The 285,596-nt window shown below is 51.6% G+C and overlaps 5 protein-coding genes and 1 non-coding gene across 7 annotated transcripts; 3 read left to right on the top strand and 3 right to left on the bottom strand.

The window, feature by feature from the left end:
• Nucleotides 1–26,125: 26,125 nt before the first annotated feature.
• Nucleotides 26,126–119,752, bottom strand: ELAPOR1 (endosome-lysosome associated apoptosis and autophagy regulator 1). The gene is made up of 22 exons (XM_045016835.1): nucleotides 119,528–119,752; nucleotides 87,656–87,776; nucleotides 86,587–86,779; nucleotides 84,188–84,335; nucleotides 82,735–82,815; nucleotides 82,044–82,149; nucleotides 81,806–81,955; nucleotides 79,392–79,480; nucleotides 76,662–76,839; nucleotides 75,756–75,884; nucleotides 74,205–74,295; nucleotides 72,879–72,984; nucleotides 71,315–71,452; nucleotides 70,626–70,880; nucleotides 68,771–68,944; nucleotides 38,812–38,992; nucleotides 35,247–35,343; nucleotides 34,797–34,898; nucleotides 32,858–32,984; nucleotides 32,236–32,414; nucleotides 31,300–31,465; nucleotides 26,126–26,391 (listed from the first exon to the last, which is right to left on the bottom strand). Exons 1-22 carry the CDS (start codon nucleotides 119,654–119,656, stop codon nucleotides 26,323–26,325), a joined length of 3,009 nt encoding a protein of 1,002 aa, XP_044872770.1. The 5' UTR covers nucleotides 119,657–119,752; the 3' UTR covers nucleotides 26,126–26,322.
• Nucleotides 119,753–120,541: 789 nt separating this feature from the next.
• CFAP276 (cilia and flagella associated protein 276) lies at nucleotides 120,542–141,077 on the top strand. 2 transcript variants are annotated; one of them, XM_045012454.1, is made up of 5 exons: nucleotides 120,545–120,702; nucleotides 123,833–123,949; nucleotides 135,936–136,051; nucleotides 138,883–139,016; nucleotides 139,737–140,417. In XM_045012454.1, exons 1-5 carry the CDS (start codon nucleotides 120,622–120,624, stop codon nucleotides 139,805–139,807), a joined length of 519 nt encoding a protein of 172 aa, XP_044868389.1. In that variant the 5' UTR covers nucleotides 120,545–120,621; the 3' UTR covers nucleotides 139,808–140,417. The 2 variants fall into 2 exon arrangements, with proteins under 2 accessions (XP_044868390.1, XP_044868389.1); XM_045012455.1 differs by lacking the exon at nucleotides 123,833–123,949 and having other exon boundaries at nucleotides 120,542–120,702; nucleotides 139,737–141,077.
• A 7,332-nt stretch (nucleotides 141,078–148,409) lies between these two features.
• Nucleotides 148,410–148,829, bottom strand: LOC123370579. The gene has a single exon (XR_006579476.1).
• Nucleotides 148,830–158,003: 9,174 nt separating this feature from the next.
• Nucleotides 158,004–160,194, bottom strand: TMEM167B (transmembrane protein 167B). Its single transcript, XM_045012387.1, has 3 exons — nucleotides 160,035–160,194; nucleotides 159,679–159,810; nucleotides 158,004–159,337 (listed from the first exon to the last, which is right to left on the bottom strand). The coding sequence occupies exons 1-3, from the start codon at nucleotides 160,042–160,044 to the stop codon at nucleotides 159,255–159,257; spliced, it is 225 nt and encodes a 74-aa protein (XP_044868322.1). The 5' UTR covers nucleotides 160,045–160,194; the 3' UTR covers nucleotides 158,004–159,254.
• A 35,680-nt stretch (nucleotides 160,195–195,874) lies between these two features.
• On the top strand, nucleotides 195,875–257,725 carry LOC123369053 (protein FAM107B-like). The gene is made up of 5 exons (XM_045014422.1): nucleotides 195,875–195,991; nucleotides 199,456–199,492; nucleotides 206,058–206,205; nucleotides 206,860–207,004; nucleotides 255,612–257,725. The coding sequence occupies exons 1-5, from the start codon at nucleotides 195,875–195,877 to the stop codon at nucleotides 255,726–255,728; spliced, it is 564 nt and encodes a 187-aa protein (XP_044870357.1). The 3' UTR covers nucleotides 255,729–257,725.
• Nucleotides 257,726–271,696: 13,971 nt separating this feature from the next.
• Nucleotides 271,697–272,791, top strand: GPR25 (G protein-coupled receptor 25). The gene has a single exon (XM_045013675.1). It carries the CDS (start codon nucleotides 271,697–271,699, stop codon nucleotides 272,789–272,791), a length of 1,095 nt encoding a protein of 364 aa, XP_044869610.1.
• The last annotated feature ends 12,805 nt before the right edge of the window (nucleotides 272,792–285,596 follow it).

The following is a 285,596-nucleotide window of genomic DNA, read 5'->3' on the forward strand; positions in this document are numbered from 1 at the left end:
CGCAAGGGGGGTCAGCCGAACCTCGTGACCCAGTGGAACCCTGAATGAATGATATTCCTCCTCTTCTTTCCCTCTCCTCCATAGATCAGGTCAAAATATAATGGGGTCCTCTCAAAGCACCTTTCCTGGGACACCCTTAGGGTGTATGTTGAATAATTGGAAAGCGTTCAGACGCCAGGCTGATTATGGCATTGTATTATGTAAGGACAATCTTATAAAGTTCTGTACTCTGGAATGGCCAACGCTCGGGGTGGATTGGCCCGAGGGGGGAACACTCAAACCAGAAATCGTACAAGCTGTACATAGTACTGTGACCCGAAATGGCAATTGGGATCAGTATCCTTATATAGATATTTGGCAGGACCTCGTGGCCAACCCCCCCCCCCATGGTTGCAAAAATGTAAAACACGGACTATTAAAACTCTAATGGCCCGTGCCCCCATTAGGAAGCCCGGTCCCCCTGTTAAGAAGTCTTGTCCGCCAGCTGTAATTCCCTCTGCCCCTGATCCTATGCCCCCTCCCCCTCTGTATCCCGGCCTCCCGGTCCTGGCAGCCCCAATAAAAGGCCCCCCTCCCTCTGAGGATATTGCCCCAACTATGAAACAGGAGGACGAGTCAAGCGTCCCAGGAACCTCCAAGCAGGAGCCCCTTCCAACCCCCTCAGGCCCCTGAGATAACACTAGGAGCAGGGTAACGATTCACCTCAGCCCCACAATATCTTCCACAAGGAAGGTGGGGAAAAAGGTATCTAATTACACACCTGTACCTGAAGACACTCAACTAACCCTTGCTCACTCCCCAGGCAAGGATGAGGTCGACTCGGTGTACGCGATGCCACTAAGGGAAACTGTAGCCCCCGGTGGTAGGCTCACTATGATCTATGTCCCCTTTTCTACTAGCGATTTGTATAACTGGAAACAACAGAATCCCCCATTTTCAGAAGACCCCGCCCCACTAACAGCAGTATTCGAAACCTTGATCTCGGCCCATAACCCTACCTGGAACGACATGAGAGTCGCTCTTAACACCTTATTAACTGCTGAAGAGAGGCGTTTAGTCCTCTCGAGGGCCCGCGAACGGCTATCTGAAACAGAAAAAGATTCGGCCAAGGTGGCCGAACTAATACCAGAGAGCCCTCCCGATTGGGGGCATGATGACAGCGGCCAGACCAAGCATCGCCAATATGCCGCGGCCATAGTACAGGGAATGAAACGATGCATTAAAAAAACCCCAAACTGGGCCAAATTGTATAATGTTCGACAAGAAAAGAGTGAAAATCCAGCTGCTTTTTATGAGCGCCTGTGTAACACCTGTAAGAGGTACACAGACCTCGATCCGGAGGATGCCAATGGAAAGCGGGTACTGATTCCCCTCTTCATTGGACAATCCTATGAGGACATCAGGAAAAAGTTGCAGAAATTGGATGGGGCATCAGGTAAAAATATAGAGGAACTGTTAGAGATTGCAATGAAGGTCTATGATCGCAGGGACGATGAGGAACGAAAGAAAGGGGCCCGCATTTTGGCACTGGCCCTGAGAGAGGGAAATGAGGAGAAGGGGGGCAAGGCTAAAGGACGACCGGGGCCACCGAGTAAGGGAAAGGGCCCCCGTTTGGGTCGAAATCAATGCGCTATCTGTAAGGAGGAGGGACACTGGAAGAACGAATGCCCCCGGCGACATGCCAAGGGAAAAGAATACAAAGATAGAGTTTTGCCCTCTCCCATTTTCTACAACAGTACAGGACTTTCGGGGGAGGGATCTTCCCCATAGGGGGGCCAGGGGACCCAGCGGCCCCTCCTGGCAGCACAAGCTGCCAGCTTGGATCCCACGGTAAAAATTAAAGTGGAGGGCCACCCAATTGAAGCCCTAATCGATACTGGGGCTACCCTTAGTCTGCTCCCCCTCAGTAAGGCTCCCCGGGGTAGAGCTCAGGGACGTGCCATTGTTCAAGGGATTGAGGGACAGACTACAGTTTTGGAGAAAACTCTCCCTCTCCTAGTAAAAGTCGGGGATCAACAGATCTCTCATCAGTTTGTTTGCAGTCCCTCCTGTCCCATAGCACTACTCACTAAATTACAGGCGGAGATCTCGTTCAAGAATGGAAAAATGGAAGTCAGAATCCCGAAGCAACAAACCTCTAACTACCAGATGGCTCTCATAAGTGCTAGAAATCACTCCTCGGAATGTCAGGAGAGTGGCGAGAGCCAGCTGCCGGGGGTTAGCCCTGAGGTTTGGGCGGAGGGGGGAGGAACTGCCCGAGCTAAAAATGCTGCACCGGTGCATATCTCCCTTAAGGAGGGAAGCAGCCCGGCCCGAATTCGACAATACCCCCTTAAGCTAACCACTCGGATCGGGCTGAAACCTCTGATTCAAAAGTTCCTGCAGTGTGGGTGGCTAAGGGAAGGCACATCCCCATACAATACTCCGATAATGGGAGTGCCTAAGCCTAACGGTCAGTATCGATTGGTCCAGGACCTGAGACAGATTAACAAGCTAATAGAAGCCCCCTACCCAGTCGTCCCAAATCCCCATACGATTTTAGGCCAAGTACCTAAAAACCACGGCTGGTTCTCGGTCATAGATTTAAAAGACGCCTTCTTTTCCATTCCCCTTGATTTAGAATCTCAAAAGTTGTTTGCCTTTGAATGGGAGGATCCGGACACCCACTACAAGGCCCAATATCTCTGGACTGTTGTCCCACAAGGACTTACATGCGCACCTGAGATTTTTGGCAGCCAGCTAAAAAGGGATCTTGCTCCATTCCTGGCTAGCCATCCTGCGTGCAACATAGTCCAGTATTGTGACGATCTGCTCTTAAGCACTGAGACAGAGGCAGCCTGCAAGGAGCAAACCATAGAGCTCCTCAATCATCTTGGGGAACAAGGATATAAGGTTTCAAGGGAAAAAGCTCAATTGGTTAAGCAGCAGGTTACCTTCCTTGGGTATCACCTCTGCCAAGGGAGTCGCAGTTTGGGGAAAGAAAGAATCCAGGTTATACTCGACAGCCCTCAGCCCCGAAATCCCCGAGAATTAAGGGCATTTCTGGGACTGACTGGCTTTTGTCGGCTTTGGATCCCTGACTATGGGGGAAAAGCCAGACCATTATATGAGTCCCTGACTAAGGAAGGTTTGCTTCACTGGGTATGGACCAAGGAAATGGAAAAAGCATTTCGAGAGCTTAAAGAAGCCTTGGTTCAGCCTCCCGCTCTAGCCCTCCCAGATTCCCGGAAGCCATTCACCCTATACGTCCATGAGAGGGGAGGGGTGGCAGCTGGAGTCCTGTGTCAAAGATCAGGCCCAACCTGGCGACCCATTGGATACTATTCAAAAGCCTTAGACCCCGTCGCCAAGGGATGGCCTGTTTGTTTACGGGCCGTAGCAGCGACCGCCCTTCTCGTTCAGGAAGCTGAAAAGTTAACCCTAGGGGGAGATACTGAAGTTGTGGTCCCCCATGGGGTGCCTCAGATACTGGGAACAGGTGCTGGGGAAAAACACCTAAATCCCAGTCGACATACTAGATACGAAGTGGGGCTCTTGTTAGCCCCCAATCTGACCTTTAAGACAGTTAGTTCTCTTAACCCGGCCACCCTACTGCCCGATCCCCAGGCCTCCTCTGAGGCCGGTCCTATTCATGACTGTATTGAAGTCTTGCAACAAGAAACCAAACCCCGATCTGATCTTTCAGACCTGCCTTGGCCCAACCCCGATGTTGAGGGATATGTTGATGGGTCTAGCTATGTGGTAAATGGCAAGCGATTTACTGGGGCGGCGGTGGTGATTAAGGATAAAGGGGTACACAAGTTTAAACTCAGCCCCAACTTATCTGCTCAGGCAGCGGAACTAGTGGCTCTCATTGAGGCTCTCCGCTTGGGAGCCGGGAAAACCCTTAACTTGTATACTGACAGTCGGTATGCCTACATGGTAGTGCATGCACATGGGACCCTGTGGAGAGAAAGAGGATTCATTACGGCCTCAGGCCAAAAGATTGCACATGGGAGCCTCATTAAAATGTTGCTCGAGGCCCTAATGCTCCCTCTCCGGGTTGCCGTGATACATGTGCGTGCCCATGGGAAAGCCCCTGAGGCCGAACAGCGGAGGTATAATCAGCTGGCTGATCAGGCCACGAAGGAAGCCGCCCGAGACGGGGCCCTATGGCTTCTCATGGTTCAGGACACTGAGGCTAAAACCCCTCCTCCCCAATACACAGCCGAGGAGATAGGTCAAGCCCAGGCTGCGGGAGGCTGGCAGGTTTCCTCTGGATGGTGGAGACTGCCTGGGGGAGAGGTTTTTGTCCCCAGGCCAGTACTCCAGGAAATCTTCCGGCTCTTGCATAGAGAGGGACATCTGGGGTCTGGGGCAATGGTTGATTTGGCCGCCAGATCCCTGAAAGGACTAGGTATGCACATGGAAGCCCAAAGAATTGTTAATAACTGTGCCATCTGTCAGCAAACAAACCAGAAGGGATGTGGCCCTCCTGCCCCGATGGGAGGCCGACCATGGGCTATGTTCCCTTTTCAAAGGTGGCAAGTTGATTTCGCTGAGATGCCCCCTTGCAGGGGCTATAAATACCTGCTTGTTTTTGTCGATCAACTTACCAGATGGGTGGAATGTTACCCCAGCCGGCATTGTCAGGCCCGGGCTGTCACCAAAGCCCTGTTACAGGAGATACTTCCTCGTTTCCATCTCCCCGAGGTAATTGAGTCTGATAGGGGAAGCCACTTTGTTTCACAAGTGGTCCAGCAGGTATCCCAGGCCCTCGGCATACAATGGAAACTACATACACCCTGGAGGCCACAGAGCTCGGGCCAAGTAGAAAGGATGAATAGAACTCTCAAAGATACTCTTACTAAAATATGCACAGAATCTAACTTAAAGTGGCTCGACGCTTTGCCACTCGCCCTCACCCGCATTCGAAGGGCCCCACGAAAGGGTCTTAAACTTTCACCCTTTGAGCTGGTCTTTGGGTTTCCTCCCCGAATACTTATCCCAGGGTTCCGGGAGGACGTAACCTGGGAAGTGGGAAATGACTTACTATGGAAACAGGTTTCCTGGTTGCAATCTGTTTTGTTACAGCTGCATCGATACGCGGCGCCTTTCCAGGCCCTTCCCTTAGACCAGCCCGTACATCCGTTCCGGATCGGTGACCAGGTCCTTATCAAAAAGTGGAAGCGCGACCCCCTTACGCCGAAGTGGGACGGTCCACACACCGTTTCGCTCATCAGCCAGGCCGCGGTTAAAATTCTCGGGAGCGACAAATGGACACACCACACACGGGTTAAGCGGTTCCTGAACCCGAACCTGGAAACCGACAGAAGAGGACATCAGCCCTCTGTCCGCTCCGGCTCCGGAGGCCCGGGGTGGCACGGGCGAAGACACCGTCTGGGAATATCAAGGACTTGACTGACTGAAAGGACTGTTTAAGAAAAAACGATGATGAACTTATTATTGATACTATTGCTCATGTATTCACACTGTTACTATGGTTGGGAAAATAGGTTTGTACAACTAGGAGAAACAATAGCTAATTCCTTCAATCTTAGCAGCTGCTGGGTTTGTGGAGGTCCAGGGGATTGGAATGAGTGGCCTTGGGTAGCCCAGCCAGTACAAGCTAAATGGTGGATTAGTAATTTAAGTATAGTCCATGATGGAACGGGAAGTTGGACTGAGGATAGCAGTCCTTGGCGCCTCTATTCTTCTGGGGTAGGGATCCTCTGTCTCAATCGGACTAAACAAGAGGGAGTGTATGTGGGAGAAAGCCGATGTGACTGGACCCTATCTCTAGGATATGACTGCTACGATCACCCTAGTTGCCATACGTATGACTGTTCTAAATATCAAGGGCGATGGAACCACACCCACGTACAACTCACTAATCATAGCTGGGTAAGATGTTCCTACCAACAGCATACCGGCGAGGGCTGTAAGGCCGTAGGACTGGATGGGTTCTTTGATGCCCTCTTTTTAAGTTGCCAGCGCGATAATATCACCAGTAAGGACCATGTGGTACGCTGGTATCAGTGGGCATGGCAACATTCTAATGGAACTCGGGTAACCCATTTTAACCATTTCTGGTCTACGACCAATAGCCCTAAATTCGGTTGTAATTGTGCTTGGAGGGAAGGGGCTGGGGCATGGAAATGTGACTATTGTAATCCCGACAGTACATCCATCATACTAGGGGGTCCCCTAGAAATGGGTAACTCTTTATACTATGAAGAGCCGGGCCCCGAAGACTACCCCGAGACCTGGGAGGGTCCCTTTGCAAAGGGAAAATGGGCCCTAAAAGGCCACTATTGGATATGTGGACAATACGCGTACCAAAGATTGCCTCCAAATTGGTCAGGAATATACTACGTCGGATACATTAGGCCCTTGTTCTTTCTACTACCCCAGGTGCAGGGAGGCAAATTGGGAATTAAGGTATATGATGATTTAATTAGGGAGAGGCGGTCTGTGGATTCCTCATTGACCGCTGGAAGCTCCCAAACGTGGGGAGCTCAAGAATGGCCCCCTGAGAGAATTATAAAACATTATGGACCAGCTACATGGAATCCCAATGAGTGGATTTCAGGGGCAAGGGAGCCCATTTACAACTTAAATCGGATAATTAGGCTGCAAGCCATCTTGGAAATAATAACTAATCAGACGGCTGTGGCTCTTGATCTCTTAGCCGACCAGTCCACTCAGATGAGAAATGTGATTTATCAGCACCATCTAGTTCTTGATTATTTGTTGGCAGAGGAAGGGGAAATCTGTGCAAAATTAAATGAGTCTAATTGCTGTTTACAAATAGATGATAATGGAAAAGCGGTAAAACAGATAACAAGGGAATTGAGGAAGTTAGCCCATGTCCCGGTCCAAACCTGGGGTGGGTGGAATATGGATTGGTTCACGTCCTGGTTGCCGCAACTGGGATGGCTCCGAGAAGGCATTCTTCTCTTTGTACTCTTTATTACAACCCTATTAACCCTAGCTTGCTTCGCTCCCTGTGTAGTTACCTTGGTCCGACGAGTGGTAAATCGAATGATACATCAACAAATGATGGCTATGTATCAGCCAGTAAAGGCTGAGGACTGGGGGCCATAAGGCTCTCAAATTGCTTTTTAGGGGGGAATTGTTAGACAAAAGGGCCTGTAGCAGGGTGGACCCTGCTCCGGGGTTTTAAGGGGTTTAAACTGTGGCCTGACAGAGCTGAGCTGATTGGGGAAGTGGTTGCAGCTGGGGGCCACGCCCCAAACTGAAGCCCTGGGGCTTATAAGAGGGCAGGGAAGCCAGAGCCCAGACAGTCTCTCTCTGTTGCTAGAGGGAGATAGGCCTGGCTGCTTAGGGCTTGAGACTAGATACCTGAGTGAAGCAGGGCTGGGGGACAGGCTGAGGAGCTAGGGAAGCTCCAGCCTGGAAAGCCCCAGGCTGCGGCCTAGCAAAGGGCCAAAGGTACTGGGAGTTGCAGAGGGCAGCCCAGGGGTAGGACAAAGCAGCAGGTCCAAACCCCTATTGCCTGTGATGAGTGGGCTGATACTGCAGTCTGCCCCAGGGTGTGGGGCTAGACCATGACTGTCAGTGGCCACTACTGAGGCAAAGTGGGGATAGTAGGGTGGGGGTTCCCCTGGGAGGGGGAGACCCAATTATAGAAAGGGGCACCGGGTCCAGGGAGGGACGCGGGGGCCTGCGAACAGGGGGGTCACCAGCCTGCCGAGGGCGCTCCAGGGCTGGACTGCGGGAAATTCCGAGACCAACCAGCAGGAGGCGCGGCAGGGGTGAGTCGGCCCGTTTACAGGGCCAAATATATGCTTAGGTCAAATATGTGCTCATACATTTGTCATTCTCCCTGCTTGTTTTTCCAGTTGCTACCCACGTCTAAAGTTACACGGACTCAGTGTATATATATATATATATATATATGATATATCCATAAAAGGGGAATGAGTTAAACAGATGTGCCCTGCCCATGGGAAAGGATGTAAAGAAAGGGGAACCATAGAAAAGGAATGTGAGGGAAAGGGGGGGGAGCGAACAGATGCTTCCTAATTGCTACCAGAGACAAATGTAAAGAATGCATAGGTTAGCAGAATTTGACACGCTAAGTTGTTTGTTCATGGGTATAAAAGGACATGCTTTGTGCCTGTATGGTGTGCTCCTTCTCAGGCACGAGTCGAGAAGGACACCCACTCAGCTGATTGAATAAAGAATCTGGTAACCATCCCCCTGTCTCTCCGTGCCTCCTTGGGGTAATTGGGAAAGCTCCAGGGGGAACGAGCCTATTTGGCTAACACTGAGGTCTGGCCAGGGGGCAGAGAGGAGCAGGGGGCGGAAGGACCAGGGGAAGGGCAGGGAAGCTGCCCTTCCGCTGCCCAGAGGAGACCTGGGCCTGCCAGCAGGCAGGCTGAAAGGAGCAAGTGGTGGGCGGGGGTGCCAGCAGGGTCTTGGGGCACAGTACAAGCAGAGCAGGCCATGGCCCTGACTCCATGGAGCCACTGGCGCCATTGTAAACCCACCACTGTGGGGTCTGAGCACAGCAGGCTTGGCATGATGGGTTGGAGCCTGGTGACTCTAGGGGTAAAACTCTCCTGGACTTTCTACTTGCACAAAAGTGAACACCCTTGTCCTGCCTCCTGCCCCCCATGCATTCCATTCCCCCCCCCTCTCGCTTGCTCTCCCAACCCTCCCTCACTAGCTCATTTTCACTGAGCTGGCTTAGGGGGTGTGGGCTCTGGGGTGGGCCAGAAATGAAGAGTTCAGGGTGTGGGAGGGTACTCTGGGCTGAGGCAGTATGTTGGGATGTGGGAGGATACAGACTATGAATACAAGAAACTAGAGGAGCGGAGTCCCTTGATAGCAGCAATGCAGCACTTCCTGTCTGTTCTGAAAGATCGTTTCATTCAGCTTCTATCTGATCCATCTGATCAGTCTGTCCTCAACCAGAAACAGATCTTCAAAATCTTCTATGCTCTTCTTTAGTATACATTACCTCTGGAACTGATAAATCAGCAAAACCTGATGGAATGGATAGAAATTCTAAAAACGGTTGTGGACAGAGATGTACCTGCTGAAACTCTTCAAGCTGATGAACAGGATGTACGGACAATCCAGGAAGTTTTTGGAGAGTGTTGGGGACAACTTCCTGGTGCAAGTGCTGGAGGAACCAACTAGATGCCATGCTCCTCTTGACCAGCTGCTCACAAACAGGGGAGAATTGGTAGGGGAAATAGAAGTGGGTTGCAACCTGTGCAGCAGTGACCATGAGATGGTTGAGTTCAGGATCCTGACACAAGGAAGAAAGGAGAGCAGCAGAATACAGGCCCTGGACTTCAGAAAAGCAGATTTTGACTCTCTCAGGGAACTGATGGGCAAGATCCCCTGGGAGGCTAATATGAGAGGGAAAAGAGTCCTGGAGAGCTGGCTGTATCTTAAAGAATCCTTATTGAGGGCGCAGGAACAAAGCATCCTGATGTGCAGAAAGAATAGCAAATATGGTAGGCAACCAGCTTGGCTTAACAGTGAAATCTTTGGTGAGCTTAAACACAAAAAAGACAGTTACCTTTTCCGTAACTGGTATTCTTCGAGATGTGTTGCTCATGTCTATTCCACAGTAGGTGTGCGTACTCACCATGTGCACTGATGCTGGAAGTTTTTCCCCTAGCAGTACCCTTAGGGGGAGCGCCCCCCGTGACCCCTGGAGTGGCTCCTCCATGGCGCAGTATAAGGGGAGCTGCACGCTCCCCTTACCCTCAGTTCCTTCTTACCAGACAACTCTGACAGAGGGGAAGGAGGGCGGGATGTGGAATGGACATGAGCAATACATCGCGAAGAACACTAGTTACGGAAAAGGTAACTGTCTTTTCTTCTTCGAGTGATTGCTCATGTGCATTCCACAATAGGTGATTGCAAGCTATATCTGTTGGAGGTGGGTAGGAGTTCACAAGTTCTCGGGACGGAGCACAGCCCTGCCAAACCTGGCATCTTCCCTGGTCTGGGAGACGGTTGCGTAGTGCGAGATGAACGTGTGAACTGAAGACCTGTAGCAGCCCTACGAATGTCCTGGATGGGGACATGGGCCAAAAAGGCAGCTGACAAGGCCTGTGCCCTAGTCGAGTGTGCCCTTACAATCAACGGTGGAGGGATTCCCACCAGATCATAACAGGTACAGATGCATGAGCTGATCCAGTTGGAGAGCTGCTGAGTGGAGATCGGCCGACCCCTCATGCATTCGACCGAGGCGATGAACAGTTGCGAGGACTTTCTGAACGGCTTAGTCTATTCCAGATAGAAAGCCAGAGTCCATCTCACATCCAGCTTGTGGAGGTGTCGCTCCTCACTGGATGCATGGGGCTTGGGGCAGAGGACTGGCAGAAAAATGTCCTGACCCATGTGATAGGCGGAGACCACCTTCGGGAGGAATGAAGGGTGGGGGCAGAGCTGGACTATATTCTTATGAAACACTGTCAGGGCTGGCTCCAGCTTTCTTGCTACCCCAAGCGGCGAAGAGAGAAAAAAAAAAAAGCCACGATAGGCAGCACGTCGGCGATTCGGGACTGAGGGATCCGCCGCCAAATTGCCTCCAAAGACCCGGACGTGCCGCCCCTTCCATGGGCTTCCCCAAGCACCAGCTTGCTGCGCTGGTGCCTGGAGCCGGCCCTGAACACTGTGTACGGGGGCTTGGAGGTCAGGGTCCTGAGCTTCGAGACCCACCTAGCCGATATGATTGCAACCAGGAAGGCCACCTTCCACGAGAGGTGCACGCCAGCCATACCACCCTGAGCTTCTTGATGTTTATGTGGAGGGTCAGATCCCAATCTGACCACAGACCTTGGGTCTGAATGTTCCCCATATGAGCCCCCCATCCCAGGTCCAACGTGTCAGACACCAGCTCCAGTGACGGGGCCCTGCCCCTGAACGGGACCCCTTGGAGCATGTTTCTCGGGGAGGACCACCACCATAGGGAGGTGATCACTGGATCGGGCACTGTGAGAACTTTGTCCATCCTGTCCCTGGCCTGGGAGAACTCCGAGGCCAACCAGAGCTGGAGGGGCCTCATCCTGAGTCTGGAATGGCGGACCACACACGTGCATCTGACATATGACCCAAGAGCTGGAGGCACGCTCTGGCTGTTGTCACCGGAAACCTTGTGACTGTGTCGATCAGTTCCTTCAGGGTCTCAAACCTGTCTGGTGGGAGGGAGGCTCTGGCCGACGAAGCTTCCAGGACCACCCCAATAAACTCTGTGTTGTACCAGGACTAACATGGACTTGGTGTTGTTTAGCAACATGCCCAAAGTGGTGCACGTGGGCAGAAGGAGCGCCACGGGATCCTGCACCTGTGACCGGGAGCTGCCCTTGACCAACCAGTCATCCAGACAAGGGAAGATCTGGATCGCCCCGGTGCCTGAGGTAGGCCACCACCACAGACATACATTTTGGGAATACCCTGGGGGCAGTGGACAGGCCAAATGGGAGGACCATAAATTGGTAGTGTTCCTACCTCACCGTGAAATGGAGGAAGCGTCTGTGCCCCTCAAATATATGAATGTGGAAGTACGTGTCCTGCAGATTGAGGGTGGCGTACCAGTCCCCAGGATCCAGGGAGGGAATAATGGAGGCCAGGGAGACCATGCAGAACTTGAGCTTTACCATGTACTGGTTCAGACCTTGATATAATCTGGGACCATATAGAACATGGTCCTGTAGTGGCACCAAATCTTATGTAAAGGGAGTCATATAAGGTGTCTAAGACCAGGTTATAGGTTGCTGGTTATGATTATGCTGTCTGTATGCATGTGTCATTTTTTAGTTGAAGTTAGGAATATTTGATTTTAGATTCTAAAGGATTGGCAACAGCGTGATTTGTGGGTAAGATCTGATTTGTATATTGACCTGGGTCTGGGGCTTGATTCTTTGGGATCGAGAGAACCCTTTTTTCTTTTACTGGGGTATTGGTTTTCATAACCATTTGTCCCCAGGACGAGTAGCACTGGTGGTGATACTGGGAAACTGGAGTGTCTAAGGGAATTGCTTGTGTGACTTTTGGTTAGCCAGTAGGGTGAGACCGAAGTCCTCTTTGTCTGGCTGGTTTGGTTTGCCTTAGAGGTGGAAAAACCCCAGCCTTGGGCTGTAACTGCCCTATTTAAGCGATTTTTCCTGAATTGGCACTCAGTTGGGTCCCACCAAAACCACATCGTCACAGCCCCCCTTTGGCCTTCAGGATAAGGAAATAGTGGGAGTAATACCCCTTGCCTTTGAACTCCCCGGGTACTGCTTCCACCGCTCCTAGGGCCAGGAGCCACCCCACCTCCTGCTCGAGCAGGGCCTCGTGCGAGGGGTCCCCCAGGAGGGATGGGGGTGGGGGGTGGTTGGGCAGGGAGGAAGTGAACTGGAGGGTGTAGCCCCAGGAGATGGTGTTGAGGACCCATCAGTCTGAGGTCAGCTGCGACCTCTCCAGGAGGAAAGCACACAACCAATTGGAGAAGGGACGCTTTATTGAGGGTGCATCCCTGATGAGAACTGGCAGGGCATCCCTGGGAGTCCTGTTAAAACCGCCTTTTCCCCCCTTGCTTGCCCTTGGAGGACCCAGGCTGTGGGTGCCTCTTATAGTCCCGCAACTTTTTATAAGCGGTCTTGTATTTTGATTGGGTGGCCTGAATGGGAGTCTGCTGCAGCTTGAACTTGGGTTTAGCCAGAGCCGGAACATAGAGACCCTGAGTCTGGAGAGTCGTGTGGGAGTCTTTCAGGCCATGCAGCCTTGTATGTGTTTCCTGCACAAACAGAGCTTATGCCAACCCAGCTCCAGCTTCCGACCTGGTCTCAGGGTTGAAGAGCCGCAGCCAGGCCATGGTAAGAGCCACCTGGGCAGTTGTGGAGAGCCATGGACCCTCCATCTGCCCTTGGCGGGGAGCCTGGGGGGCAGAAACACAGGCCGGGGGCTGCTGTCAGGCCCTCCCACCCCGGGCAGGTGGAGGGTCTGCAGCTCCCACAGCTGCCTGGGTTCCCTGGGCCAGGCTCCAGCTTCTGGCCTGGCCAAGGGGCAGAGCCTTGGGCAGGGGAAGGGGGCCAGGCCTGTAGTGGAAAGTGGGAGGACGATGGCCCCTTGGCTCCCCTATTCTGCTGCCCCTGCATCAAATCTATTATTTTTACATAATCTCATGATTTTAAAGCCAATTTCATGATTTTTGAATTTTTGGGGTTGGCAATACTGGGTCGTGTAGGAGAGTTAAAGGCACATGGCTGACTTGTAAATGCTCCCCCTGCCAAGTACCATGTGAGATCACTAAGTGGGAAGGCTGCAAGCAAGAGGGGTTTGGTGTTTTCCATTGCTCCTTTGACAGCACCTTGTGTCTAGTCACTTTTGCTCTTTTCGCTGTATAGTCCAGGAGCAAGAGCACAAGCCTGCAAATGAGCATGTCTCACCTGAGCAGCCCCACAGCCTTCAGTGGGACCCCGCCCGGGCCTAGAGTTGCACACGCGCTTCAAAGTTTGCAGGCTCGGGGCTTAGCTCAGCATCCCAGGCTGCTTTTGTGTGTGGGTTTCTCACCCAGCATTGAAAAGCTCCTGAAAAGTTGACTGTAAAACCCCACACATTGGCAGGGCCATGGAACTGTGGGGGTTTTAGTGCCTGGAACCACTTTTAACTCTCTTTTATAAAAGCATTGGGCTTAAGAGTTGACAGGGCCCCTTGAACATGTGTGATACTTAAGGCTTGCCTACAAGGGCAGTTTGACTGGTCTCATCACACCAATATACCCCCTGAATAACAGTGAGTGGTACACTGGGATAAGTGTACTCATGTCACACTCCATGTGGCCAAGTGCTTAGCAGGAACCATTTCCCTTCATAATCTAATCAGAACATGACAGAAAAATGACCTTGGGCTAAGGCTGCGCTGAGGGACTGTTCTGGGGCTCCCAGCCCATCATGCAGCCGTGGGGCATGCGAATCAGGGGGGCTACATGGTTGGACAAGCAAAAGGACACCTCACTCTCATGGCTGTACAGCACACCCCTGAGCTGCTTGTGTGAGTTGTGATTTTTCCATGGGAGGCAACCCAGCCTCTTTTCTCTCCCCATAGGTCAGAGGGAGAATTAGGAAGATGATGGCACAGTTAACGAGGAACGTTGTTACTTTGGCAATGGTTGGCAAGGAATGACGACGTGTCTGTACCTGCACAAAACAAGGCTGGCACAGCAGCTCAACGCTCTCTGCCTTCAAAGGAATATACGGAGTAGGTCACCTGGTCTTGCGCCCGATGGTAGAACTGACTACAGTGGCAATTACCACTGCCTGCCTCCCCCCTTCCCGCCCCTGCCCTGAGACAGGGTGTGCAGAAAGAAGCACGAACAAATCATCTTGCTGTGAAGTCTGTTTCTAAGATAGGGATTCTTGTTTAAACACATTCCCCATTGTGTGGTATGGCAGAAGAGACCTGTTCTGAACTGCACGTGGTATAAACTGCCCTGTGCTCATTGCGGGCGGACTCCTAGCTCACTTGCACCACTGACAATCGGGGAGTAGAATCAATGGAGTGAAACTGGCAGAGCGTAAAAGGAGAATCAGACTCTTTATTTCCTCCCATGGAGTTGCTTCAGACTGAAACGATTCTAACCTGAAAGACAAATCCACACAGCTGATTGGAAAGGTAAATACGCCGGCATCACCAATGCCCTGAAAGCTGCATGAGCTTGTCAGCCGTGACTGGTTGTGGGTTCCAAGAACACAAGTGCTCACACCAATGCAGGACCTAGTCTGACTACAAGCAATAGGCCCAGCGTGTCATGAGAGATTATTTCTATTGCAACCGTCATGCCCAGGAGCCCCAGTCATGCATTGGGAGGCCATTGTGCCAGGCGCTCTGCAAACAGAGCCAGGCCATCCTGCCTCAACGGCAACGACCTCCATGGAGAACCTGAAGGCAGCAGCTGGTGCTAGGGAGAATTCTGGGCCCGTTTCACACCCACATTGACCAGCCATTGCGGGGTGCTGCACTTGGTCTGGTGGACAGAACACATGCACACGGGTTTAATCATTCACACACTGAGTAACGTTGCTGCTGCTCCTTTACCCAACTAGGGACTGTGCTGCCAACTTACTGGCAGCTCATGTTCCACGCTCAGGGCTTGAGTTACTGCTGTGGTTTTACATCAGTGTAACTCCACTGCAACCCAGGCCGGCGTGAGACTAGAGTCACCTCCGAGATCACCAGCATAAGAGCAGAGTAGTGCACTGGGGAATCGAACCCCGGGCTGGCATTAAACGGAGCCGAATGCACCAGCTTTTCTCTTGAATAGGAAGGTGTGGCCTGCAGAGACTACAGGTTTCAGCATGCAGTGCCCCACCTCATCGCCAGTGGTTTGGAGCATTGCATGCTGGGACATGTAGTCTCCGAGGGCTGGGTTAGGGCAGCCATGGCTCTGTTATGGAATTCCAGGGCTGGCCCACAGCTATGCTTTGCGGCACATCGGTTACTCCTGGGCGAATTCTGTGCTCCCTCCAGAGCTGCCCACAGCCAGATTGCCCCACGCAAAATCCTCTCAACCCACACCTGGATCCCCTAACACTAAGCCCCTCCACACTTGGATTATGCCTTGCTGAGCCTGCCTGCCTGCACTGTGTCAGGGTTGGGTGCAGCCTCACTGCTGAGTTCATGTCCCAGGAGAGGGGGAGCTGCACAGTGATCTCCCACCTCTGTGCAGCCAGTGGCCTGTGCTCCCCAACACCATGCTGGAGCCTCTACATTTATTTGACAAAATGTGCAGAATTTTGCAGAACTTTAGAATAGTGTACGCAGAATTTTTATTTCTTTGGCGCAGAATGCCCTCAGGAGCAGCACAGGTACTAAATAATCAAAATCCCTGGCTAACCTCAGTTTGAAAGCTGCTTCCCTAACACCTAGCCCAGGGCTCCTCAGTGCTACTACAATACAAAGGACAAAATGTGGTAAGTGAAACCTCTTTCACAACTGTTTAGTTCCTCCCCAGCCCCCACGGGGGCACCCGGGCGCTGCATTAGCTCTGCTAAGCCAGAAGGGTGTTGCCAGCCATCCCATTTTGAACAGACTGTGGACACAATTAAAAGCTGTACCCACCTGACCGTCCCATGGCTCAGAAGCATTGGCATACACAGGCCTGGCCTAGCCCAGGGGTACACATTGCTAGAGAGAGCAAGAAGATTTTGCTGCAGATGTTCTGCTGCAATCTTTGCACATTCCTCCTCACCCGCACTTGTGCTTTCCACTGGCTTTGTTCCAAGCCACCCCTGGAGTATTTCATTTCCGGCATGGCAGGTGTTGGGGGTGGGTGGGAGGGGAGGATAACTCAGCGCCCTTCACACACAAGAGTAGCTGTTGTGGATGTAGCTCTCTCCTGAGCATGGGTCTCACATTTTCTCTCACCAAGGCAGAGATTTCCCATTGGACACAGGCTTAGGGACATTTTTGCCATTCATGACCAAATTCTCTGCCTATTTTCCTGAGTGGCAGCCAACTAGCGCCGCAGGTAAAGCCCTGGAGAGAGGGCCCACCCAGCCACATCTTTCCAATTCAGCTTGGGGAAGGCTGCCCTTAAGCCTGTGGCAGTGAAGTGGCTTAGGCTCTGTGCTGACTCCTCTGCTCCAGGGAATAAAGCACAGAGCGAGGAAGCTGGGACACAGGTCAAATCCATCCCCCATAGAACTCCACTGGCTGCAGGTGGTGACACACCAGGGCTGAGCTCAGAGTGCCATCCAACTGGCTTACAGCTCAGGCAGCTCGGCTGGCACAGCTGCTGGTTTAAAAGCATCCTTGTCTCTGACTCTCGTCACCCATAGCACTAGCTTTAGCGTTTTATTTTACTCGGCAGTAATGCAAGGAACCTACAGGCCCGTATCCGACAAGGGATGCACTGAAGCAGTTAGCACAAGGCTTTGAGCACAGCTAGATGGCCCACCAGTCACCCTGACTTTTGGGGAACGAGGATTCTGCGAAAGGTACGTTTAAGGGGTAGTTTGTGCCAGGTAACCTCAACACCATGGAACTGATACTAGGCTTGGATATTTTAGGATAAAATGTTGGCAAATGCTTAACTGCAAATTTGCGATGACGACGAATTGACGTATATGGTAATAAGCCAAAATCGTTCATATACATGTACTAACCCAAGGGTCGGCAACCTTTCAGAAGTGGTGTGCGGAGTCTTCATGTATTCACTCTAATTTAAGGTTTCGCGTGCCAGTAATACATTTTAACATTTTTAGAAGGTCTCTTTCTATAAGTCTATAATATATAACTAAACTATTGTTGTATGTAAAGTAAATAAGGTTTTTAAGAAGCTTCATTTAAAATTAAATTAAAATGCAGACTGGTGGCCAGGACCCGGGCAGTGTGAGTGCCACTGAAAATCAGCTCGTGTGCCGCCTTCGGCATGTGTGCCATAGGTTGCCTACCCCTGTACTAACCTATAGGCTAAGGGCACCTCTAGATTTAGGGTGAGGAAGATAGAGATGGACCAGGGAGGCTGGATGCTTGAATGACTACTCATGACAGCCCTAGGCCCTAGAACAGACCACCATGTAAGAAAGGTCAGTGGTGGCTGGTTAAGTGAGTGAGTGATCTGGATTGGTCTGGTCCATGGCAGGGACAGGGACAGAGCTGGTCTCTTAAGGAGGGTTGAGTATATGAGTACATGGGATGGGACAACAGCAAACCCTAACTCGGCATTACTGCTCTATCTTTGTGTGGTTTGGAGCATGTGTCTCTTTACTCATTGTGCTAATGGAAGTGGTTAAAGCTTTGCTCTGCCCTCAGCGATAGTGTCCTCCTTGTTTACCCCGGGGTTTCCAACCAGGTACTGAACTCAATAACCTTGACTCTGTTGGGCCTGATTCTGGGCCTAGAGCCTTACAATCCCCACCTCTTAAAGCAGAATTAACTGGAAATGAATAATCACCAATAATCACACAAAGACTCAAGGATGCTCCGTGCCTGCCTCAGAAAAAGGCAAGATTTGTCAGTACAGACTGTGGAAGCAAGGAAAGAATTAACAAGGATTTGAAGGGGATTTTAATGCATGTCAGTCAGTTAGCAAGAGTTAGCCTAGCTGTAACCCTAATGACGTGAGACTTGTAGAAGCAAAGATAGTGTGGGACAGACGAACGAACTGTGTAAAAAGTTATTACGACCTTGCATTGATAACCAAATATGCAGGCTTGCTTTTTCTAGTAGTGAGACAAATAAGATAGCAGAAAGGCTTATGTATAAACAAATGCAATTGTTTCTTTTTACCGTCTGTATTATTGCTAGAAATTGTCTGTAACAAAGGTATAAAGGCTTGCTGTAATTGTTTACCAGTTGAGAGACCTGTCCAGGACTGGGGCGACCCTGTGTCCTATAGCACTCTCTCCCTCCATTGTAATTACTGGAGAAATAATAAAGTATTTGATTTTGCTGCACCCAAACAAAAAGCGAGAACTGAGTTTTTCTCCGACAATTTGGGGGCTCGTCCGGGATGGCAACGCCCACAGACCCACAGACGGCTACTACAGATCATTCCCCTTCGAACCCCATGGCGCCACATGAGAGGTATGAGACCTTTTGAAATCTCTATTGGGGTATCAGAGGAGGACTGTCCGTGGGGACGTCTGTCTCTGTTGGGCTCACGCCATCTGAACTTATTGACTGTGCAGCAAGATCAGAAGCAGAGTGGTATTGGGGAAAGGCCCCAACAAGGTTAGTTTATAGCAGTATAGGGAACTGCTGAGTTGGCCAACAAGGTAATGCATAAGGTAATGCATAGGTAAATGCATTAGAATGCACCAGTGCTGAGGGGTTTTTACCGCCTCAAGAGGGGTTGTCATACCGCCTCATGGTATTGGTCCGGACCAGGTAAAGATGCATCGTGGTTAAAAAGGTTAAAAGGAAAAAAAAAAAAAGAGGCCTCGGTGTGTGTGTGTGTACACCAGTGTGAGTGGCTGTTACCGGAAGACGCCCAGAATACCCTGTGAAGCGAATGCTCATGATCAGGACTACTCTAACGCAAGCCCGGTAACTAGTGGATCTTTAGGAGATCCGACCCACGGTGGGCTGACTCGGCCTGGCATAGTCCGGCGAGGAAACTGCCTGGGTCTAGGCGTGTGTGAACCCATCTTCCCTCCCCTTTCCCTTCCGTGTGGGCTACTGATAGTCTGATCATCTCACTGGATGCAATCAGAGTAAGCGGCGCCGTCTCCCAGAGACTAGTCGACGCTCTTTGTTGAAGGGAGGTGTAGGAGAGTCGTAGTCTTCCTTGTGAGTCTCTCCTGTGTGAGTGCCCTGTAGGGAAAGATCCTTAGTTTCTGAGCCGCTAGCGCGGACAGGGCACCCTCTCTGTGTGTGTAAGTGGAAAATGGGTGAGGGACAGTCTAAACATTCCACCTTACCCCCTAAGGGTACCCTAGCATATTACATGTACGTACATTATGGTCCTAAAACCTGCAGGTATTTAAATGATTGGAATCTGTACACGCGTGAAAATTCACTTAAACAATGCCCATTAGAAGGTACCTTCAATCTAGATAAGATCATATATCTCAGAGGAGCCTTTAATCACCAAAGAAAAGCCTCTGACACAGTGTGAGCAATTTGTCTAGGAACGGGTTAATTTGAAATTCAGCTTAGCCCAGAGATAAAGGAGAAGTTGTTTTGTATTCAAGGTCAAGAATCAGCGTGGACTATGCTAAGTGCAAAGAAAAACTGCTTTCAGCCTCAGCTGATGTGGAAAAATAGAGACGGAGGCAAACCAAAGGCAATACAAGTTACAGAATTGGAATTATATTTGCAAAGCTTAACTTTCCAGTGAGACATGTGTGAGTATTAAAGTGGCTTAAGGCTTGGAGCATTCATATTTTTCCTGAGTGAGGTGGGAGCATTCCCAACACTCTCCATTGTTGTTTTATTATTTTTAATGAAGCTTTAAAATTTGGTTATATGGTGTGTTTTCTTCCCCCAACCTCCTGCAGTGTCAGTCTGATCACCTGACATGAGGGATAAATTGGTAACAGATATTTGTCACAGTTTGGTGAGCGATTGAGAATGGGGGAGCCCTGCAGAATTTACACCATCTATCTGTTTTACCCTTGTTATTTTATGTTTTTGTTTGGTGCTGTTGGTGTTATATGTTAAGAATAGCATGATTAAAGGTGAGCCCTAATAGAATAAGGAAACACTATCTGGTTTTGTTCTGTTTTGTTTAACCGGTTACTGTTGTTTTTCTGCTCTGTTCATTTGGGCGTTGGGTGTGTGAGCGGAACTGAACTTCTCGTTCGTAATTCCTCAGAGTGGAAGCCATGTGTGCGATGAAGCTCTGAGGTAGTATTGAGATCCTTCTGTCCCGCCCCCTGTAACGGACAATGTAATAGAAGTAGAAAAATCTGGCTAAGACTGTAATTTTCTCTGCTTTCTGTGTAATTTTCTTTTCTGTTTAAGTGTCAGCAGACAAATGGGTGGGTCTCTGGGTAGACCCCCTAAAGGGGTTTGGATTGTGTGTTAAGTAAATGGCCTTTACGCAATGGCCATGTATTTTTGCCCAGGTGGCAAGCCTTACTAGGGAGGACTCGGGTAGCCTTGTAAGTAAAAATGTTTTAGGGAAAAGACCAGAAGGGTGGGGGCTAGTTGAGAAGCCCACCCTCCTAGCTAAACTGGTTGTGGAACAAGCTAGTGTCCATGGACGGGACGATTCAGCGAGAAAGAAGGATCGGGCCCAGGCAGGCAGGCAACAGACAGAGATTGGAGAACAGGTTGGAAACTTTTGAGGGTGTAGTGGAAAGAAGGAGTAAGTGAATATAAGCATGAGGATTTCAAATACTCAGGAGGATATTTGCAATGGTGATTTGAGTTGATAAAAGTGACTGTTGGGAGACAAGCAAGTGATTTTTAAGGAAAGTGAAAAGTTGACTCTGTAGTTGCTGGAGGGAACAGCAGTTGAACTTTGTAAAAATGCTAAAGAGAAAAGTTTTTGGTGTCTTTGAAATGTTTGTAAATAAATTCAGGCAACGAAATTATTAGATTGCAATCATTTGGCTATGAACAATTTTGTTAAATCAGTTGAAGAATGTATACAGTGCTATGTAATCAAAATTTTATTAGGCTCTAAAGGCACTATAAGTGGTGATGTTTTCTTTCAGTGTTTAAAAGCAGGAGTTAAAAGTGAAAAAAGCAAGCCAGAAAGCATCTGTGTTAATGCAAATTATCTAATTGATAAGGTAGAAGGGGTCCGCTGAAACCTGGGCTGTCTATGAAACACATACGAGAAAATATGGGGTAATTCCTCTGTTTTGCCTAGAATCAACAAGAGTATTTGTATATTTTAAGTATTTAACTGCCCAGAAGGGGTGGACTTCTGTTTTTGTCTTTCAGATAATCAAAGAAAACTAATGCCAGCTGCACAGCATTCAACGTACCATGATTTACTGGCACAGTCAAAATTATGTTGTGTGTTCTATGTTCTGTCTTGTGGTGTTTGTCTCGTGGCCAGAATTGTTGTGTTTAATATTTTCATGAGATGGTCTGATTTGAAATCAAGCGGAAGTGTTGGATTGAAATGCAGATACTTGTTTTGTTCAACTTAGAATACAAAGTGTTTGGTTGCATCAGAAAAATGTGATATACTAAAGTCTAATACATTTTCTTAAGTAAGAGAAAGAAACGACATTGGCCAAAACTTTTAATTGGGAATTGTTGTTAAAATTTGCATACTGACAGTCTTTGGAAGCAAGGACATGAAAAGTTAACCCACTCCCCATATTGTACAAGGGATCCTTCTGGCTACCTCAGACTTCTAGCCAGAAGGCTGGGGATGGTGGAAAGCTATTGGACTAGAGGTTATATTAAGTGAACTTCTCAAAGTGGGTGTGCTTGTCCTGGCTTGTTGTTCCAAAGTTCTGTAATAAAGTTATTTTAATGAAAGGGTATATGTGGCATACACTGAATAATAAGACTAATGTACTATATAACAGTAATGTTTATGTGTTCATGGTATAAAAGAAGGTGTATAAGTAAAGAGTAAAAGTTTCCTTTGTAGGTTAAAAAAACAAGCCATGAAGGGAGAAAAAAGAATAGCTAACATGCTCAGTCTAAGGATAAGGCGCTGGCCCCAGTCAAGGACACCGCTCACGGCTAAGACTTGGCTGACTACCAAGGCAAGGGGGGGATGGTTGCTGCAGTTAAACGAGATTGGTGTGCAGCGGGCACCCCACCCTCCTCCTTGGGGACCTTTTGTAAATATTCAGATTGATTTTATTTAAATGTCTAAATGTTGTGGTTATGGATATGTATTAGTTTTAGTTGATGTATTTACCAATTGGGTTGAAGCTTTTCCCTGCAGGAAAGCAGATGTCAGGACTGTTGTGAAATTTTGCTTAAAGATTTTGTACCACGTTTTGGCATCTCTGTGAGTATCAACAGTGATCGTGGAACTCATTTTACTGGACAGATTGTAAAGGAGTTATGTGCAGCTCACTGCCCTCACCACCCACAGTCTGCTGGGACAGTGGAACGCCAGAACGGGATTTTAAAAAATAAACTGGCCAAGATTTGTGCTGAAACAAACTTAAAGTGGCCAGATGCCCTTCCTTTGGCACTGATGAGTATGAGAGCCATTCCCAATCGAAAGACTGGACTCAGCCCTCATGAGATTTTGACAGGACGCCCAATGCGACTACCAGCTGCACCCCCACTAACCTGAGCTCAGATGAACATTCATTTGATGGATGACATAATGCTTAAATATTGTCAGGCACTAATGAAATGTGTTAAGTCTTTTTATACACAGGTGAAGGAAGCACTACCGAAGGATCCTGTGCAACCCTGCCACTCGTTGGAACCAGGAGACTGGGTCTCCATAAAGATCCATCAACGGAAGACTGCCTTGGCTCCACGCTGGAAAGGCCCTTTCCAAGTCCTGTTGACTACCAACACCGCTGTGAAGTGCCACAGACTGACTGCTTGGACCCAGGATTCTCACTGCAAAGAGACCCCTCCACATCAGGAGAATTTTCCTACTGATGATTAGCCTATTCTTTCTTCTAGTTCTGCTGTACCTTCTGGACAGCAGGAAAAAGGACAAGGTGACGTGCTTGTAACCTCTCTCTTGTCCACTGACAGACCTACTGTGCCTTTGAACTTTTCTAGTAAAAGCAAACCCATTACAGGGTGATGTCCTGGTAATCTCCCCTGTAGGATGCTGGACCACTACTGCTTCGGAAAGAAGAAGAAACACCCACTCCACTGACATTGCGAAAGTCCAGGAATTCCTGACTAAAAGGGACATTGAGAACTGACCCTGGTGACGAAGCAAAGGATTACACACTGGCAAACAAAAAAAAACAAAAACAAACAAACAAAAAAATTGTGGAACCCATGCTTGGGAATGTGGTATTGATTGGATTTTGGGGTTTATTCTACAGGCTGCGCCCTGTGTTTTGGATAAATCCTTCAGTATGTATTGCCCTCCCTAATTGGATTTTAAATGACATTGCCTTTATCCAGTTTTTAGATCACTTTTACATACCCAGATTGCTCACAAGGGGCTGCCATTAGATTAGCACAACAGAGAACCTGGAAAAAGAGGAAATTGGGCAGATCCCTGTGGGCTGGGGCCAATAGTGTAGTAGTCATTTGGACTATTCTTAAAGGCCAAAAACATGATAAGAAATTGGGCCAACTAGAAAAGGCCACTAGCCTTATTTTTGAAGCTCAGCTATCTTAAGTACAGGCTGGAGTTGGTGAGTTACATGTCATTTCCACCCTTAGTTCTATGACCCAGAAGTTACTGACAGAGATGGTATTGAATATCACTGAGGCTGGGAAGGCATTGCAGTGGGATCTAGACCAGACTTGGCCCACTGCCCTTACAGACACATCAGGAGTACCATCTGATTTATGGTCATGGAAACATACTAGGACACTTTCTGGATGGCAGTGTGAACATTTACAGTGCTCCTTCCAAGCATTTGGACTGGTTAGGGGGGTGTGGGCTCCCACATACCGAATCCTGCTGGGTCCATGGGGAGGATGCATGTGGGACTGAATTATTTACCGAGACATCTGGGAAATTAGACCACCTGGTATACCTAACTGATTTATAGACAGTACCCCTAGCATAACACCTGACATTTTGGATAAGGATAGAGAGTCAATGGACATTTTAGCCGTTAGAACCACCACAGCTCAGTGTATCTATAAACTGAAGCCGGGGGAAGTTGTCACTGTTTATGACAATCTTTGCTGAGAGGGTGGAGGTCAAGGAACTACCCTGACGGGACACCCATTTTTTTCAAGCTAATGATAGCTGTGTGTACGTTAAAGCCACTACATTGCAAGATATACATATTGATCTTACCACTGCTGCAGGCAATTATATCATTTACTGGCCTGCAGATAGAATGTTGCAAGTAGCTCTTAGATTTCACGTATATTTTCATTGGACCAGAGTAGTGCCTGATCGGTTTCAAAATTTGCTTTCATTGTTACCAGAGGTTTAAAGAATCTCTGAATTGCAAGGGCAAATTCACATGCTTCAGAATATATATCAAGCTGAAAAGAATGCCTTTCATACAGCTTATAGAGTGTTTACTTTATGTACTAAGTATGATGTCTTGTGCTTTGTAACCAAAATTGTACAACGGCCCCATTATATTATTCCTATGGGAATGTTATTGTTTGTAGTGTTGTTAGTTAGCTTAGGATTATGTTGTTGTTGTAGTAAAAAAACGTAATAATAGCAATACCTTTCATGTTCATGCTAATCATGCTTTGTCATTACATCAAATGAAAACCCCTAAGGTTGACATATCTGCTGTAGAATCTGAAGTCCATGGTTTAATGCAAATAGAGATTTGAAAATATTTGTTGTACTAGAAGTACAAAAGGGGGGAGTGTGGAAGCAAGGAAAGAATTAACAAGGATTTGAAGGGGATTTTAATGCATGTCAGTCAGTTAGCAAGAGTTAGCCTAGCTGTAACCCTAATGACGTGAGACTTGTAGAAGCAAAGATAGTGTGGGACAGACGAACGAACTGTGTAAAAAGTTATTACGACCTTGCATTGATAACCAAATATGCAGGCTTGCTTTTTCTAGTAGTGAGACAAATAAGATAGCAGAAAGGCTTATGTATAAACAAATGCAATTGTTTCTTTTTACCGTCTGTATTATTGCTAGAAATTGTCTGTAACAAAGGTATAAAGGCTTGCTGTAATTGTTTACCAGTTGAGAGACCTGTCCAGGACTGGGGCGACCCTGTGTCCTATGGCACTCTCTCCCTCCATTGTAATTACTGGAGAAATAATAAAGTATTTGATTTTGCTGCACCCAAACAAAAAGCGAGAACTGAGTTTTTCTCCGACAAGACACTCGGCCTCAGCTCTCGATTTCAGCTGGCATCTGGCCCCATAACAGGCTGCGCAGTGCATTCAGCAGCCCCTTCCATCACTGCTGAGGCAACGCCAGGACTTCTGGCGACCCTGCGTGATGACACTGGGCAGCAGAGTGACAGAGCTAGAGAGAACCACAGGCTCTGCCTGTGTTCTGCAGCCTCAATAAAGTTTCCTTTTTGTGCTTACAACAGCCTGGCCCTATCGCTTTCCTGCTAGCGAGACTTGGCTGAACTGAAACCCTGTGTCTGAACACGGCCAAACTTCGGGGTGTTTGGACCCTGACTTCAGAGTGGGCCTTTCTCTATGGGAAGCCATGATCAGAGGGCCCAGATTTGAAAAGGAAAAGAAAGGAACCTGCCTTCTTGTTCTTTCCAAGGCCCTTGCTTCCCTGCCAAAGGGACACATCAAATCAGCTCTCTCCAGGCACTGCCTATGCAGTGTAGAGAGAACTCCTGTCTCCAGCACGTTACTGTAGCTGCTGGCAGGGTCTTGTGAGAATCAGACCTCTGCATTAATCCACTGGCCTCTGCTGCAGTCCCAGGGCACGAGCAGGCGAGGCCCTAAGCAGGCTGTGGCTAACAGGCTGGCTCCCGGGCTTGGATGCAGAGGGGAAGCTGGTCGATTTCAGGGGGCTTAGAAAAGGGAAAGCACAAACCACTGTGACTGAGTTTGGACACTGTCATTTGGCGAGATATGGACCACGTCGAAAACCAGAGATGCGGATCAGCCTGCCTGGACACAGGAAACAGGCAAATGCGTCGTTTAAAAACACACCTGTATTTGGCGATTTCTTTTGGAGGGAATGTTAACTTCAGAGTTTGTTTGTTTAAAAAAGCAACAACAGCTCAAGTTAAAAGTGTATCTGATAAGGCCACAAGGAGTTGTCGGGGTGCAGGGTTCACCAGGGGGTGGCGGCGAGGTATCCTGCAGCAAAGGCAGTGGGGCTGAGGCTCCCTTAGAGGTCGATGTCTGTGCTACCCGACGAGGTCTTCAGCGGGACAGAATCGAACCCATCCGACGTCCTCTGGGAACAGCAACAGAGAGCGGTTGTCAATAGGCTCCGGTCAGCGCATCTCACCCTGCGCCAAGGAGCGCCTCCCATTGACTTATACGCCCACAGTGCCTAGGAGCCTGCTGCTGCAGCAGGACTCATGGCGCTAGGCACTGTACCAACACACAACACAAAGGTGATCCCGGTCCCAATAGCAATCTGGGAAGAGCAGGATGGTTGCGACCACCTGGCACCTGTTTGTGACCCCCAGGGTTGCGCCCCTAGGCTGAGGGCCCTGGTTTAGACAATTTCTCATCAGCTGGCAAAGGCCCAGTGAGCCGACGGTCGGAGAACAGGGACGGCCCTGTACGCAATGCTAGTGTGTCTTTGCCTTCAGCGGCCACCCTGTCTGCTAATGCACCCTTCAGTCCACTGCTCCAGACCCACAGCTGCTTTCCCCACTGCTCTGTGTGCCCCCTCCCCCTCTCCCCAGCCTTGGGGGAGGCGGGAGCAGTGGTGAGCTGGGGCCGGTTCCCGCCGGTTCGCAAGAACCGGTTGTTAAATTTAGAAGCCCTTTTAGAACCGGTTGTCCCGGTTCTAAAAAGGCTTTTAAATTTAACAAAATCTGTGCCAGCTCCCTGCCCTGCCCCTGGCCCCAGCTCCACCTCCTCCCCTGACGCTCCCCCCGGCTTCTCCTCCCCCTCCCCTGCTTCCCGCGAATCAGCTGATTCGCGGGAAGCAGGGCTTCCTGCAGGTGAACTGGGACGGGGGTGGGGCGCGAGGAGAGCTCCAGGCGCTGCACGGCCTGACTCTGGCTGCGAGGCGCAACTCCGGACCGGGCCCCGGCCCAGGCCCCGACTCTGGCTCTGGGCCGGGCCCCAGGCCCGACTCCGGCCGCGCAGCTCCGGCTCGGGCCGGGTCCCAACTGCGGCCACGCGGCGTGGCTCTGGCCCGGGCCCCATCCCAGGCCCTGACTCCGGCCACGTGGTGTGGCTCCGGCCCCGGCCGAGCCCTGACTCCGGTCCCCAGCCCTGACTCCGGCCGCGCAGCGCGGCTCCAGCCTGGCCCCGGCGGGGGTAAGAGGCTGGGGTTGGGGGGGTTGGATAAGGCAGGGACAGGAACAGGAACAGGGGTGGGTTGGATGGGGCAGAGGCTCTTGGGGGGCGGTCAGGGGATGGGGAAGGGGGTGGTTGGGTTGGCACCGTGCGGGAGTTCTATGGGTCTGTCAGGGTGTTGGTGGATGGGGTCGGGACAGTCAGGGGACAGGGAGTAGGGCGAGTTGGGCAGGGGGTGGAGTCCTGGGGGGCAGTTAGGGTTGGGGCTCTCGGGAAGGAGTGGTCAGGGGACAAGGAGCGGGGGCGGGGTTATGGGTTGCAGTTTTTGAGGGGGGCAGTCAGGGGCAGGACATGGGTGGGAGGTGTACTCACCGGGCGGTTCCCTACCCAGGGCCGCCCAGAGAATTCCGGGGGCCCGGGGTCTTCGGCGGCGGGGGGCCCCCGCTCAGGGGCGGCTCTAGACCCCAGCGCGCCAAGCAGGCGCGTGGGGCGGCCCTTTCCCTGGGGGGGGCGGCATTTGGCTCCGGTTGAGCTCCCGCAGGCATGCCTGCGGCAGGTCGACTGGAGCCCGGGACGAGCGGACCTGCCGCAGGCATGACTGCGGCGGGTGCCGTGGTCCCGCGGCTCCGGTTGACCTGCCGCAGGCATGCCTGCGGGAGGTCCAGCCGAGCCGCGGGACGAGCGCCCCCTCCGCAGTCATGCCTGCGGCAGGTCCACTCGTCCCGGGCTCCGGTCGACCTGCCGCAGGCATGCCTGCGGGAGCTCAACCGGAGCCGCGGGAAAAGGGGAAACACTCCAGGGGCCCCGGAAAACACTCGTGGGGGCCCCTGCGGGACGCGGGGCAAATTGCCCCTCTTGCCCCCCCCCTCTGGGCGGCCCTGTCCCTACCGGGTCTTCGGCGGCGGATCCTTTACCTGCTGGAGCCGTGCCGCTGAAGACCTGGTAGGGAACCGGTTCCTAAGATATTGGCAGCTCATCACTGGGTGGGGGCATGAGGAGACCGGGGCTTCCAACCCTGCCTTTGTGAGTGGAACTGCACAGGTGGAAATAAGCAACACCTCCCACACCCCCGGGACTGTCACTGCATTGTGTGTAGACATGCTGACACCCCAGGGCCTGATCCCTGCAGCCTGGGCTATCCATGGAGACTCAGCTGGACCCAGCCAGGAGGGGCAGTGGGGAAGGAGAAACTGGTGGGAAGACAGCAGAGCTCCACGATCCAGCACTGACTCCAGGCTGGGACTGTTCTCGGCTCATTTCCATAGGTGCTGAGTTTCCACGGCTCCAGCCCAGGGAGCTGCAGGGCTCAGCGCCGGCCGTCAGATCCCCAATCCGCCAGCAGGGGGCTGCAAGCCAGGGGGCCTCCTAGCAAATGGGGGAGGCTGGTGGATTCAGGCCTTAGAAGCTTCCAGCCCCCACTCCAAAGAGTCATTGATCTTCCCTGCTGCCAACTGTCCCTCCAGACCCAGCACACGCTGCACCCTTCCCTCAGCTCAACACAGGATGAGACGGGTGAGCTGAAGGGCCAAGGGAGAAGCATCCCACACCCACAGTGAGACTCCTCCGCGCCTGCCTCTATCCCTCCTGCATCTGGCCCCCTCTGGCCGAGGGTCCTGGAGGAGCCTCATCCCCCAGCTGGGGTGAGCCGGAGGGGCAGCACATGGCAGGTGGGAGGATGGCAGCAGATGCAGGGTGTGGAGCCTCTGAGCACTGCTGAATGGACATACAGACAGGACTGGAGGCGAGCCTCGCATTAGCAGCTTACTCCTAGAAATAAATCATCTTCAATAGCGCTTCTCTAGCGCCAGCCACCCAAGAGTCCCCAGGAACTAGATAAAATAAGACCCAGCCTGAGACCTGCCCTGGCACAGGGGTCGGTCTCATTAGCCCCATTTTGGGGATGGGGAAACTAAGGCCCAGAGATGGGCAGTGACAGTATGTCTGCTGCAGAGCTGGGAGTCGAGCGCTGGCAGGCCCATGCTCATTTGTTATCTGGGTTATGGGAGCCTTGTTGTGCCGGGTGCTGCACACCGGGAGACAGGCCTTGCCACGGGAGGGCAAAGAGAGGGGAAGTGACGCCCGGTCACGGTGCTCGGTGCCGAGTCGGAGCGTTGCTCCGGTGCTGGGGTGAGGGCCGATTCCATAAGAAGCGCTCTTAAATGAATATCGCACTCCTTCTTAGTCCTTGGCTTGAAAGACTTGCAAATTTTGCACTTTTCACTAATGTGCCCTTTGCCCAAGAAACGTAGACAGCTGCTATGTGGCTCACTAACAGGCATGGGCCTCTTGCAGCGATTGCAGGGCTTAAAGCCTGGGGATTGGGGCATGCCCCGTCCCAAGGCAAAGTCCCATTTGGGACCTATAAAGTCTTTAACTATAGCTAAGAGATATACTAACAGAAAACTATACACACTATAAAACAAAGATTAACGAGTTTGTACGAACAAGAAAGCAACAGCACTAACTGAAGCAGCAACAGTTCCAGCACCGTCACTGGCGGCAAGAAGGAACTGAGGGTGGGGGGAGCCAGTGGCGCCCTATAGGCCACAGCGTATGCGCACCACTCCAGGGGGCGCCAGAGCCGGTCTCCTACAGACACTGCTGAGGGACACCACCTCCAGCACCGGTGCACGTGGCGAGTGCACACCTAGGTTGAATGGACACGAGCAAGCACTCCAAGTAACAGCCTCACGAACAATGCCAGGGTGGGAAAGTGGGTTCCAGTCCCAGCGATCACGGGCAGCACTCTGGGGGCAGGAGACTCCAGCGACGGATCTGGGACAGACCCAGGGCCCCGCACTGCTGCCTTGCGGTCAGAGCTAGGCCCAGGCCAGGGAAATGGAGTTTATTTGTATTTGAGCACATTACTGGGGTAAAGGCTGCAAAGTGGTTCATTGTAACCCTGCAGGTGAGAACACTGTAATCCTACATCAGCAGGGCAGGGGGTGCGGCCGTGGGGCTACGGGCATTAGCACAGGTGAGGGAGGGTGCCAGGGCTGTCAGTTTACACCACACAGCTGCTAGGTACTGAGACAGCCTCGGGTGCCATGTGTCAGGGATCTGAAAGCGAGAAGATTCCTGGTGTAACTGCTTCCCCACTGGCTAGATGGAGGAGCTGCTCAGATGGGAAGGCAGCTTCAGCTTCTATTTGCAAAGCCCCAGTGGTTAAGATGCATGAAGCAGGGAGACACAGGGGCTGGGACAGGAGGCCCTGCAGGGAAAATCCCAGGACCAACCAAGCTTGGGTAGAGCTTCCTAGAAAGCCAAACTTCAAGACTGGGGTAAGTCTGCACTAGGATGCCCAGACAGCAAGTGTGAAAAATCGGGACGGGGGTAATAGGCGCCTATATAAGACAAAGCCCCAAATATCGGGACTGTCCCTATAAAATTGATACATCTGGTCACCGTAGTCTGCACTAGGCCCTGTTCAGAGCAGACCAAGAACTCCCTGATCACACCCGGGGATTCCCATCCCTCCTGTCTTTCACTAGAGCACTTTCACCAGCCCTTTGCTCACTGCAGCTCTGGGGACGGGCATGCAAGGAGTGTGTGTATGATCAGCGAGTGCTGTGGGGAGTGAGGGGCTCTTAGAAACAGTAGTGGTTCTGCCAAATCCCCACTGGCAAACTGGGTTGGGAAAGTGGGACCCAGAGGTGTTGGTGGCTTGCAAATGGTTTGCGTCTAAACTGGGAAAGGAACCCAGGAATCTGGACTCTGAGGCCTGTGCCATAACCACAAGACCAGCGTCCCCTCTGCCACTCCATGAGTACCCTAGCAGCGTTTCTACCCATCCTGTCAAAGCAAGAGGGTTCAAAGGCTCGTCTGTGATCTGCAGAGCTGGTGACGGCTGCTGCCCCCAGCAACGGCACAGGAGACAGGCACCCACCTTGTAAGTGAAGGACTTTATCTTGCCAAAGAGAGACTTCTTGCTGGTGAATATCAGATCATCTTCCACATCTTCCCCCTCCATAATGGCACAGCTGTCGGCGGCTGGCAGCTCACTGTCCTTGGCAGTCGAGTTCATCACCAGCTTGGAGTATTTATACTCCAACCTTCAGGGGAAGGAAGAGCAGAGTGGATGGCCTGGGCCCTTTGTGTGGGCACCCCAGAGCTATACACAAAGGGATCTGTGTACTGTAAGGCCCTGGTATTCAGGGGGTGCAGGGTGGTAAAACCATCAAAAGATCTGGGGTGCAGTAAAAACGGGGATGCAGACACTGATCTCCCTGGGACAGGCGGGCTGTCCCTCTCTGCCGTGGCAGCGCTGCCTGGCAGCTCTGGGAGCAGTGGCTCCTGGCAGCCCTTGTCTGCAGCTCCCTGGGGGCATCCCGCTGAGTGGAGTTTGTGCGAGTGGCTGGGACGTGCTGTATTTTCCAGGGTGCAGAGGCCAGGCAGCCACTTGAGCTGGTAGGTTGGGGCATCAGGAGGCAGCTGAGCCTGGGGTCCAGCAGCAGGGAGCGAGCTGTGAGGGAGTGATTGTGTGGGCTCAATGGGGGGACGTGTCCAGCGAGTCTGCCCCTGGCCGGGTTTGCACCCAGCCCGCAGCAAGTGGGTCTGTCCCTGGCAGGGCGCCGTGGAACCTCCCTGGAAACTGCAGTGAACAGGCAGTTCTAGTGCTAGGCACTACAGGGCACCGTTTTCCTCTCCCAGCCACATGCTGAGCAGCCTGTCCCAGCAGCTCGTCCAAGCTGGGAGTCGATTGGATGGGACACCCCCAGAGGAGGTGGTGCTGGCAAGCAGGGGACACTCCTCCCTGGGGGTCAGGACTAACCCCAGGGGAAGAGCCAGGTGGCAGTCCTCTAACAGGGTGGCAGCTACTCACTTTTGGTTTTTCTTCCAGAAGTAGCAGGTCATGACAGTCAGCAGGACGGCCGCACAGGTCCCGGCCGAGATCCCCACCTTGAGCCAGAAATCCATGGTTTTGCAGATGCTGACTTTCTGCTCTGGGAGGGGGACGCCGCCTGAGCACAGCTTCGGCTCCCGCCACACGTATGTGGTTCTCTGCAGGGGGCAAACAGACAAGCCCTCCCTTCAGTCCCACACGTCCCAGGAGTGTGGGGGTGCAGCCAGGCCCCCGGAGCAGCACTGTGCCAAAGGGAGTCCGCTCCTTCTGGGGCAGCCCTGGCAGGAACACATCCAGTAGCTCTGGACTTGTTCTCTGCTCCCTTCAGGCCCTGCCGGACCATTCTCCACCACCTCAACAGCTCCTGATTCCCCCTGACCTCCACTCGGAGGCAAGGACTGGGAACGGGCACTGATTCCCAGGGACTTGTGGGAATTTCCCATGGAATTGTGGGAGTCTGGCCTCTGCTACAAGCCCTCTAGGCTCCCTGAAGACCTGCTGGGCTCTCCCAGAATGCTTTAGGGCACTAGGGACTAAGAACCCTGCGGCAGTATCACTGCAATGCTGCATGGAGACGTAGCTCCATTGTGTGAGAGCTCACCTGGATCCCGCCAAGGCAGGCGCTGACGATAGCATGGTAATCGTAGGCAGAACAGAGGGGGCAGGCTGTGGAGGTCTCCCACAGGAAGTGGAACGTGCACCCGTCACATGTCCCATCAGGGCATTTACTGTCAGGAGAGATGAGGAGGATCCTGAGCCGCCAGCCCCAGTCGCTGCCTGCAGCACCGCGTGACCAGGCAGGACTGCAGGTGAGCTGCGGCGTGACTCCAGGCACAGCACGCTTAGTGTCCAAGCCCTGGGGCCTGGCTGGCAGCTAAGCTGGGCTCTCTCTGGCTTGGGCACCATCCCCAGCAATACAGATCCTGCCGGCTGCTTTCCACCACCAGTCACACCCTGGCGACGCACCAGGCTAGCTGAGGCCATAATGCAGCTCTGCACTGGATCGTCACTCACAGCTCTATTGCTCAAATGTGACGCAGGAACAACCCCGGCTGGCTCACCCATGGCCGGGCCCAGGGGGCTAACGGGAGTGAAGAGCAAAGAGAACTGGCTGTAGTCCCTCCCTTGGTCAGCAGCTCGGACGCACTCACACAGGGACACATGCACAGAGGAAGGTGGCAGAGCCGTGGGGGAAGCTCCATGCTGCGACAGGCCAGGCCATGTTCTGCAAACGCGGCTTTAGTTTGGTTACAGAAACAGCCTCCCAAATCCTTGCGCACATCCAAATAGCCCGGGAACCAGGGCCCACATCTCCAAACGTGGCCACTGAGTTGGGCTGGCTGTTTCTCAGTGCACAGGCACGGAGGTGCCAGGTGCTCACAGCTTCAGTGGATGGCAATGGGAAATGTGCCCAGGGCTTCTGCGAAACAGGCCTGAGCGTCTCAATTTGGCCACCCAAACTCAGCAGCCATTTGTGAAAATTCAGCTGTTTCTACACACGGCAAGATCCCAGAGTGGCAGGCTTGGAGAGGAACTGTGAGCTCTGTGCCCAGCAAGCACCAGATACTACCCATATCCAGGAGCTGGGCTAGAAACGCTGACCTGTTTGTGAAAAGCAGGCCTGGATGGTGCCAGAGGAGAAGGGAACCTGATGGAGGCTGGGGAAGGGACACAGGTCAGGCCTGGGGGAGTGAACAGGACCCGGCACTGCCCCAGCACAGTCCGGGAGAGCTTGGCTGAGGAGCAGGGCCAGTTTGGACCCAGGGCAGCCAGCTGGCCTCAGTCTAGCACACAGATTTGAAAGCAGCCTTCAGGTCGAGCCAGCTGCTGCCCAGGGGCCTGGGGAAAGAATCTGGCTGTCCTGTGCAGGGTGGGAAGAACCCCTTCCACACCACCTGCGGCCGCACTCCCAGCCTGCCCTTCCCTCCCTTGTCGGGGGTTCTCCACAAGCAACACCCTGCAGCGGAGGCAGCTGGAATCTGGGCTGGGGAATGCTTCTGTGAGGTGGGCTGAAGCTCATTCTCAGCAGGAGAAGAGAGGGGAGGCCCAGAGACAGCAGGTCCCAGCATGCAACGCTCCACCTTGAGCCATGTGGCTGGGCCAGCTGGTTTTCTCAGACATTTTGCACCACTACCAAGACAGGTCCCTCCCCTCTGGGGGCAGCGTTAGTGCAGGGAGGGCTCCAAGGGCCCGCTCAGGTGGCTCACAGTGGGTCTGTATGCCGCAGTAGCACCTTGTCTACACTAGGGCTCCTGCTGTTGCTGCCACATGTGGGGCTGCACGACTGGGAGCAGTGCTGCTGGGGGCTTTCAGAAGACTGAGGGCAGCTGGCTCCACGGCGTGCCTAATGGACACAGCTCTCCACCAGCTGGCAAGCTGCCACTGCAACCTGTCGCTGGGTAAACTATGGACACCAAACAGATCAACACCCTGTGATACAAACAGCCCAGGGCCTGGCAGCCTGTTCTGCCTTGTACTGAGCCAGGAGCCTGCCCAGAAAGCGGCGGGGGCCCACAGTGCACGGCAGCCCTGGTGCTTACCTTGGCACAGACAGGGCTCCGGAGCCTGTCTTCAGGGGGTCACATCGCAGGCGGATGGCTGTGGCCCGCCCAGAGCTGCAGGTCTGCGTCACGTCATTGGACCTGCAGGTTAGGCAAAGGCACCGCATTTAGCAAGGCCTCTGGTCTAGTGTGAATGCTCAGCACGGCCCAGCACTTCACAAGGCAGGTCACACAGTGGGGGTGGGGAGAAGATCCTTGTGCCCTCTCCCCCAGCCCAAGGGGACAGTGGATATGACTGTGGTTCCTTGCTCCCTGGGATGGGGAAGGGAGGTCCTGGACTACTCTCTAAGGGCCTGGCAAAGGCTTCGTGTGGAGCTGGCCGCAGCTCTCTGCAGCTAGGAGTGGTGCTCGGCAATGCTGAGCTACGCAGGCGGTGATGGCGAGCAGGGACCCAGGCGCCCGCCCCCCTGAACTTGAGGCCCCCCTTACCTGTAGAAGAAGATCACGTCGGTCAGCCCCACGTTCTCAGGGGTGAAGTGCTCAGGCAGGGAGGTGATGTTGTCCAGGGTTGTTTCTGTCGTCACCCCTGAAATGACACCCAAGCTGATGAGGATCCTAGCATAGAGCGGCTCTGCTCCCAGCGCTCGCCTTGGGCCACTGGGAAGCAGGGTGGGCTCCCAGCAAGTGCCGAGAGACATGCACAGCAGGCTGGTCCCCTGCGCACTCACCGTAGATCAGCGAGCCACATCGGGCTCCTTATGGCCGGCATGTGAGCATCAGGAACAGACAATCTGCAGATGACGCTCAGTAAAACCGCAGTGATGCCCATTGGGCTGCAGCGTGGTCACAGCAGCGGGGGAGGCAGCAGCAGCCACCACTTGCTGCCGACTGTGCAGGAGCCTGCCCTGCTGAGCCCTGCGCACAGTCTGGTGCTGGTGGTGGGGGCTGAGTGCCCAGGCACAGCAAGGAGGACTCCACTGCCCCTCTCCCCCCATGGGGTGTGCAGAGACATGCCAGCAGCCAGCCGCTTCCGGGAGCAGCATGGGGCCATGGCATGCAGGCAGCTTGCCTGAGCCCTGCTGCGCCGCCAACTGGGAGCCACCTGTAGTGAGCACCTCCTGGTCAGAGCCTGCACCGCACCCCTCTGCTCCAGTTCAGAACTGCCTCCTGCACCCAAACTCCCTCCCAGACCCTGCACCCCAATCACCTGCCCCAGCACAGAGCCCGCTCCTACACCAAACTTCCTCCTAGAGCCCCCCCCTACATCCCAACATTTTGCATGTGATGCGGCTCTCGGAATATTTTGGTTACAGACAAAAACAAAAAAATGGCACTTCTTTGAAAGGTTGCTGACCCCTGCTCTAGAGTCTCTTAAGGTGTGGAGGAATTTCTCAGTTTTCTTGGCAAACTTGGTTTGATCCCTGGAATGGAAGGCCCTCAAATGTAGTTTGGACTTCCCTCAGAAAACCCGACAGTTGAAGCCAGGAAGCCCTCCTCATGACCACTGCCATGGAGATGGAACAAGCAGCTGTGTCAGTGGCATCCAAAGAAGCCTATAAGGACATCTTTGCAAGCAGCTGGCCCGTAGCAATGATTGCCTGAAACTGCTCCCTCTCATCCATTAGAAGATGCTCAGTAAAGGCATATTAGTGTGGCTATACTTTGCCATGAGGGCTTGGTAATTGGCAATCCTACATGGAGCACGACTTACAGCCAGATAAATCAAGATGCTTAAAATCTTTGCCGTGTGGCGTGGACTTGGGGTGGTGGTGCTGGCTGCCATGTTTGTTCACAGCATCGAGCTCACGGAAGTTTGCGGGGGATGTGAAAATAAGAAGTCTGAGTCCTTGGAGGGAACATTGTGTTTTGTGTCCGCTCTCTTATGGTGGCCAGGCCAGGCCATGTTATTTCTGCTGGGTCCATCACGGCCTTGTGGATGGGTAATGCGACACGGCCAGGGGAGGTGGTGTGCAGGCTGTCAAGTAGTTTATGCTGAGACTCCTTAAGCAGGCATCCGCCACCCTTTTAATAAGGTCCTGAAATGGGTTAAAATCAGCAGCCCAGGATGTGGTGGTGGTTTGATAGGGGAAGATGGAGAAATGTTGGTCGTGAGGAGTAATCTCTTCGTCCACTCTCGCTTCCTGGTCCTCAAAGGTCTCGTCCTATGGATCAGGAGCCCTAGAGAGACGCTGGTGGGGAGTCTCTTCTCTTCTCCTGGCGAGAAGCATTAGGAGCCCTCAAAAACTGCTGACAATAAGCTGCCCAAGGGTTCAAGTAGGGCCACTGAGGTGGTGCAAAAGGCATGTTCATACCATCTGGGTGGGGCTTGTCTCTCATGAGGGTAAGCGGGGTCTGTAGAGATCTCAGGAAGGTGGGCTCATTGGTAGCCCAAAGGAGAGCCTTGGACTGATGAAATATCCCCATCATCATCTTCCTCTTCATCGCTGGGCAGAGGTGGACCAGTCCTGGAAGTAAAGGGAGACTCTGTCGGTTTCGTGTGCATCTCCAAGGAATGGGAAGTGATCAGTACCAGGAACGTGTTTGGGCCAAGCAGGGGAGATTCAGGCGTTTCTGAAACCACCAAGTCCCTAGGAAAAGGAAACTCCTGCGGTACCAGGATGGGCACTGCTGATGAAATGAGATTGCAGTGGCGGCTGTGCCGCAAGGTGCTGATGGTACCAGAAGTCTCATGTGCTTTGATGAATGGACAGTAGGTGTAGGTCTGGTCTTTTATGGAGCCGAAGTACTAGGTACCGAGGCCCTAGGGGACTCTGTCAGTACTGGTGCAGAAGAGCTGGTTTTCTCTGTACCGCTCCGTTCACCTGACAGTACCAATCTTCCAGAGCCGGAGCTCTTAAAATCCTTAGGCTTGCTGGCTGTGACAGTACTTGAGGAGCCTGCAACCTCATGGGTACTGAGTCACAGACCCGTGAGTGCCAAGGTGGTCAACCTGGCCAGCGACCATCTCTTTGCAGCAAATTATCTACCATGGGGACTTGAAACTGCTTCCTAGAGATTTTTTGAGAGGATTTCAACTATTTCCTCTTCGAAGCTCTTGGGGTGTGTTTTCCCAAGGAAGTTGACGTGGTTGGCCTGGTAGAGGACTGTTGTACAAGGGGAGTCCCTGGGCCGGGGACAGAGGCTGGTTGGAGCAAACGCTCCATCGTAAGGAGACACAGTTTTAGTTCTTGGTTCTTTCTGGCCCTCAACTTTAACTTGAGGCAGAAATTACACTTCTGAGGAACACGTGACTCTCCAAGACAGCATATGCAGCGGGAATGTCTGTGACTGGCCGAGATTGCCTTTCAGGCAGGGAGGCTATGTTTAAACCTGGGGGAACTGGGCATACCCTTCCCGGGTTTCACTTCCCCTGAGGGGAAAAAGTAAGGAAAAAAAATAGATGGATGGGCAACAGCCACTATCCCAGTAAGATTTTTTTTTTGGGGGGTTAACCAAAGAAAGAGAGGAAAGGGATATTACTGCCACTAACTAAGGGAAACTCAAGGAACTAACACCAGCTACCATGAGCAAGAGAAAGAAATACAGTTATGGTAATCTTAGCTCAGATGCGGCTGAGAGGGAACTGAGGTGGTTTGCCCACACAGCGCTAGTCCTGGTGCGGGGTGCGAGGCAGGGAGGGCGATGCTCAGGCCGAATGGACACTGCTGCCTAAAATCTCTGATCCAAGGCGCGTGGGGCGCAAAGGCACCTAGAGTTAAACGAACCTAGAGGGGGGCACCCACGGGACACTACTTGAAGCAGCAGCAGCCTGTCCTTGGCCTTACACCGAGAAGGTGCCTCTCAGTGGAGCAGGGCAGGAGTCCAGTTTCTAGGCTCTGGGCCTAGCACAGGGGCTGCAGGCCCAATTCTCCCTGCCCTGCCCTGAGTGGAGTCACTGACCCCAGTGCAAACTGCTGCCCAGCCTCAGTTCTCCACCCATGGCAGCAGGTGCAGGTCACCCCACTGTGCCCAGGAGCGCTCCGGTGTGGGACAGGGCTGGATCAGGCCCTGGAAGGCCAGTCCCCATCCCTGGACCAGGGGAAGCAGCACCTACCTATGACGCGGTCAGCCAGGCTCACGGGCTGGGAGGACACTATGGTTTTGTAGCCCATCACATCAGAGGGGACGATGATGGACTGGCAGACGTAGGAGGTGACCGATTTCGAGAACTCTGCCTCCCCGTCAGGGACCCGCATGTCAGTGACATTGTCCATACAGGTGGCCATCTTCCTTCCCTAGGGTTAAGGAGCAAAGCAGTCAGCCCCTGTCCGGCGCCAGCACTCTGCTTTCTCGGGGAGGGGGCTGAACCATGCGTGGTATGGGAATTTGAGGTGAATGTTTCCATATGGCTCTGACAACACTTCTCGGCCCAGACCTGTGAGACCCCGTTACTGGGCCTCTCCACAGCTGCAACAGCCTGTGTTGGCACTTGGGTCTATGGAGATTTCTAGGTAAAATCCACCTGCTAAGGCACTGCCTGACCAGCAAACTCATAAGAACATAAGAATGGCCCTACAGGGTCAGCTCAAAGGTCCATCTAGCCCAGTATCCTGTCTACCCTCAGTGGCCAGTGCCAGGTGCCCCAGAGGGAATGAACAGAACAGGTAATCATCCAGTGATCCATCCCCCGTCACCCATTCCCAGCTTATGGCAAACATAGGCTAGGGACACCATCCTTTCCCATCCTGGCTAATAGCCATTCATGGACCTATCCTTCATGAACTTATCTAGTTCTTTTTTGAACCTTGTTAAAGTCTTGGCCTTCACAACATCCTCTGGCAAGGAGTTCCACATGCTGACTGAGTTGTGTGAAGAAATACTTCCTTTTGTTTGTTTTAAACCTGCTGCCTATTAATTTCATTTGCTGATCCCTAGTTCTTGTGTTACGAGGAGGAGTAAATAACACTTCCTCATTTACTTTCTTCACACCAGTCATGATTTTATAGACCTCTACCATATCCCTCCTTAGTCGTCTCTTATCCAAGCTGAAAAGTCCCAGTCTTATTAATCTCTCCTCATACAGAAGCTGTTCCATACTCCTAATAATTTTTGTTGCCCTTTTCTGAACCTTTTCCAACTCCAATATATCTTTTTTGAGATGGGGTGACCACATCTGCACACAGTATTCAAGATGTGGGTGTACCATAGATTTATATAGAGGCAATATGATATTTTCTGTCCTATTATCTACCCCTTTCTTAATTATTCCCAGCATTCTGTTTGCTTATTTGACTGCTGCTGCACACTGAGTGGATGTTTGCAGAGAACTATCCACAATGACTCCAAGATCTCTCTCTTGAGTGATAACAGCTAATTTAGACCCCATCATTTTATATGTGTAAGCAGAGTCAGGATGAGCTCTACCCTGACATCTGGTGGTGAATTATGGCAAGTGTGGAAAAGAATTGTAGGGGCTGATTGTGTTTGCATAGGCACACGCACCCCGCCTAGCATAGCCCATGGCAGCCTAAAATGGTTACTTTGACAGCTGTGGGATCCCCAATTTCTTTTTTATTGGGGCAGGAGGAATAAAGTGTTGTTACCCTGATTATGTGAATGAGGAACTATTAAACTGTTTTATGACAGAGGGTCTCACCATCAGCTAAGTAGCCCTCGCTAGACAAGGGACATGGGTTCCAAAACCTAGTGAATTGAGAGAGGGTAGGGACAGGTATCTGTACCTGGTGGTGTAGGCCCCTTGTGTGAGCTAGAAGCACCAATTGCACCGCCTCCTCTCTCCACTGATTTTTGATTCCCTTAAGAATCTAGTTACAGATTACTGAGTTTAACTCACTTTGGGCTAATGGTGCACCAGCACTGGGACTCCCCTATTATGAGCTGAAATCACTAAAAAGGTAAAATTACTGAGCTGAGATCACTGAGTGCTTGTTAACTAGTGGGGGAGCCTGAAGCTATATTACTGAGCAGAGCAGCTGGCGGAGCGGAGCAGTTTGTGGGGACAGTTGGAGTGCCCACGGAGCGAGCGGAGCCGAGCAGTTTGCGGGGATGGCCAGAGGGGATCACAGGACAGCTGGCAGAACAGAGCAGTTTGTGGGACGGTTGGAGCGGCCCACGGAGCGAGCAGAGCCAAGCAGTTTGCGGGGACGGCTGGAGCGGATCACGGGACAGCTGGTGGAGCAGAGCAGCTGGCAAAGCGGAGCAGAGCTGAGCAGTTCGTGGGGACGGCTGGAGGAGCAAAGTGGAGTGGCTGGTAGAGCAGAGCAGTTCGTGGTGAAGGCGGAAGCATAACCCCACGGAGAGGCAGGGCAGTTGGCCCCGGACCACGTAAGGTGCCCCTTTCTACCCAGGCTGGGGGGGTGGGGGAAACCCTGCAGATAGACTCTTGAACTCTGGGGCTGCACTGACCTGGGACAGAGACTTCTGGGTTGTGGGACTTTTGGGACTGTGGGTGATTTTTGGGTTGCTGGACTCAAGAGCCCAGGGAAAAGGACATGGGCCAATTTCCTGGGGTGGGTCTTTGCTCATGGTTTGGTCTATGAACTCTAGTTGAGGAGTTTTCCCAATTTAATGCTATGTTGTTTATCTCATGTTATTCAACATTTTCTGCTATACAGAGACTCTGTGCTTGCAAGAGGGGAAGTATTGCCTCTTCGAGGCACCCAGGGGTGTGTGTAAGATTTTCCCAGGTCCCTGGGTGGGGGCTCGAGCTGGTTTTGCATTACGTTGTAGGGAAGGGACCCCTATGTATTGAACCCAGCCCTTGCTGCTATCAATTCGGCCTGGCAGAAGGGTTACATATTGTGGCAGAGCTCTGACCTTGCTCCTGTGGGTCCTGCGCTTCTAGGCAGTTTATGTTTAGCCTCAGTGGCTCACTGTGACCCTCCACGTAGCCCTTCTCTCTCTAGGGCCAGGATTACAGTCTACTGAGCCCTTTTCATCATAGGCTGCAAGGAGGTTGGTGAGAGAACTCCCACAGTCTCTGTTCAGCCTCCTGTCCTGACAGGGACCTGACTTCCCCTTCCAGGAGCTGTTCCTGTAGTGGTGGGTTGGGGGGAACCCGGGCCCGCCCTCTACTCCGGGTTCCAGCCCAGGGACCCTAATGGTAGCAGTTGTTGGCAGCCAACCTTTCACTGCCAGAGTTGCTACATTTCCCTGGGCCACTTCCCCACAGCTCTCCTGCTTCTTCCTTCTTCACCCTTACCTTAGAGCTCCTTTAACGATGTTTTAGGGTGTCTTCAGTAACCAGCCCTTCAGCCACACTTCCTCTCCTCTGGCTCCCCTGCCTGACTGGAGTGAGCCCTTTTTATAGTAACAGCAGGGCCTTAATTAGAGTCAGGTGGTCACATTAACTGAATGGCCTCACCTGACTCTTTACAGGCTAATTAGAGTCAGGTGTTCTCATTAGCCTGGAGCAGCCCCTGCTCTGGTCAGTCAGGGAACAGAAAACTGTTAATCCAGTGGCCAGTATATCTGCCTTCTGCTATACCCAACTGGCCTGGGTCTATCACAATATGTATAGTTGGGATTATGCTTTCCAATGTACATTACTTTGCATTTATCAACAATAAATTTCATCTGCCATTTTGTTGCCCAGTCACCCAGTTTTGAGAGATCCTTTTGTAGGTCTTAGCAGTCTGCCTGGCTCTTAACTATCTTTAGTAGAATCATAGAATATCAGGGCTGGAAGGGACCTCAGGAGGTCACGAAATCCAACCCCCTGTTCAAAGCAGGACCAATCCCCAACTAAATCATCCCAGCCAGGGCTTTGTCAAGCCTGACCTTAAAAACCTCTAAGGAAGGAGATTCCACCACCTTCCTAGGTAACCCATTCCAGTGCTTCACCACCCTCCTAGTGAAAAAGTTTTTCCTAATAACCAACCTAAACCTCCCCCACTGCAACTTGAGACCATTACTCCTTGTTCAGTCATCTGCTACCACTAAGAACAGTCTGGATCCATCCTCTTTGGAACCCCCCCTTCAGGTAGTTGAAAGTAGCTATCAAATCCCCTCCCCTCCCCATTCTTTTCTTCTGCAGACTAAACAATCCCAGTTCCTTCAGCCTCTCCTCATAAATCATGTGCTCCAGATCCCTAATAATTTTTGTTGCCCTCCTCTGGACTCTCTCCAATTTTTCCACATCCTTCTTGTAATGTGGGGCCCAAAACTGGATGCAGTACTCCAGATGAGGCCTCACCAATGCCGAATAGAGGGGAATGATCACGTCCCTTGATCTATTGGCAATGTCCCTACTTATACAGCCCAAAATGCTGTTAGCCTTGTTGGCAACAAGGGCACACTGTTGACTCATATCCAGCTTCTCGTCCACTGTAACCCCTAGGTCCTTTTCTGCAGAACTGCTGCCTAGCCATTCAGTCCCTAGTCTGTAGCAGTGCAAGGGATTCTTCCTACCTAAGTGCAAAACTCTGCACTGCTCCTTGTTGAACCTCATCCGATTTCTTTTGGCCCAATCCTCTAATTTGTCTAGGTCCGTCTGTATCCTATCCCTACCCTCCAGCATATCTACCACTCCTCCCAGTTTAGTGTCATCTGCAAACTTGCTGAGGGTGTATTCCACGCCATCCTCCAGATCATTAATGAAGATATTGAACAAAACCGGCCCCAGGACCGACCCTTGGGGCACTCCGCTTGATACCGGCTGCCAACTAGACATGGAGCCATTGATCACTACCTGTTGAGCCCGATGATTTAGCCAGCTTTCTATCCACCTTATAGTCCATTCTTCCAGTCCATACTTCTTTAACTTGCCGGCAAGAATACTGTGGGAGACCGTATCAAAAGCTTTGCTAAAGTCAAGGAATAACACATCCACTAGTAATTTTGTATCATCTGAAAATTTTGCCACCTCACTGTTTACCCCTTTTTCCAGATCATTTATGAATATGTTGAATAGGACTGGGCCCAGAACAGACCCCTGGGGGACACCACTATTTACCTCTCCATTCTGAAAACTGACCATTTATTCCTACCCTTTGTTTCCTATCTTTAACCAGTTACCAATCCATGATAGGACCATCCCTCTAATCCCATGGCATCTTACTTTGTGTAAGAGCCTTTGGTGAGGGACCTTGTCAAAGGCTTTCTGAAAATCTAAGTACACTATATCCACTGTTTCCCCTTGGTCCACATGCTTGTTAACCCCCTCAAAGAATTCTAGTAGATTGGTGAGGTATGATTTCCCTTTACAAGAACCATGTTGACTCTTCCTCAACAAATTATGTGCATCTATGTGTCTGATAATATTGTTCTTTATTATAGTTTCAACCAGTTTTCCTGGTACTGAAGTCAGGTTTACCAGCCTATAATTCCCAGGATCATCTCTGGAGCCTTTTTTAAAAACTGGCGTCACATTAGCTATCCTCCAGTCATCTGGTATAGAAGCTGATTTAAATGATAGGTTACAAACCACAGTTAGTCTGCAATTTCACATTTGAGTTCCTTCAGAACTCTTGGGTGAATACCATCTGATCCTGGTAATTTATTGCTGTTTAATTTATCAATTTGTTCCAAAACCTCCTCTAATGATACCTCAGTCTGGGACAGTTCCTCAGATCTGTCACCAAAAAGAATGGCTCAGCTTTGGGAATCACCCTCATATCCTCAGCCATGAAGACTGATGCAAAGAATTCATTTTGTTTCTTCACAATGGCCTTATTGTACTTTTTTTTTTTTTAAAGTATATCAGAAGCAGGAAGCTTGCTAAACCACCATAAATGAATGAGAGCTCTTTTAGCACCTCGATTGTCCAGTGGCCACACTGATTGTTTAGCAGGCTTCCTGCTTCTGATGTACTTAAAAAAAAATTTTTTTTTTGAGTCTTTGGCTAACTGTTCCTCAAATTCTTTTTTGGCCTTCTTAATTGTATTTTTACACTTCATTTGCCAGTGTTTATGCTCCTTTCTATTCTCCTCACTAGGATTAATTTCCACGTTTTAAAGGATGCTTTTTGCATCTCACTGCTTCTTTTACTTTGTTGTGTCTCCAGAGTGGCTCTTTTATGGTTCTCTTACTATGTTTTTTAATTTGGGGTATACATTTAAATTGAGCCTCTATTATGGTGTCTGTAAAAAGTTTCCACGCAGTTTGCAGGGATTTCACTTTTGCAACTATACCTTTTAATTTCTGTTTAACTAACTTCCTCGTTTTTGTGTAGTCCCCCTTTCTGAAATTAAATGCTACAGAGTTGGGCCACTGTGGTGTTTTTCCTGCCAAAATGGATATTAAATTTAATTATATTATAGTCACTATTACCAAGTGGTCCAGCTATATTCACCTCTTGGACCAGATCCTGTGCTTCACTTAGGACTAAATCAAGAATTACCTCTCCTCTGGTGCGTTCCAGGACCAGCTGCTCCAAGGAGCAGTCATTTAAGGTGTCAAGAAACTTTATCTCTACATCCCATCCTGAGGTGATATGTACCCAGTCAATATGGGGATAATTGAAACCCCCATTATTATCAAGTTTTTTATTTTAATTTTTATTTATTATTTTAATCTCCCTGAACATTTCACAGTCACTATTACCATCCTGGTCAGGCGATCAGTAGTATATCCCTACTGCTATATTCTTATTATTCGAGCATGGAATTACTATTCATAGAAATTCTATGGTACAGTTTGATTCATTTAAGATTTTTGCTTCATTTGATTCTATGCTTTCTTTCACATATAGTGCCACTCCTTCACCAGCACGACCTGTCCTGTCCTTCCGATATATTTTGTACCCTGGTATTACTGTGTCCTATTGATTATCCTCATTCCATCAAGTTTCTGTGATGCCTATTATATCAATATCCTCATTTAATATGAGGCACTCGAGTTCACCCATTTTATTATTTAGATGTCTAGCATTGGCACTTTAAATACTTGTCTCCTTTTAGCTGTCTGCCATTTCACGATGCAATTGAATGGGACTCTTCTTTATTTGACTGTTTCTGATCAGACCCCGCCTGTATTTTATCATTTTCCATCCTCTTGTCCTCACTAGGACATAGAGATTCTCTATTAATAGATCCTCCCCTAAGGGATGTCCGAACCATGTGCTCCTCCACACCTGTCGACTTTCCCCCAGCCCTTAGTTTAAAAACTGCTCTATGACCTTTTTAATATTAAGTGCCAGCAATCTGGTTCCATTTTGGTTTAGGTGGAGCCCATCCTTCCTGTATAGGCTCTCCCTTTCCCAAAAGTTTCCCCAGTTCTTAATAAATCTAACCCACTCCTTCCTAAACCATTGTTTCATCCATGCATTGAGATCCTGCAGTTCTGCCTGTCTACCTGGCCCTGCGCGTGGAACTGGGAGCATCTCAGAGAATGCTACCATGGAGGTCCTGGACTTCAATCTCTTACCTAGCAGCCTAAATTTGGCCTCCAGGACCTCTCTCCTACCCTTCCCTATGTCATTGGTACCTACATGGAGTGGTGAGCTGGAGCCGGTTCCCACAGGTTCTCAAGAACCGGTTGCTAAAATTAGACCTCTGTGGAGAACCGGTTGTTAAAGAGCCAGGGGGTGGGCAAAGAACTCCAGTCCGCAGGCTGGACCATCCTGTTGCTCCCAGGATTCCCAGCTGGGGAGGCTGAGGCTCCCCCGGCCCTTCCCCCACTTCCCCCCAGCTGCAGCGTGGCCAGCCGCCGGCATCAGCTGGGCAGCTCAGCTGAGCTCTGGAGTCGTCCTGCTGCCACTTTTTGAATGGCCCAGCAAGGTCAAGGGTGGGGCTGCTGCAAGCTCCAGGGCTGGCCAGAGGGGAGGGGAAGGGGCAAGTGGGGCAATTGGCCCAGGCCCTGCAGGGCCCCCCGGCCCCACGAGGATGTCTCCCCCGGCCCCTCCCCAGTTCACCCCCCTCCTTAAATCAGAACTTTTTATAGGGAACCGGTTGTTAAGATTTTGGCAGCTCATCACTGCCTACATGTACCATGACCACCGGCTGCTCCCCAGCACTACATATAAGTCTATTTAGATTTCTCGAGAGATCCACAACCTTCGCACCAGGCAGGCAAGTCACCATGCGGTTCTCCTGGTCATCGCAAACCCAGCTATCTATGTTTCTAATGACTGAATTGCCCATTACTAATACCTGTCTCTTTTTAATAGCTGGAGCTCCCTCCCCCGGAGGAGTATCCTCAGTGTGACAGGATACCCCAAAATCATCTGGAAGGAGGGTCCCACTTATGGGATCGTTTCCCTCTGCTCCAGTTGGATGTTCTCCTTTCCTGAGACCTTCATCCTCCTCAACAGCACAGAGGCTGTCAGACTGTTCTACAGTGTCCCAGAAAGTCTCAACTATGTACCTCTGTCTCCCTCAGCTCCTCCAGTTCAGCCACTCTGGTCTCCAAAGCCCGTACACAGTCTCTGAGGGCCAGGAGCTCCTTGCACCGAACGCGCACATACGCCACCTGCCCATAGGACAAGTAATCAGACATGCTGCATTGGGTGCAATAAACTGGGTAGCCCCCACTCTGTTGCTGGACTTCTGCCTGCATTGTCTTCTCACTCTTGCAGCTGGGTCCTTTGTTGTTGTTTTGTTTATATGGAGGGGGCGGGAAAGGGTGTTTTTGGCTTTTAAGTTTAAAGAATGTTGAGTTCTAGCTCCTGCTCACACTCCCCCCTGGAGAACTCCCCTGTTGGCCGCTCCTGGTCACTAGCTCCTCTGGTCTCTTAGGCGAGGGCTTTTTAAAGCCCTGGTCTCCCTGAGTAGCCCCGCCCCCTGGTCAAAGTGCTAAAAGGCTTAGGGATCACAGCCTGTTAAGAAGCTCTCAGCCTTGCCTAGGCTCAGCACACACACAGTCAGCACAAGGTCCCCCAAACAAACAGAGCACACGGTACATTTCAGTCATCCCCACCCCCAGTCCCGATTTTTCACATTTGCTGTCTGGTCACCCTACCCAGCCTCATCCCCCTTGTGTGCTCAGCTGCACTGAACTGACCCAATTCTAAATGAAAGATGTATGTGTCCATGGCGCCACCTAGCGCCCCCTGGGAGAGAGCCCACCCGTCCTGTCTCCAGGTGCCTAGCATGGTGCCTCACTTTGTACGGGCTGAATTTCACCCCAAGTCATTTACATCTCCAAACAACTCATTACAGAGCTACAAGATTTTGGCCATCAGGAGACAAAATAAATATCTGCTTCATTTTCAATCACCCTGTGTTTCTGTATACTGCTTATTACCCCTACACACCAGAGGTGGCTGCATCTCAGTGGTGCAAAATGTCTGTATTTTTCAAAGTGCTTTGGGATCCTTCAATTCATACCAAAAGAGGGCTGTGGGGCTGTCACTGGATCTATTAACAAGGATTCTCAATATCCTAGTAAAGAGGAGATGATAGGAGTTGATAAAAGTACAAGTAGGAACCCAAGGGAAAGTCAAATGCAAAAGAGTCCCATTCAGTTACATCACATGGGGGCAGACAGCTAAACAATGACATTTTATAAGTGCTTGTATACAAATGCTAGAAGTCTGAATACTAAGATGGGTGAACACGAGTCTGGTATTAAATGAGGAGACTGATGTAACAGGCATCCCAGAAACTTGGTGGAACAATGATAATCAATGGGACACAGTAATACCAGGGTACAAAATATCCAGGACTGACCGAGCAGGCCGTGTTGGTGGCAGAGTGGCACCGTATGGGAAAACAGAGAGTCCAATAGAATAAAAATCTGAAATGAACCAATCTGTGCCATAGGATCTCTGGATAGAAATGTCATGCTTGATCAATAAAAGTATAGGAATATACAGTACTACTGACCACCTGACCAGGATGGTGATGGTGACTGTGAAATGCTCAGGGAGATTAGAGAGGCTATAAAAAACAACAACTCAATAATAATGGGAATTTCAACTATCCCCATATTGCCTGGGTACATGTTACCTCAGGATGGGATGCAGAGATAAAGTTTCTAGACACGATAAATGACTGATTCTTGGAGAGTTCTGGAACCCACAAAGGGAGAGGCACTTCTTGATTAGGCCTTGGCTGCACTACACAGTTTTGTCGACAAAACAGTGGACGTGTACACACTCAATGTTGAGCTGGAGCCGGTTTGCACCGGTTCAAAAGAACCGGTTGTTAAATTTAGAAACTGCTGTAGAACCAGTTGCTAAAGGGGTGGGCAGGTGGACGGACGAACTCCAGCCCATGGACCACATCCAAATGGGGAGGCTTCCCTCGCCCCTCCCCCTCGCAGAGCCACAGCATGCTGAGCCGCCGGCACCAGCGCAGCTCTGCAGCTCCTGCCACTTTGAGCGGCATGGTAAGGGGGCCGGGCCGGGGTCGGGGGGGGGGCGGGCCGGGCCGAGGCTGGGAGGAGGGGTGGGCCGGGCTGCCCAGAGGTGGGGCAGGTGGGGCAATTTGCCCCTTGCCCCGCAGGGGCCCCCATGAGAATCTCTGAGGCTCTGCCTCCACCTTCCCCCCCACCCAACTCCCCCATTCCCTGTCCCTGACCGCCCCCCCAGAACCTCTGCCTCATCCAACCCCCGCCCTACTCCCTGTCCCCAGAACCTCTGCCCCTTATCCAACCCCCCTGGCCCCGGCCCCTTACCATGCTGCTTACCCTCGCTTCCCCCCTCTCCCGGAGCCTCAGTGCACCGTGTCCAGGAGCGGCCCTGGACAGTGCTGCAGTGGCGTGGCTCCAGTGGGGCCTGAGCTCCTCCCGCTGGAGGTCATGCCGCTGCAGCGCTGTCCAGGGCCACTCCTGGACGCGGCGCGCTGAGGCTCTCGGAGAGAGGGGAAGCAGGGGTAAGCGGCCGGGGTGGTTGGATAAGGGGCAGGGAGTCCCAGGGGCAGGGAATGGGGTGTGTGTGGGGATGGGGCAGAGGTTGGGGGGGGCGGTCAGGGGACAGGGAGGTTGGGTAGGCGTGCGAGTTCTGGAGGTCTGTCGGGGTGGTGGTGGATGGGGTCGGGGCAGTCAGGGGACAGGGAGCAGGGTGAGTTGGGTAGGGAGTGGGGTCCTGGGGGGAAGTTAGGGTGGGGGGTCTCGGGTGGGGGTGGTCAGGGGACAAGGAGTGGGGGGGTGTTTATGGGTTGCAGGTTGTGAGGGGGCAGGCGGCAGGACGTGGGTTGGGGTCGGATGGGGCGGGAGACAGGCACGTGGGGCTTGTACCAGGTCTTTGGCGGCACTTCGGCGGTGGGTCCTTCACTCACTCTGGGTGAAGGACCCGCCGCCGAAATGCCGCCGAAAACCCAGAGCGAGTGAAGACCCTGTCGCCGCCTCTGCTGAAGTGCCGCCAAGGACCTGGTAGGGAACCGGTTCTTAGGATTTTAGGAGCTCATCACTGTACACACTGCAATGCTGCTCCTTCCAACGTAACACCTCTGCTAGGCCGACATCATCAAACCACCTCGACGAGCGGCAGAGAGCTTTTTGCAACGTAGTTAGAGTGACGCAGCGTCAGTACAGACACTGCGCTTGGTTTTGTCACCCTAATTGGTCTCCAGAAGGTGTCCCACAATGCCCATCATGACCACTCTGGTCAGCAGTTTGAACTCCGCTGCCCTGAAGGTACAGAGATATGCACCCCTCCCCCGTTTAAAGGCCCAGGAATGTTTGAAATTCCTCTTCCTGTTTGCTCAGGCATGTACAGTTCACACAGGATCTTCCCAGCTGACCACACTGGCTTTCTGCAGCAGATGCTCTCCTCTGTTGGATCTGCTAAGCTTGGGAGGAGAGGATTGATTGCTAGTGGCATGCAGGAGAAGGGGCACGAATGGAACACGCACCGTTCTTGTGCTAAAATCAAGGAGCTGAGGCAGGCGTACCAGAAGGCAAGGGAGGCCAACCGTTGCTCTGGTGCAGTGCCAAAGATCTGCCGCTTCTACAAGGAGCTGCATGCCATCCTCAGCGGTGACCCACCGCCAAGAGCCCCATGGGGACACTAGGGGGGGGATGGAGGAAGCCGCCAGCGGACTCATCCCTGATGAGGAAGTGGTGGACGAGAAGGTGGAGCTGGAGGATGATGTGGAGCCCAAGGCAGGGTTGTCCGGTGGAGTGGCGAGTTGAGTCAGGACCTCTTTTCTACTCTGGAAGGGTCTAGCCAGTCCCAGCACTCTGGCAGAGGCGCTCAGCATGCAGGAAAGGGGAGCTCCGGTAAGTGCACGGTGAGAGGAGAGTTGGCTCTGATGTACTTTGTTAGATGGTAGAGGAGGGATAAGGGACAGAAATTAACAGAGCCTGTCCATCTGCGCAGTGGGGCCACAATGGAAATGTTTGTTAATGTACAGGGGACTTTCCTGTAGGTAGTCTGCAATCCTCTGCTGAAGGTTCCTTGGGAGAGCTGCCTTGTTTCTCCCCCCACTGTAGGAAAGTTTGCAACACCACCTGGCAATATTTCTGCAGGGGCCAGAGCGGCACACAGGCAAGCAGTCTACAGAGCCGCTCTGAAGCCGCACACATGCAGGAGATGCTCCCTTGCATCCTAGGTTACCCTGAGGAGTGAGAGATCGGGTTTGATTACCCCAGCCTGTGGAAAAGGGTGCCAATATTCAAGGCTCTCTAGCCGCTCACAGTAACCCTCTTCACAAATCACCCTTTGTCCCTTCCTGCCCTTTCCCTCCCGCCCTGTGAATTCACCATAATTGGGACTCCCTAGCCAAGGGACGCTGAGAAAGAGGTGTGTGTAACTTCTGTGATTCAAGCTGCGAGTGCACTCACAATACAGTCTCTGTTCATTGTTTCTTTGCCTTTTGCGATATGCCCTTGAAGACCCACTCCTCCATACTGGTGGAGGGCCTCCGTCAGATAAGTAATACAGCACTTCAAGAGCGTGGTGGGAGACAATCAATGAAAGACTGAGGCTGGATGGCCAGGGAAGGACACAGGGTCAAGAGCAGATGATAAAGCTCCTGGAGATCCAGATAAAGCTCCTGAAGGTCCGGTTTTGTTCAATATCTTCATTAATGATCTGGAAGATGGCGTGGACTGCACCCTCAGCAAGTTTGCAGATGACACTAAACTGGGAGGAGTGGTAGATACGCTGGAGGGTAGGGATAGGATACAGACGGACCTAGACAAATTAGAGGATTGGGCCAAAAGAAATCGGATGAGGTTCAACAAGGACCAGTGCAGAGTCCGAGTGGCTAGGCAGCAGTTCTGCAGAAAAGGACCCAGGGGTTATGGTGGACGAGAAGCTGGATATGAGTCAACAGTGTGCCCTTGTTGCCAAGAAGGCTAACGGCATTTTGGGCTGTATAAATAGAGGCATTGCCAGCAGATCAAGGGATGTGATCATTCCCCTCTATTTGGCATTGGTGAGGCCTCATCTGGAGTACTGTGTCCAGTTTTGGGCCCCACACTACAAGGATGTGGAAAAATTGGAAAGAGTCCAGAGGAGGGCAACAAACATGATTAGGGGGCTGGAACATATGACTTATGAGGAGAGGCTGAAGGAACTGGGATTGTTTAGTCTGCAGCAGAGACGGATGAGGGGCGATTTGATAGCTGCTTTCAACTACCTGAAATGGGGTTCCAAAGAGGATGGTTCTAGACTGTTCTCAGTGGTAGCAGATGACAGAACAAGGAGTAATGGTCTCAAGTTTTGGGGGAGGTTTAGGTTGGATATTAGGAAAAACTTTTTCACTAGGAGGGTGGTGAAGCACTGGAATGGGTTCCCTAGGGAGGTGGTGGAATCTCCATCCTTAGAGGTTTTTAAGGCCCAGCTTGACAAAGCCCTGGCTGGAATGATTTAGTTGGGGATTGATCCTGCTTTGAGCAGGGGGTTGGACTAGATGACCTCCTGAGGTCCCTTCCAACCCTGATATTCTATGATTCTATGAAAGAGATGATGGAAGTCCCTATTACCCTGCAATCTGAGCTCGTGCCCAACTCCCCTTCCAGTCACTACAGAACTCCGGTCCATGCCTTCGCCAAACTCCCCCACCACATTCTTTGTGTGTTCCCGGTCCCTCACAGTACCCCATGCACTCCACGCCTAGGGACTGGTTTCCCAACGAAAGATGGAGTTAGAAGAGCCCTAACCACGAGACTGCTCCTCATTGTCATATCCTGTTTGACTAAAATTTTGAGTTTTATCTGGTTATTAAACTTAAGTCTTTGAAATAAAATGAGTCGTTATTTGTGACATACGTACATCACTGGGTGCTAACATTGAAACACAGAGGCTATCAGTAGGAATATTTGCTCCTTGCAATTAACACTCAAGAAGCAAACTCTACAGGGGTAATTCATGGCAGCAGGTAAACAATGCCTGGCCAAATGCATCACATATAGACACATTATTGGGAATCATTGTCAAAATGCTCCTTCAAAGCCTCCCTGATTCAAATAGTCTCCCGCTGCTGCCCTTGTATCTGACTGCTCAAAATCAGCAGCTAGCCTATCAGCCTCAGCAGCCCACCCCTGGGGAAAATTTTCCCTCTTCGATTCACAAATATTATGTGGTGTGCTGGAGAGGTTTTAGCTGGGGGCTGTATTGTAGCAGGCCACAATGACCATCAGAATATTTTCCTCACTGAGGTCTAACTGGCAAAAAAGACAGTACCAGCGACCATTTAATTGGCCCAAGGCCCATTCAACAGTCATTCGGCATCTGCTGCGCCCGTTGTTGAAGCGCTCTTGGCTGGTGTCTAGGTTCCCGGTGTAAGGCTTCATGAGCCACGGGAGCAAGGGGTAGGTGGGGTTTCCAAGGATCACTATGGGCATTTCCACATCCCTCATTGGAATCTTCTGGTCTGGAAAGAAAATCCCAACATGCAGCTTTCTATACAGTCCAGTGTTCCAAAAGATGCATGGGGGCATCATGCACCATCATGGACCACCCTGCACTGATGTCAGTGAAACAACTCCAGTATTCCACCAGCACCTGAAAGACCCTGGAGAAGTAGCCCTTTTGGTTGATGTACTCCATCACAAGATGGCCGGGGGCCAAAATTGCGCCCCGCCGCAGTCAGGAAATCCCATTGCCTCGAAACTGTCAATTATTTCCCGCACATTACCCAAAGTCACAGTCCTTCTTAGCAGGAGGCGATTAATAGCCCTGCACACTTGCATCACCGCAACCCCCACGGTGGTCTTTCCAACTCCAAACTGATTCACAACTGACCACACAGCTTCCACACAGCAATCGCCACTTGCTTTTCCACAGCGAAGGCAGCTCTCATTCTGGTGTCCTTGCGCTGCAGTGCTGGGGCAAGCTCTGCACACAGTTCTGGGAAGGTGGCTTTGCACAACTGAAAGTTCTGCAGCTCGTCATCTCATACGTGCATCATGATGCAATCCCACCACTCAGTGATTGGTTCCTGAGCCCAATACCAAGGGTCCACCGTGGCAAGCTGTTCCGTGAATGCAAGCAGCACTCTTGAATTATTTGTTTCCATGGCAGACAGCAGGGCAGGCATTACCAGTTCACTCTCTGTTTCGCAGCTCATGAAGTACTGCAGGACCAGCCGCGTTGTGTTCATAACACTCATCACCAGACTGGTCAGCAGCTCAGGATCCATGCTGTCAGGCAGAGATTGTCGGTGCACAGTTTACAAAGGCTGCTGAAAAACGGCACGAAACAAAGTAGGAAGCCCACGGAATGATGGGATGGAAAGAACTGCATTATGGGATAGCGAGCACATCCTCATGATGCACCGTGATCTGTTCCCAGAGCTCCCAGCAGTAGAGGGTGACAAAGGGTGCAGAGTTGCACAGTGGGATAGCTACCTACAATGCAAAGCTCTCCCTGTTAATGCAAGAGCAATGACTGTGGATGCGCTCAGCTGACACAAGAAGCATTGTGTGGATGTGATCACTGACATAATTTAAGTTGACTTAACTCTGTAGTGTAGACATAGCCTTAGTCCTAAGTGAAGCACAGTATCTGGTCCAAGAGGTGAATACACCTGAATTGCTCAGTAACAGTGGCCATAATATAATTAAATTTAACATCCTTGTGGTGGGAGTGGGAATACCAAACAAGCCCACCACAGTAGCATTTAACTTCAAAAAGGGGAACTGCACAAAAATGAGGAAGTTAGTTAAATGGAAACTAAAAGGAATAGTCACAAAAGTGAAATGCCTGCAAGCTACATGAGAACTTTTTAAAAACACCATAATAGAGGCTCAAATTAAATGTATACCCCAAATAAAAAAATGGCAGTAAGAGGACCAAAAAAATGCCACCGAGGCTAAACAAAGCAAAAAAAAAAAAAAGAAAAAAAAAAGAAAAAAAATTGCTTAGAGGCAAAAAGGCGTCCTTTAAAAATTGGAAGTCAAATCCTACTGAGTCAAGTATAATTAGGCAGGCTAAAAAAGAATTTGAAGAGCATCTAGCAAAAGACTAACAGCAAAAATTTTGTAAAGTACAGTAGTAAAACACCAGGACCAGCTGGTATTCACCCAAGAGTTCTGAAAGAACTCAAATATGAAATTGCAGAACTACTAATTGGGGTATATAACCTATCGCTTAAATCAGCGGAACCAGTTGACTGTAGGATAGCTAATGTGACACTAATTTTTAAAAAAGGCTCCAGGAGTGATCCTGGCAGTTACAGGCTGGTAAGCCTGACTTCAGTACCAGGCAAATTGGTTGAAGCTACAGTAAAAAACAGAAGTCACCTGCTACAGCACAGGCCCAACAAGGAAAATAACAGAACACCACTGGTCATCACATCACCAGACTGGTCAGCAGCTCAGGATCCATGCTGTCAGGCAGAGATTGTCAGTGCCCCAGCTAAAACCTCTCCAGCACATCATCAACCATCTACAACCTACATAGAATCATAGACTATTAGGGTTGGAAGGGACCTCAGGAGGTCATCTAGTCCAACCCCCTGCTCAAAGCAGGACCAATCCCCAACTAAATCATCCCAGCCAGTACTTTGTCAAGCCTGACCTTAAAAACCTCTAAGGAAGGAGATTCTACCACCCCCCTAGGTAACCCATTCCAGTGATTCACCACCCTCTTAGTGAAAAAGCTTTTCCTAATATCCAACCTAAACAAACCTTCCCCATTGCAACTTGAGACCATTACTCCTTGTTCTGTCATCTGCTACCACTGAGAACAGTCTAGATCCATCCTCTTTGGAACCCCCTTTCAGGTAGTTGAAAGCAGCTATCAAATCCCCCCTCATTCTTCTCTTCTGCAGACTAAACAATCCCAGTTCCTTCAGCCTCTTCTCATAAGTCATCTGCTCCAGCCCCCTAATCATTTTTGTTGCCCTTCGCTGGACTCTTTCCAATTTTTTCACATCCTTCTTGTAGTGTGGGGCCCAAAACTGGACACAGTACTCCAGATGAGGCCTCACCAATGTCAAATAGAGGGGGAATGATCTGCTGGCAATGCCCCTACTTATACAGCCCAAAATGCTGTTGGCCTTCTTGGCAACAAGGGCACACTGTCAACTCATATCCAGCTTCTTGTCCACTGTAACCCCTAGGTCCTTTTCTGCAGAACTGCTGCCCAGCCATTCCATCCTTACACCTACAACCTACACCAGCTACTATATACCACACCACAGAAACACTAACCCAGGAACCAATCCCTGTAACAAACCTCATTGCCTACTCTGTCCCCATATCTACTCTAGCGACACCATCAGAGGACCCAACCACATGAGCCACACCATCAGGGACTCATTCACCTGCACATCTACTAATGCGATATATGCCATCATGTGCCAGCAATGCCCTTCTGCCATGTACATTGGCCAAACCGGACAGTCCCTACGTAAAAGAGTAAATGGACACAAATCAGACATCAGGAATGGTAACATACAAAAGCCAGTAGGAGAACACTTCAATCTCCCTGGACATTCTGTAACAGATTTAAAAGTAGCCATCCTTCAACAAAAAACTTCAGAAACAGACTTCAAAGAGAAACTGCAGAACTAAAATTCATTTGCCAATTTAACACCATTAATTTGGGCTTGAATAGGGATTGGGAGTGGCTGGCTCACTACAAAAGAAACTTTCCTTCTCCTGGAATTGACACCTCCTTATCAATTATTTGGGGGTGGACCACATCCACGCTGACTGAATTGGCCCTGTCAATGCTGGTTCTCCACTTGTGACGTAACTCCCTTCTCTTTGTGTGTCAGTATAATAATGCCTGCAGCTGTAATTTTCACTCCATGCATCTGAAGAAGTGGGATTTTTACCCACAAAAACGTATGCCCAAATAAATCTGTTAGTCTTTAAAATTCCACTGGACTCGTTGTTTTAGTAAAAAACAGAATTATCAGACAGATAGATGAACACAATATGATGAGGAAGAGTCAACACGGCTTTTGTAAAGGGAAATCATGCCTCACCAATCTATTAGAATTCTTTGAGGGGGTCAGCAAGCATGTGGACAGGGGGATCCAGTGGATACAGTGTACAAGGTCCCTCGCCAAAGGCTCTTTATCAAAGTAAGCAGTCATGAGATGAGAGGGAAGCTTCTCTCGTGGATCAGTAACTGGTTAAAAGATAGAAAACAAAGTATAGGAATAAATGGTCAGTTTTCAGAATGGAGAGAGGTGTCCCCTAGGGATTTGTACTGGGACCAGTGCTGTTCAATGTATCTATAAATTATCTGGAAAAAGGAGGAAACAATGAGGTGGCAAAATCTGCAGATGATACAAAACTATTCAAGATAGTTAAATCCAAAGCAGACTGCAAAGAATTACAATGGGATGTCACAAAACTGGGTGAATGGGCAACAAAATGGCAGATGAAATTCAATGTTGAAAAAAGTGAAGTAATGCACATTGGAAAGCATAATCCCAACTATACATATAAAATGATGTGGTGTAAATTAGCTGTTACCACTCAAGAAAGAGAACTTGGAGTCATTGTAGATAGTTCTCTGAAAACATCCCTCAATATGCAGCAGCAGACAAAAAAAGCTAACACACCATTAGAAAAGGTATAGATAATAAGGCAATAAATATCAAAATACCACTACAGAAATCCATACTATGCCCACATCTTGAATACTGTGTACAATTCTGGTCACCCCATCTCAAAAGAAGATATTTTAGAACTGGAAAAGGTACAGAGAAGGGCAACAAAAATGATTAGGGGTATGGAATGGCTTCCATATGAAGATTAAAAACACTGGGACTTTTCAGCTTGGAAAACAGATGACTAAGAAGGGAAAATGATAGCGGTCTAAGAACACAAGAACGGCTGTACTGGGTCAGACCAAAGGTCCATCTAGCCCAGTATCCTGTCTTCCGACAGAGGCCCATGCCAGGTGCTCCAGAGGGAATGAACAGAACAGGTCATCACCACCTACTCTCCATGGATTTATCTAGTTCTTTTTTGAACCCTGTTATAGTCTTGGCCTTCACAACATCCTCTGGCAAGGAGTTCCACATGTTGACTGTGTGTTGTGTGAAGAAATATTTCCTTTTGTTTATTTTAAACCTGCTGCTGCTTCATTTCATTTGGTGACCCCTAGTTCTTGTGTTATGAGGAGTAAATAACACTTCCTTATGTACTTTCTCCACACCAGTCATGATTTTATAGACACCTATCGTGTCCCCTCTTAGTCGTTTCTTTTCCAAGCTGAAAAGTCCCAGTCTTATTAATCTCTCCTCATATGGCAGCTGTTCCATACCCCTAATCATTTTGTTGCCCTTTTCTGAAACGTTTCCAATTCCAATATATCTTTTTTGAGATGGGGCGACCACATCTGTAAGCAGTATTCAAGATGTGGGTGTACCATGGATTTATATATAGAGGCAATATGATATTTTCTGTCTTATTATCTATCCCTTTCTTAATGATTCCCAGCATTCTGTTTGCTTTTTTGACTGCTGCTGCACATTGAGTGGATGTTTTCAGAGAACTACCCACAATGACTCCAAGGTCTCTTTCTTGAGTGGTAACAGCTAATTTAGACCCCATTATTATATATGTATAATTGGGATTATGTTTTTTAATGTGCATTTCTTTGCATTTATTAACACTGAATTTCATCTGCCATTTTGTTGCCCCGTCACCCAGTTTTGAGAGATCCTTTTGTAGCTCTTCGCAGTCTGCCTGGGACTTAACTACATTGAGTACTTTTGTATCATCTGCAAATTTTGCTACCTCACTGTTTATCCCTTTTTCCAGATCATTTATGAATATGTTGAACAGGACTGATCCCAGTATAGACCTCTGGGGGACACCACTATTTTCCTCTCTCCATTCTGAAAACTGATAATTTGTCTCCTATCTTTTAACAAGTTACCAATTCACCCATGACAGCTGACTTTGCTTAAGAGCCTTTGGTGAGGGACCTTGTCAAAGGCTTTCTGAAAATCTAAGTACGCTATATCCACTGGATTCCCATTATCCACATGCTTCTTGACCCCCCTCAAAGAATTTTAGTAGATTGGTGAGGCATGATTTCACTTTACAAAAAACATGTTGACTCTTCCCCAACTAATTATGTTCATCTATGTGTCTGACAATTCTGTTCTTTACTATAGTTTCAACCAGTTTGCCCGGTACTGACGTCAGCCTTACCGGCCTGTAATTTCCGGGGTCACCTCTGGAGCCCTTTTTAAAAATTGGCATCACATTAGCTATCCTCCAGTCATTTGGTACAGAAGCTGATTTAAATGATAGGTTACAGATTACAGTTAGTAGTCCTGCAATTTCACATTGGAGTTCCTTCAGAACTCTTGGGTGAAAACCATCTGGTTGGTCCTGGTGACTTATTGCTGTTTAATTTATCAATTTCTTCCAAACCGCCTCTAATGACATCTCAATTTGGGACAGTTCCTCAGATCTGTCACCTAAAAAGAATGGCTCAGGTTTGGGAATCTCCCTCACATCCTCAGCCGTGAAGACCAATGCAAAGAATTCATTTAGTTTCTTCGCAATGACCACGTCGTCCTTGAGTGCTCCTTTAGGAGCTCGATCGTCCAGTGGCCCCACTGGTTGTTTAGCAGGCTCCCAGCTTCTGATGTACTGTACTTAAACATTTTTTTGCTATTACTTTTTGAGTCTTTGGCTAGCTGTTGTTCAAATTCTTTTTTGGCTTTCCTAATTGTATTTTTACACTTCATTTGCCAGAGTTTATGCTCCTTTCTATTTTCCTCACTAGGATTTAATGTCCACTTTTTAAAGGATGCTTTTTGCCTCTCATTGCTTCTTAAACTTTGTTGTTTAGACACAGTTGCACTTTTTTGGTTCTCTTACTATGTTTTTTAATTTGGGGAGTACATTTAAGTTGAGCCTCTATTATGGTTTCTTTAAAAAGTTTCCACGCAGCTTGCAGGGATTTCACTTTTGGAACCGTACCCTTCAATTTCTGTTTAACTAACCTCCTCAATTTTGTGTAGTTCTCCTTTCTGAAATTAAATGCTACAGTGTTTGGCTGCTGTGGTGTTTTCCCACCACAGGGATGTTAAATTTAATTATATTATGGTCACTATTACCAAGCGGTCCAGTTATATTCACCTCTTGGACCTGATCCTGTGCTCCACTTAGGTCTATAAAATCATGACTGGTGTGTGTGATGCTGTATGACTGAAAAATGACCATTTGTATCTGTATTGCTACCAATATTATACAATTGCAACAAATTTTATCTGAAGTGCACATGTAAGGTGTCAATGGAACAGTTAATCAGGATAATCATACTGGATATATTGTAAATCTGTGTATCATCTTTGTATCTTAAGTTATGAATATTGACCATGGACTAGTATCTTAAACGTGTTGTATTCCTGGGTGACACTCCCCAGATAGATTTCCATCAGGGTGTAACGTTATTGACATAAACTGTGACCGTATAGATCATTGTTGCAACCAAGGTCATAAACTGGCACCAAATCTTGTATAAAGGAGGTCAAGTAAGATGTCTATGACAAGGTTATGGTTTGCTAGTTATGATTATGCTATCTGTATGCATGGATCATTTTTGTATTTAAAGTTATAAGTATTGGCTCTATACTGTCTGTATTTCAAACTAGTGCTGTGCTTCTGGGTGACATCCCAGACAATTTGGCATCAGCACTGCCTAGCCCATTAAAGACTATCAGCTATCCAACTGACCCACTGAGGGCTTGGCTACACTTGAAACTCCAAAGCGCTGCAGCAGGAGCGCTCCCGCGGCAGCGCTTTGAAGTGCGAGTGTGGTCGCGTGAGAGCTCTCCCAGCACTGCACGTACTCCACCTCCCCGAGGGGATTAGCTTGCAGCGCTGGGAGCCGCACTCCCAGCGCTGGGGCACTGTTTACACTGGCGCTTTACAGCGCTGAAACTTGCTGCGCTCAGGGGGGTGTTTTTTCACACCCCTAAGCCAGAAAGTTGCAGCGCTGTAAAGCGCCAGTGTAGCCAAGCCCTGAGAGAAGGCAGATCCATCTTGTGACTCAGCAAGGCATGCAGGGACATGCCTATGGACAGAACTCTAAGGTTTTTCCAGGTCATGTGCTGGGTAGCTTGTGGCTGGAACAAAGAAAGCACAAGCCACATGGCAAAAGGATTATAAAAGGCATCATCATCATCATCTCCATTTTGTCTTCAATCCTGCTCCTTACTTCTGGAGGAACCTTGCTACAAACTGAAGCTCTGAACAAAGGACTGAATGATCTATCCCAGCTGTGGCTGTACTCCAGAGACTTGATTTGAGCCTGCAGTTTATTCCATCACTGCTACAAGCCTGAACCAAAAACTTTCCATTACTGTATTTAATTGATTCCATTTAACCAGTTTCAGCTCTCATCTATATTGTTTATTCATAAAAATAAAGTCTTTAGATTCTAAAGGATTGGCAACAGCGTCATTTGTGGGATCGGGAGAACTTTTTTTCTTTTACTGGGGCATTGGTTTTCATAACCATTCGTCCCTATAACGAGTGGCACTGGTGGTGATACTGGGAAAAAGACGGTTACTCACCGTTGTAACTGTTGTTCTTCGAGATGTGTTGCTCATATCCATTCCATGTAGGTGTGCGCGTGCCGCGTGCACGTTCGTCGGAGACTTTTACCCTAGCAACTCAGTGGGTCGGCTGGGCACCCCCTGGAGTGGCGCCACTATGGCCGCGGATATATACCCCAGCCGACCCACCCACTCCTCAGTTCCTTCTTGCCGGCTACTCCGACAGTGGGGAAGGAGGGTGGGTGTGGAATGGATATGAGCAACACATCTCGAAGAACAACAGTTACAACGGTAAGTAACCGTCTTTTCTTCTTCGAGTGCTTGCTCATATCCATTCCATGTAGGTGATTCCCAAGCCTTACCTAGGCGGTGGGGTTGGAGTGAGACGTGGCCGAGTGTAAAACTGCCGAGCCGAAGGCGGCATCGTCTCTAGACTGCTGCACCAAAGCGTAGTGCGAGGTAAACGTGTACCAAGGACCAGGTTGCTGCTCTGCAGATCTCCTGGATCGGCACGTGCGCCACGAAGGCGGCCGAGGAAGCCTGAGCTCTCGTGGAATGGGCAGTGAGGTGGCCCGCCGGAACATGGGCCAAGTCATAGCACGTGCGGATGCATGTCGTCAGCCACGAGGAAATCCTCTGAGTGGAGATAGGGAGACCTTTCATACGATCCGCTACTGCCACAAAAAGCTGAGGGGACTTACGAAAGGGCCTTGTGCGATCGATGTAGAAGGCAAGTGCCCTGTGGACATCTAGGGAGTGTAAGCGTTGGTCCCGGGGAGATGAGTGAGGCTTTGAGCAGAAGACCGGGAGGAAGATGTCCTGATTGGTATGAAAGGCCGAAACCACCTTAGGCAGAAACGCGGGATGCGTCCTTAGCTGTACTTTGTCTTTATGAAAGACCGTGTAAGGAGGGTCTACAGTCAGGGCCCGTAGCTCAGAGACCCTGCGGGCCGAAGTAATGGCAACCAGAAAAACCGTCTTCCACGAAAGGTAGAGAAGAGAACAGGTTGCCAGTGGCTCAAAGGGCGGGCCCACGAGCCTGTTAAGTACCAGATTGAGGTCCCAGGTCGGGGCGGGGCGACGGACCTGAGGGTAGAGGCGTTCCAGCCCCCTGCGGAATCTAATGACCACCGGGTGAGAGAACACCGAGTGTCCACGTTCGCCAGGGTGGAAGGCAGATATGGCCGCTAAGTGCACTTTCAGGGAAGAAATAGCAAGGCCTTGTTGCTTAAGGTACCACAGGTAGTCCAAAATGACTGGAACGGGAACTTCAGTGGGTACCAAAGTTCGTGACTCACACCATAACGAGAAGCGCTTCCACTTGCCCAAGTACGTGGACCGAGTGGAAGGTTTCCTGCTGCTGAGCAAGACGTGCTGCACAGGGGTGGAGCAGCGTAGTTCAGAGGCGTCTAGCCACGCAGCAGCCACGCCGTGAGGTGGAGAGCCGGGAGGTCCGGGTGGCGAAGAGTTCCGTGCTCCTGTGTTATAAGGTCCGGGCATAGGGGGAGGGTGATCGGCGGGGATACCGAGAGGTTGAGCAACGTGGAGTACCACGGTTGCCTGGGCCATGCTGGGGCAATCAGGATCAGATGAGCCCTGTCCTGCTGGAGCTTCAACAAAACCCTGTGGACCAGAGGGAAAGGGGGGAACGCGTAAAGCAGGTGGTGCGTCCACTGGATGAGGAACGTGTCCGAGATCGACCCCGGAACAAGCAGAATGCTTGGCACTTCCTGTTCACACGAGTCGCAAAGAGGTCCAGCCGGGGAAAGCCCCACCTGCGGAAGATGGAGTGGATAATGTCCGATCTTATGGACCACTCGTGGCACAGGAAGGACCTGCTCAACCGATCCGCGAGAGTGTTCCGAACTCCCGGGAGAAAGGATGCCACCAGGTCGATCGTATGAGTCATGCAAAATTCTCACAACTGGATGGCCTCTGTGCAAAGAGGGGAGGAGCGAGTCCCGCCCTGATTGTTTATGTAGTACATGGCTGTTGTGTTGTCCGTAAGGACGGAGACACAACGGCCGGACAGAGGCCTGCGGAACGCCTGGCAGGCTAGGCGAACCGCTCTGAGCTCCGGCACGTTTATGTGGAGGGAGAGCTCCTCTGGTGACCACAGGCCCTGGGTGCGCAGATAGCCGAGGTGGGCCCCCCAGCCGAGAGAAGACGCGTCCATCGTCAAGGACAGCGTCAGTTGGGGCGGGTGAAAGGGCAGCCCCGCACAGACCATGGAGGGGTTCAGCCACCAGTCGAGGGAACGAAGCGCACTCAATGGAACGGTGACCAGGGTGTCCATCGAGTCTCTGGCCGGACGGTACACCGAATGTAACCACGTTTGAAACGGGCGGAGCCGAAGCCTGGCGTACTTGGTGACGAACGTACACGCCGCCATGTGTCCTAGCAGAGTGAGGCAGGTGCGGACCGAGGTCATAGGGAAGGCCTGAAGGCTGCGGACAACGGATGTCAACGCCAGGAACCTTGGCTGAGGGAGACAGACCTTGGCCAGAGTGGAGTCCAAGGTCGCTCCTATGAAGTCCAGCCTCTGTGTAGGAACCAGGGTGGATTTGTCCGTATTGAGCAGCAGGCCGAGGCTCGTGAACAGGTCCGATGCCACTCGCACATGCTCCGCGATCTGTTCCCGAGAGGCCCCCTTGAGGAGCCAATCGTCCAGGTAGGGGAACACGTGGAGCCCTTGGCGACGGAGGTGGGCGGCCACCACCGCCATGCACTTCGTGAATACTCGAGGTGCTGTGGAGAGGCCAAAGGGAAGGACCGCAAACTGGAAATGGCGATGGCCCGCCACGAAGCGGAGGTATCGTCTGTGAGGAGGAAAGATGGCTATATGAAAGTAAGCGTCTTTCATGTCGAGGGCAGCATACCAGTCCCCGGGATCCAAGGAAGGGATAATGGTCCCTAGGGAGACCATGCGGAACTTTAACTTTACTAGAAATTTGTTGAGGCCGCGTAGGTCGAGGATCGGCCTGAGACCCCCTTTTTGACTTTGGAATCAGAAAGTAGCGGGAGTAAAAGCCTTTGCCCCAGTCGTTCCGTGTAACCTCCTCTATCGCTCCGATATTGAGGAGCGTTCGGACCTCCTGTAAGAGGAGGTGCTCGTGAGAGGGGTCCCTGAAGAGGGACTGGGAGGGAGGGCGGAAAGGCGGGGTTGAAGCAAACTGGAGGTGGTATCCATGCTTCACAGTGCGTAGAACCCAGACATCTGAGGTCAAGAGGGACCATGCCGGGAAAAAATGAGAGAGGCGGTTGGAGAATGGGGGGGGAAGGATCTGAGACAGGAAAAGGTACGCTGCCCCCGGGCGCGCCTTCAAAAGGACGACTTCGGGTCCGACTGCGGCTTAGAGGAGCCGCGATTCTGGCCGGACTGAGGGCCTGAATATCGCCTACGGCCTCCGCGCCCTCGGTGTCTATTAAAATCCTGACCCCAGCGGGGCACAAAGTACGGACAGAAATGTTGAGGGCGGTAGGTGCGTCGCTGGGCTATGGGAGTGTGCATACCCAGGTTGCGCATAGTGACTCTGTTATCCTTTAAGTTCTGGAGTCTAGAGCCAGTCTTCTCCGAGAACAAGGCATTCCCCTCGAAGGGCAAGTCCTGCAAAGTGTATTGAAGCTCGGGCAGAAGGGTGGAGGCCTGAAGCCAGGCGATGCGCCGCATGGTGACGCCGGTCGCTATAGTCCTGGCCGTGGAATCCGCCGCGTCAAGGGAGGCCTGCAAGGAGGTCCTTGCCACCTTTTTACCTTCTGTCAGGAAGGCTTTATACTCCTGGCGGGAATCCTGGGGAAGCAAGTCCTGAAACTTGTCCATTTCCGCCCAGGTGTTGAAGTCGTAGCGACTCAGCAGGGCATGCTGATTCGCTACGCGCAGCTGGAGCGCGCCCGCCGAGTAGACCTTTCGGCCCAGGAGGTCCATACGTCTGGCCTCTTTAGATTTTGGGGCGGGGGCCGGCTGACCATGACGCTCCCTGTCGTTAACCAACTGAACTACCAGCGAAGAAGGAGGCGGATGCATATAAAGGTACTCATACCCGTGGGATGGCACCATGTATTTCCGCTCGACTCCCTTCGCCGTCGGCAGAATAGAAGCTGGCGTTTGCCCCAACGTATCCGTCTTTGCCTGGATGGTCTTGATAAAGGGCAGAGCCGGGTCCTCGACCTCTGCGACCTCCTCTACCTGGAGATTAATGTTGAGTGCCACTCGTCTGAGGAGGTCTTGATGCGCAGCAAGGTCCACTGGGGGTGGGCTCATGGATGACGCACCCGCCACCGCCTCATCCGGTGAGGAAGAAGATGAACCACCGGGTCGGAGGACATCCTGGATGAGCTCCTCCTGTTGGGGCTCCTGCTCCAGATGTTCAGGTGAGGTGGTGGTAGGAGGCGGCTGAGCATCCGTACCAGCTGGCGGAGGGCGACTCACTGTTGCCTCTGGGGCCCGACGTTCGGTAGGGACCATCTGTGATGGAACTATGGGAGCACCTTGGGCCGGTGATAAACCCAAGGTGTCCAAAAGGGCCACTGCTGAACTCCTTGTGATTCAGAGTGGGAGTCCTGGAATAAACCCTCTGGCACATCTGCTTCCCGGTCTTGGGAGTAGAGGCTACCCGCCCGGGACAAAGCCGAGGGGTGCCGAGAAGGCCATGGTGGAGCAGATAGGCCGTGGGCAGACGTTCCCACCGACCTGGTGCTCTTCCGCACCGGGGAGCGGTGCCGTGAGGTACTCCAGTGCCGCGAATGGGTCCGGGACCTGCGACCGGGACGGTGCCGGGAGGTCGACCGCGACCAAGAGCTTCGGCATCGAGAGCGGCTCCGAGTGGAGCGGTGCTGGTATCGGTGCCGGGACCTCGAATGGTGCCGAGAGTAATACGACAGCGACCGAGAACAGTGCCGCGAGTCCGACCGGCGTCTTGCCAAGGAGCGGTGCCGGGACTGCGAACGGCGGGATGAACGCGAACGGTGTCGAGATCTGGAACACCGACGAGACCGTGATCGGGAGCGGTGCCGGTCTGGGGCACTGACTGAAGGTGGATGGATCAGGGCCGGCTTCCCAATCGATCGGATTACCCGTACCGGCGGTGCCGGGGGTGGCGGCGGTGCCGCATCCGAGATCGCGATTAAGTCCCTCGCCACTTCACAGACCTCTGGCGTGGATGGGACGATCAACTCCACCGTGGCAGGTGCCGGGGAGATAGGTGCCGGACTCGACGGCCCTTGGAGGACCGGAGTCGACGGCAACGGCTCAGCAGACACTGCCGTGGCTGCAGGCACCGGCCGGTGCGGTGGAGCCGTGCCCTCGTGCCGCACCACGGGCGGTGCCGGGTCGGCAGGGGTCTTAGACTTTCTCGCTTGAGGCGAGAGCGAGCGGCTGTGGCCTGACTTGGAAGCAGGCGTCCAGTGCCGAGGAGTAGTTGACGCACCGGTGCGGCCCGGTGCCGAAGAGGCGCTCTTCGGTTCCGAAGGGGGAGCGCTCGGTGCCGAGGACGGAGGGGTTAGAGCCGCCTCCATGAGGAGTTGTTTAAGTCTAATGTCCCTTTCTTTCTTTGTACGAGGCTTGAACAACTTACAAATCGAGCACTTAGTCGTTAAGTGCGACTCCCCGAGGCACTTCAAGCAGGAGGAATGTGGATCCCCTGTCGGCATCGGGCGATGGCAAGCCAAGCACGGCTTGAATCCCGGGGAGCCGGGCATGAGCTCTGGCCCCTGTGCGGGGAGGGCCTAAACCCAGAACCCGACTAACTCACTAAACTGTAACTAAACAACTAAAAGCTAACTACCTTATCTAATTTAATAAATTTGAGAACTTTATACACAATAAGAATAAGAACTATAAGAGAATGCTAGGGAGGTGGAGGTCAGCTACGCTGCACTCCACAGTTCCAACGACCGACACGGGCGGTAAGAAGGAACTGAGGAGTGGGTGGGTCGGCTGGGGTATATATCCGTGGCCATAGTGGTGCCACTCCAGGGGGCGCCCAGCCGACCCACTGAGTTGCTAGGGTAAAAGTCTCCGACGAATGTGCACGCGGTGCGCGCACACCTACATGGAATGGATATGAGCAACACATCTCGAAGAACAACAGTTACAACGGTGAGTAACCGTCTTTTTCCCAGTATCACCACCAGTGCCACTCGTTATAGGGATGAATGGTTATGAAAACCAATGCCCCAGTAAAAGAAAAAAAGTTAGAAACTGGAGTGTCTAAGGGAATTGCTTGTATGACTTATGGTTAACCAGTGGGGTGAGACCGAAGTCCTCTCTGTTTGGCTGGTTTGGTTTGCCTTAGAGGTGGAGAACCACCAGCCTGGGGCTGTGACTGCCCTGCTCTAAGCAATTTGTCATGAACTGATACTCTCAGTTGTGTCCCACCAAAGGCAGCAACATTACACAGGACTAGACAGCTTGTGTTGCTGGCCCATTAAGGACACTCCACTCTCACAATGGGCCATAGAAGAAACCCATCCCGCCCAGATATCTCTTCCTGGGGATGCCTCAGACAGTGAGGAGCCAATGGCCATGCCCTGTGACTCAGCAAACCACGTAGGGCAGTGGTCCCCAACGCAGTGCCTGCGGGTGCCATGGCGCCCGCGAGGGCATCTTAATGCGCCCGTGTCCTGGCCCCCGGGAGAGCACCTGCCGAAATGCCGCAGCGGGGACGCCTCTCGATGACGACACTTGTCGCTGACAAGTGATGTAATCGAGAGGCGTCGCCCCCGAATTTCGGCGGGGACGCCTCTCGATGACGTTGCTTGTCGACGGCAAGTGGCGTCAGCGAGAGGCGTCGCTGCTGCGGCATTTCGGCGGATGCTCCGCCGCCGCTGTGGTCCTTTGGCTGGTGCCAGCCAGCCAAAAAGGTTGGGGACCACTGAGATAGGGTATGTGATATGCTCATGTGCCCCTGGACTCCATCTTGGGCCAGTAACTTTCCACCCACCATGGTTGTGGGCTTTGTTTGGGACAGCAAGTTTCTATGCACATGGCAGAGGATATAAAAGACCCCTGAGACATCTCCATTTTGCCTCTTTCCTGCTCCAATTCTCTGGACTGTGGATTTACAACTCGAAGGAGCATTTTGAACCGAGGGGACCTTCCAATCTCTGGCAAGGTGGTGCCAATATATCAAGCAGAAAAAAGCAGCCAGGTTTAGCACCAGCATTGGCTGAAATCCCAGCCTCAGCCGCCCTAGTCTGCGGGGGTCAGCAGAGGATACAGGAACGCCCCCGTGCACTCACGTGGTTCCCACACAGGCTGATGCTGAAGTGATGGAAATATTTCAGCCCCTTGGAGGTGAAGCTTGGCCCGCCTGCGAAGGACGTGCTGTTGGCCAGCGCTGAGAAGTCGTACTCCAGGGTCCTGCCGTCCTTGTCAAGTGAGAAGCGGCAGTCGTTGTAGCACAGCGAATGGATCTGGGGGGAGGAACGTCCCAGTTAGCCAGTACGAGCCCTTCTAGGGTGTGCTGAACAGCTGCTGCTGCTGGCTCAGGGGCACTCTAAAAAAAATGGCCTCTGGATGGGCTGTGTTTTAAGGCAGCAGCGTCCCTGACACACGGAAGGACGTGGGCATTTCTACAGGGACCTCTCAAGTAATTTATCCATCTGTTTAAGGTACTTAACTGGCCCCCGTCACTGTGTTATGTGGCAGATCAGAATCTGCATCGTATTCACTCTCAGGGCAGGGCCATTATCCCATTTCACAGACTGAGGAACAGAGACCAAGGTCATCCAGGGAGCCTAAGCAGAGCAGGGGACTGACCCAAAGATCCCCCAGTCTGGGGTAGCACACTCAGCATTGGGCCACCCTTCTGCAGTCCGTGTTGCCCCAAGTGCCATGCAGTTCGGTGGCAATGCAAGTTTTATGTGGGATGTGCACACTCGACTTGTGTCATTCTGAGCCTGGAATTCCACCCCCACCCCAATGTTACAGGATCTAAGCCCAAGGCAGGAAAAACTGGGGGAGGAGAGGAGAGAAAAAAGATTTTAAGGAAATAAGTCTCGGGAGGCCCAGTCAACAGTTGCTGGATTTGTCAGTGTAACTCCCGGCAGAATCTGGCCAGGTACAGGACAATTAGAGCATGGTCAGCAGGAATGATACGGGCAGGCCAGGCCTTGGAGACCCTGCGTGGTGACCCAGGCAGAAGACTCCCTTAGCACTTCTGGTACCACGGAACATACATGTCCAGCCGCCTCAGAAAAAAATCCCCTTTGCATTCACTACAGGCCCATCCCTGCCCGTTCACTACTGACGGGTGGGCCGCCAACTGCGTGGCAACCTGGATTCTGCACAGGACAGCGGAACTCGAACTCAGGATCACACTTTACAAACCCGTCAGCCCAGCAGGAAAGAGACTTGCACTAGTTCAAGGACCTCACCCCGTGGCTGGGGAGGTCTGCGACACATGCACCGCCAGGAGGTGCAGTCACTGCAAGTTTGAACAGAGATAGGGGAGCTCTCCCTTACCAGGACCATAGGTGCCAACTTCTGGTGCCAGTGGGTGCTCGACGCCCCCCCAGCGCCGGCCCTGCCCGACTCCATCCCTGCCATGCCCCCATTCCAACCCCATCCACAAAGTCCCCGCCCTAACTCTGCCCCCTCCCTGCCCCTATTGGACTCCTTCCCCAAATCCCTGCCTCCTCCCCGAGCATGCTGCATTCCTGCTCCTCCCCCCTCCCTTCTGGAGCTTGTTATGCCACAAAACAGCTGTTTCACAGCGACAAATGCTGGGAGGAGAAGCGGGGACACGGTGCGCTCAGGGGAGGAGGCATAGGCGAGCTGTGGGGCGGGGCAGGGAACTTGGCTGCTAGTGGGTGCAGAGCACGCACCAATTTTTCCCCTGGGTGCTCCAGCCCCAGAGCACCCATGGAGTCAGCACCTATGCCAGGGATCAGGCCCGGATCCTGCAGTCGGATCCAGGCAAGCCGGTCTATCTGCCCACATGACGTCACTGGACGTACAAGGCTGCTCACACACACACCAGTCTGCAGGATCAGCCTGTTCAGGGCGGGGCTGACTCAGCATGGGTGTTTGTGCAGCACCTGGTGCACCAGCCCCACGTCACCATGGGTAAGAGGGAGGAAGAGGGGACAACACCTTGTTGCTCTTTGTGCCGGGGCCACAGGGGATGCAGGCCTGACTGCCATAGGGCTGGTGGGCTTTCAGGTAAGTGCTGGGTGCACACGTGTGGCAGGCACCAGAGGCTCGGTCGATGTAATTCCCAGGTGGGCAGGAGGTGCAGGAGCCCGAGGACTCCAGGGCGCAGAGCCGGCAATAAGAGGCCACACCATCCATCACGTTGGTCACGTTGATCGAGTAGAGCTTGGCGACGTCGTTCGTGTACTTTCTTCCCTGAAATAGAGGGGCTTCCGTGAACCCCCAGCACCAGCAGCGCTGCCGCAAGGCGCGCCGGGAACACAGGGATTGTCCTGGGACATGAAGGGACATTTCCCGGCTCCCTACCTTGGGGCCTGGCCCCCAGCCTGCAGTGTCTGAGCCCCTCGCAGCACTGATGTGGTGACTCTGGGAGGGAGGGTGGAGCTACCATCACCACTGCACAGACGGGAGCTCAGGCAGAGATGCTAAGGGACTTGCCCAAGGTCTCACTGGGACAGAGGGAGGAACTGAAGCTGGGTCTCTCGAGCCCCAGGCCTGCCCAGAGCTGCCCAGCTTCTGCTGAAGGGACACTGCTAACCGGAATTGACTGCAAGGAAATCCAGTTTCTAGCATGGACAGATGGTCTCCAGGACAGGAGAGCAAGGAGTTTTGGGACCGGGCCCTCTTACCGCCTCGTGATACGCTGTCCGCTGGAAGGCCCAGGTGAAGCTCATTGTGGCGTTCTTTTCGATGATGTATGTGTAGGACTGTTTCTCTTTGGAGCCGTTCCAGGTCTCCACGGGCGTGTTGGTCCGTGAGTTCACGCCCTGCCATGGGGTGGGAAGAAAAAAGGGGCTGGTCAGCGGGCACCATAGTGGTCACTTCTACCCAGAAGGGTTTTATTACCCAGAGCCCCAAGTTCCCTCCCGCTGCCGGCCCTCATGATGCAAATCCTCCTGGGTCACAGCCCAGCCGGGCTGCAGCTTTCAAAGCACCTCAGAGACATCTGCTGTCAGGTTCCATCTCCAAAAGCCACTTGGGCGCTCAGCTTTTGCAGCTGGAATTCAGAGCGAGTCACTCAGGCGCTGTGACTCACGGGACGTTTGGGTGGCGCAGTCGGACGCCCACTGGGCACTGACCCAGCCACAACTTGTGAATTGCCCACGAGATGTTCCTGAGTCAGTGCTTGCTCTAGAAAAGCTTCCAGCTGTCCAATCAGGGCAGAAGTGATGCCAGGCACCTCAGGAGACCAATCAGAACAGGAGGGATGTACACCACGCGGCCAGCGTGAACCATTTGCACATAGTAGTTCAACCATCTCTCACTTTTATCCATTCGAGATGAAGAACCTCCCAGCCACAGCTGAAGCTCCCGTCCTTTTCCTTCACGGAAGGGAAGGGAAGCCTCGTCCCTGATACCCAGACCCTGCTCATCTCACCCAACCTCTCTGCCAAGACGTGACAGCCACTCCCAGGACTGGGTCGGGAGGGGAGATGGTGCTCAGCGGGCACACATGGCAATGCAGATGGATGGTGCTGGCTAGCAGACCATTGAGCAGCAGGGGACATGGCAGTGAGGGCAGGACACAGACACAGGAATAGTGGGTTGCAGCAGCTGGGAGGGAGGCCTCAGCATGCCAGGGTGGTAAGGAGAGTAGTGTGCTGGGTGGAGAGGTGTGCGCAGTGGGGCGAGGTGCGGGTACTAGGAGATGCCCCTCTCCAAGGGTCATTTTTCCAGCCCCTTTGGGGACAGGACTTTTCAGGGTTAATGGAATTCAGAGCTGCAGTGAAGTGCTTGAGTGACAGCGCTAGAGACAGACAGCCCCTAACTCAGAGCGGGTACAGCAAGGGCAGCAACTGGGCAAGCTTCTCCCACAACCCATCAACCGTGGGTCAAAGGGGAGGTCACTCTCCAGCTCAGCCCTGGGCCTCTCTGCTGAGACAGCCAGCGCAGGAGCCAGATGCACTGGTGGTTTCTCTGACCTGGATCTCTGCCCGCCAGCAGCTGAACTGAGACCAACCAATGTGTCTCCAGGAAGCCGCTGGGCAGCCTGCAGCCTGAGCTGGCCTTTGGCCCCTGCTCACCAGCCTGGACTCGACTCAGAGACCTGAACGCTGCATGTCTGCCCCCAAGAGAACCCACAGCACTTCGTAGGGGGCGTGACGGGGCAGGGGAGGCCCCTCACACAGGCGGCAGAGAGAGCATTGATTTGTGGGAATGGAAACAGCACAGGAAGCCGCTGAGCCAACCTACCACCATGAAGTACAGCTCGCAGCTCACGCTGCAGACGGTCTCAAAGACAAAGGTGATTCTTGCCACCTCTTTGTTCTCGACGTCCTCCAGCATGGCCTGCGGGGGCCTGCGAACACAGAACGGATCCCAGGCTGCGTCAGGCACCGGCGAGGGCTGAGTGAGCGCCTGGGTGTACAGCGCTAACCCGCCGGGTCAGGGTGACCGGCGCTGGGAGGCAGGTTCTGTTCAGTGACCCCGCTCAGTGGCTCCACTCCAGATTTACCCCGGTGATAGAGTCTGGGCCTCAGTATGTGTGTCTGAGACCAAGCCCGTAGGAGCAGCCAGAGCAGGGATTGCTGGATGGAGAGGGGGGAAATGGGCCTACCCCTCCCCAGCACCCTCCTGGGCCACATACTGTGCAGGGGAGACACCCCGCCTATGGGGCTCCAGGACCCGGGTGTACCCACCCCTCCCCTGACCATGTGGCCTTGGGGAAAAACTGCTGGGCGGAGCCAGCCAGATGGGGGCTGGAGCCATGGCCAAAGCAGGGCCCTTCCTACAGCTCTGACTAGGCTTTCCCTGCCCTAGGCTGATGGGCAGGAATAGTCAATCCCCTCCCTCAGCTTCACTCCACTCTTGCCCCTGCCCCCCCCAGCTCTGCTGCCTGTCCAAGGGCGGCTCTAGACATTTCACTGCCCCAAGCACGACAGCATGCCGCGGAGGGTGCTCTGCCGGTCGCCGGTCCCGCGGCTCTGGTGGACCCTCCCGAGGGTCCACCGGAGCCGCAGGACTAGCGGACCCTCCGCAGGCATGCCGCCGAAGGCTGCCTGCCTGCTGCCCTCCCGGCGACTGGCAGACTGTCCCCCGCGGCATGCCGCCCCAAGCACGCGCTTGGCGTGCTGGGGCCTGGAGCCGCCCCTGTGCCTGTCTCCACTTCCCTTCCACATCCCTCGCCCTGTCATTTATCCCCTCCTAACTAAACCCACCTCCCACAAAGTTCTGGCACCAACCCGGCTGCCCAGTTCTCCCCTCCCTCCCCCTGGTCTGTCTGGTCTGGTCAGACTGTGAGATCTTAGGGACTGTCTGTACAGCACCTGGCATGACAAGGCCTAGTCCTGGCCAACCCACAGGCACTGCTGGAATGAGCACGATTAATAACACCAGCTTCCTATGCTGGGAGCGAGGGCAGCCCTTCTGACCGAGCACATCTGTGCACTGAGGTGTACCACCTGCCCGCAGGGCAGTGACCCGCTGAAATCTGTCCTGTGGAGCACTGATCCCTGCGGCATTCTGGGGCCTGGAATCCCAGGTGCAGCGAGGTCAGAGGCAGGTCACCCCAGCTCTCACCTGAAGCCAGGAACGACCATTGTCAGGATCATGAAGTCGTTGTCGGAGGCACCTGCTGCTGTATATATGTAGTCACCAGCCACCTCCCACCCTGGAACAGCAGAGGCCAAGAGTCAGAACCAGTCACAGCCTCTGAGGACTTCCAGGGCACAACCACCACCAGGACACAGCCACAGGGACAGAGGGCATTTATGGGGCAGATCAAGGTGGAAAGCGTTACACCCCATCTGGTTCCTTGTGCGGTCACTTCCCCCTGGGCAGAGGGGTGGAGTGCTGCCCCCGGTGGGGAGGGCGATGGGAGAATTCTCATCGGCTCCACCCCCCCGGGCACCTTTGTGCCCCCTGATGGGTTTTAGCCAGTGGCTTTGGTGGGAGCCACATCGGGTACTGGCAGAGCATGGGCAAGTCACCCTCCACTGCCTGGCTGCTGCTTCGGGTTTGTTGCACTGCTTTAGTGCTGCCAGCACCCAGCAGTGCCACTCTCTGGTGTGGGGGCACCAAACAGCCTGTACTGGCACGGCTAGTGCCAGATGGCAGGGGGAACCATGCGAGGGATGGTATCAGGATAACTATTGCAGGGACAAGCACCCCCTTTCCGGACATAACCCAACACACATGGGCAGTGGGTGGAGATCCGCTTCGGGGAGGCTAGCCCCAGCTCCACCCCTTCTGCCTGCTCCTTCCTCTCCCCCTCCCACGGTCGGAGCCCTGAGACGCTCTCCCCTACCCCGATGGAGCCCCGAGAACCCCTCGCTCCCCCATGGCCAGAGGAGCCCCGAACTGGTTGAGGCCCCAAGCCTCCCACACCTGCCCGGAGGAGTCCAGGGCCAGCTGCAGCCACGCGTCCCCTCCCCAGACCCCAAGCTGCCCGGAAAAAAGCGTCTCTCAGAGTCTTCTCCGGAAGAAGCTTTTGCTATGCCCCATGCAGGTTCCAGGATGGCTGAGGAGGCAGTATTTGCTATTCAGCTTCTTGGGTTCACCAGTATTCTCTCTGGAGTCCAGGGAGATTACTGATGAACCCAGGAAGCTGAATAGCACATACAGGTCTGTCGCATCTTACACGCATTTAACATGTGCTATTTCAGCTTTACATGTTCAGCAAAAACAAAAAAACAAAAACAAAAAAAAAGAGACAAAAATAACAATTTTAATACTGCACCTGTAGTGCGGGCGATTCCGCCAACCATTACACTCAATGTAATTTTGACTATACGCGATTTTCGCTTTACGCGCTTTACCCCAGCATAAGATGCGACAGACCTGTACCATCTCCTCGGCTGCCCGGGAACATGCATGGGGCATAATAAAACAAAACTTCCCCCCAAAACCCTGCAACCAAGGGTCTGGTGGCAGCAGCAGAGCCTCCCCTGGCCTATTATACCCGCCGTCCGTGCCACCGGGACAAAAGCCTGGGTGCAGAGCTGCCCACTCGAGGGCCATCTTCATCCTGAGAGCTAACCGAGCCCCTGCAGTTGCAGCGTCTCCTGCATCAGGGGAAGCATGGCCAGCCCCCTGTGGAAAGCACGCTGGTAAACGCCCCTGCACAGGTACCTGCCATCCCTTTATATTCAAAGTTGATTCCGCTAAGGACAGTCGTCTCCATGTTAGCCGGCAGGGTGTTCCACCACTTGTACTCGAAGCCCAGCGCCGGCTCAGTCCCAGCAGCGCAGCTGATACAGCCTGGGAGCAGAGGGAAACCATGTTACTGTAGCTCAGCTTTGGAGGCGGGTGGAGAGTGCTGCGCTTTGGCCATGGATTCCATGCAGCAGGAGCAGGGAGGTGCAGTCCCAGCAGTCTCACTCCCAGTCCGTGGAGGGGGCCAGCTTTCCGGGCACGCTGCCTCCCTAGCTGTGTGTGCAATCCATGGGGACACATGGTGGGACGCACACATGGAACGAGCAGAGGAGGATGGTCAGAGGGGGAGTCCAAGGAACAAGGATCCAGTGGCTGAAAGCTGAAGCTAGAGGAGCTCAGGCAGAGATAAGGGGCAGATTTTAAATGAGGGCAATTACTCAGTGGAATGGTTAAGGGATGGGGTGAATTCTCCAGGACGGGATGGGGTGTCTCTCTCTCAAATCCAGCCTCTAGCTCAACCACAAGCTATGAGTGAGATGGGGGTGTCCCTGGTTCTCTGCCCTGTGCAAGGCAGGAGAGCCAAATGCTCCTTCTTGTCTGACAACACGCTGAGGAGACGGCCAGGGGTTCTGCCCCTTTCAGCGCAGGGATCCCTTCTCCATACCCCAGGGCCCTGGCAGGGAGCTAGCCAGGCCCACCCTCCCATTTAGCAACATGGGAAAGGCTGGGCTGGTGACTCGCCCCAGGTCGAGAACTCAAACCTGCCCTGACTCCCTGGCCCATGGAGCATGGCTAACGGGGAGCAAACCCAGGCCGTGCCTTGCTGGGAGAGCCGAGCTCCAGCCCTGCCGAACTCAGCCGACATAGACAGGGTGGCATTACCGGAGCCGTTGGAGTACGAGCCGGATGGGCAGGGCTCACAGGCGCTGGAGTTGGTTTTGAAGAACCCAGGGTTGCAGGGCGGGCACTTGGTTTTCACCCCTGAGGGGGGCAGTTGCATGGCTGTAGGCAGATCCTCGCTGCAGGTTTTTGGTTCTGCCCACTTAAACATTAACTGAGTCTGGAAGAGCACAGAAAGCAGGTGAGAGTGGGCATGGCCCAGCCTGGGCCTGGCAGGGACACTTGGCAGCTGGTGTGAGCTTGGTGGGGAGACAGAAGAGGAATCACCTCCACAAGGAGGCGCTGTTGTACATGGAACCCACCCCCAGCAGTGTGCAACAACAGCCATCACAGCTGGGCTGAATAAGGCCCCACAGGGGCTCCCTGCCGGCTCTGCAGTGGGTGACACCAGAGGAGATCCCTGGCTGGGAATGTGCCCCACGTGGGAGTGGGCAGGGTGGGGATGCAGCCATGGGGAGTCAGCGTGTACACACTCCCAACTGCTACTCTGCACCCTGCCCAGCACACTCCTCGGGGAGGCGAGTGGAGATTTCTTCTTAATCAGAAACCACCCTGATCCTGAAGGGAAGCCCCCACCACCTCCGCACAGGCTAGCAGGCAGCAGAGTCAGCTGCTGTCGTGCCAAGGCTTTGCAGTTCTACGCCCCTTTCACTGGAGGATCTCCAAGCTTCACGCAAAGTTGTTAACCAAACCTCACCATGGGCCTGGGAAGCGCATTGCGCCCAGCTGAGGGTTTTCCCAAGGCCACATGGGAAGGCAGAGCAGAGCTGGGACCAGGAGCAGAGGCGGCTCTAGCTATTTTGCCACCCCAAGCACGGCGGCACGCCGCGGGGGGCGCTCTGCCGGTTACCAGTCCCGCGGCTCCGGTGGACCTCCCGCAGATGTGCCTGCGGAGGGTCTGCTGGTCCCGCGGCTCCGGTGGACCTCCCACAGGCATGCCTGCCGATGCTCCACCGAAGCCGCGGGACCAGCAGACCCTCCGCAAGCACACCTGCAGGAGGTCCACCGGAGCCACCTGCTGCCCTCCCGGCGACCGGCAGAGCACCCCCCGCGGCATGCCGCCCCAAGCACACGCTTGGCGTGCTGGGGCCTGGAGCCGTCCCTGACCAGGAGCCACCAGTGCAGACTTCCAGAGCCCTGTTCCCACTCCCAGGACTGTGCATCGGGATGTAAAGGGGTGGGGCTTTAAACAGAGCCAAGGAGCTTGGTCCTGGGCTGCTGGGGCAATGGAGGCAGAGCAGCCCTTTGGCTGCTCTAGCTTATGCTGGTATCTCTCCTCTACACACTATTCTGCCAACCCAGGATCCCCATAGCACAGCACATTCCAGTCTGTCTCCTCCAGTCCCTGCCACACCGCCAGGAACACCAGACTCCCTTGGGGCTGAGGATCTGGTGCCGTTTTTAACACGAATGCTCCCAAGGGGATGAGGTGAGAAGTGCTACATTGGACCTGTCCCTGACCTGAGGAGATGGCTCAGTGCTGAGGGCACCTGCCCAGCACCCGAGAGACATGGGATCACTACCAAGCTCTGCCAGAGACTCCTGAGTGACAGGTCACTTCGGCCCTCGGGGCCCAGCTGTGGGAGAACAGCCTTGCCCTGCCCCCTAGGGGCATGCGGGGAGACATGTGGGAAGACTGGGAGTTGCTCAGAGCCTGAGAGCACTGGGCAGTGGCTGAGCGTTCAGAGGAAAGGGCTCAGGACAGCTCAGCACTAGAACAGTCTGAAGAACTGGGTCACGGCTGCTCCCCCACCGATAAGGCCATTTGGCTGAAGCGGAGCCATGTGGAGAAGAGGCTGGGTTCCTGGCAATCGCTCACGTTTGTGTTGTTATGAAGCCCCACACCGGCCCCTTGATTGCAAATGTGTGTTTCCAGGGAACAAACGAAAATGAGTGGAGAAGAGACTTCACTTCCCACCGGCCGTACTCAGGAGCAGGGTGTGCCGGCGGGTCCCGCTCCCGGCAGCACCACTTCGCCGCAATCATACTGAGCTCTAGCCTGCATGCAGGTACTCACACAGGTGCCTTCCCAAGTCTAGCTCACTCCCCTACCCCGACAGCCGCACCATGGGCTGACTCACTTTCGCTATGCCTCTGTATTTAAAGCAGGACAACTGCTGGGAGTAGCCAAACCCTAACGGCAGCGTAGAGGAATTGGGTGGTACCCCTTTAAGTACTTAGTGAGCCTTCCAGTGGCCCTCGCTGTGTTCTGCACACCAGGAGACCCCCGAACCATTCAGCATGCGTCGCGAGGCCCTGTACGCTGCCTACACTTAGTGCCACGGTTGTTCAGACCCACTGCGCCCTTCATATGAAAAAAAGAGACAACCCTCACCAATGGGCCAGCGGTGGGTTTGCTCCCATGGAGTCAGCCTGCTTTCCCCAGGTGTGGGTGTGAAAGACACACCCAACCGGGGAAGCTGCCCAGCTCTCCGCCAACGGGGCAGGGAAATGGTCAGACCAGTGCGAGACAGAGCGCTGCCAGACGCAAAGCAAACACACGGTGCGCTCTCCGCCCACTGTAAGCTCTTACAGGGTTGGGAGTAACAAAGGCAAGTAAAGGTTTGCAGACAGGAGCATGACTTAAGTAAACTGTGTCCTTTCAGTAGTTAATGCTGGTCAATGCTTTGAACATGAACAGAGGAGCACGGTGTGACTGCCGTGCTAAACAATAGAAACTTGTGACAATAATGCAGACTGGCCGGCACGTACCTCTCCACTGGCATCACAGGCCGTGTGTGTGTAGAAATAATCCTTATCTGTGCAGGGCGGACGAGGTTTGCAAGAACTGGAGCCTTGGTCTTTGTTGAGAAAGAAAAAGATTGTGGTTAAAACTAAGCAATGAGAGCAGCGCAGCCCACTCAATCCCAGAAGCACAAGTAGCATGTGCCGCGAGAGAACGATTCTGGCTCTTCCTCAGCATTCACGCCCTCCTGTTAGCATGTTCAGGGTCCCTCACGTAATGTAGGGCTTGTCCATGGTGCACAGACTAGCTGCTGCTCGCTGATTAACCCATCCGGGGTCTAATGGTGCATATTCCCCTCAAGAGTCACCGGCAGGATGCACTGACTATGTGCTGTATGTTTATCTACCTCAGGTGTCTTCCAGCTCCTATTGCTGGAGTAGCCTTTAATGTGTTTCTCCTCACACTCGCAGTGAGGCAGGGCAGGGCCGCTATCCCCGTCAGACAGGGGGAAGTAAGTGACTTTCCCAAGGCCACACAGGGGTCTGTGGCAGGGTGGGAACCGAAGCCAGCTCTGTCCCAGGCCAGCACTCTAACCACTGCACCATCCTCCCTGGACTTTGCTCCATCACTGACAGCTCCCAGGGACCACATTTCAGACTCTGCTCTGGAGGTGTCAGGGTGAATTAACCACAGTCAGAGCGAGTCATAACTTAGCCCTTAGGGATGTGTTGGCCCCACCTCCCTACAGGCCAGCCCAGCCGGTCCAATACATTGCCGTAGGGCATGGACCCTCGTCACTGCTCCATCACTCTGCACCATTCCCAGAAAGTGGGCGGCCGGCAATCGATCTGCTTTGGGTACTCCAGCTCCAATTAGCTCCCGCTGTGTGTGCCGTGGCCCGTTTCTCACACTAGCCAGCACATGACGGGGCTCGCTGGGACCATCAACACCTTATGGCCCATCCTGCTGCCTTGCCCCACCCCACTCCCGGAAGCCAGTGGGAGGTTTGCCAGAGGGGCTTCAGGCTTTTACCCTAGGCACTCAATGAGCTGACTGGGGGTATGGGGTGCCAACATGGGGCAGCCCATGCCCTACCCAGAGTCAAATGGCTCAGCAAAGCCTGTAGCAATCGCGGAGAGACATCTAGGGTGGAAACTAGCATGTGCTTCCCTCTTCAAATATTGGTGCAGTGTGAAAGTGAGCATGGGCTTCCTGGCAGAGCCTCATACAACAACGGCCAGCAGCTGGGCGGGGTAGATCCAGTGGGTAACAGTCCCGAGTCGCCGCAGGAGGGACCTGCTGGGTACTGTAAAATGAGACGTCTGAAACAGAGCCAGCAACTGGTTCACCCACTGGCCAGCCTACAGCCTAGCGGACAGAGCACTGAACAAGGACACCGGGGTTCTATTCTTGGCTCTGCCACTGAACTGCTGCATGACCTTGGACAGGTCACGCCCCTTTTCTGTGCCTCAGTTTCCCCAACTGGGAATACTGAGACTGACCTCCTCTGTAAAGTGCTATGAAAGCTGGGGACATTATTACTGTTGTGACAGGTTCCCGAAGGTGGGGCTTTCCTGGGCCTGCTTTCATTTTGATGGGACACCTCAGAGAAGTCAGCTGGCCTTCCAATGACCTGCTGCGCCACATTCTCCAGAGTCGGAAGTTTCTGGTAAATGCACCATTCCACTGCAGGAATGTTGTAACAAAATCGCTCCCCTTTATATCAGGCCTGAAAAACTGGAACCTCTGGGGCTCCCCTGCTGGCTCCGGGGCAGCAGGGACAAACTGGTTCCAAGCAAACAGAAGGGGGCTGGGGGGATTTTAAACATCTGAGCAGAGTTTTCTTTTGTAAAACCAGACCTGCCCCCACCTCTGGTTTTGACCTGGGCCCCCTTTATCTCACCCTTGCCCCATAGTTTGGGAGAAGGGCAACAGAGGTTCAGTCCCATCTCTCTGTGCAGGGCTCTGTGGTCATCTCTGGGGACACTGGCATGGGAACAAGCAGGAAAACCAAAGCAGCCACCTTCACTCTTAGTTTCAACAGCAGTAAGGGGGTGGGAGGAGGGGATGGCAATGCCCGGGGTCGAGTCCAGGGTCTAGGTCTGCCTCCTGGTGGGCACTGCCGAGGGTGAGGCAGATGCAGCCAGGAAATCCCACAGGTGGGCAGGGAACAGGAAGTGACAAAGACAGTCCGGGATACACCCATGGCAATGCCGGGCCTGTGCCAGGCCCTCCCAGCGAGCCGTATTCCACTCCCTGAATTCCTGGGAGGAGGCCAAGCCCCACGAGTTGCGCTGCACTAGCAGCCCCTGCTGCTCGGGGCAGGTTTGTAGTGGAGTGAGACCAGCACAGCCGGGCCAGGTCACGTCAGAAGGTCCTGGGGTGCCTAACGCAGCAGCTGCGTGTCGGGGTACAGGCCTGGGAACACACAGCCCGTTACCTGAGTAGGTGTCTGGCTCACACCGCTGGCAGAAGGTAGCGCCCTTGCTGGAGTAGGAGTTGGCTGGGCACAGCTGGCAGAAGGAAGATCCCGAGGTGGCGGCGTAGGTGCCCGCTTTGCAGGGGAAGCATTCCGAAGTGTAGGCCACTCCTAGGGCAGGAGGGAAGGACACAAATTCAGCTTGGACTGTCGCTGGCTGGGAGTGGCCGGTGCGATCGTGCAGCAGGCGACCGCGTACCTGTGATGCCGATGTTCCGCACCAGCACGGGCTTGGGGACCTTGGACCACACGGAGAAGGCCGTGGTTCTCCAGTACAGCACGTTGTTACCGCGACTCAGTTCCACCTATGAGATTAAACAGAACCCCGTGGGGGTAGGTCAAATCCTGGCAGGAAATGGGATGCTGCTTTGCAGGGTCCAAAGAGGCGCTGGCTGACACAGGGATGGGATGATACCCAGTGGTTAGAGCAGGGACCCAGCTCTGATCCTCTTGGCTTCAGACTGGTGCAGCTCCACCAAGCGCAGACACTCCCAACTTACAGCACCTTGGGCAGGGACAGAATCAGAGTCTAGCAGCCCTGCACTCAGCATCAGATCATTTGTCATACTGGGCCTTCGAACCAGCTGTGCTGATGGAGGGAGTGCTGGCTGGGACACCGGGGATATCCCCTGTGGCCACGATTTTCTAACGTGACCAGTCACTCTGGGGTGCTGAGTGTGTGACCCCAGGAGCCATTGGTTGGATTTTAACTGATCACCCCCAGGGATGCGGAGGAGGGACCTTTGCTGCTCCTCCGGCAGCCCCGGGACAAAGGGTTAGCTCACTGGCTGGGAGTGCAGGTGTGGGTCTCCACAGCCTGACAGCCATGCCCCCAGCCGCACCACGCTGTGCTGGGGAGATGGAAGATCTTGCAGTTGGCTCCTACTTACGCTGTGGGACTCCCATCCCTTCTCCGTGGTTCTCATCCACCGGGACTCCTCCACAGTCGGCTGGCACTGATCGTTCTGAACCTAGGGCACATGGAACTCGGGCTGAGGATGCAGTTTCAGCAGGTCAGTTCTCTGAGGCACTCTGCTGGGTTCTTAGTGCAGTTTCTCACCCCACTGACTGTTTTTGAAAGGACCCTTCCACTGCCTTCCCAGCCCGCTGCTACAGGGCAAAGCCCTCAAACTGGGCTCTGTGAGATGGGTAACGTGCACAAGCCGTAGAGAATCACACGAAGGACGGACATCAACTGTAGGGACCACCCAGCATGTCCCAGCATGCAGTGCTCCACCCAGCAGCTTGAGATGGAGCACTGCATGCTGGGATCTGGAGTGTTTGCTTATTAACTCAGCCAGCCACATGTTGGCCATCCTGCCCTCCGGGACAGTGCAAGCAGGTGGCACTCCCAGCAGCTCCTTGGAGCTGGGCACCAAGAGAATCCTGCGGGCAACCTTGAACCACCTCCTGCCGAGCCAGAGGGATGGGCAGGGACCCCTCAATGCATGTTTCCTCTTGGGGCTGTGAGTAGCTGGACTGTCCCCCGCTAGTGGCATCTGAGCCAGGTGAGAGGTCAGGAGCCTGCCCCAGCCATGGCTAACACAGCTGGGTTGGGTAGCTCAGGCAGTAGAGCAGGGGTGGGCAAATATTTTGGCCCGAGGGCCACATCGGGGACTAGAAATTGTATGGCAGGCTGTGAATGCTCACAAAATTGGGGTTGGGACACAGGGGAGGGGTGTGAGGGCTCTGGTTGGGGGTGCGGGCTCTGGGGTGGGGCTAGGGATGAGGAGTCTGGGGTGCAGGAAGGTGCTCTGGGCTGGGACCGAGGGGTTCGGTGGGTGGGAAGGGGATCAGGGCTGGGGCCAGGAAGGGGTGCAGGTTCTGGCTGGGGGTGCGGGCTCTGGGGTGGGGCTAGGGATGAGGAGTCTGGGGTGCAGGAGAGTGCTCTGGGCTGAGATTGAAGGGTTTGGAGGGTGGGGGGGTTCAGGGCTGGGGCAGGGCGTTGGGGCGTGGGGAGAGGCTCAAGGGGTGCAGGCTCCAAGTGGTGCTTGCCTCAAGTGGCTCCCAGAAGCAGTGACATGTCCCTTCTCCAGCCCCTTCGTGGAGGCGCAGCCAGGCGGCTCTGCATGCTGGCCTGTCCGCAGGCACTGCCCCTGCAGCTCCCATTGGAGCATATAGGAGCTGGAGCAGGGCCATGCCATGGCTTCTGGGAGTTGTGTGGTGTGGCTCATGGGCCGGCTTAGTTTGCTCACCCCTCCAGCAGAGGCTCACGTGTTTAGGCCCCAGGTTCAATCCCTCCTGACCCTCCCAGGGCGTGCATCAGACCAGCCCTTGGATACTCTGATACGGGCACGTGCCCCGGAGAACTCCAACAAGGAGCAGCAACCCGAGGAGACGTACAAAGAACTCAAAGACGATGCTGCTGTCCGGGTAGATGTACTCGAAGGAGACGGTGCCAGACTGCTTCAGGTTGACAGCGTACATCAGGGTGGCTGTGCACTCGTCTGTGTTGGAGGCAACGTAGTCTCCCAGGGGCACCCAGGTTGAGCTGGAACAGTGAGAACAGCACGGCAGTGAGCAGAGCATCGAGGCCAGACGCTGCTCAGGGAAGGGAGAACTACAAGCACAAAGTGAGGGACAGCATCGCTCACCGGGGGGGGGCGACAAGGCCCAGGGGTGAGACATTCCCAGCCTGCCCGGTGCTCTCAGCCAGGTCAGTGCAGTCACTGGCATCACCAGGGATTTGCAGATGTGCTCAGAATGGCACAGCTGACTAGAAAGACCCCGCCCCGAGCACGGTGATCACACAGCAGTGCCTGGAGCCCCACCGCGCCTTCCCTTAGCGCATCTCCTTCGCTAGCATGTGACATGGCAGGAAAGCAGGTGACCTTCCTTCCTGCCCCACTGCTGGTCGTTGCTCCGAGCCGAACAGACCGATCTGGCCCTAGTGGGAAGAAAGGGGACGAGGCTCTGCAGAGCTGCATCTGCTCTGAGTGCGCCCGGAAGTGGGATGAATAATTAAAGTGATGCTAGAAGTAGGTTACATTTGCAAGTTGCATAAATGCTCTCGCTAGTGCCATGTCGCAGTCTTCCAGGGAGAGTGACTCATGAAAAGCCTGTTTCCAATTGAAGCATCTGAGCCTTCTCGGCACGGGAAGTGATCAAAGGACAGGAGGGAAACGAAGCTGTGCGGGATGGCAGACTGCACACAACGTCCGGGAGCAGCGAGTGGTGCAAACTCAGCCGTAGGGAGGAGATCTAAAACTTGCCTGAGCCCTGTCTATATTCAGAGTTGCCCTGGTTTAACTAACGGCATGTTACTGAACTGCTTCCGTGGATGCTCTTAATTAGATTTAAACCAGGCTTAAGTCAATTCTTTGCCAAATTAAGCTAAATCAAAGTAAGCCTGGCTTAAATTAGCAGTAATGCAACTGAAGATAGACAAGGCCTTAGTTTCCTCCAGCAGTTGCAGTTAGCGACAGTGCTCTCCTTCACCTCCAAAACAGCTGGGTAGGTGCTGTGGGCTATTGAACAGCTGCCATGTACCACCCCAGAGGTGGCTGCAGTTCGGTGATGGGAGAACCAATACCTGTGCATCTGTCCATCCCTTGTCACTGGTAAAGCCCTGGGCAGCCTTTCGGAGGCCAGAGGCTATCGCATTCACACTAACAAATGATAATTAGCTACTAGGGCTGGTTGCAGTGACAGGTGCCTTACAATACAGACACTGTTTCTGATCTAGTGTAGAAAGATACCACCAGGGATGATTTAAAATGGCTGTCCCTGCACCCGGGCAGGTGCTGCTGGACCCTCCCTGGTCAGAGAGCTGGGGCTGACGTGCCCACAAGAGTGCCAGGCTTTCTATGCAACTCTGAAGATGGGAGGAGTGGAAGTGGGGTAGGGGCAAGAGGCAGGTCCTAGAAGGTGGCAGGATCCCCAGCCTGGATCAGACCAGGTGCCATCTAGCCCAATCTGGCGCTAACAGCACCAGCACCAGCTGCTGCAGAGGAAGGGGCAAGAATCTCAGTGAGTGCCGATGGAATATTGCTCAGAGCCCAGACAGTTGTTGGCTGGCTCATGCCATGATGCGCCAGGGATTATAGCCCTTATCGCATTAACACTTTAGTCTAACTGTGGCTGTTGTTATCCAGAGATGCCTAGTCCATTTTTTTGAATCCTACTGAGCACTTGGCCTCACTAATATCATGTGACAGTGAGTTCCACAGGTTACTTATGCAGTGGGCAAAAATTGAAGGAAGAGGGCAGTGCAGTGTTGAGCCTGCACAGCTCCAGGGGTGCAGCACACCTAGAGGCATGTTAAGAACGGGTGAATCCAGACTATCGGGAAAGACTTCCTGATGGCAGGAGGTCACTCGGGGAAAGGATGGAAGCTCTATAGCTTGGGACATTCAACAGCAGGGTTAGAGAAACCCTGGGAAAGTGTACGGCAGGGAAGGGTCTTTCCGGGCCGTGGGCTAGATGCTCTAACCGATCTGTAGCTCCCGACATGCCTCCTCGTGCAACAGGAGAAGCAGCTGGAACCTTTGTGCAACTTCATTAGAGAAGGGACCAGGCTTCCGGGTTGGCTACTCACTGAACAGCACATCTGTGCTTCAGACACATAGGGGCGAACAGGGGGACCAGAGAGCCATGTGCTGCAGGATGGGAGCAGCTCGGCTGGTGCAGCTCAGGTCTGCTGGGGGGCGACAGGGGTCCTTGCAGGGGGCCAAGGATGCTGGCTGCAGCCCGGGGCTCCATTCAAAGCGGCCGTGCCCTGGGGCGCAGCAACAACAACTCACGTGGTGCAGTTCTCCAGGGACTCCGAGAAGCTGCTGTCGCTCTCCAGGTTGGTTGCAATGCTGGCAAAGCCATGGGGCAGCTCGTCCCACTCATCGAAGCGGATGCCAGTGCCCAGGGAATACCTGCCCTCGGCACATGGCTTGCACGACTGGTCCTTCATGTCGAGGAACTGCCCTGCTTTGCAGGAGAAAGCTGTAACAGAACCCCAGAGAGCGAGCTCAGAGAGAGATGGACACGGAACGGGGTTTAGCCAACGATCCCCAGCATTTGTATTGCATCTGGAGTGCCAGGATCATAGACTCCCAGCGCGGTGCTAGAGTGTGATCGGTTATCCCCATTTTACGGGCTGTATGTCTGACTGAACTAATACGCAGCTCACTTTAAAAACAACCAAGAGTCCGGTGGCACCTTAAAGACCAACAGATTTATTTGGGCAGAAGCTTTCGAGGGTAAAAACCCACTTCTTCAGATGCAACTTTAAAGCTCACTTCAAAGGGCTCCCCTGCTGCAGTCCTGTCTTCCTAGTCTCCCCCAGGAATGGAAGAGAAGCTGAGTCTTGGTTAACGAATGCCCGCTGCTATCCGCAGACAGCCTCTGTTGGTCCCTTTCAGGGAACTGTGCCATTCCGTAGCTTATGAAACACTGTCTTTCTCTGGAGCCTCTATTACAATAATCACTGCATGGAAAAATGCTCAACAAACCCCAGATATACAGGATCTGAGTCTGCTCTCACTCATACTGGTGCTACCTCAGTTTAGCTACACTGACCTCGTTGGAGTTACTCCTGATTTACACTAGGGTCAGAGAGAAATGAGGCCTCGGGGGTTACTCCTAATTTACATGAGGAGAATCAGGCCTAATATTTGCTGGCCTGCTGCTTGGGAAGCGAGTGGCAAACCTCACTCCCCCCCACGTTTCACAGGGAGCAGGAACAGGCCTGTGCCCTTTAATAGCCTGGCGGGGACGTTTCAGAAGCCAGTGGCACAGATGAGATGTGACCAGTGCAGCCTCCCCCAGTCACCGCTTGTGCAGGGAACACAGGTCAGCTGGGGCAGGCCAGTAGCTTACAGCATTCCGTGCCCTTGATGGGGTCTGGCAGGCCTGTGCAGAGTCCCGGGCTGTGCGGCACGGCCACCCTCCACCGCGAGCCGAGGCTGTCACAAGCTGTGTATTCGTAGTGGTATTCAGACTGGAAGAGAAAGCACAGAGGTGAGCTAGAGTGAGACCCGCACAGCACCGGCCATGTGCACTGGGAGCGCTACGGGCCTGTCTCCTCCTGCTGGACCCACCCCTGTGCCAGGCTGATTCCAGGCACACCGTGTAGCACAGGCGCGCTGCCCTGACGTTACTGGAGTTACTCCCAGCTACACTGGTGTAGCTGAGATCAGAATCGGGCCGATGGAGTCTCACCATCACGGGATCAGAATCTGGTCCAACACACGCATGAGCACGGCCTTTTACACCTCGCCCCCACCTGGCTGTAGCTAGGGACCACCTGCCAAGAGGAGCTTCATCGGTGTTTTCATCGCCATCATGCTGGCAGGGGTCGGTGAGCAGACCAGGGCCAGTTGGAGCTATTCCCAGTGTACACCAGGCCCTTGGGACAGATTTCCCCAGGGGCCTGAAGATGCAGAGAGACACAGGGGGATTTCACAGCGCCTAGGAGAGTCGACTTTCCCTGGGAGTTGGGGCCTAACCTGCTCAGGTGCTTTTGCAAAACCACTAGGTGCCACCTGCCTCTTTAGGTGTCAGGCTGGTGAGTGCCTGGGCACACGCGGGACCATGGGCCCCACTCTCCTCCCACTTACATCATGAGGCCTGTGGAGTTACCATGGGGATGAGAGAAGAACTGAGCCCAACACCCACCCTCTGCAACAATGCTGCCCAATAATGTTCATCTCCAGCGGTTGCCACTTCTCTGAGCCGCTGGACAGAAGAGCCCACAGAATTTCTATCAGTCTTTCCATGTGAGAGCTAGTTGTTCCTGGCCCACATGGGCACCAGTTAAGTTTATCCATGTTTTTGGTCTATCGGGGCCATAACGGCCAGGGCCAGGCCCCCTTCCTTGTCCTTGTCCTTCCATGACATGGGCATGTGTTAATTACATCATTGTTGATTGTACCCAAGTCTGATCCACGATTATCTATGCCTGCTTTGTTCCTGCTGTGACCAGGCACGTGCCACCAGCAGATCACATGCTGAACAAGACCTGCGTTTTCAGGGGCTGAGTCGGGACAGAGAAGGTCTCACATTCACACTCCTCTAGTTCCTCTCACCTGGGCAGAAATCGGGGAAGCTACAGGCCCAGGCTGTAGAGGAGTCACTGCAGTGACAGAGCACAGGACGCTGCAGGGGAACAATTGCAGCTGAAGGAGGAGAAGCACAAGGGACCCAGTGTCCAGGGGACCCTGCGGTTGAGGTGCACAGATGCCAGCCCAGCTCTTCTGTGGACCACACCCAAGGTCTCCCAGCAGGCCAGTGCAGAGCCGGAAATAAACCCCAGTTCTCCTGAGCCCCTGTTTGGTGCCTTCCCCGCTCTCCCTGCTCAGGAAGGCGTCAGTTTATACTCCCTTTCCCCTAGCCCTGGCTGCGTGGACTGCAAGACTGCTCTGGTCACACGGCCCTTCCTCCATGGCCAGGAGGGGCTCCTTGCTGGTATCCTGACTGTATTAAGACAGGACTTGAGTAAGAAGGGCCTGAGCCTAACACAGTGTTGATGTAACTGCAGCTGTAAGTTACACAGCAGGCGTAAGCAGAGGACATCAGGTGGAGCTGCCTCCACTCTCCTCCTGTTATTTTTCCTCCCTCTGCCCTCGGCACAGGGATGTGATGCTCCTTTAGTGCACACACTAGATGGCAAATTGGTGCAAGAGGTGCTCATTTACCACCCAATTCCTCTTTGGGCAGGTCTCCCTCCATCCCATCTGCGCACCCTCGCTGCAATCAGTGCACCAGTGAAGCCAAGAGGTGAATTTGGCCCCTCTGACCAACATGCTCCCTACACGTAAGCACCTGAAGACAGGGTGCTCAAGCTGGCCGTTCTGTTCGGCCTTGCAGGAGAGACAAACGGATTTGAGGTTTGTTTGTTGTTTCTTTATGTTGTATAAAAAAGGGCTGCAGAAGTCTGCCCCCACTGCTTGTTTTTTTTAACATTCGCAATCCAGGGCTTGCCTACCCCAAAGTCTCTCTGGGCTACTGGAAAAGAGCAGGGGTCATGCTATTGCAAAACTGTGGAAGGGGAAACTGATTCACAGAGCTGGGAAGCAATTTATATCCAAATTCTTTAAAGCTTTATTTTCAAACCCATCTAAGCCTCACTCCCCCGACAGACCCTAGGAGAAAAGGGGTCCTTGGGAACGATTCAGAACTCGGAGGCTGACAACGCTCCCATCTCTGAGATCCTGCCAACCGGGCTTCTGGCAAAGCCAGGGAAGAGCAGAATCAACGTGCCTGATGTCTGTCAGGCCCCCAGTACCACAGGATCTGAGTGCCTCAGTTGTTACATCACCACAGCTGCCCTGCATGGCGGGGCCATGCTGTGAGCCCCAGTGCGCAGATGGGAAGCTCAGGCCTGGAGGGTCCATCTACACTGCAGCTGGGAGGAAGCCTGGCTGCTTGGGTGCACAGAGACGAGACAGCCCACTGGAGACAGCAGCAGGGAGGCTGCTGTGCCGGCAGAGATGCAGGCTGGCCCCCAAGCTTGGCTCCAGGGGCTCGCTCCCCGCTGCAGTGTAGCCATACCCAGGACCATGCCCAGTTACACTGGAGTCTCTGGGGGGCTGGACATCTGGGTTCAGGTCCCCAAAGTGCCAGGCTAACTTGGCCACCCCTCCTCTCCTTGCTTCTGACACCCCTCTTCCCCCTTCAGTGCATGCTGGGGCATGAGACAGGCCGTGTGCACACTGAACCCCTCAACACCCCGGGGGCTTCGCCTGCAGGATCACACACGGACAGACATGAGCGTAGGTCCAGGGCCTCTTGGCTGTGTGATGTTATGAGTTTAACTCTTTCTGGCTCTGTCATCTTTCAATGAGATATTATATTAATTACCTCACAGACTGACCTGACCCATGGCCAAACTTTAGAGACTTGTTACAAAGACATGTAGATGAATAGAGCTTTGAAATGCAAATCTGCATTGTTAGAGGTAGAAGGGTAGGTGTTTGCTCAGGTCTTGTGATATAAGCAAACAAGTCTTGTCTATTGCTATAGCTTTGATTCAAAGATAAAAAAGGAATATTCAACATTTAGGAAGATACTTTAGTGAAATAGTATTATTATCTATACATCTCTTTGAAGGTTGTGGTAACCTGTATCTGAACTGTTTAATGGATAAATTAACCTGTGCTAATTGCAGGATATTTGGGAGAAGGATAGTTAAGCCTGTTTATCAGGCCAAAAGGCTGCTGGAAATGTATAAGAACCCCGGGAAACAATCCTTCATCTCAGATCTGCTTTGGGTTTCAAGTGGGGGAAATCTTAGGCCATAAGGATTGAGATCCCCAGTCACTGACTGGAGTCACCTTGAATATGGACATTGGACTATAACCTATGGACTATTTCTAAAAGGACTTTTGGCAACTACAAGCTCACCTCTGCTATGTATCTGAACCTCAAGAGTTGAATTCAAGTCTGTATGTATATTGATCTTTTAACCAACACTCTCTCTCTTTTCTTTTTTAATACATTTTAGCTTAGTTAATAAGAATTGGCTATAAGCGTGTATTTTCGGTAAGATCTAAGTTATAATTGGACCTGGGTATGTGGCTGATCCTTTGGGATTGGAAGAACCTTTTCTTTTATATGATGAGATAAGATTTTCAGTAACCATCATCATATCTGACGTGTGTCTGGATGGAGGCCTGAGGCTGGGCACTTTAAGGGAACTGCGGTGTTTGGACTTCTGAGTAATCAGTAAGGTACTATAGAAGCTGTTCTGTGCTGGCTTGGTAAATCTAAGTATTGGAATAACTACCAGCTTCTGGGGTTTGTCTGCCCCATTTTGTTTGCAGTTCACCCTAATTGAGTGACCTCGGCTGGCTCCCACAGGCAGCACCCTCACAGGCTGCGACCAGCCCCATGTGTTATACACCCTCTTCCACACTGGGAAAACTCACCTCTAACCCCTACGGAGCAAACAGAGTAAGTCACCGCGGCCATGTGTCAGCACGGCATGCTGGGATTAGCTGGGTGGCTCCTCACGCTCAAAGCAAAGTGCCCCACACCACATGAATGTGGCTTGGAGCGGCCCGCCACCTAAAGGTCCCCGAGACACAGCCTACCTCACTGCGTGCAGGTTCTCTGCCATTGGCAGGGGCTGGCGGAAACAGAGCCCCAGCAATTAGGATCCACTTACTGTCGGGTTATATCAGCTCAGCGGACTCGCTGGAGCAAGCTGTCCCAATGACAGCGCTGGCAGAGAAAGCGCCCGCACCCTTCCACTGGAAGCACTGGTGTGAAACGAGACAATGCTTTCTAAAGGACCGGCAGCAAAGCTGAAGTATGACAGGGCTGCACAGAGAGGGCCTGATCCTGATCCCACTCGCCCCCATGGGAATCAGGAGTAAATCCATTACACACAACAGAATTACAGCTATTAAAAAATACACCATTGTTGAGAGCGCAGGATCAGGCCCATTAATTTGACTGGTGAGTCTGTCTGGGTTAAGTCCGTGGGCTGGCTTAGTACTGTGTTACCTAACCTCCGGCAGCCAAGGCTCAGCGTGAGAAGGAAGTGGTCGGTCCCTTTCCAAGCCCCACCTCCAACCTTGGCGACAGGCAGGAGAGGCCTCGGATAAGGCCAGAATTTTCAAAGCACCCACAATCTGGGCTGGCCTTTCAGAAGAGCCCAGCGGGTGGGGTGCTGACTGACCCCTTTTGAAAAATAAGCCCTTATTTGGGTGCTACATCAGAGCTGAGCTTTACTGTACATCTATCCCCATTGGGCTGCTGAGCTTTTGGGAATCTGGCCCTGTGCATCATATTGTGAAGGTGCATTGCAGGGGTGCCACCACCCCTTCCCTAGGCTTGGCACCGACAGGGACAGCCTGAACCCAGAACCTCACTAGATACGAACCTGCTAGCCTGCAAGTTCTGGCTGTGCTTGTTTCACCAACCCTCTCCGCAGGGGCTGTGCAGCAGAAGGCTCTTTACGGACCAAGCATCAGGTGCTTGGCTACCTGACTGCATGGAGAACTTCAACCTCAGACAGCTGCCGTCACGTCACAGCCAGACAATGCTGCTTGGGTTACACTGCCAACCTAACCTGCACGAGCCCCTTGGCTCAGGGGGCGTCCATGGCCAGAGTCATCCGACCGAAGCCACACAACTGAGCTGTGCTGACCAGGAGCCAGAGAGATGGGCCAAGGCTTCTCCAGATACCTCTACCAGAGAAGATGTGGGCTGAATACTGAGCTTTGTCAATGCAGGGGCAGGATGATGGGTACAGGGGTCTCCCATACACTGTGATCCTTGTAAACTGGTGGCACCGGGAGCCCCACTCAGGGACTAGGAGCCCATTGTTTCATACATAGAGTCCAGGGCCAGAAGAGACCATTGTGCTCACCCAGTCTGACCTTCTGCATGACACAGGCCAGGGAACTTCCCTCAATCATTCCTAGAGCAGACCTTTGAGAAAAACAGCCCATCTTGATTTACAAATGGTCAGTGATGGAGAATCCCCCATGATGTTCGCTAAATTGCTCCAGTGGTTAATTACACTCGCTGTTAAGAATTTACATCTTATTTCCAGTCTGAATTTGTCTAGCTTCAACTTCTAGTCATTGGATCATGTTAGATCTTTCTCTGCTGGACTGAAGAGCCCATTATTAAATATGCAAGACTGATCACGTCACCCCTTAACCTTCTCCTCAGTAAGCTAAATAGACTGAGCTCCTTTAGTCTATCACTATAAGGCACATTTTCTAATCCTTTAGTCGTTCGCATGGCGCTTCTCTGAACCCTCTCCAGTTTATCCACATTCTTCTTGAACTGTGGGGTCCAGAACTGGACACGATATTCCAATACCGATTGCACCAGGGCCAGATGTAAAGGTAAAAGAACCTCTCTGCTCTTACTTGAGATTCCCTGGTTTATGCATCCCAGGATGGCATTAGCTCTTTGGCCAATACGTCGCATTGGGAGCTCATGTTCAGCAGATTATCCACCACAACCCCCAAATCTTTTTCAGACTTCCTGCTCCACAGGATAGAGTCCCCAATCATGTATGTGTGGCCTGCATTCTTTGTTCCTAGATGGATACATTTAACCCTATTAAAAACACATAGTTGGCTTGTGCTCAGATCACTCTGTATCAGTGACCTGTCCTCTACTATTTACCACTTTCCCCAGTTTTGTGTCATCTGCAAACTTTAGCAGTGAAGATTTTGTGTCTTCCTCCAGGTCATTGATCAAAATGTTGTGTAGCTTAGGGCTCTTGTGCTCGGCGCTGTACACTCACAGAACAAGAGGCGGATCCCTGCCCCAATCAGCATAAGACAAGACAAGAGACAACAGGCAGATACAGCCAGCCAACCCCTGGAGGAGCACACAGAAACAACAGGAATCACTTATACTGGTCCTAATGGTCTCACTGCTGCCATGTGCCTCCCCCGCATCAGTTTGTTGCATCTGCCGGTCTCTCCTCTTGGACTTCGATTGTAAGCTTGATTGGGGCAGGGTCTCTCTCTTTTCTGTGGGTTTGGACAACAGGCCTCTCACACTACTGCTGCCCAAATAATCCGAACCCCTTGGGCCTGGGGGGCAGGGTCTCTCTCTTTTCTGTGGGTTTGGACAACTCACACTACTGCTGCTCCCAGGCAGGGCTGGACAGAGCCCTGCGTTTCTGAGCCTTTTTTTAAAACGTTAAAAAAACCAGCAACATTTCAAGTAGCCTTCAGTTTCACAAACAGTTTAATTTAAACCATGGGCTCCAGTTGAGTTTGACAGCATTCCAAAGCCTGAGGGGGGTTGCATGAACTTAGTGAGCAGCTAGGCCAGCGCTCCCTGCCTTATGAAAGCGGCATGTTTATCTTGGCGGGACCCAGGGGTTAGTGTGACAATGAACGTTGTTCATTAAACAGGTTCCTAGGTAAACCCGGACGCAGAGTTCTGCCTAAGGAAGCAGGAGCAATTAAGAGACATTCACACCAGATGTTTCATAAGCTGAACTGGTGTCCACAGTGTTTACTTATCTCATCACACACAACTAAAGCACACGGACACAAACCACAGCAGGCGGACTGGCTGCCTCAGGAGATTGCTAATGGCGCCTCAGGCTTTCGTCAGCTCGGCCGACTGCCTGGGGAAGAGCATCATGCCGGGGTAGAACAGGGGTCTGTCGGCATGTCAGACTCCTGGATTCTATCACTGCCTATGACACAGACTCAGTGTGTGACTGCACAAGTCCCTTCCCCTTTCTATGCCTCAGATTTCCCACCTGTGAAATGGAGATAAAGACTCTCCCTTCTCTTCTCTAGAGGTCCTTGTACTGTCCAAGTACCTCCCGGAAGCCCTGTCTCCTAATGCACTGGTGCCTGTCCTTTGGCTAGTTGTGAGGCTCAGTTCTAATTAGCGAGGTCCTTGGGTGAAAGGTGCTATAGGAGGGGTAGGGAGCACCAGGGCATCCTCCTTTCCTTGCTCATCTGCAGCACAGCTGCCTACAGAGCCTCAGGCTCGCCGCCTCACACGACCTTGGATCTGCACACAGAGCTCAGATGTGAGAAGAGAGAAAACAAATTAACTTTTTTCCTAGATGCCAGAGTAAACCAGCTCTCACGTGCTGGGACAGGAGTGCAGGGCTTCCCTGACGACGACGCCTCTCCCCCCCCCCCCTCACTTCAGAAGAGGCGCAGGAACCTTCTGACCAGCCTCACCTTATCTTTGATCCCGTTCAATATGGCCATATGGAAGAACATCTGTTACTGGGGCTTATGTTTCCCCACCACAAGCTACCTTGAAAGCCGATATCCAGAGCAGGGAGGGAGGGAGGGATATTTACCTACGAGTTAAAGCAACACTTAAGTCCAGTAAGACCTGCTGGAACATTTAATTTTCAGAAGTGGTAGGCAAGCAGCCAGAGGATTTAGCAACGTAAAGGACCAATCCTGCTGGGTTCGATTTCCACGCTGACCTCACAATAGGTGAGCAGAATTCAGTTCTTAAGAATGAGGATGTTGAAAACTTGCCCCTTAATGGTTTATGAGCATCTGGGTGAATTGACCTAAGTCACAGATTTTAATCATGATTTAAATCAGCAAGCAGGAAACCTTAATTTAAATAACTGATTTTAATCATGTTTTGCATTTGTACTTCAGTTATTTTCCTAAAGAATGGCTGATTCACACTGATTGGTCACCATTAAAATATGTACATTTGCAACTAAAAACATTTACACTAAATTTGGTGCTTCTTTTTGCTAACCAGGAGGATAGACTATATCTATACACATTGATTCAAGCTTTATATAGTTTTATATTCATTCAGATTCTTAATTTTTACATTTTTGTTATGAGAAAAACAGCCATACAAAGGTCCATCTAGCCCAGTATCCTGTCTTCCAACAATGGCCAATGCCAGGTGCCCCAGAGGGAATGAACAGAACAAGGTATTTATTGAACGATCCATCCCCTATCATCCATTCCCAGCTTCTGGCAAACAGAGACTAGGGACACCATTCCTGCCCATCTTGGATAATAGCCATTGATGGACCTATCCTCCATGAACTTATCTAGTTCTTTTTTGAACCCTGTTATACTCTTGGCCTTCACATCATCCTCTGGCAAGGAGTTCCACAGGTTGACTGTGTGTTGTGTAGAAAAAGGAAGTATTTCTTGTTTGTTTTAAAACTGCTGCCTATTAATTTCATTTGGTGAACCCCTAGTTCTTGTGTTATGAGAAGGAGTAAATAACACTTCCTCATTTACTTTCTCCACACCAGTCATGATGTTTTAGACCCCTATCATATCCCCCCATTAGTTGTAACTTTTCCAAGTTGAAAAGTCCCAGTTTTATTAATCTCTTCTCATATGGAAGCTATTTCATACCCCTAATCATTTTTGTTGCCCTTTTCTGAACCTTTTCAAATTCCAATATATTTTTTGAGGTGGGGTGACCACATCTGCATGCAATATTCAAGCTGTGGGCATACCATGGATTTATATAGAGGCAATATATTTTCCATCTTATTATCTATCCCTTTCTTAATTATGCCCAACATTCTGTTTGCTTTTTTGACGGTCGCAGCACATTGAGTGGATGTTTTCAGAGAACTATTCACAATGACTCCAAGATCTCTCAAGTGGTAACAGCTAATTTAGACCCCATCATTTTGCATGTATAGTTGGGATTACGTTTTCCAATGCGTATTACTTTGCATTTATCAACATTGAATTTCATCTGCCACTTTGACACTCAGTTTTTGTGAGATCCCTTTGTAGCTCTTCGCAGTCTGCTTTGGACTTAACTATCAACAGTAGTTTTGTATCACCTGCAAATTTTGCCACCTCACTGATTACCCTTTCTAGATCAGTTATGAGTATGTTGAATAGAACTGGACCCAGCACAGCCCACTGGGGGACACCACTATTTACCTCTCTCCATTTTGAAAACTGACCATTTATTCCTATCCTGTGTTTCCTATTTTTTAACCAGTTACCCATCCATGAGAGGACCCTCCCTCTTATCTCATGACAGCTGACTTTGCTTAAGAGCCTTTGGTGAGGGAACTTGTCAAAGGCTTTCTGAAAAACTAAGTACACTATATCCACTGGATCCCCTTGGTCCACATGCTTGTTGATCACCCTCAAAGAATTCTAGTAGATCGGTGAGGCATGATTTCCCTTTACAAGAACCATGTTGACTCTTCCTCAACAAATTATGTTAGTCTGTGTGTCTGACAATTCTGTTCTTTACTATAGTTTCAACCGGTTTGCCTGGTACTGAAGTGAGGCATACCGGCCTGTAGTTGCCAGGATCACCTCTGGAGCCCTTTTTAAAAATTGACATCACGTTAGCTATCCTGCAGTCACCTGGTACAGAAGCTGATTTAAATGATGGGTTACAAACCACAGTTATTAGTTCTGCAATTTCACATTTGAGTTCCTTCAGCACTCATCATAGAAGATTAGGACTGGAAGACACCTCAGGATGTCATCTAGTCCAACCCCCTGTTCAAAGTAGGACCAACCCCAACTAAATCATCCCAGCCAGGGCTTTGTCAAGCTGGGCCTTTAAAACCTCTAAGGAAGGAGATTCCACCCCCTCCCTAGGTAACCCATTCCAGTGCTTCACCACCCTCCTAGTGAAATAGTTTTTCCTAATAGCCAACCTAGACCTCCCCCACTGCAATTTGAGACCATTGCTCCTTGTTCTGTCATCTGCCATCACTGAGAACAGTCTAGCTCCATCCTATTTGTAGCCTTCCCTTGGGTAGTTGAAGGCTGCTATCAAATCCCCCCTCACTCTTCTCTTCTGCTGACTAAATAAGCCCAGTACCCTCAGCCTCTCCTCGTAAGTCACGTGCCCCAGCCCCCTGATCATTTTTGTTGCCCTTCGCTGGACTCTCTCCAATTTGTCCACATCCCTTTATTTATTTATTTATTGGGGGGGGAGGGGGAACTGGATGCAGTACTCCAGATTTGGCCTCACCAGTGGCAAATAGAGGGGAATAATTACTTCCCTCGATCTGCTGGAAATGCTCCTACTAATGCAGCCCAATATGCATTCTTGGGTTAATACCATCTGGTCCTGGTGACTTACTACTGTTTAGTTTATCAATTTGTTCCAAAACCACCTCTAATGACACCTCAATCTGGGACAGTTCCTCAGATTTGTCACTTAAAAAGAATGGCTCAGGTTAGGGAATCTCCCTCGCATCCCCAACCATGAAAACAGATGCAATGAATTCATTTAGTTTCTCCACAATGGTCTTATCGTCCTTGAGTGCTCCTTTAGCACCTCGATCATGCAGTGGCTCTACTGGTTGTTTAGCAGGCTCCCTGCTTCAGATGTACTTAAAGTTTTCTCTATTACTTTTTGAGTCTTTGGCTACCTGTTCTTCAAATTCTTTTTTGGCCATCCTAGTTATATTTTTACACGTCATTTAGCAGAGTTTATGCTCCTTTTTATTTTCCTCACTAGGATTTAATTTCCACTTTTTAAAGGATGATTTTTTGCCTCTCACTGCTTCTTTTACTTTGTTGTTTAGCCACAGTTGCACTTTTTTGTTTAGCCACAGTTGCACTTTTTTGTTTAGCCACAGTTGCACTTTTTTGGTTCTCTTATTTTTTAATTTGGGGAATACATTTAAGTTGAGTGTCTATTATGGTGTCTTTATAAAGTTTCCTTGCAGGGATTTCACTATTGATGCTGTACCTTTTAATTTCTGTTTAACCTCCTCTAGTTCCCATTTTTGAAATTAAATGCTACTGTGGTGGGCTGCAGTGGTGTTTTCCCTTCCACAGGATGTTAAATTATAAAGCATTTATTTATTAGATACTCTTTTTTACTTGTGATGTGTCAAGCTGCATTTGAATGGAAATTGGAATTTAATTAAAAAAAAAGCACAAAAAGAGCATTATGTGCAATGGTCTAGGACTAAGACTACATTAATAAACAAAACCATAACTGTAAGTTATATTTAACTAGCTTAGGTATGGCAGCTTCTTTTACTTATCTTTTGCATTTGAAATGATTTATTAAACAAGGTATATTCTGTACTTAGTAAATGGAAGTGATTGTTTCTGGTCACCATGTCCTTCAAGATGTTTGAACCTGCAGCTCTCTTCCTCGTACACCTTGCTTTTATTCATAGACTGGAAATGAAAAACAAGCTTGCCGGCTTTTTCAACTCCCAATCACTTTTCTCAGTTTTGAATGACCTAGTTATTGTACTGAGCTAGTTGAATAAACTGAAATGAGAAAAATATTATCTGCACCTGCAGAAGAGGCTACTGCCATCAAAAGCTGGTTTGGCACTTCAACAAACTCAGGTTCCAGGTATCTAGCCAGTGATTGCCACCAGTTAAATAGTCTGGCTTTAAAACTTTGGCAAACACCTGCTGCTTGAATATTATTTTAAAATCAATGTTAATGAATTACAGTAAATTTAAGGGTTAACAGTTATAGTTTATTTTTAAAAAGAGAATATGTATTTGATTTAAACTAAAAAAATCCAGTTTATTTTATTTAACAAAACCATTGATCTTTCTGTACCTTGACAAGCATTCGCTTCAAAGCTCCGTGGAGCAGGGCCCATCACTTTGTTCTGTGTTCGTACAGCACCACACACAATGGGGCTCTGGGCCAGGCCTGAGGCCCTTAGGTGCTACTACAATACAAATCTCATAAATAAATGAGAGGAGATTTGTAAGCAAGGCCAGAGATGCAGAGATAACAGACATAACGGCTATTGATTCAGTGTAAAGGCTAATTAAGGAACAGGATGATAAAAAGGACATACAATTTTTTTTTTTTTAATAAAAATAAGATCATGGCCTTCCTTCTGTCCTGTCCGAGTGAAAGGGGATTCTGAGCATGTAAGGAGGGCTGCTAATGCCGTTTTCCCAGTTTTCTGCCTCTCTCTCTCTCTCTCAGCTTGGACACCAGGCTGGTCAACTTTTGTTTCTACTCAGTTTCACTCGGGGCTTCCCCTGAACCAGCACCAGGTTGGATTCATATTTTTATCTATTTAGGTTTCTAGCGGAAAGGGAAGAGCATCTCTCCAAGGCTCTCCTCTCCAGCACCCTGAACCTCATTTCAGAGATACCACAGGGGAATGCATGGAGTAAAAACACAACAGTGCTTCCATTGCTGTAGGTAGCTGGATGTTTGTTCCCATCCACCCACCCCCCAAATCACAGGTGGCGGCTTCTTCCAGACCCCAGGGGTATACAACCCCCTGCTCTGCCCCAGGACCCAACACGCCCCCCGGTCCCACCCCACTTCTTCCCACCCAGTTCTGCCCCCTTCCCTGAGTGCACCCCATCCCTGCTCCTGTCCCTCTCCCCCAACCACCTCCTGCATGCTGCAGAACAGCTGATTGTGGCAGACAGAAGCACTGGGGCGGGGGGAAGGAGGAGCTGACTGCTGGTGGGTGCTAAGCACCCACTAATTTTTTTCCATGGGTGCTCCAGATGTGGTGGAGATGGTGCTAATGACCCAAATCCTGTGTAGTCAGGGCAGAAACTGTCCCTGCCAACACATGGGTGGGACACAGAGCCGTAGCCTAGGCTGAAACAGCAGCTCTGGCTGCTTTGTTCCCCATATGGGCGGTTGAGACCACAGTGGTTCTCAACCAGGGGTACGTGCACTCCCAGGGGTACACAAAGGCATAGGCGCCAACCCTGCGGGTGCTGTGGGGCTGGAGCACCCACAGGGAAAAATTAGCGGGTGCTCTGCACCCACCGGCAGCTCCCCCTGCCCCCATCCCTTCCTCACCTCCTCCGCTCCCGAGCATGCTGCGTCCCCGCTCCTCCCCCACCCAGCGCTTCCCGCCTGCTGCTTAACAGCTGTTTGGTGGCACTTAGGACTTTCTGGGAGGAGGGAGGGGAGGAGGCAGTAAAGAGGCGGGACAGGGTGGTGACTTGAGGGAAGGGGGTGGAATTGGGGCAGGGCAAGGGTGGTGCAGGGCCAGGGGTCGAGCACCCATGCAGTTGAGAGGAAGGCAGTGCCTATGCACAAAGGTCTTCCAGGGTACATCAGATATTTGCCTAGTTTTACATAAAAAGCACTAGCAAAGACTAAAATTTCATATAGACAACACCTTGTTTATACTGCTCTATATACTGTATACAGAAATGTAAATACAAGATTCAGATTCTAATTGATTAATTTTATTATATGGTAAAAATGAGAAAGGAAGCACCCCATTGTTCAGTAAGAGTGTGCAGGGCCATTTTGGTATTTTTATGTCTGATTTTGTAACCACATAGTTTTTAAGGGAGGTGAAACTTGGGTTACAAAGACAAATCAGACTCCTGACCAGGGTATGCAGTCTGGAAACGTTGAGAGCCACTGCTCCAGCACATCGTTACCTCCCCTTGAGGGCTGTGTGGAGGTGCCCTCTGTGGGAGGCAGGGATTGCGCAGGGGGGGGGGGGGCTGTGTGGCTGCTTCCCCTGCATCCTCACCCCCCAAACCCCAGGTAAGGGGACCCTGCACACCAAGGTGAATTTCACCCACATGCTTTTCTAGAACTTTATTGTTTTCCCCACACTTTCAGTTCCCCCAGCTCAGGGGTTTGCTCCCCAAAATGCACAGAGGCCTCTGTACCATGGGGAATCGGACAGAAGGGCCAGTCCCCAGGATGGCGAGCAGATCCCAATCCTGGGGGGCAGGTGGTGTCTAGGCCCCCCTGCAGCACCTGCTGCATCAGGGACCGCTGGACACTGATCATGTCATCTGCTGTAGGTACTGATGTGACACCCCCCCCACACACACACTGCAGCTGAACATAGCACCTTGTAATGCATTTACCTGGGCACACCCCTGGCAGGCAGGCCGGCCACTGCTGTTATCCCCCTTGCACTGACGGGAACCTGACCTCAGCTCTCCCGAGTCCATACCCAGCTCCCTAGCCACTGGGCCAGCCACTTTTTACAGGTTACTGTTACTGCCGCCATTCTCTGCTCCAAATCCCTCCCATGCACTCCCTCCCCCCGCTTTCCCTGCCCCCTCCTGCGTTAGCCCCTTTAGCTAATCTTCCCTAAGCAAAACCCACCCCCAAAACTACAATCAAGCCAACAACAGTGGTAGCACTAGCTTGCCCTTTGCAACCACCACGCTGACCCCTCTGCTGGGGGGTTCCATTGCTCCTCCCACCTGGGCCTGACCTCTTACTCCAACATCTGGTCAGTCCCCATTGTGCGGAGCATCTCCACTGGGGTCCCCAGCCGCCACCAGGGGAAACAAACCCTACCCCCCATAACTGCATGGTACAACACACAAGATTTAAATGGGCTTGAGCCCCCATGCTGGGGACTGACTTCTGCAGTTCCTGATGTGAGGTTAACAGAGCGGTTTTAACACCGCATTAATAGGGCATTGGGCTTGGGCTTTTTTGCACGTTACTTTTTTATTATAAGAAGTGGTGGCAAGGAGGGGACTCGTAAATTTAGAACAGCTCCAGAAAAACATTTCTATTAAATATAGATGACCTCCTGAGGTCCCTTCCAACCCTGAGATTCTATGGTGTAGCTGAGGTTTCAAAATTGTTCCCAGGTTGGTGCAAAAAGTGCCTTTTGAAACATTCAGTGTTCAGGTTTGCAGAAACAAACCTTTGATGTTTCATAACAACTCATAGCTGGAAGGGAAAAGAAAAAGCAAGAGAAAAATCTTTCACATTAAGTCTGCCTGATGTGCCGTAGAGATTTGTGAAATCTCTTGATCTCTGTCGCAGCGCATCCAGGACCAAACTGTTATGACAAGGCACAGATTTTCCTTTTGAGCAGCGTATGCCAGTGGATCAGAGAAGAAACACACTGACCAAACTACAGTTACCACTGACTTAAAGCCAGAAGGGATGATTCTGATCATCCAGTTTGGCCTCCTGCAGAGAATGGGCCAGAGAACCTCACCCAGCAATTCCTGCCTGCCTGGTGGTTGAGCCAGTGGCCCCTCCCCGTCCCTCCCCTTTTTTTTTTTTAAATATAAGAGAGACATCCAACTCAATGTAAAGTCTCCAAGTGACTAAATCCACTGAGTTCCAACAGTTAATTAGATTTGCCTTATTTCTGGCCTGACCTTTGCAACCTAAAAGGACACACACACTATGCTATACTGTTTCTTCTATCCAAGTGCTTATATGGCCTCGTAATATCCACATATCTCAAATATTACTGAGTTTGTCCTCAGTGCCCCTGCCAGATAGAGAAAAACAGCCCCAGTGTGAATCTGGGCCCGTGGGAATGCTTAGCCCTGATGGTTCATGAAACACTGGCCCAGAACCTCCCTCTGACTAGCTGGATCATTGCTAGGCCAACTATTGAATAAGAGGAAGCCCTGACTATTGGCTAAAGTCCAAGGCAAGGAATCAGGGGTCCACCAATGGCTCTGCCCCATGCTGAGCACAGGGCCTTCAGCAATTCAGGGCTAAGGTTTCAAGTGCAGCCACTGAATTTGAGGCCTCAGTTTTGGGGACCCCAGCAGCAGATGCCTGGAACTTTATTTTCGGAAGGTGCCAAGTGTCCACCTGAAGTCAATGGGGTGGTGGGTGCCCAACATGTCAGATCAGGCCCCAGCATCTTACACAGAGATCCAAAAACTGAGGCATCCAGGAAAAAAAAAATCAGTGGCCACTTTTGAAAGTTTGGGCTTTAACTTCCCCACCTGCAGCACAAGGCTGATGGCCTGCCTGCTTCTCAAAGGGGCGGGGAGCCTGAAATCACACTGGGAGGGTGTTTGAAGATTAAAGGTCAGGAGCTCAGTGTCATTTCCAGTCCCTGCCACATTGCTCCGAGAACATGACCAGGCTTGGGCCCAGGGACAGCTCCCTTTCCCACAAGCCAGGGCCCTTGGGATATTACTGCATGTCCTGGAAATGATTCTGCTGTTCACACACGCTGTGCTGCAGGCACCTGAGATGAGACTGACACTTGGTGCTGCAGGCAGAATGTGCCACATCTTATTTGGCTCAGGTTAAAGCAGCCCTGCTCCTTTGTGACGACTGGTCCCGCAGCAAAGGGTACGGCCTCCGCACGGTTGGCGAGCCAACTCTGCAAAGGGTGAGCTATTCATAAGTATTACTCATCCATCATGTGCATTACAGCAATGCCTATCTTAGGGCCCCATGACACTAGGCTCCATAGGTGTAACACAGATGACAGTCCCTGCCCCAGCGAGATTACACTTCAGATGATCTATTGCTCCTGCCATCAAATACAGACTAGCTGCAATCATGGCTGGGAATCTCCTCCCTTGTCATGCCAATTCCATGGGAGGGCTCAGAAGAGGGTGAGATGGACACACCAGAGGGTGTCACACTTGCTGTGGTAACTACACACTAGAGGGCAGGCTATGGATGAAAGCGAAGCCTTGCTTGGAGGGGCTAGGATCTGCCCACTACTCATCCCTTGTCTAGTCCATTTTCTGAGATCATCTTCATCCCAGTAAAGAGCTCCAATGCTTTTCTGCTGCTGAGACCTTTTCCCAAGCCGAAGCAGAGTGTTCACCTTGTTCATGTCAGTTTCAGGCTTCTCCCCACACGGCTGTGAAGACATACAAGAACTGGAAAAGCACTGAGGTGCTGCTCTGCCTGCAGACTCAGGCAGCCAGCCTGGCACCTGGCAAAGCTGGCTCCACTGGGAAGTTTGTCTTCACAGCTCTAGTGGCGCAAATCTTTGTCCAGATTCTACAGCAGTGGAGGACGCCTGCCTGGGACAGATCCCTGTGCACCTCACCAAGTGGCATTTTCAGACCTAGAAAGGCTGGTTTTAGAGCGCAGGGACCATGGATGAGCAGATCCCACTCTGCTGCTATGGCTGAGTGACAAGCTAGCTGATGCTGAGCTGTTCAGCTATGCAGATGTGTCTATAAGCCAGGGGTGGTTTACGAGCCACAAGATGCTGAATTTGCTCTATGCAGAAGCACCAGCTGAGTGATGTATAAAGCACATTCATCCGGGCTTTAGAGAGCTGCTACGCCTAGGCTCCCAGGGATCACACCTCCTCCGGACACGGGGTACCACGCTGCTGGCTCACCCACTGTGTACGTCTGGCATGTCCAGCTGGGGCAGGCTCTGTGCTCTCTGAACACCAGGGTAGCTGGCCCTGCAGCGAGACAACACCAAGGGGAGCCTCTGATTCCCCCTCCTGCCCCCCCCCGGACCTGTAAGGGGGCTGGGTATAACATGGCCCTGCTGCTGCCAGCTCCTTGTGGCCCTAGGTTTGCCCAGATTGCCTGCTGAGGCAAATGTTAGCTCCCTGGCCCAGAGCCCACAGAAGTCTCTACAAGCTGCAAAGCTGGCCTTTCCCAGGGAAACAAAACACTTCAGAATCTGCCCGTGTGGGAAGGGTTAATGGCATCTGCTGTATGTAGCTGAGCAAACACACAGAGAGCCTGGGAAGTGCCATGTGGGGGAGCTCGCTGCTCACACTCGCCCTTCTGGAGCCAACACCCGGTGGGGCAGATGGACACTTTCACACCAGCTGCAGAGCAGAACAATTCTCTGGAGCCAAAGTCCAAACTCTGCATGGACCAGCCCTGCCCCCACATTCGCAATGGGACCCCCACCCAACACCCACTTCCCAGCATACTGCTCAAATCGCCCAGGGCCCATCTAACCTGAGCACTGTAGCACAGGGATGGGCAAACTATGGCCTGTGGGCTGTGTCTAGCCCGTCAGACCTTTTAATCTGTCCCTTGAGCTCCCGCAGGGGAGCGGGATTGGGGGCTTGCCCTGCTCCACGCAGCTCCCAGGAAGCAGTGGCATGTCCCCCTTCCAGCTCCTATGGGTAGGGGCAGCCAGGGGACTTTGCACGCTGCCCCTGCCCCAAGCGTTGGCTCTACAGCTCTCACTGGCAGCGCCTGCGGATGGGGCAGTGCGCGTAGGAGCCGGAGGGGAGACATGCTGCTGCTTCCGGAAGCTGCTTGAGGTAAGCGCCGCCCAGAGCCTGCACCTCTGACCTCCTGTGCCACAACCCCCTGCCCCAGCCTTGATACACCTCCTGCCCTCCGAACCCCTCGGTGCCAGCCTGGAGCACCCTCCTGCACCCCAAAACCCCTCATCCCTGACCCCACCCCAGAGCGCTCACAGACACCTCGCATCCCACCACCCTGCCCCAACCCAGAGCTCCCTCCCCCACTCCGAACCCCTCAGCCCCAGCCCAGAGCCCTCTCCTGCACCCTGAACCCCTCATTTCTGGCCCCACCTGGAACCCACACCCCCGCCCAGAGCCCATACCCCCTCCCACACCTCAACCCCCTGCCTCAGCCTGGACCCCCTTCCATACTCCCAACCCGTCTGCTCCATCCGCAGCACCCTCCTGCACCCCAAACCCCTCATTTCTGACCCCACCCCCAGCCAGAGCCCTCACCCCCTCCCGCACCCCAACCCCTAATTTCATGAGCATTCATGGCCCGCCATACAATTTCCATAACCAGGTGTGGCCCTTGGGCCAAAAAGTTTGCCCACCCCTGCTGTAGCATCTGAGCCCCACAATCATTACTGCACTGACCCCGGCACATGTTGTATTGTGGGGTGGGGCGGGGCAGGGTACAGCTGGGGGACTGAGGCCATTAGCCTGTCCTGCATATGTGCCTGGGCTCTCGAAGTTGGGGACTGTGACAGTGAGCCAGTGTAGGAAGGTCCATCCAGACTGGAAGTTACCCCGCCAACTCCAGGGCAGAGGTGCCCACGGTCACGGGGAGAGTCTGTGGCAGAGCAGGGAAATGAAACCCTGAGCACTCCTCCCACTCCCTCAGACAGACAGAATCCTGCACCTCCCCATGGACAAAGAATGAGCTTGTCTAGGGACCGGTATATCCTCTGCCTAGGCATTTTAGCCTAAGTAGGGGCATTGCCAGCAGATCAAGGGACGTGATTATTCCCCTCTAGTCGACATTGGTGAGGCCTCATCTGGAGTAATGTGTCCAGTTTTGGGCCCCACACTACAAGGAGGATGTGGATAAATTGGAGAGAGTCCAGCAGAGGGCAACAGAAATTATTAGGAGGCTGGAGCACATGACTTATGAGGAGAGGCTGAGGGAACTGGGATTGTTTAGTCTGCAAAAGAGAAGAATGAGGTGGGATTTGATAGCAGCCTTCAACTACCTGAAGGAGGGTTCCAAAGAGGATGAAGCTCAGCTGTTCTCAGAGGTACCAGATGACAGAAAAAGAAGCAATGGTCTCAAGTTGCAGCGGGGGAGGTCTAGGTTGGCTATTAGGAAAAACTATTTCACTAGTAGGGTGGTGAAGCACTGGAATGGGTTACCCTAGGGAGGTGATGGAATCCCCTTCCTTAGAGGTTTGTAAGGTCAGGCTTGACAAAGCCCTGGCTGGGATGATTTGGGTGGGGTTGGTCCTGCTTTGAGCAGGGGGTTGGACTAGATGACCTCCTGAGGTCTTTTCCAACGCTAATATTCTATGATTCCCCATACAAACCTTCTCCTAGCACACAGAGCCTCTGAAGGTGCCTGGACCCCCAGCCCTCTTCTCACTCTGAGGCAGTGCCATGATGTCAGCGGGTCACTCATGACTCGCACAGGGGTGGGGGTGGGGGGGGGGTGAGATCAGGCCCCCAAGGCATGAAGGCAGCAGGCTCCTGGCTCCGGCAGACCTTCAGGAAGCTCCCTTGCAGACAGGGTCTGAATATTGGAACCAGGCACGTGGAAAGCTCCAGAGTCAGCTCCACAAGCCGGGGCCCCTTCTGTTCTGGTCTGGGTTGCAGGGGGGCAGATGGACCAGGAACTGCCCAAGGCAGGCCAAGTAGGCACATGCAACACCAGGAACAATTCAGGCCCACTCTCGCTCCCACTCAAGTCATGGGCAACTTTGCCGTGGAGGCACTGGGCCAGGATCGGGCCCTTTGTGAGTTACACTGGCTGGAGTTGAAAGGACACGAATCCAGCCAGCCAGATTTGTATCATTAGCACAGTCAACAGCAGCAGGGCTCCCACCATGGTCAGAGCACATGGGATCAGGCCCTACGGGCATGATAAAGGCACAGCTTACCCCCCACCCACACACACCCTGATGCTCACAGGGGAGATGGGCAGCATGGAATAAAACCTCCCTCCATCAAGTGAGCTCAGCTGGATACCCTCCTCCCTGGGTTCCGTGATAAGAGTTAATGGGTGTGTGTGTGTGTGTGTGTGTGTGTGTGTGCGCGCATGCATGTCCCCATATGCAGCAGCCAGACCAATCACAGTCCCCTTGCCCCCCCGTCCCCTGCTCAGGGCAAGGGGTGAGATATACCGAAGGGCACATGACACCAGCGGAGTGTTCCAGAAGTGGAGGAAGGAATACATAAAGTGAAGCCCCTTGCTAGCCTGTTTTAAAGGGACAGTGCACATCTCACCAAGCTATTCCTTTTGAGACCTACATTGAGAACAGCTGGTGAGCTGGGAGGCAGGACAATATAACTCCAGAGTCTAATCAAGAGGCAATTCAGTTTTGAAGGGAATCAGCAGGCTGCACCGTAACTTCAGAGCAGGGGACAAATCCCTCCCAGGTTTCTTATGCAAAACCAGGTTGGAATAATACTTCAGCACAAGCAGAGCTAATTGATCCCAGCTGCGCCAGTCTAGGGTAGGGCTGACCAATGCTTACAAATGTTCAAGAAGCTGTGTTTGATTTACACAGGGTCTGTGGCCCTGGAGCTGACCAGCCACATCAGTGCTGATGCGCCCGGGTGGTTCTGTTCAGACTGACAGTGAGGCGCTCCCAGGACCAGGGCAGCCCACTGTGCAGCCATGGGCCCTGCAATACAGAGAGCTGACCATAGGTCACAGCAGGCTACAGCCCCAGCTTGTGTTGGGAGATGGACCATTCAGGGGCTGGATCACTTGGTGATTACCCTGTCTGTTCACTCCCTCTGGGGCACCTGGCATTGGCCGCTGTCGGGTGACAGAATACTGGGCTAGATGGACCTTTGGTCTGACCCAGTAGGGCCGTTCTTATGGGAGCCCCCACTCAGGCTAAGGCAGAGCACTGCATGCTGGGGCCTGTGGTCTCTGGAGGCAGCACCTAGGCTGCAGGACTCCCCTGCAATACAATCTTCTCCATTTTATGTCCCCAGGCTCCTGGTCAGTTGCTGCTCCAGCCCCAGTTGAGTGCTGCTGGTGTGACCAACGCAAGCAAGGCACTGTGCTCGGCAGAGCTAAGGAAACTGGCTCCATACAGGACAGGTTTGATGTCTAGCTCCTATGACAAGGGCTTCAACAAGCTTGTCAGGCTGTGAATCACCCTTATTCTGCAGCTGTACCCAGGATCCACCACCCAGCTCTTCATGCAGGAGGATCCAAGTCCACTGCACAATGTTACTACTACCCACCATTCACAGGCCTTCCCATCTCTGGCACTAACAGCAGATGCAGAATGGGAGCGGTCTAGATTTTCCCACAATGCACTAGTACAAACATGCTTGCACAACATGGCAGGTGCTGACAGGTGACTGGTGTATTGGGAAAAGGTTGGCTGCAAATGTGTCTGAGTGCAGCAGTCACATGGCTCTGTCTGTACACAAATGGCACCAGAAGCAGCCCCAGTAACCAAGCAAACATCCCCTAGGAAAAGAGCAGAGAGGAAGGACAGCTGAAGACCCAGGTTCAACTTCCTGCTCTGCCACCAACTCCCACTTAAGGTGTGCCTATGCTTAAATGCTGCAGCTGCATGTCAGCATGGTGGCTCACCCCAGAAGGGCTCTCCCAGGGCAGCTAGGTCAATAGCAGAATCCTTCCGTTGACCTAGCGTTGCCTACACCAGGGTCAGGCTGGCATAGCGCCATCTCTCAGGGGGTGGATTTTTCACTCCCCTCAGAAATGGAGCGATGCTGATGTAAGTTTTCAGTGTAGACCAGCCTTCAGCAGGGGCGCTGAGAGCCACTGAACCAAACTGTAAACCCTGGGTATGATGGAAAACACTTCAAGCCAGGCAATTTGACAGCACCTCCAGTTCCAGCACCTAAGTGCTCTGATTGCCATTATTCATATGGGCAATCAAGGCACATCAGAACACTTTTCTAGCTCACAGGGTTAATGGGGACCAGAGACACACCTTTGCTGCTGAGCCAGCGATGACTAACATGTTTGCACACACAATAGCCTGGGCGATACCAAATAGAAACTAAACTCTGTTCCGCTGGGGGTCTGTCCCTGGCTGTGATCAGAACTGTGCTCACTACAGCTGGATTACAAGTGAGACTGCTCCGAGAAGGGACATTACAAAGAGGGCGGGGGGGTGGGGGGGGGTGGAGAGCAGCCCCAGTCTGCTCTGCTGGCAAGGAATACAGCCCCCGTCTCAGCCAGAGCTCAGAGTCAAGCTGGGCTCTTTCCGGCACTCGCATCATCATGCCACAGAGCCAACAATCAAGAATGCATAACGAATGCTGCTGCAGATGCCAGAGGAGGAGAGGGACCAGCTCACTCTCCCAGCTCTGCTAGCCCAGAGGGCTGACAGGATTAGAAAGGTGAAAGCTTGCAGTAATCACTGAGTCAGCAGCTCCCACTGACATCCTGGGAACAGACAGCTGGGGCTGCTTTTACGTGGCCTCTTTGCAGAGTGAAACCCATGGATCCCTGCGGTCAGTCATTGCCAGCAGGGTTCTACCACCGTTGCTCTAACAGCAGAGACAGGATTCTTTGGTCCAAGCCCACTGTAATCAGCTGGGCCTGTGTCCATTATAGGGGCTAGCTTCAGAGATGACTTCCTGAAAAGATTCTTTGTCTACATCATCCTGTTACCTATATGGCTAAAGCCCTCCAGTCATGGAACTAGCAGTCTTGTTTCATGCTTTTAAACCTAGTACAGGTTGCAACTCATGCAGAATATAGGGTATAAAACAGACTAACGGGGTCTGATCTAACTTAAATAGGAATGCAGAGGAACAAAACCACTGTAGAGGCAATACTGCCACAGCCTAGCAGCTACAGCCAGTGATTTCTACACAGCTCCTTGCCGTGTTGGACTGGAATCAGATCCATGGCACCAGGCACCAAGCAGCTGGCTTCACCTGTGCTGAGGAGCCGTTCTGCAGCCCTTGTGTAGTTGTGGCTGCTGTGTTTGACATTGGGTGACATCCCATGGCTCCTCCAGCTGGCACCTAACCGGCTGTCAACATCTATACTCTCGGCTCCTCGAGGAAAGTCCCCTTCCTGCCAGTCACGCTCACTGCATTATTTTTAGAGCTCATTAAGCTTTACAGCACTGCAGCTTCAGAGCGTCATTGCCTGGGGGTGGGGAGGGTTAGCTTAAGGAACAAAGGACTTCATTGACAATTCATTAAATCTACTGATTGCTACCTACAAATGATTGCTACCTACAAACGATTAGGAGAGAGGGAGGCTGCCCTCAGTACTAGGGCAACCTCTGGTATTGACTGGACCACCTCCCACCTCCACGAGGTTAAAACTGAGCACCTCATCTTTCCTCCATGGCCATTACCTTGGATTCCTCTTTCTCCCCACACATCCACATCATCACCAAGCTTTGTGCTGTTTCCTCCATGGCTGCACTGCTTCAGCTGAAGTAGGAATATCTCTACCCAGTAGCAGTAGTAGACTCTTATCCAACAAGTCTGATGGCAAAATGCAATATTGGCCCCCTGCTGGTCTCCTGCTTCAATGACTGAAATACTCTGCTCCTCTCTGGCCTCCCATGGCCGCTCTCACTCCCCTCCAGAACACCCAGGATGCTGCTGCCAAACTGCCATCCTGGCTTGTCAATTCAACACTGATCCCCCTTCCCAATGGAGTCCCTCTACTCCAGCCATTCAGAGCAGGGATAAGCCAGAAAAAGCTCTGACTGAGGGCTATTTCTAGCCTAACAGCCCCTCAGATGTAGATGTACCTAAGTAACTTTGTGGATCCGGTCTCAAGATCGCAAGTGGGGATCAACCCTGGGAGATTCAGGACTAAAACCACAGGCCTTGCCACTTGACCTACCATAGTAACTCCTAACTGGTAGCAGTAGTAGACTCTTATCCGGACAGCCCCCCCTCCAAACCTGAAGTAAATACTCACCAGCAACTACACACCATACAACAGAAACAGTAACTCAGGAACCAACCCCTACAACAAACCCCGGTGCCAACTCTGTCCGCATATCTATTCAAGGGACACCATCAGAGGACCCAACCACATCATCAGGGGCTCATTCACCTGCACATCTACCAATGTGATATATGCCATCATGTGCCAACAATGCCCCTCTGCCATTTACATTGGCCAAACTGGACAATCTCTACTCAAAAGAATAAATGGACACAAATCAGACATCAAGAATTGTAACATACAAAAACCAGTCAGAGAACACTTCAATCTCCCTGGACACTCAATAACAGACTTAAGAGTGGCCATTCTTCAACAAAAAAACTTCAAAAGCAGACTTCAATGAGAAACTGCAGAACTGGAATTAATTTGCAAACTTGACACCATCAAATTAGGCCTGAATAAAGACTGGGAGTGGCTGGGTCACTACAAAAAATAATTTCCCCTCTGTTGTTACTCACACCTTCTTGTCAACTGCTAGGAACAGGCCATATCCACATTGAATTGGCCTTGTTAGCACTGACTCCCCCACTTGGTAAGGCAACTCCCATCTTTTCATATGCTGTGTATTTATACCTGCCTACTGTATCCTCCACTCCATGCAACTGATGAAGTGGGTTATATCCCACGAAAGCTTATGCCCAAATAAATTTGTTAGTCTCTAAGGTGCTACAAGGACTCCTCATTGTTTTTACTGATAGGGACTAACACGGCTGCCACTCTGAAACCTCTTGTGGCTAGTCTCCATGACATATTACATGTATTATGGTAGCACCTAAGAGCCCCAAATCATGCCTCTGGACCCCATGGGGCTGGGCACTATGCACACACAGAACATATAGACGGTCCCTGCCCCATAGAACTGACCATCTAAGCAGGTAATCTTAGCAAGCGTGCTGCACTGACTGCCCCAAAGCTCTCCTTGCCCCACATATCTAGAAGGTTGGACAATTCCTTCTCTTGAATGGCTACATTTTTTGGAATAAGTGCCTGCAAATCCAATGACTGGCAGTGCCACTCATCGCATCAGCAACCTTTGCCATGAAGCGTTACCATTTTGGGGGGCAGGGATTTTTTCCTCTCAACCTGTCCACAAAGGGTGGGCTTTTCAATCACCTACTTGCCATCAGTATCATGCGCACACCCACAACCTGCCTTGCCAGCTGTGTCCTCCGCAGAGAGTGGTCTGTTTGAGACTCGGAAGCACCAGAGTGAAAACACTAAAACGGCTTAATTAAAAAGGGAAAAGAAGCCGCTTTGCTGGCTGCATCAAATGCACCAGCTTTCCTCCACAACCTCAGTTTAGAGAAACATGAGGAATTGCACTCCAACCTCAGTTACTCTACAGTACCTCGCTGATGGGCATTATACTGTTGTGAATGCAGAGTGACTGATCAGAATACAGCCCCAAGTTCTCTTGAATTAAAAATGCTCCTCTGGATAACTCATGAAAGACAGAATTTGCTCCAGTCAACCAACAGGACCGCAGAGAAGGTGAATAGATTTTTATTCTAAAGATTTAAGATACGTCTTTTTCAAAAACTGTACACATCCTCCACCATCCTAATCCACTTGCCACTGGGTTTTCAGTGGTGTAGCCACTTCAAGCAAATATCACTGCAACCCCAGAAGGCTTCATCAGCTTGAATTCGTATGCTGCTCAAAATACATGGATCCTAATTCATCACTGGTGTAATTGTATTTAAGTCGGTGGAGTTGCACCAGGGACAGATCCAAGCCAAAGATGCAGCTCTGCTTTATACAGATGAGTTCAATATAAAATCTAACGGCAAAGCTGCTCATTCCAAACTCCAGGGTAGTAGAAGGCAAATATGACCTTTCTGCTGCCAGGATTTCAGCCAGGTTGCTGGGGCCAGGAAGGGCACAGACTTCCCTGCACTTGGGTGTGTCAGAAGAAAATCAGATGTTGGCAAAAGTGGTGCCAAGAAAGCTGCCTGAACCCCTCGGTCTGGAAGACAACCTGGTAGCGAGGTGGCTACAGGACTTCTATCTATTCCTTGGAGCAAGAGGCATTGCAGAGAAATACAAGAGGGTGTGAACCCTCCCCACTGCACTAAGGGACAAGCCCAGAGATAACAGAGAGCTGCCATACACCTTAGGGGAACACCAAGGGTCTGTAACCCCATGCAAGAACATGGATACTCTGACTCTACAGCGTTGAGAGAGAAAAAATTCTTGCCCTAGGATAATGTTACTTGGGAAGGCAAGTTTTCAACAAGCCAGCTACCAGGCAAGACCTTTACATTACAGAGCTACCGAAAGCTAAGTAACGTGAATTGGAACAGTTAGTTCTACCACACACAAGTCTGTCTCTAATTAGTCTGCCGAGAACCAGATCAGAGCAAAGTTGTATTTTGAGAAATGGGTTTCACGGTGCAAAGAAGCACACGTATCTGCACAGCTAGTGAAAACTCGTCACTGATGTGTCTAAATACAACGTGGAGCCTGTTGGGGTCCAGCGTGGGGTTGAGCACACCAGGTGCTGGTTCATACAGGATTAGCAATAGAACAACCCGTTTGGCACGCATGTCTGTATAATGGCAGACGTGCAGAAAGCAACTCCCTGGCACAGCAGTTGAACAGCTGTCGCAGTGCAAATGACCAAATGGGTGCACAACTTCTCTGCAAGAGACACACGGCACATCAAGTCCGAGGTGCTGCTTTACCGAACTCAGGATGCTGGCAGAAACGCAGGGCCTACACAGAGTCCCCCATCACACAGAGAGAAAAGAAGAGCTGATGATCCACTAATACTGAGTGGTTCTTCAGGTCAGACTGGAAGAGCTCTGCGTAGCTCAAAAGATTGATTCTTCCACGAACAGCAGTTGGTCCAAAAAAAAAAAAAAAAGATAACACCTGCCCCACCGTAGGGATTCATGGCCACATGACATAGCTCAGCAAATCCAGCACTGATTTGTCATGAGCAAGTACCACTCCACCCAAACTGCTTACCCCAGTGTCGTTCTGCTCTGCCCTTCCACAGCAACAAGGGAAAGGCTGCACCAAAACTCTGCCACTAAACAAAGCCTCTGATCTCCGTCTGGGCAAGCTTGCCTGGGTGGGGAGCTGTCTTCTTTCAAGACGATCGCTTGAAGACATGGCACAGCTATGCCCAGACTGAAAAACAGAAATGCTAGCCATTGTAGGAGGATTGCAGGAGGTTGTGTGTATACGTTAGTGGGCAGAAACTGGTTGAGGTAGAAAGACCATAAACTGCTGGAAGCCATATAACAGAAGCCATTGGCAAGAAGACTTCAGCAAGGGATCAAGCACCGAAGTGTGAAATACAAGCCCAATAAGGGGCTTCATGCAGTGCCCGTGCTTTCAGGAACATCTGTATACAGGGAAAGCAAAGAACTGCAGCAGGAGTTTGAAGTAAATACGACTCAAGCACTAGCCACTTGCCAGACTGAATCTGACAAGCAGAGAGAGTGATCCAGCCTCACACCTGCTTGGGAGAATAACTGTAGATGGAGGGCCAAGAGAAAATGCTTCTCAGGTACTCCAGCTAGAGGTGAGAATGCCACGAATGCCAATATTCAGTACAGAGGACACTGTGAGATGCCACCACAGCAGGAATCAAACAGCATAAGCCACAGTGCCCATCTGGGGATTTGAAGGGTCTGAACTGAGCCAGAGATGTGATATTCTGTCTAGGCACGAATGCTGCCAGCAGAGACCAGGTACCAAGTGTGACATCTGCAATCGAGTGCAAGAGAACCACTGAGAACACGAGAGTCCTGACCATCCTCGGTCCAAGGATGGCACAGCTCTAGCTGCATCGAACAGGAAAGACGACCTCTTATCACAGCCTGCTAGTCAGCTTTTCAAACTGACCTGTTTCGCAACACACTGAGTAGTAAGAGAACGTACATTTTAAAGTACCAGTAACAGTGCAAGGTTAATGAGCTGCTCATTTTGACAGTTCTCCGATACACCAGTTCCAGTACTGGTTGTCTAGCCCTTGTCAGACACAGTCAAATGGGTTAGCAGAAGACAGTGCAAAGAACTCGGTAATATTAAAAGCTTCAGTAGGCTCAGGGACCCATCCGTAGCACTGTCAGGTGTCCCGGCACAGCTTGCCAGTTCACACACTCCTGGGCAGAAGGACAAAACCCTCAGAGCCCACCACTAAGGAGCTACAGACAATGAACCCTGGCACAGTCACAGGAGAGCCGTACACCAGGAAACTAGACCAGACGTAATACTGTTACAGGAGTGTCAAACATCCCATCCCCCTTGCAAAAGAGAAGCTGGCCAGCAGCCTGCCAAGCCCCAGGGATCCCACCTCCCCAAGCCATAGGTCAGAGCCCCTCCAAGAGCCAGTCCTGAAGCAGGAACAGAAGAACCTGACTAAAAGCAAAGGGGACCTTGTTTCTGTTCCTTGAGGACATTCTGGATGCTGCTGACAGTTGCACACAGTCACCAAGGAGGAAATCACCCTGGGACAGACCCCCAAGTGATGCAAGCTGGAGCCAGCAAAGCTATGCCCATTGATACCAGCAGATGATCTGGTTCATCAGCAGAAGCAAACAGGCACCAGAGGACATATCCATCTCAGTAGCCAAACATGCCACTGCAGGAGGAAGTGCTCCAAGAACAAGCGGTTGTGGGCTCAGAAAGCCAATGAGATTCTGAAGACAGCCGCTTTAGACACATGTCCAGCAAACGGCAGATATCATACCAGGTGATCTCCTCCGGCGTAGAGATCTCCATTGGTTTGTTATTAATTAGCTGCATTCATTTACGGCTGTTATATTTGGTGGGGATTTTTTTTAATGAAATGCAAATAAAAGGGGGAATGTTACAGCAGCCACTGGCATCCCCAGATCCTAGGGTGACCAGATGTCCTTATTTTATAGGGACAGTCCTGATTTTTGGTTCTTTTTCTTATATAGGCTCTTATTACCCCCAACCCCCTGTCCTGATTTTTCACACTTGCTGTCTGGTCACCCTACCAGATCCTGACCCCTGCTATGTAACAGGAATATTACCCTAATAACTCTAACCACCTCACATGACTAGAACTGGGAAGTTAAGAGCACTCTCTGACCATATGACAAGGATAAAGTTGTCAGAAGCATGAAAAAAATTCATTAGTAAAGTCTGATGATTTCAAAATATACCGACGTAATATGGCAAAAAGCATCCCTCTCCTCTGGCTAAAATATAAATACACAGAGAACCTGATCTCAACTTCCACTTATATCAGAAAGGCTTTGCCTCAGTCTTGCAATGGGAAAAGGATCAGATCCTGGAAGAGACAGCCAGTCTGAGCCCGCGGGTGCTGTCGTGAAAGCAAGCCTCCCACGGCAAGCCTTCCACCGAGCATATAAAACCTAGTCATCTGCGTGCCTGCGTCGAATCCAAAACTGTTCAGAAGGGCCTGAGAAGGCACACAGCTAGGCACAAACACGGTAACATGTTTAGTAAAGGAGAATGTAAAGCCACAGACAAAAAGAGATGGTAACTAGCACAGAAATACACTCTGCAATGGAGGAGTGAGAGCCCCAGCCAAGTCCCCCTGGTCCACGGGGTTCATTAAGGGCCCAGTCCAATGCCCAGTGCAATCAAGGAACAGACTGGGGAAGGGGCGAGAAAGCACTGGAAGAGGGATATTTCCCCAGCAACCCCCTTTACTGTAGGGGCTTGATCCTGCTCCCACTCAGGTCAGTGGAAAGAAACCTCCATTGACCAGAGTGGAGTAAACAAGCCATAGGTGTCAAGAAGCAGCTGACGGAAGCTGCTCTCTCTCTAGCTGAGCTTTGACTTTCTCCAACCTCCTTCCCTTGTACCCTCATTTTCTTTCTTCCTTTGTCACTGTTTCTTTTTGCCACCCCCACTTTTCAAAGACATTTTTAGATATGAACCAACAAAAAAAACCAACACACGCAAAATCAAATTCCTTCCATTCACCTAGCAGAAAGCTATATAACCCAATTTACAGGCAGCCTGCCCCGGTAGAAAGAAGAGACCATTTGCCGGGTGGGATTACAGCCAGTGGTCAATGAAAAGGGAGAGCACAGGTCACAGGCAGGGCATGGCGAAGTGCCCCTCTGCTTTTAGCAGGGTAGGGGCAATGCACTCCACTTTCCTGGAACCCCTGATCAGTACCAGCAAGGGGGGACATGGAGCCAGAATGCCACGGGCTCAGCACAGTGGGAGCCGAGTGCTGGGCAAAACCTGGCGTACAGAGGACTGGGCTGACTCTGTAGAATGACATTACTCTGCCAGCAGCTGCCCTCCTTGGGAAACTCCTTTGCCACCTGCCCAGGGTTTTGGTCTGGCTCTTGTTTCCACGAACAGGGCCCCACTAAGTTCGACACCCCCAGCAGCCTATTTTTAGGGACATGAGTAGACAGCATGTTTTGCTTCTGCATCTAGCATTTTTAGTGGGCTGATTCCAGCAGCAGCACCAGAGGGGCCGGAGAGCCCAAACTGGTAACTCTTCCAAGTGATTTTGCAAGGCTATGTTAATTCTAGTGAGGCAGGGCAGCTATGTGCCTCCTCCCTCCCCCAAAAACATACAGGAACCATCAGGTGTGTCCACATAGCTCCTCATCCCATACCACGTAGGGCACTTTGCCATCTACGTATTCAGCACAGCCTCACCACTGTCTGTCAGGCCACTGGGATCTACGGTCCCAACCCCACATACAGGGCATGAAGCCCATGCCCCCATATGAGGCATTCAATCACCTCCATAGCACCCCTTCTACTGAACAGGCAGCACCTCTCTCTCTGGCTCCCCTGCCCCTCCATATCCCCCTTATTGCATCATTACAGCCCCTTCCACTGCCCCATACAGACCCTCGCCTTTGCCTCAATGCCCCCCCATACAGGACATGGCCTCTAACCTTCAGCCTAGTCCCCTCTCTTCAGCCCCACATGGGGCACACAGCCCCTCATATGGGGCCTGCAGCTTTGTCACCATAGCCCCAGAGAGGATGCCTTACTACCCAACCCTCTAGATCACTGCTGGATCTAGGACTAGCAGACCCCGTCCAGAGCCCCTCCTTCCCCACCTCTATAGCCCTGATCACCCCTTACAAGAACCCCCTCACCCTGCCGCAGTGCCCGTCTCTAGCACCCCCAATGGAGAACTCAGATTTTCCCCCCCCCTCTCCATCCTCCGCCGTCCCTGCCCAGGACTAGAAGTCACTCCCCCGCCTGCGGTGCCTCCATCCTACAGGGCTCCGCCCGGTCCGCACTCCCCTACCTCCTTGCAGGCGTGCAGCTCCCGCTCCTCGCCCCAGCTCCCCTGGATGGTGGCCCCCGCCCAGAGCAGCAGCAGTAGCAGCCGCCGCCTGAGCCCGGCCCGGAGGCAGCAACGTCCGGCCCCAGCCATGGTGCAGCAGCAGCGGCCGTGCTGCGAGGCGTCAGCGGGGCTCAGGTGCAGCCACCGTGGGGAGGCAGGAGGACGCCGGAGCCCCGCCCCACCCCACCCCCGGCAACCGCCGCCGCGCGCACCTGGGCCACGCACCTGCGGCTTGAAAGATGCGCCCGCGCGCCGCTGCGCGGGCAGGGCCAGCCCCAGCCTCTCGTGCGCACCGAGCCCGGGCGCAACACGCCGCGAGGCCAAATCTGCGCTCTCCCCTGTGTAAAGCCCCGGGCCCGTCTGGTCGCCATTCAGCTTTGTCGCTCTCCCTCGTGCGGATTTAGTCCTTTCTGGGGGCGCGCACCGTCGTCCGTTAGCCCCAGCATTAATGACCTACTTTTGCACGTTCATACCCCCCCCCATATTAGCCCCATGTAAGTTTTCGCATTCAGGTCTTTGTTCTGCCTCGGCGCCGCATGTCTCGCCTCGCACATGGGCATCTTCCCTGCAAAATTAGATCCCCCCTTTTTGCAACAGCCCTTTGCTTGGCCCACAGATTTGAGTGTTAGCCCCTCTACAGTTTAGGGAAGCAGGGCCATGCAGTGCCTAGCCATGTGCAACAAAGCGGGCGGGGGGAAATATGGCGACAGCAGGTTTTTAAATAAACGTTATGCACGCTGGTGCTTGGCTCTTCCAGGCAAAGTCTTCATCCATGCCTGAGTTTCTCTGCGGGAAGATTGCAGGGAAAGATGCACAGTCCTTGCATGTCCAGCGCGGCCCCCTGGATTGCAATTCTCCCGGCCGCTGCGTGCCCGTTCCCTCCTTTGCCTCCCCCTCCCTGCAGGCCACCCCGCCGCGCTGCTCTTTCCAGCCATCAGGGGGAGCCCCAGCGCCAGAGCTTCCTCCTCGGAATCCCCGGGGCGGGGACCGTCGCCTGGCAACCGCGGCCGGGCTCGCAAACAAGCGGCGGGGAGCGCTGCTGTGCCCGGCGCAGGATGCCGCCCACCCGGGACCCCTTCCCCTACCCCCGCTACGAGAACGAGGACACCTTCAGGGGCCAGGCCAGGCCGGGCCAGGTAAGGTCCCGCCCCCTGCTGGGCTGCCCTGCATCGGCCCAGCTCCGGCCCAACCTGCCCCCCCAACATGCAGCCAGTCTGGTGGGAACACGGCAGCTGGTGAGCAGAGCGACTGCCAGGATGGGAAGGATCTAAATTGAGGAGGCAGGACCCAGAATCCAGTGTCTGTTGTGAAAGATTTAGCTTCAGTTTCCCCTGTTTGCCTGGCTGGATCTTTCACATGGCAACAAACTGGCCAGGGTCAGGGGAAAGACACTGCCTGAAACTACTTTTGACTCCTTTTATATGTAACCCTTCTGCCCCTCTGAGTTGGCAGCAACAAGGGCCGGGTTCAGTATCCAGGGGTTCCGTTTCAATAACACAATGCAAAACCGGCTCGAGCCCCCACCCAGTGACCTGGGAGAATTACCTACCACGCCCCCGGGTGCCTCTAGGAGGCAATACTTCCCCACTCGCAAGCACAGAGTCCGAGTGTAGCAAAATCCTTTTAATAAAGGAGGGAAACAATGCGGCATCACGTTGGAGAGACACCACAAACAGGACTATACACAAACCATAAGCAAAAAACCCACCTCCAAGTACATTTGGCACTGTCCTTTCCCCCTTAGGGTCTTAAGTCCAATCACCCCAAAGTCCAACAACCCAAGAGTCTCTGTCTCTGGTCAGTGCCACCCCAGAGTTCAAAAGTTTATCTGCAGAGTTTTACCCCCCCAGCCTGGGTGGAAATGGGGGGGGGGCCACACGCAGGGTGTTAAGGGACACCTTACGTGGGCCAGGGCCGACTGCCCCGCTTCTCCGTGGAGTTCTGCTGTAGCCTTCACCACGACTGGCTCCACTCCATCAGCTGTGCCGCTCCTCCAGCCAACCCGTGAACCGCATCAGCCGTCCATGCAAACCGCTCCACACTGCTCACTGTTCCACGGGCTGCGCCAACGTGCTGCAGACTGCTCCACTCTGCCAGCTGCTTAGCGATCGATCTTCAGGCTCCCCCACTCAGTGATCTCAGCTCAGTAAGCTTAGCTCTTTTAGTGATTTCAGCTCTTAGTGGTTTCAACTTGTAGTAGAGGAGCCCCAGTGCCACCTTGGCCCAACGTGAATTCAGGTCAGCAGCCTCCAGATAGACTCCTAAAGGATTCAAAATTAGCTCTGCTCTTTAACAGTGGAGAGAGGAGGATGTGCAATTGGTTTTCCAGACCCTCAAAAGGGGCCTATACCATCAGGTACACACACCAGTCCCCAGCCTCTCTCCCTTCACTGGGTTTTGGAACCCATGTCCCTTGTCTAACAAGTACTATTTAATGTAGGTTGAGTCATTTATGTCATAAAGCAGTCTCATAGTTCCTCATTCACATAATTAAGGTAACAGCACTTTTTTTTCCTTCCTGCCCCAATAACAAAGAAATTGGGGATTCCCCAGTGTGAAAATAACCATCCCATGCTGCTGTGTGTTATGCTAAGTGGAGTGGGTTTACCAATGCAAATGCACATTCCTAAAATTCCTTTGCCCACTTCTCATAATGTACCACCGGATGTCAGGGTAGATCTCATCCTGACTCTGCTTACATCTATATAAAAAATACCTGGCTTGCAAGTCAGCGGGGTCCCTTTGAAATCAACTTTTCAGTGTTTAAGTCCAGCTCAACCTCCCGCCCCGTCTTCATGAATGTCACTGAGTCCCCGGGCGATGCTGTGGAACTGCTCCCCACAAAGCCAGTCAGGACTTTGGGGAGCCTCCTCTCCCTTGGAGCAAACCGTCTTCAGGGCAAGAAGCTCACACGGCTTCACCTTCCTGGGTCTCTCCTTGGAGCATTCAGCATGTGCCCCTCCGTGTGTTTCCCACAGCGAGTCCGCCCAGGCGGGGTCCTGCACTCCCACTTCGCAGTCAGACGTGACTCTCAGCCAGCCGGTAAAACAGAGGTTTATTAGATGACAGGAACACGCCCTAAAACAGAGCTTGTAGGTATAGAGAACCCGACCCCTCAGCCGGGTCCATTCTGGGGCCCAACAAGCCAGACATCCCCATCTGCACTCACTTCCCATCCCCAGCCAGCTCCAAACTGAAACCCCCTCCAGCCTCTCCTTTTTGGCCTTTGTCTCTTTCCTGGGCCAGGAGGTCACCTGACATCTTTGTTCACCTTTAGCTATCCCCTTGCAAGGGGGGAAGGGCCCTGGCCATTTGTTGCTAGGAGACAGATTGTCAGCCATTTATGCACCCTGGAGACTTAAGAAATGCATAGGGGAAACTGAAGCACCCACACAGTATTCAGAGGAAACATTAAGAACAGTCCCACTTCATCACAATGAGCTACTTAGAAATGGGGCCTGAGTTCAGCTGCCATCCAGGTGCTGGTGTGCAGAGCTCACTGCGGACTCTGATCTTTCACCAGAGTTTTATACTCCAGCCCTGGCTCTGATAGCTAGATCACTAGGCCTTGTGTTAAAAAAGGAGCAAATTGAAAACAATCAAGAATCCCACAACTCTGCAAACAATTTGAGTGAGGCCAGATCTTCACTAGCAGAGGAGCAAGGAGTCTGAGTAGGCACAAAGCAGCAGGGGGTTTCTTGTGGGATTTAAACTATGTCAGAGGTTTGCCTTGGGCAGTCACTGGGCCGGGAGGGGAGGGAGAACAGGAGTTACCTGTTTGCTCTGATGGGCAGTGGCTTTTACTGCCAATTATTTTTAGCCCCCATCACAGAGCAGGATGGACCCCATAGCTCTAAGGGCTGCTCAAACACAGAACAAGATGGTCTCCATCCCAAAAGAGCTGTTATGGGTCCTAACAGCCCAAGTGATGCCAGGGAGAGTGGGGATACCAGAGGCATAAACCTTCCTTGTTGCACCAGTATGACAGGTCTAGGCAGTGGCCTCCTGCACAGCCCTGCTGGCATGTGGGGGGCGGGGAGTGGGGGCAGTGGATCCCCTGGGGTCCCAAGTGCCTGCAGTCAAATCAGGGTTCCCCTTGCACCAGGCTGGGGACAGAGGGCTAACTTCCTCTACATACAGAATCACCCACACACCCACTGGAGTAGGGAGCGGTGCATGTGTCTGGAGGATGCCCTGATGCCAATGGCAAAGACCATCTGACAGTCGGTGTTCAGAGCACGAGTGGCTGACTGTTGTTTGTTCCAGACAGGCCCTTATACTGAGCCCACCCACCTGGCCCAGCAGCGGGACCCCTGGAATCGCCTGCACAGAACACCCACCCTGTCCAGCACCAGGAAGGAAGTCTGGTATACAGAACTTGAGGTAGAGGTCCCCAAGTGCCCCTCTGCCCCGCCCTGCCTTTTGCTGCTCCCTCCCCCTCCTCACCACCCCACGCCCTCTGGTTACCCTCCCCCAAAGGGCACAGCTTGAAATGGTCCAGAATTAGCAGATACAAGTTCCCCAGTGCACAGCCATCTCCTCGCCCAGGCTGGGCAGCTGCACTGGCCGGGCCAAGGGCATAGTAAAGCCTTTCACCCGCAGCAGCATTGGTTTCCTTTCTGTGCTCCACTTGCTCCTCTGGGCTTTGCTTTCTGCCCAGCAGCATCCCAGGCCATGCCCGTGTGCTGTCCCCGACCCCACCCCAAGCAGCAGAGAGGAAGCGCGTAACACCCATGCTGCGAAGCGTCCGGGACACCTCTCAGAACACTTTGCTGCTCTCTAGCTGCTCTCCAAGCGCTTGACAAACATTAACCTCGCCTCGCAATCCTCCAGCCCTTGCGCAGAGGTGGATTAAGATTTACTGGGGCCCTGGGCATAAAACACCCCATTAAAAACCAAGGCCTGCCCACTATTTAACATGGGTGTAGTTTGCAGGCAGGGGGTCACATTGCCCCCCCAAACCACAAGCCTCAGGCAGGCACCAGCAGAGGCTGTGCTTCATGGGGGGGAGCCGATAAAGTGATCAGCTCCCTGTGACGAGGCGGTTCTGGCGGGACCCAACTGAGAGTGCCAAATCAGGACCAATTGCTCAAACAGGGCAGTCACAGCCCTAGGCTGGGGGTTTTTCCACCTCTAAGGCAAACCAAACCAGCCAGACAAAAAGGACTTCGGTCTCACCCCACTGGCTAACCACAAGTCACACAAGCAATTTCCTTAGACACTCCAGTCTCCCAGTATCCCCACCAGTGCACTGGGGATGAAGGGTTATGAAAACCAACACCCCAATAAAAGAAAAAGGTTCTCTTGATCCCAAAGGACCAAGCCCCAGACGCAGGTCAATATACACATCAGATCTTACCCACAAATCACGCTGTTGCCAATCCTTTAGAATCTAAAATCTAAAGGTTTATTTACAAAGGGAAAAAGGTAGAGATGAGAGGTAGAATTGGTTAAATGGAATCAATTACATACAGTAATGGCAAAGTTCTTAGTTCAGGCTTGCAACAGTGATGGAGTAAACTGCAGGTTCAAATCAAGTCTCTGGAGTACATCCCCCGCTGGGATGGGTCCTCAGTCCTTTGTGCAGAGCTTCAGTTTGTAGCAAAGTCCCTCCAGAGGTAAGAAGCAGGGTTGAAGACAAGATGGAGATGATGCATCAGCCTTATATAGGCTTTTCTAGGTGTAAGGACCTCTTTGTCCTTACTGTGGAAAATTACAGCAAAATGGAGTCTGGAGTCACATGGGCCAGTGCCTGCATACTTCGCTGAGTCATAAGGCGTGTTTGCCTTCTCTCCATGGGTCAGTTGTGTAGCTGATGGTCCTTAATAGGCCATCAAGCAGGCTAAGCAGAGCTAACACCAACTTGTCTGGGATATCACCCAGAAGCACATCACCAACTTGAAATACAGACAGTATAGAGCCAATATACATAACTTCAACTAAAAATGATACATGCACACAGACAGCATAATCATAACCAGCAACCCATAACCTGGTCTTAGACACCTTATATGACCCCCTTTACCTAAGATTTGGTGCCACTACAGGACCTTGGTTGCAACCCATGTTCTATATGGTCCCAATTTATATCAATAACGTCACACCCCCAACACAAAATTGGTGCAGGAAAGGATGTCACAAACATCGCTGACTGCATCCCAAGAGCCCCCTTTCCTTGGGTCTGTCTCACTACAGCTAGTGTTGGGCTAGAGGCCGTACCAGTGTATAACAGAAATGGTTTATCAAAGTCATGTTCAATAACATGATTGAATCTCTTTACAAACTCAAGGTATAACTTGGTTAGCTTTTGCAGCATGGTTCCTGTATGTTTCATGTGATCTTGCCAAGAGCTAAAGAAAACAGCTACTTTATCCATACCAGCTTTGGCCAATGTTTGGAACCCAATTAACATTAAACCAATGTAGATATTGATGTTGTTCATAGTACAGGAATCTTGGCATTTAGCCATGAAAGCAATATGGTAGTGTGCCTCAGTTTCCCCTTTCATACAGCACATCAGGTCTGGAATGTATTTTCCCCTGTGAAAAGTTCCAATACTGTTTACAGGCATTAACTGTGAAACATCAGTATAGCAAGGCCCTTTAACATAAAGTGTGTTTTCATGTATTCCTTTCAACATGTTCAAGGGATTTTCCAAAAGATTAGGCACATTGTACCTTTTTACAGTTCTTGGCAATAGCAACACATTAGTTACAAAAATTAGCATTAGCAATAACAACTAATTCATTTCAAGTGTCCATTTACAATCATGTTTGTCATGCCACACCCTTGGCTCAATACCATTGGAGTTTGGGCATTTTAGGGTTAATCTGTGGCTTCCCTTTGCAAAATTTAGTCTTCTTTTTCCTTCTTGTCCTGCAGGATTAGACCCTGATTTCTCTTGCTTAACAGAATTCACTGGCTGATGGGGTGGGCTCTCTTTGCTAACAGCTATTAGCAAGTCTTTCTTCTCCCTGCCAGCCAAGTAATTCGCATCAACACAGACACTAGCTTTTAGATTTTTAGCTGCTACCCATTCCAAGGCTGGACTTTGTTTTACAGAGATATCACACAAATCCAAATAGTCTGAGGGTGAGAGCTGGCTTGCTCTACCCTGCATCCTTAAGCGTTCAGCCATAAAACTGTTCTGCTCTGAAACACCAGTAACTGAATCTGTCCTCAGATCCTGAAGCACAGACTGCTCACTCACAGAATCAGCATGGAGACAGTCCTGTCCCAACACCATGGTCTTTCCAACAAGCTGGCCACACACAGCCTCGTGGTTATAGGGCTGCTCAACTTTGTTAACAGCTTCTACTCCACCTGATACCTTTTCAAAGCTTCCCACACTGGATCTCTCGAAAGGAAAGTCAGTGGATCCATTTACAACAGAAAATTTCTGGCTGTTAGGAACTGAAACTTCCTTGATTAAATCACTTTTACACCCTTCAGTTGCAGTAAACTGCTTGCACAGGCTACCATGAGGATTCCTTTCCCTCTGAGCTTTTCTAAGCAGCAATTCACCCCTCTCAGAAATCCTGCCCTTCCCTTCTTCACCTAGGGCTTGCTCTAAAGGAACATTTCCCTGAGCAACCACAGACTCTTGCTGGGTCTTACTTACATTTAGAATCACCTCTGGCCCATCAGGCAGATTCCTACACAATCCCCTTTCAGGCAAACTTATAGACTTTCTAGATAACAGGTTAGAAGCATTCTCCTTCCCTTGGCCATGAACAAGTTCAGGAATCTTTTCCTTCTTTCTACAAGTTGTCAAACTGTCAGTAGGTAACACAATTAAATCACCTTCCTGCTCTCCTTGTGCCCTGGCTAGGGTATCACCCTGGTTAGACAGAGTTGCTACACCCTTTTCCAGCCACACATTAGCAACTGGCAAACTACAAGCACCAGAATTGTCTGTTCTCTGGGATTTTGCTAAGACACTAAGGGCTTGGCTACACTTGAAAGTTGCAGCGCTGGGAGTTACAACGCTGGTCATGCAGCTGTGTAGGGCCAGCGCTGGAGTGTGGCCACACTGACAGCTACCAGCGCTGCAGTGTAGCCACACTTGCAGCACTTTCCAGCGCTGTATTGAGAGGTGCATTGTGGGCAGCTATCCCACAGAGCACCTCGTCCCATTTTGGCGCTGAGTATTGTGGGAAGGGGAAGGAAGTGTGCGGGTCATTCCGCTTCCTGTGCCAACGCCCCGTGGTGCATCGCTTCACATCCCAGCATTCACTCTTTCTGGCAACGTTTGGCGCCATTGTGAGTATCTTTCTGTTTTACTCTCTGTGTGTGAATCGCGATTTCTGTGGCAAATGGAGCCCGAGCTGCTGAGGACTGTGCTGATGAGTGTCGCCAGCACAACACGTTTGGCAGTCGAGCTATTCCTTCAGCTCCAAAGTGACAGTGAGGAGTCTGACGATGATATCGATATCGATTCTCCTGCTGCGTGTGACACTAAAGTGCTTGTGGCATTCACGGAAATGCTCAGCACCGTTGAACGCCGCTTTTGGGCTCGGGAAACAAGCACTGACTGGTGGGATCACATCGTCATGGAAGTCTGGGATGACGAGCAGTGGCTGCAGAACTTTCGTATGAGAAAAGCCACTTTCATGGGACTGTGTGCTGAGCTCGCCCCCACTCTGCGGCGCAAGGACACAAGATTGAGAGCTGCCCTGACGGTGGAAAAGCGGGTGGCTATTGCAATCTGGAAGCTGGCAACTCCAGACAGCTACCGGTCGGTCGGGAACCAGTTTGGAGTGGGAAAGTCGACCGTTGGAATCGTTTTGATGCAAGTTTGCAAGGCAATTAATCGCATCCTGCTAAGAAAGACCGTGACTCTGGGGAGCGTGCAGGACATTGTGGATGGCTTTGCACAAATGGGTTTCCCTAACTGTGGAGGGGCGATAGATGGGACGCATATTCCTATTCTGCCCCCCCCCCACCTGGTACGTTAATCGTAAGGGGTATTTCTCTATGGTTCTCCAGGTGCTTGTGGATCACCGCGGGCGTTTCATTGACATTTACACAGGCTGGCCTGGAAAGGTGCATGATGCACGCATCTTTCGGAACAGTGGCCTGTTCAGGAAGATGCAGGCAGGGACTTTTTTCCCCAGACAGGAAGATCACAGTAGGGGACGTCGAAATGCCCATTGTGATCCTTGGAGACCCCGCTTACCCGTTACTGCCTTGGCTCATGAAACCCTATACAGGGAAGCTTGACAGGAGCAAGGACCGGTTCAACTACAGGCTGAGCCGGTGCCAAATGACTGTGGAGTGTGCTTTTGGCCGTTTAAAGGCACGCTGGCGTTCCTTGTATGGGAAGCTAGACTTGGGGGAAAGCAGCATCCCCTCGGTTATATGCGCTTGCTGTACCCTCCATAATATTTGTGAAGGGAAGGGTGAAACATTCAGTCAGGCATGGACCACCGAGGTTCAAGTCCTGGAGGCTGAATATGCACAGCCAGAGAGCAGGGCTAATAGAGAGGCCCAGCACAGGGCTTCAAGGATTAGGGATGCCTTGAGGGAAGAATTTGAGGCTGAAAGCCAACAGTAATGTTTGCTGCCTTGCATGGGAGTGAATTGCACTGTTTACACTGTTATTCTATTATCCCTAAAATGATTTGCAGTGCCTCTTTCTTTACTGGGCTAAGGTATCTTTCACTATCTGCTATAATAAAGACTGTTTTCAAAGCCAAGAATTGTTTTATTGAAAAGAAAAAAACTTCCTTGACAGACAGACAGACACACAACATTTCATGAACACAAGAGGGTTCATGGGTGTGGGTTGGTGAACTGTACAGTCACAAGTTTGCATATGTCCTGTCTGGAGTGCTGTTTAATGAATCCTGCACTTCAGGGTGCATATACTGCATGGTGATGGGGGTTGAGTGCAGAGGGTAAGGGTGGTAGGTATCAGGGCTGGTTGGTGAACGTACAGGTGTTGGAGGCAGCTGGTGGTGGTAAGAACCTGGATGCTGGGGAAAGGGGGTTTGAGCTGACATTGGGGCACAAGGCAAAAAGCTTTGGGACGGGGGGGGCTGTGGGGCAGCACGGGACTGCTCTGCCTGCATGGCTACGATAGCCTGGAGAGAGTCCGCTTGGCGCGACAGGATGTCTAGCAGCTGGTTTGTGCTTTTCCTCTTTGCCACAGCGTTTCTACGCCAATGTCTCTGGCGGATCATGCTTTCCTTTTCTCTCCACTCCTGCAAGATTTTACTCTCTCTAGCAGAGTGATGAAGAACAGTTTTCAACATGTCCTCCTTGCTCTTTCGGGGATTTTTCCTCAAATTGTGCAGCCTCTGTGCTGTGGTACATCTCAGGGCCGCCCAGAGGATTCCGGGGGCCCGGGGCCCTTCCGTTCCGGGACCCGCCGCCAAAGTGCCCCGAAGACCCGCGGCGGGAGCCCCCCGCCGCCGAATTACCGCCGAAGCGGGACCCGCCACCCGGTCTTCGGCGGTAATTCGGCGGCGGGGGGGGCCCCGCCGCGGGCCTTCGGGGGCACTTCGGCGGCGGGTCCCGGAACAGAAGGGGCCCCCCGCCGCCGAAGACCGGGCTGCGCTTCGACGGCCCCGGGTCCCGCTTCTCCCCCCCCCTCCCCCGCCCGGCCCCGGGTCCCGCTTCTCCCCCCCCCGCCCCCGCCCGGCCCCGGGTCCCGCTTCTCCCCCCCCCTCCCCCGCCCGGCCCCGGGTCCCGCTTCTCCCCCCCCCCGGCCGCCGCTTCTCTGCCCCGGCCCCGGCCTCGGCCTCGGCCCCGGCTTCTCCCCGGCCCCGGCCTCTTACCGAGCGCGTCGCCGGCAGGGCCTGAGCTCCGTCCCGCTCAGAGCCGCGTGGTGAGGGGGCGGGCCTGTGAGCTCCATGCCGAGCGGAGGCAGCTGCCCCGCCCCCTCCCCACGGCGCTCTGAGCGGGCCGGGGCTCAGGCCCCGTTGGAGCTCCCAGCCCCACCCCCTCACCACGCGGCTCGGATCGGGGCGGGGCTCAGGGGCTCGGCCGGAGTCTTGGCGCTTGATGCGCCGAGGCTCCAGGAGAGGGGCGGAGGCGGGAGCCTCCGCTCTTCTCTTGGGGGCCCCTGCAGAGCCCGGGGCAAATTGCCCCCTTTGCCCCCCCCTCTGGGCGGCCCTGCCAGGAGAGGGGCGGAGGCGGGAGCCTCCGCTCTTCTCTTGGGGGCCCCTGCGGAGCCCGGGGCCCGGGGCAAATTGCCCCCTTTGCCCCCCCCTCTGGGCGGCCCTGGTACATCTGCTCAGTCCAGCAGTCAAGGTCACTGTAGAAAGCCAGAAATGTATACATTTAACAGGGCAGCATTGTATTCACTATCTCCAGACATTAATTGCTACACTGAGGGAGTTCTTAGTCCTCACTTTAGCATTCTTTTACCACACACATAACACAACAGAAGCCACGAAATGGTGAGTGAGGGGTGCTTATAGAGGGAGAAGTGGGGCTTGAGTGATAGAGGGGTTCTGGTTGCTTCGGGTAATCTGGAGTGATAGAGGGGTTGAGTGAAGATGCAGCTGCAGGGGTGATCTTCACTATCTCCCTATCTCTTCACTAAAGAGTCTCCCAACATTTTTCACAGGAGTTAATCCTGGAAGATATCTCCCTGCTGCGAGTCACTAGGGAACAGCGGGAGGCTCTTTTACAGCAATGTGGATTCCGCCCTGGACCCTATGTGGCTTCCCTGTGTTCAGAAATGGTCCCCCCACCCCTCGCGGCACAGTGGCGCGGACGCGTCAGCGTGACTGGGACAAGGAACACAGTGGCTCTCCCTATAAACCTGCGCAGGCATATTGCCCACACTCTGGCTGAAACTTTTGCTGAGATCACTGCAGCCGATTACCATGACGTGATAGACCACATCAATGGGCTATTCCACATCTAGGCTGGCATGCATGCAGCCCTAAACCCCCTTCCTCTCCAGAAACATTTCCACCCAGAAAATAAAAACCGCTTACCGGTAACCCGCTCCTCTGCTTGTCCTTCTGCAACTGCTGGCTGCTGCGATTGGGTACTTTCCTCCTGGCTTGAGAAGAGCTCCTGGCTGCATGCCCACTCTGGGGTGTCTTCCCCCATCCCAGTAGCTTCACTCGCGTTTTCCTCCCCCCCCCCGCCGCATCCGCCTCCGCTTCCTCCTCCTCCTGTCCCCCAGCCTGCTCAGAAGTGTCCATCGTTGTCCTGGGATTGGCAGTGGGGTCACCCCCAAGTATCGCGTCCATCTCCCTGTAAAAACGGCAGGTCGTGGGGGCAGCTCCGGATCGGCGATTCCCCTCGCGGGCTTTGTAATAGGCACTCCGCAGCTCTTTAACTTTCACCCTGCATTGTAGTGCGTCCCGATCATGGCCCCTATCCAGCATGGACCTTGATACCTGCTCAAAGATATCGTAATTCCTACGGCTGGAGCGCAGCTGGGACTGCACAGCTTCCTCCCCCCAAACACTAATGAGGTCCTGCAATTTGCCAGTGCTCCATGCTGGGGCTCGTTTGCCGCGTGGAGGCATGGTCACCTGTAAAGATTAACTGATTGCACTCCACACCTGGCTGCAGCAAACAGGAAGGAGATTTTTAAAATTCCCGGGGCATTTAAAGGGTGGGTCACCTGAGGCAAGAGCAGTAGAGTGCAAACTGATGAGCAGAGTGGCTGAACAGGAATTGTGGGATAACTCCTTATTCCCTGGAGGACAATTAAAGCGCTGGTGAGTGTCCACACCTGCTGAGCAGCGCTGGATCACCAGCGCTGCACTCCTTATACCCCAACCGGGATGGGTTTTCAGCCAGCGCTGCAACCAGGGAGTTGCAGCGCTGGTTGTGCCCTGCAAGTGTGGACGGGGTGTAATTGCAGTGCTGGAAAGCCTCCACCAGCGCTGCAACTTGTAAGTGTAGCCAAGCCCTAACTGAATGCAACCTAGTTACAGTGCCATTCTCCCCAGCAGACACAAACTTAGGACCATTCCCTTCCTGGGCTTTAGCTGTATTTAAAACCAACTTCGAGACAACTGAATCACCCTCAACCATCGCAGGCTGAAAGGCACCTTCTGTCTGCTCCACAGACACAGAAGAGCCAGGGACACATTCTCCTTCACCAGACGCACAGCTTGGGATTTCATTTCCCTTGTCCCAGCACACAGGGCTGTTCACAGACAACTGCTTGGAGATTGGGGTAACTTCCTCCATAGGCAAGTCAATACCCCTGACAGACATAGGCACATTCCCTTCACTGTCACATTTCTCCACACAGGTAAGGGATAGGGACACTCATCTTCCACTATCCCTGTCTTCCCAAACTGCTGATTAGACAAAGCCATCAGCTCACAAGGCTGCCTAGGCTCCTCCAAACTTTCCCTACCAGGCATATTGCCACTCCCAACAGATAAGCTGCTGCTTTTTTCACTACACTGAGCTACTTCCAGCAAATCACAGTTACCTATTTCAGGTTCACTTTTACAAGCTGCACTAGCCACCAATCCATCACCCATCACAAATCTCCCCTCTCCTTCCTCAGTTAGGGCTTCCACCTGACCATTTACTTTAATTTGCTCCTGAGAAACATTTTCCTCACCCATGAGATCTTTCTGCTCTTGATCTAACTTCAGATTCCCTTCTGAGACATCAGACAGACATTCAGAAACTCCACTCACAGACACGCTGCTTTTTGGCACAGACAAACCTTTGGAGCAACCCACCTCAGGCAAATCATTGCTCACAATAGACACAGGTTTAAGATCATTCCTCTCCTGTGACTGGCTACCTGCACTGAACAAAGCTTTAACATTTTGCCCAATTAAAAGATCTTTAGGCAATAACTTCCTGACGCCAGCTATCACTTCATGCTGAGCCCCATTCCACTCAAGGTGGATTCTGGCTAAAGGCACACGGACAGTAAACTCACAGAGGATCACAACATTCACACTCTGATTTGGTAAATAATCTTCCTCTTTGACCAGATCTGCTTTAACAAGAGTGATGTTAGAAGCCATAATATGCCCTAAACAGCTTTTACCATTGACTTTTACACTCTCTATGAATTTTCCATTACCACTCCCATACATAGCACTGGCACAATTTATGGGGCCACCCTCTACTGAATGCACAGTAACAGCATTGAAATAAAAGGTGGCATTGTTGGGGTACATTTGGATACTCCCAGACAACTGCTCAGAGTTATACAACATACCAACATTGTTACAAACTGGACTTTCAAGAGGATACAATTTCTGCTGTTCTTCCCTTGCTTTTTTGACTTGGAGCTGAAGTCTGGCAGTTTCTTGTTGCATCTTGTGAGTCTTCTCCTCAGCAGCCAGCAGCTCCAGACGCCTCTTACGAGCTTTTTCTGATGCTTTCTGTCTCATGGTCACTGATCTTTAACCAACCAAACTCTCAATCCCAAATTTAAAATTTGGATAGCGTGGGGTTCTGACCCAAAGCTTAATTGACCTGGTTCTGTGGATCCTGCCGACTACGCCACTGTGACGAGGCGGTTCTGGCGGGACCCAACTGAGAGTGCCAAATCAGGACCAATTGCTCAAACAGGGCAGTCACAGCCCTAGGCTGGGGGGTTTTCCACCTCTAAGGCAAACCAAACCAGCCAGACAAAAAGGACTTCGGTCTCACCCCACTGGCTAACCACAAGTCACACAAGCAATTTCCTTAGACACTCCAGTCTCCCAGTATCCCCACCAGTGCACTCGTCCTGGGGACGAATGGTTATGAAAACCAACACCCCAATAAAAGAAAAAGGTTCTCTCGATCCCAAAGGACCAAGCCCCAGACCCAGGTCAATATACACATCAGATTTTACCCACAAATCACGCTGTTGCCAATCCTTTAGAATCTAAAATCTAAAGGTTTATTTACAAAGGGGAAAAGGTAGAGATGAGAGGTAGAATTGGTTAAATGGAATCAATTACATACAGTAATGGCAAAGTTCTTAGTTCAGGCTTGCAGCAGTGACGGAGTAAACTGCAGGTTCAAATCAAGTCTCTGGAGTACATCCCCCGCTGGGATGGGTCCTCAGTCCTTTGTGCAGAGCTTCAGCTTGTAGCAAAGTCCCTCCAGAGGTAAGAAGCAGGGTTGAAGACAAGTTGGAGATGATGCATCAGCCTTATATAGGCTTTTCCAGGTGTAAGAACCACTTTGTCCTTACTGTGGAAAATTACAGCAAAATGGAGTCTGGAGTCACATGGGCCAGTGCCTGCATACTTCGCTGAGTCATAAGGCGTGTTTGCCTTCTCTCCATGGGTCAGTTGTGTAGCTGATGGTCCTTAATGGGCCATCAAGCAGGCTAAGCAGAGCTAACACCAACTTGTCTGGGATATCACCCAGAAGCACATCACCAACTTGAAATACAGACAGTATAGAGCCAATATACATAACTTCAACTAAAAATGATACATGCACACAGACAGCATAATCATAACCAGCAACCCATAACCTGGTCTTAGACACCTTATATGACCCCCTTTACCTAAGATTTGGTGCCACTACAGGACCTTGGTTGCAACCCATGTTCTATATGGTCCCAATTTTTATCAATAACATCACACTCCCCCTTTGTGAAGCAAGGTCCCTGCTGGCAGCACCAGCCTCTGCCCAGGGAATGAGGGGAATCTTAGCCACCCCTCCCCATAAGAGCCGGCCCCTCTCGATGGCCTTGCCCCTGCTCTTCCCCCCGGGAGGCCCCGCTGCCTGGCTGGGGGGAGGACCCAGGCCAGTGTTCTGCTCTCCGGCAACCTGGCCTCCTGCCCAGGGCAAGTAGAAGATCCAGGGCTCCCCACAGCAGCCTGGACTCCATGAGCGGCTCTTACCACTGCCTGCCGCCTGAGCAGGGGGCAGGGCCGGGGGAAAGAGGAGAAGCAGGGGCAGGGCCACAGAGAGGGGCGGGGCCTCATGGCTCTCCTCTTCTACCAATGTTCTGGTGCTCCTGCCGAGGGCCCCCAAATTGGCTGGGGCCCCTGGGCACAGGCCATGTCCGTTGATCCCCCCACTGCCCTTGGCTTAGATCTGTGTTACAGATAGGGAAACCGAGATGCAGAAAAGCAAAACAACTTGCCCAGGGTCACACAGTGCGGCTGTGGCAGAGGTGAGAGTAGGACTTAGGCGTTCCAGGGCTCACTGCTCTGCTCTAACCACTCAGACCCGTCCCTTCCCCAGAGCTAGGAGCACAGCTCAGGAGTCCTGACTCCGAGTCCCACGCCCCTGCTCTAACCAGCCGAATAAGAGAGAGAAAGTCTTCCCTGCGTAACTCCCCACAGTGAATGCAGCAGAATGTAATTTGTCCCCTGCCTCAGGTGAAGCCCACACAGCACCCAGGGATGAGGCACCTTTACCAGGCTTGTCAGAGGCTCTGGCTAGTGACTTTCTCTGAACCCTTCTGCAGGTTCCCAGTGATAGCCTGGATTTTAAGCTGACCTCGCTCTACAACCACCACGAGGAGCAGCTCAGAGACAAGAGCGAGATCGTCATCCACAAGGAGACCCTCTTGGATGACCATGGGTGAGCAGGAGCAAGCGGTCTTTCCCTGATCTCAGGCAGGGCACAGCCTCCTCTGGGAGCAGCTTATTGGTGACAGCGAATGCCCCAGTCTGCTCACAGCTGCAAGGGCACCAGTAGCAATGGCTGTTCGCCCCATCCCCTTTTTGGGGCAGGGCCAGGGCTACTACAGTCTTGGGGCTGAGTTCACTTGTCCCCCCTTAGCCTCAGGGAAGTGTGGCCTAATAGTCAGAGTCAGTCCGACTGCCCCGGGCCCTCTGGTAGGGTGGAACATTAAACAGTCTAGGGTCTGATGGCCTGGTTTAGCAGACAAATGCAAACCTTTTGGCCTAAGGTGGGAAGACTGCCACCCTGAGGGTGGAGCAGGCAGCAGGGGGAAGGGGAATCCAGGCCCACCCTACTCCACCAGGTCCCAGCCTAGGGCCCTAACAGTGGCAGAACCTTCCGCCACTGGGTATGGGGGGATCCCACTGCAACATAGTGACAGCATTCAGCCTAATAGGTTGTCCCCCTGAGCCACTTCCTACCCCATCTCCTCGCGTGGTGGTCCTGGCATCCCCAGCATCCCAGGGTTCATCAGTGTGGGCAGCTCCCAGCAGCTCTAACCCCTCTTGGGCATCTTCCGTCACATCTAGCTTCTGCGGTCTGGAGATTCGTCAGCTCCTGCATCCTTCCTCTTCAGCGGTCAGTCCCAACCGAGCTGAGTTGCTTCCTTTTATACCTGGGTTCCAACCGGCTCAAGGCCATGGTTGGGCTTAACTCCTGCTGGACCAGTGCGGGGCTAGTGTGCCCTGTCACATGCCCACATCCTGCAGAAGCTTCTGGCCTCTTCGCTTGTGCATGGAGGAGGTCTAAGCGTAGGTTCAGTGGTGCTGCAGGGTCATTATGGGGAGGGAAGGCACCTCCCTGGCAACAGCTCTCGAAACGACCCTGCCCCAGCAGCTCACCTTCAGCCAACACAGCTGAAGACTCCAGCTCCTGGTTCCCAACTTTTGCAGCCATCTGCCCCAATCAGCCAACTGTACCAGGCTGTGCCCAGATTCCCCCGCATTCCAACCCACCATTAGCCTTGGGCTGTGCCCACTTACCTGGGGATTGGAGCAGCCCAGACTCCAGTGCCTGGGAGCTGGGCACCATCCTGGGGCAGCTAAGGAATGGAGTGGAGCAGAAGTTCTCAGTCACAAAGTCCCAGTATTGGCATGTAGCCCAGCATGCTGCTAGCCCATCACAGCGGTGGCAGCACCGGGGCAGAGAAACCTAGGAGATCTGGTATGGACAGGTCTGATGGTGCCCCCAGTACCACGACAGAAGAGTGGGGTGTTTGAAGTTAATGACTAGCAGGGGACTTCAGAGTCCATATGCTGAAGCTAGTTACTGTGAGAACAATGCTACAGAGAGACAGGGGGGTGAAGCCTTCCAGGACAGAAGAGCTGCTCTGTTTACCTCAGGTTTGGGCATTCAAGGCTCATGGGAGGGCAGCTCCCTTGCACAGGCTGCTGCCTCAGCTGGGGCTCCTGCAACATTTCTCCCCAGCAGCACAAATCCTGGCCCTGCAGAGCATTACATAAACTCAGGGCAGCCCTGACATCAGCAAGTCACTTGGCCAGCACATGCCTAGGCACTACCTTACCTGCTGCCTACCTCACCAGCTTGCTGGGCGCTGTAGGATGAGTGGCATGGCCTTGGTCACACTGACCGCTGCTCTGAAAGGGCTCCATTGTTAGGCAGCACACTGGTGAGTCCCCACTAGGTACCCAGCTGATCACGGGGATGCCTGCGGTTTGTAGCTAGTTGCACTAAGAGCCTGTGCCTGGGATACAAACCCGCTGGAAGGATTCCATGGTAGCTGGTGACAGCCTCTCGCTGGGCCAGAGAACAGCTACCAACGCTGCATAAAGGCTAATGGACCCCTGCTCAGGAGAACAGAACAGAAACCTCAGCCTGACTTGATTCCCCAGCCCCCCACTCTGCCTCCAGCTCCCTGACCAATAGCCACCCTGCCCTCTTCTCATACACTGGGGTGGTAGCAAGCCTCTGGGAGCCAGCAGAACTTACTCGGCAGCTTTTTACAGGCGTCCAGTCCCTGTAGGCCAGGGGGTGTCGGTGGCAGAGTCTTGTGTCCCAGAGGCGCAATCACAGACCCTGGCCACAGTGTTGCTGTTAATTGTCAATTTCTCCCTCTCCCTACAAATGGAGGAGGAGGAGGCGGCAGAACCAGGCAGGATATTGTGCTCTTTGCAGAGTTGTCAACTGTTGTGACTTTATCACACATCTTGCAATATTTGGTATTTTTCCTCAAACCCCAGCTCCTGAAGTGGGAGACCCTCAGCTTTTATGTAAACAAAGTACATTTCTAGCCCTCTGGGCTGCAGAGAAAAGCTTGGAAATGTGCCCTGAGCCTGACCAAAGAGGCTCAGAAAGCAGGAGGCAAAGAAACCCAAAAGCATCATCTGTAAAGTTTTGGGGGCCTCATAGCCTGATAGCCAATCAAGAGGAAATTAATACATGCAAGATGATCACGTTATTGTTACCATGGGCATGTTGCCACAGCGGGAAGAAAGGTCTGATCAGGTTTTTCCCATTTGAAAGCTTTCAGTCCTGCAGTCAGACCCAGTAGCCTGGATAGCTGCAAGGAGCTTTGTCAGGAGCCCTGAGCACATGCACTAAACCCACCCAGACAGTTCTTTGTGTTACAGTAGCGCCGGGGGCACAACCAGAATGCAGGTGGCATGGTGCTAGGTGCTGGACATGTACCTAGTAAGAGCTGGCCTCTGCCCCAGGGAGCGCAGAGTCTGGAATTCTAATGTCTCTCCTTCCCCTCCTGCCTACTCCAGAGCACTGAAGGGTCTCGAGCCTGTGAAGGAACCCAAGCCGCCCCCAGTGGAGCACCATACAGCCAGGGGCCTGTCTGTGAGATGCTGGGTCAGCCCCACAAAGGAGTCGATCCACAGCATTGAGGGAGCCATCGGTAAGGGCAGCAGGCAGCTGCCTGTGCCTCCATCTTAATGGAGATCAGCCAATGGGATGGGCCTCAAAATGCTTCACAGCCCACAAGACTGAGAGTCTGGGAGTGGGCGGGACCAGCTGGCGGGGTAGTAACAAAGGGGCCGCTCCCTTAGTGTGATGCTCTCTGGAGGCTGCTCCACTGCACTGCTACCATCATGGCCACATGGGGATCCCAGCTCCAGTGTGGCTGTGGTATGGGGCTGCCTGGGCAAATCCTGGCCTAGCTACGTCACAGGAACTATTCTGCAAGGATTAGTGGCTGCCATTACTTATTAGCAGGACCCCAGGCAATGAGGCCCAGTGATTAGGTGGCTGGCTATCAGAGGCACTGAGTACCCACTGAAGAGACTCTCCCAAGGCCACCCAGTGAGCCTGTGTCAGAACTGGGGATGCATGAGGCAGCATGACCTTATGGATAGAGCACTGGCCTGGGAGTCAGGAGACCTGGTCAGTGCCACCCAGCTGTGTGACCTTGGGTGAATCATGGCGCATCCCTGTCTCAGTTTCTCCGTCTGTATAATGGGAATAATGATGGTGCCCTTCCTTTGTGACATACTTGGAGCTCTACGGCCACCATGATAACTACTAGAACCGGAGTCCTCGTTCACTCCAGCATGAGGCCCGTCCTGATGCCCCCTTCCACACTTGGTAGTAGTAATCACATGACTTTCTCCTTCCCTAGAGTGTCCCCACACAGCTGCCACCAACAGTGGATACTCCCGCAAGGAGAACGGCAGCTTCTTCTCTCAGTGAGGGGTTTGCTGGCTTGTGCCCTGGCTGTGCAGCTCTGGACCCACTTCCAACTTGAGTGAACCTTCTTCTGTCTGCTCTGTGTGCATTAAATCCCTCTGGTCAGCAAAACTTGTCCAGAAAAACAGCCATGAACAGGAGAGATTTTAATTTAGTGTCAATCTTGTTTCCCTGTCCGCTTTGCTGCATTCATCCCTCCATGCTGGGTAACTCTGGGGTACACAGCCTTGCGGCAGCAATACTGACCTTTGTGCATCAGCCCAGAATACGCTGTGCTACCTCTCCACCTCCAACATGGCTCCAGTCGGCCACCCAGGCTGGTCCTCTAATTCTGGGGGCCCAACCTGGTGCTCAGCACCCACAACCCCCAATAAAGCCTGCAGGACCAGTGTGTAACTGATCAGACCCTTTATTAACTTGGGCTTCCAATAATCAGGGCTCCTAAAATGAGAGGCCGTTTTCTGGAAGCTGGCCTGTGGGCAAGAGCAGCCACTGCATGTGGCAGCGTGGCGCTTTATTCATTAAAGAACGTTGGGGCATTCAATAAACTGAAAAGGCGGCAAATTCCATATTAATACAAGGGCATTTTTTTTTCACACAATAGATACTTAGCCTATGGAACTTGCTGCCACAAGAATTGAGGCCAAGAATTTGCAAGATTTTTAAAAGGATTGGGGATTTTTCCATGGAAATGAGAAAATTCAGAGTAGAGTTAATTCTGGCAGGGATATTAACCTTCCTGCAGCAGGGCTCAAACTCATCTCTATTAGAGACCAGGATGAGACCTAATGTGGGGGCAGATTACCCCCATTCTGCCATCCTAAGGTTCTTACACCACCCTGTGAAGCAGCTGGGGCTGGGCACTGCCTGAGACAGGACTATATGGAGCCATGGGCTGATCCATACTGGGGGTTCCTATGCGCCTGCTGTTTGGGGATTAAATCATCATGGACAGAAATCCAGCTTCCCCACAAAATGCTTTTAAAAAAAGCTCAGGTGATTTGTTTGGTTTCTTCTATGCCAGCGAGTTCACGCCTCGGCTCTGCCCTCTTGGGAAGAGTTGCTTTTCTTTGTCCTTACAATGGTTCCAGCATGGGTACACATATGTTGCTCAGGAGTCATGGGATGCTGCCATACATCCTCTGCATGGTGAGCAAATGGTCTTCAGCAAGGTAATTCAGGCCCCATGTGTAACGCCCAGCACTAGCACATCTCCAGACTGGGGCTCGAAAACACAACTGATGCTCAGTGCCAGGCAGCTAAAGGAGCCATCTCCCAGCTTTCTAAGATGAGCCAGTTTGGGGGAAGCCCAGTTGCAACTGGTCTGTATCAGAAAGCTTGCACTAGCATGACAACATGGAATTAGTTACATCAGTGCAAATGCCTAATGTAGATGGATTTAAACCAGGTTAATTAAATTAAATTACCTGGTTAAAATAATCCAGATTAAATGGCTCTATAGTGGGGGTTTACATCTGTGCAATTAAATGGATTTAATTAAGTGGCTCTGGGAAGAAGGATAAAGGAGTTTGAGGCGCAAGTGGTGTTCTCGTCTATCCTCCCTGTGGCAGGAAAAGGCCAGGGTAGAGACCGTCGAATCATGGAAATCAACGAATGGCTACGCAGACGGTGTCGGAGAGAAGGGTTTGGATTCTTTGACAATGGGATGGTCTTCCAAGAAGAAGGATTGCTAGGCAGAGATGGGCTCCACCTCACGAAGAGAGGGAAGAGCATCTTTGCAAGCAGGCTGGCTAACCTAGTGAGGAGGGCTTTAAACTAGGTTCACCGGGGGAAGGAGACCAAAGCCCCGAGGTAAGTGGGGAAGTGGGATTCCAGGAGGAAGCAGAAGCAGGAGACTGTAAGAGGGGAGGACTCCTGTCTCAGACTGAGAAAGCGGGACAATCAGCGAGTTATCTTAAGTGCCTATACACAAATGCAAGAAGCCTGGGGAACAAGCAGGGAGAACTAGAAGTCCTGGCACAGTCAGGGAATTATGATGTAATTGGAATAACAGAGACTTGGTGGGATAACTCACATGACTGGAGTACTGTCATGGATGGATATAAACTGTTCAGGAAGGACAGGCAGGGCAGAAAAGGTGGGGGAGTTGCGTTGTACGTAAGAGAGCAGTATGACTGCTCAGAGCTCCAGTATGAAACTGCAGAAAAACCTGAGTGTCTCTGGATTAAATTTAGAAGTATGAACAACAAGGGTAATGTCGTGGTGGGAGTCTGCTACAGACCACCGGACCAGGGGGATGAGGTGGACGAGGCTTTCTTCCAGCAACTAACAGAAGTTGCTAGATCACAGGCCCTGGTTCTCATGGGTGACTTTAATCACCCCGATATCTGCTGGGAGAGCAATACAGCAGTGCACAGACAATCTAGGAAGTTTCTGGAAAGTGTAGGGGACAATTTCCTGGTGCAAGTGCTGGAGGAACCAACTAGGGGAAAAGCTCTTCTTGACCTGCTGCTCACAAACAGGGAAGAAATAGTAGAGGAAGCAATAGTGGAAGGGAACCTGGGAGGCAGTGACCATGAGATGGTCGAGTTCAGGATCCTGACACAAGGAAAAAGGGAAAGCAGTAGAACAGAGACCCTGGACTTCAGAAAAGCAGACTTCGACTCCCTCAGGGAACTGATGGGCAAGGTCCCCTGGGAGAATAACATGACAGGGAAAGGAGTCGAGGAAAGCTGGCTGTATTTCAAAGAAACCTTATTGAGGTTGCAGGAACAAACCATCCCGATGTGTAGGAAGAAAAGTAAATATGGCAGGCGACCAGCTTGGCTTAACAGTGAAATCCTTGCTCGTCTTAAACACAAAAGAACAGCTTACAAGAAGTGGAAGATTGGACAAATAACCAGGAAGGAGTATAAAAGTATTGTTCAGGCATGCAGGTGTGAAATCAGGAAGGCCAAATCACACTTGGAGTTGCAGCTAGCCGGAGATGTTAGGAGTAACAAGAAGGGTTTCTTTAGGTATGTTAGCAACAGGAAGAAAGTCAAGGAAAGTGTGGGCCCCTTGCTGAATGAGGGAGGGAACCTAGTGACAGAGGATGTGGAGAAAGCTAGTGTACTCAATGCTTTTTTTGCCTCTGTCTTCACAGACAAGGTCAGCTCCCAGACAGCTGCACTCTGCAGCACGGTATGGGGAGGAGGTGACCAGCTCTCTGTGGAGAAAGAAGTAGTTCGGGGCTATTTAGGAAAGCTGGACGAGCACAAGTCCATGGGGCCGGATGCGCTGCATCCGAGGGTGCTAAAGGAGTTGGCCGATGAGATTGCAGAGCCATTGGCCATTATCTTTGAAAAATCATGGCGATCGGGGGAGGTCCCGGATGACTGGAAAAAAGCTAATGTAGTGCCCATCTTTAAAAAAGGGAAGAAGGAAGATCCAGGGAACTACAGGCCAGTCAGTCTCACCTCAGTCCCTGGAAAAATCATGGAACAGGTCCTCAAGGAATCAATCCTGAACCACTTAAAGGAGGGGAAAGTGATCAGGAACAGTCAGCATGGATTCACCAAGGGCAAGTCATGCCTGACTAACCTAATTGCCTTCTATGACGAGATAACCGGCTCTGTGGATGAGGGGAAAGCAGTGGATGTGCTATTTCTGGACTTTAGCAAAGCTTTTGATACAGTCTCCCACAGTATTCTTGCCAGCAAGTTAAAGAAGTATGGGCTGGATGAATGGACGGTAAGGTGGATAGAAAACTGGCTAGATGGTCGGGCTCAACGGGTAGTGATCAATGGTTCCATGTCTAGTTGGCAGCCGGTATCAAGTGGAGTGCCCCAAGGGTCGGTGCTGGGGCCGGTTTTATTCAATATCTTCATTAACGATCTGGAGGATGGTGTGGACTGCACCCTTAGCAAGTTTGCAGATGACACTAAACTGGGAGGAGTGGTTGATATGCTGGAGGGTAGGGCTAGGATACAGAGGGACCTAGACAAATTAGAGGATTGGGCCAAAAGAAATATGATGAGGTTCAACAAGGACAAGTGCAGAGTCCTGCACTTAGGACGGAAGAATCCCATGCACTGCTACAGACTAGGGACCGAATGGCTGGGCAGCAGTTCTGCAGAAAAGGACCTAGGGGTTATCGGTGGACGAAAAGCTGAATATGAGTCAACAGTGTGCCCTTGTTGCCAAGAAGGCTAATGGCATTTTGGGTTGTATAAGTAGGGGCATTTCCAGCAGATCAAGGGATGTGATCATTCCCCTCTACTCAGCACTGGTGAGGCCTCATTTGGATACTGTGTCCAGTTTTGGGCCCCACACTACAAGAAGGATGTGGATAAATTGGAGAGAGTCCAGCGGAGGGCAACAAAAATGATTAGGGGGCTGGAACACATGACTTATGAGGAGAGGCTGAGGGAACTGGGATTGTTTAGTCTGCAGAAGAGAAGAATGAGGGGGGATTTGATAGCTGCTTTCAACTACCTGAAAGGGGGTTCCAAAGAGGATGGATCTAGACTGTTCTCAGTGGTAGAAGATGACAGAACAAGGAGTAATGGTCTCAAGTTGCAGAGGGGGAGGTTTAGGCTGGATATTAGGAAAAACTTTTTCACTAGTAGGGTGGTGAAGAACTGGAATGGGTTACCTAGGGAGGTAGTGGAATCTCCTTCCTTAGAGGTTTTTAAGGTCAGGCTTGACAAAGCCCTGGCTGGGATGATTTAGTTGGGTTTGGTCCTGCTTTGAGCAGGGGGTTGAACTAGATGACCTCCTGAGGTCCCTTCCAACCCTGAGATTGTATGATTCTATGATTCTTTATACTGGTGCAAATTAGCCATGTGCAGATCAGTGGCTATATACAGGGGCGGCTCTACAAATTTGGCCGCCCCAAGCAGTCATGCCCGGGAGGCGCCCCCGAGCCGCGGGAGCAGCGGACCTCCCGCGGTCATGACTGCAGAGGGTCCGCTGGTCGCGCGGCTCGGCTGGACCTCCCGCAGCTGTGGGCGGTTCGCTGGTCCGGCGGCTCCGGTTGAGCTGCCGCAGTCATGCCTGCGGAAGGTCCAGCCGAGCCGCGGGACCAGCGTCCCCTCCGCAGTCATGCCTGCGGCAGGTCCGCTGCTCCCGGGGCTCCGGTGGACCTCCCGCAGGCATGACTGCGGCAGGTCCGCCGGCCCAGCCTGCCGCCCCCCCGGGAAAGGGCCGCCCCAGGCAGGTGCTTGCCCCGCTGGGCTCTGGAGCCGGCCCTGGCTATATATGACACATCCAGCCCCAGGGTCAGGCCAAAAGTGAAATGAGTTTGATGATCTCAACTCTACAGCTGCTTTATATTTGTCTGAACTCCTCTGGGGAATAGTTGGTCTAAGAGTAGGAGCAGCCAGTCAGAGGCAAGGTTGAGACAGATAAGGCTTGACAGAATTCAAGCACCTTTCCAATGTGGAAGATGCTACTGTAGCACTTGCCTGCATTACACTTCGCTCACACCAGCAGCTGCTCATTTCCCCCTCCATGTATGCCTGAGGAACAAGAGACCCACACACCAGTTTACTGCAGCTGTGGATCAGCTCGTGTTTATTCCTCAGCACTCATTGCAGAGCCAGCCCTGCCTTAGCCTGCACAATGGGGAAAGAGCAACTGTAGACTCATACATGATTCTTCACTGGTTTGAAAAACTCTGGTTTCCATTATAAGAAGTTCCTCTCTTGGCAATAGAAAAGGATGGTGGCAGGATGGATGGGCAGCTAACCAGCCTTCCAGAACCATGGCTCCAGCCAAATGTTACAGCAGCCAAAGGTGTGAACCTTACGACCCCCAATTCACTTCAGTGCCACATTAACCTCCAACTCCAGGCAGGGCTAAGGCACCTCTATGCTACAGGGACTAGCACCACAGCAGGGGGGTTCTGACTAGCATGTCCCCAAGCCCAGGAGCTAGGTTGATGGACACTTTCTTCCATTCACCTTGCTGTATCTACCCCAGGGGCAAGCGTGGCACAGCAACAGCACTGGAGTGTGGAGTTTGCACAACTGTGAGCACCATAGTGATGTCAACCCAAAATGTAGGCCAGACCTCAGCAGAAATCAACTTGTGGGTTTGTCCCAGAGCTCCCCTCTGCTGGGGGGAGAAGAGGATTGGAACAGGGGTCTCCCACCTCAGGAGCTTGCCCAAACCCCTGGGCATTCTGCTTTGGGTCTCCTTCAATCTCTAAAGCCACTCCACTTTGGATAATTAAATGTGAGTGGTGCATGGGGACTGGACCTTGGCTGTCCCTGAGCTAGAGTCAGTCTCTCTGGCCCAACACAACCTTCATAATTTAGCCACAGTGGACCAGTTTCAAGAAGAGGGATTGAGGGAAACCCACATCACAGTATCCCTGGCCCTAGCAGCCAAGATGGGCAGCTGAATTCCTTTGGGACTTAGGCAGGAGACAGGCATCCATCCCCCTAGAGGGAAGCAGCAAGAGGCACCCAGGAACTTCACCCTGAAAACCAAGCGGGGCACCATGTTCAGGCTCAGTGAGAGTTCTGTGGATTACAGTGAGCTGAAAACTGGGATGTAGGAACCTGAATGCCAGCCTGAGCCCCCCCAAGTCCCTTTGTGGATCTGAACCGTCATGCCTTGCTTTTCCTGGAGCAGTGAAGCTCTCTCCATGGCCCTCAAGAGGCTGCTTCACCTCCTTGTATGTGGGTGACTAATGTATTACTACAGCCAATCAGACTCAAGCTCTTACACAGAGTCTCACTGAAGTCAACATGCTCACTCATCTGCGTAAGGGCTGCAGCCCTGGGGATGGGTTCACAGGATCAGGCCCCATGGTATGCGTGGTCAGAATGACAGCTCCTAGGGCAGGGGTAGACAACCTACGGCACACGTGCCGAAGGCGGCATGTGAGCTGATTTTCAGTGGCACTCACACTTCCCGGGTCCTGGCCCCCGGTCCAGGGGGCTCTGCATTAATTTTAAATGAAGCTTCTTAAACATTTTTAAAACCTTATTTACTTTACATACAACAATAATTTAGTTATATATTATAGACAATGTATTACCGGCCTGCACAACCTTAAATTAGAGTGAATAAATGAAGACTCAGCACACCACTTCTGAAAGGTTGCCGACTCCATCCTAGGATCTTGCCAGTGAAGCAGACAGTGCCAGAGGGGTTCAGAGAGGCCACTGAAAGCACACTCTGGGAGGGACAGCTGAGCTAGATTTCAGTGCCCCTTTAACACATGTTTTAGTGATGGGGGTCAGGGGGGAATAAGCCATTGACAGAGAACCTCTGTTGAGGGGCATTGCTTTGTTTCTCCACCCTGCCTGAAACCAGCTTGCTCTCACACCCATTTCAGCCCTGCTCCCCACATGTGCTGTAAGATCACCCCCATTGCCTTCAAGCTATTTGCACTAGGCTGTGCAAAGCAAGTGTCCCCAGGATACTCCTGAGCTACTCTTCAGCTCACCAGGGTACTGCGCTCCCAGCGCTGGGAGTTCACACAACACACCCATGATACCAACCCATCACCCCAGGGCACACATGCCAAGCAGGATGGCCTTGGGTGCCAAAACAAACACCTACTCTCAGCAATTGCCCTGGAAGGGCCAGAAGTGCAGCAAAAATAACCAAAGGCTTGAGCCCTTGAAGTGGTTTTAATACTGAGAGCTATAAACTCTTGTAGGAGCTTTGAGCAAGGACCATCTCCCCCCATTACAGTCAACCATTAGCCAATGATCAGGATCATTTATTTTCTTCTGGAGAATATTAAGCTACTCCAGCCTGCATGCAATCTGGGGAGCTGAACACCAGAGATTACAAGGAGGATTTTAAGGAGTGGAGGGTACCACTGTGTGGCTCAAATTTTGAACGCTGAGTTCCCTTCACAGCACTAAAATAAAGGGCCACATCTGTATGCTGCATGTTGAGCCTACTTGGACGCCCCCCCCCCCCCGCGTGAGTGCAGAGCACATCCAAGTATGGTCCTGTTACTGGCAAAGCAGCATATCTAGAAGCACTGCTGAAGTCTAGCTAAATACCAGAGCCACGCAGCTAAATCACCCTCTGACCAATGGGGCAGGATAACAGGCAGCCCCCAGCCACCCTGGGCAACACCACCACGTTTAAATGCAGACTTACAAGAATTTTATTTATTTATTATGAGCTTGACCCCCATCCCCTCCGAACCCGCCGCCCAGCAGGAAGCCCCCAGAGCGGCACGCATTCCTTAGGGAGAAACGAAGGGCCATGCGTTCCAGGGGCAGATGGAGCCCCAAGCCTAGCTGGGGCTGCTGGCCAGACACCGCAGGGCTCGAGGACACAACGCTTCCCGGGGAAAACAGTGGCCCGGGCGGCTCATTGCAGTCGGCTGCTCGTGGGCCTAGGCGGGTCGATCAGGGTCTCCCCGCCTGTAGCGCAAGGAAGCCCCAGGCAACCCCGCTCCTCGTGGGCCTCCCGCGGGCGGCTGGAAGGGGAGTTACTACCCTGGGGCGACGGTGTGAACAAAGCTACCAGCGGCTGCTCTGCAGTCCTTGCTCCGCGCCCTGAGAGCCAGCGCCGCCCTGCCCGGAAACACCCCCGGCTCGCGACACACACACACACACCCCGAAGGGCTCGGCCGCACCCGCACCCGAACCCCCTGCTGGCCCAGGCAGGCCCCGCGCCGTCGGGCTCAGATCAGAATCGCCTCGATACTCATGGGCCGGGGAGCTCGGGTCAGCGCGGACCCGCCCCGCGGCCTCATCTATCTGATCGACTCATCATCTCTGAGCGCCGGGCGGGCCGGCTGCGGCCTCCAACTCTGCCCCGCACAGCGCCCGCGGGCTTCGCGGGAGGGGTCTTCTCATCTCGGGCCGGGCGGCCGCCCCCGGCCCGATCGAATAAGATCAACGTGTAGGCGAGATCCCAGCAGGGCCGCACGCACGCACGCACCCCCCCCCCCCCATCGCTGCACACGCACACCCCCACGCACGCTCAGGTGCACACTCAACTCCCTGCACACTCACTCACGCTCCATCCGCTCCCCTACAGGGCTCCGCGTGCGCAACAACTCCCTTTTATATAGCCTGGGGCCGCACTGCATCATGGGAGCACCAGCTGCCTCCATAGAGCTCTCCCCAAACGGTCCGCGGCCTCTCGGGCGCCCTCTTCGGCCGGGAGGATTCCACGCAACCCTCCTGCCTGGACCGCAGCTTTTCACCTCCAGCTCCCTTTGTCCCCAGCCAGGACCGGGGCCGGGTGAGCTGGAATCGGGACATCTCCGGCCAACAACATTATTTTAACATAACTTAGAAACAAGGATTAGCTGAAAACATGTGTGTTTTACTGAGGGGAGATGTTAACACACTATGAGACTTAAACATCCAGGGCCGGCTCCAGAGCCCAGCGGGGCAAGCACCCGTCTGGGGCGGCCCTTTCCCGGGGGGGCGGCAGGCTGGGCCGGCGGACCTGCCGCAGTCATGCCTGCAGGAGGTCCACCGGAGCCCCGGGAGCAACGGACCTGCCGCAGGCATGACTGCGGAGGGGACGCTCGGCCGGCGGCTCCAGTGGACCTCCCGCAGGCATGACTGCGGCAGCTCAACCGGAGCCTCCGGACCTGCGAACCGCCCGCAGCTGCGGGAGGTCCAGCCGAGCCACGCGACCAGCGGACCCTCCGCAGTCATGCCCGCGGGAGGTCCGCTGCTCCCGCGGCTCGGGGGCGCCTCCCAGGCATGACTGCTTGGGGCGGCCAAAAACCTAGAGCCGCCCCTGTAAACATCCCATTGTCTCACCCACAGAATTCTTCTGCAGAACTGGGAGGGATCTTAAACACCTGCTAGCATCAGTCCCAAACCAGAGGATGGGTACAGTCCACAGTGGCTGGGGCAGCTCCATAGTATGAAATTGTCTTGTTTTAGAGATACTGTGACGAAGTGGGACTGGTCTTACTGGGGGCTGGGTACAGATCCTAAGTATCTAGCAGCAAAAGTCCATGCAGCCAAATGCCTGACACTCTGTCTCCTAGCAACTGATGGCCGGGCCCCTCCCTGCAAAGGTGCTGGCTAAAGGTGTTGGAGACAAAGGGGTCAGGTGACCTCCTGGCCCGGGAAAGAAGCGGAGGAGAGAGGAGGGGCCGGAGGGGGTTGGGCAGACTGGAGTTGGCTGGGGAAAAGAGGGGAAGCAGGGAGAGAGGGCTCTGATCCCCGAGGGGGGCTGTGGGGCCCCAAGATGGACCTAACAGGGGGGATCCGGTTATCTGTGCCTGCAAGACCTGTGGTGGACTGTATTCCTGTCGTCTAAATAAACCTTCTGCTTTACTGGCTGGCTGAGAGTCCTGGTGAATCGGCAGGGAGCCCGGGGGTGCAGGGCCTGACTCCCCCACACTCCGTGACAACTGGTGGTAGCGGTGGGATCTACTGCACCCCGTGGACGGTGCTTCCTGCAGTAAGTGACTGGGGCGCAGTAAAACGAAGGGGCGATTAACCCCTGGGAGAGTGTGACCAGAGAGCAGGACTTTGCAGTAACAGGGTCCCCCGGGGGATCGCAGCGAGCGGTCCCAGGGGCGGAGGAGTCTGCAGCTCGACCCTGGCAGAGAGGTGGTGACCTCAAGGACTGGCACACTAGGGGTCCCCCTGGAACCCGTGGGGAGTGGCGAGCACCCCGGCCTGCGAGTGGCCAGCAGGAAGATGTATGCCCAGCAGCGCAAGTGCGACCTGGTGGAGCTGTGCAAGCTGAGGGGGCTTTGCAGTGGGAAGCTCACCAAGGACCAGCTGATTGCCCGGCTGGAGGACGCAGATCACGGGAATGAACCGATCCCTGTCTCTGAGGGAAGCAGCCTGGCAGAGGCAGCGCAGGCACCAGTGTCTGTCCCCGCTGGGAGTGGTCAGCTGGCCGCTGAGGGCTTCCCGAGACCTCCCACCCCTAGGCCTAGAGGGAGGGGGAGGAGGAGCCCAGCGACTACCGAGGGCACCGTGACCCCCCCAGCCAGCAGGGGGTCGGCCCGGCGAAGCCCACCCCCCCAGCAGGGGATCGTCCCGGCGATGCTCGGCCTCCGTGGAGCGCAGGCGGCTGGACTGGGAGAGAAAGATAAAACTGAGAGAGCTGGAGGAGCGTAAGGAACAGAGGGAACAAAAACGGAGAGAGCTGGAGGAGCGTAAGAAACAGAGGGAACATGAGGAGAGACAGAGGGAACGTGAGCGGGAGGAGAAGGAGAACCAGCGTAAACACGAGGAGACCCAGCGCCAGCAGGAGCGGGAGGAGAAGGAGAAGGAACGTAAACATGAGCTGGAACTGGCCCAGCTGAACAACAGTAAGGCCCCAGCTACGGTGAGCAAGGGGGGACCCAAGCCTACAAAGAGCTTTGATAAAAGCTTCCTGGCCCGGCGTAAGGAGGGGGAGGACATAGACACCTTCCTGACGGCCTTTGAGAATGCCTGCAAGCTGCACCGGGTTGACCCTGCAGACAGGATCCAGTTTCTCACCCCCTTACTGGACTCCACCGCCGTGGAGGTGTACAGCCGAATGAGAGAGGCGGAGGCGGAGGACTACAACCTGTTCAAAGAGGCCCTGCTCCGCGAGTTTGGGCTGACCCCAGAGATGTACCGGAAGAGGTTCCGGAGTCAACATAAGACCCGGGAGGTCACATACCTCCAACTGGTCAACCGGGCGCAGGGATATGCCCGCAAGTGGACGGCTGGGGCCCAAACTAAAGAGGACCTGCTTGACCTATTCATACTGGAGCACCTGTATGAGCAGTGCCCGTCGGACCTGAGGCTGTGGTTGATGGACCAGAAGCTGGAGAACCCGCAGCATGCAGGCCAGCTGGCCGACCAATACATGGACAGTCGGGCAAGGGATAATAGGGAGGCGTCTCGAAGGAGCAGGTCTGCCTCAATGCAGAGAGAGAGTCACCATGGGACCTCCCAGAAGGGGCCGAGGGAGAGCCCCCACCAAAGGGAAACATCTGGCGTCAGGTCCAGCCGTCCCACTCGAGGGGACCCACGAGACATGGGCTGCTATCAATGTGGCCAACAAGGCCACATACGGGCCCAGTGCCCCAAGCTCCGGGACAAACTGAGCAGACCAACCCCACACCGGGTCAACTTGGTAGAGACCCAGCCGGATGAGGGGCAGCGTTCACAGGAAAGGGGGGCTGGCCGCGTACCACCTGCAAAGGAGGGAGGGGGGCCCCGGGTCAGCCCCTCCGAGGGGCTGGATGCTCCCCGCCCTGAGTTTTGGGTTTACAGGGTGGGCACAGGGCTGCCCCTCCGGAGCGAGTGCCTTGTCCCCCTGGAGGTAGACGGGAGGGAGGTCACTGGGTACTGGGACACGGGCGCAGAGGTGACGCTGGCCCGGCCCAAGGTGGTGAACCCAGATCGGATGGTGCCCAACACCTACCTGACCCTGAGGGGTGTGATCGGGATCCCATTCAAGGTGCCTGTGGCGAGGGTACACCTGAAGTGGGGGGACAAGGAGGGCCCCAAGGGTGTGGGGGTGCACCCACATTTGCCCACGGAGGTGTTAATGGGGGGGGATCTCGAGGACTGGCCAAGTAACACCCGGGGTGCCCTGGCCGTGAACCGTAGTCAGAGTCGACGCAGGGCTCTGCACCCTGACACCGGGGAAGGTACTCTGCCTGAGGCACCGGACCCTGACCCGGTGGGGAGGGAACGCCCAGGGACAGGGCTCAGAGAGGCTGTGGCCTCAGACCCAGCCGGTGAGAGAGAGCAGATCCCTGTCCCTGCCCCAGCGGCTGAGTTCCAGGCCGCGGTGCGGGAAGACCCCTCCTTGCGGAGGATAGGGGACCTGGCCAACCTCGGGGGGGGGGGACAGACCATGGGATGAGGTGGCCGGAAAAGGTTCCTGTGGGAGAAGGGGTTCCTGTACCGAGAATGGACTCCCCCAGGGAAGATGGAGTCAGGGGGGATCAGGAGGCAGCTGGTGGTACCCCAGGAGTATCGCCACCAGCTGCTGTGCCAGGCCCATGACATTCCCCCCTCAGGGCACCAGGGAGCCTGGCATACCCAGCAGAAGCTGCTACGGAGCTTTTACTGGCCTGGGGTCTTTGCCCATGTCCGGCAGCACTGCCGCTCCTGTGACTTCTGCCAGAGGGGGAGGAAGGCCCGGGACAGGGGGAAGATGGCTGTAAGACCCTTGCCCCGCCCCGAGGAGCCTGTCCAGAGGGGGGCCAGGGTCAAAAGGGGGGCTCTGAACCGAGAGAGCCCGAATCACAGCCCCCCAGACTGGAACGTGGGGAGAAGGCCCCAGCCCCGCGAGCACCCCAGGGGTATTGGGGTGGGGAAAGGGCGTGGGCAGCATAAGGCTTCCCCCCTGCAACCTGCAAGTGCCCTTGAGTCCCCCCGACCTACAGGGGGGCAGGAAACTGGAATGACCTGGGGTAACTCTCCCCCCAGAACGGGGGGGACCCTGGGGCCTCTGTGGGAATGTAGGTGGGTTCGAACTTCCCCAGGTCACTGGCTGGAGTGACCCCGCTCAGTTCGGTCTCGAAGGGGGGAGAGGTGTGACAAAGTGGGACTGGTCTTACTGGGGGCTGGGTACAGATCCTAAGTATCTAGCAGCAAAAGTCCATGCAGCCAAATGCCTGACACTCTGTCTCCTAGCAACTGATGGCCGGGCCCCTCCCTGCAAAGGTGCTGGCTAAAGGTGTTGGAGACAAAGGGGTCAGGTGACCTCCTGGCCCGGGAAAGAAGCGGAGGAGAGAGAAGGGGCCGGAGGGGGTTGGGCAGACTGGAGTTGGCTGGGGAAAAGAGGGGAAGCAGGGAGAGAGGGCTCTGATCCCCGAGGGGGGCTGTGGGGCCCCAAGATGGACCTAACAGGGGGGATCCGGTTATCTGTGCCTGCAAGACCTGTGGTGGACTGTATTCCTGTCGTCTAAATAAACCTTCTGCTTTACTGGCTGGCTGAGAGTCCTGGTGAATCGGCAGGGAGCCCAGGGGTGCAGGGCCTGACTCCCCCACACTCCGTGACAGATACGGACAGAAAACTTAAGCTGCACAAATACAAATGTGAGGTAGATCTGTGCATATGCAGGAAGGCCAGGGAAAGTCACTATCAGTTCTCAGGCTCTAAATATTCAATTATTTTCCATGCAGGGAGGAGATTTTTTCCCTCTGTATTTTTCTGTGATTTGCATTGTAGTTTGATAAATGTATTCTGACCGCCTAGTTTACTTGGTTCATAGCTTTCAGAGCTTGTATGATTTCTGGTTTTGTCTGTACAGAGTAGATCACACCAGACACAGGCATGCTCAGCCCCAGTCTAGCACAATTCAGTAACACGAGTCACCCCATCTGTGCAGGCCAGAACACACTGCTATAACATGCTAACTCACTTCCATGCTGTAGCAGGGTCTGGGAACATGTTTGTTTTGTTAGCATAGAAGGGACATAATTTGACTCCTGTGGGCTATAATACTTGGGTCTAATATTGGTTGCTGGGTTTAGTGTGTGGGTGCTAGAGGAGGTCAGTTTAGATATTCTGCTGGTCCCTTCTGGCCTTTGTTGAATGAAATTCCTGCATCTGGTCAACTGCATAGTCATCCCACTCCAAAATTCTGTCCTGCAGTGCCCTCTGCCATACCCACAAGGCTAGCACACGCTCCATATAGCCAGTAACCAGACTATAGAGATGGGATGTGTTTTCCAGACTCTGCTACAACAGGGTCAGTTTAGACTCCATTCTAGGTGAGGGCTGAAGCTTCCACATTCATTCACCAATGAGCAAAATCAGAGAAGCAGAAAGGGGCCAAGTGAGAGGAAGGGTGGCACAGAAGACAGGGTGCTAGCATAAAACTTCGAAGACTCAGATTGAAATCCCTGTTCTACCATAGACTTCTTGTGTGACCCTAGGGTAGTGATTTAGTCACACTGTGCCTTAGGTCTCCCTCTGTACAATGGGAATCATAGTGCCCCCCTTCATAGGGGGAGTGAGGATAAACATTAAAGATTATGAGGTGCCCAGATATTAGGGTCTGGGAGCCCTAGAAGAACCAACTGTGGATTTTACACCATCTTTAGTATTCACAGTCCCTCAGAACACCAACTTAAATGTCTAATACCCTCCCCCTAACACATCTGAATCTGTGCCCAGACCTCCAAGAACAGTAGCCATGCACAAAAGTCCCTATTTCAACTGGGCTTTCCTAATGGCTATTGTGGGAAAAGATGGTTAAGAAGCTCACATGCTGGGTTCCATCCATTCATGGGAGCGACATTGAGTTCCCATCATAGAATCATAGACGATTAAGGGTGGAAGAGACCTCAGGAGGTCATCTAGTCCAATCCCCTGCTCAAGGCAGGACCAATCCCCAACTAAATCATCTCAGCCAGGACTTTGTCAAGCCGGGCCTTAAAAACCTCTAAGGATGGAGATTCCACCACCTCCCTAGGTAACCCATTCCAGTGCTTCACCACCCTCCTAGTGAAATAGTGTTTCCTAATAGCCAACCTAGACCTGCCCCACTGCAACTTGACACCATTGCCACCACAGAGATCAGCTGAGCTCCATCCTCTTTGGAACCCCACTTCAGGTAGTTGAAGGCTGCTATCAAATCCCCCCTTACTCTTCTCTTCTGCAGATTAAACAAGCCCAGTTCTCTCAGCCTCTCCTCGTAAGTCATGTGCCCCAGCCCCTGATCATTTAATAGAATCATAGACTTTAAGGTCAGAAGGGACCATCATGATCATCTAGTCTGACCTCCTGCACATTGCAGGCCACAGAACCTCGCCCACTCCTGAAATATCCCCTAACCTCTGGTTGAGTTACTGCCCTCCACTGGACTCTCTCCAATTTGTCCACATCCTTTCTGATGTCGGGGGCCCAAAACTGGATGTGGCCTCACCAGTGCCAAATAGAGGGGAATAATCACTTCCCTTGATCTGCTGGCAATGCTCCTACTTATACAGCCCAATATGCCGTTATCCTTCTTGGCAACAAGGTCACACTGCTGGCTCATATCCAGCTTTTCATTCAGTGTAATCCCCAGGACCTTTTCAGCATCACACACTTGGAGAATGTTTCACAGGGAAGTGTTGTCTCATTAACTGATGTGTACATTAATTGAACAGCTGCCTTTAAGGGGGTCACCAGGCTTATAAGAAGGTGATAAACATAGCTAAAAATGCCATCTGCATTCTAAGTAGTTCTAGAACTCCACTGCTCTGCAAACAAGAAACTAAACAGATAGGTAACAGTTTGCGACATCAAAGTATTGTTCAGGCATGCAGGTGTGAAATCAGGAAGGCCAAATCACACTTGGAGTTGCAGCTAGCCAGAGATGTTAGGAGTAACAAGAAGGGTTTCTTTAGGTATGTTAGCAACAGGAAGAAAGTCAAGGAAAGTGTGGGCCCCTTGCTGAATGAGGGAGGGAACCTAGTGACAGAGGATGTGGAGAAAGCTAGTGTACTCAATGCTTTTTTTGCCTCTGTCTTCACAGACAAGGTCAGCTCCCAGACAGCTGCACTCTGCAGCACAGTATGGGGAGGAGGTGACCAGCTCTCTGTGGAGAAAGAAGTAGTTCGGGGCTATTTAGGAAAGCTGGACGAGCACAAGTCCATGGGGCCGGATACGCTGCATCCGAGGGTGCTAAAGGAGTTGGCTGATGAGATTGCAGAGCCATTGGCCATTATCTTTGAAAAATCATGGCGATCGGGGGAGGTCCCGGATGACTGGAAAAAAGCTAATGTAGTGCCCATCTTTAAAAAAGGGAAGAAGGAAGATCCAGGGAACTACAGGCCAGTCAGTCTCACCTCAGTCCCTGGAAAAATCATGGAACAGGTCCTCAAGGAATCAATCCTGAACCACTTAAAGGAGGGGAAAGTGATCAGGAACAGTCAGCATGGATTCACCAAGGGCAAGTCATGCCTGACTAACCTAATTGCCTTCTATGATGAGATAACCGGCTCTGTGGATGAGAGGAAAGCAGTGGATGTGCTATTTCTGGACTTTAGCAAAGCTTTTGATACAGTCTCCCACAGTATTCTTGCCAGCAAGTTAAAGAAGTATGGGCTGGATGAATGGACGGTAAGGTGGATAGAAAACTGGCTAGATGGTCGGGCTCAACGGGTAGTGATCAATGGTTCCATGTCTAGTTGGCAGCCGGTATCAAGTGGAGTGCCCCAAGGGTCGGTGCTGGGGCCGGTTTTATTCAATATCTTCATTAACGATCTGGAGGATGGTGTGGACTGCACCCTTAGCAAGTTTGCAGATGACACTAAACTGGGAGGAGTGGTTGATACGCTGGAGGGTAGGGCTAGGATACAGAGGGACCTAGACAAATTAGAGGATTGGGCCAAAAGAAATATGATGAGGTTCAACAAGGACAAGTGCAGAGTCCTGCACTTAGGACGGAAGAATCCCATGCACTGCTACAGACTAAGGACCGAATGGCTGGGCAGCAGTTCTGCAGAAAAGGACCTAGGGGTTACGGTGGACGAAAAGCTGAATATGAGTCAACAGTGTGCCCTTGTTGCCAAGAAGGCTAATGGCATTTTGGGTTGTATAAGTAGGGGCATTTCCAGCAGATCGAGGGATGTGATCATTCCCCTCTACTCAGCACTGGTGAGGCCTCATTTGGAGTACTGTGTCCAGTTTTGGGCCCCACACTACAAGAAGGATGTGGATAAATTGGAGAGAGTCCAGCGGAGGGCAACAAAAATGATTAAGGGGCTGGAGCACATGACTTATGAGGAGAGGCTGAGGGAACTGGGATGGTTTAGTCTGCAGAAGAGAAGAATGAGGGGGGATTTGATAGCTGCTTTCAACTATCTGAAAGGGGGTTCCAAAGAGGATGGATCTAGACTGTTCTCAGTGGTAGAAGATGACAGAACAAGGAGTAATGGTCTCAAGTTGCAGAGGGGGAGGTTTAGGCTGGATATTAGGAAAAACTTTTTCACTAGTAGGGTGGTGAAGAACTGGAATGGGTTACCTAGGGAGGTAGTGGAATCTCCTTCCTTAGAGGTTTTTAAGGTCAGGCTTGACAAAGCCCTGGCTGGGATGATTTAGTTGGGTTTGGTCCTGCTTGAGCAGGGGGTTGGACTAGATGACCTCCTGAGGTCCCTTCCAACCCTGAGATTCTATGATTCTATGATCCCTGAGCTGCCCTCCAAGCTCTTGGTAGCACATGGTTAACCAGACCCATTCACATCACTGCCAATCCTAGTGTAACAGGCGCACAAATAAGGCAGCACATAAAAAACTCTGTATTCTACTGAGACCTGATCCAAAGCCAATGCAAGTCAATGGAAAGACTCCTATTGACTCCAATGGGTCAGTAGGGAAAAGACATTTTATTGGCAAGTTTTTTATTCAGGATTTTATAAACAATGGAGAATTTTAAAAAACTAAGCTACAAAAAAGTAGTTGAGTGATCCCTTCACTGCAACTACTGTAGGGGATTGATTCCTACATTTCAATCTGGGTGTGTAGAAGCTGGAGAGAACAGCTCAAGAGAGGTGAAAAACAAATTGAGAAGACAGGCCCATTGGAGATGGAAATAAAGTACAGAATAACATCAGTATAGGAGGCATTTGTCTTTAACAATCTATACACTTTCCAAATATACAAGTTGTGATGTTAAAATGTGGCTTAGACATCATCTTTACTATTAAGTTTAGTTACATAGTGTTCCCACCCCCTCCCCACCTACTCCCTCCTTAGTATAAATATCGAGGCTTGTGTTGGCTTCTAAACCACTTTCATCCAGGACATTGTTCAAGGACAAGGATGATTTGTATGTCAGGGTCCCAGAGAGCAAGCAGTTTTCTAGACACCTGTAGCTCATGCTACATTTACACCAATGACACACTGCTGTCACTGAACAGTGATTTGCTGCCCATTGCAATCCAGATCTACTTTCTGCTTGGAAAACCTTCTTACATGAATATAGAAGGTAGTCTTCAGAACCACATTAGATGAGTTTCATTTTGTTACCTATTGAGAAGTTTCAGTTGAAGTCTGTGCTTTTAGGATATCATCTCCCTAGACTTAGGCCCCAAAATACGTAGCTCTAACACAAGAGTGTCATTACGGTCAACTTATCTCCCTCCCCTGCTGTTCTTACTACACTTATTGGGATTTAAAGATATTATCTCTAAAATAGCTTAAATGCAACCTGTTCCCATCTATGTTCTGTCAAACTGAAAATTGTATCCATTCTGGTAGGCCCAAGCAATTAATCGTGAAACAACACAAGGTTCTCCTTAAGCAGACTGTATAATGTTATAGGAAAGAGGATTTGATCTGTATACATACATAAAGTAATCTTTGCTGATTACTTTATAAAGGGATAGGAAGATAAAAGAACATCTTCTCACTTTGCTGAAAGCACAGAGAACTTGGAGCCGTTGTGAAGAGCAGAGGGTCACTCTCTTGGTTTGGAAAAGGCTTGGTAATGGGGGCATTTCCTCTTGGCATCGCCAAACTGGGCTCTGTCCATTCCATTGACCTCTCTCTGCCTCAGGTAAGTTCTCCTTTTCAGCAGTTTCTCCCAAACAGATGTGTGTGTCTGAAGCCTTGAGATTCATTTTATGAACAGAACGTAAAAAGCCATCACAATGCAGGATATAGCCACCGCTGCATGAAGTCTGGTGCCGATCACTGCAGCTGAAAGACAAAATGAAGATATGTAGCAGCTCCAGCACACATCTCAGGATGACACTCACTAAGGCTCACAACACCTACGTGTAGGTAACTGTCAGACCCATTTTACTGATGATTTAGTGACTGAAAGGTTAAACAGCTGCCATCCCCTTAGAAGAAAGTTACAGTGAATCAGGAGCAAACCCAGGAGCAGGTCCCAGGTGTCTTGGCTCCCATGCCTTGCTCTCACCTGCCCAGGGGTTTCCCAGAGCAGGTAGCCTCGCGCCCTCCGTGAGGGGAGCTTTGCAACGCTGGGACCCCCAGTTTTCCTGCCCGCGCCCCCGCCGGCCCAGCCCCCGCCTTACCTTTGTAGAACACGCCCCAGACCCCGCGCTTCTCCGAGAGCAGCCAGGCCTTGAGCCGCGGCACCTTCCGGAAGTAGGCGCAGGTGCAGACGAAGAGCAGGCCGAACACCAGCACCCCGTCCAGCGAGTAGGCTGCAAGGCAAGGGGAGCAGCGCGTCACCGGCTGCAGCGGGCGCGGGCTCAGCCCCGTCCCGGGTCATTCCCCCCTCCCCGGCTCCCTCACATCGCTGCGCCCCAGAGGCCCGGGCCAGGCAGGCAGCTGAGAGGCGGCCACTGGCCAGCGCCGCCCGGCCCGAGAGCCGCCGTCCCCCCCGCGGAACCCAGGCGTCCGAGCTCGGGCTACGCCCGCCCCTCACCGTTGGTCATGGCGATGGGGAGGGGGAGGGGCGGCCGCTTTGGAGTCGCGAGCGGCTCCCGTCACCGCATCTCACAAACCGGGGCGCCCTGATCCTCTCTGCGCATGCGCCACTACCGGCCAGCCCACAGCCAACGCGACAGCCGGAACCGCCAGGCAGAGCCAGCCGAGCGCAGAAAGCGCAGGCTAGACGCAGCCAGTCGAAGACCGAGCGGATAGGCGACGCCAATCAAACGAATTAACGCGATTAGGCCTCCTCAATCGAGTACCGATAGGCGACTCCAATTTTTTTAAATTTAATTATTATTGGTATCAGGCCTAGAACCAAGGTGGGATCAAGCCCCTACTGTGTCAGCATGGCATACACACTGAAAGATAGTCACTGTCCCAAAGAGCTCACAGTACACACAGGCACAAGTAGGGTTGCCAACCCTCCAGGATTGTCCTGGCGTCTCAAGGAATTAAAGATTATTATTTAATGAAAGGTTATGTCATGGGATGAAACCAACCAGAATTGGCAACCCTAGGCACAGAGTGGGAGGGTAAACTGAGGCACATCAAGAGGAAGGGACTGGCCATAAGTCACCCAGTAGTAGGATGACCAGGTGTCTGGATTTTGACCGGAACACCCAGTTGAAAATAGACCCTGGTGTCTCTGGTCAGCACCTCTGACTGGGCCATTAGAAGTCCAATTGGTGGTGCTGTGGCACTAAGGCAGGCTAGCCCCAACCTGTTCTGGCTCCATGCTGTGCCCTGGAAGCAGCCAGAAGGTCCGGCTCCTATGCAGGGGGGCTACATGGCTCTACACGCTGCCCCTGCCCCGAGCACTGGCTCTGCACAATGGGAGGTGGGGGGTGGGCAGTGCCTGCAGGCGAGAGCGGTGCGTGGAGCCTCCTGCGCCCCTCCCCCCACCTAGGACCTGGACTTGTTGGCTGCTTCTGGGGCACGTACAACATGGTGCCAGGACAGACAGGCAGCCTGCCTTAGCACCGCCCTCGCCCCTGCTGTGCCACTGACTGGGAGCTGCCCGAGGTAAGCCCATGCCCCAACCCCAAGCCCCAACCCCCTAGCCCAGCCCTGACCCCCCCCAACCTGGAGCACCCTCCTGCACCCCAAACCCCTCATCCCCAGCCCCACTCCAGAGCCTGCACCCCCAATTAGAGCCCTCACCCCCTCCCGCACCCCAACCCCCTGCCCCAGCACAGTGAAAGTGAGTGAGAGTGGGGGAGAGCGAGCCACAGAGCGAGGGGGAATGTAGTGACCAGGGGGTGGGGCCTTAGGGGTGTTGGTGTCATTAGGCATAACTCTAGGTAACTCAGGAGGGTGGAAAACCATAGTGTTAATGAAGCCTTTCTGTACTAGGCCTGAATGGACCAAAGTTATTTTATGCTTATCCAGAGTGCCTCCATATTAAACTTTAGTTGAACTCCCAGGTTAGAATTGAGAATGGAATGTGTAACTGCTCCTTATCAGTGCAACACTGAAAGCCTGTTTGTATCTGGCTTAGGAGGAGGAGGGGAGGGAGAGCAAAGTAATAAATTCAAAAGTAAACCAAGGTAACAGCCTTGAAAAGTTACTAACAAGATGAATTGTTTGCTGTCAAGGATGATTTAATTGCTAACTATACAATGTGTTTACTATATAGGAGGGGGAGGAGAATAGTGGGGGGTAATGAGGATGCCAAGCTGAAGTCGTGTATAAGAAGAGACACACAGCTTATGTCTGTGTGCAGGATTTGAGATTGTAATGTCTCCCTTGCACCTTTATTTGGGCTCAAATAAACTTTTTTCTGCATTCTCCACCTTGGTGTGTTTATTGGAAGCAAAGCACACCGGGCAACGAACCACTGTTGCTGCCTCAAGCATTCTGTGCTGGCAACAGGGGTGGGGCAGGGGCATTGCCTCAGGGAAAGGGCGGGGCTAGGGTGTTCGGTTTTGTGCGACTAGAAGGTTGGCAACTTACCCAGCAGCAAGTGGCAGAGCTGGAGAAAGAACCCAGCCCAGTACCCCATCCACTAGATGCCTCAAAATCACGCCGCAGTAGCTGCACAGAGACATCCCAGTTTCCATTACTAGTGCTGAGCTGTGGTTTTGCTGCTCAAATTTATGGTTTTATGGTAAATATAAGTGAGGATAGGTGAGTGTGTCTGTTGTGCGGGGAGCTTTGTGTTGATTTGTGCGGGTGGTGAATGAGGGGTGTTTGCTGCAGCAAGGGGTTATGTGTAGGAGCAGCTAGAGAGTAATTCTTAATTTAGTCCTACGTGGAACACAGGATCTGATCTAAGAGGTGAATATAGCTGAACCGCTTAGTAATTGCAACCATAATGTAATTATATTGAACATCATTGTAGGGGAAATACCAAAGAAACCTACCACAGTAGTATTTAACTTGAAAAAGGGGAACTATTAAAAAATGAGTAGGCCAGTTAAATGAAAATTAAAAGGAGCCGTGTAATAGGGTTCTCAGTGGGCTGGGAGGCATAGGGGTTAGCATCCACTCAGTCATGGAGAAGTGGTAGTGGAACCCTGGCCCACCACCTCCACCAGATTCTGACCCAGGGCCCTAGGAGGGTCAGCAGTGTTTGATCTCCGGGGCAACCCTCTGAGTTACTCTCTGTGACACTCTATGCCCCAGAGCAACACCCTGACACCCCCATATTCACCACTGTCATATAATTATGTGTTTTGTACAAAGTATGCCTTGTGAGGTATCATTCTAAAAGTCTTGATCTACTAAACATTAATATCTCATTGGATTGTACGTTCTATCATTGTATGTGAAGTTATGAAGTTTTGCTATGTATGTGTTGCTATGTACATGCAGGGCCAGTTAGACAGGCAGAACTGCCAAGTCTCATTGCGTGGATGAGACGCTGGTGTAGGGAGGAGGGGTTTAGCTTTATTAGGAACTAGGGAAACTTTTAGGAAAGAGGGAGCCTATACGGGAAGGATGGGCTCCACCTACACCAAAATGGAACCAGATTGCTGTCACTTAACATTAAAAAGGTCGTAGAGTAGTTTTTAAATTAAGGGCTGGGGGAAAGCAGACAGGTGCAGAGGAGCACATGGTTTGGACATCCCTTAGGGGAGGATCTACTAATAGAGAACCTCTATGTTCTAGTGAGGACAAAAGGATGGAAAATGATAAAATACAGGCAGGGTCTGATCAGAAACAGTCAAATAAAGAAGAGTCCCATTCAATTGCATCGTGTAATGTCAGACCGCTAAAAGGAGACAAGTTTTTAAAGTGCTTATATACCAATGCTAGAAGACTAAATAATAAAATGGGCGAACTAGAGTGCTTCATATTAAATTAGGAGATTGATATAATAGGCATCATAGAAACTTGATGGAATGAGGATAATCAATGGGATACAGTAATACCAGGGTACAAAATATATCGGAAAGACAGAACAGGTCATGCTGGTACGGGAGTGGCGCTATATGTGAACGAAAACATAGAATCAAATGAAGTAAACATCGTAAATGAATCAAACTGTACCATAGAATCTCTATGGATAATAATTCCATGCTCTAATAATAAGAATATAGCGGTAGAGATATATTACCAACCACCTGACCAGGATGGTGATAGTGACTGGTTAGGGAGATTAGAGAGGCTATTAAAATAAAAAACTAAATAATAATAATGGGGAATTTCAAGTATCCCCATATTGACTGGGTACATGTCACCACAGGATGGGATGCAGAGATAAAGTTTCTTGACACCTTAAATGACTGCTCCTTGGAGCAGCTGGTCCTGGAACCCACCAGAAGAGAGGCAATTCCTGATTTAGTCCTAAGTGGAGCACAGGATCTGGTCCAAGAGGTGAATATAGCTGGACCGCTTGGTAATAGTGACCATAATATAATTAAATTTAATATCCCTGTGGCAGGAAAAACACCACAGCAGCCCAACACTGTAGCATTTAATTTCAGAAAGGGGAACTACACAAAAATGTGGAGGTTAGTTAAACAGAAATTAAAGGGTACAGTACCAAAAGTGAAATCTCTGCAAGCTGCATGGAAACTTTTTAAAGGCACCATAATAGAGGCTCAACTTAAATGTATAGCCCAAATTAAAAAACATAGTAAGAGAACCAAAAAAGAGCCACCGTGGCTAAACAACAAAGTAAAAGAAGCAGTGACAGGCAAAAAGGCATCCTTTAAAAAGTGGAAGTTAAATCCTAGTGAGGATAATAGAAAGGAGCATAAACACTGGCAAATGAAGTGTAAAAATACAATTAAGAAGGCCAAAAAAGAATTTGAGGAACAGTTAGCCAAAGACTCAAAAAAAAAATTGCTATTCCTTTTTAAGTACATCAGAAGCAGAAAGCCTGCTAAACAACCAGTGTGGGCCACTGGACAATTGAGGTGCTAAAGGAGCACTCAAGGACAACAAGGCCATTGTGGAGAAACTAACCTATCATTTAAATCAGCTTCTGTACCAGATGTCTGGAGGATAGCTAATGTGACACCAATTTTTAAAAAGGGCTCCAGAGGTGATCCTGGCAATTACAGGCCTGTAAGCCTCACTTCAGTACCGGGCAAATTGGTCGAAACTATAATAAAGAACAATATTGTCAGACATATAGATGAACATAATTTGTGGAGGAAGAGTCAACATGGTTTTAGTAAAAGGAAATCATGCCTCACCAATCTCCTAGAATTCTTTGAGGGGGTCAACAAGCATGTGGACCAAGGGAATCCAGTGGATATAGTGTACTTAGATTTTCAGAAAGCCTTTGACAAGGTCCCTCACCAAAGGCTCTTATGCAAAGTAAGCTGCCACGGGGTAAGAGGGAAGGTTCTCTCATGGATTGGTAACTGGTTAAAAGATAGGAAACAAAGAGTAGGAATAAATGGTCAGTTTTCAGAATGGAGAGAGGTAAATAGTGGTGTCCCCCAGAGGTCAGTACTGGGCCCAGTCCTATTCAACATGTTCACAAATGATCTGTAAAAAGGGATAAACAGTGTGGTGGGAAAATTTGCAGATGATACAAAATTACTAAAGATAGTTAAGACCCAGGCAGACTGTGAAGACCTACATAAGGATCTCTCAAAACTGTGTGACTCGGCAACAAAATGGCAGATGAAATTTAATGTTTATAAATACAAAGTAATGCACATTGGAAAGCATAATCCCAACTATATATATAAAATGATGGGGTCTAAATTAGCTGTTACCACTCAAGAAAGAGATCTTGGAGTCATTGTGGTTAATTCTCTGAAAACATCCACTCAATGTGCAGCAGCAGTCAAAGAAGCGAACAGAATGCTGGGAATAATTAAGAAAGGGATAGATAATAGGACAGAAAATACCATGTTGCCTCTATATAAACCATGGTCCACCCACATTTTGAATACTGTGTGCAGATGTGGTCGCCTTATCTCAAAAAAAGATACATTGGAATTGGAAAATGTTCAGAAAAGGGCAACAAAAATGATTAGGGGTATGGAACAGCTTCCATATGAGGAGAGATTAATAAGACTGGGATTTTTCAGTTTGGAAAAGAGATATGATTGAAGTCTATAAAATCATGACTGGTGTAGAGAAAATAGATAAGGAAGTGTTGTTTACTACTTCTCATAGCACAAGAACTAGGGGTCACCAAATGAAATTAATAGGCAGCAGGTTTAAAACAAATAAAAGAAAGTATTTCTTCACACAACACACAGTCAACCTGTGGAACTCCTTGCCAGAGGATGTTGTGAAGGCCAAGACTATAACAGGGTTCAAAAAAGAACTAGATACATTCATGGAGGGTAGGTCCATCAATGGCTATTAGCCAGGATGGGTAGGGATGGTGTCCCTAGCCTCTGTTTGCCAGAAGGTGGGAATGAGTGACAGGGGATGGATCACTTGATGATTACCTGTTCTGTTCATTCCCTCTGGGGCACCTAGCACTGGCCACTGTTGGAAGACAGGATCCTGGGCTAGATGGACCTTTGGTCTGACCCAGTAGGGCCGTTCTTATGTTCTTATGTGTATGGGGTGTTCAGGGAGGGGTAGCACCTCTGGTGTAGGGGCATGTCGTGTCCCTTCAGGGCAGCTCGTCCACCTTTGGTCCCCACCTGTCACTCAGCTCTCACCTGTGGCTCCTAGTAGCTGTAGCATGCGCAGCGGCCACACCCCGGGCAACAGCTTCGACAGGCTGGCTAAACCAGGTTGAGGGTAGCCGTCGGGCATAGACCTTCGGTGAGATGGGGCCTTGTCTATCCCGAGCATGTGAAGACAGACTCCGGCGGATTGAGCGGATGAGACCTTTTGGAATAAGACCAACCGTCATGAAGGCGGTTTCTGCAAGCGACGTGGTATGCTAAGAGCACGGCAAGACGCGAAAGACGCCCTGGTCAACCACTGCGCCCAGCCCATCTCCAACCGTCTCGACTTTTGTCCTGCCATTGGAGCAAGATGGAATCTGGGAAGAGAGAGTGAGGCTGACTATGCGCACCTCTCCCTCACTTTAATCCAATTCACGCGCAAGTCTTGACATCCCTCCAATTCCCGTAAACTTTAAAGTCCTGTGGCGATGGGCGAGCGACGAAGCAGCAGGTGTGGATACACTGGGAGCTGTAGCCGTGGACCTGCACACAGGCGGCTCAGGTCTAATGGTCGTCTTCTTGCTGACCGAAGCAACAGCTGGATTCGGCGTCTACCTGAGTGACTGAGCAGCCCTCTTTAGGACTGCACTGCTCACCTCCGTAGTAAGAGGAAGGGGCTAGAAAAGGTGCCCTAAACATTGTTTGCTTCATAGAACCCTGGCCAGCTTATCGCAGCTGGAGGGGATCCCATCTTATGCGGTCGAATAACAAAATTTCAAGCAACAAAACGCAAGGTGACACCACTTATTATTGGTACATGGAATGTACGCACGCTTCTAGACAACCCCTCAGCAGATCGACCAGAAAGAAGAACAGCTCTGGTCGCCAGAGAGCTCGCAAGATTTAACATCGATATTGCGGCCCTGTGTGAAACTCGTCTAGCCAACGAAGGTCAGCTCACAGAAACAGGAGGTGGTTACACATTCTTCTGGTGTGGACGTAGCAGTGACGAACGTCGTGAATCTGGAGTTGGCTTTGCGGTTAAGAATCATCTTGTCCGCAAACTTGCCAGTCTTCCCAAGGGCGTGAACGATCGACTCATGACACTGCATCTTCCACTACCGAGAGGAAAGCGAGTTATACTAATCAGCGCTTATGCACCCACAATGACAAATCCGGATGAAGTAAAGGACAAGTTTTATGAAGATCTTGATGCCCTACTTTCATCCGTGAAGCGCACCGACAGGCTGATTCTACTTGGCGATTTTAACGCGAGAGTAGGATCCGATCACTCTGCCTGGGATGGCGTCATTGGAAAAAATGGAATCGGCAAATGCAACAGCAATGGCCTACTACTATTGAAGACATGTGCGGCTCATGATCTGATCATCACCAATACCATCTTCCGCCTACCCACTCGCAAAAAGACATCCTGGATGCACCCACGTTCCAAGCACTGGCATCTCATTGATTATGTCATCGTGCGGAGGAAAGACAGACAGGATGTAAGGGTGACTAAGGCCATGCCGAGTGCTGACTGTTGGACTGATCATAGACTTATCATCTCTAAATTAAGCCTTCACATCAAGCCAAAGAGACGTCCGCAGGGAAATAAAGCTGTGATGAAAAAGATCAACGTCAGTAAACTGAGGAACACCAACACAGCAGCTTCACTAGTAGAAGATCTCGACAACCAACTCTCAGAGCTGCAATTAGAGGAAAACGTTGAGAGGAACTGGGAACGCTTCCGAAATATTGTGCACTTTTCTGCACTAAAGGTTCTTGGACCCTCACACAGGAAACAGCAGGACTGGTTTGATGAAAACGATGAAGAGATCAAGGCTTTACTTGCTGAAAAGCACTGCCTTCACCGTGCTCATCAGAACGACCCGTCGTCAACAGCTAAGAAAAATGCCTTCAACAACATTCGCAGGACCGTACAGAGCAAGCTTCGTAAGATGCAGGACTCCTGGTTGAGTGCCAAAGCAGATGAAATCCAGAAGTTTGCTGTTAGAAACGATGCCAAACGGTTCTACGAAGCCCTTAGATCCTTGTACGGACCTCGGCCTTCAGGGAGTTCCCCTCTACTGGACTTAGATGGCGTAACTCTCATTACTGAGAAGACTCTGATCTTACAGCGTTGGGCTGAGCATTTCCAATCCGTACTGAACCGCCCATCTTCCATCAATAATGAGGCGATTGATAGAATGCCCCAGGCGGATATTAATTACAGCCTGGACGTTCCACCATCAGAGACTGAAATCCTACAGGCCATCAGTCAGCTGTCTAGTGGCAAGGCCTCAGGATCTGATGCGATTCCAGCGGAAATCTATAAGGATGGTGGTGCAATGCTTGTTGACAAACTCACTCAGCTGTTCCAGTCCTTCTGGAATCAAGGGTCCATTCCTCAGGAATTGAAAGACGCGTCCATCGTACACCTCTACAAGAGGAAAGGAAATCGAAAAGTCTGTGATAATCATAGAGGAATATCACTGCTTTCTAGCGCAGGCAAGATCCTTGCACGAGTGTTGCTGAATCGCCTGATTGACCACCTGGAACAGGGTTTACTACCCGAGACACAGTGCGGCTTCCGCAAAGAGCGTGGCACTGTGGACATGATCTTCGCAGTTCGTCAGCTCCAAGAGAAGTGTCAAGAGCAGAATCGTGAACTGTATACCATCTTCGTGGATCTTACCAAGGCTTTTGACACTGTCAGTCGCGAAGGTCTGTGGCGCATCATGTCGAAGTTTGGGTGCCCTGACAGATTCATCCTGATGGTACGTCAGTTCCACGACGGCATGACGGCTCGTGTTCTGGACGACGGAGAAGCTTCAGAGGCCTTTCCCGTCACAAACGGCGTCAAGCAAGGGTGTGTGTTGGCACCGACCCTGTTCAGCATAATGTTTTCAGCTATGCTGTCAGACGCCTTTCAGAACAGTTCCTTGGGAATCAGCCTGAGATACAGGACTGATGGGAAACTGTTCAACCTGCGAAGACTCCAGGCTGTCACCAAAGTAAAGGAGACTGTGCTAAGAGATCTTCTTTTTGCTGACGACTGTGCCCTGAATGCTGGATCAGAGCAGGAAATGCAAGCTAGCATGGATAAATTCGCAGCAGCATGCGATAACTTCGGCCTCCTCATCAACATAAAGAAAACCGAAGTGATGCACCAGCCAGCTCCGAAAGCCCAACACCAAGAGCCCACCATCATAGTGAAGGGACAAAAGCTGCAAGCAGTGGACCAATTTACATACCTTGGCAGCACCCTTTCTCGCGCAGTGACAATTGACATCGAGGTCAACTGCAGAATCGCCAAGGCAAGCTCTGCATTTGGCAGACTGCTGACCAACGTGTGGGACCGCCGTGGAATAAGCCTTGCTACAAAGCTTAAAGTCTACCGAGCAGTAGTGCTAACTACCCTGATGTATGCCAGTGAGACTTGGACTGTATACAGGAGGCACGCTAGGCAACTGAACCACTTCCACATGACTTGCCTCCGCAGACTTCTGAGGATCCGGTGGCAGGATAAGGTGCCAGATACAGAAGTCCTCTCCAGAGCAGGCCTGCCATCAATTTATACTCTGCTTATGAAAGCCCAGACACGCTGGGCAGGCCATGTTGTAAGGATGCCAGACCACCGCATCCCCAAACAGCTCTTTTATGGTGAGCTGTCTCAAGGAAAGCGATCGCACGGGGGACAAAAGAAGCGATATAAAGACACGCTGAAAGCCTCTCTTAAGTCCCTGGATATTGACATCACCTCCTGGGAAACTCTGGCACAAGACCGATCGACATGGCGTACGCTGATCCATCAAGGCTGCCAGACATCTGAAGCCAGAAGGATAACTATTGCTCAAGAGAAGCAAGCACTCCGTAAAGCCAGAGCTGTAAATGTAGTAACAGTGGTGCCCACACATGTCTGCCCGACATGTGGCAGAACATTTCGTGCCCGTATTGGCCTTATCAGCCACCTGCGGACGCACTGTGGACAGCTCACAACCTGCTAGATGTCAAGGTCTTCTTCGAAAACGATGGACGAACATCATCATCATCATGTGTTACTGAAAGATCTTGTGAAGTTGGAAACACCCACAACTAGCCTTTCAGGTACAACAATGAAGAAGCTAAAAGTGCTAATGGCCCATCAACAAAGACAATGGACCATGGAAAAGGTTTGTCCTCACCTTAGCACACTTCAGCCAGCCTGTGAGTAATGGCTGCTATGACTTAGCAAGGCATGCAAGGGTATGTGACCAGACCACATGACACTGAACTCCATTTTGGTACCTGTATTTTTCCACAAACTTGGCTGGGAACTTAGCTTGGAACAAAGGGGTTCCCGCCATATGGAGAAACTATATAAGATGGGTGTGACATCATGAATTGTCTTCACTCCCCCACAATTCTACAAGAATGTCTGGAAGACAAAGGACTTGGAACGGGGGAGGGGAACCAAGACTGCCCAGCAAATGCCGCCTGTGCCTCAAGAATCTGCAAGCCTGCTTGTATCATCAGTCAGGGTGAGATATTGCCAATTCAAATCCTATCTAGTATATTAGGCTTAGTTCGCGGTTTTGTTTATTTGCCAGGTAATCTGCTTTGATCTGTTTGCTATCACTTATAATCACTTAAAATCAATCTCTCTGTAGTTAATACACTTTTTTTATGTTTTATCTTAACCAGTGTGTTTTTGAGTAAAGTGTTTGGAAAAATCTCAGCTTGGCTAACACAGGCTTGCTGCATATCTTCCCCACATCAAGGAGGAAGCAAACTAATTTATGATCTTGCACTGTACAGACCCCTATGCAGTGCAAGACGGTATAAGTCTTGGTTTATATTCCAGTAGGGGTGCAAGGTTGGGGAGCTAGGAAATTGGCTGGTGCTTCCATAGTTGATCCTTAAGTAGCTTAGGTAAAGCACTCAGCTAACTCAGCTGGGTGTGTGGCGCCACCTGCTGTCGTGTTGGGTAATAACAGGGCCTGGAGAGGCTGGCTAGTATCATCGACAGAGCAGTGTGAGAGAGATCAACCCAGCTGAATGGTTTGGGGGCACAGTGGTTCCAATGGCTCCCAGACTGCACCCAGGGGGTAATAACCCGTCACACCCTCCATGGGTTGGTTCCTAACACTGCATCCCTCTGCTCCTGGTCCCAGATAAGGAAAAGAAAACCAAGCCATAATCCCAACGAGGCTGAGTGTACAGTCCTGGTATGTCAAGGAGGCATGTCGAGCCCCTTTTGGCAGGAGCCTTCAAGGTAAATCTCTATTCCACCTCCACCTACTAAACTTGGTTACTCCCTTGACAACCCTGTCTCCAGTTGGAGCCTGCTCTGCAGGCTTGGTGGGGTGGGGCTAGCTGGGTCCAGTACTGTCCTCTAACCCTTTCCTTCCCAGTTGAGTACCTCATAACAAACAGTCACAGAAAGGTTGCCAATTTTGGCTGGACATATTTCTGGAGGTTTCATCACATGACTATTTTTAATTAAACATTAATCTTTAATTCCTGGAGACTCCAGGACAATCCTGGAGGCTTGGCAACCCTAAGTCACAGGGGTGAAATGCATGCAAGCTGTATGAAAACTTTTTATAAACTCTATAACAGAGGCTCAAATTAAATGTATATGCCCCCTCGACAAAAAACAGTAAGAGGACCAAAAAAATTCCACTATGGCTAAAAGAGGCAGTAAGAGACAAAAAGGCATCCTTTAAAAATTGGAAGTCAAATCCTACTGAGGAAAATAGAAAGGAGCATAAACTCAGTCAAGTCAAACGTAAAATTATAATTAGGCAGGTCAAAAAAGAATTTGAAGAGCAACTAGAAAAGATACAAAAACTAATAGCAATTTTTTTAAGTACATCAGAAGCAGGAAGCGTAACAGTCAGTGAGGCCACTGGACAATCGAGGTGCTAAAGAAGCACTCAAAGAAAACAAGGTCATTCTGGAGAAGATAAATGAATTCCTTGCATTGCTCTTCACTGCAGAGGATGTGAGGAAGATTCCCACACCTGAGCCATTCTTTTTAGGTGACAAATCTGGGGAATTGTCCCAGTTTGAGGTGTCATTAGAGGAGATTTTGGAACAAATTGATAAATTAAATAGTAATAAGCCACCAGGCCCAGATTGTATTCATGCTAGATTCTGAAGGAACTCAAATATGAAATTGCATAGGGTTGACTAGTAACTGTGGTATGTAACCTATCATTTAAATCAGCCTCTGTACTGGATGACTGGAGGATAGCTAATGTAATGCCAATTTTTAAGAGAGGATTCTGGCAATTACAGGCCAGTAAGCCTAACTTCAGTACCAGGCAAGTTGGTTGAAACTATAGTAAAGAACAGAATTATTAGACAGATAGATGAACACAATATGTTAAGGAAGAGTCAACATAGCTTTTGTAAAGGGAAATCATGCCTCACCAATCTATTAGAATTCTTTGAGCATGTCAACAAAGGTGTGGACAAGGGCAATACAGTTGATATAATGTACTTGGACTTTCAGAAAGGCTTTGACAAGGTCCCTCACAAAAGGCTCTTAAGCAAAGCAAGCAGTTTTGGTGTAAGAGGAAAAGTCCTCTCATGGATCAGTAACTGGTTAAAAGATAGGAAACAAAGGGTAGGAATAAATGGACATTTTTGAGAATGGGTTCCCCAAGGATCTGTTCAGCATATTAATAAATGATCTGGAAAAGGGTTTGAACAGTGAGGTGGCAAAGTTTGCAGACAATATAAAATTATTCAAGATCATTAAGTCCAAAGCAGACTGTGAGGAGTTACAAAGAAATCTCACAAAACTGGGTGACTGGGCAAGAAAATGGCAAATGGAATTCAATGTTGATAAGTGCAAAGTAATGCACTAGAAAACATAATCCAAACTATACATGCAAAAAGATGGCGTCTATATTAGCTGTTAGTACTCAAGAAAGAGATTTTGGAGTCATTCTGGATAGTTCTCTGAAAACATCTGCTCCATGTGCAGTGGCAGTCAAAAAAGTTAACAGAATGTTGGGAACCATTAGAAAAGTGATAGATAATAGTACAGTAGATATCATAATGCCACTATAGAAATTCATGGTACGCCCACACCTAAATACTACGTGCAGATCTGGCAGCCCCATTTCAAAAAGATATATTAGAGTGGAAAAGTGTTACACTTATATCAATTATTCATATCAGCGATAATCTATATAATGAGACTTCAAGAACGTTATGCTGAAGCCTAAAATGTCATCATGAAGCAGTGGACATGGCTACAAGCATGGCTGAAGGCCCTTTTTGTTCAGAATATCACCAGGTTGAATTATCACTCGGTTTTGTGGTTTCTTCCCATCCACAATTTTATGGTCTCAGCCATTTTGACTTTAAGAAATACGCCAGTGCAGTGTACAGCTACAGCAAGGCATGTAGCAATGCCATGCCAAGAGCCGTAGACTATTGTGATATCACAGGTAACTCAACCAATCACCAACCTTACTGTACAGCTAATTTGCATGCAACAGTTTCATTGGTCATATGAGAGAGATGGCTCAGATGGTAGATAAATTGGCCCAACTACTGTACCACATTTCTTTAAAACCACCCACACACCAACACAACCAGCACACACAACAACCCCAGACACACACAGCCCCTCACAGCAGCACACAGCCCTCATTTGCCACCTGCAGAAATCAAAGCCAACCCCCCAGTACAAACAATGAAATTGTTGAATGCAAATTAGCTGACATTACACCCAGCTACTAGTGTCACAGAAAAAACAATGCGGGTTTGGTCCCACCTCCCACTGGTTGCTCCAGACACCTCCCCTCCACCTGCTAGCTACACCTGATCTGCCTCCCCCTGCTCTGGACACCCCCTTCCTCCTGCCCTCTGCATCTTCCTACATCCCATCCCCTGCACTCCCTAAATCCGCCTCCTGCTCTCCATGCCCTGCTCCCCCTCACTCTCCCCATCACCAGCCACAGCGTCTCCGCTGCCCCCTCTCCTCTAGCCCCTGAGCTGTAGAGTGGACATGGCTTCCATCTCACTGAAAACTGCAGGAGGTGGCCACCCACTGTAGATAGACTGCAGGGAAACAGAGCCCAGCATGCTGGCTTCAGCCCCACAGACAGTAATGGGAGATGGTGGCCACTCTGAATAAGGGGAAGTTTGTGAGGTGGCGCCTTTCAGCGTGTTTTCATGAGACAGGTAAAAACAACCCCCAAATCCCTAGGGTTGCAGTAAAATTGCAAGAGCTGGCAATAGTGTGGTGGGGAGTTTGGGTTGGGGAGGGGGGAAAATCAGCCTTTGAAGAAATGTGGTAGTTGGGCCAAGTAATCCACCATCTGTGCAGTCTCCCGCCTGTCACTGACTCATTACCATAAATTAAATTGTTGCATGCAAATTAACTGTAGAGTGCAGATGGTGTTTGGTTGAGTTACCTCTAATATCACAATGGGCTAGGACCCATGGCATGGCAGAGAACCTTGCTGTTCAGTTCTATAGGTTTTATTGCTTATCAGATCTGATCAGGAGAAATCACCTTTAGGCCGGCCTAAGACTGTTCCATTTATCCCCTGATCATAGCAAACTCTTGCAAATTAATGGCAAGTCTTGAGATTTTGGCACCAGACCTGGGGGCGGGGGATGGGAACAATTTTGTGATGACATTTCTCCATTCCCACAATTTTCAGGGCTGCCTCAATGCTGAAGCTACTCTTCTTTTGAGGTTGGACATACTGTCCAAACGCTACCACCCCAAATCCCAGTCGTAGGGACTGCAGGGTGCCACCACTGGGCAGAGTTAAGAGTCTATGGGTGCAGTAACTGGTCCTTTCTCACTTTAATATGTTTAGACTGGTTTGAAGTGTTACTTGAACTCTGAATTCCCTGAACCCCCCACCCCTAATAGTTCAAGTACAGTTTTCCATGGTGCAAAATAATAAAATATTAAAGAAATGGCCCTATTATGTGAAAACGAGACACATTCCCCCATCACTGCAACCAACAGAGAAAAAAATCATGATGATGGGGAGCTATTTTCATTTCCAACCTCTGAATCATTTAAGAAAACCAGGCAAGGGGGCTAAGTGACAACTCTCAGCACCTATCACATAATTTACAAAATCCACACATTTTAAAAGCCAGGAAATTAACAGTTAAGGACATTTTAAATATTTAATTGCCCACATTATAAATAAAAAGCATATTATCTCCATCAACTTAAGTAGAAATGAGCTGTTCATCACCACAAAACAACCGTGACTCTGACCTAAAATAAATACTATTTTTTCACATGCACTTTGAAAATATTAAATGCAACAGAAAATCCTTTTGCAACAGCACCATCATAACAACACCTCTTAATCTGCCTCAGATAGCAAGTGCCAGGCAATTTCACCAGAAAGCAATAACATTATACATTTTTCTATTAAACTACATGCAGATCATTACTATTCAGAAATAACAGTTATACCTACTTTACCAAAAAGGTCTACTTTCAAGTCATAAATATACTAACTGATATTCCAGTTTATAGACCAGAGGTGGGCACTGTTCCCCCTCCCCCACAGCCTCAGCTTGCTGTGCCGCCAGTGCTCTGGGTGGCGGGGCTGCGAGCTCCTGCCAGGCAGCGTGGCTGCTGTTGTGTATTTGGTTGTCATGGGTTTTGTTACTATGGCAACTGAGTTAGACTATTAAGGGATAGCTCAGCCGGTTTCAACCGGCTGAGTGAGCTCTCTGTTTCTGTAAATAAAATGGAGGTTTTGGTTAGCTGTCTGCTCTCTGGCCTCAAGTGATTGCTTCCTACACCGGCTGCCCCTAGGACATAACACTGGCGACGAGGATGGGATCCTGGTGCTGCTCCAGTAACAGAAGGAAGTAGAAGTCAAGGTAAAGACCAAACAAAGAAAAAAAGCTGCTTGTTTGCACTGACTGTGAAAGTGAAACTAAAAATCATGGCTACTCTGACCAGGCCCCTGGAGCCTTTTGATGAGAATACAGAGCAGTGGCATGTGTATACTGAGCGTTTTGAGCTTTTTGGTATTGCAAATGACATTACAGAAGCGAAGAAGGTGCCAATATTCTTAACTGTTGTAGGGGCTAAAACCTACTCTCTGCTACGCAGCTTACTACACCCTGTTAAGCCTGAGACTAAATCTTACAGTGACATTGTGGAAATCCTGGGGTCTCATTTCTCCCCAAAACCACTGGTAATTGTTGAAAGATATAGGTTCCACAAAAGAGACCAAAAGGAAGATGAAACAGTTGTACAATTTGTAGCCATTTTAAAAAAGCTAGCAGAACACTGTGAATTTAAAGAGATGTTAAATGATGCCCTGCGTGACAGGTTAGTGTGTGGCCTCTGCAGTGAAGCTATACAGAAGCGCCTACTGACAGAGGCTCAGCTTACATTACAGAAGGCTGTTGATATTGCTGTCTCCATGGAACTGGCTACAAGGGAGGCACAATACATCGGTGCATCCCCTAGGGTGCAAAAAGTGTCACAAGAACTGACCCACAAAACGGTGCAGAGTCAAGAATGTTACCGCTGTGGTAAGCTGGGTCACCAGGCATCAGAATGCTGGTGTAAGGACCTGGTGTGTCGACACTGTGGCAAAAAGGGACACATTGAGTATGCCTGTAAACAAAAGAAAAAGAGGCCTGTGGTCTGGCCGACAAAAAGAGGAACCTTGCATACCCTAGAGCAGACCCAGGATGATCAAGGTGACACCTCCTCACAAGAGGAAGTGCCACTGCATGTTTTGTCTTTGGCAGCGGGCTCACATGAATACTGGGTAACCCCCTTATTGGAGGGCAAACCTATACGCATGGAACTAGACACCAGTGCAGCTGTCTCGCTGGTTCCTGAGACTGTGTATAAGGAAAAGCTACAGCATCTTCCGCTTAAGGCAACAAAAACTGTTCTGAAGACGTATACAGGTGAAGCTGTGCCCATGTTGGGCACTATTGATGTTAAGGTGGAGCTCAATGGACAGGCGGCTAAATTGCCACTGTTTGTGGTGAGAGGTGACTACCCAGCCTTAATGGGTAGGTCTTGGCTTGGGAAGATTCAGCTGAACTGGGCAGAAGTGCACCGGATGACTAAAGAAGAAACCAGTCTAACCCCTATACTAAGGAAACATGCTGCTGTTTTTGGAGATGATTTGGGAAGTATGAAGGGAATCACTGTGACATTGAACATTAAACCTGGCAGTCCACCAAAATATCTGAAAGCCCGAACTGTGCCATATGCCATCAGGCCAAAAGTTGAAGCAGACCTGGAGCGCCTGGTCACCAATGGAGTCCTAATACCAGTTACCCATAGCTCATGGGCCACTCCTATCGTTCCAATAGTGAAGAAAGATGGCTCTCTCCGGATTTGCGGTGATTTTAAAGTCACTGTCAACCCAGTGTTGTGTGCAGAGCAATACCCGCTTCCCCGCATCGATGACCTCTTCGCAGGCCTGGCTGGGGGACAAAAGTTCAGTAAGATTGATCTGAGTCAAGCATATTTACAGATGCACGTCGATGAAAAGTCCCAAGAGCTGTTGACTATTGTGACTCATAAGGGGCTTTATCGATACTGTCGCCTACCCTTCGGAATCACATCGGCTCCCGCCCTGTTCCAGAGGGCTATGGACCAGATCTTGTGTGGCTTGTCAGGAGTTCAGTGCTATCTGGATGATATCCTGGTCACTGGAAGAAATGAAGAGGATCACTTAAAGAATTTAGAGGCTACCCTACAAAGACTGGAAGAGTATGGCCTACGAGTTCGCAAAGACAAGTGTGAATTCTTCAAGCCCTCTGTTGAATATTTGGGACACATCATCGATTCTGCAGGTCTTCATAAGGCCCCTGCAAAAGTTAAAGCTATTGTGGAGGCTCCCCCACCTCGAAATGTAAGCCAGCTGCGCTCATTTCTAGGACTACTGAACTATTATGGAAAGTTCATCTCACAGTTAGCCACACTGCTAAAACCACTTCATGAGCTCCTTGGGCAGAACAAGGCCTGGAAGTGGACTGAAGCCTGTGATGTTGCATTTAACAAAGCTAAGGATGCATTGTTAAATTCTGAAGTTCTAACGCACTTTGATCCATCCTTACCCCTGCAATTGGCCTGCGATGCTTCCCCTTATGGAGTGGGAGCGGTCGTGTCACACATTATGCCTTCGGGAGAAGAAAGACCTATTGCTTTTGCTTCACGCACTCTAAGCAAAGCAGAAACTAACTACGCCCAAATCGAACGTGAGGCATTAGGAATTGTTTTTGGAATTAGGAAGTTTCATCAGTACCTGTTTGGGCGAAAGTTTACTCTTCTTACAGACCATCGACCTCTGACATCAATTTTTGGACCCTACACAGGCATTCCCCCATTAGCTGCTAGTCATATGCAACGTTGGGCATTGATACTTTCTGCACACACATATGAAATCAAATATCGGAAATCCACTCTGCACGGCAATGCAGATGGCCTCTCAAGGTTGCCTTTACCGGTCAAACATCAAGATAGTGCCCAAAAGGAAATCTTCTACTTTGAACAGGTAGAGAATACACCCATCACTGCTACTCAGATAAAGAAGGCAACCCGCGTTGACCCAGTATTATCCCAAGTTATGGACCTGGTGATGCATGGAAAATCTCGACAAACCTCTCCGGTCTCACCCGACCTTGTTCCCTACATGTCCAGGCGGACGGAGTTATCGGTCCAATCTGGTTGTTTGTTGTGGGGGAGGCGTGTCATTATTCCACCACCCCTGAGATCACAGATGTTAGAACAGCTACATTCCGGTCACTGTGGAATAGTGCGCATGAAGGAAATTGCACGAAGCTATTTTTGGTGGCCTAGATTGGACAGTGCTATTGAAGAGAAGGCAAAAGCTTGTATGTCATGTCAGAGTGTAAGAAATGCACCCCAGTGGGCACCCCTACACCCATGGGACTGGCCTGAAAACCCGTGGCAACGTATTCACGTTGACTTTGCTGGCCCCCTTGAAGGAAGCATGTTCTTGGTGGCAGTAGATGCCCATTCTAAATGGCCAGAAGTCTCTATAATGCAGTCCACTACTGCAGAGAGTACTATCCAAAAACTACGAGGACTCTTTAGTCGTTTTGGTCTGCCAGAACAACTTGTGAGCGACAACGGACCGCAGTTCGTCTCTCAGGAGTTTCAAAATTTTATGAAGGCAAATGGGATACACCACATCACGTCAGCACCATATCATCCGTCCACCAACGGATTAGCTGAAAGATTTGTGCAGACAATGAAAAACGCTTTGAAATCAGCAAAGGGACAACACTCCATTCAAAAGCGTCTGGATACCTTCTTACTTTCCTATAGAAACACACCTCATGCTACGACCCAGGCTTCCCCAGCCTTTCTAATGATGGGACGACAGCTGCGCACTTGCTTTGATCTGCTGAAACCTTCTGAACCCAGACAAACTGTGCAACATCAGCAGCAATATCAAGTAATCAGACGGGCACCCAGAGCAAAAGACCGAACCTTTAGCCCAGGGCAGCCAGTTTTGGCTCGTAATTATACTTCCAGAGCTAAATGGGTCCCGGCCACAGTCATCACTCAAACAGGACCTGTTTCCTATACAGTCCGGACTGCAGAGAATCTTACCTGGCGGCGACATGTAGATCAGCTGTTGCCAGGTCATGCCAGTCTTCAGGACCCATCTGCAGTTGAGGGGTCTGACTTCACCCCTCCTGGTGAGACACCGAATCATGAGTCACCTGTTCCTGACTGTTCTCCTCCATTACTGCCGGCAGCTGAGATACCCCTTTGCCCAGCACGAGCTGATACCACCTCCTCACCTATTCGTGCTGCAGACCCTGAGCCCCTAGTACTTTCAGGTGCAACAACACCAGAAGTTCGCCGTAATCCACCTAGAGACAGAAGGCCTCCTCATCGGCTGGATCTTTAGTTAGGGCGAACCCACGGTTATGGGGCAAAATAATCCCCAGGGTTTAGCCGGGAATGGAGGCAGTCTACCCTCCTTCTCTAGTTTAGTGTGTGTTTTATTTAGGGGATGTTCTTATTAGGGGGGGAGGAATATGTTGTGTATTTGGTTGTCATGGGTTTTGTTACTATGGCAACTGAGTTAGACTATTAAGGGATAGCTCAGCCGGTTTCAACCGGCTGAGTGAGCTCTCTGTTTCTGTAAATAAAATGGAGGTTTTGGTTAGCTGTCTGCTCTCTGGCCTCAAGTGATTGCTTCCTACACCGGCTGCCCCTAGGACTTAACAGCTGCGAGAGCCGCCGGCCTGCCCCGGTGTTCCAGACTGCGCGGCAGCATGGCTGTCTCTGGCTGGGCAGCACAGCTGTCAGTCCTGCTGCTCTGAGCGGCATGGTAAGGGGGCGGGGAGTGGGGGGGTTGGATAAAGGGCAGAGGGGCCCGGGGGGCAGTCAAGGGACAAGGAGCAGGGGGCCATTGGATAGGCATAGGAGTCCTGGGGGGCCTGTCAGGGGGCGAGGGTGTGGATAGGGGTCGGGGCAGTCAGGAGAAAGGGAGCAGGGGGGATTGGATAGGGGGCAGAGTCCTGGGGGGGCAGTTGGGGCAGTCAGGGGACAAGGAGCTGGGGGTGTTGGATAGGGGGCGGGGTCCCGGGGGGGCGGTTGGGACCGTCAGGGAACAAGGAGCGGGGGGTTGGATGGTTCGGGAGTTCTGAGGGGGACAGTCAGGGGGCAGGAAGTGGGAGGGTGAAGATAGGGGGCTGGGGCCAGGCTGTTTGGGGAGGCACAGCCTTCCCTACCTGGCCCTCCATACAGTTTCATAACCCCTATGTGGCCCTCAGGCCAAAAAGTTTGCCCACCCCTGTTATAGACCCATAGACTCATAGACTTTAAGGTCAGAAGGGACCATCATGATCTAGTCTGACCTCCTACGCAACACAGGCCACAGAACCTCACCCACCCTCTCCTATAATAGACCCATGACCTCTAGCTGAGTTACTGACATCATCAAATCAGGGTTTAAAGACTTCAAGTTAAACCTGCAAGTGACCCATGCCCCATGCTGCAGAGGAAGGCAAAAAAAACCCCAAGGTCTCTGCCAATCTGATCCGCAGGAAAATTCTTTCCTGACCCCAAATATGGTGATCAGTTAGACCATGGGCAGCTGGTGAACCAGCTGTTGGGGGAGGCTAGCCTCCACCTCCTCCCCTTCTGCCTGAGGCCCTGCCCCTCCCTTTCCCTTGCTGCCCCCTCCCCCGCAGGAGCCCAGAGCACCTCCACTGTGGCCCCCGGCCCCAGCGCCAGGTGGCCGGGCAGCATGACCACAGCTCCCCAGGCCCAGTGCGCTGGGTGGCCAGGCAGAATGCCGGGAATGGCAAGGAGAGGCCCTAGGGGAGGAGCGTGGGCAGGGCCATGCCAGGCTGTTTGGGGAAGCAAAGCATCCCTCAGCCTACGATACCTGTCGCCTATGAGTTAGACCCTCAGCATGTGAGCAAGACCCATCAGCCAGACACCTGGGAAAGAATTCGCCGTAGTAACGCAGAGCCCTCCCTCCCCATCTAGTGTCCCATCTACAGCCCTTGGGGATTTTTGCTACAGGCAGTTGCCAGTTGGCCACATGCCATTGTAGGCAACCTCTGTATACCATCCCTGCCCTAAACTTATCAAGCTCAGCAGTGGCACTGTAACAATTTTTATGAGGCGGGGGGATGTGTGTGTGGGGGGGTGGAGTGGGGGGCTACAGGCCGTTGAACAAAACTGTAAACCCTGTATATGATGGAAAGCACTTCAAGACACCCCTAGTTCCAGCATCTCTGAAGCTCAGTGTCCTCTTCTAAGGAAATCAAAGTAGCCAAAATAAGGCATAAACAATCCATGGGCCAGAGGTAAAGTTTTTGGTTTGCAAAGAAAGATGCATTTCTGTAGAACTGAAAAGAACAGTCTGGGTACTTATGATGTGGGCAGACAGTGTAAGATTTAGGATCTCCGTAACGTTTCACTTTCAGGTTTGTAAGTCTTGTGACAGGTCAGTACATTGCGGGCATTAAGAACCTTGACTGGTCTCGGAAATAAAAGGATTTTACAGGTCTGAGGCTGGGGGGAAGGGGCGGAGGCAGGAAGAGCAGGAACACAGTAACTGAGAATAAGGCCGAGGACTGGAGGCCATTCTGAAGTCACCGCTGTTGCTGGGAGTGCTGTTAAGATATGTATCATTTGCCAATTTCTTTTCCAGGGCATACTTTAAAATGCCTAAGCCCACATCTCTCATCGTCCCCACCCTTATCTATATCCGCCATCTAGGGCAGTGCCCCTTGGCGGCCTGAGGCACCCAGTCTGCCCTGCAGTGTTACTGATTCTGCAAATGCTCTTATCTTGGCCGTCTGCTTGGGGGGGTTTCCAGTGGTAGCTCCAGGCACTAATTTAGACTCAAACCCAGGGATCAGTTAGAGCAAGGCCACACCTTACTTCCCTAACACAATGGGATATTCTGGTCAACTCCTGCACTCTCACAGTTGCTTATCAGTAGCAGAGCTGCCCCAGCGGGACATTTTCAGAGGAAAAGGGTATGGAACCTAAGGGACTTAGGCACCCAGATCTCCTAAGGCTCCTTTGGAAATCTCAGCCCTAATGTTTGTAACACCTGCCACAGCCTGGTCAACGTGCATCTCCCTGAGCAGCATTTCAGCTCTCCAGTTAAACACTCTGATTTTAGATCCTCTGGCTTAAATGGCCCAAGGCACTTAGAGGGCTGGTCACATGACTCCGCCCCCCCCCCACCCTCCTCCACAGGATTAGCCCCAGGGCTTAATGGGTTTTGAGAAGAGCCTGCTAATAGGAGTAGGGTCTATCCAGAGTCATCCTCTCTGTCTCCTCAGCGAAGGAAAACAAACAAGGCCAGCGTGGTGCGCAAGGGGCTTGCCCTGCCCTGGCGAGAGTCCTGCAGCCTTTCTGGAACCCACTGCTAGGTTCTCCAGGCCCAGCAGCAGGTCTGGTAAGAGGCTGCAGTGACAGGGCAGAGGGAAGGAAGGGAGAGAGAGAAGAAAAAGGAAGAGGAAAAAAGAAAGACGTTAAAGAGCAAAAGAAAGGAACAAGTAAGAAAGAAAGAAAAAAGGCGTGAAAAAGACGGAGAGACAAGAGGACAGTCCCCCGTGGAGGCATGGGGCTGTCTCAGGCCAAGCGGGTGAGTAGATCTCCTATCCATGTGTTTGGACGGGGGCTCCCTGGACAGGGCTGGACTGTGGGGCAGAGATCAGTAAAGGATCATGTGTCCCTGCTGCCGGGTGGGGCATGCCCTGGAGGGGGCTCTCACCCTCTCTTTCTGCCCCTCCATCTCCCGCTCCTCTGCCACCACCACCACCGCCCTGCCCCCTTTCCTCAGCTGTGCTATGAATCTGAAGCTGCTCCTTAGTGTTTGCCAAAATGATGCTCTCAAACCACGAAGCCCTGACTGGGCCGGAGAGCTCAGAGAGGGTGCAAGGAGTGCCATGGGGCATTGAGGGGCTCAGGTGCTTGGCTGGCCTGCTGGTGGGGGCGGCGTAAGGCTGAGTGGCCCTGGCAGCTGCTCTCGCTAAGCTCGTGTTCACAAGTTGGTATTTCCATGCAAAGAAATGCCAGGCAGGGTGGAGAGTTCGGCTCCCCAATGGGACCCGCCTAAAGCGCCTCCTTGGCCCTCTGGGGAGAACAGCGCATACCGACCGCCCAGGGGCCTTGTGGGGTGACTACAGGACACCTGTGAGGGGCAAGACAGAGCAAAGCAGCCCCCACCCATCTGCCCAGAGCTACGCCGGCAGAGAGGGCTGGAACAGTGTGTACAGGGGGGATGCTGAGAGCCATTGACCCAAACTGCAAACCCTGGATAGGATGGAAGCCTCTTCCAGCCAGGGGGTGCAGCAGCTCCCCTCCAGCACCCCTAGTACCAGCGCCTGTGTATGCAGGTACACCGTTGCTCTGGGGACACCACACACAGACTCAGGCTTTCCCATCATTTGGAAATGAAGTTTGATGGCTTTAAAATATTTGAGGGGTGGGTTGAGTTGATTGTGGTGAACATGAACCTGGCAGGCTGGTCAGTTACAGGACAGGCAGGTGCTTGGCAACTTTCTCCCTGCCCGGCTTTGCTGATGCCCCTCAATCCTGACCCACAACTCACTCCCCACCCCCACTATTTTAGTCCTTCCCATTCCTGCCCCGCTCTGCCAATGCATCTTAGTCTTGACCTACAGCACCCCGGCTGTTTCCAGTCCTGGACCCCCAGCCCCAGCTCTGCTGACGCCTCTCAGTCTCCCCACACAGCCCCTCTGCTCTGTTGTCCAATCTGGGCGCCCTCCTGAGCAGAGATTCTGCCTGTCACACCATGCTGTGATGGGCAGGAGTGTTCATTGAGGACCGCGTGCCGGGCAGCCATTTCTAAAGGGTGACCTTTAAGCTGGTGGTGCCCATGGGGGCCTGCACAAGGTGCTGGCTGGAATTGGAGCCAAGGTCTCCCACAGTGGAAGGTGAGTGCTTCAGGCACTGCCCCTGCCCCCACATAACAGCCTCCTGCCAGGATAGATCCACAGATTAAGATTAATCCGCTGCTAGGTCTGTGCAGTTTCACTCTGCCCTGGGGCCCATGGACCTGTCACATTTGCCCTCATCCCTGCGGTGGTGCCAGGGGAGTTCTCTGTCTGATGCAGGGGCAGAGGGTGAAGGAGGGGCCAGGAGCCTTTGGCTCTGATGCTTCCTAGTTGGTTTTCCTTAGCAGTCCAATAGTATGAATAAATAATTATACTCAGCAAGAGGGGGCTGACTGGGGAGGAGAAAGAAGTGATATTCTGCTCCAGCTCTCCCCACAATCCAACTCTGCACCCCATCACCAGGCTTCCCCACAGCCTGGAGCAGTGAAAGAGTTAACCACACTGACTTTAAATCCCCGTCACTAGGCTTCAGTGTTAACACTTGCTCCGTGTGAAGGAGGCCGTTGTGCCTCTCAGGAGCAAGTGCTGCAAGTCCCGGTAAATGGGTTTTGTGCAGAGGGGCTGGAGGTAAAGAATCCTCCTGCCATTCCAGTGCTTTGCTGAACTGCTCCAGCCCAGTCCCACTGCTTCTGGAACCCTCACATGTCCCCTGGGTATCAATCTAGGCCTGTGGAGCCACACATTGGTGGATATACCAATCAATCCTCTTCATAGCCCTGCCCGCAGCTGTCCAACTCCTCCATGCAGGGTCCGTGTTGTGGAATCACTGCTGTGCTGATCCCTGTACAGGGTCTTCATAGAATCATAGAAGATTAGGGTTGGAAGGGACCTCGGAAGGTCATCTAGTCCAACCCCCTGCTCAAAGCAGGACCATCCCCAGACAGATTTTTACCCCAGTTCCCTAAATGGCCCCCTCAAGGATTGAACTCACAACCCTGGGTTTAGCAGGCCAATGCTCAAACCACTGAGCTATCCCTCCCTCTTCCATTTGCATGGGCTGCCCCAGGCTAGCTCCTCTGTGCACGCTGACTTCACTGGGCTGTACCCAGGGCCCTGGGGCTGGTGGCGTCATGGTGCAGAAAGGACCTTAGTATTTGTAATTAGTATAATCAGCGGTGAGTAATTTACTATAAACTGCTGACCTCATTTCCCCTGTGGTGCTCCTTCACTTTCTGCCCAAAGCACTGGATCTGACCTAATGGTCTCTTATGTGGTATATTTACTTAGAGCCTGTCATCCCCAACCCTGTAATAACCATGGGACAGCTCCTGGACAGACAGGATGACGACAGCACGACTAGTTCAGAGGAATTCTTCATCAGGGCAATGGCCAACGCTGCAGTGCAGTGACCCTGGCCCTGCCCAGAACGCTGTGCTGGGGAGAGACGGCCAGCGAGAGGGCAGCTGGGGCTGGGGGCGGGGAGAGGAGGCTGGAGTCTGCCTGAAGGGGGCAGTTGGAAGGCGGTTAGAGAAGAGGGAGGTGGAGCCTGTGCTGGGGTGACAAGGGGATTTGCCGAGGATGCAGTGTTAGAGGAAGCAGGGCCATGTATAAAGAGCCCAGACACAAGGGGCACAGCGCATGTGACCAGGGAGGCTGCCCATTGGGACACCCACAGGAATACAGAGCGGGCACCTGGCGAAAGGGGTGTGGCCCTCCTGGTGTGGAGCTGTCATTCGCAGGTGGACCTGCTGGGAGTGTTCGGTCATTGCTCCTTTGCTCTGCCTGCATCGCCAGGCCAGAGAGGTGATGGTGGGATAGCAGGGGTGAAGCTGGACTTTGTGGGCAAGAAGAGGAGGAGCTGGTTGGTTCCTGAGGGTGACAGAGTGTGGGGTTAAAAAACTTCTTTTATTGGGCTGGTGATTTACAGTTTATTATTTTCCTAACCACATATTTGCTGTTACTCCAGTGTATCGTTATTCTATTATTTCTATTGTTCCTGCCCAATTTCTGGGTTTTTCCTTTATAAAGGTTAAAATGTGAGGTTATCACCATTGTACTGGTAGCCTCTGCCTCTCCTCACAGTAAGCATCGCATAGCCCAGGCCTGGCTCACTGCAGCGGCACCAGATGATTGAACTGTCACCCTGAAGGCAAATGGGACATTTATGGATTTGAAGTTGTGCACCGGTGTCCTAGAAACACTGTTGGTAATGCTAAAAGAAAAGCATGGATAGTAGAGGGTGAACAGGTAACACTTGGCTTGCAGTGGTGAGCTGGTCCCCACTAAAGGAGGATGTGAACAATAAAAACTGGCAGAGACCTGATTTGTAATTGTACAGGGAAAAGAGCGCCGTTCTTGGGGCAGAAGTATGTCAGGCCCTTGGTCTCATCCAAAGGGTGGGGACAGGGAACCAAACAACTGAGGCAACGGTTGAGGACACCTCCCAGCTGAGAGGGAAGCTGTCAACAGAGCACAGAATAGAGCTGAAAGAGCCCAAGCTGCCCCACAATTCACTCCCGTTGCTCTAAGACAGAGGCTATGAGAGGAGCTGGATGGACTCATTGCTCAGGAAATCGTAGGGCAAATAGAAGAGCCAACAGAGTGGGTGCATTCATTGGTCACTGTAGAAAAAAGGATGGATTTCTCTGCTTGTGTCTAGGCCCCAACGAATTAAAGCAACATGTAAAAAGGGAGCATTCCCCTACAAGAGAAGAAATATTGAGGCGATGGCTAATGCCAAATATTTTTCTCCGCTGGATGCATCAGCAGGGGTCTGGAAGGTGCCCTTAGAAAAACAGAGCACTCGTTTGTGCACCTGACCCCTTACTGGCAAAGACTTGCTGAGGCAGTGTGACGGGTTTCCCCCCAGGGTGTCACCAGGAACTGGGGTACCACTGAGCCTGCCTGACCCACAAGCCTGGGCTTCCTTTAACTTTACTGCTGTGACAAGCTGCAGACATGCTCTCGGTCACACACTTTCACCAGCACACATACAGGTAGGGACACACCCAGCTGTGGTAACATGCAAACAGACTTTCTGATTAGCCCTTGCATGGGAAGGCTTCAGCTAAGGAACTGCCCAGATACTCAAGTGTACACCGCACTCTGGAGTGTAAACCAAAGTTATACCGTCTTGCACTGCACAGAGAACGGTACAGTGTAAATTCATGAAATTTGCCCCTCCCTCAATGTGGAGAGAGATATGCAACAGCTTTTTGCCCCCCAGCTATGAATTCCAAAAACTGGGTTTTAGACAAAACAAAAACAAGTTTATTAACTACAAAAGAGAGATTTCTAAGTGATCATAAGCGATAGCAAACATCAAAGCAGATTACCCAGCAAATAAAACAAAACACAATCTAAGATTAAGATAGGAAAAAACTGATTACAAGTAGTAATTTCTCACCCTAAATATTGTTTTAGGCAGATTGCAAAGATTCTTGACGGCCAGCTGCACGTTCTGACAGCTTACACCTTCAGATATTTCATTCATAGACTAGAATCATAGAATCATAGAATATCAGGGTTGGAAGGGACCTCAGGAGGTCATCTAGTCCAACCCCCTGCTCAAAGCAGGACCAACCCTCAACTAAATCATCCCAGCCAGGGCTTTCTCAACCCTGACCTTAAAAACCTCTAAGGAAGGAGATTCCACCACCTCCCTAGGTAACCCATTCCAGTGCTTCACCACCCTCCTAGTGAAAAAGTTTTTTCTAATATCCAACCTAAACCTCCACCACTGCAACTTGAGACCATTACTCCTTATTCTGTCATCTGGTACCACTGAGAACAGCTTAGATCCATCCTCTTTGGAACCCCCTTTCAGGTAGTTGAAAGCAGCTATCAAATCCCCCATCATCCTTCTCTTCTGCAGACTAAATAATCCCAGTTCCCTCAGCCTCTCCTCATAAGTCATGTGCTCCAGACCCCTAATAATTTTTGTTGCCCTCTGCTGGACTCTTTCCAATTATTCCACATCTTTCTTGTAGTGTGGGGCCCAAAACTGGACACATTACTCCAGATGAGGCCTCACCAATGCCGAATAGAGGGGAATGATCACATCCCTCGATCTGTTGGCAATGCTCCTACTTATACAGTCCAAAATGCCGTCAGACATCTTGGCAACAAGGGCACACTGCTGACTCATATCCAGCTTTTCATACACTGTAACCACTAGGTCCTTTTCTGCAGAACTGCTGCTTAGCCACTTGGCCTCTAGTCTGTAGCGGTGCATGGGATTCTTCCGTCCTAAGTGCCGGAGTCTGCACTTGTCCTTGTTGAACCTCATCAGATTTCTTTTGGCCCAATCCTCTAATTTGTCTAGGTCACTCTGTATCCTATCCCTACCCTCCAGCGTATCTACCACTCCTCCCAGTTTAGTGCCTTCTGCAAACTTGCTGAGAGTGTAGTCCACACCATTCTCCGGATCATTAATGAAGATATTGAACAAAACTGGCCCCAGGACCGACCCTTGGGGCACTCCGCTTGATACTGGCTGCCAGCTAGACATGGAGCCATTGATCACTACCTGTTGAGCCCGACGATCTAGCTAGCTTTCTATCCACCTTATAGTCCATTCATCCAGCCCATACTTCTTTAACTTGCTGGCAAGAATATTGTGGGAGACCATATCAAAAGCTTTGCTAAAGTCAAAGAATAACACATCCACTGCTTTCCCCTCATCCACAGAGCCAGTTATCTCAGACTAGATAGCCTTCGAGCCTGGGCTCAGTCCTTCTCCCCTCATTCAGTCTTTGCTTCTTAGATGTTTACAGCAGTCATCTTGGGCGGAGATTCAGTGATTATGTCACTCCCCTGCCTTAAATAGGTTTTACATATGGCAGTGTAGCGGGGCAATTGCCCCACTCCTGAAAAAGGCTGGGCTGACTGGGGAAGCAGCCACAGCTGGGGCCATGCCCCAATCAGGCCACAGCTGACCCTATAAAAGGGCTGTGAGCCAGGAGCTAGGTCAGTCTCTCTCTAGGTGTGGAGAGAGAAGGACTTACCTGCCTGGGAGAAAAGGGTACCTGAACTGGAGCAGTGCTGGGGAGCTCCAGGCTGGTAAATCCCCAGGCTGCAGGCTTTATACAAGGCCTAAAGAGAGGTATAGGGGTTAGACAGAGGCAACTGGTCCAAACCCCCTTTGCCAGTGATGAGTGGTTTACAGACTGCAGTCATCCTCAGTGAGCAGGGGCTAGGTGATTACTGGCAGTAGCCACTGAGGCTAGGTGGGGATAGGGGTTTGGGGGTTCCCTTGGGAGGGTAGACCCAGAACGGGGGTACTGCAGGGGCAGAACCCTGAGGTAAAGGGCACTGGCATCTGGGCAGGACATGGGGCCTGAGGTAGGCGAGCCACCGGCCTGAGAGGGCGCTCTGGGCTGAAGTCGAGCTAATTCCCAGGAGCACCAGCAGGAGGTGCCATGCCGGTGAGTCTCACTTCACTACAGGCAGGAATCCTTTGTCTTCTAGTGTGATTCCCACCCACCCCCTCTCCCCCGGTCAGTGGAAGAATACTAATATTATCATGGTGTCCAATATCAGATGACTTGATCACATGACCCTGCAGCCATAACTGAGTCTGTTTGCTGCATCCCCAGGAAGGCTTTCATGGTGAAAGATTAGCATCTTCTAAGACCTATTATTTTTCCTAATGGCCAGCAATCTAGACTGTTTGCATTCTGTCTATTGGGCGTTCCCCAGGTGTAAACACATTTGTAATAGCTGCTCAGACCATATTCCTGACTTCAGATGCAAAGATGATACATGCATACAAATAGGATAATCATATTCAGTAAATCATAACCTTTCCAATGATATCTCACATAACCCATCTTACATAAAATACATCTTAGTTATGCCATAATCACATCATAACAATATCTCTATGAAGAATATGGGGCATAATGGTACACCTTCCCCCATTAGATTACTGCCAGAAAGTTAGTCACTGACTAATGTGAAGGCAGTGTGCCTAATGTCCTCCTTAGGTCTTGGTTATACAACTTCCAAGTGTTACCAAACATTGTAGTGTTATCCATAGGTATTTTTACAAAGTTCTGGGTTTCTCTTTCCAGGTTGCCTGAAAGCATTCTAGTGTGCAGCATATTAACACAATGCAGATATCAATATCTTTTAGAGTGTAGGTGTCTTGGCATTTAGCCACCAATGCCATGAGATGGTGTGCCTCAATTTCCCCTTCCACACAGATGTCTAGGTTTGTTATGCTTTTTCTGCTGTGCTAAGCTCTAAGCCTGTTTACAGGTATTAGCTGAGAAGCAGTATTCTTATAGGACTTCCTTCTTACCACTCCTAGTACACCTCTACCCCGATATAACACGACCCGATATAACATGAATTTGGATATAACGTGGTAAAGCAGTGCTTTGGACGGGGCGGGGCTACGCACTCCAGAGGATCAAAGCAAGTTCGATATAACGCGGTTTCACCTATATCACGGTAAGATTTTTTGGCTCCCGAGGACAGAGTTATATCGGGGTAGAGGTGTACAAAAGTTTTCCCCCAAAATTATGCATGTTACACATTTTTAAAGGATTTATCATCAGTGCCAAATTCTAACTCCTAACCACTGGTTGAGTTACTGAAGTCCTCAAATCATGGTTTAAAGAGTTCAAGTTACAGAGAATTCACCATTGACACTAGTTTAAACCTCAAGTATCAGAGGGGTAGCCGTGTTAGTCTGGTTCTTCGAAGAAGTGGGTATTCACCCACGAAAGCTCATGCTGCAAAAACATCTGTTAGTCTATAAGGTGCCACAGGATTCTTTGCTGCTTAGTTTAAACCTGCAAATGACCCCATGCTGCAGAAGAAGGTGAAAACCTCCCATTATCTCTGCCAATCTGACTTTGGGGGAAAATTCCTTCCTGACCACAAACATGGCAATCAGCAGACCCTGAGCATGTGCACAAGACTCACCAGCCAGACACCTGGGAAAGAATTCTCTGTAGTAACTCAGAGCCCTCCCCATCTAGTGTCCCGTCTCCAGCTGTTGAGGATTTTTGCTACAGGATTCCCCTGGCGACAGGGAATGGATCACTTGATGATGACCTGTTCTGGTCATTCCCCCTGGGGCACCTGGCATTGGCCACTGTCGGAAGACCGGATACTGGGCTAGATGGACCTTTGGTCTGACCCAGTGTGGCCGTTCTTATTTTGCCCATTCCCAGCTTCTGTATCAAATGCTTTACTGACATCCAGGGAGATTGGATCTACTGCATTTCCTTTGTCTAAAAAATCAGTTACCGTCTCAAAGAAAGATATTAGTAAATTTGTTACTACCGCTTGAATCCAACAATTGAAACAATTGTAGAAAAATCTACAATTACTTTTTATCATTTAGGTTACTCACTTTTTGCAGTTCACGAAGCTTGGAACAGATCATTTAACTTAAGAAAGGGGTGGTAGGATGTTTTCTAATCTTAACCCCCCGTTAATCACTCTGTTTATAAACAAAATTCTGACTCCCTGCCTCAGAGGCGTAAGCTGGGAGCAGTCTCCTGTCTTCTCTGCAGAACTGGTTACATTGCACATTCAGGGTGCCCGAGGCTTGCAGTTTGGGGGGCCAGCGCCCCCATACATCCCCCAAACTCTGCAGACACACTGTCTAGTTCAGGGGTTCTCAAACTGGGGGTCGTGACCCCTCAGGGGTGATGAGGTTATTACATGGGGGGGGGTCACGAGTTGTCAGCCTCTACCCCAAACCCCGCTTCGCCTCCAGTATTTATAATGGTGTTAAATATAAATTAAAAACACCTTTTTATATAAGGGGGGTCGCACTCATAGGCTTTCTGCATGAAAGGGGTCACCAATACAAACGTTTGAGAACCACTGGTCTAGAGCATTTGCCAGAAGAGCAGTGGAGCAATCTGAGGAAAAACCTGTCTGGCCACAGAGCAGGTTAAGTGAGATGAGCCTGAGGATGTGGCAGAATCAACCTTCCCAGCTGATTTGCCTTATGAGCTAGCAAAGCAGAATGTGGACTCAAGAATGGACAGAGGGGAACGCTATCCTTGCAGTCAGTCTCCCTGTCAGAGTAGCATGCAGGGTGTGTGCCAAAGGGTCAGGGGAGGACTGGCAGTATGGGATGAATGCACAATTCCACTGGCAGAACAGACAGTTTGCTTTGGTGGGATCCTTTGCAGTAGCAGCCAGGATGGATGGAGGGTGGGCCTTCCTTCACACAGGCAGGCTCACTTGGGTGGCAAGATAAATTGGAGTACCCAGGGGCCTGCCTGTGACTCCCTGATAAGGCTGTTTTAGTAGAGGAGGTCATACTTGGTTGGTGAAATCCAAGTCTAGAACTCAGCGAATTTGGGTTGTGTACTTTGCTTCTTAACCGTCTGTTGGAACACCTGCTCCTGAGCCATTGCAGTACAACCGGACGCTCTGCTCCAATCTGAGGGGCCAGGGGGGATGCAGGGTGAGTGGCTTCAGCCTGTTCAAGCATAGCCCACAACTCACTTACCTGCTTAGAGGAGCTGGGTTTTGGGTGACTCTCTATATTGAGCAATTGTGAATCCTGGGTCTCAAACCCAGGTGGGGGGTATTCATGGGCACAGCCACATGATTGCTTACCTGGGACCCATGAAGACCAGCCCCAGTTTGTCCTTAAGTCCTATTGGCTGAGTCCCAGAGCAACTGATTGGCCTGCTGACCCTACTTAAACCAGGAATGGGAAGCTATCGGGACAACTGGGCTCCACCATGCTCTGGACTGTGTGCTCTCTGCTCCCCTGGCTTCCTGACCTGGCAACTGACTCTGGTTCCTGACTTGTGGTTCTGATCTCCAGCGTGTCTCCTGCTTCTGACCTCCTGGCATCCTCCTGACCCAGCTGAGCCCTGACTCTGGCTCATGACAGCAGACACTGGCTCTGACTATGGCAATCACCTTTTCAAAAGGCAAAAGTGGGACACATGCAGGAGCCTCCCACCACTGTTCCTTCTAAGCTGTGCACGTGTGCGCACACACAGACCCTAAACAGCGCACACACGGCGAAACACCGTGCGCACAAAAAATGAAATACTACATCAGAGCCAGGCCAAAATATCATTTATGGGCAACTTCTGACATTGTTCGCAACTACGGCCAGGCATTTTGACCTATTCACACATACTTGAGTTTGTACACAGCCAAATGAACAGACTACAAGGAGATGTGTAGGTCCCGACCATCCCGACATGATCAACATTCCACGTTCGAAATGCTGACGGTCGGGACCCACACATCTCCTTGTAGTCTGTTCATTTGGCTGTGTACAAACTCAAGTACGTGCAAATAGGTCAAAATGCCTGGCCGTAGCTGCTAAGGAACTGCAAAGATTTCCCAGAAATGAACAAAGGTAAGTGTTGTTTTTGTGATAGAAATCTTTCAAAGGCATTGGACTTCATACATTTACTCGTGATGTTTTACCATTTTCCCACTTTTTTTGCTATGCACAAACTTCCAGTATCCTGATCTGAATGATCTCCCATTTGCCCTTTTGTCGAGTCATGCTGTTAAGTGCATTGAAATAGTAGCCTTATAATAGAAGTATTAATTTTAAATAAACCAATCTGGCAAAAAATCAACCCCAAAATGTCACTGTCTAGAGGGCTAAAGCGTAAAAGAACAGCGACTTCATTTAAATCTGGATGGCTGGATGAGACTATAGAGATGGTTACACTGAAGTCACATAGTGTAATACTTGTTAAACTTCGTGAAATAGTCACATATGATGAGGACAACGGAGTGGTTTGTGTATATTGTTGAGATGCCAGAGCTTTGGGAGAATTTAACAGGAAGAATGTGGAACGATGTATGGAAGTTGGATTTCTTAAAGCATCATCTGTCAAGTAAGTCTCCTGTAGATGGTGTGACAAGACTTAGAAACAAAAAAAGATGGTTACTCACCTTTGTAACTATAGTTCTTCGAGATGTGTTGCTCATATCTATTCCAATTAGGTGTGCGCGTGTTGCATGCACAATTGTTGGAGAATTTTTACCCTAGCAACACCCAGTGGGTCGGCTGAGGCGCCCCCTGGAGTGGCACCTTTGTGGTGCCGGATATATGCCCCTGCCGACCCAGCACCCCCTCAGTTCCTTCTTACTGCCCATGTCGGTCGTTGGAACTGTGGAGCTCGGCTTAGCCAACACTCCACTCTCCCTAGCACTCTTATTGCAGTTTGTACATACAGGGGTGGCTCTGTTTTTTGCCGTCCCAAGCACGGCAGTCAGGTGGCCTTCGGCGGCTTCGGTCCGCTGGGTACGCGGATTCGGCAGCGTTTCTGTGGGTGATCTGACAGTCCCGTGCCTTCCACGTACCCACCACCAAATTACTGCTGAAGCCACAGGACAGGCATTCCGCCGAAGGCTGCTGCCGCCCTCACGGCGACCAGCACGCCACCCCCCGCAGTTTGCCGCCCCAGGCACGTGCTTGCTGCGCTGGTGCCTGGAGCTGCCCCTGTGTACATAGTTGTTATAGTGTTAGTTGTCATAGTTGTAATGTTGCTAGGGTAAAAATTATCTGACAATCATGCACACGGTGCGCGCACACCTAATTGGAATCGATATGAGCAAGCACTCAAAGAAGAACTCTTCCTTACGGAGCGGATTGCTTAGCATGATTCTTGAAAGTTCAGCTGAAAAGCAGAGGAAATCAAGGTTATTGACAGTGTTTGGCTATTACAATTAACAGCTCAGTGCTTTCTGTTCGGGATATTAATGACCATATGGAAAAGTATGTGTGCATAGCAGTGAGCTGGAGAAGTAAAAATTATGCTTTTGAATTTCCTGAAATTATCAACTGCATTATCCAAAATGACCTCATGCATGAAATAGCATTGGCAATGTTTCATACTCTAGCTGTTGATGAAAGCACTGATATATCCATTAACAGATACTTGATACTCTACTTTAAATATAGATCCATAAATTCTGCAGACTATAAATCTTCGCTTGGTGGACTATTACGATTGCAAAAATGTGATGCTGTCTCAATACTGTCTGCAATCAAAGTTTTTATAAAAAACACCAACTTGATCTAGCAAAAATGGTGATGTTCACATCTGATGGTGGCTCCACGATGTTGGGCAAACTCAATGGGGTGGTGGCTCAGCTGAAACGTGATATTCCACACTTAGTCCAGCAACATTGAATTGCACACCGGGAAGACTTGGGGATTTCCGATGCATGGAAAGAGGTCAAGCTGATAAGAGACACCGAAACCTTAATGAAAACTGTCTACATGGTGTTCTGTCGGTCATCCAGGAGAAAATGCAAATTTCAGAAAATAGTGGATGCTTCTGAATGTGAGTCGGTCGCTTTCAGGCCACTCAATGAAGTGCACTGGTTATCTAGGCACTTTGCACTTTGAGCAAGTATTCACAACTATAATCCTCTTCTGGAATATTTTGAGCAAGACAAAGATACTGATCCAGTTTCTAAATACTGCCACAAAAAGCTGAATACCATGGAATACCGAATAACATTAGAAGTTTTGAATGATGTTTTGTCGGAGCTGGCTTCACTATCCATGCTGCTCCAGAAACGGGGCCTTAACCTCTTGAAGCATTTCACCTTGCCCGAGGTAAACTGAACAAGATCAGAAGACAGTACCTTGGAGATTCAGTCTTATGGAGTGACAAAGCTAAGGCTCTTAAATATGAGCTCTCAAGAAAATAATGAAATTGATACCAGTTCCATAATAACTTTAATAAACATCTTGTGTGCACATTTGGCAGGCAGGTTTCCAGACGATTAAGTCCAGGAATGTCCGCTTCTGATTGTGCAGCAATAGTTAAGTGTGACTTCAGTTTTGGAATTTATCAGGTCAAATCCTTATTTTCAAAATACAAACACTTTCTTGCTGAAGAGATTGTTATAGTCAGTCAGTACAATGACTTCAAGTTTGCAGTAGCCGAAAGAATCAAAAGCCAATTGATTTTAAGTTTTTCAGATATGGTGACATTTGCTCACCAGAACGAACAGTTTTAGGATCTTGCAAAGTTGATGGATATTGGAGGAACATTCCCAGCATCAAGTGCAGAATGTGAGTGTGGCTTTAGCTTAATGAACACTCTAAAAAACAAACTATCAAATCATTTACAAGTAGATCATTTGGACATGCCGATGTGTATTAAGAGTTACCAGCTGGATGGAGGACTGATAGATCTGGACAGAGTTTATATTGAATGGGCAAATGAAAAAGGTCTCAGGGAAAAACAGTAAAGTTAGTTTAGCAGTCTTTGACATTTCGACCAATAAGGAAATTAAAATGCATTTGTAATTATATATCTTATTCTTGGCTGATAATCATTTGCTATTTTTTTTTAGGAATATTTTAAATTTAAAACACAAACTCTCGTTTTTCTTTTTTTACTTATGATGTCTCTATCTGAAAACCCATATAAATTGACATAATGGCATACTTATTAAATTGTCTTTATTGTATGTTTATCAAAATCTTTTCGGACATGTGTATAGAATGAAAGGTGAAAGTGGACACCAATGGACAGAAGCCTATGGACTGATGATTATGACTAATATGTGCTTGATATATGCTCGTGATGGTCTACCAAAAAGATCATAAAGCGTAATGCTTAAAACTATCTTCTGCTTCATGAAGAATGGTTAAATTTCCTTTTTCTAAGTATTTAAAAATGGCATTTATAAAATAATATGGTGTAAAACTATCATCATCACAAATTGCAAATTAAAACTTTTTAAATGTATAAGCATTTTTCTCGCTTGGGTGCATTTGCCTCATGGTGCACAAATTTGAACTCTGCTTCAAAAATTTGCACAGAAGAAATTTTTTGAGCACATGGCCTGTCAAAAATTAGAGGGAACATTGCCTCCCACACTCCATGGCCTCAAGCCCCTGTTCCTCTTTCCACCCCAAGAAGCCCACTCCCTGGCCAGGCCGGAAGCTGGCGCCGTGCTGCAGGCAGTGCGGGCAGGCCACCCAGGGAGCCCTGGCCACTGTGGGGACCCAGACCCTCTACCTCCCCTGTGCGGGGGGCCTGGGTGCCCGAAAGCAGCCCCCTGCCTGTGTCCCTACTCCCCTGGGGGGGTGTTGCTAAGGGCAGGTGGAGGGTCCAGGGCTTAGCACAGCAGCCTAGGCTCCCTGGGTGGCTCCTACCACAGATGGGCTCTGGCTTCTGGCAGGGCTAGGAGGTGGGGCTTTGGGGGGAAGAGAAGGAAGCAGGGGTGGGGCCTCATGGTGAAGGGAGGCTAAGACCCACCTCAGCCCCTCCCCTGAGCCTCAGGCAGGCAGAGTGGCACCTCAGGGAATCTGGGACAAATGATGTCCTGGAGTCATTCAGTCCAGGACGGGACTTGAAGTCTTCATTTCAGGACTGTCCCACCCAATTCGGGTGGGTGGTCACCCTAGACCCATAGGTCTGGCTGCCCTTGACCTGGCTGTGATGACAATCTCTTCTTCTTGGGGGATGTCCCTCACTTTGGTTGCTGTTCTAACTCCTGGCAGTTGGCACAGAAGAGTCTGTTCTGCAGTGGGATGGGGCACCCAGGCCTAGCATGGGAACGGGCGTCTCTGTGGGCAGCGCTGATCACTGCTGTGTCAGGCTGCAGACAGTGCAGGGCCCATAATAATGAGCTGCATTGATCTGGCCCCTTTCCACTGTGGATCTCAACGCTCTTTACACAGGTCGGTCAGTATCTCCATTTTACAGACTGGGGACTAAGGACTGAGCCAGCTGAAGAACTGGCACTAGAGCCCAGGGCTGAGAACTCTGATCCGGCTCTTACCACAAACCACCTTCTGTCAGAGCTAGGGCTGGAAGCCAGGCCTCCAGACCCTCCCTGCTCTAACCACGAGACCCCATTCCCCTCTCAGCCTGCCAACCCAACCCAGGAGTACTGACTCCCAGTCCCCTGCTCTAACCACGAGCCCTACACGTCATTGTGGGGACAGAAATGGGAGGCTTGCAGGCAGTCACCTGTCTCAATGCTAGCTCATGTGGGGCTTCCTCCAGAGCACCATTCACAGGGGAAAAACTGAGAACCCCTCCATGGCCATGCCTGGCTGAGCCGCAGCAGAGCGGGCTGGAGTCTCCCTACTGAAGCCATGCTATGGAGGGAAATACAGCCTAGGAGATAAGCCACAGCTGGGGACTCAGCAAACTTGGTTCAATCCCTGGTTCTGCCACTGCCTTGCTGTGATTTGGGAAGTCTCTGGTCAGTGCTACAGGGCGGGGGTGTCTTGCTGTGTGTACCACACCCGGCACACCCTGCCTAGCCTCTCAGTGCCACTCAAACATGCGGCCTACAACTCCCCAGAAGTGGCTGCAGCCAGAGCGCCCCCCTGGCAGTGCTGGCTGACAGGAACAGTCTGTCTCCAAACCTGCTCCCCTCGCCTCTCTCTTCACACATGCACCCGCAAGCCAGCGAGTGGGGGAGGGGAAGTGCTTTGCACTGTAAGGCCCTGTGCCGCGGTGCTGTAAGCTCTCCAGTGTAGCCACTCTAAGTCCAGTGACAACCTGGCTCATTCCTGAGCTCCCTCACCCTGCTGGCTAAGCCGGGGCTGGCGTTAGTGCTGGGGCACGTCACACACTGACGCCACAGCTGGCAGCCGAGTTCCCCAATCAGAATTGGGCCTGAACTAAAAACCTGCATCCGAAGACCCCCAAACTCGGAGGACATAGTCAGCTTGGGTCTTTGCAGACCTCGCTGTATCCCCTGCTAAGACCTAGGCCTCTGAGCATAGCATGGTTGGCCTCCCTGCAGCCTCTTGTGCCACTTGTAAAGTGCCCAGGTTTTCTGGAGCACTTTCCCCCAGGGGAGCTCAGTGTTTTACAAAGGCAGCTCACTGTCAATACCCTCAGTTGACGCATGGGGCAACGGGCACAGAGGGGGAAGGGGCTTGCCAGAGCTAGGAATAGAGCCCAGGGCTGTGGCAGGTCTCCACGCACTGGGTCACAGCAGCACAGCCCAGGTTCGTAGGACCTAGGCCCAGCCTTGCCCTTGGGGCACTTTTATTTCATGTGCTTTTTTTGTCCTGTCTCTGAACCCAAACTTTTTATTTTCCAGGGTGACTGCAAAGCCCAGCAGAGCAGCGTGAGCCCAGGTAAGAGTCTCTTCTCCTGGATGAGAGAGCAGGGAGATGTGGGGAGGCCCCGCTGCCCAGGGAATGAGAACCCAGAAGAGCCAATTGTTTTGGGGCTGGGGCTGGGAGTGGGATTGAGTTTTGCCTCTTTCCATGCCAGCAAGTGTTCTCATGGGCCGCTGATTAGGGGCCCATTCCCACTGCGTGGAGAAGCTGTGTGGCCCCCAGCTGAGGGTGGTCCCCCGGGCTCCCCTTTTCAAAGGCTGCTAACCTTACTCACAGGAACCACTGTGAGGTGACAGATGCTCTGTCCCTGCAATCCCCCCAGCCAAAGGTGAAAATAAGCCAGTATGCCAATAAAGTGCTGTCACGGCAGTGCTTTAAGCACCATACCGGCAGGGCCGCTGACAGGGTCGGGGGTGGGGGGAAAGGGGCAGCTTCCCTGGGGCCCTTTAAATTGCTGCTGGAGCCCCAGGTTGCATGGGCTGGGCAGCACTGAAGGGCTGGCTGGGGGAGTCTGGACCCGCCCCTTCTGGGGGCCCAGAGCTGCGCCACCCCCAGCCTTGCTCAGGAGCCTGACCCCACTGTGTACCTTTAAGTTACTTTCTCCCCTGCCCCCAGCCTTATCGTCTGCTCTGGACCAAGACTGTAGAACAGGACTAGTGATTAGGGCCCCTCCCTTGAGACACTCCACAGAGGCCTGACTGTCAGAGGGTGGGCGATCAGTGACTCAAGCTAGGCACCCCAAAAACGAGGCATCCCAAATCACAAGGCACTCTGAGAAATCTTGGTCCTGGTTTCTCCATATTGGCCAGATGTGGAAGAATAGAGAGACCATTTAAGGACACATTTTCCAATGTACCGGTATATATCTGCAAATAGGTCATAGGTACAGTCCCACGTATCCTGTGAATACCAAACACTACACAGCCTTCTTAGCCAAGCCTCAGTTATCTGAAATGCCCTGAGATCACAAATAGTTACGAGCTGTTAATATTCAAAACAGGTGCTACAGGTGACAGTGGGAATTACAGACCAGTTAACGTTTAGTTTAGTGTCATGTACTGGTCAAAACATTAAGTTAAAAATAGAATGTTACAACACCTAGCTGGTCATGATACCAACCGGCTTCTACAAAAGAAAGTCATGCTTTGCTAACCCATTACAATACTGTGTGTCAACAAAATAGAAGATAAAGGACAGCCAGGTGATGTAATTTATTTGAACTTTCAAAAAGTGTTCGACAAAACCCCTCACAAGAAGCTGTGAACTAAGGGGTGTGTGTGTGAGGTAAACTTCTGTCATGGATCAGAAACTAGGGATGGCAGTAAACACGCAACAGCAGGAGCAAGGTTGTAGTAACTGCCCTACTACACCAACATAACTCCACCTCCACAAGGGGTGTAGGGCTTATGTCGGTGTAGTTAGGGTGACACAGGGTCTGTGTAGATCCCACAGGTTACTTACATCAGCTGTTGGCTGTCGTTCTTGTCAGTTTCACAGCTCCCAAAGGCTGGCTCACAACTCCAGTTGTCTCCCCTGGGCAGGTGAGGGGCTTCAGATAGACCCTGGCTGCCCACTGGGCTCCCTGCCACCAGCCCAGCTGCTGCCCAGAGGCTCCCCAGTCGCCGCAGGGAGTCGAGAGCTCGGGGGTGGGGCTGTGTACAGAGCTGAGAGCCCAGGCTCTCAGCCCCCCACACTGCCCCTCTTCAGTCAGTGTAAACGCTTCTGGTGAGCACGTGCACCATTGACAAGGAGGGTGGTGCGGACATCAGCCACTTCAGTAATTACTACAATGGTTGTAAGTTGACCTAACATAAGTTGACTTGAGTTTCTAGTGTGGACATTCCCTGAGAGAGGGATTCATGGAAGCCAGAGTGCTGAGCAGAGAGCTGCCTGAGGCAGCCATAGTGAGCCCTGCCCCTCAAAGGGACTTCAGGCTGGAGGGAAGTGCTTTGCTCCACTTGGGAGTCACAGCCATGAACCTACGCCAGGTCAGCCCTTTCTTGCAAAAAATCTTACTACAGACATGGTGTCCATATACCCCAGGCTCAGAGCACTCCCTGGGCTGTGGGAGACTCAGGTTTGAATCCCCACTCTGCCTGATTCAGAGTCGGGCCTCACATCCTGATCTTCTCCCTCCTGGGTGAGTGCCCTAATAACAGGCTATTGGCTAGGGAGGAGGGGGGGGGGAAGCTATTTCATTAATTTAGATGGAATCAGTGAGTCCAAAGAGTCAAAGGTGTTAACATTGCACAGTGACAGGACTGGTAAGCCGGGTTTGGGGTTTAGTATACAGACACCTCAGCCTGCTCAGCACCTGTGGCATTCAACCATTAAACACCTTTGAACTCTTTATTAAAGATACAGGGAAGACAGATAAAGCATTTTCAATGCAATGTATTGTAACACCTCCCTCATTGCCTTTAGCTGGAGAGTCTTTAAACGGAAGCTCCCCTTTGACAATTTTAGATGGTATCAGAGTTGGTATTAATTTTTGCTCTTTGCCCCAAATGGACAGTTAGCTGGCCTGGGCTGGCACTGTCCTTGCTGTGGTTGTTAAAGTCTGATCCTGGTTCCTAGCAGACAAACCCAGCCACACACCCACCCACAAGAGGGGAGAACAGAACAGCCAGGAGAGGAAACGCAGGTTGACTCTCACTTGCTACGACAGTGCTGGAAAACCCAGGCCCAGCACACGCTCTGATCAGCCACTCTGGCTACGTCTACATGAACACTGCAATTACACTCCTGACTTGGGCTTGCGGGGCTTGGGTTAAGGGGCCGTTTAATTGTGGCATAGACATTCAGGCTTAGGCTGCAGCCCGAGACCCTCCCACCTCACAGGGTCCTAGAGCCTGGGTTCCAGTCTGAGCCTGAATATCTATGCCACACTTAAACAGCCCTCAGCCTGAGCCCAAGTCAGCTAGCACAGATGTCTAATTGCAGTGTAGACATACCTGCTGAGACCTGACAACTTGTGCCAGCATCGGGCTGTTTAGGGCATTGCTTCTTTCTGCTCACAGGCTCACAGCAGTGGTGTAAAATATACGACTTGGCCAGTTGAGTCAGACTCTTCTTATAGAAAGGTAAAAGGAGAGAGAGAGGAAAGAATCATAGGACTGGAAGTGACCTCGAAAGGTCGTCTAGTCCAGTCCCCTGCACACTCATGGCAGGAATAAGTATTATCTAGACCATTCCTGACAGGTGTTTGTCCAACCTGCGCTTAAAAATCCCCAATGATGGAGATTCCCAACCTCCCTAGGCAATTTATTCCAGTGCTTAGCCACTCTGACAGTTAGGAAGTTTTTCCGAATGTCCAACCTAAACCGCCCTTGCTGCAGTTTAAGCCCATTGCTTCTTGTCCTATCCTCAGAGGTTAAGAACAATTCTTCTCCCACCTCTTTGTAACAAACTTTTATGTACTTGAAAACTGTTATGTCCCCTCTCAGTCTTCTCTTTTCCAGACTAAACAAACCCAATTTTTTCAATCTTCCCTCATAGGTCATGTTTCTAGACCTTTAATCATTTTTGTTGCTCTTCTCTGGACTTTCTCCAATTTGTCCACATCTTTCCTGAAATGTAGCGCCCAGAATTGGACACAATACTCCAGTTGAGGCCTAATCAGCGTGGAGTAGAGCAGAATTATTTCTCATGTCTTGCTTACAATACTCCTGCTTATACATGATGTTCACTTTTTTTGCAACAGTGTTACACTGTTGACTCATATTTAGCTTATGGTCCACTATGACCCCCAGATCCCTTTCTGCAGTACCCCTTCCTAGGCAGTCATTGCCCATTTTGTGTATGTGCAACTGATTGTTCCTTCCTAAGTGGAGTACTTTGCATTTGTCCTTATTGAATTTCATCCTCTTTACTTCAGACAATTTCTGCAGTTTGTCCAGATCATTTTGAATTTTAATTCTAGCCTCCAAAGCACTTGCAACCTCTCCCAGCTTGGAATCATCTGCAAACTTTATAAGTGTACTCTCTATGCCATTATCTAAATCACTGAAGATATTGAACAGAACCAGACCCAGTACCAATTCCTGCAGGACCCACTCAATATGCCCTTCCAGCATGACTGTGAACCACTGATAACTACTCTCAGGGAATGGTTTTCCAACCAGTTTTTCACCCACCTTATAGTAGCTCCATCTAGTTTGCATTTCCCTAGTTTGTTTATGAGAAGGTCATGTGAGACAGTATCAAAAGCTTTACTGAAGTCTAGATATACTATGTCTACCGATTCTCCCCTATCCACAAGGCTTGTCACCCTGTCAAAGAAAGCTATCAGGTTGGTCTGACATGATTTGTTCTTGACCAATCCATGGTGACTGTTACTTATCACCTTATTATCTTCTAGATGTTTGCAAATTGATTGCTTAATTATTTGCTCCACTATCTTTCCGAGTACAGAAGTTAAGTTGAGTGATCTGTAATTCCCCGGGTTGTCCTTATTTCCTTTTTATAGATGGGCACTATATTTACCCTTTTCCAGTCCTCTGGAATCTCTCCTGTCTTCCATGACTTTTCAAAGTCAATCGCTAATGGCTCAGATATCTCCTCACTCAGCTCCTTGAGTATTCTAGGATGCATTTCATCAGACCCTGGTGACTTGAAGACATCTAACTTGTCTAAGTAAATTTTAACCTGTTCTTTCTCTGTTTTAGCCTCTGATCCTACCTCATTTTCACTGGCATTCACTGTGTTAAACGTCCAATCATCATCAAGCTTCCTGGTGAAAACTGAAACAAAAGTCATGAAGCACCTCTGCCATTTCCACATTTTCTGTTATTATCCCTCCCCCATTGAGTAACAGGCCCACCCTGTCCTGGGTCTTCCTCTTGCTTCTAAGATATTTGTAGAATGTTTTCTTGTTACCCTTCATGTCTCTAGCTAGGGGAAAGAGAAGAAATAAGGTGGGGAAGGCAAAGATCACACACGGGGCGGTGGGGGCGGCATCCCAGATGGTATTTGTGATTTAGCTGGTGCTGGTGTCATCTGGGTCCCTGTCTCTGGCCCAGTCTGGTCAGAAGGCAGCGTGCTGAATGGGGAGCCCCCGAACCAGCCAATGGGAGATGCCAGTGCCAGGAGTGTGCCAAGCCCCTCCCACCTGAGATAGGCACCAGAGTCACAGCTGCAGGGAGGTGCATCGCTCTCCTAGTGATCTGCCAATAGGAAGCTACTACTGGAGCCAGGTGGCATAAGCAACTAAGGTGTCTCTGGCGGGACTGAGTTAGGGCCTTCTCGCTCCACACCGAATAGCCGGCGGAGGAGGGATTGTGCAGCCTGCCTGCCGACTGGCAGCTCAGGAGATAGAACGCTGCCTGGGGATGGGGGCGACCCAGGATCAATCCCTCAGCTCTGCCTGAGGGGAGAGGGGCTTTGAACAGGGGTCTCCCCCTGCCAGGTGTGTGCTCTAACCATTGGGCTAGGGGGAGAGTCAGATGAGGGGTTCTATAATGATGTGGGACTCTCACCTCTGCATTACCTCCTGCTGGTTGTCTCTGGGAATTAGCTCATCCAGCCTCCAGAGTGCCCTCTGCAGGCCGGTGTCCCGCTGCCACTTGGCCCCCCATGTCCCTCTTGGACCCAGTGCCCTGCTATCTGGGGTGCTGCCCCTTGGCAGGAAGCCCTTTATCTCAGGGTCTCCCCTCCCCAGGGAACCCCCACCCACTATCCCCACTTCACCTCAGTCGTAGGCTACTGCCAGTCACCAATTAGTCCCCGCGCCCTGGGGCAGACTGCAGTATAAGCTACCCATCATAGGCAAGGTTGGGTCTGGACCTGCTGCCTCTCTCTGCAACCCAGTGCCTCTATGGGGCCTTGGACAAGGCCCTGCAGCCTGGGGAGTTGCTAGCCTGGAGCTCCCCAGCCTCTCTAGCCTTCCCCCCAGCCCTGCCTCACTCTAGGCACCCTGAGCTTCCCAGCAGCCAGGCCCCTCTCTCTCTGAAGGCAGAGAGAGTCTGTTAAACTCCTGGCTGCCCTGACCTTTATAGGACCAGCTGGGTCTGTTTGGGGCATAGCCACAGCTGAGGCTGCCTCCCCAATCAGCCCCCCTTTTCCTGCCCCAGCCCTTTCCCAGGGCTGATTTCAAGCCCTTCCAGGCAGGAGCGGGGTGACCACCCTGCTACTGGCTCCTGCAGGCTCTCCTGTGGAAGCTGTTCCATGGTGGGTAAATAATGAAAGGGTGACTGGAGCAGGGGGACTCCGGGGCTCCCTCTTGGTGGTGTCCAAGCACTGGGCTACAGTGTCATTCTTTTTCTCTCAGCCCACTGACTGCTGAAATATTTAGCTGCAGTGGAACAGTCATGGGGCCCGAGAGAGAAAAGCCCACCATGGAGGGGGTGCTGTGCTCAGCAGGGAGCTGCTTGGTTTCCACTGGGATCTTGGAGGAAATCCCCTTCCATTTGGGCGTGTAAGCCATCTGAGAGCAATGGGGGGGCTGTGGTGCTCCCCTCTGAGGGGGAGGGGCCTGACACTTTATGGTGCCCACATGGAGGTGGAGCATGGTGAGGAATGGTGGGACCCCGGTCCCTGCCCTCCATGGGCTGGCCTCACTCACCCCATCTTTGTGTTGCAGAGGCAGGCAGCAGGGGCTGTGACCCTGGCACTTACCTGGCAGCAGGTAGCAACAGTGGCCTCATTGAGCCAAAGAAGCTGCCGAACCCAGTCAGAGAGTCTAAGACCCACCAGGAGCTCCATCGGGAGCTGCTGTTCAGCCACAAGAGGTGAGTGATGCTGATGGGTGCCCAGAGGGAATGGGGCCAAGGGAAGAGTTACTCCAGCTGATGCAATGAGGCAGTGCTAGGTCCTTGGCCTTTCCTACTTTATGTGGGAGCTCCTTGGCACTCCTGGTCCTCAGGCACCTCCCGCAGTCTGGATGAATTTGCCGAACAGTGCTGGTGCCTCCAGTTATGGGCTGCGGTTCCCTCGGCAGGCCTGAATCAGTGGGCCGGGAGCAGGAGTCCCTGAGAATGCTCCTGAGGTCAGTCTCTCCCATGACAGCATGGATGCCTCACAGACCTGGGCAGCTTCCCAGAGCCCCCTGGAAGGGGATGCTGAGAGGGACATGTGTTCTGTACTGATTGCTCCGGGGGCAGGGATGTGAGCAGAATGTTGCCAGGCCTGGGGGCAGGGAGCTTGGGAAATAAATAGCTTATCCCCAGGAGAGCGAATGCAAGGACCTGAATACAACCAGGCCAGCTCTGCTGCTGGGGGGACTGTCACAGCATCCCACAGGCTCTGACTGAACCTGGGAGCAGAGGAAACAGGGTGGGCAACTGAATGAGAGAGGGAAAAGGGAGGCAGTCAGAGACGGCGGGTGCAGAAGAAACAGGGAAGCCCCCCACTTCAGTAAAGCCCGTTTGATCCCCTCTCTGCAGGGGGCTGTTGCCAGAACACAAACCAGAGCTCCAGAAGGTTCTGGAGACCAGGAGATTCAAGCAGCTGAAGCAGCAGCAGGAGTCACAGAGGCCCCTGACGGATCTGGAAGAGGAGCTGAGGAAACGACACCGGATGCTGGAGCAGGTCTGTGACAGCCAGTTATTCACTAATCCAGCACTTGTGGCCACAGGATCAGAGCCCTTCCCTCACAACCAGCAAGAAACAGCAACAATCGTGCCCTTTCTCGCCTCCCCTCCTGCAGCCTTGTTAGTTTATAGGGTTGTCCTCTGCTCTGTGGTGCGCAAGTGGGTGCTGAAGTGCATGTGAGTAGGAGAATACAACTCCTGAAGGGGGAAAGCTAAGTCAAAATGAGAGTCAGCTGCAAAGCTCATGAGCACAGTGCTGCCTGTGATCATCTTATCTCTAGAGTCAGTGAGTTCCCCAGTCCAAGTCCAGTCCCTGTGAAAGTTCTGTCTCGCACACTCCTTGGTCTCCCAGGACCAGTTGACAGTCTTGTTGTTCCAATGGAGTGTAGCCGTGGGGGGCGGTCACGGTCTTGGAGGGAGAGGAGCCGGAGCCAACCCCATAGAGGGATTTGAATATTGGGACAGATTTTAAACTGGCCTCTGATTCTGTGAGGAGCTGGTGCAGTGAGCAGAGCACCAGGGCGGTAGTTGCCAGCAGCCTGTGTCGCTCAGGAGATGGGCTGGGGTGTTTTCCGTCATTTCGAGCATTTCTAGGGCACACAGCATCATTCCTAGGCCTGGTCTAAACCTACAGTGTAGGTCGACCTAGCTACATACCTCAGGGCTGTGAAAAATTCTGTGCCCCATGTAATGTAGTTAGGTCAACCCGACCCCACCTGTAGATGCAGCTAGGTCAACAGAAGATTTCTCTGGAGGCAGTGGATTTACTACAGCAATTACAAAACACTTTCCATCACTGTAGTGTCTACACTACAGCGGTGTAGCTGAAGCACATGTAGTGTAGACCTGCCCCCAGATGCAAGTTGTACTGACCAAGCCTGGAGGTCACAAATGCATGGCTTGCTGTGGTAAGGGTAGCACCCCAGTATTATCTCTGCTATCCAAGGCCCAAGTTGGGGTGAGCACCTCCCCCAGACTAGGCTTTCCAGTGCTGTCCAAGGGAGGCTGGGCAGGGGAGACAGTCAGTAAACTCTGTCAGGTGGCATTGGAGCCACTGTGCGCAGACAGGACTGTGGAAGGCAACACAACAAAGAACACTGAGCGAATGCATCAATCTTTAGTAGTACTGCTTGAGCTGTTTCTTGGGCAGGTACAGTGTGTGGTGTGGAGACACATGTGCACTGGCTCCATACCTGGGGACTCATGTACGTGGCACATGCAGTCTGACTGGGGCACAAAGATTTACGTGCGAAAGCCTTGGAGACCAGCTGCCATTTCCTCAGTGGCTGGCCTCGGGATGGGTGTATTGAGAGGAGCCAGCCCAATGGGCTCGGAAGGCTAAGCTCAGAGTCTGGTGAATAGGGCTCTCTGGAAACTACTCTAGAGTCCTATAAAATCTAATGAAGAATCAAGTCGTTCCCATAGAACTTTTAAACCACCCTGTGCCATTTAATATTGAATCATAGCTTCCCTTATTTCACAACTACTATCACCACATTACACAAACATTGACATCACTGGCATGCTGCTGATTTACACCAGCTGAGAATCTGACCTAGAGAGCTTAACTATTCACTGGATCTTAAAATAACATGAAATCAGGGGTGAGGGATGGGGTTAAGAAGAAAAATGTGGCGTTCATCAAAAACATGGAGGGTTGTATTATTGCCTCACACCAGTGCATCTCCATTGGAATCAATAAGGCTGCACTGTTGTAACTGAGGAGGGGTGAAATTTGGGTTTGGTTTGGTATCCAGTTAGAGATTTGGCAGAAGGTTCGGGTGAGGCGTAGGGTTGGGTTGGACTGTGCTGTGATATATGGCAGAAGGTTTGGATGTGTCAGGGGTTGGGTTGGAATGTGGTATGATATATGACAGAAGGTTCAGGTGTGGCATTGGGTTGGGTTGGGCTGTGGTGATATATGGCAGAAGGTTCGGGTGTGGCGTTGTGTTGGGCTGTGCTATGATATATGGCAGAAGATTTGTGTGTGTCGGGTTGGATTGGGATGTGGTGTGATATATGGCAGAAGGTTCGGGTGTGGTGTTGGGTTGGGTTGGACTGTGCTATGATATATGACAGAAGGTTTGGATGTGTCAGGGGTTGGATTGGGATGTGGTGTGATATATGGCAGAAGGTTCAGGTGTGGTGTTGGGTTGGGCTGTGCTATGATATATGGCAGAAGATTTGAGTGTGTCGGGTTGGATTGGGATGTGGTGTGATATATGGCAGAAGGTTCGGATGTGTCAGGGGTTGGATTGGGATGTGGTGTGATATATGGCAGAAGGTTTGGGTGTGGCGTAGAGTTGGGTTGGGCTGTGCTATGATATATGACAGAAGGTTCGAGTGTGTCAGGGGTTGGATTGGGATGTGGTGTGATATATGGCAGAAGGTTTGGGTGTGGCGTAGGGTTGGGTTGGGTTGGGATGTGGTGTGATATATGGCAGAAGGTTCAGGTGTAGTGTAAGGGTTGGGATGCAGTTTGAGGTATAGCTGACAGTTCGGTTATGAAGCAGGGGTTGGGTACAGATGCAGTTCATGATTTTGCTGGCAGTTTGGGTGTGGATTAGATACCTGGTTGGGCTCTGTTTTGAGGTTTGGCTAATGTCTTGCGTGTTTTGGGGGTTGTTTAGGATCCAGTTTGGTGTTCGATGGTTGAGCTATGGAGTATGGGTTGGATTGCGATCTGGTTTGAAGTTTGACTTCAGGTGCGGCATAGGGGTTGGTTGGGATATGGTTTGACATTTGGCTGACAGTTTGAGTGTGGCGTTGGGTAGGAATCTGGTTTGAGGCTTTGCTGATGGTTCTGGTGTAGAGTGGAAGTTGGGTTGCAATCCAGATTGAAACTTGGGTGATGGTTCAGGTGTGGAGTGGGGATTGAATGAGGTCATCTTTGAGGTTTGGCTGATAGGTGTGGTGTGGAGTAGGTTTTGGATTAGGATTCAATTTCACATTTGCCTGACAGTTAAGCTGTGGAGTAGGGTTTGAGGATCCAGTTTGAGGTTTGGCTGACAGTTCAGGTATGGATTAGGCATTTGGCTGAAAGTTTGGGTGTGGAGTAGAGGTTGGGTTGGGATCCAGCATGAGATTTGGTATATGGTTCGGTTGTGGAGTAGGGGTTTGGTGGGGATGTGGTTCACAGTTTGTCTGACAGTTTTGTGTGGATTAGGGTTTAGGTTGGGATCTGGTTTTAGCTTTGGCTGCTAGTTTGGGTATAGAATAGCAATTTGTTTGGGTTCTGGTTTGACGTTTGGCTAATGGTTAGGATGTGGATTAGGGGTTCTGTTGGGATACTGTTTCAAATTTTGCTGATAGTTTGGGTGTGGAGTCCACATTGGGTTGTGTGGCAAATTGCTGGCACTATTATGGGTCTCGCGCTTTCTCTTCTTTGGGGGGGGGTCAGGGCGCCATTTCTTGCCCCTGAATTGGAATATTAATTGCCCCACTAGTGTCCTAGAGGAGGGGAGTGGAAAGGGAGGGACCTGGGCCCGCCCTCTACTCCAGGTCCCAGCCCAGAGGCCCTGAGAATAGTGGTGAACCACTTGAATTGACGGTTCCTTCCCCTGGGCTACTTCCCTCTCCTGCCCTTCAGCTTGTGGGGGCTTCCTGCTCTCCCTCTGCACAAGGCAGGTGCCCCTTACCTAGGGTCTTGGACTTCTTAGCCCACCACAGCACTTCTCCAAACTTTCCTCTGCTTCCCTTCAAACTGTTCTCTGCTCCAACACCAAACCTTTCTGCTCCAACTCCTCCTCTGTCTGATTGAAGCAGGAGTTTGTATCAGGTGACTGACTGCAGGTGCTCTAATTGGCTTCAGGTGCTCTAATTGGCTTCAGGTGCTCTAATTAATCTATAGCAAACTTTCTTCCCTCTACAGGGAATAAGGCTCCCTTCTAACCCTCTCCTGCTGCCCTCTGGCCATGCTGTATCACAGTTGAAATCTGGTTTGTGGTTGGGTGTGGAGTAGGGGTTGGTTGGGGATTCAGTTTGAGGTTGTTCTGACCTTTCGGATATGGTGTTGGGGTTGGGTTAGGATCCAGTTTTAGTTTGATTTACGGTTCAGATATGGAGTAGGATTTGGGTTGGGATCCAGTTTGTAGTTAGGCTGACGGTTTGGCTGTGGGGTAGGAGTTGGAATTGGATCAGATATGAGGTTTCGCAGATGGTTCTGGTGAGTAGTAGGATTGGACTGGGGTACAATTGTAGTTTTTTCTGAGATTTCGGTTGTGGATTATGTGTTGCATTGGGAATCCAGTTTGAGATTTGGCTGCCGGTCTGGGAATGGAATGGGGTTGGGTGTGGGATGTAGTTTGAGGCTTGGCTGACAGGATGTGGACTAGGATTTGTGTTGCTATCCAGTTTGAGGTTTGGACAGTTCAGGTGTGAAAAATAGATAGGATTGGGATCAGGTTCGAGGTTTACCTGACATCTGGGTGTGGTGTAGATGTTGGGTGTGGATTAAATTTGAGGTTTGGTTGGCAGTTCACATGTTCAGTAGCAATTGGATAGGAATCTAGTTTGAGATTTGCTGGATGGTTTGTGTGTGGAGGAGTGATTTGGGTTAGGGTCTGGTTTGAGGTTTGACTGATAACATCAGAGTATGATAGGGGCTGGATGTGGATAAGATTTGAGGTTTGGACAATGATATGGGTGTCAAGATTGGTTTCAGTTGGGATCCAGTTTGAGATTTGGCTGACAGTTCAGATGTGGAGTAGCAATTTGGTAGGAATCTGGTTTAAGATTTGGTGATGGTTCAGGTGTGGAAAAGTGATTGGTTTGGGATGAAGTTTGATGGACAAATTGGGTGTGGAATAGAGATTGGGTTAGATGTGGGCTGAGGTTTGAGTAGGTGCTGAATTGGGATCAGGTTTGACTTGTGGTTTTGGTGTGTAGTAGTGATTAGCTTGGGATCTGGTTCTCAGTTTGGCTGATGGTTTGGCTGTGAAGTAAGAGTTGGGCTCATATCTGGTATGAGGTTTGGTTGGCAGTTTTTTTTTTTTTAAGGGACCTCAGGAGATCATCTAGTCCAACCCCCTGCTCAAAGCAGGGCCACTCCCTAAATGGCCCCCTCAAGGATTGAACTCACAACCCCAGGTTTAGCAGGCCAATGCTCAAACCACTGAGCTATCCCTCCCCCCTGCTAGTTCAGATGTGGAGTAGAGTTTGGGCTGAGATCCAGTTTGAGATTTCACTGGCAGTTTAGGTGTGAAGTAGACATTTGGTTGGGATGTGATTTAAGGGTTGTCTAATGGTTTGGGTGTGTAGTAGGATTTGATTTGGGATCCAGTTTTAGGTTTTTCTGCCAGTTCAGATGTGGAGTAAGAGTTGGGTTGGGATTTAGTTTGTGGTTTGACTGATGGTTCAGTTGTGGGTTAGGGCTTGGAATAGGATCAGGTTTGTGATTTTGCTGACAGTTCTGGGGAAAAGGAGGGGTTGGGTTGGGATACAATTGGAGTTTATGCTGATGTTTTGGTTGAGGATTAGGTTTGAATTGGGGATCCAGTTTGAGATTTGGCTGATCTGCTGTAGAATACGATCTGGACTGGAATCTGGTTTGATGTTTGGCTAATGATTCACATAATGAGTGTGAAATAGTTGTTGAATTGGGATCTGGTTGGAGGTGTGACTGATAGTTCGGGTGTTGGAGTAGGGGTTGAAGTTTGAGGTTTGACTGATGGTTCTGCTTTGGAGTAGGGTTGTGTTCGAGATTCAGTTTGAGATTTGGCTGATGTTTTGGTGAGGAATAGGGTTTGTGTTTGGATATAGTTGAAGTTTTGACTGAGGATTTGGGTGTTAAGTGGGGGCTAGATTGGGAGCACATCCAAGGTTTGTCTAACTGTTCAAGTGTGGATTCGAGGTTGGGTTGGGATCCAATTTGAGGTTGGGATGTCAGTTTGTGCAGTAGGAAGTGGATTGGGATCAGGTTCTAGGTTTTACCTGATGGCTTCATGTGGATTAGGGGCTGGGCAGTGTCAGGGTTTGGATACCAGTGCAGTTAAGTATTAGATGTAGTGGGATCCAGTTTGAAGTTTGGCTTACAGCTTGTGTGTGGAGTAGGGGTTGCGTTTGGGTCCGGTTCAAGGTTTAGGTGATGGTTTATATGTCGAGTGAGGCTTCTGTTGGGATCTGGTTTGAGGTTTGACTGATGGTTTGGGTGTGGAGTAGAGGTAGGGTTTGGACCTGGATTGAGGTTTGCTGACAGTTCAGGCATGGAATAGAGGCTGGGCTGAGACCTAGTTCTAGAGTTCACTGATGGTTTGGGTGTGGAGTAGGTGTTGGGTTGGGATCTGGTTTGAGGGTTGTCTGATGGTTTGTGTTTGGAGTAGGGGATCCAGTTTGTGGTTTAACTGATATTTCGGTTATGGAGTAGAATTTAGGTTGGGATCAATTCGTGGTTAACCCGATGGTTTGGTTGTAGAGTAGGAGTTGGAATGAGATCAGGCTTGTAGTTTTGCTGGTTCTGGGGAGGAGTAGGACATGGATTTGGATATAATTGGAGTTTTTTCTGATGTTTTGATTGAGAATTAGGGGTTTGGTTGCAGATCCAGTTTGGGGTTGTGATCCAGTTCAAGGTTTGGCTGGCTGTTTGGAGTAGGGGTTGGGTTTGGATCGAGTTTAAATGTTGGCTCATAGTCAGGGGTTGGTTTTAGATTCTATTCAGGATTTGGCTGGCAGTTCAGGTGTGGAGTAGTGATTGGGTAGGAATCTGGTTTGAGGTTTGGCTGATGATTCTGGTGTGGAGCAGTGATGGGATTGGGAACATGTTTGACATTTGGCGGACAGTTTGGGTATGGAGTAGGGATTGGGTTATAATCTAGTTGGAGGTTTGGCTGACAGTTTGTACAGAAGTTTGGTTGGGATCAGCTTTGAGGTTCAGCTACTGCTTTGGGTGATGGAACCCAGTTTGAGGTCTGGCTCATTTGCGGCATTTGCAGCAGCATTGGGAGTGGTGCATTATGGGCAGCTATCCCACAGAGCACCTCTTCCCATTCTGGTGCTGTGGCTTGTGGGAACGGGGCAGGGAGGTGTGGGGCATTCTGGGTCCTGTCCCAATGCCCCATGATGCATTGCTTCACATCCCAGCAATCCCTGTGGTTCCGTCCACATTTGGCGCCATCTTTCAACGTTTTTTGTACTGTGTGCTCTGTCTTTCCTTTCAGTCTATGGGAATGGATCCTGAACTTGTGAGGAATATGCTGATGGGTCTCGCAGGCATCTCATGAATTGCAGTCGAGTTACTTCCTAAGCTATAAACTGACAGTGAGGAGTCCAATGATGATGTTGACTCGCATAACGCATACGACACGAGATTGCTTGTGGCATTCACAGACATGCTCACCACAATGGAACACCACTTTTGGGCTCGGGAAACAAGCACTGAGTGGTGGGATCACATTGTCATGCAAGTCTGGGATGACGAGCAGTGGCTGCAGAACTTTCGGATGAGGAAAGTCAGTTTCATGGGACTGTGGGCTGAGCTCGCTCCCACCCTGCGGTGCAAGGACACGAGATTGAGAGCTGCCCTGCCGGTGGAGGAGCAGGTGGTTATTGCAATCTGGAAGCTGGCAACTCCAGACAGCTACCAATCGGTCACTTACCAGTTTGGAGTGGGAAAGTCAACCGTTGGAATCGTGTTGATGCAAGTTTGCAGGGCCATTAATTGCATCCTGCTCAAAAGAACTGTGACTCTGGGCAACATGCGTGACATTGTGGCTGGCTTTGCACAAATGGGTTTCTCTAACTGTGGAGGGGCAATATATGGGACTCATATTCCAATTCTGGCACCAGCCCACCTAGCCTCCAAGTACATAAATCGGAAGGGGTATTTCTCTATGGTTCTCCAGGTGCTTGTGGATCACCATGGGCATTTCTTGGACATTAACGCAGGCTGGTCTGGAAAGGTGCATGACGCACCCATCTTTCAGAACACAGTCCTGTTCATGAAGCTGCAAGCTGGCACTTTCTTCCCAGACCAGAAGATCACTGAAGGGGAAGTTGAAAGCCCACTGTGATCCATGGAGACCCTGCCTACCCTTTTATGCCATGGCTCATGAAACCCTACACAGGGAGCCTTGACAGCAGCAAGGAGCGGTTCAACAACAGCTGAGTCAGTGCAGAATGTCTGTTGAGGGTGCTTTAGGCCATTTAAAGGACGTTGGCACTGTCTGTGTGGGAAGATGGACCTGGCCAATGACAACATCCCAACGGTTATAACCATGTGCTGTACCCTCCATAACATTTGTGAAGGGAAGAGTGAAAGCTTCACTCAGGCATGGAACTCGGAGATTCAACACCTGGAGGCTGAATTTGAACAGCCAGAGACCAGGGCTATTAGAGGGGTGCAGCGTGGGGCTGTAAGGATTAGGAATGCCTTGAGGGAGCAATTCGATGTTGAAAGTCACCAATAATGTTTGGTGCCCTGCACGGGAGTGAAGTGCAGTGGCTCCAATGCTAGTAGGCATCTGTGTTTGCTATGTATGATGCACTGACTTGCAATGCCTGTTGCTTTCCTGGGCTATGGTATCTTTTCCTTAATGCAATAAAGAATGTTTTCAAAGCCAAAAAATTCATTTATTGAAAAGAAACAACTGCTGGGGAAACAGAAAGGGCATGTCACATCTCTGCTGTGTGGGAGGAGGGAAGAGGAAGGGTGGGGAATAGGACAATCACAGATTTGTGTATGTCCTGTTATCATATTCAGCCTTCCTGTCTGGAGTGCCGTGCAATGAGAACTGCACTTCAGGCTGGCTAAAATGCATGGTGATGGGGGTTGAGTGCAGTGGGTAAGGGTCGTAGTTTGCAGGGATGGGTGGTGAAGCTACAGGTGCTGGAGGCAGCTGGTGGCAGTAAGAAACCGGAAGTTGGGGGAAGTGGATTGGCGGTGACATGGGGGCACAAGTGAAAGAGTTTTGGGAAAAGGGCTGCGGGGGGGGGGGCGCAGATCTGCTCTGTCTGCAGTGCTATGAGCGCCTGTATCGAGTCTGCTTGGCACTCCATAATGCTTATGAGCCGCTCTGTGCTTTGGTGCTGGCGATCCGCATTCTGCTGGCGGAGCCTCCTTTCAGTCTCCTGACATTCCTACGCGTTTTGATTTTCAGTAAGGGACTGCTGCATGACTTCATGCAGCAGGTCCTCTTTGGTTCTTCGCGTACGCTTCCTGATTCTTTGGAGTCTTTCAGCCGTTGATAACAAGGATGGCTGGGATCTCAAGGTTGCATCTGTAAAGCCAAAATGCAACACTTGACAAGTACAATGTACACAATAGCAGAAAGTGCCAGTCCCAAAACGAGTGCACATAACCCACAGGCGCCCCAAAACGGTGAGTAAGCACAGGGGCAAGGGCAGTGATGAGCTGCCAAAATATTAACAACCGGTTCCCTCCTCCTCACCTCACGAGGGGGTCGTGCCCCCCCGGGGGGGTCGTGCCCCATCCAACCCCCCATGTTTTTGACACCCCCCCTGGACCCCTGACCCACCCCCCCTTCCCTGTCCCCTGACTGCCCTTTGCAGCCCCATCCAACCCCTCCTCTCATTCTTGATGGCCCCCTGGGACTCCTGCCCCATCCAACCACCCCTTCTCTCTGCCCCTGAGTGCCCCCACCACCTCATCCAACCCCTGCCCCTTCCTGATTGCCCCCCAGGATCCTTGCATCCATTCAATTACCTGTTCCCTGCCCTCTGACCGCCCTAACCCCTATCCACCCCTCCACAACCCACCGAACACCCCCTCCCTGCCCCCTTACCACACTGCCCAGGGCCGGAGCTGGGGCCGCTCTGCCCGGCCGAGCCGTCACCGGAGCCGGAGCCGCAGTCACACCCGCGGGAGCCAACTCCCCAGGCCTGGCCGGGCCGGCACCGGTCCGGAGCCGCAGTCGTACCCGCGGGGGCCGACTTCCCGGGCCAGGCCGGCACCGGGGCCGGAGCCGGAGCCGCAGCCACGGGACCCGACTCCCCGGGCCGGGCCGACACCGGGGCCGGCGCTGGAGCCGCATCCGCGGGGCCCGACTCCCTGGGCCGGCGCCACAGCCGCGGGGCCCGACTCCCCGGGCCGGGCCGGCACCGGGGCCGGCTCTGGAGCCGCAGCCGCGGGGCCCGACTCCCCGGGCTGGGCCGACACCGGGACCGGCGCTGGAGCCGCAGCCGCGGGGCCCGACTCCCTGGGCCGGGCCGGCACCGGGACCGGAGCCGGAGCCGGAGCCGCGGGGCCCGACTCCCCGGGCTGGGCCGGCGCCGGAGCCGCAGCCGCGGGGCCCGAGCTGGGCCGGGTCCGAGCCGCGCAGGTGGGACCAGCCCAAGCCGGGGGTGCTTGGCTGGGACCGGGCTGGGGTGCTCCGCCAGGGCCAGGAGGAGCCGTCTCGCCCCCTCCCCCATATGCCCGGCTTACCTGCCTGCTCCTTTTTTCAGGCTTCCCGCAAACATTTGATTCGCGGGAAGCAGGGGAAGGGGAGGAGAAGGAGGGCAGAGCATTCAGGGCAGAGTGGGAGGTGAGCTGGGGCCGGGGCCGGGCAGACAGCTGCCCGAGCCTTTGTTAAATTTAAAAGCTTTTTAGAATCGGTTGTCCTGGAACAACCGGTTCTAAAAAGGCTTCTAAATTTAACAACCGGTTCGCGCGAACCGGCTGGAGCTCACCACTGGGCAAGGGGGACTGATTGTTTCAGGGCCACAGTGTCCTCTCGGGTTGGTTCTGTGCCTTGGGGAGAGCCAACAGCTGAACACTGAACACTGTCCCATTTTCCACAGGATGAGTTCATCCTGGAAGATATCTCGCTGCTGAGGGAGATCTGGGAAGAAAGGGAGGGTCTTCTACTACAATGCAGCTTCCGCCTTGGCCCATATGCAGCTTGCCTGTGTGCAGCAATGGTCCCCCAGCCCCTCATGGCACAGTGGCACAGACATGTTAGCCTGACTGACAAGGAGCACAGTAGCTCTGACAAGGAATCTGCGCAAGTGCATTGCAAGTTTCTGCATGAGACCTTTTGAAGAGATCACTGAGGCCGATTACTGTGATGTGAGAGAGCACATCAATGCCCTATTCCACATCTAGGGATGCATGCAGCCCTAACCCTCCTCGCACTAAGAGCCCGCACCAAACAACTACCTTCCCAAAATAAAAGCCACTTACCGGGCACCACCTCTGCTGTTTGTTCTTCCCCAAGCACCGTCTGCTGTTACTGGCTACCTTCCTCCTGGCTTGAAAACAGCTTCTGGCTGCATGCATCTAGGGATGCTGGGCAGTCCTCTGGCTCTGGGCCCCCCTCCTCCTCAGCACCCTCACTCCTGCTTTCCTCCTCCTGCCTTGTTGTACTCTGTGCTGCTACAGCCTCTGAAGTGTCCATGGTTGTCAGGGTTCCTTCCCCACTCTGAACTCTGCGGTACAGATGTGGGGACCCACATGAAAGACCCCCTAAACTTATTTTTACCAGCTCAGGTTAAAAACTTACCCAAGGCACAAATTCCTTCTTTGTCTTAGTATCGCTGCCACCACCAAGTGATTTAAACAAACATTTAGGGAGGGCTACTTGGAGCCCTACCTTCCCCAAATATCCCCCCAAGTCCCTACACCCCCTTTCCTGGGGAGGCTTGAGAATAATATCCTCACCAATTGGTACAGGTGAACACAGATCCAAACCCTTGAATCTTAAGAACAATGAAAAATCAATCAGGTTCTTAAAAGAAGAATTTTAATTAAATAAAAGATAAAAGAATAATCTCTGTAAAATCAGGATGGTAAGTACTTTACAGAATAACAAAAGACTCAAAAACACGGAGGATTTCCCCTCTAGGCAAAACTTAGGCCTTGTCTACACTACAAGACTATTTCGAATCTACTTAAGTCGAATTTGTGGATTCGACCTTATGAAGTCGAATTTGTGTATCCACAGTAAATACACTAATTCGAATTTCTGAGTCCACAGTAACGGGGCTGGCGTCGACTTTGGAAGCGGTGCACTGTGGGAAGCTATCCCACAGTTCCTGCAGTCCCCGCTGCCCATTGGAATGCTGGGTAGAGCTCCCAATGCCTCCTGGGGGAAAAATGTGTCGAGGGTGCTTTTGGGTAACTGTTGTCATTGAACCGTCAATCACGCCCTCCCTCCCTGAAAGCTCCGGCGGGAAATCTGTTTGCGCCCTTCTCTGGTCGGTTACAGTGCGGACGCCACAGCACTGCGAGCATGGAGCCCGCTGCGATCATCGCTGCACTTATGGCCGTTGTCAACTCCTCGCACCTTATCGTCCACCTCTTCCACAGTCAGCTGCTGAGAAATCGGGCGAGGAGGCTCCGGCAGCGCGGTGAGGACAGGAATTCACAGAGTGGCGCAGACCTCTCACAAAGCAGGGTACGCCGCGCCGTGGAGATCATGGTGGCAATGGGTCAAGTTCATGGTGTGGAACGGAGATTCTGGGCCCGGGAAACAAGCACGGACTGGTGGGACCGCATAGTGCTGCAGGTCTGGGATGAATCACAGTGGCTGCGAAACTTCAGGATGCGTAAGGGCACTTTCCTTGAACTCTGTGACTTGCTGTCCCCTGCCCTGAAGCGCCAGGTCACCCGGATGCGAGCAGCCCTGAGTGTGCAGAAGCGAGTGGCCATAGCCCTCTGGAAACTTGCAACGCCAGACAGCTACCGGTCAGTAGCGAACCACTTTGGCGTGGGCAAATCTACCGTGGGGGTTGCTGTGATTCAAGTAGCCCACGCAATCGTTGAGCAACTTCTCTCAAAGGTAGTGACTCTCGGAAACGTCCAGGACATCATAGATGGCTTCGCCGCGATGGGATTCCCAAACTGCGGTGGGGCTATAGATGGGACTCACATCCCTATCCTGGCACCAGCCCACCAGGCCAGCGAGTACATTAACCGAAAGGGCTACTTTTCAATGGTGCTGCAAGCACTGGTAGACCATAGGGGACGTTTTACCAACATCTTCGTTGGGTGGGCGGGCAAGGTTCATGACGCGCGTGTGTTCAGGAACTCTGGTCTGTTTAAACGCCTCCAGGCAGGTACTTTCTTCCCGGACCACAAACTAACGGTTGGGGATGTGCAGATGCCTACAGTGATCCTCGGGGACCCAGCCTACCCGCTAATGCCCTGGCTCATGAAGCCCTATACAGGCGCCTTGGACAGAGAGAAGGAACTCTTCAACTACCGGCTGAGCAAGTGCAGAATGGTGGTGGAGTGTGCTTTCGGACGTCTCAAGGGGAGATGGCGGAGCTTACTGACTCGCTCGGACATCAGCGAAAAGAATATCCCCGTAGTTATTGCTGCTTGCTGTGTGCTACACAATCTCTGTGAGAGCAAGGGCGAGACCTTTTTGTCCGGATGGGAGGTTGAGGCAAATCGCCTGGCTGCAGTTTACGCTCAGCCAGACACCCGTGCCGAGAGAATATCCCAGCGGGAAGCGCTCTGTATCCGGGAGGCTTTGAAAGCAAGTTTCCTCGGAGAGCAGGGTAACCTATGACTCTCCACTTGCTTTCAAGAGAAACTGACCCTGGGCCTGTGTCTGTATGTGTCGATTTCGATCTGCGGTTACATACCCCGTTCTCCAAGTTTCCCCCACTTCCAAAGCACGTTTTAAAGCAAATTAATTGTTACACTCATTATTAATAAATCTTTGTTTTACTTTGCATTTCTGTTCAGGTGTTGAAACATGGACGCATACTGTGCTGGGCATGGTGTGCACTGGTGTACAGACTGCTTGTTCCATAGAGGAATGACATCCTCCTGTTCCTACATAGGTCTCTGGGGTGGGGGACGGTTGCAAGTGGTTGTGCATGAAGGGGAGGGATTGCAGGAAGGGGTGGGTTTGCAGGAAGGGGCGAGTGGTGCCTTCTTTGGATAGGGGTTTGGATGACGGCAGTGGGCTGCGGGTTTGGGTGTAGGAAGGGGTGAGGGGTGTGGGGGAAGGGTGAGTATCTGTCCGTGGATGAGGGCTCTTGTTGGGGCTCAGGGCAGCGGAGAGGCTCGGTGCTACGGTGGAAGTGCATGGTAAGGGCAGCGTGCCTTAACATTAAGGGGGTGGCAGGCGTTAGGACCCTGGACAAGCATACACATCACAGAATGACCCGGGGCAGCATACACCACACAGAGTGACCCTGGTGCCTACTGACTGCAGTGTGTGTGTGCCCTGCAGTTGATCATGCCCCCAAGTCTGTACCCTGGTAATGTAGGCTATACCGTGCAATTATAAATCCCCTCCCCCCCATACACACAAAAATCCTCTGACACGAAAGACGTGACCGAAACAGTGAATAACAGCAAACAGCTTTTAATAATCTAATACACAGTGGGGAGATGAAACTCGGATTTGGGACTGGGTGAGCCTGTAAGGGAAGCATTTCTACAAATGTATAGCGTGAGAGGTGTGTGGTACATTAGCGCTATGCAGTGGTGCAGTGACAGTTCTCACGGCCCCTACCGCCCCTCCGTCTTGTACTTTTGGGTGGGGGGGGCAGGACTTCTTGGCGGGGGAGGGCGGTTGCAGATACACTACAGGGGGGCTCTGTCCTCCTGCCTGCGGTCCTGCAGAACATCAACAAGGCGCCGGAGCGTGTCCGTTTGCTCCCTCATTAGGCCAAGCAGCATTTGAGTCGCCTGCTGGTCTTCCTGCCGCCACCTGTCCTCCCGTTCGATGTGTGTGCGATGCTGTTGACATAGGGTCTCCCTCCACTGTCTCTGCTCTGCCGCCTCGGCTCTGGAGCAGGCCATCAGTTCCGCAAACATCTCATCCCTAGTCTTTTTCTTTCGCCGCCTAATCTGCGCCAGCCTCTGCGAGGGGGATGCCGGGGCAGTCCGGGAAAGAGCCGAAGCTGTGTGATGGGAAAAGTAACTGATTTCCTTGAACAGATACATGTTTGCGAACAGTGAACACAGTCTAGTCAGTTTCTCTGAACAAGACCATACAGGGCAACAAGTCTCATGAGATCTCAGGACAAGTTCGAGATTTCAGAATACGCTCTCATTGGCTGCGGCATTGCACAGGAGAGCGGACAAGTGGGGAGAGACAGCTGAATCCGTCTAGCAGACAGTCCTGGTAAGCCTTACAGTACATTCTGCTTATCAGTTAATGGATAGCTGTGCCCTCCCGCTAAAGGCAATCTGGAAATCATATACTCTGACCCTTTTCCAGCCACTCCCGCCAGTGCACGGGAAAGATCAATGCATACTTTTCCTATGTGGCCTACAACACGTGGCTGTTAAGCGAGGGTCATTGTTATGCAAAGTAAAAGTCAACCATTCACAACAGTAACAATACACTAATTGCCCTAATTAGGCCTGGTCTACACTAGGATCTTAAATCGAATTTAGCAGCGTTAATTCGAACTAATCGCTCAACCGTCCACACCAGGAAGCCATTTAATTCGAACTAGGGGGCTCCTTAGTTCGAATTTGGTACTCCACCCCGACAGGTGGAGTAACGCAAAATTCGCACTTGCTAGCTCGAATTAGGCTAGGTGTGGATGCAAATCGAACTTAGTAGCTCCGGGAGCTATCCCACACTGCACCACTCTGTTGACGCTCTGGACAGCAGTCCGAGCTTGGATGTTCTGAGCAGCCACACAGGAAATGACCCGGGAAAATTTGAAATCCTTTTCCTGTCTGGACAGTTAGAATCTCATTTCTTGCTTTGACATCGGGGCGAGCTCCGCGGCACCTGGAACGATGCAGAGCTCTCCAGCAGAGGAGTCAGCCCAATGCAAGAATAGAAAGAGATCCCCAGCATGGACAGACCGGGAAGTCCAGGATCTGATCGCTGTGTGGGGCGAGGAGTCTGTGCTGTCGGAGCTGCGCTCCAACAAGCGTAATGCAAAGACCTTCGAGAAGGTCTCCCAAGCCATGACACAGAAAGGATACAGCCGGGATGCGATGCAGTGCCGCGTGAAAGTCAAGGACCTGAGGCAAGGCTATCAAAAAGTCAGAGCGGCAAACGGACGCTCCGGAGCACAGCCCCAGACATGCCGCTTCTACGAGGCACTGCATGCCATTCTCGGTGGGTCTGCCACCACTGTCCCACCAGTGACCGTGGACTCAGTGGATGGCATAGTGAGCCAGGACAGTTCCTACTCGATGTTCGCCGATGGGCAAGACGACGAAGGGTCCGTGGAGGAAGGCGCAGGCGACAGCAAACACAATGCCGCTTTCCCTGACAGCCAGGATCTCTTCATCACCCTCACAGAGATCCCCTACCAACCCTCACCGGCCGTGAACCCGGACTCAGAGTCAGGGGAAGGATCAGGCGGTAAGTCGTATAAACAAGAAAATATTTATTTGCTCGAAAACATGTATACCAAAAATATAAATTCTATCTATAAATACTATATCTAAAAGTTTTTAAAGGGAAACTAAACGAACAGTAGGTCTACACAGATTGGGATGGAACAATAGTCCTCCATGGACAATTCCACAAATGCTTCAAACAGTTCCTCAAATACCCTCCGCAGGAGGTTTCGAGGAAGAGGTGCCTTATTTGGTCCTCCGGTGAAGCTCACTCTTCCACGCCACGACATCCTCAGATACAGGGGAACCATCGCCTCTACCAGCATGGCCGCGTAGGGTCCCGGTCGGTGAAGTGCTTCCCTTAACATCCTTTCTTTCTGCACTCGAGAGACACGCCTCAGGGTAATCTCGTTACTGAAGTGCTGCATCTAATTAGGGCAATTAGCGAATAGTTACTGTTCTTAATGGTTTACTTATACTTTGCATAACAAAGCCCCGCGCTTAGCAGCCACGTGCTGTAGGCCACACAGGAAAAGCATACATTGATCTTTCCCCTGCAGTGTCGGGAGTGGCTGCAAAAGGGTCATAGTATCTGATTTCCAGATTGCCTTTAGCACGACGGCACAGCTATCCGTTAACTGATAAGCATAATGTACTGTAAGGCTTACCAGGACTCTCTGCTAGAGGGATTCTGCTATCTCTCCCGACTTCTCCGCTCTCCTGTTCAATGGCGCAGCCAATCAGAGCGTAGGCCAAAATGTTGTGCTTCTCTGGAGACCACGTGACACTTGTTGTCCGGTACGGTCTTCTTCATAGAAATTGACTAGACGGTGTTCACTGTTCGCCAAAATGTATCTGTACAAGGAAATCACTAACTTTCCCCATCACACAGCTTCGGCTCCTTCCCGGACTGCCCCGGCATCCCCCTCGCAGAGACTGGCAATGATTAGACGGCGAAAGAAGAAGACTAGGGACGACATGTTCGCTGAACTGATGGCCTGCTCCCGAGCAGAGGCTGCAGAGCAGAAACACTGGAGGGAGACCCTATGTGAGCAGCATCGCACACTCATGGAACGTGAGGATAGGTGGCGGCAGGAAGACCAGCAGACCACCCAAACGCTGCTTGGTCTCATGAAGGAACAAACGGACACGCTTCGTCGCCTTGTTGATGTCCTGCAGGACCGCAGGCTGGAGGACAGGGCCCCCCTGCAGTGTCTCTGCAATCGCCCTCCCCAGCCAAGAAGTCCTGGCCCCCCCTCACCCAAAAGTACAAGACGGAGGGGTGGTAGAGGCCGTGAGAACTGTCACTGAACCAGAGCAGAGCGGCCCTGTACCCCGCACTTCTCACGTTAGAAATTAGTAGAAGTGCTTCCCTTATAGGCTCAGCCAGTCCCAAATCCAAGGTTCATCCCCCCACTGTTTATTAGATTAATAAAAGATGTTTGCTGTTAATCACTGTTTCCATCATGTCTTTCCTGTCAGAGGATTTTTCGGTGTATGGGGTGGACAGGGGTTTCATACTTGCACGGTATAGCCTACAGTACCAGGGTACAGACTTGGGGAAAGGATCAACTGCGGGGCACACACACACTGCAGTCAGTAGGCACCAGGGTCATTCTGTGTTGTGTATGCTGCCCCTGATCATTTCGTAATGTGTATGCTTGTCCAGGGTCCTAGCACCTGCCACGCCATTACTGTGAAGGCAGGCTGCCCTTACGATGCACTTGCAACGGATCCACGAGCCTATCCGCTGCCCTGAGCCCCAACAAGAGCCCTCATCCACGGACAGATAGTCACCCTTCTCCCACACCCATCACCCCTTCCCACGCAGAAACCCGCAGCCCACTGCCGTCATCCAAACCCCTATGCAAAGAAGGCACCACTCGCCCCTTCCTGCAAACCCTCCCCTTCATGCAGAACCACTGTCATCCGTCCCCCACCCCAGGGACCTATGTAGGAGCAGGAGGATGTCAGTCCTCTATGGAGGAAGCGGTCTGTACGTCAGTGCACACCGTGCCCAGCACAGTATGCGTCCATGTCTCAACACCAGAACAGAAATGCAAAGTAAAAGAAAGATTTATTAATAATAAGTGTAACAATTAATTTGCTTAAAAACGTGCTTTGGAAGTGGGGGAAACTTGGAGAACGCGGCATGTAGCCGCAGATCCAAATCGACACAAACTGACACAGGCCCAGGGTCAGTTTCTCTTGAAAGCAAGTGGAGAGTCATAGGTTACCCTGATCTCCGAGGAAACTTGCTTTCAAAGCCTCCCGGATACAGAGCGCTTCCCGCTGGGATATTCTCTCGGCACGGGTGTCTGGCTGAGCGTAAACTGCAGCCAGGCGATTTGCCTCAACCTCCCATCCGGACAAAAAGGCCTCGCCCTTGCTCTCACACAGATTGTGCAGCACACAGCATGCAGCAATAACTACGGGGATATTCTTTTCGCTGATGTCCGAGCGAGTCAGTAAGCTCCGCCATCTCCCCTTGAGACGTCCGAAAGCACACTCCACCACCATTCTGCACTTGCTCAGCCGGTAGTTGAAGAGTTCCTTCTCTCTGTCCAAGGCGCCTGTATAGGGCTTCATTAGCCAGGGCATTAGCGGGTAGGCTGGGTCCCCGAGGATCACTGTAGGCATCTGCACATCCCCAACCATTATTTTGTGGTCCGGGAAGAAAGTACCTGCCTGGAGGAGTCTAAAGAGACCAGAGCTCCTGAACACACGCGCGTCATGAACCTTGCCCGCCCACCCGACGTTGATGTTGGTAAAACGTCCCCTATGGTCCACCAGTCCTTGCAGCACCATTGAAAAGTAGCCCTTTCGGTTAATGTAATCGCTGGCCTGGTGGGCCGGTGCCAGGATAGGGATGTGAGTCCCATCTATAGCCCCACCGCAGTTTGGGAATCCCATCGCGGCGAAGCCGTCTATGACAACCTGGACGTTTCCCAGGGTCACCACCTTTGAGAGCAGTTGCTCAACGATTGCGTGGGCTACTTGCATCACAGCAACCCCCACGGTAGATTTGCCCACGCCAAAGTGGTTCGCTACTGACCGGTAGCTGTCTGGCGTGGCAAGTTTCCAGAGGGCTATGGCCACTCGCTTCTGCACACTCAGGGCTGCTCGCATCCGGGTGTCCTGGCGCTTCAGGGCAGGGGACAGCAAGTCACACAGTTCAAGGAAAGTGCCCTTACGCATCCTGAAGTTTCGCAGCCACTCTGTGTCATCCCAGACCTGCAGCACTATGCGGTCCCACCAGTCCGTGCTTGTTTCCCGGGCCCAGAATCTCCGTTCCACACCATGAACGTGACCCATTGCCACCATGATCTCCACTGCCCGGCGTACCCTGCTTTCTGAGAGGTCTGCGCCACTCTCCTCACCGCGCTGCCGGAGCCTCCTCGCCCGATTTCTCAGCAGCTGACTGTTGCAGAGGTGGACGATAAGGTGCGAGGAGTTGACAACGGCCATAAGTGCAGCGATGATCGCAGCGGGCTCCATGCTCGCAGTGCTGTGGCGTCCGCGCTGTCACTGACCAGAAAAGTGCGCGAACAGATTTCCCGCCGGCGCTTTCAGGGAGGGAGGGCGTTTGTGAGTGACGGTTGAATGATGACAGTTACCCAAAACCACCCTCGACACATTTTTCCCCCAGCAGGCATTGTGAGCTCTACCCAGCATTCCAATGGGCAGCGGGGACTGCGGGAACTGTGGGATAGCTTCCCACAGTGCACCGCTTCCAAAGTCGACGCTGGCCCCGTGAATGTGGACTCAGAAATTCGAATTAGTGTATTTAGTATGGATACACAAATTCGACTTCATAAGGTCGAATCCACAAATTCGAACTAAGTTGATTCGAAATAGTCTTGTAGTGTAGACAAGGCCTTAGATGCAGCATTTCATGAACAAGATCACCCTGATGCGGGTCCCTCGGAGTCACAAAGAGCGGATGCTAAGGGAAGCCCTGCAGAGACCAGGACCATATGCGGCCATGCTTGTGGAGGCGATGATTCCCATCTACATAAGGATGTCCTGGCGCGGAAGAGTGTGCTTCCACGGAGCACCCAACAAGGCACCTCTCCCCAGGAACCTCCTGCGGAGGCTTTTCGAGGACCTAAATGAGACCTTTCTTGAATTGTCCCTGGAGGATTATTGTTCAATCCCTATATGTGTGGACCTACTTTTCGTATAGTTTTTCATTGAAAATTTTATATATAGCATTTCTATTTTTTTATACCTGTTTTATAAAAAATAAATGTTTACATGTTTATAGCACTTACCGCCTGATCCTTCCCCTGATTCAGAGTCCGGGTTAACGGCCAGGGAGGGTTGGTAGGGGATCTCTGTGAGGGTGATGAAGAGATCCTGGCTGTCAGGGAAAGCGGTTTTGTGTTCGCTGTCGCCTGCGCCGTCCTCCACAGACCCTTCCTCATCTTCCCCATCGGCGAACATCAAGGAGGAACTGTCCAGGTTCACTATGCCATCCACTGAGTCCACGGTCACTGGTGGGGCAGTGGTGGCAGACCCACCTAGAATGGCATGCAGTGCCTCGTAGAAGCGGCATGTCTGGGGCCGGGCTCCGGAGCGTCCGTTTGCCGCTCTGACTTTTTGGTAGCCTTGTCTCAGGTCCTTGATTTTCACGCGGCACTGCATTGCATCCCGGCTGTATCCTTTCTCTATCATTGCTTTGGAGACCTTCTCGAAGGTCTTTGCATTCCGCTTGCTGGAGCGCAGCTCCGACAGCACAGATGCCTCGCCCCACACACCGATCAGATCCAGGACTTCCCGGTCTGTCCATGCTGGGGACCTCTTTCTATTCTTGGATTGGCCGGACTCCTCTGCTGGAGAGCTTTGCATCGTTGCAGGTGCTGCGGAGCTCGCCCCGATGTCCAGCCAGGACGTCAGATTCAAAGTGCCCAGACAGGAAAATGAATTCAAATTTTCCCGGGTCATTTCCTGTGTGGCTGGTCAGAGAATCCAAGCTCCGGCTGCTGTCCAGAGCGTCATCAGAGTGGTGCACTGTGGGATAGCTCCCGGAGCTACTAAGTTCGATTTGCATCCACACTGTAAACGGGCCGACTCACCGCCGCGGCGCCTCCTGCTGGTTTTCCTGGGGAATTGGCTCTTTTTCAGCGCGGAGCGCCCTCTGCAGGCCGGTGATCCCCCTTTTTACTATCGGCGCCGTGTCCCTCCCAGGACCCGGTGCCCCTTTTACTATAATAGGGTCTTCCCCTCCCAGGGGAACCCCCACCCTACTATCCCCACTTTGCCTCAGTAGTGGCCACTGACAGTCATGGTCTAGCCCCACACCCTGGGGCAGACTGCAGTATCAGCCCACTCATCACAGACAATAGGGGTTTGGACCTGCTGCTTTGTCCTACCCCTGGGCTGCCCTCTGCAACTCCCAGTACCTTTGGCCCTTTGCTAGGCCGCAGCCTGGGGCTTTCCAGGCTGGAGCTTCCCTAGCTCCTCAGCCTGTCCCCCAGCCCTGCTTCACTCAGGTATCTAGTCTCAAGCCCTAAGCAGCCAGGCCCATCTCCCTCTAGAAACAGAGAGAGACTGCCTGCTCCTGGCTTCCCTGCCTTCTTATAATCCCTGTTCAGTTTGGGGCGTGGCCTCCAGCTGCAGCCACTTCCCTAGTCAGCTCAGCCAAAAGCCCCTTCCCAGGGCTGTTTTAAAGCCCCACCAGGCGGGAGCGGATAGCCACTCCGCTACACACCTCCCCCCTTAAAACCCCCACCCTTGGGGATAGGGAGGTTTCTTGGCCTGGCTCAGGCGCCCATGTGCCTCCAGCGCCACTCGCTTCTTCTCCGAGTCCTGCAGCAGCTTCCTCAGGCGGACCTCCTCGTCCACAACAGCCACATATTCCTTAGCGAGCTCCACGCCACTCGCTTCCGATTTGCGGAGGGCCCGCTCTGCAGCTTCGAGCCGTGCCCGTAGATTTGAGTCCCCCAGGCCCTCTTCCCTCAGGGTCTGGGTTCCAGTGGTGGTCTGTCCCAGCACCACCTGTGTCCATTTTATCCCCTGGACACGTTGCTCCTGGGCCCCAGCCTCTTGCTGGGCCCACTCCATCTGGGTCTCTCTGTTTATGACAGGCGGGGTGATGGTCTGGGTCCCAGCCTCCTGCGGGGTCCCCACGATTGCCCCCTCCGCGGGTGTCACCTTCTCTACATTCAGCAGGGCCCCTTCTGGACCTCCAGGCACCTCCCTTGGCCAATCCTCAACTTTCTTGAGGGGGCAGTGCCTCTTAATGTGGCCCAGCTTCTGACAGCCCCAGCAGATTCCTTGCCTCCTCGCTGCTTTGGGCCCTCTCTGACCCTTCATGGGCCTAGCCTTCCCTGGGCTGCTCGACACCATGTTCTCTGGGCCTGGACAATCCCTGCAAACGTGGCCCATCTGCCCACAGGCCCAACATACAGGCAGCTGCCTGGGTTCCCTCACCCGGCGGACTGCCCAAGGGATTCGGCACCGTCCCACTCTGGGGTGAGGCACCCTGCCCCCAGCCCCATAGGGACAGTCCCGTTTTATGTGCCCTCTTCTGGCACAGAGGAAACAAGTCCTTTGTTCTTCCCTGGGCCTCCTGGCCCTAGAGCTGGGTTTCCCCCTCAGCCCTTTTCGATTCCTCCCGACCATCTGTCGTAGGAGCTTCCTCAAGGCCCGCTGTTCCTCCACCAGCGGGGCCATCTGTCTTTGGAGGGCCCATTGTACCTCCTGCAGTCCCTGTGGGTCTCCAGCCCCCTTCCACTGGGGCGCTGCCTCAAAACCCCACCCTGGGACAACACCTGGAGTCTCTGCCAAGAAGACCCCGGTGTAACAGGGATCCATTTCCCCCTGCCTCAGTTTCTCCACTTTCTTTTCGAGTCTCTACTTCTGGGCAACTGTCCCACAGTCCTTGCCCTGGCCCTTTGTATCAGGGGCGGTTCTTGTCCCTGGCCAGGTGCCACTGTAAACGGACCGACTCACCGCCGCGGCGCCTCCTGCTGGTTTTCCTGGGGAATTGGCTCTTTTTCAGCGCGGAGCGCCCTCTGCAGGCCGGTGATCCCCCTTTTTACTATTGGCGCCGTGTCCCTCCCAGGACCCGGTGCCCCTTTTACTATAATAGGGTCTTCCCCTCCCAGGGGAACCCCCACCCTACTATCCCCACTTTGCCTCAGTAGTGGCCACTGACAGTCATGGTCTAGCCCAGGGGTCTCAAACATGCGGCCCGCGGGCCGCATGCGGCCCGCGGAGCTCTTCCCTGCGGCCCGCGGAGCTCCGCAGGGGCCCCCAAGAGAAAAGCGGAGGCTCCCGCCTCCGCCCCTCTCCTGGAGCCTCGGCGCATAGAGCGCCGAGTCTCCGTCCGAGCGCCTGAGCCCCGCCCCGAGCCGAGCCGCGTGGGGAGGGGGCGGGGCTGGGAGCTCTGGGCTGAGCGCTGCGCTCGGCGTGGAGCTCACAGCCCCGCCCCCTCACCACGCGGCTGTGAGCGGGACCGCCGGAGACGCGCTCGGGTAAGTGGGGGGGGGAAAGCGGGACCCGCCGGGGCCGGGCGGGGGGGGGGGGGAAGGGAAGCGCTCAGGGCTGGGGCAGAGGATTAGGGTGCGGGGGGATGAGGGGTTCATGATGTGGGGGCGCTCAGGGCTGGGGCAGAGGATTAGGGTGTGGGGGGATGAGGGCTCTGGCTGGGGCTGAGGATTAGGGTGCAGGGTCCTAGTGCCTGCCTTCCGCCAGTACTGGCAAGGCAGGCTTCCCTTACCCTGAGCCTCTCCAACCCCAAACCCTCAGCCCCAGCCAGAGCCCTCATCCCCCCACACCCTAATCCTCTGCCCCAGCCCTGAGCGCCCCCACATCATGAACCCCTCATCCCCCCGCACCCTAATCCTCTGCCCCAGCCCTGAGCGCCCCCACATCATGAACCCCTCATCCACAGCCCTCACCCCACACTCCAAACCTCTTCCCTAGCCCTGAGCCCCCTCGCATCATGAACCCCTCATCCACAGCCCTCACCCCACAGCCCAACCCTCTTCCCTAGCCCTGAGCCCCCTCCTGCATCATGTACCCCTCGCCCTCAGCCCCACAGCCCTCACCCCTGCACTCCCTCCTATCCCCAAACTCCGTCCCAAAGCCTGCACCCCCACCCCCTGCCGCAGCCTGGAGCCTGCATCGAGCACAGAGCCTGCATCCAGACCCCCTCCCCCACCCAAACTCCCTCCCAGAGCCTTAGGCAGTAAATCTAAGTGCGTGTTTTGTCCTTTGAGTGAGGTGCATTACTGAGTGTATATATTTATTAAAACTGCGCGCGCTTAGGGGAGGAGGTGGAGAAGAGACAGGGCAGGGGCGGGGCCTCATGGAAGGGGTGGATTGGGGGTGGGGCCAGGGGCAGCAAGGGGGCGTGTCAGTGATGCGGCCCTCGGGCCAATGCACTAGTCCTCATGCGGCCCTCGGGGTCATTTGAGTTTGAGACCCCTGGTCTAGCCCCACACCCTGGGGCAGACTGCAGTATCAGCCCACTCATCACAGACAATAGGGGTTTGGACCTGCTGCTTTGTCCTACCCCTGGGCTGCCCTCTGCAACTCCCAGTACCTTTGGCCCTTTGCTAGGCCGCAGCCTGGGGCTTTCCAGGCTGGAGCTTCCCTAGCTCCTCAGCCTGTCCCCCAGCCCTGCTTCACTCAGGTATCTAGTCTCAAGCCCTAAGCAGCCAGGCCCATCTCCCTCTAGAAACAGAGAGAGACTGCCTGCTCCTGGCTTCCCTGCCTTCTTATAATCCCTGTTCAGTTTGGGGCGTGGCCTCCAGCTGCAGCCACTTCCCTAGTCAGCTCAGCCAAAAGCCCCTTCCCAGGGCTGTTTTAAAGCCCCACCAGGCGGGAGCGGATAGCCACCCCGCTACACACACCTAGCCTAATTCGAGCTAGCCATGTCGAATTTAGCGTTACTCCACCTGTCGGGGTGGAGTACCGAATTTGAACTAAAGAGCCCTCTAGTTCGAATTAAATGGCTTCCTGGTGTGGACGGTTGAGCGGTTAGTTCGAATTAACGCTGCTAAATTCAAATTAAAGTCCTAGTGTAGACCAGGCCTTAAAGTTACAAAAACCTCTCTCTTAGCACAGAGAAAATTCACAAGCTACAACAAAAGATAACCTAACACATTTCTTTCCTATTACTTACTATTTCTGCAGTACTAGATGCTTAGTTCAGATATGCTTAAGGAGATGTAATATCCTTGTCCTGTTTCCTGGCTGGCTCTGAGAGACACAGACCAAAAACCTTCCCTCACAGATTTGAAAGCATCTTCTCCCTTTATTGGTCCTTTTGGTCAGGTGCCACCCAGGTTATCTGAGCTTCTTAACTCTTTACAGATAAAAGAGGAATTAACCCTTTACAGAGTAAAAAGGGATTTTATGCTACCCTTAGCTGTATGTTTATGACAATGGTGCTCTTCAGAGTGGAGGTGGGGTCGCCCCCAAGGATTGAGTCCAGCTGTTTGTAGAAACGGCAGGTCGTGGGGGCAGCACCGGAGTGGCGGTTTGCCTTGCGGGCTTTGTGGTAGGCATTCTGCAGCTCCTTCACTTTAACCCTGCACTGCAGTGCATCCCGATCATGGTCCTTGATATCTGCCTGAAGGTATTGTAATTCCTATGGCTGTAGCACAGCTGGGACTGGACAGCTTCCTCCCCGCAAACACTGAGGTCCAGCACCTCGCCATAGGCGGCGAGTTTTATGGGCCCGTGGGGCCCAGGCTCCACCAATAATCCTGAAGCTGGGCCCAGCTCCACCAATGTTTGGGCCCCAGGCCCTGTGCTTCGGGGGTCCCCGCGTCGCAATACCGGGCGCTCTCACCTCAGCGGCAGCTCCCGGGAGAGGCCCCAGCAGCGACTGGGCTCACAGCCCATTGGCCGGGAACCCCAGCCAATGGGAGCTGCCGGGGGTGGTGCCAGTGCTGCCTGGCCGCGCCTCCACAGCAGGGAGGGGGAGCGAGCCACAGGCAGCGGCTGAGCCCTGGGCAGAGCAGCAGCAGGGTCTGTCGCTGTCAGACAGACTCAGCCGGTGAGCTGTGGGGGCAGCCAGACACACCGACACAGCCGGGGAGGGGGGGTTGGTGGGGACAAACAGACACAGCCAGGGGGTTGTGGGACAGACACACACAGCGGGGGGAGGGGGGGCAGACAGACAGACAGACACAGCCAGGGGTTGTGGGACAGACAGACACAAGGACACAGCCAGGGGCTTGTGGGACAGACACACACAGTGGGGGGGGGGGACAGACACACAGACACAGCCAGGGGTTGTGGGACAGACAGACACAAGGACACAGCCAGGGGGGTTGTGGGACAGACACACACAGCCGGGGGTGGTGGGGGCAGACAGCCAGACACAGCCGGGGGTTGTGGGACAGACAGACACAAGGACACAGCCAGGGGGTTGTGGGACAGACACACACCAGGACACAGCCGAGGGGGGTTGTGGGGACAGACAGACGGACACAGCTGGGGGGTTGTGGGGACAGACAGATGGAGCCGTGGGTGGGGGAAAGGAGCAGCAATGGGCACCCCGGGGCTGGTATAAAATACACAGGACGGGGTGGGGCTTCCTGAGGGGACCATAGCAACACCCCCCGCAGAGCAGACCCAGGTTGCAGCTGGCTCCGCCCATCACAGCCGCCTGCCCCACAGAGACCCACACAACCCTCTGCCCCCTCGAGAGACTCCCAATGACCCCTGTGCCCCTGTCACTCCTCTCCAGAGAGCCCTCCCCTTTGTGCCAGCCCACTCCCCTCCCCCACTGCCTCCCCTCCTCCAAAGCTCCCTACAATCTCCCCCTTTGCCTTCCGCCCCCCAGCCCAGCCCATTCCATTGGCCGGGAGGCTCCCAGTCTAGTGGCTATCAGGGCCCTTGGGAGCTGCACCTGAGGCAGGGTGCCTGTTTGCAGATGCAGACCTGCCTGGCTGTGCCTCCACAGCACAGGGAGGGGGAGCCACAGGTGAGCAAGCCCTGGTCATCATCATCATCACAGGCCCAGTAATTCTCTGGATATTTAATTTCACTGAGGCAAAATGTGTGCAATTTTATGGATTGAATGATTGAATGACATAATACCCACCTGCCCGCATTGTCCATCACTAAGTCCAGTAATTTTGTCAAGTGTTTGTTGCACAACATGGTGGTGCCTACCCCTACCTTGTGCTTCAGGGGGTGATGGGGTCCAGGGCAGCCTGTTATAGCCTGTTATAGAACTACCTGATTAGTAATTGGATATGTTGGCTGGCATCATTTTTTACGTGTTCGCTCCCCCTGATGTTAGAACCTGGCTACACCACTGGGGAGGGGAGCTTCCTAGACCTGTGCAGCTGGGGCTTGGGTGAATTTTGTGATACTGTGCCCCTCCCCAGCTACCACCCTGCAGTCCCCACTCCTGCACCATGCTGGGCAAGGGGCAGCCCCATCCCCAGTGAGACTATGGTGAGGGGTGGCAGCAGGGGAGGCCACACATGATGGCAACCTCCCCGCTTGGTTCCCACCATAGGGGAGGCGAGTGGGCTTTCTGGACCTGAGAGGGACCCTAGGAGCATGTGCAGTGAACTGCGGGGGAGAGGAGGGGTCCCTCCACTGGAGCTTGCTGCTGCCAGGGAGGGTGGAGGGGAGTCCTCTTTGGCCCTAGCCCTGGGGCAGCCTGTCTGCACCCCAAGTTCCTTATCCCCAGCCCTGCCCCAGAGTCCTCACCTGACGGGAAAAACATGCAACGTAAATTTGGTGGTCAGTTTAGAGTATCATAGAATATCAGGGTTGGAAGGGGCCTCAGGAGGTCATCCAGTCCAACCTCATGCTCAAAGCAGGACCAATTCCCAACTAAATCATCCCAGCCAGGGCTTTGTCAAGCCGGGCCTTAAAAACCTCTAAGGAAGGAGATTCCACCACCTCCCTAGGTAACCCATTCCAGTATTTCACCACCCTCCTAGTGAAAAAGTTTTTCTTAATATCCAACCTAAACCTCCCCCTCTGCAACTTGAGACCATTACTCCTTGTTCTGTCCTCTGCTACCACTGAGAACAGTCTAGATCCATCCTCTTTGTAACCCCCTATCAGGTAGTTGAAAGCAGCTATCAAATCCTCCCTCATTCTTCTCTTCTGCAGACTAAACCATCCCAGTTCCCTCAGCCTCTCCTCAGAAGTCATGTGCTCCAGCCCCCTAATCATTTTTGTTGCCCTCCACTGGATTTTCCAGTTTTTCCACATCCTTCTTGCAATGTGGGGCCCAAAACTGCACGTAGTACTCTAGATGAGGCCTCACCAATGTTGAATAGAGGAGAATGATCATGTCCCTCGATCTGCTGGCAATGCCCCTACTTATACAGCCCAAAATGCTGTTAGCCTTCTTGACAAAGGCCAGAGGAGGGAGTGTTAGTGCCTGTGCGGACTTCTGGGAAGTGCATGGGGTGGAAGGGGATGCTGGGATGCTCTGGAACCACTCCTTCAAAGCCAGTCAGGACTCTGGGGGAGCCTTCTCTCTGAGCAGACTGTCTCCAGGGCAAGAAGCTTACACCTTCCTGGGTCTGACCTCAGAGCATTCAGCATGCCCTTCCACACCATGCACTTTCCGCAGTGAGTCCGCCCAGGCGGGGTCCTGGGGCAGCCAGAGGTCCCTGCACCCCAACTCCGCAGTCAGATGTGACTCTCAGCCAGACTGTAAAACAGAAGGTTTATTAGATGACGGGAACACAGTTTAAACAGAGCTTGTTGGTACAGAAAACAGAACCCCTCTGTCAGGTCCATCTTGCGGGGTGGGGAGCCCAGAACCAAGTTCTGAGTCTCTCCCCATTTCCCCAGCCAGCTCCAAACTGACACTCCCTCCTCTGGCCTCTGTGTCTCTTCCGGACAAGGAGGCCACCTGATCTCTTTGTCCCCAACACCTTCAGTTGGCATCTTGCAGGGGAAACTGAGGCACCCACACAGTATTCAGAGAAAATATTAAGAACATTCCCACTTCATCACAACAGGTGCAACAAAATATAATACTGTATATTGAAGTAGGCAAGTGCTGCTTCTGACTTTCCACTTTTAATTGACCCTTGTAATCTTGTGGCGCTGATGCGCTGTAGCTTCATTTTATATCGGCTTACAGGGCGGGAGCAGGGGGGCACCACCATTTTGGGCCCCATCAAAAATTATACAAACCTGCCGCCTATGCACCTCGCCATTGCTCCATACTGGGGATCGCCTGGCACATGGAGGCATGGTTACCTGGAAAGATGTGCTGAGAGCACTCCACACCTGGCTGAGCAACCAGGAAGGGGAATTTCAAAATTCCCAGAGAACTTAAAGGGCAGTTCTGATGATTGTCACCTGAGGGCAGGGCAGTAGAGTTCAAAGTGATGACCAGAGTTGCTAGAACAGGCATTGTGGGACACTTCTGGAGGCCGATCAGAGCGCATTAATAGACCAGGGCGTCTATACTGGCACCGCAGTCCTCCAGCTGGGGCGCAGCAAGCTTTATGCTTCTCACAGAGGTGGATTACCAGGAGCGATCCAGCTGCGGAGTCTGGGCGCTCTACGTGCCTTGCCAGTGTGGACACCTCAGGAGTTAGGGCGCCTGGGGCTGATTTAATATGCTCTAACTTGCAAGTGTAGACAAGGCCTAAGTCTTTCTTCTGATGCAGTTTTGGTTCAAGCAGAGGCTGGGGTGGTGGGGGTGGGAAGGTCTTTCATGAGTCAGACAGGCTGCGTACTGTGCCCTGGTTCCCCAAGAACCCAGCAGCTGGGTAACAGTTTGATTTGTTGTTTTGCATATGGTGTAGGTGTTGAGATGAGTTCTGGTTTGAGAGATGTCTGACAGTTCTGGTGTGGAGCAGGAGTTGGGCCTGCATGTAGTGTGAGGTTTGGTTGACCATTTGGATATGGAATATATATTGGGTTGGATCTGGTGAAGTTTGACTGATGGGTGTGGAGTAGGGTTTGTGTTAGGATGCAGTTAGAGGTTTGGTTGTGTAGTATGGGTTTGGTTGGAATCTAGTTCAAGGGTTGGCTGACAGTTCATGTAGTCTTTGTATTGGAATAGTCTTTGTTTTGGGATCTCGTTAGAGGTTTGGTAACTGTGAAGAAGAGGTTGGGTTGTGATCTGGTTTGAGGTTTGGCTAACGGTTCAATTGTGGAGTTGGGCTGGCAAGCAGTTCAAGCTTTGGCAGACAGTTTGGTGTGGTGTAGGGTGTCATGGAGTCACCAGGCCAATGCTCTGGAACTACTCCGTATGAAGCCACTCAGGACTCTGGGGGAGCCTCCTCTCTCTGAACAGACTGTCTCCAGGGCAAGAAGCTTATGCAGCTTTGACCTTCCTGGGTCTGACCTTGGAGCATTCAGCATCCTCTTATCACACCGTGTGCTTCCTGCAGTGAGTCTGCCTGGGCAGGGCTCCCGGGGAAGCCAGAGGGCCCTGCACCCCAACTCCGCAGTCAGACATGACTCTCAACCAGCGTAAAACAGAAGGTTTATTAGTCGACAGGAACACAGCATAGAACAGAACTTGTTAGCACAGAAATAAGTGACTTTCAGACAAGTCCATCTTGGGGGAATCCTGGGCCAGATGCCCTGGACCACCCTTCCAGTCCCCTCAAGCAGACTGCCCAGCTTCCAGTGACCTGACCTCAGACACCCTTGTTGCTCCTCCTCCTGGTCTTTGTCTTGCTTCCCAGGCAGAGTCACCTGGTCACATCCCTCTCCTGGGTCTCAGGATATGAATGGCACCGGCCATAGCCTACATGCAGGCAGCTGGAGCAGTCTCACCTTCCCCTGAGGGCCTCATCCAAAGTCTCACACCCTTATTCCCACCACCTATGCATTAGTGCAGCACACAGGGAAACTGAGGCACACACAGTATTCATGCAAAACAGTAAAACTCACATAGGCTCACATACAATATAACAAGGGAAAATCCCCACTTCATCCCATAGGAATAGGGTCTGTATCTGGTTTGAGCTTTGGCTTATGGTTCTGATGTCAAGTAGGGCTTGGGTTGGGATCCGGTTTGATGTTTGACTGATGATTTGGGTTTGAAGTAGGGGTTGGACTGGGATCCAGTCTGAGGTTTGACTAATGGTTAGGGTGTTGTAACAGTTAGGTGAGTTGGCACCAGTTCATGGTTTGGGTGAGAATCTGCTTTGGAGTGGGGTTTTGGTTGGAGATCTAATTTGAGATTTGAATGACAGTTCAGATATGGAGTAGGAGTTGAGTTTGGATCTAGTTTGAGCTTTGGCTGATGGTTGGGGTATAGAGCAGAGGTTGCATTTTGTATCTGGTTCTAGGATTGGGATTGGGTTGTGATATTGTTTGAGGTTCGGGGAAGGATTTGGGATTAAGTTGATGTGGTTTGAGGTTTGGCTGATGGGATGGGCGTGAAGTAGGGATTGGGTTGCGATGTGGTTTGAGGTTCGGGGATGGAGTTGGGATTGGATTGGGATGTGGTTTGAAGTTTGGCTGACAGTTTAGGTGTGGAGTTGGGATTGGGTTGGGATGTGGTTTGAGGTTCGGGGGTGGAGATGGGATTGGGTTGCGATGTGGTTTGAGGTTTGGCTGATGGGACGGGTGTGACGTTATTGATATAAACTGGGACCATATAGAACATGGTTTGCAACCAAGATCCTGTAGTGGCACCAAATCTTATGTAAAGGGAGTCATATAAGGTGTCTAAGACCATGTCATAAACAGATAGTTAAGGGTTAAGGTCTCTTTTACCTGTAAAGGGTTAACAAGCTCAGTGGACCTGGCTAACACCTGACCAGAGGACCAATCAGGGGACAAAATACTTTCAAACCTTGGTGGAGGGAAGCCTTTGTTTGTGTTCTTTGTTTTGGGGGCTGTTCTCTCTTTGGATCTAAGAGGGGCCAGACGTATATCCAGGCTCTCCAAGCTTCCTGAAGTATTCTCTTCTATTCAGTATAGTGAGTATTAGGGTATGTCTACACTACAAGACTATTTCGAATCAACTTAAGTCGAATTTGTGGAATCGACCTTATGAAGTCGAATTTGTGTATCCACACTAAATACACTAATTCGACTGTGTAAGTCCACAGTAACGGGGCAAGCGTCGACTTTGGAAGCGGTGCACTGTGGGAAGCTATCCCACAGTTCCCGCACTCCCCGTTGCCCATTGGAATTCTGGGATTTCCCCCCAATGCATGCTGGGGGAAAAAATGTGTCGAGGGTGTTTTTGGGTAACTATCATCATTAAACTGTCAATCACACCCTCCCTCCCTCCCCGAAAGCGCCTGCGGGCAATCTGTTCGTGCACTTTTCTGCTCAGTGAAAGCGCGGACGCCACAGCACTGTGAGCACGGAGCCCGCTGCAGTTATGGCCATTGTCAACTCCTCGCACCTTATCGTCCACCTCTTCCACAGTCAGCTGCTGAGAAATAGGGCTACTTTTCAATGGTGCTGCGAGCACTGGTGGACCATGGGGGACGTTTTACCAGCATCAATGTCGGGTGGCCAGGCAAAGTTCATGACGCGCGTGTTCTCAGGAACTCTGGTCTGTTTAGATGCCTGCAGGAAGGTAGTTTCTTCCCGGACCACAAAATAACTCTTGGGGATGTGCAGATGCCTATAGTGATCCTCGGGGACCCAGCCTACCCACTAATACCCTGGCTCATGAAGCCCTATGCAGGCGCCTTGCACAGCGCCAAGGAACTCTTCAAGTACCAGCGAGCAGCGTGACCTGTGACTGTTCAGTTTCTTTACAGAGAAGCTGAACCTGCCCCTGTTTCTTTACCAAGTTACTGTTGACTAGCATCTGCAGTTACATACCCCGTCCACCCCGCTTCCCCCACTTCCAACACACGTTTAAAAATAAAATACATCTTCCACTGTAACTTTACAAAGGTTTCTTTATTGATGACTTTGCATTAAAGGGTTGAAACTGGGACGCAGATGTTGTGTATTTGGTTGTCATGGGTTTTGTTACTATGGCAACTGAGTTAGACTATTAAGGGATAGCTCAGCCGGTTTCAACCGGCTGAGTGAGCTCTCTGTGTCTGTAAATAAAATGGAGGTTTTGGGTTAGCTGTCTGCTCTCTGGCCTCAAGTGATTGCTTCCTACACTGGCTGCCCCAAGGATTTAACACTGGCGACGAGTGTGGGATCCTGGTGCTGCTCCAGTAACAGAAGGAAGTAGAAGTCAAGGTAAAGACCAAACAAAGAAAAAAAGCTGCTTGTTTGCACTGACTGTGAAAGTGAAACTAAAAATCATGGCTACTCTGACCAGGCCCCTGGAGCCTTTTGATGAGAATACAGAGCAGTGGCATGTGTATACTGAGCGTTTTGAGCTTTTTGGTATTGCAAATGACATTACAGAAGCGAAGAAGGTGCCAATATTCTTAACTGTTGTAGGGGCTAAAACCTACTCTCTGCTACGCAGCTTACTACACCCTGTTAAGCCTGAGACTAAATCTTACAGTGACATTGTGGAAATCCTGGGGTCTCATTTCTCCCCAAAACTACTGGTAATTGCTGAAAGATATAGGTTCCACAAAAGAGACCAAAAGGAAGATGAAACAGTTGTACAATTTGTAGCCATTTTAAAAAAGCTAGCAGAACACTGTGAATTTAAAGAGATGTTAAATGATGCCCTGCGTGACAGGTTAGTGTGTGGCCTCTGCAGTGAAGCTATACGGAAGCGCCTACTGACAGAGGCTCAGCTTACATTACAGAAGGCTGTTGATATCGCTGTCTCCATGGAACTGGCTACAAGGGAGGCACAATACATCGGTGCAAAAAGTGTCACAAGAACCGACCCACAAAACTGTGCAGAGTCAAGAATGTTACCGCTGTGGTAAGCCAGGACACCAGGCATCAGAATGCTGGTGTAAGGACCTGGTGTGTCGACACTGTGGCAAAAAGGGACACATTGAGTGTGCCTGTAAACAAAAGAAAAAGAGGCCTGTGGTCTGGCCGACAAAAAGAGGAACCTTGCATACCCTAGAGCAGACCCAGGATGATCAAGGTGACACCGCCTCACAAGAGGAAGTACCACTGCATGTTTTGTCTTTGGCAGCGGGCTCACATGAATACTGGGTAACCCCCTTATTGGAGGGCAAACCTATACGCATGGAACTAGACACCGGTGCAGCTGTCTCGCTGGTTCCTGAGACTGTGTATAAGGAAAAGCTACAGCATCTTCCGCTTAAGGCAACAAAAACTGTTCTGAAGACGTATACAGGTGAAGCTGTGCCCATGTTGGGCACTATTGATGTTAAGGTGGAGCTCAATGGACGGGCGGCTAAATTGCCACTGTTTGTGGTGAGAGGTAACTACCCAGCCTTAATGGGTAGGTCTTGGCTTGGGAAGATTCAGCTGAACTGGGCAGAAGTGCACCGGATGACTAAAGAAGAAACCAGTCTAACCCCTATACTAAGGAAACATGCTGCTGTTTTTGGAGATGATTTGGGAAGTATGAAGGGAATCACTGTGACATTGAACATTAAACCTGGCAGTCCACCAAAATATCTGAAAGCCCGAACTGTGCCATATGCCATCAGGCCAAAAGTTGAAGCAGACCTGGAGCGCCTGGTCACCAATGGAGTCCTAATACCAGTTACCCATAGCTCATGGGCCACTCCTATCGTTCCAATAGTGAAGAAAGATGGCTCTCTCCGGATTTGCGGTGATTTTAAAGTCACTGTCAACCCAGTGTTGTGTGCAGAGCAATACCCGCTTCCCCGCATCGATGACCTCTTCGCAGGCCTGGCTGGGGGACAAAAGTTCAGTAAGATTGATCTGAGTCAAGCATATTTACAGATGCACGTCGATGAAAAGTCCCAAGAGCTGTTGACTATTGTGACTCATAAGGGGCTTTATCGATACTGTCGCCTACCCTTCGGAATCACATCGGCTCCCGCCCTGTTCCAGAGGGCTATGGACCAGATCTTGTGTGGCTTGTCAGGAGTTCAGTGCTATCTGGATGATATCCTGGTCACTGGAAGAAATGAAGAGGATCACTTAAAGAATTTAGAGGCTACCCTACAAAGACTGGAAGAGTATGGCCTACGAGTTCGCAAAGACAAGTGTGAATTCTTCAAGCCCTCTGTTGAATATTTGGGACACATCATCGATTCTGCAGGTCTTCATAAGGCCCCTGCAAAAGTTAAAGCTATTGTGGAGGCTCCCCCACCTCGAAATGTAAGCCAGCTGCGCTCATTTCTAGGACTACTGAACTATTATGGAAAGTTCATCTCACAGTTAGCCACACTGCTAAAACCACTTCATGAGCTCCTTGGGCAGAACAAGGCCTGGAAGTGGACTGAAGCCTGTGATGTTGCATTTAACAAAGCTAAGGATGCATTGTTAAATTCTGAAGTTCTAACGCACTTTGATCCATCCTTACCCCTGCAATTGGCCTGCGATGCTTCCCCTTATGGAGTGGGAGCGATCGTGTCACACATTATGCCTTCGGGAGAAGAAAGACCTATTGCTTTTGCTTCACGCACTCTAAGCAAAGCAGAAACTAACTACGCCCAAATCGAACGTGAGGCATTAGGAATTGTTTTTGGAATTAGGAAGTTTCATCAGTACCTGTTTGGGCGAAAGTTTACTCTTCTTACAGACCATCGACCTCTGACATCAATTTTTGGACCCTACACAGGCATTCCCCCATTAGCTGCTAGTCGTATGCAACGTTGGGCATTGATACTTTCTGCACACACATATGAAATCAAATATCGGAAATCCACTCTGCACGGCAATGCAGATGGCCTCTCAAGGTTGCCTTTACCGGTCAAACATCAAGATAGTGCCCAAAAGGAAATCTTCTACTTTGAACAGGTAGAGAATACACCCATCACTGCTACTCAGATAAAGAAGGCAACCCGCGTTGACCCAGTATTATCCCAAGTTATGGACCTGGTGATGCATGGAAAATCTCGACAAACCTCTCCGGTCTCACCCGACCTTGTTCCCTACATGTCCAGGCGGACGGAGTTATCGGTCCAATCTGGTTGTTTGTTGTGGGGGAGGCGTGTCATTATTCCACCACCCCTGAGATCACAGATGTTAGAACAGCTACATTCCGGTCACTGTGGAATAGTGCGCATGAAGGAAATTGCACGAAGCTATTTTTGGTGGCCTAGATTGGACAGTGCTATTGAAGAGAAGGCAAAAGCTTGTATGTCATGTCAGGGTGTAAGAAATGCACCCCAGTTGGCACCCCTACACCCATGGGACTGGCCTGAAAACCCGTGGCAACGTATTCACGTTGACTTTGCTGGCCCCCTTGAAGGAAGCATGTTCTTGGTGGCAGTAGATGCCCGTTCTAAATGGCCAGAAGTCTCTATAATGCAGTCCACTACTGCAGAGAGTACTATCCAAAAACTACGAGGACTCTTTAGTCGTTTTGGTCTGCCAGAACAACTTGTGAGCGACAACGGACCGCAGTTCGTCTCTCAGGAGTTTCAAAATTTTATGAAGGCAAATGGGATACACCACATCACGTCAGCACCATATCATCCGTCCACCAACGGATTAGCTGAAAGATTTGTGCAGACAATGAAAAACGCTTTGAAATCAGCAAAGGGACAACACTCCATTCAAAAGCGTCTGGATACCTTCTTACTTTCCTATAGAAACACACCTCATGCTACGACCCAGGCTTCCCCAGCCTTTCTAATGATGGGACGACAGCTGCGCACTTGCTTTGATCTGCTGAAACCTTCTGAACCCAGACAAACTGTGCAACATCAGCAGCAATATCAAGTCATCAGACGGGCACCCAGAGCAAAAGACCGAACCTTTAGCCCAGGACAGCCAGTTTTGGCTCGGAATTATACTTCCAGAGCTAAATGGGTCCCGGCCACAGTCATCACTCAAACAGGACCTGTTTCCTATACAGTCCGGACTGCAGAGAATCTTACCTGGCGGCGACATGTAGATCAGCTGTTGCCAGGTCATGCCAGTCTTCAGGACGCATCTGCAGTTGAGGGGTCTGACTTCACCCCTCCTGGTGAGACACCGAATCATGAGTCACCTGTTCCTGACTGTTCTCCTCCATTACCGCCGGCAGCTGAGATACCCCTTTGCCCAGTACGAGCTGATACCACCTCCTCACCTATTCGTGCTGCGAACCCTGAGCCCCTAGTACTTTCGGGTGCAACAACACCAGAAGTTCGCCGTAATCCACCTAGAGACAGAAGGCCTCCTCATCGGCTGGATCTTTAGTTAGGGCGAACCCACGGTTATGGGGCAAAATAATCCCCAGGGTTTAGCCGGGAATGGAGGCAGTCTACCCTCCTTCTCTAGTTTAGTGTGTGTTTTATTTTGGGGATGTTCTTATTAGGGGGGGAGGAATATGTTGTGTATTTGGTTGTCATGGGTTTTGTTACTATGGCAACTGAGTTAGACTATTAAGGGATAGCTCAGCCGGTTTCAACCGGCTGAGTGAGCTCTCTGTGTCTGTAAATAAAATGGAGGTTTTGGGTTAGCTGTCTGCTCTCTGGCCTCAAGTGATTGCTTCCTACACTGGCACCCTACTGTGCTGGGTAGGGTGTGCGGTGATGTAAAGACCGCCTCTAAACTCGAGGAATGACAGGCTCCTGCTCCCAGAGCGCTCTGCAGTGCCGGACTGGTTGTTTCAACGGAGCCTGCCATCCCTCCTTTTTGGGACTCTGTGTGCGGGGGCTCTGTGGCCTTGTGGCGGGGGAGGACAGATACAGATTCCTCTGCTGCGTGGCTCTGTGGTCCAGGACAGGGACCGTTGCATGAGATCTGTAACCCCCCTCCCCCGCTACAAAGTCACGTACCCCCCCACCCACACAGAACCTGCAAACCACGTCCCATACCGACCAGGGTGCCTACTGACTGCACTGTGTGTGTCACCTGCTGCTGATCCTGCCCCCGTCTCTGTACCCTGCTAAAGGTGACTGTCCTATGCAATACCCTACCCCCTTCCCCACCCACCCACCCACCCCTTCAAACACAGCGTTGTGTAAAAAAGCATGACGGAAACAGTAATTAACAGCAAAGTATTTTTAATAATTAACCAGACAGTCAGGGGATGAAACTGGGATTGGGGCTTGGGTGAGTCAGGAAGGGAAGGAATTCTCAAAACTTAGGGTATGAGAGCTTTTGGGTACTTGAGCACTCTGCTGGGGTGCAGTGACAGTTTTCACGGCCCCTGGCGCCACTCCTTCTGGTTACTTTGGGTGACGGAAGGTATGGGACTTTGTGGCCGGGGAGGGCGGTTGCAGATACACTGCGGGGGGGCTCTCTCCTCCTGGCTGCGGTCCTGCAGAACATCCACAAGGCGCCGGAGCGTGTCCGTTTGCTCCCTCATTAGTCCAAGCAGCGTTTGAGTCGCCTGCTTGTCTTCCTCACGCCACCTCTCCTCCCGTTCGCTGTGTGAGCGCTGGTACAGAGAGAGGGTCTCCCTCCACTGGCTCTGCTGGTCCGCCTCGGCTTGGGAGCACCCCATAACTTCAGCGATCATCTCGTCCCGTGTCTTTTTCTTTCGCCGCCTAATCTTTGCCAGCCTCTGTGAGGGGGATGCTGTGGCAGGTCTGGAGACAGTCGAAGCTGTGTGATGGGAAAAAGGGAGTGAATTCCTTGCAAAGATACATTTTTGCGAACAATGAACACAGTCTAGTCTGTCTCTGTGAATTCTGGGTTGAGATCCCAGTGCCTGATGGGGCAAAAACTGTAAATTGCCGAGCTATGCCCTGACCCACCGCGTACACTGTGTTTTACCCTAGAAGCATTTGGAGCTCAGCCAAGAATGCAAATGCTTTTCGTAGACAGCAGGAACTGTGGGATACCTTGCATCCTCAGTCCCCCCTCCCTCCATGAGCGTCCATTTGATTCTTTGGCTTTCCGTTATGCTTGTCACGCAGCAGCGTGCTGAGTCTCTGCTACGCCGTCTGTCTGGAGATTTTTTAAAAATACTTTGGACCAGGCGTAACATTACAGTAATTCCCCTAATTAGATGCAGGAGTCTCCGAGCGAGATCACCCTGAGGACGGTCACTGAAGGAGATAGAGAGCGCATGCTGCGTGAAAGCCAGCACAAACCAGGGGCCTATGCAGCCGTGCTCGGGGAGGCAATGCTCCCTGAGTACCTCATGAAAGCCTGGGGCGGAAAGGTGTGCTACCACGGAGCACCCAGTAAGGCAGTTCTCCCCAGGAACCTCCTGTGGAGGCTTTTCAATTCCCTCCTGGAGAGCTTTGTGGAGATCTCCCAGGATGATTTCTGTTCTATCCCCATATATATAGAGACCTCCTTTTCACATACTTCAGATTCCTGTAATATTAAGAATAAAAGTTTACATGTTTAAAGCACTTACCGACTGCTCCTTCCCCTGATTCAGGGTCCGGGTTAACGGCCGGGGAGGGTTGGTAGGGGATCTCCGTGAGGGTGATGAAGAGATCCTGGCTGTCGGGGAAACCAGCGTTGTAAGCGCTGTCGCCTGCCTCGTCCTCCACAAACCCTTCCTCATCTTCCCCGTCCGCGAACATCGCCGAGGAACTGGCCGTCGACACTGTCCCATCGTCAGAGTCCACGGTCACTGGTGGGGCAGTGGTGGCAGGCTCCGTAGCATCCGTTTGCCGCTTTGATTTTTTGGTAGCCTTGTCTGGGGTCCTTGATTTTCACGCGGCGCTGGGTTGCATCCCGCTTGTATCCTCTGTCTCTCATGGCTTTGGAGACCTTCTCGTAGGTCTTTGCATTCCGTTTTTTGGAGCGCAGCTCCGAAAGCACAGACTCCTCGCCCCACACACCGATCAGATCCAAGACTTCCCGGTCAGTCTATGCTGGGTCCCTCTTTCTTTTCAGAGATTACATGAACTCCTCTGCTGGAGAGCTCTGCATTGCTGCCGGTGCTGCTGAGCTCACCCCGATGTCCAACCACAAAATGAGATTCAAACTGTCCAGACAGGAAAAGGAATTCAAATTTTCCCGGGGCTTTTCCTGTGTGGCTGGTCAGAACATCCAAGCTCGGACTGCTGTCCAGAGCGTCAACAGAGTGGTGCACTGTGGGATAGCTCCCGGAGCTACTAAGTTCGATTTGCATCCACACCTAGCCTAATTCGACATAGCCATGTCGAATTTAGCGCTACTCCCCTCGTCGGGGAGGAGTACAGAATTCGAACTAAAGAGCCCTCTATGTCGAATTAAATGGCTTCCTGGTGTGGACGGGTGCACGGTTAATTCGAATTAACGCTGCTAAATTCGAATTAAAGTCCTAGTGTAGACCAGGCCTTAGAAAGGCAGATTAGTCTTTTTGATTGATTTTTGTATTTGCAAATGTGTGTTTTGCTGGAGAAATATTTTATTTTTGTTTGCTGTTACTGGTGCTTATACTAGAAGGGAGGGGTGGAGTCCCTCTAGTTTTTATAAGCTGTATACCCTGTAAACATTTCCATCCTGATTTTACAGGGATTTTTACTTTTCTTTCTTTAATTAAAAGCTTTTCTTTTTAAGAACCTGTTTGATTTTTCCCTTGTTTGAGACCAGGGGATTAGTCTGACTCACCAGGGATAGGTGTGGGGAAGAGAGGAGGGGCGAAGCTGAATCCCTCTTTGTTTTAGATTCAAGGAGTTTGAATCAGTGTGGAGTCTCTCAAGGCAACCCAGGGAGGGGAAAGGAGTGGGGGGAATGGTTACGTTTCCCTTGTGTTAAGATCCAAGGAGTTTGGATCTGTGTTCCCCAGGGAACGTTTTGGGGGAACAGAAAGTGTGCCAGACACTAATCTTTGGCTGGTGGCAGCATTACCAGATCTAAACTAGGATTTAAGTTTAGAAGGATCCATGCAGGTCCCCATCTTTTGGACGCTAAAGTTCAAAGTGGGGAATAAACCTATGACAGACCAGGTTATGGGTTGCTGGTTATAATTATGCTATCTATATGTAAGTATCATTTTTTAGTTGAAGTTATAAGTATTGGCTCTATACTGTCTGTATTTCAAATTTGTGCTGTGTTTTTGGGAAACATCCCAGACAAGTTGGTGTTAGCTCTGCCTAGCCTGCTTGATGGCCCATTAAGGACCATAAGCTACACAATTGACCCATGGAGAGAAGGCAGATATGCCTTGTAACTCAGCAAAGTATGCAGGGACTTGCCCATGTGACTCCAGACTCCATTTTGCTGTAATTTTCCACAGTAAGAACAAAGAGGTTCTTACACCTGGAAAAGCCTATATAAGGCTAATGCCTCATCTCCATCTTGTCTTCAATCCTGCTTCCTACCTCTGGAGGGATTTTGCTACAAACTGAAGCTCTACACAAAGGACTGATGACCCATCCCAGTGGGGGATGTACTCCAGAGACTTGATTTGAACACTGCTACAAGCCTGAACTAAGAACTTTGCCATTACTATATGTAATTGATTCCATTTAACCAATTCTAGCTCTCATCTCTACCTTTTTCCCTTTATGAATAAACCTTTAGATTTTAGATTCTAAAGGATTGGCAACAGCGTGATTTGTGGGTAAGATCTGATGTGTATATTGACCTGGGTCTGGAGCTTGATTCTTTGGAATCGAGAGAACCTTTTTCTTTTATTGGGGTGTTGGTTTTCATAACCATTCATCCCCAGGACGAGTGGGACTGGTGGTGATACTGGGAGACTGGAGTGTCTAAGGAAATTGCTTGTGTGACTTCTGGTTAGCCAGTGGGGTGAAACCAAAGTCCTTTTTGTCTGGCTGGTTTGGTTTGCTTTAGAGGTGGAAAAGCCCCAGCCTAAGGCTGTAACTGCCCTGTTTAAGCAATTGGTCCTGAATTGGCACTCTCAGTTGGGTCCCGCCAGAACCGCCTCGTCACAACGGGCGTGGAGTATGGGATTGGGTTGGGATGTGGTTTGAGGTTTGGCTGATGGATGGGCGTGGAGTTCTGATTCAGTTGGGATGTGGTTTGAGGTTTGGCTGATGGCTCGGGGGTAGAGTTGGGATTGGGTCGAGATGTGGTTTGAGGTTTGGTTTACAGTTTGGGTGTGGAGTTGGGATGGGACTGGGATGTGGTTTGAACTTTGGTTGACAGTTCGGGCATGGATTTGGGATTGAGTTGGGATGTGGTTTGAGGTTTGGCTGATGGGACGGGCGTGGAGTATGGGATTGGGTTGGGATGTGGTTTGAGGTTTGGCTGATGGATGGGCGTGGAGTTCTGATTCAGTTGGGATGTAGTTTGAGGTTTGGTTTACAGTTTGGGTGTGGAGTTGCGATGGAATTGGGATGTGGTTTGAGGTTTGGGTGACGGGACGGGCGTGGAGTTGGGATTGGGTTGGGATGTGGTTTGAGGTTTGGCTGATGGGATGGGCATGGAGTATGGGATTGGGTTGGGATGTGGTTTGGCGTTTGAGTGACGGGACGGGCGTGGAGTTGGGATTGGGTTGGGATATGGTTTGAGGTTCGTGGTTGGAGTTTGGATTGAGTTGGGATGTGGTTTGAGGTTTGGCTGATGGGACGGGCGTGGAGTATGGGATTGGGTTGGGATGTGGTTTGAGGTTTGGCTGATGGATGGGCGTGGAGTTCTGATTCAGTTGGGATGTGGTTTGAGGTTTGGTTTACAGTTTGGGTGTGGAGTTGCGATGGAATTGGGATGTGGTTTGAGGTTTGGGTGACGGGACGGGCGTGGAGTTGGGATTGGGTTGGGATGTGGTTTGAGGTTTGGCTGATGGGACGGGTGTGGAGTATGGGATTGGGTTGGGATGTGGTTTGAGGTTTGGCTGATGGATGGGCGTGGAGTTCTGATTCAGTTGGGATGTGGTTTGAGGTTTGGTTTACAGTTTGGGTGTGGTGTTGCGATCGAATTGGGATGTGGTTTGAGGTTTGGGTGACGGGACGGGCGTGGAGTTGGGATTGGGTTGGGATGTGGTTTGAGGTTCGGGGGTGGAGTTGGGATAGAGTTGCGATGTGGTTTGAGGTTTGGCTGATGGGATGGGCATGGAGTATGGGATTGGGTTGGGATGTGGTTTGAGGTTTGGGTGACGGAATGGGCGTGGAGTTGGGATTGGTTTGGGATATGGTTTGAGTTTTGAGGATGGAGTTTGGATTGAGTTGGGATGTGGTTTGAGGTTTGGCTGATGGCATGAGCGTGGAGTATGGGATTGGGTTGGCATGTGGTTTGGCGTTTGGGTGACGGGACGGGCGTGGAGTTGGGATTGGGTTGAGATATGGTTTGAGGTTCGAGGATGGAGTTTGGATTGAGTTGGGATGTGGTTTGAGATTTGGCTCATGGGATGGGCATGGAGTTGGGATTGGGTAGGGATATGGTTTGAGGCTTGGCTGATGGCTCGGGGGTGGAGTTGGGATTCAGTTGGGATGAGGTTTGAGGTTTGGTTTACAGTTTGGGTTAGGAGTTGGGATGGGATTGGGATGTGGTTTGAGTTTGGGTGTGGAGTTGGGATTGGGTTAGGATGTGTTTTGAGGTTCGGGGGTGGAGTTGGGATTTGGTTTGAAGTTAGGCTGATGGTTCGGGGGTGGAGTTGGGATTGGGTTGGGATGTGGTTTGAGGTTTGGCTGATAGGATGGGCATGGAGTTGGGATTGGGTTGGTATGTGGTTTGAGATTTGGCTGACAGGTTGGTTGTGGATTTGGGATTGGATTGGGATGTGGTTTTGAGGTTTGGCTGATGATTCGGGGATGGAGTTGGGATTGGATTGGGATGTGGGTTGAGCTTCGGGGGTGGAGTTTTGATTTGGTTTGAGGTTTGGCTGATGGTTGGGGGGTGGAGTTGGGATTGGATTGGGATGTGGTTTGAGGTTTGGCTGATGGTTTTGGTGTGGAGTTGGGATTGGGTTGGGATGTGGTTTGAGTTCGGGTGTAGAGTTGGGATTGGGTTGGGATTTGGTTTGAGGTTTGGGTGACGGGATGGGTATCAAGTTGAGATTGGGTTACGATGTGGTTCGAGGTTTGGTTGACCGTTTGGGTGTGAAGTTGCGATTGGATTGGGATGTGGTTTGAGGTTTGGGGGTGGAGTTGAGATTGAGTTTGGATGTGGTTTGAGGTTTGGCTGATGGTTCCAGGGTGGAGTTGGGATTGGGTTGGGATGTGTTTTGCGGTTCAGGTGTGGAGTTGGGATTGGGTTGGGATGTGTTTTGCGGTTCAGGTGTGGAGTTGGGATGTGGTTTGAGGTTTGGCTGATGGTTCCGGGATGGAGTTGGAATTGGATTGGGATGTGGTTATTGGTTCGGGTGTGGAGTTGCAATTGGACTGGGATGTGGTTTGAGGCTTGCTGATGGGACGGGCATGGAGTTGTGATTGGGTTGGGATGTGGTTTTAGGTTTGGGTGACAGGATGACCATCAAGTTGGGATTGGGTTGGGATGTGGTTCGAGGTTTGGCTGATGGGACAGATGAGGATTTGGGATTGGGTTGTGGTTTGTGGTCTGGTTTATGGTTCCAGTATGGAGTTGGGATTGGGTTGGGATATGGTTTGAGGTTCGGGGGTGGAGTTGGGATTGGGTTGGGATGTGTTTTCAGGTTTGGCTGAGAGTTTGGGTGTGGAGTTGGGATTGGATTGGAATGTGGTTTCAGGTTTGTCTGAGGGTTTGGGCTTGGATTGGGATATGGTTTGAGGTTTGGGTGTCAAGTTGGGATTGGGTTGGGATGGTTTTTGAGGTTTGGTGACGGGATGGGTATCAAGTTGGGATTGGGTTGTCATGTAGTACAAGGTTTGGTTGATGGGACAGGTGTGGAGTTGGGATTGGTTTGGGATGCGGTTCGAGGTTTGGCTGACGGGACAGGTGTGGAGTTGGGATTGGATTGGGATGTGGTTTCAGGTTTGTCTGAGGGTTTGGGTTTGGATTGGGATGTGGTTTGAGGTTTGGGTGTCGAGTTGGGATTGGGTTGGGATGGTTTTTGAGGTTTGGGTGTTGTGTTGGGATTGGGTTGGGATGTGGTTTGAGGTTTGAGTGATGGATGGATATGGATTTGGGATTGGAATGTGGTTTCAGGTTTGTCTGAGGGTTTGGGCTTGGATTGGGATGTGGTTTCAGGTTTGGGTGTCGAGTTGGGATTGGGTTGGGATGGTTTTTGAGGTTTGGGTGTCGTGTTGGGATTGGGTTGGGATGTGGTTTGAGGTTTGGGTGACGGGATGGGCATCAAATTGGGATTGGATTGGGATGTGGTTTGAGGTTCAAGGATGGAGTTGGGATTGGGTTGGGATGTGGTTCGAGGTTTGGCTGATAGGACAGGCATCAAGTTGGGATTGGATTGGGATGGGGTTTGAGGTTCAGATCTGGAGTGGGATTGGGTTGTGATGCGTTTTGAAGATCGGGTGTGGAATTGTGATTGGGTTTGGATGTTTGAGGTTTGGATGTGGAGTTTTGATTGGGTTAGGATGTGGTTTGAGGTTCATGTGTGGAGTCGGGATTGGGTTGTTTTATTATTTGAGTGATTGACAGGCATGGAATTGGGATTGGGTTGGGATGTGCTTTGAGGTTTGGCTGACGGTTTGGGTGTCTAGTTTGGATTGGATTGGGATATGGTTTGAGGTTTGGGTGATGGATGGGCGTGGAGTTGGGATTGGAATGTGGTTTGAGGTTTGGCTGACAGGTTCGTTGTGGATTTCGGATTGCGTTGGGATGTGGTTTGAGGTTTGGGTGTCGAGTTGGGATTGGTTTGGGATATGGTTCCAGGTTTGGCTGATGGGGCAGGCGTGGAGTTGGGATTGGATTGGGATGTGGTTTGAGGTTTGGCTGATGGTTCGGGGGTGGAGGTGGGATTGGGTTGGGATGTGTTTTTGAGGTTTGGGTGTGGAGTAGGGATTGGGTTGGGGTTTGGTTTGAGGTTTGGGTGACGGGATGGGCATCAAGTTGAGATTGGGTTGGGATGTGGTTCGAGGTTTGGCTGACGGGACGGGCGTGGAGTAGGGATTGGATTGGGTTTTGGTTTGAGGTCTGGCTGACGGTTCGGGGGTGGAGTTGGAATTAGATTGGGATGTGGTTTGAGGTTCAGGGGTGGAGTTGAGATTGAGTTTGGATGTGGTTTGAGGTTTGGCTGATGGTTCCGGGGTGGAGTTGGGATTGGATTGGGATGTGTTTTGTGGATCAGGTGTGGAGTTGGGATTGGGTTGGGATGTGCTTTGAGGTTTGGCTGATGGTTTGGGTGTCGAGTTGGGATTGGACAGGGATGTGGTTTGAGGCTTGCTGATGGGACGGGCATGGAGTTGGGATTGGGTTGGGATGTGGTTTTAGGTTTGGGTGATAGGATGAGCATCAAATTGGGATTGGGTTGGGATGCGGTTCAAGGTTTGGCTGATGGGACAGATGTGGATTTGGGATTGGGTTGTGGTTTGTGGTCTGGCTTACGGTTACAGTGTGGAGTTGGGATTGGGTTGGGATATGGTTTGAGGTTCGGGGGTGGAGCTGAGATAGAGTTGGGATTTGGTTTCAGGTTTGGCTGATGGTTCCCGGGTGGAGTTGGATTGGGATGTGGTTTCAGGTTTGTCTGAGAGTTTGGGCGTGGAGCTGGGATTGGATTGGGATGTGGTTTCAGGTTTGGCTGAGAGTTTGGGTGTGGAGTTGGAATTGGATTGGGATGTGGTTAGATGTTCGGGTGTGGAGTTGGGATTGGGTTGGGATGTGTTTTGAGGTTCAGGTGTGAAGTTGGGATGTGGTTTGAGGTTTGGCCGAGGGTTCCAGGGTGGAGTTGGAAATGGATTGGGATGTGGTTAGAGGTTCGGGTGTGGAGTTGGGATTGGGTTGAGATTTGGTTTGAAGTTTGGGTGACGGGACGTGCATGGAGTTGGGATTGGGTTGGGATGTAGTTTGAGGTTCGGGGGTGGAGTTGGGGTTGAGCTGGGATGTGGTTTGAGGTTTGGCTGATGGTTCCGGGGTGGACTTGGAATTGGATTGGGATGTGGTTTGAGGTTTGGATTTGGAGTTGGGATTAGGTTGGGATTTGGTTTGAGGTTTGTCTGATGGACGGGCGTGGAGTTGGGATTGGAATATGGTTTGAGGTTTGGCTGATGGGATGGGTGTGAAGTTGGGATTGGGTTGGGATGTGGTTTTAGGTATGGCTGAGAGTTCTGGTGTGGCATTGGAATTGTGTTGGGTGTGGTTTGAGGTTCGGGTGTGGTGTTTGGATTGGGTTGGGAGTGGTTTGAAGTTTGGGTGTGGTTTTGGGATTGGGTTGGGATGTGGTTTGAGGTTCGAGGTTTGTCTGATGATTTGGGGGTGGAGTTGGAATTGTATTGGGATGTGGTTTGATGTTTGGCTGACAGGTTGGATTGGAGTTGGTATTGGGTTGTGTAGACGGGCTGACTCACCCCTGCGGCGCCTCCTGCTGGTGACTCCGGGAATTAGCTCAGTCCAGCGCTGGAGCGCCCTCTGCAGGCCGGTGATCCGCCTGTCCTCTGGCCCCGAGTCCCTCCCTGGACCCCGGTGCCCTTTCATATGGGGTGCTGCCCCCTGGCAGTAACCCCTTTCTCTCAGGGCTTCCCCTTCTCAGGGAACCCCCACCCTCTATCCCCACCTTGCCTCAGTGTATGGCTACTGCCAGTCATTGTCTAGCCCCACCGTCCTGGGGCAGACTGCAGTATCAGTCTACTCATCACTGGCAAGGTTGGGTTTGGACCTGCTGCCTTGGCCTACCCCTGGGCTGCCCTCTGCAACCCCCAGTACCTGTTAGCCCAATGCTAGGCCGCATCCTGGGGCTTTCCAGGCTGGAGCTCCCCAGCTCCTCTGCCTTTCCCCAGCCCTGCTCCACTCAGGTACCCTGTCGCCAGCTCCCTGCAGCCAGGCCCTTCTCCCTCTACAGGCAGAGGGAGACTGTCCGTACTTCTGGCTTCCCTGGCCTTTTATAGGGCCAGCTGTGGCCTGATTGGGGTGTGGACCAGCTGCAGCCACTTCCCCAATCAGCCCAGCTTTTAGAGCCACCGCTCTCAAGCCCTACCAGGCCACTTTTAAACCCCTCAGGGCAGGAGCAGGGGTCCACCCTGCTACAGGTTGGGATGTGGTTTGAGGTTCTGGTGTGGAGTTGGGATTGGGATTTGGTTTGAGGTTCAAGTGTGGAGTTGGGATTGGGTTGGGATGTGGTTTGAGGTTTGGCTGATGGACAGGTGTTGAGTTGGGATTTTATTGGTATGTGGTTTGAGATTTGCTTTACAGTTTGGGTGGGAGTTGGGATTGGGTTGGGATGTGCTTTGAGGTTTGGCTGATGGGACGGGCGTGGAGTTGGGATTGGGCTTGGATGTCATTTTAGGTTCTGGTGTGGAGCAGAGATTGGTTTGGTATGTGGGTTGAGGTCTTGCTGACGGTTCTGGTGTGGAGTTGGGATTGGATTGGGATGTGGTTTGAGGTTTAGCTTACAGTTCGCATGTTGAATGGGGTGATTTGGGATCTAGTTTGGCTCACCATTCAGATTTGGTCTTGGGGTTTGCATGGAGTCCCCTTTTGGGTTTGTCAGAAATGTCTTCTGGCGTCATGTTTCTCAGACCGGTTTAGTCAGGAGCTGTGTATTTTCTTTTCTCTGCAGTATGAGCAAGAGTTGGCTCTGAAGGGGGAACAGGAGCGCAGGCCTGAGTTCATCCTCGTCAAGGAGAGCCTGAAGAAGATCAAGCTGTCTGGAGAAACAGGCGTGAGGCAGACCTGAGGGGCAGGTGCCTCGTCATCTCCTGGGAACTCTTGTAGAAGCAGGGGCTGAGGCATTCAGCATGAGGCCAGCACACCTTCCAGTGGGTGCCATCACAGACCGCTTTGTCTGGTGGCTGCCCTAGCAACTGGGAAACCACTAGTTGCCTCAGAGAGGCTGACGATGGCAGAATGAGGGCAGGAGCAAGCGCCACCTGTTTCTGAAGAGAGCTCTGATGAATGACTCTCTGGCCACACGTCTAGACCTGATGCCTCTGGGAGGGAGGACGTGGGGATGGGGAGCCTGCATAGAAGGGATTGAGCTGGACTTGGCTGTTTATATAACACCCCCTACCCCAGGCCACACTTGTAGTTCTGCAGACTGAGCTCACTGAACATTCCAGGGTCTCCTTTCACCCCTTCATTTCCCCTCACCAGCTCTGTGGGGGAGCCCAGAGAACCATCAACTGAGAGTCACCTTGTTACCCCCGGTGGCTGGGTGTCAGCTTCCTGACACCACCAGCCTGTCAGCCACCCAAGCCCTCTCCTCCAGGCTAGGCCAGCCCTGATTTCACCCTGCCCATTAACACTAGGTGCACCCCAGGCCCCGAGTCCCTTTGAAGTGTTCCCCTGTCGTATCCAGCCCCCGACACTGGCTACTCATGGAAATCCCAGGTCCACTGCCCCCAAAGGAGCCATGCACCCCAGGTTGCCAGTTTTATTTTAAGCCTGTACCAAACACAGCACTTGTAATAAAACAGAAGAAGGTCTATGTGAGATAGGATGGAGATTCTACTAGAGCGATGGGAACAAAACCATAAGACGCAAACCCGGCTCTCCACTGATCAGTAGTTCCCTTTCCTACCTAATCAGGAAGGTTCCCCCCAGTTCAGTCTGCTGCAGATCCAAACCTTCATGAGAACACTAAAATGCCTCCTCAGTGAGTGGATTCAGAGGGCCTTTCCCCATTCTCTGTTATACGGAAACAGGCTTTTGTCTCTGTTCACAGGCTGGGTGAGGCTCTGTCTGTCGTCATGTTTCTTTTTACCTCCATGAGGTTTCAATTGTTTGCATTTGTCTCTGGTGCTTTTTCCATTGAAAGTCGTGGGCTAGTGCAAGGCTGGACAATTGAGCCTAGTATTGCATCATCAACTCACCAGGGCAGGGGGACAGCTCCCTCCTGCCTGAATGGGCCAGCACCGAGACATGGTATCCCCTGGTGACTGACATCTACTCCAAACCCACAAAGCTGCCTGTCAGTATCATGACATTGTTCCTTAAATGTCACCCCTACAGACAGCTTGCAGTGATTATGAATCTGGACAAGTGACGAGCTTTTGGTAGATACCTTACATTACTCTTTATGGATAACTATCCTGTGGGATGTGTGTTTGGTTTAGTGAGTTTGTGAGGTGAGAGCTCTTTGCAAAGAACAAGGGACCCTTTGCCACAGGGTCTCTGTCACATCTCCCCTGACATTGATGCAGTAGGGCTGGCCATTGGCTATTCAGCAGGCATCAGTTCTGGGCTCTCTTTCCTGGACAGGGCATCCGCTAACACGTTTCCTTTCCCTTTGAGGTGCACCAGCCTCAAGTTGGTACCAGTGGCCCTGTGCAGCCAGGCCAATGGAGTGTGATCTGTTAACCCCCTAAATTACTTGTTGAACAGATGACATTTCCCTGGCTGCCCACACAATTGCATGGCACTCTTGCTCCTAGCCAGAGTAGTTTTGATTCAGTGGGGTCAGTTGTTTATGTAAGAGTGCAATGGGGGCTTTTGTGTCAGTCTCCTCTGCCTGCACTAGAGCTGTCGGTGTTGCATACATCTGTACACAGCTTAAACACCCAGGCTGTGCCAGAACTGGCTTTTCTGACCAGAGGCGCTGACTTTCTAATGTACCAGGGGGTGCACGACCCCCCTGGCTCTGGCCCTGGCTACACCCCCACTCCAGCCCTTCTCCCAAGCTCCCACCCCTGCCCTGCCTCTTCCTGCCCCAGCTCCACCCTTGCCCTGCCTCTTCCTGCCCCATTTCACCGCCTTCCCTGAGTGCACCCAGCCCTTGCTTCTCCCCCTCCCCACCCAGCGCCTCCTGCATGCTGCAGAACAGCTGATCCATGGTGGATGAGAGGCGCTGGGAGGGAGGGAGAGGTACTGATTGGCAGGGCCACCGGTGGATGGGAGTCACTGATTGGTTGGGCTGCTGGTGGGTGGGAGGTGCTGGAAGGGAGTGGGAGGTGCTGATTGGCAGGGCTACTGGCAGGCAGGAGGTGCTGGGAGGGAGGGGGAGATATGATTGGCAGGGCCACCGGTGGGCGGGAGATGCTGGGGGGTGAGCGGGGCAGATGGCTGCTGATGGGTGCTCAGCACTCACCATTATTTCCCGTGGGTGCTCCAGGGCTGGAGTTGGCACCTCTGTTTCTGACAGGGGTGTTTTTCTTTATCAAAGCCTCTGGCTCACAAGCTCTCTGTGGCCACTCTCCTCCATCCATCTGTCTGTCTGTCTGCGAGAGGAGAACTTTGAAAGGCCACATCTGATCAATTCCAAAATGTCAGGGAATATGCTAGGCCTCAGTGGACAGACCCCTAGTGATTTTGGGGAAAAGCTGGACACCAAAGTGGGAAAACAGGGGATGCAGGGAGCCCCTGCCATCTGCTCAGCCCAGATCCAACCCAAACCTCAAACCAGATCCAACCCAATATATATTCCACATCCAAATGGTCAACCAAACCTCAAACTACATGCCAGCCCAACTCCTGCTCCACAGCTTCCAGCGCCTTTGCTCACTGGCTTAGCTCAAACAAATGGCTGATGGCACCAGCACAACACCCCTGCTTCTCTCGCTTGGAGCCCAACAGAGCTGAGCGCATCGATTCCCTGAACAACTGATCCTCTAGACCACGGGGCAGGGGAGAATGGGGGCACAATCACAGACCCTGACACGAGGGACGGGGGGGATGCTCACAGCCCCTGACATGGAGGGGGGGATGGGGCACACAGAACCTCTGGTGAGGAGGGGTGAGATTGGGGGACCCTGGTATGGGAAAGGGATGAATGGAGGATGCAGAGACCCTGGCATAAAGGAGGGAGTAGGGGAAGTTGCAGGGAGTCCCTCATAGGCATGGTTGGACTTCTATATTGGGGCAGGGGGCTCCAATCAGGCCAACAGGGCTGGGCATGGGGACAACGCATTCCATGCCGGCCCACAGGGATGCCATTTCAGATTGTGGGGGAGGAGACAATTTTAACTGTGATTCCAGGGGCTACTTAGGCAAGTGAAAACTAGTGTTTTTGCAGATAATTTAGAAATCTCTGACAGGAGCACTGTATCTAATCCCTATATCAAGAAAGAAAATTAAATAAGTTGTGACAAAGTTCCTCCTCTACCTCGGTGGGTCCTGCGCTTATTGGCAGATTTGCTCACCTCAGTGATTTTCCCCACAGTCTGGATCAACTCCTCCTGTGTCTGATCAGGAGTTGGGAGGTTTGGGGGGAACCCGGGTCTGCCCTCTACTCTGGGTTCCAGCCCAGGGCCCTGTGGATTGCAGCTGTCTATAGTGCGTCTTGTAACAGCTGCATGACAGCTACAACTCCCTGGGCTACTTCCCCATGGCCTCCTCCAAACACCTTCTTTAGCCTCACCACAGGACCTTCCTCCTGGTGTCTGATAACGCTTGTACTCCTTAGTCCTCCAGCAGCACACCCTCACCCTCTCAGCTCCTTGCACCTCTTGCTCCCAGCTCCTCACACACACTTCCTCTTCTCTGTTGGTTAGACTAAACAAGCCAAGTTCTGAGAGTCTCTTTTCATAAGATAGGTTCTCCATTCCTCTGATCATCCTAGTAGCCCTTTTCTGTGCCTGTTCCAGTTTGGATTAATCTTCCTTAAACATGGGAGACCAGAATTGCACACAGGATTCCAGATGAGGTCTCACCAGTGACTTGTACAGTAACTCCTCACTTAACGTTGTAGTTACGTTCCTGAAAAATGCGATTGAAACGATGTTAAGCTAATCCAATTTCCCCATAAGAATTAACATAAATGAGGGGGTTAGGTTCCAGGGAATTTTTTTCACCAGACAAAAGGCTAATTATATATATATATACACACACACACACACTAAGTTTTAAACAAACAATTTAATACTGGTACACAGTATGATTGTGAAGCTTAGTTGAGGTGGAGGAGTCAGTTGAGCTTAGTTGAGGTGGGATGCCTTACTGCTAAATGATGAACTAGCAATTGGCTGAGCCCTCAAGGGTTAACTCTCACACTCTTCAAGGCAGGAGGAATGGAGGGAGGGGAGACAGCATCGCAGACAGAGACACGCACCCTGTATGTGTGTGTGAGAGAGAGGGAGATGCGCATTTCTCCTTTAAGTATGCTGACCCTACTCTTAAATACACGGCCTTGTTAATTAGATCAGCTTGCTGAGACCGCAGCTGCTGCCAGCAAGCCCCTCCATCCTGAGCCCTGTTGTGTATCCCTCCTGCTCTATGGAAGCTGGGGTAAGCAGGGTGCAGGAGCAGGGGGGAGGGGGACACCCTGACAGCCCCCCTCTTTCTCCCGTCCCGCTTGCACAGCAAGAAGGAGTCTCGGGGAGCAGCTCCAAGGCAGAGGGCAGGAGCAGCACATGGCAGTGGGGGGAGGGACAGCTGCAATTGCTAGCCTGCGGGGCAGCTGCTGCATAGGGAACTTAGGGGAGCGGGGAGTTGATAGGGGGAATGCCGGTCCATCCTAGTTCCAAGCCCCCACCAGCTAGCTGCAATGGGCTGCTCTTCCTGCAAGCAGTGGACAAAGCAGGTGGCTGCCAAATGACTTAGAAGGGAGCATTGCACAACTTTAAACAAGCATGTTCCCTAATTGATCAGCAACATAACAATGAAACAACGTTAACCGGGATGACTCATAGTCATCCTGTGATCAACCAATACACCCAGCGCTTTCTCCTCTGCTGTCACTTCCAACTGATAAGTCCCCAGTTTATAGCAAAAATTCTTGTTATCCCTAAATGCATGACCTTGAACTTTGTCCTATTAAATATCATCCCATTTCTATTACTCCAGTTTACAAGGTCATCTAAGATCTCCTTGCATGCTATTCCAGTCCTCCTGGGTACTGGCAATACCTCCCAACTTTGTGTCATCTGTACATTTTACTAGCACACTCCCATTTTTTTTGCCAAGGTCAGTAATAAAAATGTTAAATAAGATTTGCCCCAAGACTGATCCCTAAGGAGCTCCCCTAGTAACCTCCATCTCAGGGCTGGCTCTAGGCACCAGCATTCCAACCATGTGCTTGGGGTGGCCCTTTCCAAGGGGCAGCATTCTGTGTTTGTTTGTTTTTTGTTTTGTTTTTTGCTTCGGCGGCGGCAAAAAACCTGGAGCCGGCCCTGCTCCCTCTAGCCTGACAGTTCACCTTTCAGTATGACCTGTTGTAGTCTCCCCTTCAACCAGTTCCTTATCCACCCTTCAGTTCTCATATTAATCCCCATCTTCTCCAATTTAACTAATAATTTCTCATGTGGAACTGTATCAAATGCCTTACTGACATCCAGGGAGATTAGATCTACTGCATTTCCTTTGTCTAAAAAATCGGTTATCTTCTCAGAGAAAGATATTAGTAAATGTGTTACTACCTCTTGAATCCAACAATTGAAGCAATTATAGAAAAATCTACAATTACTTTCTATCATTTAGGTTACTTACTTTTTGCTGTTCACCAAGCTTGGAACAGATCATTTAACTTTAGAAAATATCCTAATGTAACCCAGCAACCAGGGCTGGGTTCAATATCTAGGGGTTCCTTTCCATTGATACAACACAGAACCAGCTCGATCCCCTACCCACCACCCCTGGGCACTTGTGGTGGGGTGGTCACCTGCTCCAGCTCTGAAGGGGTTAAAACAGCCCTGGGAAAGGGCTGCCCCAGGGTCCCAGAAGACCAGGCTGATTGGGGAAGCAGCCACAGCTGGCCCTATAAAAGGCAGTGGGGCCAGGCACTCAGGGTAGGTCCATACTTACCGGCCGGGTCGATGCATAGAGTTCGACTTCTCAGAGTTCGAACTATCGCATCTAATCTAGACGCGATAGTTCGAACTCCGGACGTGCTCCCGTCGACTCCGGAACTCCACCACCGTGAACGGCGGTGGCGGAGTCGACGGGGGAGCCGCGGACTTCGATCCCGCGGCGTCAAGACGGGTAAGTCAGTCGAACTAAGGTAGTTTGACTTCAGCTACGCTATCCACGTAGCTGAAGTCGCGTACCTTAGTTTGCCCCCCCCCCCCCAGTGTAGACCAGGCCTCAGACAGAGTTTCTCTCTCGCGGCAGAGAGAAGGACCTGGCTGCCTGGGAGCTGAGCAGGGTATCTAGAGGGAAGCAGGGCTGGGGAAAGGCCAGAGGAGCTGGGGAGCTCCAGCCTGAAGAACCCCCAGGCTGCAGGCCTTGCTAAAGGCTGGGAAAGGTACTGGGGTTGCAAAGGGGCAACCTGGGGTTAGGGGGTTAGGCAAAGGCAGCAGGTTCAACCCCACCCCCCACCCCCCACCCCAGTGATGAATGGTTTATAGACTGCAGTCTGCCCCAGTGAATGGGGGCTAAGTGATGACTGGCAGTAGCCACTGAGGCAAGGTGGGGATAGAGGGTGGAGGTTCCCCTGGGTGGGGAGACCCAGATTGTGGGTTACTGCTGGGGGTAGAACCCTGAGGTAGAGGGGCACTGAGGTCTGGGAGGGACACAGGGGCCAGCAGCTGGCAAGGCACTGGCCTGCAGACGGCGCTTTGGGCTGGAAGAGCTAATTCCCAGATAACCAGCAGGAGGTGCCATGCTGGTGAGTTGTCACCTCACTACAGCACCTCTGGGAGGCAATACTTCCTCACTCGCAAGCAGAGTCTGAGTGTAGAAAAGAAACTTGCAATGAAAGGAGAGAAGTCACCCGACATTAATTAGGGAAAATGCAACAAGCAGGATTCATAAACCTAAAACTGTGAGCAGGACACTGACCCCAGAGTGCCATGGGCGCCAGGTTTGTATAATTTTGGTGGTGCCCAGAACAGGTCCAAGCAGAGCCGTCCCGTCCATAGGACGAACCGGGGCAGCTGCCCCGGGCCCTGCACTTCAGGGGGATGTGGGGTCCAGGGTGGCCTGGGCAGTTAGCAGGGGAATTGGCACCACCACCAGCAGCAGCGAGTGACCCAGCCTGCCCCACCCTGCCCCACGCCACTGGCTCCCAACATCGCTTGGGGAAGGGGGTGGAACCTGGAAAGAGGCAGGGAGAGGGCTTGGGGGAAGGGGTGGAATGGGGGTGGAGCAGGGGTGGGAAGAGACAGGGCAGGAGCTTGGGGGAAGGGGTAGAATAAACAGACAGATTTATTAACTATAAAGATAGATTTTAAGTGATTATAAGTCAAAGCATAACAAGTCAGATTTAGACAAATGAAATAAAAGCAAAACGCATTCTAAACTGATCTTAACACTTTCAATGTCCTTACAAACTTAGATGCTTCTCACCACAGGCTGGCTGGTTGCTCTTCAGCCAGGCTCTCCCCTTTGATCAGCGCTTCAGTTGCTTGGTGGTGGTGTCTGTAGATGTAGGTGGAAGAGAGAGGAAGAGCATGGCAACCGTCTCTCCCTTTTATCATGTTCGTTCTTCCTTCTTGGCTTTGCCCCCCTCTTTAGAGTCAGGTGAGCATTACCTCATTGCAGTCCCTGACTGACCAAAGGAAGAGGGATGACTCACTCGAGAGTCCAACAGACCCTTTGTTTTTGCCTAGGCCAGTGTGAACTGCTCCTCTGCTCTTGGGAGGATTTTGCCTGGGCTTGCTTTAAGCCATGAGGACACATTTTCAGCCTCATAACTATATACATGAAATTACAACCTATAACATAACATTATGTTACTATAACAACAATGCTTTGTGCATCATGAGCCTTCTGAAGACACCTGACATGACAAACTTTGCATTAGCTACCACACAATCATATTATAAGAATGAACATGGGGTATAAGGTGTTCCCCGAGGTGACCCCAACATTTGGGACAAGTTAAGCACAGTTCTGCTCCCCTTCATTCATACAATAATGACAACACATTGGTAACATCATTTCACTACCCCTGCATTCAGTACTAAAGTGATTTGTAACCCAACACCAGACAAAGTTGATCACTTTGAGCAACACCGCTCTATCTGCTGGATATCTAGGCAGAGTCTAGGTGTGTTCATGTAAACACAGTTTGCTCCTGAAGCCTCCCGGCTGGCTCGCAGCTAGGGGTCAGGGAAGAGTTCATTCAGACTCTGCTTACGCTACCAGCCCTTTCTTATGTTAATCACCTGTTAATCACTCTGTTTATAAACAAAATTCTGACTCCGGCATCAGGGGGGCAAGCTGGGAGCAGTCTCCTCTCTCCCCTGCAGAACTTGCTACATTGCACATTCAGGCTGCCAGGTTTTTTTGTTTTTTGGGGGGGGGAGCAACGCCCTCCCATGCTCCCCTCCACAAACTACGCCTATGGAATCCCTGCATTAGAGGGGGATGGGAGGGTGGCCCACAGGGAGTTTGGGGGGGATGGAGGAATGCCAGAGCTTGGCAGAGATGACCAGCTGGCTATGCGTGGCTGAACATTTACTGCCCTACAGCGTAATGTTAAAGAAGTGATGTATTTGAAGGGAGGTGTCCTGACCTTTGCCTTCCCCTGCTCCAGTTTATTTTCCCCTCCCACTTACTTTTCTTTATGCGACGGGAGGCTGCTAATTTCCATCCTCGCCCTACTAGCCCCTTTGGCAACAGCCACAATGAGACCCCAACTCTCACCTGGACACCGCCAATACCCACCTAGGCTTGTGCCAATGATGCTGCATGGCCTGACCAGCTGGAAGGGCTTGCAATCATGCTCCAAACAGCCCAGGTGCCCGTTCCCTGCCCCCAGAGCATTTCCTGTACCCTCCTCTGTCCAACAGACCTGGCAGCTGGTGTCCTGCAGGGAGCCAGGATCTCCCCCACAGCAGAGCCTTCAGCACCCCAGCCCCTAGGATCCCTGTTACATAGAGCTCTGCATGGCAGGCTGCCTAACCAAAGTGCTTGTGCCCATCCCAGACTTCCTGACAGTTTATGCTGCTGCCCAATCCCTCGGTAGGATTAGCCAGACTCACCACGTATCTTCAGCCGGCTGCTATTGCATGGCTCAGGAATGCCTGATTCATGGGATCCTAAGACTCCCCCGCCCCCCCAGAACAGTACTTATCTAGCTGTGAAAAAAACAAAGCCACATGTTCAGGTCTCATAAGAACAATCATACCTTGCACTTGTATGTGCTGGGTGCAGGGGCATGCCATGGTCTCCAGGGAACAAAGGGTTAACCACCCCTCAGCTGATCCCTTCCCCCCACATCTTGCTTAGGTGCTCAGGGGAAGGGTAAAAGTGGCTGTGAGGGAGGTGGAGAGGAGATGGAGAATGCCCAGGGGAGGTTGGGTTCCATGCGGAGGGTTAGACCCCAGCTGGGGAGCATCTAGGGTTTGCTCTCTGTTGCCGGTATTCACTCTCTTTAATTTCTTGCTATAAAGCTCATTCCCAAAGGAAAAGACTCACTCTGCGGCTGCACTCAGTTTTTCTGCTGCAGTGTCCCCCCAGCTCACATACCCAGCTCTTGCAGGTTTCTACTTGGTAAAGTACCACATCCTCTGAGTGCAGCATCACACTCCTAGCTCGATTGCACACCCAGGAGCTCCAGCCCTTTGCAAACACAAAGGAAGTTTTGCCATCCCCCGGGCCAGAAGTCAGGGTAGTTGCAGAGAGGCCCAGAGGGACGATGGCACGAGGGGCTGACTGTCAGAAGGGCTCAGCTCTCGGGTGGGCACTGAACCAAGGGCCAGCTTTCAGAAAGAGCCCCGCACCAAGATGCTGAGCTCTTTTGAACACTTTGCCTTAGAGGAAATGGCTAGATGTGCACATTAAAGCATGGCCAATAATATACTTGAGTAGCTGACAGAGGAAGGCAGTGCAGCTGATGTAGCAGCTAAAAGGGGAAGGGAGACCACTACACTACAGCCAGCTGTAGATCGGTCACAGGTCTCAGCCAGGACACAGGGCACCCGCTGTTTATCCTCCTGTATGAAAAACATGTTTTCTCCTCAGTAAAGTACCACATCCTCTGAGTGGTACAAGCAGCAGTGTCGAACTTCTCAATTTGTGTGCGGGTCTGAGCACCAGTGAATAGCAGAGCTGCTGCAGACTCGGAGCCCCTGGGAGCAATGCGAATGGGCCTGGTTTCGCATGTCGGGGTGGGGGCAGTTGGTTATAAAACCAAGATTGCTGGGATTTAAAGACAGGCAGGGGAACTAAACCACTAATATATATAGTAGCATTAAGGCAGAGATGGGGGTGAGTCACAGCTGCCTGGAATGGAGTGCTTGGACAGTCTTTAGAATTTGCAGCTCAAGAATGGTGAGAATAGTGAATGGTCTGACCTGGTCCCACCAAACCAGGGATATCTGGAGTGAATGCTGGAAGCCTACCCCTAACCCAGCACCTTATCCGAGCTATTGGAGGGGTCTGGGTAGAGTTGCCAACTCTCCAGGATTGTCCTGGAGTCTCCTGGAATTGGCATCAATCTCCCAGTAACTATTGAAAACAATCCGGGAGGTTTTAATAGGCTATTTTAAGAAAATGACATTATGTCATGTTGGGGAAAAAAATCTCCCAGAATAGCTTCAGTCAGAGTTGGCAACCCTAGGTCTGGGCTGACCCTACATGCCAGCACCAAGGAATGGGCACAAGATAGACTGGGAGATGGAGTTTGCCAGTCTTCACCATAAAATCTGAAACTGCAAAACTCATCTGCTTTCCAGTTTGTTTACTGAGGTTAGTGAATTTGTCGAGGGAACCTGGATCCATTCAACTGAACCTTGAATCTATTTATGGTTTCACAGGACACACACAAGTCAGCAGTCCTCTGGGAGATGCAAGAGGAGGGGAGAGTCTGAGGTTTTGACAACATTTAGTTTTGAGTTTGGAGGTTCAAAGGGCAGCTCGGGACAGTGTGTGCAAACTGACACAGAGCAGAACTAGGTGAAAAGGTCAGAGTGACACTCCACCCTCAGGCTCTAACTGTGACCTGCATGTTCTGGCTTTAGTGGACTTAAATCAGCCCCTTAAAACAGCTGCATCGGGAAATGTGAGTGTTTCACAGTTAATGTCAGTTAATGATTGAAAAGGAAAGAAAATACAGCATTAAACCATCAGCATTTCGTCTTAGATGCTGGTTTCACGACACTGGTGTTTGGTATATGGGTGTTACCATCACCTGGGTGTTACATTTCTGAACACTATGCTGCTGGGTGACCTTGGGCATGGCACTCTGTGCCTCAGTATCCCTTTCTATAATAGGAGGCTAACACTACTGAACTGCTGCCCCAGGGATCTGTGAGGCCAAGTGGCTATTTCTAAAGTGCTTTGAAATCCTTAGACAGGAGTTGCTGGCAATGTGCAAAGTGTTCTTAGAGGCAGGCTGACAGCAAAGGTTGTCCGACAGTTCTCATTATAAGAGCCTGTTTTTAGCTGCTGTTTATTTTGCCAAACTTTGACCTTTGGGGTTGAAATTTTCCATGCTGTGTCAGCTTCAGGCTGGATTTTTTTTGTGGGGAAAATTTCAGCCAAAATGGCCCAGCCGTTCAGAGACTAGGGGAAAAAACATGGGTTTTTGCCCATGTTATAAAATTATCAGATTTTTTCTTTGAACAGCTCTAATGGATCCATGCTTTGGAGTGGGGATTGGAATTTGGCAGGAACTTGATAGAGAGATGCCTTTGTGTCAGGGATGTGCCTTTTGCAATCCCAGTGAAAATCCATCCAAGTTTGGCCAAGTTTGTGAGACTGAAAAATCACAGTTTGCACCTGCTCAGTAGAAATGGCTTTGATTTTAGCAGTTAAAACTCCAAAGATTTTTGTCCTCCCTGAGCATGCGCCATCTCATCACAGCTCCTACGTGTCCCCAGACTGTGCTGTCAATGCCCCCATTGGCACTCGAGGAGGAAGCTGTCTGATTTGAGGGTAGAGGAGACAAAACTCAGGCCAGAAGGGAGGGAAAATATTAAACTGGGACAAGGTGTTTGGTGAGACTTGGACTGGCTGGGCAATGGGACTGAGCATGGGGGGGAGATGGGCGCAGAGGGAGGCTGAGACTAGGAGCTGGTGAGGAAAACAAGGGTGGATTGGGAGCCAGGTAGCTGGGGTGGAATGTGGATTGGAGGAGTTGGGGAAGGGGGAGACTGGGACCGGCTGGACAAGGACACTGGGACAAGGAGCCAGGAAATGGGGAGGTTGGGCAAGGAGTCGGGGTGGGGTGGGGAGGAAGCAGTGAGGAGCCCAAGAAAGATGACTAGGACTGGGAACCAGTGGGGGTGGGGAGGAGGAGACAGCTTGGACAAGGAGCTCGTAGCAGGGGTGGGCAAGGAAAGGTGTCACTGACTGTGTGTTCCACATTTTCTGGGTGCCTGACTTGAGACCCTGGGGGTTGAGTCACTGAAGTGCTGAGCACTCGCCACTTCAACGAAAGTAAATGCGAGCTATGAACACACAAAGTGCTACAGAGTGCTACGCACTCCGAAAAACCTGGGCCTAAGTGCCTCCGATTGGGCATCCAGAACTAGAGATCACTTGTGACCTTAATCTCTCTGTGCCTGAGCTCCCTCTGGAAAGTGGGGATGACACCTCCCCCATCTCACAGGGTGGTGTAAAGAGATACAAGTCTTGCATCATGGCAGGGGGGTGGACTAGCTGACCCTTGCGGGCCCTTCTCACCTTGTGGTTCTACTGCAGTGATGAGTGCCATAGAAAAGCCCATGAGGAAATCAAAAATTCTGTCTTCAGAGCAGCGTTTGAACAGTGGGCAGTAAATAAGGCCGAGGGCCACATATTGAACAGAGGATGAAATAAAATATTGACTAGCTGCTCATTAAATGAACATTGTCCAGTACTGAATGAGCCAGGGGTCCTGTGGCAAAACTAGCATGTGATCCGGTTATAAAAGACTGCATCATCACGCATCGCACCGGGGGCTGAATTAAGGATGCAGGGCACCCTGAATTCTGACATTTCCTCAAGTACTTGATTTTGTTATCATGTTCTTTGAGCATAATTTGTGTGTAATTGTAGACGAAATCAGAACTCAGGCTGAACCACAGCATGAGATCCATCCAGCCTCCTACAAATGCTCAGCTTTGGATTTAATGCTGGGCTGAATTTTTGCAGTTTGGGCTAATTTCCATTTGAAAAATAAACTAATATCAAAGGCTAACTGCCTGGAATGGGCCTATTCATGTGCTTAAAGTTATGCATATGATTTAGTATCTTCCAGAATGGGGGTTATAATGAAGAACCTTCGGGTATGTGCAGCTCTCTTATTAGTTGATAGTCTGTTTTCCCTCTTCTCATGATCTGAACAACTTTGATTACACTTCAATCAAATAAAATCCACCACGAAACAAGAACTCTCCAGGGAAGGGGTGGGGACAAGTGAATGTTTCTTACATTGCATCCAGTCTAGCTCTGCAAACAGACCAATACACCTATGTCAATGCAAAACCGGTTGAAACTGTTACCTTATTTGGAACTGCCGGCCATAAGCACCAGCGAGAAAATGCCACCTGAAATGAGTTGCATTTGCAGTTCTAACCACATCTGTCTCACTCATCTCCTTTCTGAGAGTGCCTCATTTATACTCACAAACAGATTTAATCAGTGCTGAGGATTTCTCTAACCCCAGTCTCCTTTGGATAGTGAGGCCCCACTATTCCAATTCAGTGAGCTCCCCAAAAGCAGGAGCCAGACCCAACAATCACAGGACTGGCTGAAAAATGCATGAGATTTCAGCAAAAGGAGAAACTGTTGGTTTTTGTCTTCTGCTTAAAAGCAAACAACTTTGCAAGGAAGCTCCTGCTCTCCACTGGTTCCTGTAGCTCTGTATTGGTGTACGGAAGGGAAGAACCAGGCAATAACAATGATTACTAGGGCTAGAGAATTTCTACAATTGGGGCTAATCTAGAACACTGCAAAATGTCTGAGAACAAGGTTAGGTTCAGACAATGTCATTTACAGGGTTCTGGGAAGACTCATGTTTAAACATGATCCCGGTTAATTTTTCTACTCTTGATACCAGAAGCACATGGAGGAGGGAGCCGCTCTAGGTTGAACGGTAAATCATGTGCACTGCGGACACTGGAACCAACCCTTAAAAGCTGGAGAAACCATGCCAAGATGCTGCCTTGCTTTGTTGCTTTATATCCTTGATGGAGATGCTAGCTAGGAAGCAGCCTCACTTCCTAAGGTATTGCTTTTAGTGGGGGATATTTAGGGTGCGAATGTTGCTTTAAAATCCTGTTCACCAGCTGCTTTTATTTATACAGCATCATAAGAGCACTTCACTCACAGGTAGCAAGACAGGATACCTGCCCCAAAGCTTACAATAAATGGATCAAGGCTAAGGGATAGGTACAGCCAAAGCCAGAGGAATTAACGGGGCTACTTAAAGGGGACCTGCAAAAAATATTGGGCTTGTGCCTTTTCTTTGGTTCAATATTTTTTTTGTATTTTCTAATGATTTTTAAGCATATCTGCTTTAAAAATACCAAAAAGAAATTCTGTCATTATCTGTTTTGTTTTTTCTGTAAGGTCTTTGATGGCTGGGGTACTGGCAGGAGTGACAATGCAGAGGCCATATAAGTGAAACTTGATTAAATGTGTGAACTAAAACACACTGGAGTTAATGAGAGTCTTTCTATTGACTTCAGTGGACTTTGGATCAGCCTCCAGTTGAAGGGGGACTGGTTTTTATTCAGACTCTGTAAAACTCTTATTTGGTTAATTAGATCAAATGTTCAAGAAGCATTTTGGAGTAAAATGCCTTTGTTAAAGTTTCAACTCCCCCACCCCTTCAGTTCAGAGCCAAGGAAAGTCACAAGTCAAGGGGAAGGGATCGCTCAGTGGTTTGAGCACGGGCCTGCTAAACCCAGGGTTGTGAGTTCCCTCCGTGAGGGGCCATATAGGGAACTGGGGTAAAAATCTGCCTGGGACTTGGTCCTGCTTTGAGCAGGGGGTTGGACGAGATGACTTACTGAGGGCCCTTCCAACCCTGATATTCTTTTATATGATTCTAGGTGCCTACATTCTTCATAAATTGTGGGGAGGGATAGCTCAGTGGTTTGAGCATTGGCCTGTTAAACCCAGAGTTACAAGTTCAATCCTTGAGGGGGCTACTTAGAGATCTGGGGCAAAATCAGTACTTGGTCCTGCTAGTGAAGGCAAGGGGCTGGACTTGATGACCTTTAGGGTCCCTTCCAGCTCTATGAGATAGACCTATCTCCATATTAAATAAAAAAAAGACCCTCCACACAGTGGTCTAGCTAAAAGCAGGGAGCACCAGACATAATATTCTTGAGCTCTGAAAATCAAGGTGGGAAAAGTAACCTTTCAGGCTATCTACAGACATTGCAAAGCAGCAGCTGTATTTCCCACTGGTCCTGTTCATTCCATTTTGTAAGTGTGGGAGGAAAGAACTGGGCCTTGAAGGGTTTTGTGTATGCAGGGTGTTTTCAGAAGAGCATTGAGGGCATTTTGCACTTCTGGCCTTTATTTGTTTGTAAATTCTAACCCTCCCTGTCCCCCACCGCCCACACAGGCCCTCTGTCAAGCACTCTTCAGTTTTTCTATTTTTCTTTATTTTTTTTTGTTTCCAAAATTAAATCTAACACCTCTCATCCCCAAGTTGTTCACACCCACTGATACCCCCTCCGCCCTGCCGTTCTTGCCCTCACGGCAAGAGGAAGTGCATGATATTGCCTTAAGAAGATTTCAGAACAACAAAAAAACCACTCAGATTTAAACACCACCCAGTCAGCTACGCAGTTAGCGTGCTTCCTCCAGCCCTGTGCAGGTGCCTGAAGATCGCTCTCTAGCAACTCTCGCATTGCACGGGATCTGCTCAGTGGGGGAGACAGCTGTAAAATGACAACTGAAGCCTGGACTGGCAGTTATGAAGCATCTTCTGATGTCTACTGGGATTATAATCCCCTCCAAGATACCTGCCCACCACAGGACCTACCCTACGCTTGTGTCTATATTCCCATGCTCTACTTCATCGTTTTCTTCATTGGCTTCATTGGCAACCTCTTGGTGATTGTGCTGATGGCCAAGAAGAGAGGCAGAAAGAGGCTGGTGGATACCTTTGTCCTGAATCTGGCTGTTGCCGACCTGGTCTTTGTCCTCACCTTGCCTTTCTGGGCAGTGTCAGCAGCTCATGGTAACAAGTGGTACTTTGGTGAAGGCCTGTGTAAGTTAAGCAGCTTTATCATCTCTGTGAACCGCAGCTCCAGCATCCTGTTCCTAATGGGCATGAGCGTGGAGCGTTACCTGGTGGTCATGAAGCGTGTGGACTCCAAGTCTACTGGGACCAAGAACTGTCTGATCATTGCCTGTGGTTGCATCTGGGCTGTCTCTCTCCTCCTAGGCATTCCCTCTCTGATGTATCGGAAGCTCAGCCCCTCAGAGGATAGCACTGGTGAATTGTGCGAGGATGAGGACTCTGTCGCCTTCCAGGTGCTCAGCCTGGCTTTGCTCATCTTGACCTTTCTCCTGCCCTTGGGAGTGATCTTATTCTGCTATTGCTCCATATCCTTCAAGCTGCTGAACCACATCAGCCTGGGAAAGGGGACGAAGAACTCCCTCCAGATCATCTTCACAATCATCTGTACCTTCATCTGCTGCTGGCTGCCCTTCAATGCCTTTAAAGCATTCCTCTTCTTCTCCTCCATGTTCCAGGGAGCAGATCTGTCTTGCTGGGCATTAATGGCTCTCAGGAGGGGCCTGACCATCAGTGCTTGCTTGGCCTTCATGAACAGCTGTGTAAATCCCATCATCTATGCCTTGATGGATCGCCATTTCCGACGCCAGGTGCTGCCACAAGGGCTCCAGGTCTGTGGCACTTTCCAGGAGACAAGGCAAACCTCGGCCTTGTCCTTCTCATCCACTACTGAGTCCAGCCTCATGTTCGCCAGCCGGAACAAGCCATCATCGCCTGCGTCCATTCGGCCAGAGATGTAAGAGGGGACGGGTAGGTTTACAAGCCTCCACTCTGTGGGGTGAGGCAGGCTACCTAGTTGCTGTTGCTGCTTCTTGTGTAGGTAAAACGCGCCGGTTATTCAGCCAGGTTTCAGGTTAATTTTGACAAGGGCTTTTCTTTCTTGACAGATCTCCCTCTAAAAGCATTGCTAAGCTACCCCCCAGGTCTATATAGAGCTGTAACGCCCGTCTGTCTCATCAGGGTGTCAGCAGAATGTTAGTGGATCCGCTTCTCTTCTGCCGTAACTCCACTGATGTCCAGGGAGCTGCAGCAGCAGAGTTTCACCCAGTATTCTTAGAGGTTATAACACAGGTTTTGAAAAGCAAGAGGCTGAAGATTTTCAAAGCTGACTAGGGGATTTAGTCACACAGCTCCCATTGAAATGAAAACCTCACCTAACAGCTGCTCTCTCCTTCCCCAGCACCCTTGGGAGAAGAGGGATTCTCCACTGGCCTTGCCTTCCCCTGCTAAGGAAATCAGGCACATGCAGTGCTTTTCCCAGGGGCATTCACATGCATCCCAGAAATACAGTGAGGGAGAAACCAGCCTGAATGCAGCCTCACAGCCAGCAAAAGCATCAGGGTTACTTAGGCCTGGTCTATAGATCCATCCAGCTACACTGCTCAGGGATGTGAAAAATCCACCTCCCTGAGCAACGTAGTGAAGCCGACGTAATCCCTGGGTACAGACAGCGGTAGGTCAATGGAAGAATTCGTCCGTCAACCTAGCCGCCGCCTCTTGGGGAGGTGGATTGGCTACAGTGATGGGAGAATTCCTCCAGCTGGCGTAGGTAGTATCCACACTGAAAGGCTGCAGCAATGCAGCTGTGCCACTGAAGCGTTTCACATGTAGACAAGCCCTTAGGTTTGCTCAAGCGATGACAGCATACACTCCCCAGGAGCTAGTAGCAGGGGGAGGGGGAGGCAGCAGCAGCAGCAGGGCAGGATGTGGCACTCCAAGTAGGTTTGCTTGAGCAACAAATAGAGAATTCTGGAGAGGGTAGGAGCCAAACTCTGGTCTCATTTACAAAGCCAGAGAACCAATTCTGCCAGTCTTACTCACAGGATCAATCCCTGCTCACGTGAGCAGCTCCACTGATTTCTATGGCCCACATCCTCAAGGGTATGTCATTGCCTAACTTCACTGGGAGCTAGACCCCCACATATCTTTGGGGATCTGGCCCTATGTGCTTATTCACGTGATCAAGGTCTGGCAGGTTTGGGCTCTGATGTCTGTGGGTTTCTACCAGGGAAACCAAGGTTGGAATCAGACCTGAGATGTACATTGTAAAACCGAATGCCTTAAATGTGTATTGCCACCCTCTGAATTTCTCGCTGAGTTATTGCAAATTCAATAAACCGTGGCTCCTTGCTCCTGTTATAGACATATAGTAACAATGAAGGCAGAATTACTGAAGCTGTGACCATGTGACAGATCCACATAGCGCTCTCTCTCTGTTAAGCAGTTGTATAATAAAGATGCTTTATTAAACTTAACACAGCTGAAAATAGATCTGGTAGTAAGAATCTGTATGTTTAATTAAAAGACAAATTCACAATTAAAACAGCTCAGTTCTTATTACATAGTTGTGTAATAAATATGCTTTAATACTGACTTGTTTTCCTGAGTTATTTTACTGAATCTAAGGAAGTCGATCTGGTATCTAAAATCAGTGTGTTTCGAGATAGACCTATTCAGCAGTGCTGCCACTGTACATTTACTGGTTAGCCCATGAGGATTATTTGGGTTACAAAACTTTTTTTATACACCGCTACCTCGATATAACGGCACCCGATATAACACCAGGGCCACCTGGAGGGGGGGGCAAGTGGGGCAATTTGCCCCGGGCCCCACAGGGGCCCCCACGAGAATGTCGGAGGCTCCCCCTGCCCATCCCCTGGGGCCTCAGCGCGTTGCGTTCAGGAGTGTCCCTGGATAGAGCTAAAGCGGCCTGGCTCCAGCGGGGCCTGAGCTCCTCCCACTCGGAGCCACGTGATAAGGGGGCAGGGCCTGAGCTCCTCCCGCTTGGAGCCGTGTGATAAGGGAGCGTGGCCTGAGTGCCTCCCACTCGGAGCCGCGTAATAAGGGGGCAGGGCTGCGAGCTTCAGCCGAGCGGCGGGAGCTCTGCTCCCGTGGAGCCACGCTGCTGCAGCGCTGTCCAGGGCCGCTCTTGGATGCGGCGCACTGAGGTTCCGAAAGATGGGGGAGGTGGGGGTAAGCGGCATGGTAAGGGAGCCGGGGGGGTGGATAAGGGGCAGGGAGTCCTGGGGACAGGGAGGGGGCAGGGATTCGGGGTGGTGGTCAGGGGACAGGGAATGGGGGTTGGATCGTGGGCGTTCCAGGGGTCTGTCAGGTCTTGGGGCGGGGGTGGATAGGGGTCAGGGCAGTCAGGGGACAGGGAGTAGGGGGATGGGTGGGGTCTTGGGGGGGCAGTCAGGGGACAAGGAGCAGGGTGGGTCGGGGATTCTGAGGGGGACAGTCAGGGGGTAGGAAGTGGGTGGGGTCAGATGGGGGCAGGGCCAGGCTGTTTGGGGGAGGCACAGCCTTCCCTACCCTAAAGCTCATTCAGCAGTTTGAGGCTTGCAGACAGCTATTTAACACAAAGAGCCAAGCTGTTATCTTTTCCCTTAGGGCTATCATCCCTTTCACTTCTCAAATGACGAATTATAGTCTATATTTAATTTCAGTGCTATAGGGAGATTCATGTCAGAGGAGGGTAGCTTCATTAAAATTAGCCACTTTAGAGTAACATGGGGGAAGGATCACATGAGAAGAGCAATATCCTACACCACCTACCTCCTTCCCAACCCTACCAAGGGAGACCCCTCCCTCCCCTGCATTCCCCGAGGCTCCCGAGGGGTTAATTCAGTGGTTCTCAAACTTTTGTACTGGTAACCTCTTTCACATAGCAAACCTCTGAGTGCAACCCCCTCCGCCTCGCTTATAAATTAAAACCACTTTTTTAGATATTTAACACTATTATAAATGCTAGAGGCAAAGCAGGGTTTGAGGTGGAGGCTGATAGCTCACAACTCCCAGTAATAACCTTGTGACCCCATGAGAGATCTCGACCCCCAGTTTGAGAACCCATGGGTTAATTTAATTTTAGTACCCTGTGTCCATTCACATGCATGTGCTATTTTGAGCATTTCAGTTTTCACGACATAGGCTCATCCCAGATTCTGGAACAAGCTCAAATGCTCAGTTCGTGGAGTATGTAAATAAGTTATACTAAAGACAAATCCACAGTAACCGTCTCCGGTTTGTGAGGGACCCCATGGAGGCAGTGTGACGATGCAGTTCTGGCGGGACCCAACTGAGAATGCCAATTCAGGACCAATTGCTTAAACACGGCAGTTACAGCCGTAGGCTGGGGTTTTTCCACCTCTAAGGCAAACCAAACCAGCCAGACAAAGAAGACTTCGGTTTTACCCCACTGGCTAACCACAAGTCACACAAGCAATTTCCTTAGACACTCCAGTCTCCCAGTATCACCACCAGTCCCACTCGTCCTGGGGATGAATGGTTATGAAAACCAACAGCCCAATAAAAGAAAAAGGTTCTCTCGATCCCAAAGAATCAAGCCCCAGACCCAGGTCAATATACACATCAGATCTTACCCACAAATCACGCTGTTGCCAATCCTTTAGAATCTAAAAGTTTATTCATAAAGGGAAAAAAGGTAGAGATGAGAGCTAGAATTGGTTAAATGGAATTGATTACATACAGTAATGGCAAAGTTCTTGGTTCAGGCTTGTAGCAGTGATGGGGTAAACTGCAGGTTCAAATCAAGTCTCTGGAGTACATCCCCCGCTTCATCAGACATCAGAGCTTCAGTTTGTAGCAAAGTCCCTCCAGAGGTAAGAAGCAGGATTGAAGACAAGATAGAGATGAGGCATTTGCCTTATATAGGCTCTTCCAGGTGTAAGAACATTTCTTTGTTCTTACTGTGGAAAATTACAGCAAAATGGAGTCTGCAGCCACATGGGCAAGTTCCCTGCTGAGTTACAAGGCGTATCTGCCTCCTCTCAATGGCTCAATTGTGTAGCTGATGGTCCTTAATGGGCCATCAAGCAGGCTAGGCAGAGCTAACACCAACTTGTCTGGGATGTCTCCCAGAATCACAGCACAAAGTTGAAATACAGACAGTATAGAGCTAATACTCATAACTTCAACTACAAGATGATACATACATATAGACAGCATAATCATAACCAGCAACCTATAACCTGGTCTTAGACACCTTATATGACCCCCTTTACATAAGCTTTGGTGCCACTATAGGACCTTGGTTGCAACCATGTTCTATATGGTCCCAGATTATATCAATAACATCACAGGCAGTTTCTAGGAAACAGATTAAATTCATGGAGGTTAAGTCCATTAATGGCTATTAGCCAGCATGGGTAAGGAATGGTGTTCCTAGCCTCTGTTTGTCAGAGGGTGGAGATGGATGGATCACTTGATCATTACTTGTTAGGTTCACTCCCTCTGAGGCATTTGGCATTGGCCACTAGCGGTAGACAGGATACTGGGCTGGATGTACCTTTGGTTTGACCCAGTATGGCCATTCTTATGTTCTAAGCTAAATGAACCCAAAGTTATGGAGACAGATATGAGTCAAGGAAGCCAGCAGAGTATCAGAAACCTGGAAAAAATCTCTGACTGGATGGGCTCAGGCGTTTGGTCACAAGCTGAGGTGGTTCAAAAGTTTTGGATTTTTTTTTAAGCAGAATTTTTTAATTGTTTCTTTAAACAATCAAACACAACAATGAGCAAATATTTGGCTACACACTTCTGAAACCCCAAACCATGTTAAGGTTTTGGCAGACTAATTTCAGCTTTTCAGTTAAAAAAACCACAACAAATTTTGAAGGAAAGCAGACATTGTCCGTGATTTTTTCTGCTTTTTAAAAACCCTTAGTTTTTGATCCAAAAAAAGTTTTGATGGAAAATATTTGTCCAACCCTTTTAATGAGCTTTAGTGCCTTTTAGCACTAGCTGATGCTGAGAACCAGTAATACCTTGTAAAGGTGACTTGAAAAGAATTTTTCTCAAAACTGGGTTTGTGCCGAGATGCGGAAGGTTTTTAAATGTTTATTTTTCCCAGGGCCGCTGAAGGGAGAGGGCGGGGGGGGGGAAGTGGGACAATTTGCCCTGGGCCCTGCAGGGGCCCCCACAAGAATATAGTATTCTATAGTATTGCAACTTTTTTTTATGGAAGGGGCCCCTGAAATTTTTTGCCCCAGGCCCCCTGAATCCTCTGGTTGGCCCTGTATAACACAGTAAAGCAGTGTTCCAGACGGGGCGGGCTGTGCCCTCCGGTGGATCAAAGCAAGTTCAATATAACACGGTTTCACCTATAACACGGTAAGATTTTTTGGCTCCCAAGGACAGCGTTATATCGAGGTAGAGGCAGTGGTGAGCTACAGCTGGTTCGCACCGGTTCGCAGGAACCGGTTGTTAAATTTAGAAGCCTTTTTAGAACCGATTGTTCCAGGACAACCGGTTCTAAAAAAGCTTTTAAATTTAACAAAGGCTCAGGCAGCTGTCCTCCCGGCCCCAGCTCACCTCCCCCTCTCCCCTGAACGCTCTGCCCTCCTTCTCCTCCCCCTCCCCTGCTTCCCGCAAATCAAATGTTCACAGGAAGCCTGAAACAAGCAGCAGGCAGGTAAGCCGGGCCGGGGCGGGGGGGCGGCGCACGCAGCCCAGTCCGGTTCCCCCTGGCCCTGGCCGAACGCCCCAGCCCAGTCCCGGCCAAGCACCCCCGGCTCGGGCTGGTCCCGGCCGAGCGGCTCCGACCCGGCCCGGCTCAGGGAGTTGGGCCCCGCGGCGCCGGTCCCGGTGCTGGCTGAGCGGCTCCGGCCTGGCTCAGGGAGTCGGGCCCCACGGCGCCGGTCCCGGTGCCGACCGAGTGGCTCCGGTCCGGCCTGGGGAGTCGGGTCCTGTGGCGTCGGTCCCGGTGCCGGCCGAGTGGCTCCGGCCCAGTCCCGGTCACGGCAGAGCAGACCCGGTCCCGGCCCCAGGCAGTGTGGTAAGGGGGCAGGGAGCAGGGAGGGGGTGTTCGGTTGGTTGTGGGGGGGTGGATGGGGTCAGGGCGGTCAGAGGGCAGGGGACAGGGGGATTGAATGGGGGCAAGGGTCCCGGGGGCAGTCAGGAAGGAGCAGGGGTTGGATGAGGTGGTGGGGGCAGTCAGGGACAGAGAGAAGGGGTGGTTGGATGGCGCAGGGGTCTCGGGGGGCCATCAAGAATGAGAGGAGGGGTTGGATGGGGCAGCAGGGGGCAGTCAGAGGACAGGGAAGGGGGGGGATGGGTCAGGGGTCCCCGGGGGGGAGTGTCAAGGAACATGGGGAGGTTGGATGGGGCATGACCCCCAGGGGGGCACGACCTCCTCATGAGGTGAGGAGGAGGGAACCTGTTAATATTTTGGCAACTCATCACTGGGTAGAGGTGCACTATATTTCCCTGACTTCTGCTCTATACTCAGGGCCGCCCAGAGGGGGGGGCAAAGGGGGCAATTTGCCCCGGGCCCCGGGCTCCGCAGGGGCCCCCAAGAGAACAGCGGAGGCTCCCGCCTCCGCCCCTCTCCTGGAGCCTCAGCGCATCAAGCGCCGTGTCTCCGGCGGGGCCCCTGAGCCCCGCCCCACTCAGAGCCGCGTGGTGAGGGGGCGGGGCTGGGAGCTCCGGGCTGAGCTCAGCTCCCTCCGCTTGGCGTGGAGCTCCCAGCCCCGCCCCCTCACCACACGGCTCTGAGCGGGACGGAGCTCAGGCCCCGCCGGCCACACGCGGCTGTTCCGGCGAGGCGCTGAGACTCCGGGTGAGGAGGGAGCCGGGGGTAAGAGGCTGGGGCCGGGGCGGAAGCGGGACCCGCCGCCGAAGCACAGCCCGGTCTTCAGCGGCGGGGGGCCCTTCCGTTCCGGGACCCGCCACCGAAGACCGGGCTGCACTTCAGCGGCGGGTCCCGCTTCGGCGGTAATTCGGCGGCGGGGGGGGGGCCCGCCGCGGGTCTTCGGGGCACTTCGGCGGCGGGTCCCGGAACGGAAGGGCCCCCCGCCGCCGAAGACCCCGGGCCCCCGGAATCCTCTGGGTGGCCCTGTCTATACCACGACCTTCCCACAACTTCTAAAAGCCCCAGCACAATAAAAAAATTGTCTTACTAATTAAATATCAGTTAATTCCTGAAACCTTGTTTGAAGTTTCCAGCTACCAGAGATGTCTGACACTCTTGTTCAGTCCCGGTAAGTGTGTTTTTACTAATCAGCTGCCATTTCACTCACACTTAATAACCTAATTAAATCTCATCATCAGGCTTCTAGATCCCAACCATCACCTCTCCTGGGCGAAGACCCACATCTCTCTCCCTCCTGACTGGGGTCTTTCCAGCTGCACAGCTCCCTGCCTGCACTGGGAGTGCCCCAGCTCAGCAGACTGCCAGAGCATGCTGCTTTGCCTTCCTTCCTCAAAGTCTCTGCACAGTGCAGTTGCCACAGTTAAGTTAGCACACAGCCCTTTCTAAGCAAGTACAGGTATTCGTAAGGTGAAAGCATTACAGAGAAAGCAATAAAAGAACCTACACGCCTGCTGATAAGCTTACCAGAGCTCACCCCAACTCCAGCAAGGGCTTGCTCAGGTCCTTCAAACCCCACCAAGAGGGTTTCCCTGTGTTCATAAATTCATAGCAGCTTTAGCTCAGACCAAGCACCCCATGGATCTGAGCCCCTCCTAAACACAGCTTGTGCCTTTGATCTCAGGGTCCTGGGAACTGGTAATCAGCAGCCAATGAGCTCCAACGCAGCTTGGGTCTGGTGGGGAGAAGTTACTGTCCCCTCCTCCCAAGTACTTCCTAGGAAATCCACTCAGCTAACAGCTCAGTCTTCTCTGGCACATTGGTTAAAAGAGTCCTTCGGCGCTCATAACACTTCCTGGAGTTTGCATTAGCCCTGTCTCCCCCTAGAGTTGTTCCCTACACTCCACCCCACAATAACTGACATATTAACATTTTAATGCAATGACCTCCTAAAATACGGAAACTAAACTCAGCTGGCTTTGTCCAGGAACGTGCCCTCTCTGGCCCAGCAGGTTCGGACATGCTCACTGAACTGCACTACGGCCCTGTGATTGATAGCACAGATGGTCCCAATAGAAGAGCTCTAAACATGGGGTGGAGAACCAGGGCAATAGCTGCATGGTTTTGTAATGAATAAGATACTTGCCTCAGGTTTACCTGCTCAATATTACTCTGTCTGACTGCGTGGCGTTGAATGCAAAGGGGTTGTTAGGAAAAAATCAAGCAGGAAACAGCACAATGGTCAGTGCTAAGATAGCTCAGGCTAAACAACTTCAGGAGGACAATGGCTGGACCATGAGTGAAGGCAGATGCTCTCCTGAGGTGCCGGCCTAATATGACCCAGCTGTTTGGCCCAGGCTAGATACCCATTGGACAATGGCTGCCTAGAGAAGATGGGGCCATGGGGTGTGTGTCAGACAGACAGATCTGGAGCTAGGCTGTGTGTGCAGCAGGGCTGTGGCTGAAGGCACAGGCCCTGCAGGATGTGGCTGAGGCAGCTGGGCTCGTCCATCCTTTGGGAGAGGTGAGGAGCTGGCGTGTGGCCCCATCATGGTGTTAATCCTTTGCACTGCTCATTGTGTACCTTTGGGCGGATGGACTGTACAGCTGTTTGGAAAGAGCTGTTGTGAGTCCCTACAACCAGCTGCTGGCCATGACTTCCAGGGAGAAGGGTCAGGCCCATGGTGCTAGCATCTGGAAATGGGTCTGTGGCCATGGGATCCAGTCTAAGTAGAGGAGAGCTGCAGGTTCCATGCGGGGAGAGATGCAACTAGCGGAGAGCATGGTGGGTGGGCATGGAGGGTGCTGTCTAGGTAGCCAGTCTAAAGGGAGGACACCCAGGGAGACATGCAGGTCACTTGGAAGAAGCCCCTAGACAGCCTGGGGGACAGACCACATGGGCAGCATCTTTTTTGCCACAAGATACAAATCCATCCCTTGCCATCTCCTTTCTGTTCCTTGTTGTCCCCCCTCCATCACTGGCACCTTCTGGGGACTCTGCTCCCACCCCAGATCCACTCTCCCTGGGAAGTTCAATAATTGTCCCTCCTTCTGGGTTGTGTCTCCATTCCTCCCCCTCGCACAGGTTCTCTTCTCTGTCCTTCCACTCCCTCCCTCCTTCTGTCACTTCCTCACCTCCCCTCTGCCACCCACTGCACCCCAGGGTCTCGTTCTGGCTGCTGGGACTCACAAGTTCAGTGAGACGTCCCACTGGCAGGCGTGAGAGCAGAGTCAGGCCCAGGATCTGCTCTCCCTTGGGAGGACTCTCTCCTCTGCTCTTTCCCATGAAGGGTCCCGCCACCCTGCATCCCCCAGGTGCAGTCCCTGAGTCTCACTTTCCAGCTCAAGCTTAGGGTGTCTCTCCACCCCCCGGAAATTCTCCCTACTCGTCTGCCCCATCTCAGCCTTTTCCTGTCCAGTCCCACTGCGCCCAGAACCCCCCCAGTCTGACCACTGCTTCCCACCCATCTCCCAGCCTCTGACCCATTCTGCATCCACTCCCCTTTAGCAACCGGTGCCGCCAGCACCAGGCAGCCTCCCTGCTGCCCCTGCTGCATCCTATCCTGCCCCTGCTCCCAGACCTGGTGCCCTGCCTGCTGCCAAGCCCCTCGAGATGCTCCAGTATTGCCAGGTGCTATGGGTCCAACACTGAGTCTCTCACCCTGCAGAGAAGAGCCAGCTGGGCCCAGGGATCATGCATGCAGTGAATGCCAGGCCTCTGTGCTCCATTTGGCTCTGATGCCTGCTCTAACCTGGCCTCTGCGGCAGCTGCTGTGTGACTCCTTGGGGTGAGAATCCTGCCGCCAAGCACACAGACATGCCGGGTGCTGGCTGACCGGGATGGGGCTCCACTGGGCATGAGGGGACCAGTCTGTTCCTCTCCAGCCCCCTCCCCATCTACCCTGCCCTTCACTCACACTGCCCATCCTGAGTATGGGATCCTGCCCTGTCTCCCTCCTGCCTTAGCCATGTTATCCTGACTCAGGCCCTCTGCCTGCCTCCATCACTTTCCTTGTCTCCCTTCCCCCACGGTAGCCTTCCTCCCATTACCATGGAGTCCCTGCTCCCTTATAGCCCCGTTACCCCCAGGGTCGGTCCCTGCCCCACATAACCTGTCCCCTCACTGCCTGTCTGGGAGCCATGGGGCTGCATGGGCAGCGTTTCAGCCCGGCCTCTGGCTTGTGAGAGCAATGGGCTATGGTGGCCAGTGTTAGCGAGGGGGCTGGAGCATGGGGCAGCTTGAATCACAGTAATATCGCACTGGGTGACACCTCTGCCCCCATTTCCACCCCTGCTACCAGCTTCTACCCTCGGCACCCTCCCTGCCCCAGCCCAGGTCCTGGCTGGGAGCCCCACACAGGGCTCAGGGTCCTCTTGTGCCCTGCCAGCCCAGCCAGATACTAGCAACGGGGTAGGGGGGCAGAGCCAGCAGGGGAAGAGGTGGCTCCATGGAAGGGCAGATGCCTCACAAAGCCCCCTGCTGGATACAGGCAGAACTGCAAGATTGACAGATGACCCTGATCACTGAACACTGCCTCTCAGTGCAAAGGCTTTCCCTCTGCTGCCCTTGCTCACATTGGTGTGACACCCTGGGGAACAATCCAGACCACTGGGGGCTGTGTCACCCCTGTCCTGCAGCCTGGGGTGCCTTGCAATGCCTTGCTGTAGTAGCTCCCATCTGGGCTGCTCTAAAACAGGCTGCCATGATGCAAGCCACACCCTGAACATCTGTGTGTAACTGCAGCCTGCCGCCATATTTGGGTTACACTCTGGCTCTCAACAGCCTTGGTTACACTGCAGGGTGACCCCAACATACCACCAGTCCTGGATCTTCCCTCAGAACTTTATATCCTGTACGACTCAGCCCTCTCCTGGACAGTACAAATATAGTAAGTCTGTTATTCCTTTAAGGGAATAACATGCCAGCTCGTTACCATTAATAGTTACCCAGACACTTTAGTTTAAACACACTGGATTAGATCAAACAGTAAAAGAAGTGTATTAACTACAAAGAGATTTTAAGTGAGTAAAAGTAATGAGACATAAAAGCCAGAAATGGTTAAAAAAATAAAGATAAAACACTTACTAGTATCTACTTAAGAAACTAGCTTAGTTGCAAAGAAAACATTCTCACCACATGCTCCAGCAGATTATTGCCCAAACTCTGAGGCCCGGACCCCTCCCCCAGAGGCCAACAGCTGTTTCCCTTTGTCTTGTGAGGTGTGGAGAATGAGGTGAGCAGGGGGAGAGAGAGGGATGCTTTGGGGAGTTTGTCCCTCCTTTTAATAGTGTCAGTCCCTCTCCTGAAAAACATTTCCAGCTGAGACTCAGAAGATAAAAAGGTCTGTGTGGAAGGATGTTCCCTGCTGTTTTTTCACCTGTTTGAACTTCCTTTGTTTCCCTTCCTGCTTGATGATTTTGTTTCCTGCTTAAATGCAAATTAAGGCCAGCACCATGGGCAGCGAGTTTCGTATGCAAGAGAAGGTTCAGCCGACACAAACTACCTGATATGGCCCCGCCCATGCTCCATCCCCAGGCCTGCTCCTGCCTGCCTGGTGTTGTTACCTTGTGGTGGCCCAGAAGTTGGGGCAGGCAGGCTAAACCTGGGAGCTGCATTGCGCACAAGACCCACAAGCACTGAGTCTGAGGGCAGTCCAGCCACGCCGCCTGCCCTCCTGTCCAGTGCTGGGGGTGCTCTGTCCGCGCTGCCTGCCCAGTGCTGGGCCTGAGGGCCGATGGCCATGAGGGTGCTCTGAGCTCTCATGGGGGAGGGGGAAGAAGGGACGGGGCCTTGGGAAGAGGGGGAGGGAACAGGGGTTAGCTCCCCCAAGGGCTTGCTCACCCGCTGCCCATGGCCAGCACACATTCCTTCCTTTGTTTAGGACACACCTGACTTGTGCCTGGACAGGGCTGTCGGGTTTGGAACATGAATGAATAACATCCCACGGGGGAATCTTATAACTTCCCATAAAACATTGGGACACATTTTACCAGCACATTTTGACCAGAAAATTCTGAGTTTTCCAATGATATCTTACAAGGCATACCCTGTACAAAGATTACACTAGTGTGTAGTATGCGAACACAGGGGCATAGTCTGTCACACCTGCCCCTGGAGGCAGCAGATCATCCCCTTTTTTTCTGGACAGGGCATTTTTCCTATATATACACAATTTCCATATCAAAATCTTGTACGCCCTTGACTCAGTGTCTGATGCATCTGTACACAGTTTAAATACATTGTCAAAATCTGGACTGGCTAGAACAGGCTTCTTAGACAAGATTTTCTTTACCTTATCAAAACCCTCTTGACATGCCTTTGTCCATACAACTTTGTTAGGCTTAGTCTCTTTACATAGACCTGTGATTGCAGATACAATGCCACTGAACCCACACAAGCCTTCCGTCGGAGTGTAGCAGACCTGTGAAAGATTGGATCTGTTTTTTGGTTTGGGGTACAGGGCAATTTATAACGGTATCAACTTTCAAAGGATTAGGGAATATTTGACCTACCCCTACCCAGTTCCCAAGTAAGGAACTCTAGCTGCTCCAATTTTACACTGAGGGGCTTTTACGGCTAGCCCTGCCTCTGAGCTTTGACAGCATAATTTCCAAGTGATTTTTGTAATCACATCGAGTGTTGTGAACACTGCGATGTCACCCAGATACACCCTCTGCAAACCATTTAACACTTGGTTGATGAGTCTCTGAAAGGTAGC

Source organism: Mauremys mutica, chromosome 4, assembly GCF_020497125.1.
Source record: "Mauremys mutica isolate MM-2020 ecotype Southern chromosome 4, ASM2049712v1, whole genome shotgun sequence".
Taxonomy (NCBI): Eukaryota; Metazoa; Chordata; order Testudines; family Geoemydidae; genus Mauremys; species Mauremys mutica.

Excerpts from the sequence above, each read along its gene's own strand:
- ELAPOR1 (XM_045016835.1), bottom strand. The coding sequence starts at position 119,656 with ATGGCTGGGGCCGGACGTTGCTGCCTCCGGGCCGGGCTCAGGCGGCGG. Across the intron at positions 82,150-82,734 it reads AGGGATGGGAGTCCCACAGC|GTGGAACTGAGTCGCGGTAA; the intron begins GTAAGTAGGAGC and ends TTAATCTCATAG. Across the intron at positions 35,344-38,811 it reads CCTGGCTGACCGCGTCATAG|GGGTGACGACAGAAACAACC; the intron begins GTAGGTGCTGCT and ends GTGTCATTTCAG.
- CFAP276 (XM_045012454.1), top strand. The coding sequence starts at position 120,622 with ATGCCGCCCACCCGGGACCCCTTCCCCTACCCCCGCTACGAGAACGAG. Across the intron at positions 136,052-138,882 it reads ACCCTCTTGGATGACCATGG|AGCACTGAAGGGTCTCGAGC; the intron begins GTGAGCAGGAGC and ends TGCCTACTCCAG. Across the intron at positions 139,017-139,736 it reads CAGCATTGAGGGAGCCATCG|AGTGTCCCCACACAGCTGCC; the intron begins GTAAGGGCAGCA and ends CTCCTTCCCTAG.
- TMEM167B (XM_045012387.1), bottom strand. Across the intron at positions 159,338-159,678 it reads CTGGGGCGTGTTCTACAAAG|CTGCAGTGATCGGCACCAGA; the intron begins GTAAGGCGGGGG and ends TTTGTCTTTCAG.
- LOC123369053 (XM_045014422.1), top strand. The coding sequence starts at position 195,875 with ATGGAATACCGAATAACATTAGAAGTTTTGAATGATGTTTTGTCGGAG. Across the intron at positions 195,992-199,455 it reads AGCATTTCACCTTGCCCGAG|GGTGACTGCAAAGCCCAGCA; the intron begins GTAAACTGAACA and ends TTTATTTTCCAG. Across the intron at positions 207,005-255,611 it reads GACACCGGATGCTGGAGCAG|TATGAGCAAGAGTTGGCTCT; the intron begins GTCTGTGACAGC and ends TTTTCTCTGCAG.
- GPR25 (XM_045013675.1), top strand. The coding sequence starts at position 271,697 with ATGACAACTGAAGCCTGGACTGGCAGTTATGAAGCATCTTCTGATGTC.